Source organism: Mustela nivalis (genome assembly GCF_964662115.1).
Source record: "Mustela nivalis genome assembly, chromosome: 7".
In the NCBI taxonomy this organism is placed as follows: Eukaryota; Metazoa; Chordata; class Mammalia; order Carnivora; family Mustelidae; genus Mustela; species Mustela nivalis.
The window spans coordinates 34,640,472-34,928,829 of record NC_139026.1 but is presented as its reverse complement, the minus strand read 5'-3'; positions in this window follow the sequence as shown (position 1 = coordinate 34,928,829).

Genomic DNA, 288,358 nt, shown 5'->3' with positions numbered 1-288,358 from the left:
TTGACTTTATTATTAGTGTATAATATTCCAAACTATTGTAGCTTCACTATTAATAGATTCTTTAAGATTATAATTGCCTTTCTGATCTCTCACAATGGTTTTTGACATGTTCAACTTTTTTCTCTAAATTTATTGAGGAATAATTGACAAATACAATTATATATTTAAAGCATGCAGTGTGATGATTTGATACAGATATACATTATGAAATAATTTTCAAGATCAAAGTAATGAACACATCCATCATCTCATACAGTTTACTTTTTTCTGTGATGTGAACACTTAAGATCTATTCACAGCAATTTTCAAGTATATTGTACTATTAATTGTGGTCACCATGCTGAACATTAGATCCTAGAACTTATTCTTCTTATAATTGAAAAGTTTGTACCGTTGAACAGTATCTCCCATTTTTTTCTCCGATCACTATTCTATTCTATGTTTCTTGTTTCTTCCTTTCTTCCTTTTGTTTTTGTTTGTTTGTTTTTTAGATTTAACATATAAGTGATATCATACAGTGTTGTTGTTTTTCCCCCCCAGTGTGGCTTATTTCACTTCACATAATGTCCTCTAGGCTTACTCATATTATTGCAAGTGGCAAGGTTTGCTTTTTTATGACAATGATATTTCATTGTGTAAATGCCCTACCTTCTTTATCCACTTACCTGTTGAAGGGCATTGAGGTTATTTCCATATCTTGGCTATTGTGATTAATACTGCAGTGGACATGAGAATGGAGATATTTCTGAAACAGTTTTTTCATTTCCTAGAAGTGGGTTGGCTGGATACTGAGATAGTTTTAAATTTTTGAGGAAATTCCATGCTTTTTTTCATAATGGCTACACCAATTAACATCACCATCAATCATAAAGATTCCTTTCATGATAATTACACTCTTAATCCTCTTCCCTCCTTCACACTTTCTCCCGCACACACCTCCCCTCTGTTTTATTTCTATTTATTTCTATTTTTTGTTTTGTTTTATTTTTAAAAAGTACCCTCAAAGTTATTTTTTCAACAAAAACATTTTTTGCTTGAAGAATACTTGGTTCTAAAAGATACATATAAAGCATTCCATCCAAGAAAAATAGAATACACATTTTCTTCAAATGCACACAGAAGAATTTCCTGGTTAAGTCACATAAAAGGAAACAACAAATATTATAAATTTAAGAAGACTGAAATCATACTAAGTATAATCTCCAGCTATAAGGGTGTAAAATAAAAGATCAATAATAAAACAAAGCTGGAAAACATACAATCTAAATGTTAAATATTTAATAAGTAAATATTAACACACTACTACACAAGCAGTGGGTTAAATAAATCAAATGACAAGTCAAAATATGTTTCAAAACAAAAGAAAAACAAAATGGTTTTTGGTGGAATGCTCTGCAAATGTCTAAGTTTGTCTAGTCTAATTATGTGGTCAAAGTCCAATGTTTCCATGTTGTTTTCCTGTCTGGATGCTGTACACATTGAATAAGTAGAAATATTGAAGTCCCCTGCTATTTTTGTATTAATATCTCTTTCTCCATTGACTATAACATTTGCTTTACAAAGTAGTATCTTCTGTGTTGGAGGCATAAATATTTACAAATATTATATCCTCTTTTGGATTGACAAGGAAATTATAAAAATAAAATATGAAATAAAAATAAAATATAAAATAAAAATGAGGTAATTATAAAATTACCTTATTTGTTTTATTATAACACTCATCTTTAAGTCTAATTTGTCTGATGTAAGTATAATTACCCCAGCTTATTTTTGGTTTCCATTTGCACTGAGCACCTTTTTCAGTCTTTTTACTTTCAGTCTGTTTGTTTACATCTGAAGTGAACCTTATGTAGGCAGCAAATAACTGGTGTTTTTTAATGCATTCAGCCACTCTATGTTTTGTTTTTGTTTTGATTGGGAATGATAAATACAGACTTATTGCCATTATATTTTTTATTTTCCAGTGGCTTTGTAATTTCTACTTCCCTTTTTTTTTTCTTGCTCTCTTCCCTTACAGTTTGTTGATTTTCTTAGTTGGTAAACTTAAATTTTTGCATTTTGTGTATTTACTATAAGTTTTTTATTTTGTGGTTACCATGAGAACTACACAGACTATCTTAGAGTTATAACAGTGTATTTTAAGCTGATAACAATTTATATTTAAATACATTCTAAAGAGGTACCTGGGTGGCTCAGTTGTTAAACATCTCCCTTTGTCTCAGGCCATGATCCCAGAGTCCCAGGGATGGAACCCAGCACCCCAATCTGGCTCCCTGCTCAGCGGGAAGCCTGCTTCTCTCCCTCCCACTCCCCCTGCTTGTATTCCTTCTCTCCTTATGTCTCTCTTTGTCAGATAAATAAGTAAAATCTTTAAAAAAATAAATGCATTCTAAAGATAGATTTTTATTGTCCCACTTAGGTTTTATATCAATATACTTTTTTTTTCTTGTGTATCCATTAATAACATTACAGTTATAGTTATTTTTTACTATCTTTGTCTTTTAACGTTCATATTGATTTATAGGTCATTAACCTACCACCTAGGCCATCATTAGACTCCTCTAAAATAACTATTTATTTAGCTTTATCAGTGAGATTTATACTTTTATGTTTTTCTGCTACTAATTAGTGTTCTTTTATTTCAGGTTACATAAGTCCTTTGATCATTTCTTGTAAGGCTGGTCTAATGATGAACTCTTTTAGTTTTTGCTTATTTGCTTGTTTTGCTTCTTTGTTGTGATTGACAACTCTTCCGAGTAGAATGTTCTTGTATGGCTTTCCCCTCCTTCTTTTCCACACTCTGAGTATATTGTGCTGCTCTCTTCAGGCCTGCAAATTTCTGCAAAAAAAAAAAAAAAAAAATCTATTCATAGTCTTATGGCCGTTCCCTTGTTCTTAACAAGTTGTTTTTCTCCTGCTGATTTTAAGATTCTCTCTTTGTGCTTAACTTTTGACATTTTAATTAATATATCTTGGATTTATGTATCTATTGCACCTTGGAAATGATAGTCTTTGGATTTATCTTATTTGGAACACTATGGGCTTCCTGGATCTGATAGCTGTTTTATTCCCCAGATTAGGAAAGTTTTTAATGATTATTTCTGCAAATAAACTTTATGACCCTTCTCTGTCTTTCTCCTTTTTCAAACCCTATAATATGATTATTGGCCTGCCTGATGTGTTCTTCAAGTTCTTCAAGCTATCTTCACTCATTTTCATTCTTCTTCTTTCTTCTTCTCCTCCTCCTTCTTCTTCTCTTTTTTCTAGATAAAACATTGGCTAAAACATTCACTTCTCTTTGTCTTAAATTAGTAGCCCTGTAGAGATGAACTTTATTATTGAATCCTGCCCTTGCTCTTGGTTATCTCTCAAATCTGTGATGTTCCAAGCAACCTTTTTTTCTCTTAGTGGTTTCCATAGTTAAGTGTGTGCCAAAACCTCTCTATGCTGCAAAGATGGGCATCTCAGCACTTAGATGCAGACTGGCTGTAATCTGGCAGCAGCTTTCGAAAGATACATGTATACCTTTTTCAGCGAAAGACTAGAACATGGGCTTTCTTCTCCCTCTGCACTGAGCTCTGGGGGCGAGCAAGAGGGAGCCAGTTAAGGGACGCCTGGGTGGCTCAGTTGGTTAAGTAGCTGCGTTCGGCTCAGGTCATGATCCCAGTGTCCTGGGATTGAGTTCCACATCGGGCTCCTTGCTCGGCGGGGAGCCTGCTTCTCCCTCTGCCTCTGCCTGCCATTCTGTCTGCCTGTGCTCGCTCTCTCCCCTCTCTGTCTCTGATAAATAAATAAAATCTTAAAAAAAAAATTCTTATAAAGAGGGAGCCAGTTAAGAACTGGTCCCTGGTTTGCTGTTGTCTCATTGAACTCAGAAACATGAGTCTTGCTGGCCACAGGACACAAAAGCTTGGTTAACCTAGAGTGAACAAACTCCTTTCATACACGTACAACATGAGGTGGAGCAGATGGTGAGAGCAAAGTTGGCCTTCCCAGTTTCTGGGGAGGATTACAGTCAGTGCCTGGATACGTGTTAAATGAGAAGCCTGTCCCTAAGTCTGAAGCTTGTAAGATTTGCAAATAGGTTTCTTCCATGAAAAATCTGAGTTTCATTGTGCTGCCTCTGTGCTATACATTGAAATGATAGTTAAGAATTGTTTCTGTTTCATACACTCCTGTGCAACACATGAATACATCTCCACTGGTCACTGGAGCAATATATCCCCTGGTACCTGTAAAAGCTGGGATACCACGCATGTGTGTAAAATCCTTTCTAGGAAATAACGGTAACGGCAATCTGGAATGTGGCAGAGTTAAAGTATAAATATGGTGCATGCTGGCCTCCACTCTCTCTACAAGATATGTTTTAAATTAGAAGTCTTCCCCTCAGGCTGCAGCTTTTAAGATCAGCAAAGAGGTTTCCTTCAGGTAGAGTGGATTATTTGCTGCCTTTCACTGAGCCCCAGGGAAAGCCATGATGAATCTTTGTGAACCTTTTAAAACGTCTTTTCTTTTCTTTCCTTTCCTTTCCTTTTCTTTTTTTTCTCTTCTTCTTTCTTTTCTTTTCCAGTATAATTAACATAAAGTGTTATATTCGTTTTGGGTATATAGTACAGTATTTCAGCAATTCTATACATCACTCATTGCTCATTAAGATAAATGTAGTCTTAATCCCCTTCACCTATTTTACCCATCTCTCCACCCACCTTCCTTCTGGCAACCATCAGTTTGCTCTCTATATTTATGAGTCTGTTTTTTTTTTTTCCTTTTTTTCCTTATTTTTCATTTTTTTCCCCTCAAATTACATATGTGAGTGAAATCATATGGTATTTGTCTTTCTCTGCCTTATTTCATTTATCACTATACTCTCTAAATCCATCCATTTTGTTGAAAATGGCAAATTTTTTTAACCACTGAATGAGATCTCATTATATATATATGTATGTGTGTATATATGTGTGCATATGTATATTTGGGCTGTTTCCACATGTCAGCTATTGTGTAATGCAGCAATGCCACTGTACACATGGGGGTACATGTATCCCTTTGAATTAGTATTTTTGCATTCTTTGGGTAAAACCCCAATAGTGCAATTGCTGTCTTGTAGGATAGTTCTATTTTTAACTTTTTAAGGAAACTCCATAATGTTTGTCACAGTGCTTACACGAGTTTGCATTCTCATCAGTAATGCCAGAGGATTCCTTTTTCTCCACATCCTCACCCACACCTATTGTTCTTGTGTTTTTAATTTTAGACATTCTGTGAGGTGTGAGGTAATATGCCATTGTGATTTTTGACTTGTGATTTTGATGGTGAGTAGGGTGAACATGTTTTCATGTGTCTATTGACCATCTGGACGTCTTCTTTGGAGAAATGTTTGTTCATGTCTTCTGCCCATTTTTTAATTGGATTATTTGTTTTTGGGGTGTCAAGTTTTATAAGTTCTTTATCTACTTTAGGCACTAAGCCAGTATATCTTCTCTTGTCTGGAAAAAAAAGCTGCTATGGCCAAGGTCAGAAAAATTCCTGCCTGTGCTCTTTTCTAAGATTTTTATGGTTTCAGGTCTTAAATTTAGGATTTATTTTTGTTGATGTTATAAACAAGTGGTCGAACCTCATTCTTTTGCATAGATCTGTCTGGTTTTCTCAAAACCATTTGTTAAAAATACTGTCTTTTCCCCATTGGATATTCTTTGCTGTTTTGTTGAAGACTATTTGGGCATAAATTGTGGGTTTACTTATGGGTTTTCTATTCTGTTCCATTGATCCATTTTTGTGCCAGTACTATACTGTTTTGATTACTAGCTTTGTTTTATTTGTTGTAATTGACAGAGAGAGAGAGAGAGAGAGCACACGCACAAGCAAGGGGGGAAGAGGCAGAAGGAATGGGAAGAGCAGGTTCCTTGCTGAGCAGGGAGTCTAACATGGAGCTCCATCCCAGAACCCGAGGATCATGACCTTGGCTTAAGGCAGACACTTAACCAACTAAGCCACACTGGCACCCCAGTAGAGCTTTGTAATATAACTTTAAGTATGGAATTATGAGGCCTCCAGCTTCATTTTTAACTTTCAAGATTGTTTGTTCTAATTCTGTTAAAATTTATGTGGGTAGTTAGATAGGGATTGCATTAAATCTGTAGGTTCCTTTGAGTAGTATAGACATTTTAACAATATTTGTCCTTCTAATCCATGAACATAAGATGTCTTTCCATTTCTTTCTATTGTCTTCAATTTTTTTCTGTCAGTTCTTTATAGTTTTCATAGTATGGATCTTTTACCTCCTTGGTTAAGTTTATTCTTAGGTATTTTATTATTTCTGGTACAGCTGTAAAAAGGACTTTCTTCCTGCTATTTAATTAATAGGGTATAGAAAAGCAACAGATTTCTGTATATTGATTTTGTATTCTGCAAATACATTGAATTCATTTGTCAGTTCTATGTTTCTTTTGGTGGGATAGTTAGGGTTTTCTGTACATAGTATCATGTCAACTGCAAACAGTGAAGGTTTTACTTCTTTATAAACTTGGATGCCCTTTATTTTCTGATTTTGTGGCTAGAAATTCCAGGACTGTGTTGAGTAAAAGTGGTGAGAGTGGGCATCCTTGTTTGTTCCTGACCTTAGAGGAAAAGTTCTCTGTTTTTTACCATTGATTATGATGTTAGCTGTGGATTTTTAATAAATGGCTTCTACTATTTTGAGTTTCTTCTCTCTAAACCTCCTATGTTGAGAGTTTTTATTGTGAGTAGAAGTATGCTTGTAAAATATTTTATTCTGCATCTATGAAATTATCAAATGGTTTTTATCCTTTGTCTTATTAATCTGATACATTGATTTGTGATTATTAAATGACCCTGCATCCCAGCAATAATCATATTTGTTTGTGGTAAATGATATTTTTAATGTACCATTGGATTTGGTTTGCTAATATTTTGAGGTTGAGTATTTTGTACCTAAGTTTATCAGAGATATTGAACTGTAGTTCTCTTTCATTAAGATTTTAATTATTTATTTGATAGGCAGAGATCACAAGTAGGCAGAAAGGCAGGCAGAGAGAGAGAGGTAGAAGCAGGCTACGTGCTAAGCAGAGATCCCCCATGTGGGGCTCGATGCCAGGACATGAGGATCATATCCTGAGCTAAAGACAGAGGCTTTAAGCCACTGAGCCACTCTGGCATTCCTCTGCTATTTTTTTAAAGTTTCTTTACCTACTTTTGGTATCAGAGTAATTCTGATCTCATGGAATGGATTTGAAAGTTTTCATTTCTTATCCATGTTCTGGAATAGTTGAGGAGAAAGGATATCAACTCGTTAAATGTTAGATAGACTTCACCTTTGAAGATTTCTGGTTCCGGAGTTTTGTTGGGAGAGTTCTGGACTGATTACATGTCGTTGCTGGTAGTTTTCTCAAAATCTTTCTTTCTTACTGATTCAGTGTTGGGCGGTTCCATGTTTCTACAAATTAGTCCATTTCCTCTAGGTTATCCAGTTTTGCAGTATATAATATGTATTATAGTCTTCCATTGTATTTTCTTTTTCTGTGGTCTCAGTTATTGTTTCCTCTGTTTCAATTCTGAGTATGATCCCCCACCCCTTTTTTTGTAAAGTCTGGATGAAGGCTTATCAATTTTTGGGATCTTTTCAAGGAATCCCCTCCTAGTTTCAGAGTTGTGCTTTTAGTCTATATTTTCTTTATTTCTGCTGTAGTCTATTATTTCCTTCCTCCTACAGGTGTTGGGTTCTGTTGTGTTCTTGCTCCATTCAGTGGAAGATTTTGGGAGTTCATTTGAGGTTTTTCTTGCTTCATGAGGTAGGCCTGTGTTGCTCTCCAGTTTCCTTTTAGTACAACGTGGGCTGCATCTCAAGGATTTTGGACCATTGTGTTTTCATATTTTCATTTGTCTCCATGAATGTTCTCATTGCCCTTTGAGTTATTGACTAAATAAAAACTAAAACTAAAGAAAGAACATAACAGGGCATTAAGTACTTCACACCACCCTGAATATCTGCAGAATTATAACCACTCACTTTCAAGCAACTCATGCTTGAGACAGAAAAGTATATTTAGTTTGTTTTCACTGCTGCAAGTTCCAATAGGAATAGCCAGAGCCTTTTAGAAGTCAAGAATCAAGTTGGTATTTTAGAGTGAGAAACTGAGGTTGAGAGTGATGAGCCTATGGGAAGAAAAATCACAAGGGAATGAGACTAGACCTTAGAAACAGTGGTTCTTTGGGAAGTGCCCATCCCCTGATTCTTTGGGCAAAGCACAAAGCCTGGAGAAGGGGAAGTAAAGCCCTAGATATTAGGAACAAAGAGTGGTGCTTGGCTTCCCGCAGGTGATCTAAAAAGTGGCAACAGGCCAATGGGGAACCCGATGAACCAAAATGGCATCCAGGAGAGTCTTAGTTAAAGGAGTATGAGGTCAAGCATACCAAGTCATGAACTGCCAGAGTAGTGTGGCAAGATAACCAAGGTTCCTGAGCACTCAAACCCCACCAAAGTTTCTGAATTGTTGGGCGCATCAAGGCACTCTCATAGAAATCAATCCTACTGGCTGGAGGGGAACGATGTTTCTGAATGTATGGGTGGATTTGGTTGGCTAATATTTTGTTGTCTGTGTTGATCAGAGCTATGCGCCTGTCATTGTCCATTTGCTTTTGTTTTTGTTTTTGTTTTTACATTTTGTTTATCTAGATTTGGTACCAGAGTCATTCTAAGCTGGTAGAATGACTTTGAAATTTTTGCCATTCTTTTTTATTTTCTGGAAGAGATGGAGAAAAATAGATATCAACTCCTTAAAAGTTTGATAGACTCCACCTTTGAAGACCTCTGGTTCTGGAGTTTTGTTGGGAGTGTTCTGATTACCGATTGCACATCGTGGTTGGTAGTTTTCTCAAAATCTTTCCTTTTTGCTGTTTCAGTGTTGGGCGGTTCCATGTTTCTACAAATTTATCCATTTCTTCTAGGTTACCCCGTTTCATAGCCTATAATTTGTATGATAGTCTTTCATTGTACTTTCTTTTTCTGTGGTCTCAGTTATTGTTTCCTCTGTTTCTTTTCTCATTTTGATTCCCCCGCCCCTTGTTTTGAAAGTCTCGCTAAAGGCTTATCCAGGTTGGGGATCTTTTCAAGGAATCCCTTCCTACTTTCACAGTTTCGTTGTTGTATTGTTGTGCTTTTAGTCTCTGTTTTCTTTATTTCTGTTGTAGTCTATTATTTCCTTCCTCCTACAGGTGTTGGGTTTTGTTGTTCTCGTGCCATTCGGTGGAAGATTTGGGTGTTCATTTGAGGTTTTTCTTGCTTCGTGAGGTAGGCCTGTGTTGCTCTCCAGCTTCCATCGTGCAATGAGGGCTGCATCCCAGGATTTTGGACCATTGTGTTTTCACATTTTCATTTGTTTCCAATATGTTCTTGTTGCCCCTTTGAATTATTGATGGACCTATTCAGTCATTCAGTGTTACTGAAGCTCCCTGTCATGGTGTTCGTTCCATATTTTTTCCTGTGGTTGATGGCTAGTTTCATAAAGTTTCTGTTAGAAAAGATGCTTGATATGACTTCAGTTGCCTTGAATTTAGTGCGACTAGTTTGTTGTCTCCAATGTGATGTGTTTTGGAGAATGTTCTATCGGTACTGGAAAAGAATGTGTATCTTCCTCTTCTAGGGCAAATGTTGGAATATATCTGTGAGAGCTATCTAGTCCAATATGTCCTTCAAAGCCACATTTTCCTCAAGGATTTTCTGTCTTGATGACCTATCCATGGATGTAACTGGGATGTACGAGTCCTCTGTTCTTATTGAATACTCTGAAAAAGTTCTTTGTATTTATTTGTGAAAGGTTATAGGTTACAAATATATGTCATGTCGCAATAAAGACTTGTAATTATTAACAGCAGTATTGTTTTGCTTTTTTTCCCCCAACATTAACCAGTCATACGTAAGGGAGTCACACCTCGCTCCAGTATGTACTGTTTTAATTTCAATCCAAATAGCGAACTTAGAGCCTATCACCGGTATCAGTGGGAGTGCTCAATGATTGATCCCTTCATAGAATACCCAGTGCTCATCACATCCCATGCCCTTCTTAATGGCTATCACCCAAAAACCCATTCCCCTACCCACTGCCTCACCAGCAACAAAAGAAAGCTACCCTATGACCCTAGGTATTTACCCTAAAGATACAATTGGAGCAATGCCATGTGACACCTGCACTCCAAGGTTCATGGCAGCCATGTCCCCAGTAGCCAAACAGTGGAAACAACCAAGATAACCACTGATGGATGCACGGGTATTGGTGATGTGGAGTCCGCCCGTGCAGGCCAGCTTAGACACACACACACACACACACACACACACACACACACACACACACACCACACACACAATGGAATGCTGCATAGCCCTCACAAAGAATGAATACTTACAATTTACATCAAGATGGATGGACCTGGAGGGTATTTTGCTAAGTGAAATAAGCCAATCAGAGAAAGACAAGTATCATATGGTTTGATTTGTAAGTAAAACAGAGCAGGGAGCATCGGGAATGGGCGGGAACAGAGAATGACAAGTGGATGGAGAAGGAGAGAAACCGTAAGAGGCATGGAATGCATTTTGAATTCCAGTTGTTAAGTTCTTCATCTTTGGTTCTTGTTTTCTACCTCTTGGGAGAGGGCCTTACATCCTCCACTCTTTTCTCACAGATAGAGCGTTTTTTTACCATTGCTTTAATCACTGTAGCAGGCATATTGCGTATTTCTGCTTGATTTAGCTCTCTGGATGGGATGTTGTCCTGGGTTCTTTGTTTTGGGATACCTTCCTCTGTCTGTTGGTTTCCTCTAAGTCTCTCTGTTTGCATGCTGTAAGTAAGTCAACTAGATTTCCTGTTCTTGAACTTTTTGACCTGTAGAAAGGAGTGCCTGTGGTTCTCTGCAGTGGCATGTTCCCTGCTCAAAAAGGCTGTGTTCATGTCACTTGAAGGCTGTCTCTAACCTGTGTTTTGAGAGCAATACTCTTGTGGCTCAGCTGCCTTTGCCCTAAGGCATGTCCTGTGCAGTGATTCTGTTGGTTGTGGGCAGGGTTCACTCCCGCTGGGGTTAGTGGGGCAGTCTGGGGGTCCCTTGGGCTCGAGTTGAGCCAGACCAGGCGTTGGCCAAAGATACAGTAGCACCACACTGTAGCGCGGTTCTCTTGTGTTGTTCCCTTAAAAGCTTTCTTTGGTGGGAGGGGCCTGCTGTCAGAGCAGATTTCTGCCAGGGCTAAGGTTCGAGATATTTCATATGTGTGAGTATCTTTTCATTTCCGTAGGTCAGGGGTCACTATAGAGTGCTGGGCTGGTCCCTGTGATGGTTGCTTGAACACTGTCAGGCACTGTTTCGGAGGAGCTCTGGCCAGGAATATTGGTGAGGGCCGTTCCGCAGAAGGAAGCAAGGAGTCCTAGTGCTAACAAGGTTGTTCAGATCTGTTTGGGGAGGCGACCTGTACATGCTTTGGCAGGGATGGTGAGGTAAGTAGCAGTGCAGGATAAGCAGTATCAGCAAGGCCGATTGTGGGAGGTAACCTGCAGCCACGGAAAACTCCTCCTCGGCCCTCACTGGGTTTGGAGGCGGGCAAGTTGGCAGAAGGGAGCCAGTTGGGTTAAGAGTACTGAGCTGGTTTCCACAGGCCTCTGGGAATCTCAGCTGGTGGGCAGGGATGGGAAGTCGCACTAGTCAGCTCCTTAGTTCCTAGGAGAAAGTCCCTCAACAATCCCCTCAAGCACATGCTCTGGGATCAGTCCACAAATCTCCCTTTGGTGTACCTCCGTCATTTTTCAAACCATTCTTCTCTGCTTTCCTCCCGAGGGCTGCTTTTTGACAGTCCCTTGAAGGGCAGGCGTGCAGGACTCAGTTTCCTCTTATCCTCCTGGGCCTTGCAGATCTGATTCTATGGATGCCTAACGTGCCAGGTATTACGCGCCTGGAAATTGGAAGAACTCACAGAATTTGGCTCCTTTGGTTTGCAAAGCCTAATGTGATGGGGATCTGTCTTCCTTGTCTGGGATCCCCATGCCTGGATTGCCTCGTGTGACTGTCGGCTTTTCTCTACCCTCTTCATCCATGGCATCTCTCCCTCCCAAGCACAGGTGCCCAGGTGGCTTTAGATCCTGATGGCATCTTTAACCTTTCTATTCTCTTGATCTAGCCACTTTAGAGCATTTCGCTGTAGAGAGTCTTTTGTGCCAGTTTTGGGGTAATTTTCTGTGTTCTTGCCTCTGTTGTCGGTGCTGTGTAGATGGATGCATGGGACAGGGTGAGCATAGGATCCTCCTACTCCACCATGTCCCTCGACGTTATTCTCCTGTTCACTGCAGCATAATGTTGTTGTGGACACTGTCCACATTAGCTTTCAGAACTAGAGCTTTACAGAGGTTGGTCTCTCCAATGGGAGTCTTAAAAGGTGGGGAACCGGATGTGGGATTCACATCTTTCCCTGCTCAAGAAGACGTTGGCAGTTCCCATGTCCTCCTGAGTATGTGTCTCCGCCTCTCCTGTTTCAAAATGGGCTTTTCTTTTTTATCAGATAATACCAGCCGCTCAGCTAGTTTGGATTTCTTTCAGAGCTCATGGTTCCATAGCGAGCTGCACATTCAGCGTGTCCTTGGAGGAGGTGATTTCCGGAGTGTCCCATGTAGCCATCTTGAACTGGTACTCACTCATGTATCTTCTCATTTTTTCTCCCTGGATGTGTTAATATCAAGAGATCTATGTCTTCCGTTCTGTGGACTTGCCCTTTAGCCTGCTATTGAGTTTTCCTTTTATATTTTTAAATTCATTTATTGGATTCTTCAGATCCAGAATTTGTCATGTTTTTCTTTGTTTGTTTGTTTGTTTCAATGACTTCTGTTCACTGAACTTCTCCTTTGGCTCATGCATTGTTTCTGTGTTTATTGAGTTGTCTGTGGTCTCTTGAAATTCCCTGAAGTTCCTTCATTATATTGAATTCTTTGTCAGGCAACTAAGAAGTTGCCATTTTTCGGTGGTTAGTTCCTGAAAAATTATTCTGTTGCTTGACAGTACCGTGTGTTTGGGAGAAAAGAGTACTTATTGTTGATAGGTTTCTATGTATGAACTGGGTACTGTTCAGTAGCAACAATACTTCTTACAAAGGCCATTTTGTTTTCCAATTCCTCAAATATATTTTGAATAATTACTATGCACTGAGTATTGCTAATTGTTCTTTCAGGTAGAATTGTGTCCCAACAATCCCCCCCCCCCACACGCACACACTTAAAGCCCATTCCCATCTTAGAAGGATAAGGTGGCCTCCTTGGAAATATGTTATGTCCATGGATAGATGGCCTTCACCAGAATTAGGCAGAGGAAGGAGTTCTCCCTTCCATATATGAGAGACAGAATGGCCCAACTGATTCCTTATCTTTGGCCTTCTTTCCAGAACTGGGAGAGAATAAACTTCTGTTCTTCTGACCCATCCAGTTGGTGGCACTTAGGCATAGCGGCCCTAGAAAATGCATACAGGATTCTGTATTGTAACGCGGACATATACGTATATATTTTCACGGACCCTGGAAAAAGCTCAAAGATTTGATCCATTTGGGAAGTCAGATGATGCCGCAGCTCGTTCAGCTCTAGGTCTATAGTTTGTATGTTTAGAACAGGATTATAATTATGACTAACGTGGGCCACTTTATTTACTAGTGAAACAAGACTCTGTCCCAGGACAGACATGTAAGGAACTTACCATATTACTGAGAGGGCCAGACATATACCATTCCCACCCTGCAAAACAAGTGCAGTCACTATAAAGGGATTTTGTTCCAGGTGGTGACACTGGTCCAGGTATGATGCCCTACCAATTTCTAGTGAAGGAGAGGCTATATGTGATTAGAAACACTTCAGGGCAGAGGCATGAGTGTCGGATCATTTGGATTTGAGAACTTAAAAGACTACAGACTTAAGGAGAAGGGCTTGCCAAGGTAACCATGTGGATAGAGCCCCAGAGGCAAAAAGCCCGTGAGAGTGGGCTATGAAAGACCCATGCTCTTGTCTATGCTAACTTTTTGCAGCAGTGGCAAATGCCCTGGGCAACGTTCTGACCTTGGAACCCTATTTTTCCAGGCTTTTAGAAAGGATGCAGCCTCGGAAACTACAGAGAAGGCTTTCTACACACGGTATTTTCAGGACAGACAAGGTAAGAGGTAAACAAAAGAAACAACAAAACAGGGCATCAAGTACTTCACCCCACCCTGAATATCTGCCCCCTTATCGCCACTCACTCTCAAGAAACTCATGCTTGTGACAGAAAGGTATATTTCGTTTGTTTTCACTGCTGCAAGTACCAATAGGAATAGCCAGAGCCTTTTAGAAGATTAGACTCAAGTTGGTATTTTAGAGTGAGAAACTGAGGTTGAGACTGATGAGCCTATGGGAAGAAAGACCACAAGGTAATGTGACTAGACCTTAGAAACAGTGGTTCCTTGGCAAGTGCCCATCCCCTGTTTCTTTGGACGAAGCACAAAGACTGGAGAAGGGGAAGGAAAGCCCTAGATATGAGGAGAAAAGAGTAGTGCTTGACTTCCCGCAGGTGATCTAAAAACTGGCAACAAGCCCGATGGGGAAACCGATGAACCAAAATGGCATCCAGGAGAGTCTTAGTTAAAGGAGTATGAGGTCAAGCATACCAAGTCATGAACTGCCAGAGTAGTGTGGCAAGATAACCAAGGTTCCTGAGCACTCAAACCCCACCAAAGTTTCTGAATTGTTGGGCGCATCAAGGCACTCTCATAGAAATTAATCCTACTGGCTGGAGGGGAACGATGTTTCTGAATGTATGGGTGGATTTGATTGGCTAAGAGTTTGTTGTCTGTGTTGATCAGAGCTATGGGCCTGTCGTTCTCCATTTGTTTTGTTTCTGTTTTCATTTTTGTTTTCACATTTTGTTTATCTAGATTTGGTACCAGAGTCATTCAAAGCTGGTAGAATGACTTTGAAATTTTTGCCATTCTTTTTTATTTTCTGGGAGAGAAGGAGAAGAATAGATATCAACTCCTTAAAAGTTTGATAGACTCCACCTTTGAAGACCTCTGGTTCTGGAGTTTTGTTGGGAGTGTTCTGATTACCGATTCCACATCGTGGTTGGTAGTTTTCTCAAAATCTTTCCTTTTTGCTGTTTCAGTGTTGGGCGGTTCCATGTTTCTACAAATTTATCCATTTCTTCTAGGTTACCCCGTTTCATAGCCTATAATTTGTATGATAGTCTTTCATTGTACTTTCTTTTTCTGTGGTCTCAGTTATTGTTTCCTCTGTTTCTTTTCTCATTTTGATTCCCCGCCCCTTGTTTTGAAAGTCTCGCTAAAGGCTTATCCAGGTTGGGGATCTTTTCAAGGAATCCCTTCCTACTTTCACAGTTTCGTTGTTGTATTGTTGTGCTTTTAGTCTCTGTTTTCTTTATTTCTGTTGTAGTCTATTATTTCCTTCCTCCTACAGGTGTTGGGTATTTTTCTTGTACTCGCTGCATTCGGTGGAATGATTTGCGTGTTCATGTGAGTTTTTTTTTTTTTTTAAAGATTTTATTTATTTATTTGACAGAGAGAGATCACAAGTAGGCAGAGAGGCAGGCAGAGAGAGAGAGAGGAGAAAGAAGGCTCCCTGCTGAGCAGAGAGCCTGATGTTGGACTGGATCCCAGGACCCTGAGATCATGACCTGAGCTGAAGGCAGCGGCTTAACCCACTGAGCCACCCAGGCGCCCCATGTGAGGTTTTTCTTGCTTCATGAGGTAGGCCTGTGTTGCTCTCTAGCTTCCATGTCGTGCAATGAGGGCTGCATCCCAAGGATTTTGGAGCATTGTGTTTCCACATTTTCATTTGTCTCCATGTATGTTCTCGTTGCCCCTTTGAGTTATTGATGGCCCCATTCAGTCATTCAGTGTTACTGAAGCTCCCTGTCATGGTGTTCGTTCCATATTTTTTCCTGTGGTTGATGGCTAGTTTCATAAAGTTTCTGTTAGAAAAGATGCTTGATACGACTTCAGTTGCCTTGATTTTTGTGCGACTAGTTTGTGGCCTCTAATGTGATGTGTTTTGGAGAATGTTCTATCAGTACTGGAAAAGAATGTGTATCTTTCTGTTCTAGGCCAACTGTTGGATTGTATCTGTGAGAGCCATGTAGTCCAATATGTCCTTCAAAGCCACATTTTCCTCAAGGATTTTCTGTCTAGATGAGCTATCCAGGGATGTTACTAGGGTGTACGAGTCCCCTGCTCTTATTGAATACTCTGAAAAAGTTCTTTGTATTTATTTGTGAAAGCTTTTATTTATTGATTTGACAGAGATCACAAGTAGGCAGGGAGGCAGGCAAAGAGAGAGGGGGAATCAGGCTTCCCACTGAGTAGAGAGCCACATGCGGGGCTTGATCCCAGGACCCTGGGATCATGACGTCAGCCGAAGGCAGAGGCTTAAACCACTGAGCCACCTAGGTACCCCCAGAATTCCTTGTTGTTAATAGCTGCTTTATGTATCAGGAGGCTCCCATGTTGGGTGTAGAAATATTGGCAACTTTTATATGTTCTTGTTGATTATCTGCTTTGGGATTATGTAGTGTCTTTCTTTGTCTCTTGTTTCAGTCTTTGTTTGAAAGTGATTATGGGTCTGCTGTAAGTATTTCTACCCTGGCTTTCTTTTCACTTCTGTTTCCATGGCCAAAGTTCCTTCCAAACCTTCCCTTTAATTTTAAATCTGCCCTTGGTTCTGAAATATGTCTTTTGTTTGCGGTATGTAGACCGATCTACTTTTATTCATTCTGTCACCTTATGTCTCTTGATTTTAGGCTTTGGAACATTTATATTTAAAATAATAGATGATCTTTGTCTCTCTCTCTCCCGTTCTCTCTGTCTCTGTTTCTGTCTCTCTCTCTCTCTCTCTCTCTCTCTATCTATGTTTGTGTGTATTTTTTTATTTTTTTATTAAATAGATTTATTTCTTTTCAGAAAAACTGTTTTCCTTATTTTTTCACCACACCCAGTGATCCATGCAATCCGTGTCCTCTATAATAGCCACCACCTGGTACCCCCATACCCCCTCAACACTTTAAACTCCTCAGTTTGTTTTTCAGAGTTCCTAGTCTCTCATGATTCACCTCCCCTTCCAACTTACCCCAACTCCCTACTCCTCTCCAACATTCCTTGTCCTCCATGATATTTGTTATGCTCCACAACTATGTGAAACCTTATGATAATTACCTGTCTCTGCTTGCTTTATTTCACTCAGCATAATCCCTTCCAGTCCCGTCCATGTTGCTACAAAAGTTGGGAGTCCGTCCTTTCTGATGGAGGCATAATACTCCCTAGTGTATATGGACCACATCTTCCTTACCCATACGTTCGTTGAAGGGCATCTTGGTTCTTTCCACAGTTTGGCGACCGTGGCCATTGCTGCTATAAACATTGGGGTACAGATGGCCCTTCCTTTCACTACATCTGTATCTTTGGGGTAGATAACAGGAGTGCAATTGCAGGGTCATAGGGAAATTCTCCTATTAATTTCTAGAGGAAACTCCACACTGTTCTCCAAAGACCCTCCACCAATTTCCATTCCCACCAACAGTTAAGAGGGTTCCCCTTTCTCCACATCCTCTCCAACACATGTTGTTTCCTGTTTTGCTAATTATGGCCATTCTAACTGGTGTAAGGTGATGTCTCAATGTGGTTTCATTTGCCTCCTCAAACACAACACACACGAAAAAGGCAAACATATCAAAAAATGGGCCGAGGATAGGAGCAGACCCTTCTCAAAACAAGACATATAAATAGCTATCAGACACATGAAAAAATGTTCATCATCACTAGCCCTCAGGGAGATTCAAGTTGTGTGTATTTTTTGCCACTTTCTGTTTTGTTTTTAAGTTGTCCTCACTGTTCTTCATTATTTCTTCTCCTGCTCTTTCTCTCATGGTTTGCTTGATTTCTTTAGGCTATACTGAGCTTCCTTCTTGTGTGTTTTTTACAGTTGTGTTACCAGTTTTGATTTGTAGTTACCACTATGTTTATATTAGGGCATCCTATGCATATAGCAGTCTATGGTGAGTTGATGACTGCTTAAGTGTGAATCGAATATTTACACTTGTCTCAGCCACGGGTTAGGTATGGTGTGTGATACTTGTCATCGTTTCAAGGTATGCTTCCCTTGACCGATTGTTAGAGATGATTTGGTTTATTGCTTTTGTGCATCTTTCTTTTCTTCCTCCTACATACGCTCTTTCTTTTCCCCTCAAAAGTCTCCCTTAATGCTTATTGTACAGACGGTTTAGTGATCCTAATTCCTTCAACTTTTGTTTGGGAAATTCTCTCTCTCCTTCTCTTCTGAGTGACAGCCTTGTTGGATCGTGTTCTTGGCTTGATTTTGTTTGTATGTTTGTGTGTGTTGTTTTGGATTTATTTTTCTTCTTTGTGTACATCGACTGTATCATCTCACTCAATTACAGACTGCAAATTTCTGCAGAAAAGTCTGCCAAAACACTTGTTCTCTTCTCCTTTTGATTTTTTTGCCCCCCCCATTATTAATTTTTTAAAGTTTTCCAAAATAACAGTATTCATTATTTTTGCATCACACGCCACCTGGATCCCCCAACCTCCCACCCCCTGCCCGTTCAAACTCCTCAGATTGATTTTCAGAGTCCATAGTCTCTCATGGTTCACATCCCCTTCCAATATCCCTGTCTTGCCTTCTCCTCTCCATCTCCCCTTGTCCTCCATGCTAGTTGTTATGCTCCAGAAATAAGTGATACCTTAGGATAATTGACTTTCTCTGCTTGACTTATTTCATGCCACATAATCTCTTCCAATCCTGTCCAATGTGCTACAACAGTTGCGTATATATCCTTTCTGATGGAGGCATAATATTGCATAGTCTATATGGCCCATATCTCCTTATCCATTCGAACATTGAAGGGCTTCGTGGTTCTTTCCATAGCTTGGTGACCGTGGCCATTGTGGCTATAAACATTGGTGTAGAAATGGCCCTTCTTGTCACTACATCTGTATCCTTGGGGTAACTTCATAGTAGTTCAACAGCAGGATCATAGGAAAGCTCTCTTTTTAATTTCTTGAGGAATCTCCACACTGTTCTCCAAAGTGGATGCACCAACTTGCATTTCCACCAACAGAGTAAGAGGGTTCCCCTTTCTCCACATCCTCTCCAACACATGTCGTTTCCTGTCTTGGTCATCTTGGCCAGTCTTAGTGGTGTAAGGTGGTATCTCAAGGTGGTTTTGATTTGACTCTCCCTTATGGCCAGTGATGATGAACATGTTTTCATGTGTCTGATAGCCATTTGTATGTCTTCATGGGAGCAGTGTCTGTTCATGTCTTCTGCCCCTTTTTGGATATGATTGTCTGTTTTGTGTGTGTTGAGTTTCAGGAGTTCTTTATAGATTCTGGATATCGACCTTTTGTCTGTCCTGGCATCAAAACAGACACATAGACCAGTGGAACAGAGTAGAGAGCCCAGATATGGACCCTCAACTCTATGGCCCAACAATGTTCGACAACACAGGGAAAAGTATACTGGGAAAAAAGGCATTCTCTTCAATAAATGGTGCTAGGAATACTGGACAGCTCTATGGAGAAGAATGAAACTCGACCATTCCATACCCCGTCCACAAATATAAACTCCAAATGGATAAAAGATCTCAACGTGAGACAGGCATCCATCAGAATCCTAGAGGAGAATATAGGCTGTAACCTCTTTGATATCAGCCACAGCAACTTCTTTCAACATATGTCTCCAAAGGCAAAGGAAACAAAAGTGAAGATGAACTTTAGGGTCTTCATCCAATCCAAAGCTTCTGCCCAACAAAGGAAAGACTCAAAGAAACAAAGAGGCAACCCACGGAATGGGTGAAGGTATTTGGGAAGGACAGGACAGACAAAAGCTTGCTGCTTTAAAAATGATTTCTTTTTCACCCCCTTTTTGCCATTTGGATCACGAGGCATTTTGTGGGAAGATTTTGTTGGGGGCTCTTTGTGCATCCTGGATGCACAGATTCCGGAACGTGTTAGCTATGACTCGTGCAAATCAGTTTTCTGTCCCCTTCCCTCTCTCTCCTCCTTCCGGCATCCCTGTAATGCCCACGTTACTACACTTGATGGTGTCCCTGAATTCTCCAATCGTATTTCTTTTTTATCATACTTTCTCCACACTACACTTCAGCTTGATTGTTTTCCGTCATTCTGTCTTTCGGATCACTGAATCTTCTGCTTGCTCTCGTCTCCTGTGTGTTCCATGTAATGTGTTTTTGGCCCATTTCCCTGTATTTTAGGTTTAACAGATAGAGGTAAGAATGGGAGGGGGAAGCGAAATTAGACAGTCCTGGAGAGGAGCATATGAATCTCCCGCCGCCCCCCCTCCCCCACACCCTGCCATATACCTGACTCCATGGGAATGCCGGTTGCTGGTTGGGTTCCAGGCGGAATGTTGAGGGTGTGTTGTGACTACCGGATCCACGGTGACCATCACTTGTCCTGTGGTCGAGCAGTACCATGGAGCAGCTGCCAGGCTCTCTGGAGCATGGCTTTGAACTGATCCTTGGGAAGTTGGATGAGATGATGGCGAAGCTGCTGCCAAGTGACTCGAGTCCTCGGCTGATGTTCCACAGCCTCCAGTGGGAGACACTGCTGTGTCCGCCTGTCATTGGCTTCTTGGTGGGCCTCCTCTTTCTATGCCGACTTGTTCAGTCTGTTAGAAGTCACTCCTACGAGAACCGCGAGAAGCAGCTGGCAGAAGCACTGGCTGCAGGGATCGAGGAGAAATGCCACCTCATTGACAAGGTTTCTGTAGCTGAGAAGGAGCATGCAGCAATCGAATCATCTGGAGAAAAGGCCAAACTGGAGAAAGAGTCATTCGATATCCTCAGCCTTGCAGACTCTTACAGAAAGGCGAAGACGACCAACGTGATGCTGATGAAGGAACTCCATTCTCTGTGTCGAGAGCTGGAGGAAGAGAGAGCCAAAAGATCCCAGCAAGAAGAGCAGATGATGGAGATGCTCAAAGACCTGAAGGTCCTAGAGGACATGATGACTTTCGTGAAATCACAGGGAGCTTTTCCAAACCTGCTTGGAGACCAAGAGCCAAGCCCTGCTGCTCCTTGGCCTGGTGGTGGACCTGGGGCTTAAAGCGGTGCTGTTGCCTCCCCTCCACTCCGGCCTCCCACCTGCCAGGCTTTGTTCCTCCCCTTCAACGTCTATCTATGGGTCCCGGTGGCCGGTGGGTGCAAGGTTTGTCCTCCCCGGAGTGAGTTCTTCCATCTTCACTGGCTAGACACAGCACACAGCTCCATCATGGTTGACTCCCCAACGTCAAAACACTATTGCCTGTCCTGGAACCATACTCAGCACTCTGGGACTTTCTTTTTCTTCCTAGAAGTGTGGACTTGCTTTCAGTAGTGCCGAAAGACATACTTTCCTTAGAAGCAAATTATCTTTTACTCTGTTGCCTTAGATTTCTCAAGTTCTTACATTGCCAAGGCTACTGACGGTAGTCTTTGTTAGGGAAACTATTTTCTTTTTAAATTTATTCTCTCTGTAATATTGTATTATAGGTTACAAATATATGTCATGTAGCAATAAAGACTTGTAATTATTAACAGCAGTATTGTTTTGCTTTTTTTCCCCCAACATTAACCAGTCATACGTAAGGGAGTCACACCTCGCTCCAGTATGTACTGTTTTAATTTCAATCCAAATAGCGAACTTAGAGCCTATCACCGGTATCAGTGGGAGTGCTCAATGATTGATCCCTTCATAGAATACCCAGTGCTCATCCCATCCCATGCCCTTCTTAATGGCTATCACCCAAAAACCCATTCCCCTACCCACTGCCTCACCAGCAACAAAAGAAAGCTACCCTATGACCCTAGGTATTTACCCTAAAGATACAATTGGAGCAATGCCATGTGACACCTGCACTCCAAGGTTCATGGCAGCCATGTCCCCAGTAGCCAAACAGTGGAAACAACCAAGATAACCACTGATGGATGCACGGGTATTGGTGATGTGGAGTCCGCCCGTGCAGGCCAGCTTAGACACACACACACACACACACACACACACACACACACCACACACACAATGGAATGCTGCATAGCCCTCCCAAAGAATGAATACTTACAATTTACATCAAGATGGATGGACCTGGCGGGTATTTTGCTAAGTGAAATAAGCCAATCAGAGAAAGACAAGTATCATATGGTTTCATTTGTAAGTAAAACAGAGCAGGGAGCATCGGGAATGGGCGGGAACAGAGAATGACAAGTGGTTGGAGAAGGAGAGAAACCGTAAGAGGCATGGAATGCATTTTGAATTCCAGTTGTTAAGTTCTTCATCTTTGGTTCTTGTTTTCTACCTCTTGGGTGAGGGCCTTACATCCTCCACTCTTTTCTCACAGATAGAGCGTTTTTTTACCATTGCTTTAATTACTGTAGCAGGCATATTGCGTATTTCTGCTTGATTTAGCTCTCTGGATGGGATGTTGTCCTGGGTTCTTTGTTTTGGGATACCTTCCTCTGTCTGTTGGTTTCCTCTAAGTCTCTCTGTTTGCATGCTGTAAGTAAGTCAACTAGATTTCCTGTTCTTGAACTTTTTGACCTGTAGAAAGGAGTGCCTGTGGTTCTCTGCAGTGGCATGTTCCCTGCTCAAAAAGGCTGTGTTCATGTCACTTGAAGGCTGTCTCTAACCTGTGTTTTGAGAGCAATACTCTTGTGGCTCAGCTGCCTTTGCCCTAAGGCATGTCCTGTGCAGTGATTCTGTTGGTTGTGGGCAGGGTTCACTCCCGCTGGGGTTAGTGGGGCAGTCTGGGGGTCCCTTGGGCTCGAGTTGAGCCAGACCAGGCGTTGGCCAAAGATACAGTAGCACCACACTGTAGGACGGTTCTCTTGTGTTGTTCCCTTAAAAGCTTTCTTTGGTGGGAGGGGCCTGCTGTCAGAGCAGATATCGGCTTCCAGCCAGGGCTAAGGTTCGAGATATTTCATATGTGTGGGTATCTTTTCATTTCCGTAGGTCAGGGGTCACTATAGAGTGCTGGGCTGGTCCCTGTGATGGTTGCTTGAACACTGTCAGGCACTGTTTCGGAGGAGCTCTGGCCAGGAATATTGGTGAGGGCCGTTCCGCAGAAGGAAGCAAGGAGTCCTAGTGCTAACAAGGTTGTTCAGATCTGTTTGGGGAGGCGACCTGTACATGCTTTGGCAGGGATGGTGAGGCAAGTAGCAGTGCAGGATAAGCAGTATCAGCAAGGCCGATTGTGGGAGGTAACCTGCAGCCACGGAAAACTCCTCCTCGGCCCTCACTGGGTTTGGAGGCGGGCAAGTTGGCAGAAGGGAGCCAGTTGGGTTAAGAGTACTGAGCTGGTTTCCACAGGCCTCTGGGAATCTCAGCTGGTGGGCAGGGATGGGAAGTCGCACTAGTCAGCTCCTTAGTTCCTAGGAGAAAGTCCCTCAACAATCCCCTCAAACACATGCTCTGGGATCAGTCCACAAATCTCCCTTTGGTGTACCTCCGTCATTTTTCAAACCATTCTTCTCTGCTTTCCTCCCGAGGGCTGCTTTTTGATAGTCCCTTGAAGGGCAGGCGTGCAGGACTCAGTTTCCTCTTATCCTCCTGGGCCTTGCAGATCTGATTCTATGGATGCCTAAAGTGCCAGGTATTACGCGCCTGGAAATTGGAAGAACTCACAGAATTTGGCTCCTTTGGTTTTCAAAGCCTAATGTGATGGGGATCTGTCTTCCTTGTCTGGGATCCCCATGCCTGGATTGCCTCGTGTGACTGTCGGCTTTTCTCTACCCTCTTCATCCATGGCATCTCTCCCTCCCAAGCACAGGTGCACAGGTGGCTTTAGATCCTGATGGCATCTTTAACCTTTCTATTCTCTTGATCTAGCCACTTTAGAGCATTTCGCTGTAGAGAGTCTTTTGTGCCAGTTTTGGGGTAATTTTCTGTGTTCTTGCCTCTGTTGTCGGTGCTGTGTAGATGGATGCATGGGACAGGGTGAGCATAGGATCCTCCTACTCCACCATGTCCTTCGACGTTATTCCCCTTTTCACTACAGCATAATGTTGTTGTGGACACTGTCCACATTAGCTTTCAGAACTAGAGCTTTACAGAGGTTGGTCTCTCCAATGGGAGTCTTAAAAGGTGGGGAACCGGATGTGGGATTCACATCTTTCCCTGCTCAAGAAGACGTTGGCTGTTCCCATGTCCTCCTGAGTATGTGTCTCAGCCTCTCCTGTTTCAAAATGGGCTTTTCTTTTTTATCAGATAATACCAGCCGCTCAGCTAGTTTGGATTTCTTTCAGAGCTCATGGTTCCATAGCGAGCTGCACATTCAGCGTGTCCTTGGAGGAGGTGATTTCCGGAGTGTCCCATGTAGCCATCTTGAACTGGTACCCACTCATGTATCTTCTCATTTTTTCTCCCTGGATGTGTTAATATCAAGAGATCTATGTCTTCCGTTCTGTGGACTTGCCCTTTAGCCTGCTATTGAGTTTTCCTTTTATATTTTTAAATTCATTTATTGGATTCTTCAGATCCAGGATTTGTCATCTTTTTCTTTGTTTGTTTGTTTGTTTCAATGACTTCTGTTCACTGAACTTCTCCTTTGGCTCATGCATTGTTTCTGTGTTTATTGAGTTGTCTGTGGTCTCTTGAAATTCCCTGAAGTTCCTTCATTATATTGAATTCTTTGTCAGGCAACTAAGAAGTTGCCATTTTTCGGTGGTTAGTTCCTGAAAAATTATTCTGTTGCTTGACAGTACCATGTGTTTGGGAGAAAAGAGTACTTATTGTTGATAGGTTTCTATGTATGAACTGGGTACTGTTCAGTAGCAACAATACTTCTTACAAAGGCCATTTTGTTTCCCAATTCCTCAAATATATTTTGAATAATTACTATGCACTGAGTATTGCTAATTGTTCTTTCAGGTAGAATTGTGTCCCAACAAATTCCCCCCCCCACACGCACACACTTAAAGCCCATTCCCATCTTACAAGGATAAGGTGGCCTCCTTGGAAATATGTTATGTCCATGGATAGATGGCCTTCACCAGAATTAGGCAGAGGAAGGAGTTCTCCCTTCCATATATGAGAGACAGAATGGCCCAACTGATTCCTTATCTTTGGCCTTCTTTCCAGAACTGGGAGAGAATAAACTTCTGTTCTTCTGAGCCATCCAGTTGGTGGCACTTAGGCATAGCGGCCCTAGAAAATGCATACAGGATTCTGTATTGTAACGCGGACATATACGTATATATTTTCACGGACCCTGGAAAAAGCTCAAAGATTTGATCCATTTGGGAAGTCAGATGATGCCGCAGCTCGTTCAGCTCTAGGTCTATAGTTTGTATGTTTAGAACAGGATTATAATTATGACTAACGTGGGCCACTTTATTTATGAGTGAAACAAGACTCTGTCCCAGGACAGACATGTAAGGAACTTACCATATTACTGAGAGGGCCAGACATATACCATTCCCACCCTGCAAAACAAGTGCAGTCACTATAAAGGGATTTTGTTCCAGGTGGTGACACTGGTCCAGGTATGATGCCCTACCAATTTCTAGTGAAGGAGAGGCTATATGTGATTAGAAACACTTCAGGGCAGAGGCATGAGTGTCGGATCATTGGGATTTGAGAACATAAAAGACTACAGACTTAAGGAGAAGGGCTTGCCAAGGTAACCATGTGGATAGAGCCCCAGAGGCAAAAAGCCCGTGAGAGTGGGCTATGAAAGACCCATGCTCTTGTCTATGCTAACTTTTTGCAGCAGTGGCAAATGCCCTGGGCAACGTTCTGACCTTGGAACCCTATTTTTCCAGGCTTTTAGAAAGGATGCAGCCTCGGAAACTACAGAGAAGGCTTTCTACACACGGTATTTTCAGGACAGACAAGGTAAGAGGTAAACAAAAGAAACAACAAAACAGGGCATCAAGTACTTCACCCCACCCTGAATATCTGCCCCCTTATCGCCACTCACTCTCAAGAAACTCATGCTTGTGACAGAAAGGTATATTTCGTTTGTTTTCACTGCTGCAAGTACCAATAGGAATAGCCAGAGCCTTTTAGAAGATTAGACTCAAGTTGGTATTTTAGAGTGAGAAACTGAGGTTGAGACTGATGAGCCTATGGGAAGAAAGATCACAAGGGAATGTGCCTAGACCTTAGAAACAGTGGTTCTTTGGAAGGGCCCATCCCCTGTTTCTTTGGACGAAGCACAAAGACTGGAGAAGGGGAAGGAAAGCCCTAGATATGAGGAGAAAAGAGTAGTGCTTGACTTCCCGCAGGTGATCTAAAAACTGGCAACAAGCCCGATGGGGAAACCGATGAACCAAAATGGCATCCAGGAGAGTCTTAGTTAAAGGAGTATGAGGTCAAGCATACCAAGTCATGAACTGCCAGAGTAGTGTGGCAAGATAACCAAGGTTCCTGAGCACTCAAACCCCACCAAAGTTTCTGAATTGTTGGGCGCATCAAGGCACTCTCATAGAAATCAATCCTACTGGCTGGAGGGGAACGATGTTTCTGAATGTATGGGTGGATTTGGTTGGCTAATATTTTGTTGTCTGTGTTGATCAGAGCTATGCGCCTGTCATTGTCCATTTGCTTTTGTTTTTGTTTTTGTTTTTACATTTTGTTTATCTAGATTTGGTACCAGAGTCATTCTAAGCTGGTAGAATGACTTTGAAATTTTTGCCATTCTTTTTTATTTTCTGGAAGAGATGGAGAAAAATAGATATCAACTCCTTAAAAGTTTGATAGACTCCACCTTTGAAGACCTCTGGTTCTGGAGTTTTGTTGGGAGTGTTCTGATTACCGATTGCACATCGTGGTTGGTAGTTTTCTCAAAATCTTTCCTTTTTGCTGTTTCAGTGTTGGGCGGTTCCATGTTTCTACAAATTTATCCATTTCTTCTAGGTCACCCCGTTTCATAGCCTATAATTTGTATGATAGTCTTTCATTGTACTTTCTTTTTCTGTGGTCTCAGTTATTGTTTCCTCTGTTTCCTTTCTCATTTTGATTCCCCCGCCCCTTGTTTTGAAAGTCTCGCTAAAGGCTTATCCAGGTTGGGGATCTTTTCAAGGAATCCCTTCCAACTTTCACAGTTTCGTTGTTGTATTGTTGTGCTTTTAGTCTCTGTTTTCTTTATTTCTGTTGTAGTCTATTATTTCCTTCCTCCTACAGGTGTTGGGTATTGTTCTTGTACTCGTTGCATTCGGTGGAATGATTTGCGTGTTCATGTGAGGTTTTTTTTTTTTAAGATTTTATTTATTTATTTGACAGAGAGAGATCACAAGTAGGCAGAGAGGCAGGCAGAGAGAGAGAGAGGAGAAAGAAGGCTCCCTGCTGAGCAGAGAGCCTGATGTGGGACTCGATCCCAGGACCCTGAGATCATGACCTGAGCTGAAGGCAGCGGCTTAACCCACTGAGCCACCCAGGCGCCCCATGTGAGGTTTTTCTTGCTTCGTGAGGTAGGCCTGTGTTGCTCTCTAGCTTCCATGTCATGCAATGAAGGCTGCATCCCAAGGATTTTGGAGCATTGTGTTTCCACATTTTCATTTGTCTCCATGTATGTTCTCGTTGCCCCTTTGAGTTATTGATGGCCCCATTCAGTCATTCAGTGTTACTGAAGCTCCCTGTCATGGTGTTCGTTCCATATTTTTTCCTGTGGTTGATGGCTAGTTTCATAAAGTTTCTGTTAGAAAAGATGCTTGATACGACTTCAGTTGCCTTGATTTTTGTGCGACTAGTTTGTGGCCTCCAATGTGATGTGTTTTGGAGAATGTTCTATCAGTACTGCAAAAGAATGTGTATCTTCCTGTTCTAGGCCAACTGTTGGAAATTATCTGTGAGAGCCATGTAGTCCAATATGTCCTTCAAAGCCACATTTTCCTCAAGGATTTTCTGTCTAGATGAGCTATCCATGGATGTTACTAGGGTGTACGAGTCCCCTGCTCTTATTGAATACTCTGAAAAAGTTCTTTGTATTTATTTGTGAAAGCTTTTATTTATTGATTTGACAGAGATCACAAGTAGGCAGGGAGGCAGGCAAAGAGAGAGGGGGAATCAGGCTTCCCACTGAGTAGAGAGCCACATGCGGGGCTTGATCCCAGGACCCTGGGATCATGACGTCAGCCGAAGGCAGAGGCTTAAACCACTGAGCCACCTAGGTACCCCCAGAATTCCTTGTTGTTAGTAGCTGCTTTATGTATCAGGAGGCTCCCATGTTGGGTGTAGAAATATTGGCAACTTTTATATGTTCTTGTTGATTATCTGCTTTGGGATTATGTAGTGTCTTTCTTTGTCTCTTGTTTCAGTCTTTGTTTGAAAGTGATTATGGGTCTGCTGTAAGTATTTCTACCCTGGCTTTCTTTTCACTTCTGTTTCCATGGCCAAAGTTCCTTCCAAACCTTCCCTTTAATTTTAAATCTGCCCTTGGTTCTGAAATATGTCTTTTGTTTGCGGTATGTAGACGGATCTACTTTTATTCATTCTGTCACCTTATGTCTCTTGATTTTAGGCTTTGGAACATTTATATTTAAAATAATAGATGATCTTTGTCTCTCTCTCTCCCGTTCTCTCTGTCTCTGTTTCTGTCTCTCTCTCTCTCTCTCTCTCTCTCTATCTTTGTGTGTATTTTTTTATTAAATAGATTTATTTCTTTTCAGAAAAACTGTTTTCCTTATTTTTTCACCACACCCAGTGATCCATGCAATCCGTGTCCTCTATAATAGCCACCACCTGGTACCCCGATACCCCCTCGACACTTTAAACTCCTCAGTTTGTTTTTCAGAGTTCCTAGTCTCTCATGATTCACCTCCCCTTCCAATTTACCCCAACTCCCTACTCCTCTCCAACATTCCTTGTCCTCCACGATATTTGTTATGCTCCACAACTATGTGAAACCTTATGATAATTAACTGTCTCTGCTTGATTTATTTCACTCAGCATAATCCCTTCCAGTCCCGTCCATGTTGCTACAAAAGTTGGGAGTCCGTCCTTTCTGATGGAGGCATAATACTCCCTAGTGTATATGGACCACATCTTCCTTACCCATACGTTGTTTGAAGGGCATCTTGGTTCTTTCCACAGTTTGGCGACCGTGGCCATTGCTGCTATAAACATTGGGGTACAGATGGCCCTTCCTTTCACTACATCTGTATCTTTGGGGTAGATAACAGGAGTGCAATTGCAGGGTCATAGGGAAATTCTCCTATTAATTTCTAGATGAAACTCCACACTGTTCTCCAAAGACCCTCCACCAATTTCCATTCCCACCAACAGTTAAGAGGGTTCCCCTTTCTCCACATCCTCTCCAACACATGTTGTTTCCTGTTTTGCTAATTATGGCCATTTTAACTGGTGTAAGGTGATATCTCAATGTGGTTTTATTTGCCTCCTCAAACACAACACACACGAAAAAGGCAAACATATCAAAAAATGGGCCGAGGATAGGAGCAGACCCTTCTCAAAACAAGACATACAAATAGCTATCAGACACATGAAAAAATGTTCATCATCACTAGCCCTCATGGAGATTCAAGTTGTGTGTATTTTTTGCCACTTTCTTTTTTGTTTTTAAGTTGTCCTCACTGTTCTTCATTATTTCTTCTCCTGCTCTTTCTCTCATGGTTTGCTTGATTTCTTTAGGCTATACTGAGCTTCCTTCTTGTGTGTTTTTTACAGTTGTGTTACCAGTTTTGATTTGTAGTTACCACTATGTTTATATTAGGGCATCTTATGCATATAGCAGTCTATGGTGAGTTTATGACTGCTTAAGTGTGAATCGAATATTTACACTTGTCTCAGCCACGGGTTAGGTATGGTGTGTGATACTTGTCATCGTTTCAAGGTATACTTCCCTTGACCGATTGTTAGAGATGATTTCCTTTTATTGCTTTTGTGCATCTTTCTTTTCTTCCTCCTACATACGCTCTTTCTTTTCCCCTCAAAAGTCTCCCTTAATGCTTATGGTACAGACGGTTTAGTGATCCTAATTCCTTCAACTTTTGTTTGGGAAATTCTCTCTCTCCTTCTCTTCTGAGTGACAGCCTTGTTGGATCGTGTTCTTGGCTTGATTTTGTTTGTATGTTTGTGTGTGTTGTTTTGGATTTATTTTTCTTCTTTGTGTACATCGACTGTATCATCTCACTCAATTACAGACTGCAAATTTCTGCAGAAAAGTCTGCCAAAACACTTGTTCTCTTCTCCTTTTGATTTTTTTGCCCCCCCCCCTCATTATTAATTTTTTAAAGTTTTTCAACATAACAGTATTCATTATTTTTGCATCACACGCCACCTGGATCCCCCAACCTCCCAACCCCTGCCCGTTCAAACTCCTCAGATTGATTTTCAGAGTCCATAGTCTCTCATGGTTCACATCCCCTTCCAATATCCCTGTCTTGCCTTCTCCTCTCCATCTCCCCTTGTCCTCCATGCTAGTTGTTATGCTCCAGAAATAAGTGATACCTTAGGATAATTGACTTTCTCTGCTTGACTTATTTCAAGCCACATAATCTCTTCCAATCCTGTCCAATGTGCTACAAGAGTTGCGTATATATCCTTTCTGATGGAGGCATAATATTGCATAGTCTATATGGCCCATATCTCCTTATCCATTCGAACATTGAAGGGCTTCGTGGTTCTTTCCATAGCTTGGTGACCGTGGCCATTGTGGCTATAAACATTGGTGTAGAAATGGCCCTTCTTGTCACTACATCTGTATCCTTGGGGTAAATTCATAGTAGTTCAACAGCAGGATCATAGGAAAGCTCTCTTTTTAATTTCTTGAGGAATCTCCACACTGTTCTCCAAAGTGGATGCACCAACTTGCATTTCCACCAACAGAGTAAGAGGGTTCCCCTTTCTCCACATCCTCTCCAACACATGTCGTTTCCTGTCTTGGTCATCTTGGCCAGTCTTAGTGGTGTAAGGTGGTATCTCAAGGTGGTTTTGATTTGACTCTCCCTGATGGCCAGTGATGATGAACATGTTTTCATGTGTCTGATAGCCATTTGTATGTCTTCATGGGAGCAGTGTCTGTTCATGTCTTCTGCCCCTTTTTGGATATGATTGTCTGTTTTGTGTGTGTTGAGTTTCAGGAGTTCTTTATAGATTCTGGATATCGACCTTTTGTCTGTCCTGGCATCAAAACAGACACATAGACCAGTGGAACAGAGTAGAGAGCCCAGATATGGACCCTCAACTCTATGGCCCAACAATGTTCGACAACACAGGGAAAAGTATACTGGGAAAAAAGGCATTCTCTTCAATAAATGGTGCTAGGAATACTGGACAGCTCTATGGAGAAGAATGAAACTCGACCATTCCATACCCCGTCCACAAAGATAAACTCCAAATGGATAAAAGATCTCAACGTGAGACAGGCATCCATCAGAATCCTAGAGGAGAATATAGGCAGTAACCTCTTTGATATCAGCCACAGCAACTTCTTTCAACATATGTCTCCAAAGGCAAAGGAAACAAAAGTGAAGATGAACTTTAGGGTCTTCATCCAATCCAAAGCTTCTGCCCAACAAAGGAAAGACTCAAAGAAACAAAGAGGCAACCCACGGAATGGGTGAAGGTATTTGGGAAGGACAGGACAGACAAAAGCTTGCTGCTTTAAAAATGATTTCTTTTTCACCCCCTTTTTGCCATTTGGATCACGAGGCATTTTGTGGGAAGATTTTGTTGAGGGCTCTTTGTGCATCCTGGATGCACAGATTCAGGAACGTGTTAGCTATGACTCGTGCAAATCAGTTTTCTGTCCCCTTCCCTCTCTCTCCTCCTTCCGGCATCCCTGTAATGCCCACGTTACTACACTTGATGGTGTCCCTGAATTCTCCAATCGTATTTGATTTTTATCATACTTTCTCCACACTACACTTCAGCTTGATTGTTTTCCGTCATTCTGTCTTTCGGATCACTGAATCTTCTGCTTGCTCTCGTCTCCTGTGTGTTCCATGTAATGTGTTTTTGGCCCATTTCCCTGTATTTTAGGTTTAACAGATAGAGGTAAGAATGGGAGGGGGAAGCGAAATTAGACAGTCCTGGAGAGGAGCATATGAATCTCCCGCCGCCCCCCCTCCCCCACACCCTGCCATATACCTGACTCCATGGGAATGCCGGTTGCTGGTTGGGTTCCAGGCAGAATGTTGAGCGTGTGTTGTGACTACCGGATCCACGGTGAACATCACTTGTCCTGTGGTCGAGCAGTACCATGGAGCAGCTGCCAGGCTCTCTGGAGCATGGCTTTGAACTGATCCTTGGGAAGTTGGATGAGATGATGGCGAAGCTGCTGCCAAGTGACTCGAGTCCTCGGCTGATGTTCCACAGCCTCCAGTGGGAGACACTGCTGTGTCCGCCTGTCATTGGCTTCTTGGTGGGCCTCCTCTTTCTATGCCGACTTGTTCAGTCTGTTAGAAGTCACTCCTACGAGAACCGCGAGAAGCAGCTGGCAGAAGCACTGGCTGCAGGGATCGAGGAGAAATGCCACCTCATTGACAAGGTTTCTGTAGCTGAGAAGGAGCATGCAGCAATCGAATCATCTGGAGAAAAGGCCAAACTGGAGAAAGAGTCATTCGATATCCTCAGCCTTGCAGACTCTTACAGAAAGGCGAAGACGACCAACGTGATGCTGATGAAGGAACTCCATTCTCTGTGTCGAGAGCTGGAGGAAGAGAGAGCCAAAAGATCCCAGCAAGAAGAGCAGATGATGGAGATGCTCAAAGACCTGAAGGTCCTAGAGGACATGATGACTTTCGTGAAATCACAGGGAGCTTTTCCAAACCTGCTTGGAGACCAAGAGCCAAGCCCTGCTGCTCCTTGGCCTGGTGGTGGACCTGGGGCTTAAAGCGGTGCTGTTGCCTCCCCTCCACTCCGGCCTCCCACCTGCCAGGCTTTGTTCCTCCCCTTCAACGTCTATCTATGGGTCCCGGTGGCCGGTGGGTGCAAGGTTTGTCCTCCCCGGAGTGAGTTCTTCCATCTTCACTGGCTAGACACAGCACACAGCTCCATCATGGTTGACTCCCCAACGTCAAAACACTATTGCCTGTCCTGGAACCATACTCAGCACTCTGGGACTTTCTTTTTCTTCCTAGAAGTGTGGACTTGCTTTCAGTAGTGCCGAAAGACATACTTTCCTTAGAAGCAAATTATCTTTTACTCTGTTGCCTTAGATTTCTCAAGTTCTTACATTGCCAAGGCTACTGACGGTAGTCTTTGTTAGGGAAACTATTTTCTTTTTAAATTTATTCTCTCTGTAATATTGTATTATAGGTTACAAATATATGTCATGTAGCAATAAAGACTTGTAATTATTAACAGCAGTATTGTTTTGCTTTTTTTCCCCCAACATTAACCAGTCATACGTAAGGGAGTCACACCTCGCTCCAGTATGTACTGTTTTAATTTCAATCCAAATAGCGAACTTAGAGCCTATCACCGGTATCAGTGGGAGTGCTCAATGATTGATCCCTTCATAGAATACCCAGTGCTCATCCCATCCCATGCCCTTCTTAATGGCTATCACCCAAAAACCCATTCCCCTACCCACTGCCTCACCAGCAACAAAAGAAAGCTACCCTATGACCCTAGGTATTTACCCTAAAGATACAATTGGAGCAATGCCATGTGACACCTGCACTCCAAGGTTCATGGCAGCCATGTCCCCAGTAGCCAAACAGTGGAAACAACCAAGATAACCACTGATGGATGCACGGGTATTGGTGATGTGGAGTCCGCCCGTGCAGGCCAGCTTAGACACACACACACACACACACACACACACACACACACACACACACCACACACACAATGGAATGCTGCATAGCCCTCCCAAAGAATGAATACTTACAATTTACATCAAGATGGATGGACCTGGCGGGTATTTTGCTAAGTGAAATAAGCCAATCAGAGAAAGACAAGTATCATATGGTTTCATTTGTAAGTAAAACAGAGCAGGGAGCATCGGGAATGGGCGGGAACAGAGAATGACAAGTGGTTGGAGAAGGAGAGAAACCGTAAGAGGCATGGAATGCATTTTGAATTCCAGTTGTTAAGTTCTTCATCTTTGGTTCTTGTTTTCTACCTCTTGGGAGAGGGCCTTACATCCTCCACTCTTTTCTCACAGATAGAGCGTTTTTTTACCATTGCTTTAATTACTGTAGCAGGCATATTGCGTATTTCTGCTTGATTTAGCTCTCTGGATGGGATGTTGTCCTGGGTTCTTTGTTTTGGGATACCTTCCTCTGTCTGTTGGTTTCCTCTAAGTCTCTCTGTTTGCATGCTGTAAGTAAGTCAACTAGATTTCCTGTTCTTGAACTTTTTGACCTGTAGAAAGGAGTGCCTGTGGTTCTCTGCAGTGGCATGTTCCCTGCTCAAAAAGGCTGTGTTCATGTCACTTGAAGGCTGTCTCTAACCTGTGTTTTGAGAGCAATACTCTTGTGGCTCAGCTGCCTTTGCCCTAAGGCATGTCCTGTGCAGTGATCCTGTTGGTTGTGGGCAGGGTTCACTCCCGCTGGGGTTAGTGGGGCAGTCTGGGGGTCCCTTGGGCTCGAGTTGAGCCAGACCAGGCGTTGGCCAAAGATACAGTAGCACCACACTGTAGGGCGGTTCTCTTGTGTTGTTCCCTTAAAAGCTTTCTTTGGTGGGAGGGGCCTGCTGTCAGAGCAGATATCGGCTTCCAGCCAGGGCTAAGGTTCGAGATATTTCATATGTGTGGGTATCTTTTCATTTCCGTAGGTCAGGGGTCACTATAGAGTGCTGGGCTGGTCCCTGTGATGGTTGCTTGAACACTGTCAGGCACTGTTTCGGAGGAGCTCTGGCCAGGAATATTGGTGAGGGCCGTTCCGCAGAAGGAAGCAAGGAGTCCTAGTGCTAACAAGGTTGTTCAGATCTGTTTGGGGAGGCGACCTGTACATGCTTTGGCAGGGATGGTGAGGCAAGTAGCAGTGCAGGATAAGCAGTATCAGCAAGGCCGATTGTGGGAGGTAACCTGCAGCCACGGAAAACTCCTCCTTGGCCCTCACTGGGTTTGGAGGCGGGCAAGTTGGCAGAAGGGAGCCAGTTGGGTTAAGAGTACTGAGCTGGTTTCCACAGGCCTCTGGGAATCTCAGCTGGTGGGCAGGGATGGGAAGTCGCACTAGTCAGCTCCTTAGTTCCTAGGAGAAAGTCCCTCAACAATCCCCTCAAACACATGCTCTGGGATCAGTCCACAAATCTCCCTTTGGTGTACCTCCGTCATTTTTCAAACCATTCTTCTCTGCTTTCCTCCCGAGGGCTGCTTTTTGATAGTCCCTTGAAGGGCAGGCGTGCAGGACTCAGTTTCCTCTTATCCTCCTGGGCCTTGCAGATCTGATTCTATGGATGCCTAAAGTGCCAGGTATTACGCGCCTGGAAATTGGAAGAACTCACAGAATTTGGCTCCTTTGGTTTTCAAAGCCTAATGTGATGGGGATCTGTCTTCCTTGTCTGGGATCCCCATGCCTGGATTGCCTCGTGTGACTGTCGGCTTTTCTCTACCCTCTTCATCCATGGCATCTCTCCCTCCCAAGCACAGGTGCACAGGTGGCTTTAGATCCTGATGGCATCTTTAACCTTTCTATTCTCTTGATCTAGCCACTTTAGAGCATTTCGCTGTAGAGAGTCTTTTGTGCCAGTTTTGGGGTAATTTTCTGTGTTCTTGCCTCTGTTGTCGGTGCTGTGTAGATGGATGCATGGGACAGGGTGAGCATAGGATCCTCCTACTCCACCATGTCCTTCGACGTTATTCCCCTGTTCACTACAGCATAATGTTGTTGTGGACACTGTCCACATTAGCTTTCAGAACTAGAGCTTTACAGAGGTTGGTCTCTCCAATGGGAGTCTTAAAAGGTGGGGAACCGGATGTGGGATTCACATCTTTCCCTGCTCAAGAAGACGTTGGCTGTTCCCATGTCCTCCTGAGTATGTGTCTCAGCCTCTCCTGTTTCAAAATGGGCTTTTCTTTTTTATCAGATAATACCAGCCGCTCAGCTAGTTTGGATTTCTTTCAGAGCTCATGGTTCCATAGCGAGCTGCACATTCAGCGTGTCCTTGGAGGAGGTGATTTCCGGAGTGTCCCATGTAGCCATCTTGAACTGGTACCCACTCATGTATCTTCTCATTTTTTCTCCCTGGATGTGTTAATATCAAGAGATCTATGTCTTCCGTTCTGTGGACTTGCCCTTTAGCCTGCTATTGAGTTTTCCTTTTATATTTTTAAATTCATTTATTGGATTCTTCAGATCCAGGATTTGTCATCTTTTTCTTTGTTTGTTTGTTTGTTTCAATGACTTCTGTTCACTGAACTTCTCCTTTGGCTCATGCATTGTTTCTGTGTTTATTGAGTTGTCTGTGGTCTCTTGAAATTCCCTGAAGTTCCTTCATTATATTGAATTCTTTGTCAGGCAACTAAGAAGTTGCCATTTTTCGGTGGTTAGTTCCTGAAAAATTATTCTGTTGCTTGACAGTACCATGTGTTTGGGAGAAAAGAGTACTTATTGTTGATAGGTTTCTATGTATGAACTGGGTACTGTTCAGTAGCAACAATACTTCTTACAAAGGCCATTTTGTTTCCCAATTCCTCAAATATATTTTGAATAATTACTATGCACTGAGTATTGCTAATTGTTCTTTCAGGTAGAATTGTGTCCCAACAAATTCCCCCCCACACACGCACACACTTAAAGCCCATTCCCATCTTACAAGGATAAGGTGGCCTCCTTGGAAATATGTTATGTCCATGGATAGATGGCCTTCACCAGAATTAGGCAGAGGAAGGAGTTCTCCCTTCCATATATGAGAGACAGAATGGCCCAACTGATTCCTTATCTTTGGCCTTCTTTCCAGAACTGGGAGAGAATAAACTTCTGTTCTTCTGAGCCATCCAGTTGGTGGCACTTAGGCATAGCGGCCCTAGAAAATGCATACAGGATTCTGTATTGTAACGCGGACATATACGTATATATTTTCACGGACCCTGGAAAAAGCTCAAAGATTTGATCCATTTGGGAAGTCATATGATGCCGCAGCTCGTTCAGCTCTAGGTCTATAGTTTGTATGTTTAGAACAGGATTATAATTATGACTAACGTGGGCCACTTTATTTACGAGTGAAACAAGACTCTGTCCCAGGACAGACATGTAAGGAACTTACCATATTACTGAGAGGGCCAGACATATACCATTCCCACCCTGCAAAACAAGTGCAGTCACTATAAAGGGATTTTGTTCCAGGTGGTGACACTGGTCCAGGTATGATGCCCTACCAATTTCTAGTGAAGGAGAGGCTATATGTGATTAGAAACACTTCAGGGCAGAGGCATGAGTGTCGGATCATTGGGATTTGAGAACATAAAAGACTACAGACTTAAGGAGAAGGGCTTGCCAAGGTAACCATGTGGATAGAGCCCCAGAGGCAAAAAGCCCGTGAGAGTGGGCTATGAAAGACCCATGCTCTTGTCTATGCTAACTTTTTGCAGCAGTGGCAAATGCCCTGGGCAACGTTCTGACCTTGGAACCCTATTTTTCCAGGCTTTTAGAAAGGATGCAGCCTCGGAAACTACAGAGAAGGCTTTCTACACACGGTATTTTCAGGACAGACAAGGTAAGAGGTAAACAAAAGAAACAACAAAACAGGGCATCAAGTACTTCACCCCACCCTGAATATCTGCCCACTTATCGCCACTCACTCTCAAGAAACTCATGCTTGTGACAGAAAGGTATATTTCGTTTGTTTTCACTGCTGCAAGTACCAATAGGAATAGCCAGAGCCTTTTAGAAGATTAGACTCAAGTTGGTATTTTAGAGTGAGAAACTGAGGTTGAGACTGATGAGCCTATGGGAAGAAAGATCACAAGGGAATGTGCCTAGACCTTAGAAACAGTGGTTCTTTGGAAGGGCCCATCCCCTGTTTCTTTGGACGAAGCACAAAGACTGGAGAAGGGGAAGGAAAGCCCTAGATATGAGGAGAAAAGAGTAGTGCTTGACTTCCCGCAGGTGATCTAAAAACTGGCAACAAGCCCGATGGGGAAACCGATGAACCAAAATGGCATCCAGGAGAGTCTTAGTTAAAGGAGTATGAGGTCAAGCATACCAAGTCATGAACTGCCAGAGTAGTGTGGCAAGATAACCAAGGTTCCTGAGCACTCAAACCCCACCAAAGTTTCTGAATTGTTGGGCGCATCAAGGCACTCTCATAGAAATCAATCCTACTGGCTGGAGGGGAACGATGTTTCTGAATGTATGGGTGGATTTGATTGGCTAAGAGTTTGTTGTCTGTGTTGATCAGAGCTATGGGCCTGTCGTTCTCCATTTGTTTTGTTTCTGTTTTCATTTTTGTTTTCACATTTTGTTTATCTAGATTTGGTACCAGAGTCATTCTAAGCTGGTAGAATGACTTTGAAATTTTTGCCATTCTTTTTTATTTTCTGGAAGAGAAGGAGAAGAATAGATATCAACTCCTTAAAAGTTTGATAGACTCCACCTTTGAAGACCTCTGGTTCTGGAGTTTTGTTGGGAGTGTTCTGATTACCGATTGCACATCGTGGTTGGTAGTTTTCTCAAAATCTTTCCTTTTTGCTGTTTCAGTGTTGGGCGGTTCCATGTTTCTACAAATTTATCCATTTCTTCTAGGTCACCCCGTTTCATAGCCTATAATTTGTATGATAGTCTTTCATTGTACTTTCTTTTTCTGTGGTCTCAGTTATTGTTTCCTCTGTTTCCTTTCTCATTTTGATTCCCCCGCCCCTTGTTTTGAAAGTCTCGCTAAAGGCTTATCCAGGTTGGGGATCTTTTCAAGGAATCCCTTCCAACTTTCACAGTTTCGTTGTTGTATTGTTGTGCTTTTAGTCTCTGTTTTCTTTATTTCTGTTGTAGTCTATTATTTCCTTCCTCCTACAGGTGTTGGGTATTGTTCTTGTACTCGTTGCATTCGGTGGAATGATTTGCGTGTTCATGTGAGGTTTTTTTTTTTTAAGATTTTATTTATTTATTTGACAGAGAGAGATCACAAGTAGGCAGAGAGGCAGGCAGAGAGAGAGAGAGGAGAAAGAAGGCTCCCTGCTGAGCAGAGAGCCTGATGTGGGACTCGATCCCAGGACCCTGAGATCATGACCTGAGCTGAAGGCAGCGGCTTAACCCACTGAGCCACCCAGGCGCCCCATGTGAGGTTTTTCTTGCTTCGTGAGGTAGGCCTGTGTTGCTCTCTAGCTTCCATGTCATGCAATGAAGGCTGCATCCCAAGGATTTTGGAGCATTGTGTTTCCACATTTTCATTTGTCTCCATGTATGTTCTCGTTGCCCCTTTGAGTTATTGATGGCCCCATTCAGTCATTCAGTGTTACTGAAGCTCCCTGTCATGGTGTTCGTTCCATATTTTTTCCTGTGGTTGATGGCTAGTTTCATAAAGTTTCTGTTAGAAAAGATGCTTGATACGACTTCAGTTGCCTTGATTTTTGTGCGACTAGTTTGTGGCCTCCAATGTGATGTGTTTTGGAGAATGTTCTATCAGTACTGCAAAAGAATGTGTATCTTCCTGTTCTAGGCCAACTGTTGGAATATATCTGTGAGAGCCACGTAGTCCAATATGTCCTTCAAAGCCACATTTTCCTCAAGGATTTTCTGTCTAGATGAGCTATCCATGGATGTTACTAGGGTGTACGAGTCCCCTGCTCTTATTGAATACTCTGAAAAAGTTCTTTGTATTTATTTGTGAAAGCTTTTATTTATTGATTTGACAGAGATCACAAGTAGGCAGGGAGGCAGGCAAAGAGAGAGGGGGAATCAGGCTTCCCACTGAGTAGAGAGCCACATGCGGGGCTTGATCCCAGGACCCTGGGATCATGACGTCAGCCGAAGGCAGAGGCTTAAACCACTGAGCCACCTAGGTACCCCCAGAATTCCTTGTTGTTAGTAGCTGCTTTATGTATCAGGAGGCTCCCATGTTGGGTGTAGAAATATTGGCAACTTTTATATGTTCTTGTTGATTATCTGCTTTGGGATTATGTAGTGTCTTTCTTTGTCTCTTGTTTCAGTCTTTGTTTGAAAGTGATTATGGGTCTGCTGTAAGTATTTCTACCCTGGCTTTCTTTTCACTTCTGTTTCCATGGCCAAAGTTCCTTCCAAACCTTCCCTTTAATTTTAAATCTGCCCTTGGTTCTGAAATATGTCTTTTGTTTGCGGTATGTAGACGGATCTACTTTTATTCATTCTGTCACCTTATGTCTCTTGATTTTAGGCTTTGGAACATTTATATTTAAAATAATAGATGATCTTTGTCTCTCTCTCTCCCGTTCTCTCTGTCTCTGTTTCTGTCTCTCTCTCTCTCTCTCTCTCTCTCTATCTTTGTGTGTATTTTTTTATTTTTTTATTAAATAGATTTATTTCTTTTCAGAAAAACTGTTTTCCTTATTTTTTCACCACACCCAGTGATCCATGCAATCCGTGTCCTCTATAATAGCCACCACCTGGTACCCCGATACCCCCTCGACACTTTAAACTCCTCAGTTTGTTTTTCAGAGTTCCTAGTCTCTCATGATTCACCTCCCCTTCCAATTTACCCCAACTCCCTACTCCTCTCCAACATTCCTTGTCCTCCACGATATTTGTTATGCTCCACAACTATGTGAAACCTTATGATAATTAACTGTCTCTGCTTGATTTATTTCACTCAGCATAATCCCTTCCAGTCCCGTCCATGTTGCTACAAAAGTTGGGAGTCCGTCCTTTCTGATGGAGGCATAATACTCCCTAGTGTATATGGACCACATCTTCCTTACCCATACGTTCGTTGAAGGGCATCTTGGTTCTTTCCACAGTTTGGCGACCGTGGCCATTGCTGCTATAAACATTGGGGTACAGATGGCCCTTCCTTTCACTACATCTGTATCTTTGGGGTAGATAACAGGAGTGCAATTGCAGGGTCATAGGGAAATTCTCCTATTAATTTCTAGAGGAAACTCCACACTGTTCTCCAAAGACCCTCCACCAATTTCCATTCCCACCAACAGTTAAGAGGGTTCCCCTTTCTCCACATCCTCTCCAACACATGTTGTTTCCTGTTTTGCTAATTATGGCCATTCTAACTGGTGTAAGGTGATATCTCAATGTGGTTTTATTTGCCTCCTCAAACACAACACACACGAAAAAGGCAAACATATCAAAAAATGGGCCGAGGATAGGAGCAGACCCTTCTCAAAACAAGACATACAAATAGCTATCAGACACATGAAAAAATGTTCATCATCACTAGCCCTCATGGAGATTCAAGTTGTGTGTATTTTTTGCCACTTTCTTTTTTGTTTTTAAGTTGTCCTCACTGTTCTTCATTATTTCTTCTCCTGCTCTTTCTCTCATGGTTTGCTTGATTTCTTTAGGCTATACTGAGCTTCCTTCTTGTGTGTTTTTTACAGTTGTGTTACCAGTTTTGATTTGTAGTTACCACTATGTTTATATTAGGGCATCTTATGCATATAGCAGTCTATGGTGAGTTTATGACTGCTTAAGTGTGAATCGAATATTTACACTTGTCTCAGCCACGGGTTAGGTATGGTGTGTGATACTTGTCATCGTTTCAAGGTATGCTTCCCTTGACCGATTGTTAGAGATGATTTCGTTTTATTGCTTTTGTGCATCTTTCTTTTCTTCCTCCTACATACGCTCTTTCTTTTCCCCTCAAAAGTCTCCCTTAATGCTTATGGTACAGACGGTTTAGTGATCCTAATTCCTTCAACTTTTGTTTGGGAAATTCTCTCTCTCCTTCTCTTCTGAGTGACAGCCTTGTTGGATCGTGTTCTTGGCTTGATTTTGTTTGTATGTTTGTGTGTGTTGTTTTGGATTTATTTTTCTTCTTTGTGTACATCGACTGTATCATCTCACTCAATTACAGACTGCAAATTTCTGCAGAAAAGTCTGCCAAAACACTTGTTCTCTTCTCCTTTTGATTTTTTTGCCCCCCCCCTCATTATTAATTTTTTAAAGTTTTTCAACATAACAGTATTCATTATTTTTGCATCACACGCCACCTGGATCCCCCAACCTCCCAACCCCTGCCCGTTCAAACTCCTCAGATTGATTTTCAGAGTCCATAGTCTCTCATGGTTCACATCCCCTTCCAATATCCCTGTCTTGCCTTCTCCTCTCCATCTCCCCTTGTCCTCCATGCTAGTTGTTATGCTCCAGAAATAAGTGATACCTTAGGATAATTGACTTTCTCTGCTTGACTTATTTCAAGCCACATAATCTCTTCCAATCCTGTCCAATGTGCTACAAGAGTTGCGTATATATCCTTTCTGATGGAGGCATAATATTGCATAGTCTATATGGCCCATATCTCCTTATCCATTCGAACATTGAAGGGCTTCGTGGTTCTTTCCATAGCTTGGTGACCGTGGCCATTGTGGCTATAAACATTGGTGTAGAAATGGCCCTTCTTGTCACTACATCTGTATCCTTGGGGTAAATTCATAGTAGTTCAACAGCAGGATCATAGGAAAGCTCTCTTTTTAATTTCTTGAGGAATCTCCACACTGTTCTCCAAAGTGGATGCACCAACTTGCATTTCCACCAACAGAGTAAGAGGGTTCCCCTTTCTCCACATCCTCTCCAACACATGTCGTTTCCTGTCTTGGTCATCTTGGCCAGTCTTAGTGGTGTAAGGTGGTATCTCAAGGTGGTTTTGATTTGACTCTCCCTGATGGCCAGTGATGATGAACATGTTTTCATGTGTCTGATAGCCATTTGTATGTCTTCATGGGAGCAGTGTCTGTTCATGTCTTCTGCCCCTTTTTGGATATGATTGTCTGTTTTGTGTGTGTTGAGTTTCAGGAGTTCTTTATAGATTCTGGATATCGACCTTTTGTCTGTCCTGGCATCAAAACAGACACATAGACCAGTGGAACAGAGTAGAGAGCCCAGATATGGACCCTCAACTCTATGGCCCAACAATGTTCGACAACACAGGGAAAAGTATACTGGGAAAAAAGGCATTCTCTTCAATAAATGGTGCTAGGAATACTGGACAGCTCTATGGAGAAGAATGAAACTCGACCATTCCATACCCCGTCCACAAAGATAAACTCCAAATGGATAAAAGATCTCAACGTGAGACAGGCATCCATCAGAATCCTAGAGGAGAATATAGGCAGTAACCTCTTTGATATCAGCCACAGCAACTTCTTTCAACATATGTCTCCAAAGGCAAAGGAAACAAAAGTGAAGATGAACTTTAGGGTCTTCATCCAATCCAAAGCTTCTGCCCAACAAAGGAAAGAGTCAAAGAAACAAAGAGGCAACCCACGGAATGGGTGAAGGTATTTGGGAAGGACAGGACAGACAAAAGCTTGCTGCTTTAAAAATGATTTCTTTTTCACCCCCTTTTTGCCATTTGGATCACGAGGCATTTTGTGGGAAGATTTTGTTGAGGGCTCTTTGTGCATCCTGGATGCACAGATTCAGGAACGTGTTAGCTATGACTCGTGCAAATCAGTTTTCTGTCCCCTTCCCTCTCTCTCCTCCTTCCGGCATCCCTGTAATGCCCACGTTACTACACTTGATGGTGTCCCTGAATTCTCCAATCGTATTTGATTTTTATCATACTTTCTCCACACTACACTTCAGCTTGATTGTTTTCCGTCATTCTGTCTTTCGGATCACTGAATCTTCTGCTTGCTCTCGTCTCCTGTGTGTTCCATGTAATGTGTTTTTGGCCCATTTCCCTGTATTTTAGGTTTAACAGATAGAGGTAAGAATGGGAGGGGGAAGCGAAATTAGACAGTCCTGGAGACGAGCATATGAATCTCCCGCCGCCCCCCCTCCCCCACACCCTGCCATATACCTGACTCCATGGGAATGCCGGTTGCTGGTTGGGTTCCAGGCGGAATGTTGAGGGTGTGTTGTGACTACCGGATCCACGGTGACCATCACTTGTCCTGTGGTCGAGCAGTACCATGGAGCAGCTGCCAGGCTCTCTGGAGCATGGCTTTGAACTGATCCTTGGGAAGTTGGATGAGATGATGGCGAAGCTGCTGCCAAGTGACTCGAGTCCTCGGCTGATGTTCCACAGCCTCCAGTGGGAGACACTGCTGTGTCCGCCTGTCATTGGCTTCTTGGTGGGCCTCCTCTTTCTATGCCGACTTGTTCAGTCTGTTAGAAGTCACTCCTACGAGAACCGCGAGAAGCAGCTGGCAGAAGCACTGGCTGCAGGGATCGAGGAGAAATGCCACCTCATTGACAAGGTTTCTGTAGCTGAGAAGGAGCATGCAGCAATCGAATCATCTGGAGAAAAGGCCAAACTGGAGAAAGAGTCATTCGATATCCTCAGCCTTGCAGACTCTTACAGAAAGGCGAAGACGACCAACGTGATGCTGATGAAGGAACTCCATTCTCTGTGTCGAGAGCTGGAGGAAGAGAGAGCCAAAAGATCCCAGCAAGAAGAGCAGATGATGGAGATGCTCAAAGACCTGAAGGTCCTAGAGGACATGATGACTTTCGTGAAATCACAGGGAGCTTTTCCAAACCTGCTTGGAGACCAAGAGCCAAGCCCTGCTGCTCCTTGGCCTGGTGGTGGACCTGGGGCTTAAAGCGGTGCTGTTGCCTCCCCTCCACTCCGGCCTCCCACCTGCCAGGCTTTGTTCCTCCCCTTCAACGTCTATCTATGGGTCCCGGTGGCCGGTGGGTGCAAGGTTTGTCCTCCCCGGAGTGAGTTCTTCCATCTTCACTGGCTAGACACAGCACACAGCTCCATCATGGTTGACTCCCCAACGTCAAAACACTATTGCCTGTCCTGGAACCATACTCAGCACTCTGGGACTTTCTTTTTCTTCCTAGAAGTGTGGACTTGCTTTCAGTAGTGCCGAAAGACATACTTTCCTTAGAAGCAAATTATCTTTTACTCTGTTGCCTTAGATTTCTCAAGTTCTTACATTGCCAAGGCTACTGACGGTAGTCTTTGTTAGGGAAACTATTTTCTTTTTAAATTTATTCTCTCTGTAATATTGTATTATAGGTTACAAATATATGTCATGTAGCAATAAAGACTTGTAATTATTAACAGCAGTATTGTTTTGCTTTTTTTCCCCCAACATTAACCAGTCATACGTAAGGGAGTCACACCTCGCTCCAGTATGTACTGTTTTAATTTCAATCCAAATAGCGAACTTAGAGCCTATCACCGGTATCAGTGGGAGTGCTCAATGATTGATCCCTTCATAGAATACCCAGTGCTCATCCCATCCCATGCCCTTCTTAATGGCTATCACCCAAAAACCCATTCCCCTACCCACTGCCTCACCAGCAACAAAAGAAAGCTACCCTATGACCCTAGGTATTTACCCTAAAGATACAATTGGAGCAATGCCATGTGACACCTGCACTCCAAGGTTCATGGCAGCCATGTCCCCAGTAGCCAAACAGTGGAAACAACCAAGATAACCACTGATGGATGCACGGGTATTGGTGATGTGGAGTCCGCCCGTGCAGGCCAGCTTAGACACACACACACACACACACACACACACACACACACACACACACCACACACACAATGGAATGCTGCATAGCCCTCCCAAAGAATGAATACTTACAATTTACATCAAGATGGATGGACCTGGCGGGTATTTTGCTAAGTGAAATAAGCCAATCAGAGAAAGACAAGTATCATATGGTTTCATTTGTAAGTAAAACAGAGCAGGGAGCATCGGGAATGGGCGGGAACAGAGAATGACAAGTGGTTGGAGAAGGAGAGAAACCGTAAGAGGCATGGAATGCATTTTGAATTCCAGTTGTTAAGTTCTTCATCTTTGGTTCTTGTTTTCTACCTCTTGGGAGAGGGCCTTACATCCTCCACTCTTTTCTCACAGATAGAGCGTTTTTTTACCATTGCTTTAATTACTGTAGCAGGCATATTGCGTATTTCTGCTTGATTTAGCTCTCTGGATGGGATGTTGTCCTGGGTTCTTTGTTTTGGGATACCTTCCTCTGTCTGTTGGTTTCCTCTAAGTCTCTCTGTTTGCATGCTGTAAGTAAGTCAACTAGATTTCCTGTTCTTGAACTTTTTGACCTGTAGAAAGGAGTGCCTGTGGTTCTCTGCAGTGGCATGTTCCCTGCTCAAAAAGGCTGTGTTCATGTCACTTGAAGGCTGTCTCTAACCTGTGTTTTGAGAGCAATACTCTTGTGGCTCAGCTGCCTTTGCCCTAAGGCATGTCCTGTGCAGTGATTCTGTTGGTTGTGGGCAGGGTTCACTCCCGCTGGGGTTAGTGGGGCAGTCTGGGGGTCCCTTGGGCTCGAGTTGAGCCAGACCAGGCGTTGGCCAAAGATACAGTAGCACCACACTGTAGGGCGGTTCTCTTGTGTTGTTCCCTTAAAAGCTTTCTTTGGTGGGAGGGGCCTGCTGTCAGAGCAGATATCGGCTTCCAGCCAGGGCTAAGGTTCGAGATATTTCATATGTGTGGGTATCTTTTCATTTCCGTAGGTCAGGGGTCACTATAGAGTGCTGGGCTGGTCCCTGTGATGGTTGCTTGAACACTGTCAGGCACTGTTTCGGAGGAGCTCTGGCCAGGAATATTGGTGAGGGCCGTTCCGCAGAAGGAAGCAAGGAGTCCTAGTGCTAACAAGGTTGTTCAGATCTGTTTGGGGAGGCGACCTGTACATGCTTTGGCAGGGATGGTGAGGCAAGTAGCAGTGCAGGATAAGCAGTATCAGCAAGGCCGATTGTGGGAGGTAACCTGCAGCCACGGAAAACTCCTCCTCGGCCCTCACTGGGTTTGGAGGCGGGCAAGTTGGCAGAAGGGAGCCAGTTGGGTTAAGAGTACTGAGCTGGTTTCCACAGGCCTCTGGGAATCTCAGCTGGTGGGCAGGGATGGGAAGTCGCACTAGTCAGCTCCTTAGTTCCTAGGAGAAAGTCCCTCAACAATCCCCTCAAGCACATGCTCTGGGATCAGTCCACAAATCTCCCTTTGGTGTACCTCCGTCATTTTTCAAACCATTCTTCTCTGCTTTCCTCCCGAGGGCTGCTTTTTGATAGTCCCTTGAAGGGCAGGCGTGCAGGACTCAGTTTCCTCTTATCCTCCTGGGCCTTGCAGATCTGATTCTATGGATGCCTAAAGTGCCAGGTATTACGCGCCTGGAAACTGGAAGAACTCACAGAATTTGGCTCCTTTGGTTTGCAAAGCCTAATGTGATGGGGATCTGTCTTCCTTGTCTGGGATCCCCATGCCTGGATTGCCTCGTGTGACTGTCGGCTTTTCTCTACCCTCTTCATCCATGGCATCTCTCCCTCCCAAGCACAGGTGCCCAGGTGGCTTTAGATCCTGATGGCATCTTTAACCTTTCTATTCTCTTGATCTAGCCACTTTAGAGCATTTCGCTGTAGAGAGTCTTTTGTGCCAGTTTTGGGGTAATTTTCTGTGTTCTTGCCTCTGTTGTCGGTGCTGTGTAGATGGATGCATGGGACAGGGTGAGCATAGGATCCTCCTACTCCACCATGTCCCTCGACGTTATTCCCCTGTTCACTACAGCATAATGTTGTTGTGGACACTGTCCACATTAGCTTTCAGAACTAGAGCTTTACAGAGGTTGGTCTCTCCAATGGGAGTCTTAAAAGGTGGGGAACCGGATGTGGGATTCACATCTTTCCCTGCTCAAGAAGACGTTGGCAGTTCCCATGTCCTCCTGAGTATGTGTCTCAGCCTCTCCTGTTTCAAAATGGGCTTTTCTTTTTTATCAGATAATACCAGCCGCTCAGCTAGTTTGGATTTCTTTCAGAGCTCATGGTTCCATAGCGAGCTGCACATTCAGCGTGTCCTTGGAGGAGGTGATTTCCGGAGTGTCCCATGTAGCCATCTTGAACTGGTACCCACTCATGTATCTTCTCATTTTTTCTCCCTGGATGTGTTAATATCAAGAGATCTATGTCTTCCGTTCTGTGGACTTGCCCTTTAGCCTGCTATTGAGTTTTCCTTTTATATTTTTAAATTCATTTATTGGATTCTTCAGATCCAGGATTTGTCATCTTTTTCTTTGTTTGTTTGTTTGTTTCAATGACTTCTGTTCACTGAACTTCTCCTTTGGCTCATGCATTGTTTCTGTGTTTATTGAGTTGTCTGTGGTCTCTTGAAATTCCCTGAAGTTCCTTCATTATATTGAATTCTTTGTCAGGCAACTAAGAAGTTGCCATTTTTCGGTGGTTAGTTCCTGAAAAATTATTCTGTTGCTTGACAGTACCATGTGTTTGGGAGAAAAGAGTACTTATTGTTGATAGGTTTCTATGTATGAACTGGGTACTGTTCAGTAGCAACAATACTTCTTACAAAGGCCATTTTGTTTCCCAATTCCTCAAATATATTTTGAATAGTTACTATGCACTGAGTATTGCTAATTGTTCTTTCAGGTAGAATTGTGTCCCAACAAATTCCCCCCCACACACGCACACACTTAAAGCCCATTCCCATCTTACAAGGATAAGGTGGCCTCCTTGGAAATATGTTATGTCCATGGATAGATGGCCTTCACCAGAATTAGGCAGAGGAAGGAGTTCTCCCTTCCATATATGAGAGACAGAATGGCCCAACTGATTCCTTATCTTTGGCCTTCTTTCCAGAACTGGGAGAGAATAAACTTCTGTTCTTCTGAGCCATCCAGTTGGTGGCACTTAGGCATAGCGGCCCTAGAAAATGCATACAGGATTCTGTATTGTAACGCGGACATATACGTATATATTTTCACGGACCCTGGAAAAAGCTCAAAGATTTGATCCATTTGGGAAGTCAGATGATGCCGCAGCTCGTTCAGCTCTAGGTCTATAGTTTGTATGTTTAGAACAGGATTATAATTATGACTAACGTGGGCCACTTTATTTACGAGTGAAACAAGACTCTGTCCCAGGACAGACATGTAAGGAACTTACCATATTACTGAGAGGGCCAGACATATACCATTCCCACCCTGCAAAACAAGTGCAGTCACTATAAAGGGATTTTGTTCCAGGTGGTGACACTGGTCCAGGTATGATGCCCTACCAATTTCTAGTGAAGGAGAGGCTATATGTGATTAGAAACACTTCAGGGCAGAGGCATGAGTGTCGGATCATTTGGATTTGAGAACATAAAAGACTACAGACTTAAGGAGAAGGGCTTGCCAAGGTAACCATGTGGATAGAGCCCCAGAGGCAAAAAGCCCGTGAGAGTGGGCTATGAAAGACCCATGCTCTTGTCTATGCTAACTTTTTGCAGCAGTGGCAAATGCCCTGGGCAACGTTCTGACCTTGGAACCCTATTTTTCCAGGCTTTTAGAAAGGATGCAGCCTCGGAAACTACAGAGAAGGCTTTCTACACACGGTATTTTCAGGACAGACAAGGTAAGAGGTAAACAAAAGAAACAACAAAACAGGGCATCAAGTACTTCACCCCACCCTGAATATCTGCCCACTTATCGCCACTCACTCTCAAGAAACTCATGCTTGTGACAGAAAGGTATATTTCGTTTGTTTTCACTGCTGCAAGTACCAATAGGAATAGCCAGAGCCTTTTAGAAGATTAGACTCAAGTTGGTATTTTAGAGTGAGAAACTGAGGTTGAGACTGATGAGCCTATGGGAAGAAAGATCACAAGGGAATGTGCCTAGACCTTAGAAACAGTGGTTCTTTGGAAGGGCCCATCCCCTGTTTCTTTGGACGAAGCACAAAGACTGGAGAAGGGGAAGGAAAGCCCTAGATATGAGGAGAAAAGAGTAGTGCTTGACTTCCCGCAGGTGATCTAAAAACTGGCAACAAGCCCGATGGGGAAACCGATGAACCAAAATGGCATCCAGGAGAGTCTTAGTTAAAGGAGTATGAGGTCAAGCATACCAAGTCATGAACTGCCAGAGTAGTGTGGCAAGATAACCAAGATTCCTGAGCACTCAAACCCCACCAAAGTTTCTGAATTGTTGGGCGCATCAAGGCACTCTCATAGAAATCAATCCTACTGGCTGGAGGGGAACGATGTTTCTGAATGTATGGGTGGATTTGATTGGCTAAGAGTTTGTTGTCTGTGTTGATCAGAGCTATGGGCCTGTCGTTCTCCATTTGTTTTGTTTCTGTTTTCATTTTTGTTTTCACATTTTGTTTATCTAGATTTGGTACCAGAGTCATTCTAAGCTGGTAGAATGACTTTGAAATTTTTGCCATTCTTTTTTATTTTCTGGAAGAGAAGGAGAAGAATAGATATCAACTCCTTAAAAGTTTGATAGACTCCACCTTTGAAGACCTCTGGTTCTGGAGTTTTGTTGGGAGTGTTCTGATTACCGATTCCACATCGTGGTTGGTAGTTTTCTCAAAATCTTTCCTTTTTGCTGTTTCAGTGTTGGGCGGTTCCATGTTTCTACAAATTTATCCATTTCTTCTAGGTTACCCCGTTTCATAGCCTATAATTTGTATGATAGTCTTTCATTGTACTTTCTTTTTCTGTGGTCTCAGTTATTGTTTCCTCTGTTTCTTTTCTCATTTTGATTCCCCCGCCCCTTGTTTTGAAAGTCTCGCTAAAGGCTTATCCAGGTTGGGGATCTTTTCAAGGAATCCCTTCCTACTTTCACAGTTTCGTTGTTGTATTGTTGTGCTTTTAGTCTCTGTTTTCTTTATTTCTGTTGTAGTCTATTATTTCCTTCCTCCTACAGGTGTTGGGTATTGTTCTTGTACTCGCCGCATTCGGTGGATGATTTGCGTGTTCATGTGAGGTTTTTTTTTTTTTTAATTTTATTTATTTATTTGACAGAGAGAGATCACAAGTAGGCAGAGAGGCAGGCAGAGAGAGAGAGAGGAGAAAGAAGGCTCCCTGCTGAGCAGAGAGCGTGATGATGGACTCGATCCCAGGACCCTGAGATCATGACCTGAGCTGAAGGCAGCGGCTTAACCCACTGAGCCACCCAGGCGCCCCATGTGAGGTTTTTCTTGCTTCGTGAGGTAGGCCTGTGTTGCTCTCTAGCTTCCATGTCGTGCAATGAGGGCTGCATCCCAAGGATTTTGGAGCATTGTGTTTCCACATTTTCATTTGTCTCCATGTATGTTCTCGTTGCCCCTTTGAGTTATTGATGGCCCCATTCAGTCATTCAGTGTTACTGAAGCTCCCTGTCATGGTGTTCGTTCCATATTTTTTCCTGTGGTTGATGGCTAGTTTCATAAAGTTTCTGTTAGAAAAGATGCTTGATACGATTTCAGTTGCCTTGATTTTTGTGCGACTAGTTTGTGGCCTCCAATGTGATGTGTTTTGGAGAATGTTCTATCAGTACTGCAAAAGAATGTGTATCTTCCTGTTCTAGGCCAACTGTTGGAATATATCTGTGAGAGCCATGTAGTCCAATATGTCCTTCAAAGCCACATTTTCCTCAAGGATTTTCTGTCTAGATGAGCTATCCATGGATGTTACTAGGGTGTACGAGTCCCCTGCTCTTATTGAATACTCTGAAAAAGTTCTTTGTATTTATTTGTGAAAGCTTTTATTTATTGATTTGACAGAGATCACAAGTAGGCAGGGAGGCAGGCAAAGAGAGAGGGGGAATCAGGCTTCCCACTGAGTAGAGAGCCACATGCGGGGCTTGATCCCAGGACCCTGGGATCATGACGTCAGCCGAAGGCAGAGGCTTAAACCACTGAGCCACCTAGGTACCCCCAGAATTCCTTGTTGTTAGTAGCTGCTTTATGTATCAGGAGGCTCCCATGTTGGGTGTAGAAATATTGGCAACTTTTATATGTTCTTGTTGATTATCTGCTTTGGGATTATGTAGTGTCTTTCTTTGTCTCTTGTTTCAGTCTTTGTTTGAAAGTGATTATGGGTCTGCTGTAAGTATTTCTACCCTGGCTTTCTTTTCACTTCTGTTTCCATGGCCAAAGTTCCTTCCAAACCTTCCCTTTAATTTTAAATCTGCCCTTGGTTCTGAAATATGTCTTTTGTTTGCGGTATGTAGACGGATCTACTTTTATTCATTCTGTCACCTTATGTCTCTTGATTTTAGGCTTTGGAACATTTATATTTAAAATAATAGATGATCTTTGTCTCTCTCTCTCCCGTTCTCTCTGTCTCTGTTTCTGTCTCTCTCTCTCTCTCTCTCTCTCTCTATCTTTGTGTGTATTTTTTTATTTTTTTATTAAATAGATTTATTTCTTTTCAGAAAAACTGTTTTCCTTATTTTTTCACCACACCCAGTGATCCATGCAATCCGTGTCCTCTATAATAGCCACCACCTGGTACCCCGATACCCCCTCGACACTTTAAACTCCTCAGTTTGTTTTTCAGAGTTCCTAGTCTCTCATGATTCACCTCCCCTTCCAATTTACCCCAACTCCCTACTCCTCTCCAACATTCCTTGTCCTCCACGATATTTGTTATGCTCCACAACTATGTGAAACCTTATGATAATTAACTGTCTCTGCTTGATTTATTTCACTCAGCATAATCCCTTCCAGTCCCGTCCATGTTGCTACAAAAGTTGGGAGTCCGTCCTTTCTGATGGAGGCATAATACTCCCTAGTGTATATGGACCACATCTTCCTTACCCATACGTTCGTTGAAGGGCATCTTGGTTCTTTCCACAGTTTGGCGATGTGGCCATTGCTGCTATAAACATTGGGGTACAGATGGCCCTTCCTTTCACTACATCTGTATCTTTGGGGTAGATAACAGGAGTGCAATTGCAGGGTCATAGGGAAATTCTCCTATTAATTTCTAGAGGAAACTCCACACTGTTCTCCAAAGACCCTCCACCAATTTCCATTCCCACCAACAGTTAAGAGGGTTCCCCTTTCTCCACATCCTCTCCAACACATGTTGTTTCCTGTTTTGCTAATTATGGCCATTTTAACTGGTGTAAGGTGATATCTCAATGTGGTTTTATTTGCCTCCTCAAACACAACACACACGAAAAAGGCAAACATATCAAAAAATGGGCCGAGGATAGGAGCAGACCCTTCTCAAAACAAGACATACAAATAGCTATCAGACACATGAAAAAATGTTCATCATCACTAGCCCTCATGGAGATTCAAGTTGTGTGTATTTTTTGCCACTTTCTTTTTTGTTTTTAAGTTGTCCTCACTGTTCTTCATTATTTCTTCTCCTGCTCTTTCTCTCATGGTTTGCTTGATTTCTTTAGGCTATACTGAGCTTCCTTCTTGTGTGTTTTTTACAGTTGTGTTACCAGTTTTGATTTGTAGTTACCACTATGTTTATATTAGGGCATGCTATGCATATAGCAGTCTATGGTGAGTTTATGACTGCTTAAGTGTGAATCGAATATTTACACTTGTCTCAGCCACGGGTTAGGTATGGTGTGTGATACTTGTCATCGTTTCAAGGTATGCTTCCCTTGACCGATTGTTAGAGATGATTTCGTTTTATTGCTTTTGTGCATCTTTCTTTTCTTCCTCCTACATACGCTCTTTCTTTTCCCCTCAAAAGTCTCCCTTAATGCTTATGGTACATACGGTTTAGTGATCCTAATTCCTTCAACTTTTGTTTGGGAAATTCTCTCTCTCCTTCTCTTCTGAGTGACAGCCTTGTTGGATCGTGTTCTTGGCTTGATTTTGTTTGTATGTTTGTGTGTGTTGTTTTGGATTTATTTTTCTTCTTTGTGTACATCGACTGTATCATCTCACTCAATTACAGACTGCAAATTTCTGCAGAAAAGTCTGCCAAAACACTTGTTCTCTTCTCCTTTTGATTTTTTGCCCCCCCCCATTATTAATTTTTTAAAGTTTTTCAACATAACAGTATTCATTATTTTTGCATCACACGCCACCTGGATCCCCCAACCTCCCAACCCCTGCCCGTTCAAACTCCTCAGATTGATTTTCAGAGTCCATAGTCTCTCATGGTTCACATCCCCTTCCAATATCCCTGTCTTGCCTTCTCCTCTCCATCTCCCCTTGTCCTCCATGCTAGTTGTTATGCTCCAGAAATAAGTGATACCTTAGGATAATTGACTTTCTCTGCTTGACTTATTTCATGCCACATAATCTCTTCCTATCCTGTCCAATGTGCTACAACAGTTGCGTATATATCCTTTCTGATGGAGGCATAATATTGCATAGTCTATATGGCCCATATCTCCTTATCCATTCGAACATTGAAGGGCTTCGTGGTTCTTTCCATAGCTTGGTGACCGTGGCCATTGTGGCTATAAACATTGGTGTAGAAATGGCCCTTCTTGTCACTACATCTGTATCCTTGGGGTAAATTCATAGTAGTTCAACAGCAGGATCATAGGAAAGCTCTCTTTTTAATTTCTTGAGGAATCTCCACACTGTTCTCCAAAGTGGATGCACCAACTTGCATTTCCACCAACAGAGTAAGAGGGTTCCCCTTTCTCCACATCCTCTCCAACACATGTCGTTTCCTGTCTTGGTCATCTTGGCCAGTCTTAGTGGTGTAAGGTGGTATCTCAAGGTGGTTTTGATTTGACTCTCCCTGATGGCCAGTGATGATGAACATGTTTTCATGTGTCTGATAGCCATTTGTATGTCTTCATGGGAGCAGTGTCTGTTCATGTCTTCTGCCCCTTTTTGGATATGATTGTCTGTTTTGTGTGTGTTGAGTTTCAGGAGTTCTTTATAGATTCTGGATATCGACCTTTTGTCTGTCCTGGCATCAAAACAGACACATAGACCAGTGGAACAGAGTAGAGAGCCCAGATATGGACCCTCAACTCTATGGCCCAACAATGTTCGACAACACAGGGAAAAGTATACTGGGAAAAAAGGCATTCTCTTCAATAAATGGTGCTAGGAATACTGGACAGCTCTATGGAGAAGAATGAAACTCGACCATTCCATACCCCGTCCACAAAGATAAACTCCAAATGGATAAAAGATCTCAACGTGAGACAGGCATCCATCAGAATCCTAGAGGAGAATATAGGCAGTAACCTCTTTGATATCAGCCACAGCAACTTCTTTCAACATATGTCTCCAAAGGCAAAGGAAACAAAAGTGAAGATGAACTTTAGGGTCTTCATCCAATCCAAAGCTTCTGCCCAACAAAGGAAAGACTCAAAGAAACAAAGAGGCAACCCACGGAATGGGTGAAGGTATTTGGGAAGGACAGGACAGACAAAAGCTTGCTGCTTTAAAAATGATTTCTTTTTCACCCCCTTTTTGCCATTTGGATCACGAGGCATTTTGTGGGAAGATTTTGTTGGGGGCTCTTTGTGCATCCTGGATGCACAGATTCAGGAACGTGTTAGCTATGACTCGTGCAAATCAGTTTTCTGTCCCCTTCCCTCTCTCTCCTCCTTCCGGCATCCCTGTAATGCCCACGTTACTACACTTGATGGTGTCCCTGAATTCTCCAATCGTATTTGATTTTTATCATACTTTCTCCACACTACACTTCAGCTTGATTGTTTTCCGTCATTCTGTCTTTCGGATCACTGAATCTTCTGCTTGCTCTCGTCTCCTGTGTGTTCCATGTAATGTGTTTTTGGCCCATTTCCCTGTATTTTAGGTTTAACAGATAGAGGTAAGAATGGGAGGGGGAAGCCAAATTAGACAGTCCTGGAGACAAGCATATGAATCTCCCGCCGCCCCCCCTCCCCCACACCCTGCCATATACCTGACTCCATGGGAATGCCGGTTGCTGGTTGGGTTCCAGGCGGAATGTTGAGGGTGTGTTGTGACTACCGGATCCACGGTGACCATCACTTGTCCTGTGGTCGAGCAGTACCATGGAGCAGCTGCCAGGCTCTCTGGAGCATGGCTTTGAACTGATCCTTGGGAAGTTGGATGAGATGATGGCGAAGCTGCTGCCAAGTGACTCGAGTCCTCGGCTGATGTTCCACAGCCTCCAGTGGGAGACACTGCTGTGTCCGCCTGTCATTGGCTTCTTGGTGGGCCTCCTCTTTCTATGCCGACTTGTTCAGTCTGTTAGAAGTCACTCCTACGAGAACCGCGAGAAGCAGCTGGCAGAAGCACTGGCTGCAGGGATCGAGGAGAAATGCCACCTCATTGACAAGGTTTCTGTAGCTGAGAAGGAGCATGCAGCAATCGAATCATCTGGAGAAAAGGCCAAACTGGAGAAAGAGTCATTCGATATCCTCAGCCTTGCAGACTCTTACAGAAAGGCGAAGACGACCAACGTGATGCTGATGAAGGAACTCCATTCTCTGTGTCGAGAGCTGGAGGAAGAGAGAGCCAAAAGATCCCAGCAAGAAGAGCAGATGATGGAGATGCTCAAAGACCTGAAGGTCCTAGAGGACATGATGACTTTCGTGAAATCACAGGGAGCTTTTCCAAACCTGCTTGGAGACCAAGAGCCAAGCCCTGCTGCTCCTTGGCCTGGTGGTGGACCTGGGGCTTAAAGCGGTGCTGTTGCCTCCCCTCCACTCCGGCCTCCCACCTGCCAGGCTTTGTTCCTCCCCTTCAACGTCTATCTATGGGTCCCGGTGGCCGGTGGGTGCAAGGTTTGTCCTCCCCGGAGTGAGTTCTTCCATCTTCACTGGCTAGACACAGCACACAGCTCCATCATGGTTGACTCCCCAACGTCAAAACACTATTGCCTGTCCTGGAACCATACTCAGCACTCTGGGACTTTCTTTTTCTTCCTAGAAGTGTGGACTTGCTTTCAGTAGTGCCGAAAGACATACTTTCCTTAGAAGCAAATTATCTTTTACTCTGTTGCCTTAGATTTCTCAAGTTCTTACATTGCCAAGGCTACTGACGGTAGTCTTTGTTAGGGAAACTATTTTCTTTTTAAATTTATTCTCTCTGTAATATTGTATTATAGGTTACAAATATATGTCATGTAGCAATAAAGACTTGTAATTATTAACAGCAGTATTGTTTTGCTTTTTTTCCCCCAACATTAACCAGTCATACGTAAGGGAGTCACACCTCGCTCCAGTATGTACTGTTTTAATTTCAATCCAAATAGCGAACTTAGAGCCTATCACCGGTATCAGTGGGAGTGCTCAATGATTGATCCCTTCATAGAATACCCAGTGCTCATCCCATCCCATGCCCTTCTTAATGGCTATCACCCAAAAACCCATTCCCCTACCCACTGCCTCACCAGCAACAAAAGAAAGCTACCCTATGACCCTAGGTATTTACCCTAAAGATACAATTGGAGCAATGCCATGTGACACCTGCACTCCAAGGTTCATGGCAGCCATGTCCCCAGTAGCCAAACAGTGGAAACAACCAAGATAACCACTGATGGATGCACGGGTATTGGTGATGTGGAGTCCGCCCGTGCAGGCCAGCTTAGACACACACACACACACACACACACACACACACACACACCACACACACAATGGAATGCTGCATAGCCCTCCCAAAGAATGAATACTTACAATTTACATCAAGATGGATGGACCTGGCGGGTATTTTGCTAAGTGAAATAAGCCAATCAGAGAAAGACAAGTATCATATGGTTTCATTTGTAAGTAAAACAGAGCAGGGAGCATCGGGAATGGGCGGGAACAGAGAATGACAAGTGGTTGGAGAAGGAGAGAAACCGTAAGAGGCATGGAATGCATTTTGAATTCCAGTTGTTAAGTTCTTCATCTTTGGTTCTTGTTTTCTACCTCTTGGGTGAGGGCCTTACATCCTCCACTCTTTTCTCACAGATAGAGCGTTTTTTTTACCATTGCTTTAATTACTGTAGCAGGCATATTGCGTATTTCTGCTTGATTTAGCTCTCTGGATGGGATGTTGTCCTGGGTTCTTTGTTTTGGGATACCTTCCTCTGTCTGTTGGTTTCCTCTAAGTCTCTCTGTTTGCATGCTGTAAGTAAGTCAACTAGATTTCCTGTTCTTGAACTTTTTGACCTGTAGAAAGGAGTGCCTGTGGTTCTCTGCAGTGGCATGTTCCCTGCTCAAAAAGGCTGTGTTCATGTCACTTGAAGGCTGTCTCTAACCTGTGTTTTGAGAGCAATACTCTTGTGGCTCAGCTGCCTTTGCCCTAAGGCATGTCCTGTGCAGTGATTCTGTTGGTTGTGGGCAGGGTTCACTCCCGCTGGGGTTAGTGGGGCAGTCTGGGGGTCCCTTGGGCTCGAGTTGAGCCAGACCAGGCGTTGGCCAAAGATACAGTAGCACCACACTGTAGGGCGGTTCTCTTGTGTTGTTCCCTTAAAAGCTTTCTTTGGTGGGAGGGGCCTGCTGTCAGAGCAGATATCGGCTTCCAGCCAGGGCTAAGGTTCGAGATATTTCATATGTGTGGGTATCTTTTCATTTCCGTAGGTCAGGGGTCACTATAGAGTGCTGGGCTGGTCCCTGTGATGGTTGCTTGAACACTGTCAGGCACTGTTTCGGAGGAGCTCTGGCCAGGAATATTGGTGAGGGCCGTTCCGCAGAAGGAAGCAAGGAGTCCTAGTGCTAACAAGGTTGTTCAGATCTGTTTGGGGAGGCGACCTGTACATGCTTTGGCAGGGATGGTGAGGCAAGTAGCAGTGCAGGATAAGCAGTATCAGCAAGGCCGATTGTGGGAGGTAACCTGCAGCCACGGAAAACTCCTCCTCGGCCCTCACTGGGTTTGGAGGCGGGCAAGTTGGCAGAAGGGAGCCAGTTGGGTTAAGAGTACTGAGCTGGTTTCCACAGGCCTCTGGGAATCTCAGCTGGTGGGCAGGGATGGGAAGTCGCACTAGTCAGCTCCTTAGTTCCTAGGAGAAAGTCCCTCAACAATCCCCTCAAGCACATGCTCTGGGATCAGTCCACAAATCTCCCTTTGGTGTACCTCCGTCATTTTTCAAACCATTCTTCTCTGCTTTCCTCCCGAGGGCTGCTTTTTGATAGTCCCTTGAAGGGCAGGCGTGCAGGACTCAGTTTCCTCTTATCCTCCTGGGCCTTGCAGATCTGATTCTATGGATGCCTAAAGTGCCAGGTATTACGCGCCTGGAAACTGGAAGAACTCACAGAATTTGGCTCCTTTGGTTTGCAAAGCCTAATGTGATGGGGATCTGTCTTCCTTGTCTGGGATCCCCATGCCTGGATTGCCTCGTGTGACTGTCGGCTTTTCTCTACCCTCTTCATCCATGGCATCTCTCCCTCCCAAGCACAGGTGCCCAGGTGGCTTTAGATCCTGATGGCATCTTTAACCTTTCTATTCTCTTGATCTAGCCACTTTAGAGCATTTCGCTGTAGAGAGTCTTTTGTGCCAGTTTTGGGGTAATTTTCTGTGTTCTTGCCTCTGTTGTCGGTGCTGTGTAGATGGATGCATGGGACAGGGTGAGCATAGGATCCTCCTACTCCACCATGTCCCTCGACGTTATTCCCCTGTTCACTACAGCATAATGTTGTTGTGGACACTGTCCACATTAGCTTTCAGAACTAGAGTTTACAGAGGTTGGTCTCTCCAATGGGAGTCTTAAAAGGTGGGGAACCGGATGTGGGATTCACATCTTTCCCTGCTCAAGAAGACGTTGGCAGTTCCCATGTCCTCCTGAGTATGTGTCTCAGCCTCTCCTGTTTCAAAATGGGCTTTTCTTTTTTATCAGATAATACCAGCCGCTCAGCTAGTTTGGATTTCTTTCAGAGCTCATGGTTCCATAGCGAGCTGCACATTCAGCGTGTCCTTGGAGGAGGTGATTTCCGGAGTGTCCCATGTAGCCATCTTGAACTGGTACACACTCATGTATCTTCTCATTTTTTCTCCCTGGATGTGTTAATATCAAGAGATCTATGTCTTCCGTTCTGTGGACTTGCCCTTTAGCCTGCTATTGAGTTTTCCTTTTATATTTTTAAATTCATTTATTGGATTCTTCAGATCCAGGATTTGTCATCTTTTTCTTTGTTTGTTTGTTTGTTTCAATGACTTCTGTTCACTGAACTTCTCCTTTGGCTCATGCATTGTTTCTGTGTTTATTGAGTTGTCTGTGGTCTCTTGAAATTCCCTGAAGTTCCTTCATTATATTGAATTCTTTGTCAGGCAACTAAGAAGTTGCCATTTTTCGGTGGTTAGTTCCTGAAAAATTATTCTGTTGCTTGACAGTACCATGTGTTTGGGAGGAAAGAGTACTTATTGTTGATAGGTTTCTATGTATGAACTGGGTACTGTTCAGTAGCAACAATACTTCTTACAAAGGCCATTTTGTTTTCCAATTCCTCAAATATATTTTGAATAATTACTATGCACTGAGTATTGCTAATTGTTCTTTCAGGTAGAATTGTGTCCCAACAAATTCCCCCCCACACACGCACACACTTAAAGCCCATTCCCATCTTACAAGGATAAGGTGGCCTCCTTGGAAATATGTTATGTCCATGGATAGATGGCCTTCACCAGAATTAGGCAGAGGAAGGAGTTCTCCCTTCCATATATGAGAGACAGAATGGCCCAACTGATTCCTTATCTTTGGCCTTCTTTCCAGAACTGGGAGAGAATAAACTTCTGTTGTTCTGAGCCATCCAGTTGGTGGCACTTAGGCATAGCGGCCCTAGAAAATGCATACAGGATTCTGTATTGTAACGCGGACATATACGTATATATTTTCACGGACCCTGGAAAAAGCTCAAAGATTTGATCCATTTGGGAAGTCAGATGATGCCGCAGCTCGTTCAGCTCTAGGTCTATAGTTTGTATGTTTAGAACAGGATTATAATTATGACTAACGTGGGCCACTTTATTTATGAGTGAAACAAGACTCTGTCCCAGGACAGACATGTAAGGAACTTACCATATTACTGAGAGGGCCAGACATATACCATTCCCACCCTGCAAAACAAGTGCAGTCACTATAAAGGGATTTTGTTCCAGGTGGTGACATTGGTCCAGGTATGATGCCCTACCAATTTCTAGTGAAGGAGAGGCTATATGTGATTAGAAACACTTCAGGGCAGAGGCATGAGTGTCGGATCATTGGGATTTGAGAACATAAAAGACTACAGACTTAAGGAGAAGGGCTTGCCAAGGTAACCATGTGGATAGAGCCCCAGAGGCAAAAAGCCCGTGAGAGTGGGCTATGAAAGACCCATGCTCTTGTCTATGCTAACTTTTTGCAGCAGTGGCAAATGCCCTGGGCCACGTTCTGACCTTGGAACCCTATTTTTCCAGGCTTTTAGAAAGGATGCAGCCTCGGAAACTACAGAGAAGGCTTTCTACACACGGTATTTTCAGGACAGACAAGGTAAGAGGTAAACAAAAGAAACAACAAAACAGGGCATCAAGTACTTCACCCCACCCTGAATATCTGCCCACTTATCGCCACTCACTCTCAAGAAACTCATGCTTGTGACAGAAAGGTATATTTCGTTTGTTTTCACTGCTGCAAGTACCAATAGGAATAGCCAGAGCCTTTTAGAAGATTAGACTCAAGTTGGTATTTTAGAGTGAGAAACTGAGGTTGAGACTGATGAGCCTATGGGAAGAAAGATCACAAGGGAATGTGCCTAGACCTTAGAAACAGTGGTTCTTTGGCAAGTGCCCATCCCCTGTTTCTTTGGATGAAGCACAAAGACTGGAGAAGGGGAAGGAAAGCCCTAGATATGAGGAGAAAAGAGTAGTGCTTGACTTCCCGCAGGTGATCTAAAAACTGGCAACAAGCCCGATGGGGAAACCGATGAACCAAAATGGCATCCAGGAGAGTCTTAGTTAAAGGAGTATGAGGTCAAGCATACCAAGTCATGAACTGCCAGAGTAGTGTGGCAAGATAACCAAGGTTCCTGAGCACTCAAACCCCACCAAAGTTTCTGAATTGTTGGGCGCATCAAGGCACTCTCATAGAAATCAATCCTACTGGCTGGAGGGGAACGATGTTTCTGAATGTATGGGTGGATTTGATTGGCTAAGAGTTTGTTGTCTGTGTTGATCAGAGCTATGGGCCTGTCGTTCTCCATTTGTTTTGTTTCTGTTTTCATTTTTGTTTTCACATTTTGTTTATCTAGATTTGGTACCAGAGTCATTCAAAGCTGTAGAATGACTTTGAAATTTTTGCCATTCTTTTTTATTTTCTGGAAGAGAAGGAGAAGAATAGATATCAACTCCTTAAAAGTTTGATAGACTCCACCTTTGAAGTCCTCTGGTTCTGGAGTTTTGTTGGGAGTGTTCTGATTACCGATTCTACATCGTGGTTGGTAGTTTTCTCAAAATCTTTCCTTTTTGCTGTTTCAGTGTTGGGCGGTTCCATGTTTCTACAAATTTATCCATTTCTTCTAGGTTACCCCGTTTCATAGCCTATAATTTGTATGATAGTCTTTCATTGTACTTTCTTTTTCTGTGGTCTCAGTTATTGTTTCCTCTGTTTCTTTTCTCATTTTGATTCCCCCGCCCCTTGTTTTGAAAGTCTCGCTAAAGGCTTATCCAGGTTGGGGATCTTTTCAAGGAATCCCTTCCTACTTTCACAGTTTCGTTGTTGTATTGTTGTGCTTTTAGTCTCTGTTTTCTTTATTTCTGTTGTAGTCTATTATTTCCTTCCTCCTACAGGTGTTGGGTATTGTTCTTGTACTCGCCGCATTCGGTGGATGATTTGCGTGTTCATGTGAGGTTTTTTTTTTTTTTTAATTTTATTTATTTATTTGACAGAGAGAGATCACAAGTAGGCAGAGAGGAAGGCAGAGAGAGACAGGGGAGAAAGAAGGCTCCCTGCTGAGCAGAGAGCGTGATGATGGATTCGATCCCAGGACCCTGAGATCATGACCTGAGCTGAAGGCAGCGGCTTAACCCACTGAGCCACCCAGGCGCCCCATGTGAGGTTTTTCTTGCTTCGTGAGGTAGGCCTGTGTTGCTCTCTAGCTTCCATGTCGTGCAATGAGGGCTGCATCCCAAGGATTTTGGAGCATTGTGTTTCCACATTTTCATTTGTCTCCATGTATGTTCTCGTTGCCCCTTTGAGTTATTGATGGCCCCATTCAGTCATTCAGTGTTACTGAAGCTCCCTGTCATGGTGTTCGTTCCATATTTTTTCCTGTGGTTGATGGCTAGTTTCATAAAGTTTCTGTTAGAAAAGATGCTTGATACGACTTCAGTTGCCTTGATTTTTGTGCGACTAGTTTGTGGCCTCCAATGTGATGTGTTTTGGAGAATGTTCTATCAGTACTGCAAAAGAATGTGTATCTTCCTGTTCTAGGCCAACTGTTGGAAATTATCTGTGAGAGCCATGTAGTCCAATATGTCCTTCAAAGCCACATTTTCCTCAAGGATTTTCTGTCTAGATGAGCTATCCATGGATGTTACTAGGGTGTACGAGTCCCCTGCTCTTATTGAATACTCTGAAAAAGTTCTTTGTATTTATTTGTGAAAGCTTTTATTTATTGATTTGACAGAGATCACAAGTAGGCAGGGAGGCAGGCAAAGAGAGAGGGGGAATCAGGCTTCCCACTGAGTAGAGAGCCACATGCGGGGCTTGATCCCAGGACCCTGGGATCATGACGTCAGCCGAAGGCAGAGGCTTAAACCACTGAGCCACCTAGGTACCCCCAGAATTCCTTGTTGTTAGTAGCTGCTTTATGTATCAGGAGGCTCCCATGTTGGGTGTAGAAATATTGGCAACTTTTATATGTTCTTGTTGATTATCTGCTTTGGGATTATGTAGTGTCTTTCTTTGTCTCTTGTTTCAGTCTTTGTTTGAAAGTGATTATGGGTCTGCTGTAAGTATTTCTACCCTGGCTTTCTTTTCACTTCTGTTTCCATGGCCAAAGTTCCTTCCAAACCTTCCCTTTAATTTTAAATCTGCCCTTGGTTCTGAAATATGTCTTTTTTTTTGCGGTATGTAGACGGATCTACTTTTATTCATTCTGTCACCTTATGTCTCTTGATTTTAGGCTTTGGAACATTTATATTTAAAATAATAGATGATCTTTGTCTCTCTCTCTCCCGTTCTCTCTGTCTCTGTTTCTGTCTCTCTCTCTCTCTCTCTCTCTCTCTCTCTATCTTTGTGTGTATTTTTTTATTTTTTTATTAAATAGATTTATTTCTTTTCAGAAAAACTGTTTTCCTTATTTTTTCACCACACCCAGTGATCCATGCAATCCGTGTCCTCTATAATAGCCACCACCTGGTACCCCGATACCCCCTCGACACTTTAAACTCCTCAGTTTGTTTTTCAGAGTTCCTAGTCTCTCATGATTCACCTCCCCTTCCAATTTACCCCAACTCCCTACTCCTCTCCAACATTCCTTGTCCTCCACGATATTTGTTATGCTCCACAACTATGTGAAACCTTATGATAATTAACTGTCTCTGCTTGATTTATTTCACTCAGCATAATCCCTTCCAGTCCCGTCCATGTTGCTACAAAAGTTGGGAGTCCGTCCTTTCTGATGGAGGCATAATACTCCCTAGTGTATATGGACCACATCTTCCTTACCCATACGTTCGTTGAAGGGCATCTTGGTTCTTTCCACAGTTTGGCGACCGTGGCCATTGCTGCTATAAACATTGGGGTACAGATGGCCCTTCCTTTCACTACATCTGTATCTTTGGGGTAGATAACAGGAGTGCAATTGCAGGGTCATAGGGAAATTCTCCTATTAATTTCTAGAGGAAACTCCACACTGTTCTCCAAAGACCCTCCACCAATTTCCATTCCCACCAACAGTTAAGAGGGTTCCCCTTTCTCCACATCCTCTCCAACACATGTTGTTTCCTGTTTTGCTAATTATGGCCAGTCTATCTGGTGTAAGGTGATATCTCAATGTGGTTTTATTTGCCTCCTCAAGCACAACACACACGAAAAAGGCAAACATATCAAAAAATGGGCCGAGGATAGGAGCAGACCCTTCTCAAAACAAGACATACAAATAGCTATCAGACACATGAAAAAATGTTCATCATCACTAGCCCTCAGGGAGATTCAAGTTGTGTGTATTTTTTGCCACTTTCTTTTTTGTTTTTAAGTTGTCCTCACTGTTCTTCATTATTTCTTCTCCTGCTCTTTCTCTCATGGTTTGCTTGATTTCTTTAGGCTATACTGAGCTTCCTTCTTGTGTGTTTTTTACAGTTGTGTTACCAGTTTTGATTTGTAGTTACCACTATGTTTATATTAGGGCATCCTATGCATATAGCAGTCTATGGTGAGTTGATGACTGCTTAAGTGTGAATCGAATATTTACACTTGTCTCAGCCACGGGTTAGGTATGGTGTGTGATACTTGTCATCGTTTCAAGGTATGCTTCCCTTGACCGATTGTTAGAGATGATTTCGTTTTATTGCTTTTGTGCATCTTTCTTTTCTTCCTCCTACATACGCTCTTTCTTTTCCCCTCAAAAGTCTCCCTTAATGCTTATGGTACATACGGTTTAGTGATCCTAATTCCTTCAACTTTTGTTTGGGAAATTCTCTCTCTCCTTCTCTTCTGAGTGACAGCCTTGTTGGATCGTGTTCTTGGCTTGATTTTGTTTGTATGTTTGTGTGTGTTGTTTTGGATTTATTTTTCTTCTTTGTGTACATCGACTGTATCATCTCACTCAATTACAGACTGCAAATTTCTGCAGAAAAGTCTGCCAAAACACTTGTTCTCTTCTCCTTTTGATTTTTTGCCCCCCCCCATTATTAATTTTTTAAAGTTTTTCAACATAACAGTATTCATTATTTTTGCATCACACGCCACCTGGATCCCCCAACCTCCCAACCCCTGCCCGTTCAAACTCCTCAGATTGATTTTCAGAGTCCATAGTCTCTCATGGTTCACATCCCCTTCCAATATCCCTGTCTTGCCTTCTCCTCTCCATCTCCCCTTGTCCTCCATGCTAGTTGTTATGCTCCAGAAATAAGTGATACCTTAGGATAATTGACTTTCTCTGCTTGACTTATTTCATGCCACATAATCTCTTCCAATCCCGTCCAATGTGCTACAAGAGTTGCGTATTTATCCTTTCTGATGGAGGCATAATATTGCATAGTGTATATGGCCCATATCTCCTTATCCATTCGTCCATTGAAGGGCTTCGTGGTTCTTTCCATAGCTTGGTGACCGTGGCCATTGTGGCTATAAACATTGGTGTAGAAATGGCCCTTCTTGTCACTACATCTGTATCCTTGGGGTAAATTCATAGTAGTTCAACAGCAGGATCATAGGAAAGCTCTCTTTTTAATTTCTTGAGGAATCTCCACACTGTTCTCCAAAGTGGATGCACCAACTTGCATTCCCTCCAACAGAGTAAGAGGGTTCCCCTTTCTCCACATCCTCTCCAACACATGTCATTTCCTGTCTTGGTCATCTTGGCCAGTCTTAGTGGTGTAAGGTGGTATCTCAAGGTGGTTTTGATTTGACTCTCCCTGATGGCCAGTGATGATGAACATGTTTTCATGTGTCTGATAGCCATTTGTATGTCTTCATGGGAGCAGTGTCTGTTCATGTCTTCTGCCCCTTTTTGGATATGATTGTCTGTTTTGTGTGTGTTGAGTTTCAGGAGTTCTTTATAGATTCTGGATATCGACCTTTTGTCTGTCCTGGCATCAAAACAGACACATAGACCAGTGGAACAGAGTAGAGAGCCCAGATATGGACCCTCAACTCTATGGCCCAACAATGTTCGACAACACAGGGAAAAGTATACTGGGAAAAAAGGCATTCTCTTCAATAAATGGTGCTAGGAATACTGGACAGCTCTATGGAGAAGAATGAAACTCGACCATTCCATACCCCGTCCACAAAGATAAACTCCAAATGGATAAAAGATCTCAACGTGAGACAGGCATCCATCAGAATCCTAGAGGAGAATATAGGCAGTAACCTCTTTGATATCAGCCACAGCAACTTCTTTCAACATATGTCTCCAAAGGCAAAGGAAACAAAAGTGAAGATGAACTTTAGGGTCTTCATCCAATCCAAAGCTTCTGCCCAACAAAGGAAAGAGTCAAAGAAACAAAGAGGCAACCCACGGAATGGGTGAAGGTATTTGGGAAGGACAGGACAGACAAAAGCTTGCTGCTTTAAAAATGATTTCTTTTTCACCCCCTTTTTGCCATTTGGATCACGAGGCATTTTGTGGGAAGATTTTGTTGGGGGCTCTTTGTGCATCCTGGATGCACAGATTCAGGAACGTGTTAGCTATGACTCGTGCAAATCAGTTTTCTGTCCCCTTCCCTCTCTCTCCTCCTTCCGGCATCCCTGTAATGCCCAAGTTACTACACTTGATGGTGTCCCTGAATTCTCCAATCGTATTTCTTTTTTATCATACTTTCTCCACACTACACTTCAGCTTGATTGTTTTCCGTCATTCTGTCTTTCGGATCACTGAATCTTCTGCTTGCTCTCGTCTCCTGTGTGTTCCATGTAATGTGTTTTTGGCCCATTTCCCTGTATTTTAGGTTTAACAGATAGAGGTAAGAATGGGAGGGGGAAGCCAAATTAGACAGTCCTGGAGAGGAGCATATGAATCTCCCGCCGCCCCCCCTCCCCCACACCCTGCCATATACCTGACTCCATGGGAATGCCGGTTGCTGGTTGGGTTCCAGGCGGAATGTTGAGGGTGTGTTGTGACTACCGGATCCACGGTGACCATCACTTGTCCTGTGGTCGAGCAGTACCATGGAGCAGCTGCCAGGCTCTCTGGAGCATGGCTTTGAACTGATCCTTGGGAAGTTGGATGAGATGATGGCGAAGCTGCTGCCAAGTGACTCGAGTCCTCGGCTGATGTTCCACAGCCTCCAGTGGGAGACACTGCTGTGTCCGCCTGTCATTGGCTTCTTGGTGGGCCTCCTCTTTCTATGCCGACTTGTTCAGTCTGTTAGAAGTCACTCCTACGAGAACCGCGAGAAGCAGCTGGCAGAAGCACTGGCTGCAGGGATCGAGGAGAAATGCCACCTCATTGACAAGGTTTCTGTAGCTGAGAAGGAGCATGCAGCAATCGAATCATCTGGAGAAAAGGCCAAACTGGAGAAAGAGTCATTCGATATCCTCAGCCTTGCAGACTCTTACAGAAAGGCGAAGACGACCAACGTGATGCTGATGAAGGAACTCCATTCTCTGTGTCGAGACCTGGAGGAAGAGAGAGCCAAAAGATCCCAGCAAGAAGAGCAGATGATGGAGATGCTCAAAGACCTGAAGGTCCTAGAGGACATGATGACTTTCGTGAAATCACAGGGAGCTTTTCCAAACCTGCTTGGAGACCAAGAGCCAAGCCCTGCTGCTCCTTGGCCTGGTGGGGGACCTGGGGCTTAAAGCGGTGCTGTTGCCTCCCCTCCACTCCGGCCTCCCACCTGCCAGGCTTTGTTCCTCCCCTTCAACGTCTATCTATGGGTCCCGGTGGCCGGTGGGTGCAAGGTTTGTCCTCCCCGGAGTGAGTTCTTCCATCTTCACTGGCTAGACACAGCACACAGCTCCATCATGGTTGACTCCCCAACGTCAAAACACTATTGCCTGTCCTGGAACCATACTCAGCACTCTGGGACTTTCTTTTTCTTCCTAGAAGTGTGGACTTGCTTTCAGTAGTGCCGAAAGACATACTTTCCTTAGAAGCAAATTATCTTTTACTCTGTTGCCTTAGATTTCTCAAGTTCTTACATTGCCAAGGCTACTGACGGTAGTCTTTGTTAGGGAAACTATTTTCTTTTTAAATTTATTCTCTCTGTAATATTGTATTATAGGTTACAAATATATGTCATGTAGCAATAAAGACTTGTAATTATTAACAGCAGTATTGTTTTGCTTTTTTTCCCCCAACATTAACCAGTCATACGTAAGGGAGTCACACCTCGCTCCAGTATGTACTGTTTTAATTTCAATCCAAATAGCGAACTTAGAGCCTATCACCGGTATCAGTGGGAGTGCTCAATGATTGATCCCTTCATAGAATACCCAGTGCTCATCACATCCCATGCCCTTCTTAATGGCTATCACCCAAAAACCCATTCCCCTACCCACTGCCTCACCAGCAACAAAAGAAAGCTACCCTATGACCCTAGGTATTTACCCTAAAGATACAATTGGAGCAATGCCATGTGACACCTGCACTCCAAGGTTCATGGCAGCCATGTCCCCAGTAGCCAAACAGTGGAAACAACCAAGATAACCACTGATGGATGCACGGGTATTGGTGATGTGGAGTCCGCCCGTGCAGGCCAGCTTAGACACACACACACACACACACACACACACACACACAAACACACACCACACACAATGGAATGCTGCATAGCCCTCCCAAAGAATGAATACTTACAATTTACATCAAGATGGATGGACCTGGCGGGTATTTTGCTAAGTGAAATAAGCCAATCAGAGAAAGACAAGTATCATATGGTTTCATTTGTAAGTAAAACAGAGCAGGGAGCATCGGGAATGGGCGGGAACAGAGAATGACAAGTGGTTGGAGAAGGAGAGAAACCGTAAGAGGCATGGAATGCATTTTGAATTCCAGTTGTTAAGTTCTTCATCTTTGGTTCTTGTTTTCTACCTCTTGGGTGAGGGCCTTACATCCTCCACTCTTTTCTCACAGATAGAGCGTTTTTATACCATTGCTTTAATTACTGTAGCAGGCATATTGCGTATTTCTGCTTGATTTAGCTCTCTGGATGGGATGTTGTCCTGGGTTCTTTGTTTTGGGATACCTTCCTCTGTCTGTTGGTTTCCTCTAAGTCTCTCTGTTTGCATGCTGTAAGTAAGTCAACTAGATTTCCTGTTCTTGAACTTTTTGACCTGTAGAAAGGAGTGCCTGTGGTTCTCTGCAGTGGCATGTTCCCTGCTCAAAAAGGCTGTGTTCATGTCACTTGAAGGCTGTCTCTAACCTGTGTTTTGAGAGCAATACTCTTGTGGCTCAGCTGCCTTTGCCCTAAGGCATGTCCTGTGCAGTGATTCTGTTGGTTGTGGGCAGGGTTCACTCCCGCTGGGGTTAGTGGGGCAGTCTGGGGGTCCCTTGGGCTCGAGTTGAGCCAGACCAGGCGTTGGCCAAAGATACAGTAGCACCACACTGTAGGGCGGTTCTCTTGTGTTGTTCCCTTAAAAGCTTTCTTTGGTGGGAGGGGCCTGCTGTCAGAGCAGATATCGGCTTCCAGCCAGGGCTAAGGTTCGAGATATTTCATATGTGTGGGTATCTTTTCATTTCCGTAGGTCAGGGGTCACTATAGAGTGCTGGGCTGGTCCCTGTGATGGTTGCTTGAACACTGTCAGGCACTGTTTCGGAGGAGCTCTGGCCAGGAATATTGGTGAGGGCCGTTCCGCAGAAGGAAGCAAGGAGTCCTAGTGCTAACAAGGTTGTTCAGATCTGTTTGGGGAGGCGACCTGTACATGCTTTGGCAGGGATGGTGAGGCAAGTAGCAGTGCAGGATAAGCAGTATCAGCAAGGCCGATTGTGGGAGGTAACCTGCAGCCACGGAAAACTCCTCCTCGGCCCTCACTGGGTTTGGAGGCGGGCAAGTTGGCAGAAGGGAGCCAGTTGGGTTAAGAGTACTGAGCTGGTTTCCACAGGCCTCTGGGAATCTCAGCTGGTGGGCAGGGATGGGAAGTCGCACTAGTCAGCTCCTTAGTTCCTAGGAGAAAGTCCCTCAACAATCCCCTCAAGCACATGCTCTGGGATCAGTCCACAAATCTCCCTTTGGTGTACCTCCGTCATTTTTCAAACCATTTTTCTCTGCTTTCCTCCCAAGGGCTGCTTTTTGATAGTCCCTTGAAGGGCAGGCATGCAGGACTCAGTTTCCTCTTATCCTCCTGGGCCTTGCAGATCTGATTCTATGGATGCCTAAAGTGCCAGGTATTACGCGCCTGGAAATTGGAAGAACTCACAGAATTTGGCTCCTTTGGTTTGCAAAGCCTAATGTGATGGGGATCTGTCTTCCTTGTCTGGGATCCCCATGCCTGGATTGCCTCGTGTGACTGTCGGCTTTTCTCTACCCTCTTCATCCATGGCATCTCTCCCTCCCAAGCACAGGTGCCCAGGTGGCTTTAGATCCTGATGGCATCTTTAACCTTTCTATTCTCTTGATCTAGCCACTTTAGAGCATTTCGCTGTAGAGAGTCTTTTGTGCCAGTTTTGGGGTAATTTTCTGTGTTCTTGCCTCTGTTGTCGGTGCTGTGTAGATGGATGCATGGGACAGGGTGAGCATAGGATCCTCCTACTCCACCATGTCCCTCGACGTTATTCCCCTGTTCACTACAGCATAATGTTGTTGTGGACACTGTCCACATTAGCTTTCAGAACTAGAGCTTTACAGCGGTTGGTCTCTCCAATGGGAGTCTTAAAAGGTGGGGAACCGGATGTGGGATTCACATCTTTCCCTGCTCAAGAAGACGTTGGCAGTTCCCATGTCCTCCTGAGTATGTGTCTCAGCCTCTCCTGTTTCAAAATGGGCTTTTCTTTTTTATCAGATAATACCAGCCGCTCAGCTAGTTTGGATTTCTTTCAGAGCTCATGGTTCCATAGCGAGCTGCACATTCAGCGTGTCCTTGGAGGAGGTGATTTCCGGAGTGTCCCATGTAGCCATCATGAACTGGTACACACTCATGTATCTTCTCATTTTTTCTCCCTGGATGTGTTAATATCAAGAGATCTATGTCTTCCGTTCTGTGGACTTGCCCTTTAGCCTGCTATTGAGTTTTCCTTTTATATTTTTAAATTCATTTATTGGATTCTTCAGATCCAGGATTTGTCATCTTTTTCTTTGTTTGTTTGTTTGTTTCAATGACTTCTGTTCACTGAACTTCTCCTTTGGCTCATGCATTGTTTCTGTGTTTATTGAGTTGTCTGTGGTCTCTTGAAATTCCCTGAAGTTCCTTCATTATATTGAATTCTTTGTCAGGCAACTAAGAAGTTGCCATTTTTCGGTGGTTAGTTCCTGAAAAATTATTCTGTTGCTTGACAGTACCATGTGTTTGGGAGAAAAGAGTACTTATTGTTGATAGGTTTCTATGTATGAACTGGGTACTGTTCAGTAGCAACAATACTTCTTACAAAGGCCATTTTGTTTCCCAATTCCTCAAATATATTTTGAATAATTACTATGCACTGAGTATTGCTAATTGTTCTTTCAGGTAGAATTGTGTCCCAACAAATTCCCCCCCACACACGCACACACTTAAAGCCCATTCCCATCTTACAAGGATAAGGTGGCCTCCTTGGAAATATGTTATGTCCATGGATAGATGGCCTTCACCAGAATTAGGCAGAGGAAGGAGTTCTCCCTTCCATATATGAGAGACAGAATGGCCCAACTGATTCCTTATCTTTGGCCTTCTTTCCAGAACTGGGAGAGAATAAACTTCTGTTCTTCTGAGCCATCCAGTTGGTGGCACTTAGGCATAGCGGCCCTAGAAAATGCATACAGGATTCTGTATTGTAACGCGGACATATACGTATATATTTTCACGGACCCTGGAAAAAGCTCAAAGATTTGATCCATTTGGGAAGTCAGATGATGCCGCAGCTCGTTCAGCTCTAGGTCTATAGTTTGTATGTTTAGAACAGGATTATAATTATGACTAACGTGGGCCACTTTATTTACTAGTGAAACAAGACTCTGTCCCAGGACAGACATGTAAGGAACTTACCATATTACTGAGAGGGCCAGACATATACCATTCCCACCCTGCAAAACAAGTGCAGTCACTATAAAGGGATTTTGTTCCAGGTGGTGACACTGGTCCAGGTATGATGCCCTACCAATTTCTAGTGAAGGAGAGGCTATATGTGATTAGAAACACTTCAGGGCAGAGGCATGAGTGTCGGATCATTTGGATTTGAGAACATAAAAGACTACAGACTTAAGGAGAAGGGCTTGCCAAGGTAACCATGTGGATAGAGCCCCAGAGGCAAAAAGCCCGTGAGAGTGGGCTATGAAAGACCCATGCTCTTGTCTATGCTAACTTTTTGCAGCAGTGGCAAATGCCCTGGGCAACGTTCTGACCTTGGAACCCTATTTTTCCAGGCTTTTAGAAAGGATGCAGCCTCGGAAACTACAGAGAAGGCTTTCTACACACGGTATTTTCAGGACAGACAAGGTAAGAGGTAAACAAAAGAAACAACAAAACAGGGCATCAAGTACTTCACCCCACCCTGAATATCTGCCCACTTATCGCCACTCACTCTCAAGAAACTCATGCTTGTGACAGAAAGGTATATTTCGTTTGTTTTCACTGCTGCAAGTACCAATAGGAATAGCCAGAGCCTTTTAAGATTAGACTCAAGTTGGTATTTTAGAGTGAGAAACTGAGGTTGAGACTGATGAGCCTATGGGAAGAAAGATCACAAGGGAATGTGCCTAGACCTTAGAAACAGTGGTTCTTTGGAAGGGCCCATCCCCTGTTTCTTTGGACGAAGCACAAAGACTGGAGAAGGGGAAGGAAAGCCCTAGATATGAGGAGAAAAGAGTAGTGCTTGACTTCCCGCAGGTGATCTAAAAACTGGCAACAAGCCCGATGGGGAAACCGATGAACCAAAATGGCATCCAGGACAGTCTTAGTTAAAGGAGTATGAGGTCAAGCATACCAAGTCATGAACTGCCAGAGTAGTGTGGCAAGATAACCAAGATTCCTGAGCACTCAAACCCCACCAAAGTTTCTGAATTGTTGGGCGCATCAAGGCACTCTCATAGAAATCAATCCTACTGGCTGGAGGGGAACGATGTTTCTGAATGTATGTGTGGATTTGATTGGCTAAGAGTTTGTTGTCTGTGTTGATCAGAGCTATGGGCCTGTCGTTCTCCATTTGTTTTGTTTCTGTTTTCATTTTTGTTTTCACATTTTGTTTATCTAGATTTGGTACCAGAGTCATTCTAAGCTGGTAGAATGACTTTGAAATTTTTGCCATTCTTTTTTATTTTCTGGAAGAGAAGGAGAAGAATAGATATCAACTCCTTAAAAGTTTTATAGACTCCACCTTTGAAGACCTCTGGTTCTGGAGTTTTGTTGGGAGTGTTCTGATTACCGATTCCACATCGTGGTTGGTAGTTTTCTCAAAATCTTTCCTTTTTGCTGTTTCAGTGTTGGGCGGTTCCATGTTTCTACAAATTTATCCATTTCTTCTAGGTCTCCCCGTTTCATAGCCTATAATTTGTATGATAGTCTTTCATTGTACTTTCTTTTTCTGTGGTCTCAGTTATTGTTTCCTCTGTTTCCTTTCTCATTTTGATTCCCCCGCCCCTTGTTTTGAAAGTCTCGCTAAAGGCTTATCTAGGTTGGGGATCTTTTCAAGGAATCCCTTCCAACTTTCACAGTTTCGTTGTTGTATTGTTGTGCTTTTAGTCTCTGTTTTCTTTATTTCTGTTGTAGTCTATTATTTCCTTCCTCCTACAGGTGTTGGGTATTGTTCTTGTACTCGCTGCATTCGGTGGAATGATTTGCGTGTTCATGTGAGGTTTTTTTTTTTTAAAGATTTTATTTATTTATTTGACAGAGAGAGATCACAAGTAGGCAGAGAGGCAGGCAGAGAGAGAGAGAGGAGAAAGAAGGCTCCCTGCTGAGCAGAGAGCCTGATGTGGGACTCGATCCCAGGACCCTGAGATCATGACCTGAGCTGAAGGCAGCGGCTTAACCCACTGAGCCACCCAGGCGCCCCATGTGAGGTTTTTCTTGCTTCGTGAGGTAGGCCTGTGTTGCTCTCTAGCTTCCATGTCGTGCAATGAAGGCTGCATCCCAAGGATTTTGGAGCATTGTGTTTCCACATTTTCATTTGTCTCCATGTATGTTCTCGTTGCCCCTTTGAGTTATTGATGGCCCCATTCAGTCATTCAGTGTTACTGAAGCTCCCTGTCATGGTGTTCGTTCCATATTTTTTCCTGTGGTTGATGGCTAGTTTCATAAAGTTTCTGTTAGAAAAGATGCTTGATACGACTTCAGTTGCCTTGATTTTTGTGCGACTAGTTTGTGGCCTCCAATGTGATGTGTTTTGGAGAATGTTCTATCAGTACTGCAAAAGAATGTGTATCTTCCTGTTCTAGGCCAACTGTTGGAATATATCTGTGAGAGCCATGTAGTCCAATATGTCCTTCAAAGCCACATTTTCCTCAAGGATTTTCTGTCTAGATGAGCTATCCATGGATGTTACTAGGGTGTACGAGTCCCCTGCTCTTATTGAATACTCTGAAAAAGTTCTTTGTATTTATTTGTGAAAGCTTTTATTTATTGATTTGACAGAGATCACAAGTAGGCAGGGAGGCAGGCAAAGAGAGAGGGGGAATCAGGCTTCCCACTGAGTAGAGAGCCACATGCGGGGCTTGATCCCAGGACCCTGGGATCATGACGTCAGCCGAAGGCAGAGGCTTAAACCACTGAGCCACCTAGGTACCCCCAGAATTCCTTGTTGTTAGTAGCTGCTTTATGTATCAGGAGGCTCCCATGTTGGGTGTAGAAATATTGGCAACTTTTATATGTTCTTGTTGATTATCTGCTTTGGGATTATGTAGTGTCTTTCTTTGTCTCTTGTTTCAGTCTTTGTTTGAAAGTGATTATGGGTCTGCTGTAAGTATTTCTACCCTGGCTTTCTTTTCACTTCTGTTTCCATGGCCAAAGTTCCTTCCAAACCTTCCCTTTAATTTTAAATCTGCCCTTGGTTCTGAAATATGTCTTTTGTTTGTGGTATGTAGACGGATCTACTTTTATTCATTCTGTCACCTTATGTCTCTTGATTTTAGGCTTTGGAACATTTATATTTAAAATAATAGATGATCTTTGTCTCTCTCTCTCCCGTTCTCTCTGTCTCTGTTTCTGTCTCTCTCTCTCTCTCTCTCTTTCTCTATCTTTGTGTGTATTTTTTTATTTTTTTATTAAATAGATTTATTTCTTTTCAGAAAAACTGTTTTCCTTATTTTTTCACCACACCCAGTGATCCATGCAATCCGTGTCCTCTATAATAGCCACCACCTGGTACCCCGATACCCCCTCGACACTTTAAACTCCTCAGTTTGTTTTTCAGAGTTCCTAGTCTCTCATGATTCACCTCCCCTTCCAATTTACCCCAACTCCCTACTCCTCTCCAACATTCCTTGTCCTCCACGATATTTGTTATGCTCCACAACTATGTGAAACCTTATGATAATTAACTGTCTCTGCTTGATTTATTTCACTCAGCATAATCCCTTCCAGTCCCGTCCATGTTGCTACAAAAGTTGGGAGTCCGTCCTTTCTGATGGAGGCATAATACTCCCTAGTGTATATGGACCACATCTTCCTTACCCATACGTTCGTTGAAGGGCATCTTGGTTCTTTCCACAGTTTGGCGACCGTGGCCATTGCTGCTATAAACATTGGGGTACAGATGGCCCTTCCTTTCACTACATCTGTATCTTTGGGGTAGATAACAGGAGTGCAATTGCAGGGTCATAGGGAAATTCTCCTATTAATTTCTAGAGGAAACTCCACACTGTTCTCCAAAGACCCTCCACCAATTTCCATTCCCACCAACAGTTAAGAGGGTTCCCCTTTCTCCACATCCTCTCCAACACATGTTGTTTCCTGTTTTGCTAATTATGGCCATTTTAACTGGTGTAAGGTGATATCTCAATGTGGTTTTATTTGCCTCCTCAAACACAACACACACGAAAAAGGCAAACATATCAAAAAATGGGCCGAGGATAGGAGCAGACCCTTCTCAAAACAAGACATACAAATAGCTATCAGACACATGAAAAAATGTTCATCATCACTAGCCCTCATGGAGATTCAAGTTGTGTGTATTTTTTGCCACTTTCTTTTTTGTTTTTAAGTTGTCCTCACTGTTCTTCATTATTTCTTCTCCTGCTCTTTCTCTCATGGTTTGCTTGATTTCTTTAGGCTATACTGAGCTTCCTTCTTGTGTGTTTTTTACAGTTGTCTTACCAGTTTTGATTTGTAGTTACCACTATGTTTATATTAGGGCATCCTATGCATATAGCAGTCTATGGTGAGTTGATAAATGCTTAAGTGTGAATCGAATATTTACACTTGTCTCAGCCACGGGTTAGGTATGGTGTGTGATACTTGTCATCGTTTCAAGGTATGCTTCCCTTGACCGATTGTTAGAGATGATTTCGTTTTATTGCTTTTGTGCATCTTTCTTTTCTTCCTCCTACATACGCTCTTTCTTTTCCCCTCAAAAGTCTCCCTTAATGCTTATGGTACAGACGGTTTAGTGATCCTAATTCCTTCAACTTTTGTTTGGGAAATTCTCTCTCTCCTTCTCTTCTGAGTGACAGCCTTGTTGGATCGTGTTCTTGGCTTGATTTTGTTTGTATGTTTGTGTGTGTTGTTTTGGATTTATTTTTCTTCTTTGTGTACATCGACTGTATCATCTCACTCAATTACAGACTGCAAATTTCTGCAGAAAAGTCTGCCAAAACACTTGTTCTCTTCTCCTTTTGATTTTTTTGCCCCCCCCCATTATTAATTTTATAAAGTTTTTCAACATAACAGTATTCATTATTTTTGCATCACACGCCACCTGGATCCCCCAACCTCCCAACCCCTGCCCGTTCAAACTCCTCAGATTGATTTTCAGAGTCCATAGTCTCTCATGGTTCACATCCCCTTCCAATATCCCTGTCTTGCCTTCTCCTCTCCATCTCCCCTTGTCCTCCATGCTAGTTGTTATGCTCCAGAAATAAGTGATACCTTAGGATAATTGACTTTCTCTGCTTGACTTATTTCATGCCACATAATCTCTTCCAATCCTGTCCAATGTGCTACAAGAGTTGCGTATATATCCTTTCTGATGGAGGCATAATATTGCATAGTCTATATGGCCCATATCTCCTTATCCATTCGAACATTGAAGGGCTTCGTGGTTCTTTCCATAGCTTGGTGACCGTGGCCATTGTGGCTATAAACATTGGTGTAGAAATGGCCCTTCTTGTCATTACATCTGTATCCTTGGGGTAACTTCATAGTAGTTCAACAGCAGGATCATAGGAAAGCTCTCTTTTTAATTTCTTGAGGAATCTCCACACTGTTCTCCAAAGTGGATGCACCAACTTGCATTTCCACCAACAGAGTAAGAGGGTTCCCCTTTCTCCACATCCTCTCCAACACATGTCGTTTCCTGTCTTGGTCATCTTGGCCAGTCTTAGTGGTGTAAGGTGGTATCTCAAGGTGGTTTTGATTTGACTCTCCCTGATGGCCAGTGATGATGAACATGTTTTCATGTGTCTGATAGCCATTTGTATGTCTTCATGGGAGCAGTGTCTGTTCATGTCTTCTGCCCCTTTTTGGATATGATTGTCTGTTTTGTGTGTGTTGAGTTTCAGGAGTTCTTTATAGATTCTGGATATCGACCTTTTGTCTGTCCTGGCATCAAAACAGACACATAGACCAGTGGAACAGAGTAGAGAGCCCAGATATGGACCCTCAACTCTATGGCCCAACAATGTTCGACAACACAGGGAAAAGTATACTGGGAAAAAAGGCATTCTCTTCAATAAATGGTGCTAGGAATACTGGACAGCTCTATGGAGAAGAATGAAACTCGACCATTCCATACCCCGTCCACAAAGATAAACTCCAAATGGATAAAAGATCTCAACGTGAGACAGGCATCCATCAGAATCCTAGAGGAGAATATAGGCAGTAACCTCTTTGATATCAGCCACAGCAACTTCTTTCAACATATGTCTCCAAAGGCAAAGGAAACAAAAGTGAAGATGAACTTTAGGGTCTTCATCCAATCCAAAGCTTCTGCCCAACAAAGGAAAGAGTCAAAGAAACAAAGAGGCAACCCACGGAATGGGTGAAGGTATTTGGGAAGGACAGGACAGACAAAAGCTTGCTGCTTTAAAAATGATTTCTTTTTCACCCCCTTTTTGCCATTTGGATCACGAGGCATTTTGTGGGAAGATTTTGTTGGGGGCTCTTTGTGCATCCTGGATGCACAGATTCAGGAACGTGTTAGCTATGACTCGTGCAAATCAGTTTTCTGTCCCCTTCCCTCTCTCTCCTCCTTCCGGCATCCCTGTAATGCCCACGTTACTACACTTGATGGTGTCCCTGAATTCTCCAATCGTATTTGATTTTTATCATACTTTCTCCACACTACACTTCAGCTTGATTGTTTTCCGTCATTCTGTCTTTCGGATCACTGAATCTTCTGCTTGCTCTCGTCTCCTGTGTGTTCCATGTAATGTGTTTTTGGCCCATTTCCCTGTATTTTAGGTTTAACAGATAGAGGTAAGAATGGGAGGGGGAAGCGAAATTAGACAGTCCTGGAGAGGAGCATATGAATCTCCCGCCGCCCCCCCTCCCCCACACCCTGCCATATACCTGACTCCATGGGAATGCCGGTTGCTGGTTGGGTTCCAGGCGGAATGTTGAGGGTGTGTTGTGACTACCGGATCCACGGTGACCATCACTTGTCCTGTGGTCGAGCAGTACCATGGAGCAGCTGCCAGGCTCTCTGGAGCATGGCTTTGAACTGATCCTTGGGAAGTTGGATGAGATGATGGCGAAGCTGCTGCCAAGTGACTCGAGTCCTCGGCTGATGTTCCACAGCCTCCAGTGGGAGACACTGCTGTGTCCGCCTGTCATTGGCTTCTTGGTGGGCCTCCTCTTTCTATGCCGACTTGTTCAGTCTGTTAGAAGTCACTCCTACGAGAACCGCGAGAAGCAGCTGGCAGAAGCACTGGCTGCAGGGATCGAGGAGAAATGCCACCTCATTGACAAGGTTTCTGTTGCTGAGAAGGAGCATGCAGCAATCGAATCATCTGGAGAAAAGGCCAAACTGGAGAAAGAGTCATTCGATATCCTCAGCCTTGCAGACTCTTACAGAAAGGCGAAGACGACCAACGTGATGCTGATGAAGGAACTCCATTCTCTGTGTCGAGACCTGGAGGAAGAGAGAGCCAAAAGATCCCAGCAAGAAGAGCAGATGATGGAGATGCTCAAAGACCTGAAGGTCCTAGAGGACATGATGACTTTCGTGAAATCACAGGGAGCTTTTCCAAACCTGCTTGGAGACCAAGAGCCAAGCCCTGCTGCTCCTTGGCCTGGTGGTGGACCTGGGGCTTAAAGCGGTGCTGTTGCCTCCCCTCCACTCCGGCCTCCCACCTGCCAGGCTTTGTTCCTCCCCTTCAACGTCTATCTATGGGTCCCGGTGGCCGGTGGGTGCAAGGTTTGTCCTCCCCGGAGTGAGTTCTTCCATCTTCACTGGCTAGACACAGCACACAGCTCCATCATGGTTGACTCCCCAACGTCAAAACACTATTGCCTGTCCTGGAACCATACTCAGCACTCTGGGACTTTCTTTTTCTTCCTAGAAGTGTGGACTTGCTTTCAGTAGTGCCGAAAGACATACTTTCCTTAGAAGCAAATTATCTTTTACTCTGTTGCCTTAGATTTCTCAAGTTCTTACATTGCCAAGGCTACTGACGGTAGTCTTTGTTAGGGAAACTATTTTCTTTTTAAATTTATTCTCTCTGTAATATTGTATTATAGGTTACAAATATATGTCATGTAGCAATAAAGACTTGTAATTATTAACAGCAGTATTGTTTTGCTTTTTTTCCCCCAACATTAACCAGTCATACGTAAGGGAGTCACACCTCGCTCCAGTATGTACTGTTTTAATTTCAATCCAAATAGCGAACTTAGAGCCTATCACCGGTATCAGTGGGAGTGCTCAATGATTGATCCCTTCATAGAATACCCAGTGCTCATCCCATCCCATGCCCTTCTTAATGGCTATCACCCAAAAACCCATTCCCCTACCCACTGCCTCACCAGCAACAAAAGAAAGCTACCCTATGACCCTAGGTATTTACCCTAAAGATACAATTGGAGCAATGCCATGTGACACCTGCACTCCAAGGTTCATGGCAGCCATGTCCCCAGTAGCCAAACAGTGGAAACAACCAAGATAACCACTGATGGATGCACGGGTATTGGTGATGTGGAGTCCGCCCGTGCAGGCCAGCTTAGACACACACACACACACACACACACACACACACACACACACACACACACCACACACACAATGGAATGCTGCATAGCCCTCCCAAAGAATGAATACTTACAATTTACATCAAGATGGATGGACCTGGCGGGTATTTTGCTAAGTGAAATAAGCCAATCAGTGAAAGACAAGTATCATATGGTTTCATTTGTAAGTAAAACAGAGCAGGGAGCATCGGGAATGGGCGGGAACAGAGAATGACAAGTGGTTGGAGAAGGAGAGAAACCGTAAGAGGCATGGAATGCATTTTGAATTCCAGTTGTTAAGTTCTTCATCTTTGGTTCTTGTTTTCTACCTCTTGGGTGAGGGCCTTACATCCTCCACTCTTTTCTCACAGATAGAGCGTTTTTTTACCATTGCTTTAATTACTGTAGCAGGCATATTGCGTATTTCTGCTTGATTTAGCTCTCTGGATGGGATGTTGTCCTGGGTTCTTTGTTTTGGGATACCTTCCTCTGTCTGTTGGTTTCCTCTAAGTCTCTCTGTTTGCATGCTGTAAGTAAGTCAACTAGATTTCCTGTTCTTGAACTTTTTGACCTGTAGAAAGGAGTGCCTGTGGTTCTCTGCAGTGGCATGTTCCCTGCTCAAAAAGGCTGTGTTCATGTCACTTGAAGGCTGTCTCTAACCTGTGTTTTGAGAGCAATACTCTTGTGGCTCAGCTGCCTTTGCCCTAAGGCATGTCCTGTGCAGTGATCCTGTTGGTTGTGGGCAGGGTTCACTCCCGCTGGGGTTAGTGGGGCAGTCTGGGGGTCCCTTGGGCTCGAGTTGAGCCAGACCAGGCGTTGGCCAAAGATACAGTAGCACCACACTGTAGGGCGGTTCTCTTGTGTTGTTCCCTTAAAAGCTTTCTTTGGTGGGAGGGGCCTGCTGTCAGAGCAGATATCGGCTTCCAGCCAGGGCTAAGGTTCGAGATATTTCATATGTGTGGGTATCTTTTCATTTCCGTAGGTCAGGGGTCACTATAGAGTGCTGGGCTGGTCCCTGTGATGGTTGCTTGAACACTGTCAGGCACTGTTTCGGAGGAGCTCTGGCCAGGAATATTGGTGAGGGCCGTTCCGCAGAAGGAAGCAAGGAGTCCTAGTGCTAACAAGGTTGTTCAGATCTGTTTGGGGAGGCGACCTGTACATGCTTTGGCAGGGATGGTGAGGCAAGTAGCAGTGCAGGATAAGCAGTATCAGCAAGGCCGATTGTGGGAGGTAACCTGCAGCCACGGAAAACTCCTCCTCGGCCCTCACTGGGTTTGGAGGCGGGCAAGTTGGCAGAAGGGAGCCAGTTGGGTTAAGAGTACTGAGCTGGTTTCCACAGGCCTCTGGGAATCTCAGCTGGTGGGCAGGGATGGGAAGTCGCACTAGTCAGCTCCTTAGTTCCTAGGAGAAAGTCCCTCAACAATCCCCTCAAGCACATGCTCTGGGATCAGTCCACAAATCTCCCTTTGGTGTACCTCCGTCATTTTTCAAACCATTCTTCTCTGCTTTCCTCCCGAGGGCTGCTTTTTGATAGTCCCTTGAAGGGCAGGCGTGCAGGACTCAGTTTCCTCTTATCCTCCTGGGCCTTGCAGATCTGATTCTATGGATGCCTAAAGTGCCAGGTATTACGCGCCTGGAAATTGGAAGAACTCACAGAATTTGGCTCCTTTGGTTTTCAAAGCCTAATGTGATGGGGATCTGTCTTCCTTGTCTGGGATCCCCATGCCTGGATTGCCTCGTGTGACTGTCGGCTTTTCTCTACCCTCTTCATCCATGGCATCTCTCCCTCCCAAGCACAGGTGCCCAGGTGGCTTTAGATCCTGATGGCATCTTTAACCTTTCTATTCTCTTGATATAGCCACTTTAGAGCATTTCGCTGTAGAGAGTCTTTTGTGCCAGTTTTGGGGTAATTTTCTGTGTTCTTGCCTCTGTTGTCGGTGCTGTGTAGATGGATGCATGGGACAGGGTGAGCATAGGATCCTCCTACTCCACCATGTCCCTCGACGTTATTCCCCTGTTCACTACAGCATAGTGTTGTTGTGGACACTGTCCACATTAGCTTTCAGAACTAGAGCTTTACAGAGGTTGGTCTCTCCAATGGGAGTCTTAAAAGGTGGGGAACCGGATGTGGGATTCACATCTTTCCCTGCTCAAGAAGACGTTGGCTGTTCCCATGTCCTCCTGAGTATGTGTCTCAGCCTCTCCTGTTTCAAAATGGGCTTTTCTTTTTTATCAGATAATACCAGCCGCTCAGCTAGTTTGGATTTCTTTCAGAGCTCATGGTTCCATAGCGAGCTGCACATTCAGCGTGTCCTTGGAGGAGGTGATTTCCGGAGTGTCCCATGTAGCCATCTTGAACTGGTACCCACTCATGTATCTTCTCATTTTTTCTCCCTGGATGTGTTAATATCAAGAGATCTATGTCTTCCGTTCTGTGGACTTGCCCTTTAGCCTGCTATTGAGTTTTCCTTTTATATTTTTAAATTCATTTATTGGATTCTTCAGATCCAGGATTTGTCATCTTTTTCTTTGTTTGTTTGTTTGTTTCAATGACTTCTGTTCACTGAACTTCTCCTTTGGCTCATGCATTGTTTCTGTGTTTATTGAGTTGTCTGTGGTCTCTTGAAATTCCCTGAAGTTCCTTCATTATATTGAATTCTTTGTCAGGCAACTAAGAAGTTGCCATTTTTCGGTGGTTAGTTCCTGAAAAATTATTCTGTTGCTTGACAGTACCATGTGTTTGGGAGAAAAGAGTACTTATTGTTGATAGGTTTCTATGTTTGAACTGGGTACTGTTCAGTAGCAACAATACTTCTTACAAAGGCCATTTTGTTTTCCAATTCCTCAAATATATTTTGAATAATTACTATGCCCTGTGTATTGCTAATTGTTCTTTCAGGTAGAATTGTGTCCCAACAAATTCCCCCCCCACACACGCACACACTTAAAGCCCATTCCCATCTTACAAGGATAAGGTGGCCTCCTTGGAAATATGTTATGTCCATGGATAGATGGCCTTCACCAGAATTAGGCAGAGGAAGGAGTTCTCCCTTCCATATATGAGAGACAGAATGGCCCAACTGATTCCTTATCTTTGGCCTTCTTTCCAGAACTGGGAGAGAATAAACTTCTGTTCTTCTGAGCCATCCAGTTGGTGGCACTTAGGCATAGCGGCCCTAGAAAATGCATACAGGATTCTGTATTGTAACGCGGACATATACGTATATATTTTCACGGACCCTGGAAAAAGCTCAAAGATTTGATCCATTTGGGAAGTCAGATGATGCCGCAGCTCGTTCAGCTCTAGGTCTATAGTTTGTATGTTTAGAACAGGATTATAATTATGACTAACGTGGGCCACTTTATTTACGAGTGAAACAAGACTCTGTCCCAGGACAGACATGTAAGGAACTTACCATATTACTGAGAGGGCCAGACATATACCATTCCCACCCTGCAAAACAAGTGCAGTCACTATAAAGGGATTTTGTTCCAGGTGGTGACACTGGTCCAGGTATGATGCCCTACCAATTTCTAGTGAAGGAGAGGCTATATGTGATTAGAAACACTTCAGGGCAGAGGCATGAGTGTCGGATCATTTGGATTTGAGAACTTAAAAGACTACAGACTTAAGGAGAAGGGCTTGCCAAGGTAACCATGTGGATAGAGCCCCAGAGGCAAAAAGCCCGTGAGAGTGGGCTATGAAAGACCCATGCTCTTGTCTATGCTAACTTTTTGCAGCAGTGGCAAATGCCCTGGGCAACGTTCTGACCTTGGAACCCTATTTTTCCAGGCTTTTAGAAAGGATGCAGCCTCGGAAACTACAGAGAAGGCTTTCTACACACGGTATTTTCAGGACAGACAAGGTAAGAGGTAAACAAAAGAAACAACAAAACAGGGCATCAAGTACTTCACCCCACCCTGAATATCTGCCCACTTATCGCCACTCACTCTCAAGAAACTCATGCTTGTGACAGAAAGGTATATTTCGTTTGTTTTCACTGCTGCAAGTACCAATAGGAATAGCCAGAGCCTTTTAGAAGATTAGACTCAAGTTGGTATTTTAGAGTGAGAAACTGAGGTTGAGACTGATGAGCCTATGGGAAGAAAGATCACAAGGGAATGTGCCTAGACCTTAGAAACAGTGGTTCTTTGGAAGGGCCCATCCCCTGTTTCTTTGGACGAAGCACAAAGACTGGAGAAGGGGAAGGAAAGCCCTAGATATGAGGAGAAAAGAGTAGTGCTTGACTTCCCGCAGGTGATCTAAAAACTGGCAACAAGCCCGATGGGGAAACCGATGAACCAAAATGGCATCCAGGAGAGTCTTAGTTAAAGGAGTATGAGGTCAAGCATACCAAGTCATGAACTGCCAGAGTAGTGTGGCAAGATAACCAAGGTTCCTGAGCACTCAAACCCCACCAAAGTTTCTGAATTGTTGGGCGCATCAAGGCACTCTCATAGAAATCAATCCTACTGGCTGGAGGGGAACGATGTTTCTGAATGTATGGGTGGATTTGATTGGCTAAGAGTTTGTTGTCTGTGTTGATCAGAGCTATGGGCCTGTCGTTCTCCATTTGTTTTGTTTCTGTTTTCATTTTTGTTTTCACATTTTGTTTATCTAGATTTGGTACCAGAGTCATTCTAAGCTGGTAGAATGACTTTGAAATTTTTGCCATTCTTTTTTATTTTCTGGGAGAGAAGGAGAAGAATAGATATCAACTCCTTAAAAGTTTGATAGACTCCACCTTTGAAGACCTCTGGTTCTGGAGTTTTGTTGGGAGTGTTCTGATTACCGATTCCACATCGTGGTTGGTAGTTTTCTCAAAATCTTTTTTTTTTGCTGTTTCAGTGTTGGGCGGTTCCATGTTTCTACAAATTTATCCATTTCTTCTAGGTCACCCCGTTTCATAGCCTATAATTTGTATGATAGTCTTTCATTGTACTTTCTTTTTCTGTGGTCTCAGTTATTGTTTCCTCTGTTTCCTTTCTCATTTTGATTCCCCCGCCCCTTGTTTTGAAAGTCTCGCTAAAGGCTTATCCAGGTTGGGGATCTTTTCAAGGAATCCCTTCCAACTTTCACAGTTTCGTTGTTGTATTGTTGTGCTTTTAGTCTCTGTTTTCTTTATTTCTGTTGTAGTCTATTATTTCCTTCCTCCTACAGGTGTTGGGTATTGTTCTTGTACTCGCTGCATTCGGTGGAATGATTTGCGTGTTCATGTGAGGTTTTTTTTTTTTAAGATTTTATTTATTTATTTGACAGAGAGAGATCACAAGTAGGCAGAGAGGCAGGCAGAGAGAGAGAGAGGAGAAAGAAGGCTCCCTGCTGAGCAGAGAGCCTGATGTGGGACTCGATCCCAGGACCCTGAGATCATGACCTGAGCTGAAGGCAGCGGCTTAACCCACTGAGCCACCCAGGCGCCCCATGTGAGGTTTTTCTTGCTTCGTGAGGTAGGCCTGTGTTGCTCTCTAGCTTCCATGTCGTGCAATGAAGGCTGCATCCCAAGGATTTTGGAGCATTGTGTTTCCACATTTTCATTTGTCTCCATGTATGTTCTCGTTGCCCCTTTGAGTTATTGATGGCCCCATTCAGTCATTCAGTGTTACTGAAGCTCCCTGTCATGGTGTTCGTTCCATATTTTTTCCTGTGGTTGATGGCTAGTTTCATAAAGTTTCTGTTAGAAAAGATGCTTGATACGACTTCAGTTGCCTTGATTTTTGTGCGACTAGTTTGTGGCCTCCAATGTGATGTGTTTTGGAGAATGTTCTATCAGTACTGCAAAAGAATGTGTATCTTCCTGTTCTAGGCCAACTGTTGGAATATATCTGTGAGAGCCATGTAGTCCAATATGTCCTTCAAAGCCACATTTTCCTCAAGGATTTTCTGTCTAGATGAGCTATCCATGGATGTTACTAGGGTGTACGAGTCCCCTGCTCTTATTGAATACTCTGAAAAAGTTCTTTGTATTTATTTGTGAAAGCTTTTATTTATTGATTTGACAGAGATCACAAGTAGGCAGGGAGGCAGGCAAAGAGAGAGGGGGAATCAGGCTTCCCACTGAGTAGAGAGCCACATGCGGGGCTTGATCCCAGGACCCTGGGATCATGACGTCAGCCGAAGGCAGAGGCTTAAACCACTGAGCCACCTAGGTACCCCCAGAATTCCTTGTTGTTAGTAGCTGCTTTATGTATCAGGAGGCTCCCATGTTGGGTGTAGAAATATTGGCAACTTTTATATGTTCTTGTTGATTATCTGCTTTGGGATTATGTAGTGTCTTTCTTTGTCTCTTGTTTCAGTCTTTGTTTGAAAGTGATTATGGGTCTGCTGTAAGTATTTCTACCCTGGCTTTCTTTTCACTTCTGTTTCCATGGCCAAAGTTCCTTCCAAACCTTCCCTTTAATTTTAAATCTGCCCTTGGTTCTGAAATATGTCTTTTGTTTGCGGTATGTAGACGGATCTACTTTTATTCATTCTGTCACCTTATGTCTCTTGATTTTAGGCTTTGGAACATTTATATTTAAAATAATAGATGATCTTTGTCTCTCTCTCTCCCGTTCTCTCTGTCTCTGTTTCTGTCTCTCTCTCTCTCTCTCTCTCTCTCTCTCTATGTTTGTGTGTATTTTTTTTATTTTTTTATTAAATAGATTTATTTCTTTTCAGAAAAACTGTTTTCCTTATTTTTTCACCACACCCAGTGATCCATGCAATCCGTGTCCTCTATAATAGCCACCACCTGGTACCCCGATACCCCCTCGACACTTTAAACTCCTCAGTTTGTTTTTCAGAGTTCCTAGTCTCTCATGATTCACCTCCCCTTCCAATTTACCCCAACTCCCTACTCCTCTCCAACATTCCTTGTCCTCCACGATATTTGTTATGCTCCACAACTATGTGAAACCTTATGATAATTAACTGTCTCTGCTTGATTTATTTCACTCAGCATAATCCCTTCCAGTCCCGTCCATGTTGCTACAAAAGTTGGGAGTCCGTCCTTTCTGATGGAGGCATAATACTCCCTAGTGTATATGGACCACATCTTCCTTACCCATACGTTCGTTGAAGGGCATCTTGGTTCTTTCCACAGTTTGGCGACCGTGGCCATTGCTGCTATAAACATTGGGGTACAGATGGCCCTTCCTTTCACTACATCTGTATCTTTGGGGTAGATAACAGGAGTGCAATTGCAGGGTCATAGGGAAATTCTCCTATTAATTTCTAGAGGAAACTCCACACTGTTCTCCAAAGACCCTCCACCAATTTCCATTCCCACCAACAGTTAAGAGGGTTCCCCTTTCTCCACATCCTCTCCAACACATGTTGTTTCCTGTTTTGCTAATTATGGCCATTTTAACTGGTGTAAGGTGATATCTCAATGTGGTTTTATTTGCCTCCTCAAACACAACACACACGAAAAAGGCAAACATATCAAAAAATGGGCCGAGGATAGGAGCAGACCCTTCTCAAAACAAGACATACAAATAGCTATCAGACACATGAAAAAATGTTCATCATCACTAGCCCTCATGGAGATTCAAGTTGTGTGTATTTTTTGCCACTTTCTTTTTTGTTTTTAAGTTGTCCTCACTGTTCTTCATTATTTCTTCTCCTGCTCTTTCTCTCATGGTTTGCTTGATTTCTTTAGGCTATACTGAGCTTCCTTCTTGTGTGTTTTTTACAGTTGTGTTACCAGTTTTGATTTGTAGTTACCACTATGTTTATATTAGGGCATCCTATGCATATAGCAGTCTATGGTGAGTTGATGACTGCTTAAGTGTGAATCGAATATTTACACTTGTCTCAGCCACGGGTTAGGTATGGTGTGTGATACTTGTCATCGTTTCAAGGTATGCTTCCCTTGACCGATTGTTAGAGATGATTTCGTTTTATTGCTTTTGTGCATCTTTCTTTTCTTCCTCCTACATACGCTCTTTCTTTTCCCCTCAAAAGTCTCCCTTAATGCTTATGGTACATACGGTTTAGTGATCCTAATTCCTTCAACTTTTGTTTGGGAAATTCTCTCTCTCCTTCTCTTCTGAGTGACAGCCTTGTTGGATCGTGTTCTTGGCTTGATTTTGTTTGTATGTTTGTGTGTGTTGTTTTGGATTTATTTTTCTTCTTTGTGTACATCGACTGTATCATCTCACTCAATTACAGACTGCAAATTTCTGCAGAAAAGTCTGCCAAAACACTTGTTCTCTTCTCCTTTTGATTTTTTTGCCCCCCCCCATTATTAATTTTTTAAAGTTTTTCAACATAACAGTATTCATTATTTTTGCATCACACGCCACCTGGATCCCCCAACCTCCCACCCCCTGCCCGTTCAAACTCCTCAGATTGATTTTCAGAGTCCATAGTCTCTCATGGTTCACATCCCCTTTCAATATCCCTGTCTTGCCTTCTCCTCTCCACCTGCCCTTGTCCTCCATGCTAGTTGTTATGCTCCAGAAATAAGTGATACCTTAGGATAATTGACTTTCTCTGCTTGACTTATTTCATGCCACATAATCTCTTCCAATCCTGTCCAATGTGCTACAACAGTTGCGTATATATCCTTTCTGATGGAGGCATAATATTGCATAGTCTATATGGCCCATATCTCCTTATCCATTCGAACATTGAAGGGCTTCGTGGTTCTTTCCATAGCTTGGTGACCGTGGCCATTGTGGCTATAAACATTGGTGTAGAAATGGCCCTTCTTGTCACTACATCTGTATCCTTGGGGTAAATTCATAGTAGTTCAACAGCAGGATCATAGGAAAGCTCTCTTTTTAATTTCTTGAGGAATCTCCACACTGTTCTCCAAAGTGGATGCACCAACTTGCATTTCCACCAACAGAGTAAGAGGGTTCCCCTTTCTCCACATCCTCTCCAACACATGTCATTTCCTGTCTTGGTCATCTTGGCCAGTCTTAGTGGTGTAAGGTGGTATCTCAAGGTGGTTTTGATTTGACTCTCCCTGATGGCCAGTGATGATGAACATGTTTTCATGTGTCTGATAGCCATTTGTATGTCTTCATGGGAGCAGTGTCTGTTCATGTCTTCTGCCCCTTTTTGGATATGATTGTCTGTTTTGTGTGTGTTGAGTTTCAGGAGTTCTTTATAGATTCTGGATATCGACCTTTTGTCTGTCCTGGCATCAAAACAGACACATAGACCAGTGGAACAGAGTAGAGAGCCCAGATATGGACCCTCAACTCTATGGCCCAACAATGTTCGACAACACAGGGAAAAGTATACTGGGAAAAAAGGCATTCTCTTCAATAAATGGTGCTAGGAATACTGGACAGCTCTATGGAGAAGAATGAAACTCGACCATTCCATACCCCGTCCACAAAGATAAACTCCAAATGGATAAAAGATCTCAACGTGAGACAGGCATCCATCAGAATCCTAGAGGAGAATATAGGCAGTAACCTCTTTGATATCAGCCACAGCAACTTCTTTCAACATATGTCTCCAAAGGCAAAGGAAACAAAAGTGAAGATGAACTTTAGGGTCTTCATCCAATCCAAAGCTTCTGCCCAACAAAGGAAAGAGTCAAAGAAACAAAGAGGCAACCCACGGAATGGGTGAAGGTATTTGGGAAGGACAGGACAGACAAAAGCTTGCTGCTTTAAAAATGATTTCTTTTTCACCCCCTTTTTGCCATTTGGATCACGAGGCATTTTGTGGGAAGATTTTGTTGGGGGCTCTTTGTGCATCCTGGATGCACAGATTCAGGAACGTGTTAGCTATGACTCGTGCAAATCAGTTTTCTGTCCCCTTCCCTCTCTCTCCTCCTTCCGGCATCCCTGTAATGCCCACGTTACTACACTTGATGGTGTCCCTGAATTCTCCAATCGTATTTGATTTTTATCATACTTTCTCCACACTACACTTCAGCTTGATTGTTTTCCGTCATTCTGTCTTTCGGATCACTGAATCTTCTGCTTGCTCTCGTCTCCTGTGTGTTCCATGTAATGTGTTTTTGGCCCATTTCCCTGTATTTTAGGTTTAACAGATAGAGGTAAGAATGGGAGGGGGAAGCCAAATTAGAAAGTCCTGGAGACGAGCATATGAATCTCCCGCCGCCCCCCCTCCCCCACACCCTGCCATATACCTGACTCCATGGGAATGCCGGTTGCTGGTTGGGTTCCAGGCGGAATGTTGAGGGTGTGTTGTGACTACCGGATCCACGGTGACCATCACTTGTCCTGTGGTCGAGCAGTACCATGGAGCAGCTGCCAGGCTCTCTGGAGCATGGCTTTGAACTGATCCTTGGGAAGTTGGATGAGATGATGGCGAAGCTGCTGCCAAGTGACTCGAGTCCTCGGCTGATGTTCCACAGCCTCCAGTGGGAGACACTGCTGTGTCTGCCTGTCATTGGCTTCTTGGTGGGCCTCCTCTTTCTATGCCGACTTGTTCAGTCTGTTAGAAGTCACTCCTACGAGAACCGCGAGAAGCAGCTGGCAGAAGCACTGGCTGCAGGGATCGAGGAGAAATGCCACCTCATTGACAAGGTTTCTGTAGCTGAGAAGGAGCATGCAGCAATCGAATCATCTGGAGAAAAGGCCAAACTGGAGAAAGAGTCATTCGATATCCTCAGCCTTGCAGACTCTTACAGAAAGGCGAAGACGACCAACGTGATGCTGATGAAGGAACTCCATTCTCTGTGTCGAGACCTGGAGGAAGAGAGAGCCAAAAGATCCCAGCAAGAAGAGCAGATGATGGAGATGCTCAAAGACCTGAAGGTCCTAGAGGACATGATGACTTTCGTGAAATCACAGGGAGCTTTTCCAAACCTGCTTGGAGACCAAGAGCCAAGCCCTGCTGCTCCTTGGCCTGGTGGTGGACCTGGGGCTTAAAGCGGTGCTGTTGCCTCCCCTCCACTCCGGCCTCCCACCTGCCAGGCTTTGTTCCTCCCCTTCAACGTCTATCTATGGGTCCCGGTGGCCGGTGGGTGCAAGGTTTGTCCTCCCCGGAGTGAGTTCTTCCATCTTCACTGGCTAGACACAGCACACAGCTCCATCATGGTTGACTCCCCAACGTCAAAACACTATTGCCTGTCCTGGAACCATACTCAGCACTCTGGGACTTTCTTTTTCTTCCTAGAAGTGTGGACTTGCTTTCAGTAGTGCCGAAAGACATACTTTCCTTAGAAGCAAATTATCTTTTACTCTGTTGCCTTAGATTTCTCAAGTTCTTACATTGCCAAGGCTACTGACGGTAGTCTTTGTTAGGGAAACTATTTTCTTTTTAAATTTATTCTCTCTGTAATATTGTATTATAGGTTACAAATATATGTCATGTAGCAATAAAGACTTGTAATTATTAACAGCAGTATTGTTTTGCTTTTTTTCCCCCAACATTAACCAGTCATACGTAAGGGAGTCACACCTCGCTCCAGTATGTACTGTTTTAATTTCAATCCAAATAGCGAACTTAGAGCCTATCACCGGTATCAGTGGGAGTGCTCAATGATTGATCCCTTCATAGAATACCCAGTGCTCATCACATCCCATGCCCTTCTTAATGGCTATCACCCAAAAACCCATTCCCCTACCCACTGCCTCACCAGCAACAAAAGAAAGCTACCCTATGACCCTAGGTATTTACCCTAAAGATACAATTGGAGCAATGCCATGTGACACCTGCACTCCAAGGTTCATGGCAGCCATGTCCCCAGTAGCCAAACAGTGGAAACAACCAAGATAACCACTGATGGATGCACGGGTATTGGTGATGTGGAGTCCGCCCGTGCAGGCCAGCTTAGACACACACACACACACACACACACACCACACACACAATGGAATGCTGCATAGCCCTCCCAAAGAATGAATACTTACAATTTACATCAAGATGGATGGACCTGGCGGGTATTTTGCTAAGTGAAATAAGCCAATCAGAGAAAGACAAGTATCATATGGTTTCATTTGTAAGTAAAACAGAGCAGGGAGCATCGGGAATGGGCGGGAACAGAGAATGACAAGTGGTTGGAGAAGGAGAGAAACCGTAAGAGGCATGGAATGCATTTTGAATTCCAGTTGTTAAGTTCTTCATCTTTGGTTCTTGTTTTCTACCTCTTGGGTGAGGGCCTTACATCCTCCACTCTTTTCTCACAGATAGAGCGTTTTTTTACCATTGCTTTAATTACTGTAGCAGGCATATTGCGTATTTCTGCTTGATTTAGCTCTCTGGATGGGATGTTGTCCTGGGTTCTTTGTTTTGGGATACCTTCCTCTGTCTGTTGGTTTCCTCTAAGTCTCTCTGTTTGCATGCTGTAAGTAAGTCAACTAGATTTCCTGTTCTTGAACTTTTTGACCTGTAGAAAGGAGTGCCTGTGGTTCTCTGCAGTGGCATGTTCCCTGCTCAAAAAGGCTGTGTTCATGTCACTTGAAGGCTGTCTCTAACCTGTGTTTTGAGAGCAATACTCTTGTGGCTCAGCTGCCTTTGCCCTAAGGCATGTCCTGTGCAGTGATTCTGTTGGTTGTGGGCAGGGTTCACTCCCGCTGGGGTTAGTGGGGCAGTCTGGGGGTCCCTTGGGCTCGAGTTGAGCCAGACCAGGCGTTGGCCAAAGATACAGTAGCACCACACTGTAGGGCGGTTCTCTTGTGTTGTTCCCTTAAAAGCTTTCTTTGGTGGGAGGGGCCTGCTGTCAGAGCAGATATCGGCTTCCAGCCAGGGCTAAGGTTCGAGATATTTCATATGTGTGGGTATCTTTTCATTTCCGTAGGTCAGGGGTCACTATAGAGTGCTGGGCTGGTCCCTGTGATGGTTGCTTGAACACTGTCAGGCACTGTTTCGGAGGAGCTCTGGCCAGGAATATTGGTGAGGGCCGTTCCGCAGAAGGAAGCAAGGAGTCCTAGTGCTAACAAGGTTGTTCAGATCTGTTTGGGGAGGCGACCTGTACATGCTTTGGCAGGGATGGTGAGGCAAGTAGCAGTGCAGGATAAGCAGTATCAGCAAGGCCGATTGTGGGAGGTAACCTGCAGCCACGGAAAACTCCTCCTCGGCCCTCACTGGGTTTGGAGGCGGGCAAGTTGGCAGAAGGGAGCCAGTTGGGTTAAGAGTACTGAGCTGGTTTCCACAGGCCTCTGGGAATCTCAGCTGGTGGGCAGGGATGGGAAGTCGCACTAGTCAGCTCCTTAGTTCCTAGGAGAAAGTCCCTCAACAATCCCCTCAAACACATGCTCTGGGATCAGTCCACAAATCTCCCTTTGGTGTACCTCCGTCATTTTTCAAACCATTCTTCTCTGCTTTCCTCCCGAGGGCTGCTTTTTGATAGTCCCTTGAAGGGCAGGCGTGCAGGACTCAGTTTCCTCTTATCCTCCTGGGCCTTGCAGATCTGATTCTATGGATGCCTAAAGTGCCAGGTATTACGCGCCTGGAAATTGGAAGAACTCACAGAATTTGGCTCCTTTGGTTTTCAAAGCCTAATGTGATGGGGATCTGTCTTCCTTGTCTGGGATCCCCATGCCTGGATTGCCTCGTGTGACTGTCGGCTTTTCTCTACCCTCTTCATCCATGGCATCTCTCCCTCCCAAGCACAGGTGCCCAGGTGGCTTTAGATCCTGATGGCATCTTTAACCTTTCTATTCTCTTGATCTAGCCACTTTAGAGCATTTCGCTGTAGAGAGTCTTTTGTGCCAGTTTTGGGGTAATTTTCTGTGTTCTTGCCTCTGTTGTCGGTGCTGTGTAGATGGATGCATGGGACAGGGTGAGCATAGGATCCTCCTACTCCACCATGTCCCTCGACGTTATTCCCCTGTTCACTACAGCATAATGTTGTTGTGGACACTGTCCACATTAGCTTTCAGAACTAGAGCTTTACAGAGGTTGGTCTCTCCAATGGGAGTCTTAAAAGGTGGGGAACCGGATGTGGGATTCACATCTTTCCCTGCTCAAGAAGACGTTGGCAGTTCCCATGTCCTCCTGAGTATGTGTCTCAGCCTCTCCTGTTTCAAAATGGGCTTTTCTTTTTTATCAGATAATACCAGCCGCTCAGCTAGTTTGGATTTCTTTCAGAGCTCATGGTTCCATAGCGAGCTGCACATTCAGCGTGTCCTTGGAGGAGGTGATTTCCGGAGTGTCCCATGTAGCCATCTTGAACTGGTACACACTCATGTATCTTCTCATTTTTTCTCCCTGGATGTGTTAATATCAAGAGATCTATGTCTTCCGTTCTGTGGACTTGCCCTTTAGCCTGCTATTGAGTTTTCCTTTTATATTTTTAAATTCATTTATTGGATTCTTCAGATCCAGGATTTGTCATGTTTTTCTTTGTTTGTTTGTTTGTTTCAATGACTTCTGTTCACTGAACTTCTCCTTTGGCTCATGCATTGTTTCTGTGTTTATTGAGTTGTCTGTGGTCTCTTGAAATTCCCTGAAGTTCCTTCATTATATTGAATTCTTTGTCAGGCAACTAAGAAGTTGCCATTTTTCGGTGGTTAGTTGCTGAAAAATTATTCTGTTGCTTGACAGTACCATGTGTTTGGGAGAAAAGAGTACTTATTGTTGATAGGTTTCTATGTATGAACTGGGTACTGTTCAGTAGCAACAATACTTCTTACAAAGGCCATTTTGTTTCCCAATTCCTCAAATATATTTTGAATAATTACTATGCACTGAGTATTGCTAATTGTTCTTTCAGGTAGAATTGTGTCCCAACAAATTCCCCCCCACACACGCACACACTTAAAGCCCATTCCCATCTTACAAGGATAAGGTGGCCTCCTTGGAAATATGTTATGTCCATGGATAGATGGCCTTCACCACAATTAGGCAGAGGAAGGAGTTCTCCCTTCCATATATGAGAGACAGAATGGCCCAACTGATTCCTTATCTTTGGCCTTCTTTCCAGAACTGGGAGAGAATAAACTTCTGTTCTTCTGACCCATCCAGTTGGTGGCACTTAGGCATAGCGGCCCTAGAAAATGCATACAGGATTCTGTATTGTAACGCGGACATATACGTATATATTTTCACGGACCCTGGAAAAAGCTCAAAGATTTGATCCATTTGGGAAGTCAGATGATGCCGCAGCTCGTTCAGCTCTAGGTCTATAGTTTGTATGTTTAGAACAGGATTATAATTATGACTAACGTGGGCCACTTTATTTACGAGTGAAACAAGACTCTGTCCCAGGACAGACATGTAAGGAACTTACCATATTACTGAGAGGGCCAGACATATACCATTCCCACCCTGCAAAACAAGTGCAGTCACTATAAAGGGATTTTGTTCCAGGTGGTGACACTGGTCCAGGTATGATGCCCTACCAATTTCTAGTGAAGGAGAGGCTATATGTGATTAGAAACACTTCAGGGCAGAGGCATGAGTGTCGGATCATTTGGATTTGAGAACATAAAAGACTACAGACTTAAGGAGAAGGGCTTGCCAAGGTAACCATGTGGATAGAGCCCCAGAGGCAAAAAGCCCGTGAGAGTGGGCTATGAAAGACCCATGCTCTTGTCTATGCTAACTTTTTGCAGCAGTGGCAAATGCCCTGGGCAACGTTCTGACCTTGGAACCCTATTTTTCCAGGCTTTTAGAAAGGATGCAGCCTCGGAAACTACAGAGAAGGCTTTCTACACACGGTATTTTCAGGACAGACAAGGTAAGAGGTAAACAAAAGAAACAACAAAACAGGGCATCAAGTACTTCACCCCACCCTGAATATCTGCCCCCTTATCGCCACTCACTCTCAAGAAACTCATGCTTGTGACAGAAAGGTATATTTCGTTTGTTTTCACTGCTGCAAGTACCAATAGGAATAGCCAGAGCCTTTTAGAAGATTAGACTCAAGTTGGTATTTTAGAGTGAGAAACTGAGGTTGAGACTGATGAGCCTATGGGAAGAAAGATCACAAGGGAATGTGCCTAGACCTTAGAAACAGTGGTTCTTTGGAAGGGCCCATCCCCTGTTTCTTTGGACGAAGCACAAAGACTGGAGAAGGGGAAGGAAAGCCCTAGATATGAGGAGAAAAGAGTAGTGCTTGACTTCCCGCAGGTGATCTAAAATCTGGCAACAAGCCCGATGGGGAAACCGATGAACCAAAATGGCATCCAGGAGAGTCTTAGTTAAAGGAGTATGAGGTCAAGCATACCAAGTCATGAACTGCCAGAGTAGTGTGGCAAGATAACCAAGATTCCTGAGCACTCAAACCCCACCAAAGTTTCTGAATTGTTGGGCGCATCAAGGCACTCTCATAGAAATCAATCCTACTGGCTGGAGGGGAACGATGTTTCTGAATGTATGGGTGGATTTGATTGGCTAAGAGTTTGTTGTCTGTGTTGATCAGAGCTATGGGCCTGTCGTTCTCCATTTGTTTTGTTTCTGTTTTCATTTTTGTTTTCACATTTTGTTTATCTAGATTTGGTACCAGAGTCATTCTAAGCTGGTAGAATGACTTTGAAATTTTTGCCATTCTTTTTTATTTTCTGGAAGAGAAGGAGAAGAATAGATATCAACTCCTTAAAAGTTTGATAGACTCCACCTTTGAAGACCTCTGGTTCTGGAGTTTTGTTGGGAGTGTTCTGATTACCGATTCCACATCGTGGTTGGTAGTTTTCTCAAAATCTTTTTTTTTTGCTGTTTCAGTGTTGGGCGGTTCCATGTTTCTACAAATTTATCCATTTCTTCTAGGTTACCCCGTTTCATAGCCTATAATTTGTATGATAGTCTTTCATTGTACTTTCTTTTTCTGTGGTCTCAGTTATTGTTTCCTCTGTTTCCTTTCTCATTTTGATTCCCCCGCCCCTTGTTTTGAAAGTCTCGCTAAAGGCTTATCTAGGTTGGGGATTTTTCAAGGAATCCCTTCCAACTTTCACAGTTTCGTTGTTGTATTGTTGTGCTTTTAGTCTCTGTTTTCTTTATTTCTGTTGTAGTCTATTATTTCCTTCCTCCTACAGGTGTTGGGTATTGTTCTTGTACTCGCTGCATTCGGTGGAATGATTTGCGTGTTCATGTGAGGTTTTTTTTTTTTTAAGATTTTATTTATTTATTTGACAGAGAGAGATCACAAGTAGGCAGAGAGGCAGGCAGAGAGAGAGAGAGGAGAAAGAAGGCTCCCTGCTGAGCAGAGAGCCTGATGTGGGACTCGATCCCAGGACCCTGAGATCATGACCTGAGCTGAAGGCAGCGGCTTAACCCACTGAGCCACCCAGGCGCCCCATGTGAGGTTTTTCTTGCTTCGTGAGGTAGGCCTGTGTTGCTCTCTAGCTTCCATGTCATGCAATGAAGGCTGCATCCCAAGGATTTTGGAGCATTGTGTTTCCACATTTTCATTTGTCTCCATGTATGTTCTCGTTGCCCCTTTGAGTTATTGATGGCCCCATTCAGTCATTCAGTGTTACTGAAGCTCCCTGTCATGGTGTTCGTTCCATATTTTTTCCTGTGGTTGATGGCTAGTTTCATAAAGTTTCTGTTAGAAAAGATGCTTGATACGACTTCAGTTGCCTTGATTTTTGTGCGACTAGTTTGTGGCCTCCAATGTGATGTGTTTTGGAGAATGTTCTATCAGTACTGCAAAAGAATGTGTATCTTCTTGTTCTAGGCCAACTGTTGGAATATATCTGTGAGAGCCATGTAGTCCAATATGTCCTTCAAAGCCACATTTTCCTCAAGGATTTTCTGTCTAGATGAGCTATCCATGGATGTTACTAGGGTGTACGAGTCCCCTGCTCTTATTGAATACTCTGAAAAAGTTCTTTGTATTTATTTGTGAAAGCTTTTATTTATTGATTTGACAGAGATCACAAGTAGGCAGGGAGGCAGGCAAAGAGAGAGGGGGAATCAGGCTTCCCACTGAGTAGAGAGCCACATGCGGGGCTTGATCCCAGGACCCTGGGATCATGACGTCAGCCGAAGGCAGAGGCTTAAACCACTGAGCCACCTAGGTACCCCCAGAATTCCTTGTTGTTAGTAGCTGCTTTATGTATCAGGAGGCTCCCATGTTGGGTGTAGAAATATTGGCAACTTTTATATGTTCTTGTTGATTATCTGCTTTGGGATTATGTAGTGTCTTTCTTTGTCTCTTGTTTCAGTCTTTGTTTGAAAGTGATTATGGGTCTGCTGTAAGTATTTCTACCCTGGCTTTCTTTTCACTTCTGTTTCCATGGCCAAAGTTCCTTCCAAACCTTCCCTTTAATTTTAAATCTGCCCTTGGTTCTGAAATATGTCTTTTGTTTGCGGTATGTAGACGGATCTACTTTTATTCATTCTGTCACCTTATGTCTCTTGATTTTAGGCTTTGGAACATTTATATTTAAAATAATAGATGATCTTTGTCTCTCTCTCTCCCGTTCTCTCTGTCTCTGTTTCTGTCTCTCTCTCTCTCTCTCTCTCTCTCTCTATCTTTGTGTGTATTTTTTTATTTTTTTATTAAATAGATTTATTTCTTTTCAGAAAAACTGTTTTCCTTATTTTTTCACCACACCCAGTGATCCATGCAATCCATGTCCCCTATAATAGCCACCACCTGGTACCCCGATACCCCCTCGACACTTTAAACTCGTCAGTTTGTTTTTCAGAGTTCCTAGTCTCTCATGATTCACCTCCCCTTCCAATTTACCCCAACTCCCTACTCCTCTCCAACATTCCTTGTCCTCCACGATATTTGTTATGCTCCACAACTATGTGAAACCTTATGATAATTAACTGTCTCTGCTTGATTTATTTCACTCAGCATAATCCCTTCCAGTCCCGTCCATGTTGCTACAAAAGTTGGGAGTCCGTCCTTTCTGATGGAGGCATAATACTCCCTAGTGTATATGGACCACATCTTCCTTACCCATACGTTCGTTGAAGGGCATCTTGGTTCTTTCCACAGTTTGGCGACCGTGGCCATTGCTGCTATAAACATTGGGGTACAGATGGCCCTTCCTTTCACTACATCTGTATCTTTGGGGTAGATAACAGGAGTGCAATTGCAGGGTCATAGGGAAATTCTCCTATTAATTTCTAGAGGAAACTCCACACTGTTCTACAAAGACCCTCCACCAATTTCCATTCCCACCAACAGTTAAGAGGGTTCCCCTTTCTCCACATCCTCTCCAACACATGTTGTTTCCTGTTTTGCTAATTATGGCCATTTTAACTGGTGTAAGGTGATATCTCAATGTGGTTTTATTTGCCTCCTCAAACACAACACACACGAAAAAGGCAAACATATCAAAAAATGGGCCGAGGATAGGAGCAGACCCTTCTCAAAACAAGACATACAAATAGCTATCAGACACATGAAAAAATGTTCATCATCACTAGCCCTCATGGAGATTCAAGTTGTGTGTATTTTTTGCCACTTTCTGTTTTGTTTTTAAGTTGTCCTCACTGTTCTTCATTATTTCTTCTCCTGCTCTTTCTCTCATGGTTTGCTTGATTTCTTTAGGCTATACTGAGCTTCCTTCTTGTGTGTTTTTTACAGTTGTGTTACCAGTTTTGATTTGTAGTTACCACTATGTTTATATTAGGGCATCCTATGCATATAGCAGTCTATGGTGAGTTGATGACTGCTTAAGTGTGAATCGAATATTTACACTTGTCTCAGCCACGGGTTAGGTATGGTGTGTGATACTTGTCATCGTTTCAAGGTATGCTTCCCTTGACCGATTGTTAGAGATGATTTCGTTTTATTGCTTTTGTGCATCTTTCTTTTCTTCCTCCTACATACGCTCTTTCTTTTCCCCTCAAAAGTCTCCCTTAATGCTTATGGTACAGACGGTTTAGTGATCCTAATTCCTTCAACTTTTGTTTGGGAAATTCTCTCTCTCCTTCTCTTCTGAGTGACAGCCTTGTTGGATCGTGTTCTTGGCTTGATTTTGTTTGTATGTTTGTGTGTGTTGTTTTGGATTTATTTTTCTTCTTTGTGTACATCGACTGTATCATCTCACTCAATTACAGACTGCAAATTTCTGCAGAAAAGTCTGCCAAAACACTTGTTCTCTTCTCCTTTTGATTTTTTTGCCCCACCCTCATTATTAATTTTTTAAAGTTTTTCAACATAACAGTATTCATTATTTTTGCATCACACGCCACCTGGATCCCCCAACCTCCCAACCCCTGCCCGTTCAAACTCCTCAGATTGATTTTCAGAGTCCATAGTCTCTCATGGTTCACATCCCCTTCCAATATCCCTGTCTTGCCTTCTCCTCTCCATCTCCCCTGTCCTCCATGCTAGTTGTTATGCTCCAGAAATAAGTGATACCTTAGGATAATTGACTTTCTCTGCTTGACTTATTTCATGCCACATAATCTCTTCCAATCCTGTCCAATGTGCTACAAGAGTTGCGTATATATCCTTTCTGATGGAGGCATAATATTGCATAGTCTATATGGCCCATATCTCCTTATCCATTCGAACATTGAAGGGCTTCGTGGTTCTTTCCATAGCTTGGTGACCGTGGCCATTGTGGCTATAAACATTGGTGTAGAAATGGCCCTTCTTGTCACTACATCTGTATCCTTGGGGTAAATTCATAGTAGTTCAACAGCAGGATCATAGGAAAGCTCTCTTTTTAATTTCTTGAGGAATCTCCACACTGTTCTCCAAAGTGGATGCACCAACTTGCATTTCCACCAACAGAGTAAGAGGGTTCCCCTTTCTCCACATCCTCTCCAACACATGTCGTTTCCTGTCTTGGTCATCTTGGCCAGTCTTAGTGGTGTAAGGTGGTATCTCAAGGTGGTTTTGATTTGACTCTCCCTGATGGCCAGTGATGATGAACATGTTTTCATGTGTCTGATAGCCATTTGTATGTCTTCATGGGAGCAGTGTCTGTTCATGTCTTCTGCCCCTTTTTGGATATGATTGTCTGTTTTGTGTGTGTTGAGTTTCAGGAGTTCTTTATAGATTCTGGATATCGACCTTTTGTCTGTCCTGGCATCAAAACAGACACATAGACCAGTGGAACAGAGTAGAGAGCCCAGATATGGACCCTCAACTCTATGGCCCAACAATGTTCGACAACACAGGGAAAAGTATACTGGGAAAAAAGGCATTCTCTTCAATAAATGGTGCTAGGAATACTGGACAGCTCTATGGAGAAGAATGAAACTCGACCATTCCATACCCCGTCCACAAAGATAAACTCCAAATGGATAAAAGATCTCAACGTGAGACAGGCATCCATCAGAATCCTAGAGGAGAATATAGGCAGTAACCTCTTTGATATCAGCCACAGCAACTTCTTTCAACATATGTCTCCAAAGGCAAAGGAAACAAAAGTGAAGATGAACTTTAGGGTCTTCATCCAATCCAAAGCTTCTGCCCAACAAAGGAAAGAGTCAAAGAAACAAAGAGGCAACCCACGGAATGGGTGAAGGTATTTGGGAAGGACAGGACAGACAAAAGCTTGCTGCTTTAAAAATGATTTCTTTTTCACCCCCTTTTTGCCATTTGGATCACGAGGCATTTTGTGGGAAGATTTTGTTGGGGGCTCTTTGTGCATCCTGGATGCACAGATTCAGGAACGTGTTAGCTATGACTCGTGCAAATCAGTTTTCTGTCCCCTTCCCTCTCTCTCCTCCTTCCGGCATCCCTGTAATGCCCACGTTACTACACTTGATGGTGTCCCTGAATTCTCCAATCGTATTTGATTTTTATCATACTTTCTCCACACTACACTTCAGCTTGATTGTTTTCCGTCATTCTGTCTTTCGGATCACTGAATCTTCTGCTTGCTCTCGTCTCCTGTGTGTTCCATGTAATGTGTTTTTGGCCCATTTCCCTGTATTTTAGGTTTAACAGATAGAGGTAAGAATGGGAGGGGGAAGCCAAATTAGACAGTCCTGGAGACGAGCATATGAATCTCCCGCCGCCCCCCCTCCCCCACACCCTGCCATATACCTGACTCCATGGGAATGCCGGTTGCTGGTTGGGTTCCAGGCGGAATGTTGAGGGTGTGTTGTGACTACCGGATCCACGGTGACCATCACTTGTCCTGTGGTCGAGCAGTACCATGGAGCAGCTGCCAGGCTCTCTGGAGCATGGCTTTGAACTGATCCTTGGGAAGTTGGATGAGATGATGGCGAAGCTGCTGCCAAGTGACTCGAGTCCTCGGCTGATGTTCCACAGCCTCCAGTGGGAGACACTGCTGTGTCCGCCTGTCATTGGCTTCTTGGTGGGCCTCCTCTTTCTATGCCGACTTGTTCAGTCTGTTAGAAGTCACTCCTACGAGAACCGCGAGAAGCAGCTGGCAGAAGCACTGGCTGCAGGGATCGAGGAGAAATGCCACCTCATTGACAAGGTTTCTGTAGCTGAGAAGGAGCATGCAGCAATCGAATCATCTGGAGAAAAGGCCAAACTGGAGAAAGAGTCATTCGATATCCTCAGCCTTGCAGACTCTTACAGAAAGGCGAAGACGACCAACGTGATGCTGATGAAGGAACTCCATTCTCTGTGTCGAGACCTGGAGGAAGAGAGAGCCAAAAGATCCCAGCAAGAAGAGCAGATGATGGAGATGCTCAAAGACCTGAAGGTCCTAGAGGACATGATGACTTTCGTGAAATCACAGGGAGCTTTTCCAAACCTGCTTGGAGACCAAGAGCCAAGCCCTGCTGCTCCTTGGCCTGGTGGTGGACCTGGGGCTTAAAGCGGTGCTGTTGCCTCCCCTCCACTCCGGCCTCCCACCTGCCAGGCTTTGTTCCTCCCCTTCAACGTCTATCTATGGGTCCCGGTGGCCGGTGGGTGCAAGGTTTGTCCTCCCCGGAGTGAGTTCTTCCATCTTCACTGGCTAGACACAGCACACAGCTCCATCATGGTTGACTCCCCAACGTCAAAACACTATTGCCTGTCCTGGAACCATACTCAGCACTCTGGGACTTTCTTTTTCTTCCTAGAAGTGTGGACTTGCTTTCAGTAGTGCCGAAAGACATACTTTCCTTAGAAGCAAATTATCTTTTACTCTGTTGCCTTAGATTTCTCAAGTTCTTACATTGCCAAGGCTACTGACGGTAGTCTTTGTTAGGGAAACTATTTTCTTTTTAAATTTATTCTCTCTGTAATATTGTATTATAGGTTACAAATATATGTCATGTAGCAATAAAGACTTGTAATTATTAACAGCAGTATTGTTTTGCTTTTTTTCCCCCAACATTAACCAGTCATACGTAAGGGAGTCACACCTCGCTCCAGTATGTACTGTTTTAATTTCAATCCAAATAGCGAACTTAGAGCCTATCACCGGTATCAGTGGGAGTGCTCAATGATTGATCCCTTCATAGAATACCCAGTGCTCATCCCATCCCATGCCCTTCTTAATGGCTATCACCCAAAAACCCATTCCCCTACCCACTGCCTCACCAGCAACAAAAGAAAGCTACCCTATGACCCTAGGTATTTACCCTAAAGATACAATTGGAGCAATGCCATGTGACACCTGCACTCCAAGGTTCATGGCAGCCATGTCCCCAGTAGCCAAACAGTGGAAACAACCAAGATAACCACTGATGGATGCACGGGTATTGGTGATGTGGAGTCCGCCCGTGCAGGCCAGCTTAGACACACACACACACACACACACACACACACACACACACACCACACACACAATGGAATGCTGCATAGCCCTCCCAAAGAATGAATACTTACAATTTACATCAAGATGGATGGACCTGGCGGGTATTTTGCTAAGTGAAATAAGCCAATCAGAGAAAGACAAGTATCATATGGTTTCATTTGTAAGTAAAACAGAGCAGGGAGCATCGGGAATGGGCGGGAACAGAGAATGACAAGTGGTTGGAGAAGGAGAGAAACCGTAAGAGGCATGGAATGCATTTTGAATTCCAGTTGTTAAGTTCTTCATCTTTGGTTCTTGTTTTCTACCTCTTGGGTGAGGGCCTTACATCCTCCACTCTTTTCTCACAGATAGAGCGTTTTTTTACCATTGCTTTAATTACTGTAGCAGGCATATTGCGTATTTCTGCTTGATTTAGCTCTCTGGATGGGATGTTGTCCTGGGTTCTTTGTTTTGGGATACCTTCCTCTGTCTGTTGGTTTCCTCTAAGTCTCTCTGTTTGCATGCTGTAAGTAAGTCAACTAGATTTCCTGTTCTTGAACTTTTTGACCTGTAGAAAGGAGTGCCTGTGGTTCTCTGCAGTGGCATGTTCCCTGCTCAAAAAGGCTGTGTTCATGTCACTTGAAGGCTGTCTCTAACCTGTGTTTTGAGAGCAATACTCTTGTGGCTCAGCTGCCTTTGCCCTAAGGCATGTCCTGTGCAGTGATTCTGTTGGTTGTGGGCAGGGTTCACTCCCGCTGGGGTTAGTGGGGCAGTCTGGGGGTCCCTTGGGCTCGAGTTGAGCCAGACCAGGCGTTGGCCAAAGATACAGTAGCACCACACTGTAGGGCGGTTCTCTTGTGTTGTTCCCTTAAAAGCTTTCTTTGGTGGGAGGGGCCTGCTGTCAGAGCAGATATCGGCTTCCAGCCAGGGCTAAGGTTCGAGATATTTCATATGTGTGGGTATCTTTTCATTTCCGTAGGTCAGGGGTCACTATAGAGTGCTGGGCTGGTCCCTGTGATGGTTGCTTGAACACTGTCAGGCACTGTTTCGGAGGAGCTCTGGCCAGGAATATTGGTGAGGGCCGTTCCGCAGAAGGAAGCAAGGAGTCCTAGTGCTAACAAGGTTGTTCAGATCTGTTTGGGGAGGCGACCTGTACATGCTTTGGCAGGGATGGTGAGGCAAGTAGCAGTGCAGGATAAGCAGTATCAGCAAGGCCGATTGTGGGAGGTAACCTGCAGCCACGGAAAACTCCTCCTCGGCCCTCACTGGGTTTGGAGGCGGGCAAGTTGGCAGAAGGGAGCCAGTTGGGTTAAGAGTACTGAGCTGGTTTCCACAGGCCTCTGGGAATCTCAGCTGGTGGGCAGGGATGGGAAGTCGCACTAGTCAGCTCCTTAGTTCCTAGGAGAAAGTCCCTCAACAATCCCCTCAAGCACATGCTCTGGGATCAGTCCACAAATCTCCCTTTGGTGTACCTCCGTCATTTTTCAAACCATTCTTCTCTGCTTTCCTCCCAAGGGCTGCTTTTTGATAGTCCCTTGAAGGGCAGGCGTGCAGGACTCAGTTTCCTCTTATCCTCCTGGGCCTTGCAGATCTGATTCTATGGATGCCTAAAGTGCCAGGTATTACGCGCCTGGAAATTGGAAGAACTCACAGAATTTGGCTCCTTTGGTTTTCAAAGCCTAATGTGATGGGGATCTGTCTTCCTTGTCTGGGATCCCCATGCCTGGATTGCCTCGTGTGACTGTCGGCTTTTCTCTACCCTCTTCATCCATGGCATCTCTCCCTCCCAAGCACAGGTGCACAGGTGGCTTTAGATCCTGATGGCATCTTTAACCTTTCTATTCTCTTGATCTAGCCACTTTAGAGCATTTCGCTGTAGAGAGTCTTTTGTGCCAGTTTTGGGGTAATTTTCTGTGTTCTTGCCTCTGTTGTCGGTGCTGTGTAGATGGATGCATGGGACAGGGTGAGCATAGGATCCTCCTACTCCACCATGTCCCTCGACGTTATTCCCCTGTTCACTACAGCATAATGTTGTTGTGGACACTGTCCACATTAGCTTTCAGAACTAGAGCTTTACAGAGGTTGGTCTCTCCAATGGGAGTCTTAAAAGGTGGGGAACCGGATGTGGGATTCACATCTTTCCCTGCTCAAGAAGACGTTGGCAGTTCCCATGTCCTCCTGAGTATGTGTCTCAGCCTCTCCTGTTTCAAAATGGTCTTTTCTTTTTTATCAGATAATACCAGCCGCTCAGCTAGTTTGGATTTCTTTCAGAGATCATGGTTCCATAGCGAGCTGCACATTCAGCGTGTCCTTGGAGGAGGTGATTTCCGGAGTGTCCCATGTAGCCATCTTGAACTGGTACCCACTCATGTATCTTCTCATTTTTTCTCCCTGGATGTGTTAATATCAAGAGATCTATGTCTTCCGTTCTGTGGACTTGCCCTTTAGCCTGCTATTGAGTTTTCCTTTTATATTTTTAAATTCATTTATTGGATTCTTCAGATCCAGGATTTGTCATCTTTTTCTTTGTTTGTTTGTTTGTTTCAATGACTTCTGTTCACTGAACTTCTCCTTTGGCTCATGCATTGTTTCTGTGTTTATTGAGTTGTCTGTGGTCTCTTGAAATTCCCTGAAGTTCCTTCATTATATTGAATTCTTTGTCAGGCAACTAAGAAGTTGCCATTTTTCGGTGGTTAGTTGCTGAAAAATTATTCTGTTGCTTGACAGTACCATGTGTTTGGGAGAAAAGAGTACTTATTGTTGATAGGTTTCTATGTATGAACTGGGTACTGTTCAGTAGCAACAATACTTCTTACAAAGGCCATTTTGTTTCCCAATTCCTCAAATATATTTTGAATAATTACTATGCACTGAGTATTGCTAATTGTTCTTTCAGGTAGAATTGTGTCCCAACAAATTCCCCCCCACACACGCACACACTTAAAGCCCATTCCCATCTTACAAGGATAAGGTGGCCTCCTTGGAAATATGTTATGTCCATGGATAGATGGCCTTCACCACAATTAGGCAGAGGAAGGAGTTCTCCCTTCCATATATGAGAGACAGAATGGCCCAACTGATTCCTTATCTTTGGCCTTCTTTCCAGAACTGGGAGAGAATAAACTTCTGTTCTTCTGACCCATCCAGTTGGTGGCACTTAGGCATAGCGGCCCTAGAAAATGCATACAGGATTCTGTATTGTAACGCGGACATATACGTATATATTTTCACGGACCCTGGAAAAAGCTCAAAGATTTGATCCATTTGGGAAGTCAGATGATGCCGCAGCTCGTTCAGCTCTAGGTCTATAGTTTGTATGTTTAGAATAGGATTATAATTATGACTAACGTGGGCCACTTTATTTACTAGTGAAACAAGACTCTGTCCCAGGACAGACATGTAAGGAACTTACCATATTACTGAGAGGGCCAGACATATACCATTCCCACCCTGCAAAACAAGTGCAGTCACTATAAAGGGATTTTGTTCCAGGTGGTGACACTGGTCCAGGTATGATGCCCTACCAATTTCTAGTGAAGGAGAGGCTATATGTGATTAGAAACACTTCAGGGCAGAGGCATGAGTGTCGGATCATTGGGATTTGAGAACATAAAAGACTACAGACTTAAGGAGAAGGGCTTGCCAAGGTAACCATGTGGATAGAGCCCCAGAGGCAAAAAGCCCGTGAGAGTGGGCTATGAAAGACCCATGCTCTTGTCTATGCTAACTTTTTGCAGCAGTGGCAAATGCCCTGGGCAACGTTCTGACCTTGGAACCCTATTTTTCCAGGCTTTTAGAAAGGATGCAGCCTCGGAAACTACAGAGAAGGCTTTCTACACACGGTATTTTCAGGACAGACAAAGTAAGAGGTAAACAAAAGAAACAACAAAACAGGGCATCAAGTACTTCACCCCACCCTGAATATCTGCCCACTTATCGCCACTCACTCTCAAGAAACTCATGCTTGTGACAGAAAGGTATATTTCGTTTGTTTTTACTGCTGCAAGTACCAATAGGAATAGCCAGAGCCTTTTAGAAGATTAGACTCAAGTTGGTATTTTAGAGTGAGAAACTGAGGTTGAGACTGATGAGCCTATGGGAAGAAAGATCACAAGGGAATGTGCCTAGACCTTAGAAACAGTGGTTCTTTGGCAAGTGCCCATCCCCTGTTTCTTTGGACGAAGCACAAAGACTGGAGAAGGGGAAGGGAAGCCCTAGATATGAGGAGAAAAGAGTAGTGCTTGACTTCCCGCAGGTGATCTAAAAACTGGCAACAAGCCCGATGGGGAAACCGATGAACCAAAATGGCATCCAGGAGAGTCTTAGTTAAAGGAGTATGAGGTCAAGCATACCAAGTCATGAACTGCCAGAGTAGTGTGGCAAGATAACCAAGGTTCCTGAGCACTCAAACCCCACCAAAGTTTCTGAATTGTTGGGCGCATCAAGGCACTCTCATAGAAATCAATCCTACTGGCTGGAGGGGAATGATGTTTCTGAATGTATGGGTGGATTTGATTGGCTAAGAGTTTGTTGTCTGTGTTGATCAGAGCTATGGGCCTGTCGTTCTCCATTTGTTTTGTTTCTGTTTTCATTTTTGTTTTCACATTTTGTTTATCTAGATTTGGTACCAGAGTCATTCTAAGCTGGTAGAATGACTTTGAAATTTTTGCCATTCTTTTTTATTTTCTGGAAGAGAAGGAGAAGAATAGATATCAACTCCTTAAAAGTTTGATAGACTCCACCTTTGAAGTCCTCTGGTTCTGGAGTTTTGTTGGGAGTGTTCTGATTACCGATTCTACATCATGGTTGGTAGTTTTCTCAAAATCTTTCCTTTTTGCTGTTTCAGTGTTGGGCGGTTCCATGTTTCTACAAATTTATCCATTTCTTCTAGGTTACCCCGTTTCATAGCCTATAATTTGTATGATAGTCTTTCATTGTACTTTCTTTTTCTGTGGTCTCAGTTATTGTTTCCTCTGTTTCCTTTCTCATTTTGATTCCCCCGCCCCTTGTTTTGAAAGTCTCGCTAAAGGCTTATCCAGGTTGGGGATCTTTTCAAGGAATCCCTTCCTACTTTCACAGTTTCGTTGTTGTATTGTTGTGCTTTTAGTCTCTGTTTTCTTTATTTCTGTTGTAGTCTATTATTTCCTTCCTCCTACAGGTGTTGGGTATTGTTCTTGTACTCGCCGCATTCGGTGGATGATTTGCGTGTTCATGTGAGGTGTTTTTTTTTTTTTAATTTTATTTATTTATTTGATAGAGAGAGATCACAAGTAGGCAGAGAGGAAGGCAGAGAGAGAGAGGGGAGAAAGAAGGCTCCCTGCTGAGCAGAGAGCGTGATGATGGACTCGATCCCAGGACCCTGAGATCATGACCTGAGCTGAAGGCAGCGGCTTAACCCACTGAGCCACCCAGGCGCCCCATGTGAGGTTTTTCTTGCTTCGTGAGGTAGGCCTGTGTTGCTCTCTAGCTTCCATGTCGTGCAATGAGGGCTGCATCCCAAGGATTTTGGAGCATTGTGTTTCCACATTTTCATTTGTCTCCATGTATGTTCTCGTTGCCCCTTTGAGTTATTGATGGCCCCATTCAGTCATTCAGTGTTACTGAAGCTCCCTGTCATGGTGTTCGTTCCATATTTTTTCCTGTGGTTGATGGCTAGTTTCATAAAATTTCTGTTAGAAAAGATGCTTGATACGACTTCAGTTGCCTTGATTTTTGTGCGACTAGTTTGTGGCCTCCAATGTGATGTGTTTTGGAGAATGTTCTATCAGTACTGCAAAAGAATGTGTATCTTCCTGTTCTAGGCCAACTGTTGGAATATATCTGTGAGAGCCATGTAGTCCAATATGTCCTTCAAAGCCACATTTTCCTCAAGGATTTTCTGTCTAGATGAGCTATCCATGGATGTTACTAGGGTGTACGAGTCCCCTGCTCTTATTGAATACTCTGAAAAAGTTCTTTGTATTTATTTGTGAAAGCTTTTATTTATTGATTTGACAGAGATCACAAGTAGGCAGGGAGGCAGGCAAAGAGAGAGGGGGAATCAGGCTTCCCACTGAGTAGAGAGCCACATGCGGGGCTTGATCCCAGGACCCTGGGATCATGACGTCAGCCGAAGGCAGAGGCTTAAACCACTGAGCCACCTAGGTACCCCCAGAATTCCTTGTTGTTAGTAGCTGCTTTATGTATCAGGAGGCTCCCATGTTGGGTGTAGAAATATTGGCAACTTTTATATGTTCTTGTTGATTATCTGCTTTGGGATTATGTAGTGTCTTTCTTTGTCTCTTGTTTCAGTCTTTGTTTGAAAGTGATTATGGGTCTGCTGTAAGTATTTCTACCCTGGCTTTCTTTTCACTTCTGTTTCCATGGCCAAAGTTCCTTCCAAACCTTCCCTTTAATTTTAAATCTGCCCTTGGTTCTGAAATATGTCTTTTGTTTGCGGTATGTAGACGGATCTACTTTTATTCATTCTGTCACCTTATGTCTCTTGATTTTAGGCTTTGGAACATTTATATTTAAAATAATAGATGATCTTTGTCTCTCTCTCTCCCGTTCTCTCTGTCTCTGTTTCTGTCTCTCTCTCTCTCTCTCTCTCTCTCTATCTATGTTTGTGTGTATTTTTTTATTTTTTTATTAAATAGATTTATTTCTTTTCAGAAAAACTGTATTCCTTATTTTTTCACCACACCCAGTGATCCATGCAATCCGTGTCCTCTATAATAGCCACCACCTGGTACCCCGATACCCCCTCGACACTTTAAACTCCTCTGTTTGTTTTTCAGAGTTCCTTGTCTCTCATGATTCACCTCCCCTTCCAATGTACCCCAACTTCCTACTCCTCTCCAACATTCCTTGTCCTCCACGATATTTGTTATGCTCCACAACTATGTGAAACCTTATGATAATTAACTGTCTCTGCTTGATTTATTTCACTCAGCATAATCCCTTCCAGTCCCGTCCATGTTGCTACAAAAGTTGGGAGTCCGTCCTTTCTGATGGAGGCGTAATACTCCCTAGTGTATATGGACCACATCTTCCTTACCCATACGTTCGTTGAAGGGCATCTTGGTTCTTTCCACAGTTTGGCGACCGTGGCCATTGCTGCTATAAACATTGGGGTACAGATGGCCCTTCCTTTCACTACATCTGTATCTTTGGGGTAGATAACAGGAGTGCAATTGCAGGGTCATAGGGAAATTCTCTTATTAATTTCTAGAGGAAACTCCACACTGTTCTCCAAAGACCCTCCACCAATTTCCATTCCCACCAACAGTTAAGAGGGTTCCCCTTTCTCCACATCCTCTCCAACACATGTTGTTTCCTGTTTTGCTAATTATGGCCATTCTAACTGGTGTAAGGTGATATCTCAATGTGGTTTTATTTGCCTCCTCAAGCACAACACACACGAAAAAGGCAAATATATCAAAAAATGGGCCGAGGATAGGAGCAGACCCTTCTCAAAACAAGACATACAAATAGCTATCAGACACATGAAAAAATGTTCATCATCACTAGCCCTCAGGGAGATTCAAGTTGTGTGTATTTTTTGCCAGTTTCTTTTTTGTTTTTAAGTTGTCCTCACTGTTCTTCATTATTTCTTCTCCTGCTCTTTCTCTCATGGTTTGCTTGATTTCTTTAGGCTATACTGAGCTTCCTTCTTGTGTGTTTTTTACAGTTGTCTTACCAGTTTTGATTTGTAGTTACCACTATGTTTATATTAGGGCATCCTATGCATATAGCAGTCTATGGTGAGTTGATGACTGCTTAAGTGTGAATCGAATATTTACACTTGTCTCAGCCACGGGTTAGGTATGGTGTGTGATACTTGTCATCGTTTCAAGGTATGCTTCCCTTGACCGATTGTTAGAGATGATTTCGTTTTATTGCTTTTGTGCATCTTTCTTTTCTTCCTCCTACATACGCTCTTTCTTTTCCCCTCAAAAGTCTCCCTTAATGCTTATGGTACAGACGGTTTAGTGATCCTAATTCCTTCAACTTTTGTTTGGGAAATTCTCTCTCTCCTTCTCTTCTGAGTGACAGCCTTGTTGGATCGTGTTCTTGGCTTGATTTTGTTTGTATGTTTGTGTGTGTTGTTTTGGATTTATTTTTCTTCTTTGTGTACATCGACTGTATCATCTCACTCAATTACAGACTGCAAATTTCTGCAGAAAAGTCTGCCAAAACACTTGTTCTCTTCTCCTTTTGATTTTTTTGCCCCCCCCCTCATTATTAATTTTTTAAAGTTTTTCAACATAACAGTATTCATTATTTTTGCATCACACGCCACCTGGATCCCCCAACCTCCCAACCCCTGCCCGTTCAAACTCCTCAGATTGATTTTCAGAGTCCATAGTCTCTCATGGTTCACATCCCCTTCCAATATCCCTGTCTTGCCTTCTCCTCTCCATCTCCCCTTGTCCTCCATGCTAGTTGTTATGCTCCAGAAATAAGTGATACCTTAGGATAATTGACTTTCTCTGCTTGACTTATTTCAAGCCACATAATCTCTTCTAATCCTGTCCAATGTGCTACAAGAGTTGCGTATTTATCCTTTCTGATGGAGGCATAATATTGCATAGTGTATATGGCCCATATCTCCTTATCCATTCGTCCATTGAAGGGCTTCGTGGTTCTTTCCATAGCTTGGTGACCGTGGCCATTGTGGCTATAAACATTGGTGTAGAAATGGCCCTTCTTGTCACTACATCTGTATCCTTGGGGTAAATTCATAGTAGTTCAACAGCAGGATCATAGGAAAGCTCTCTTTTTAATTTCTTGAGGAATCTCCACACTGTTCTCCAAAGTGGATGCACCAACTTGCATTTCCACCAACAGAGTAAGAGGGTTCCCCTTTCTCCACATCCTCTCCAACACATGTCGTTTCCTGTCTTGGTCATCTTGGCCAGTCTTAGTGGTGTAAGGTGGTATCTCAAGGTGGTTTTGATTTGACTCTCCCTGATGGCCAGTGATGATGAACATGTTTTCATGTGTCTGATAGCCATTTGTATGTCTTCATGGGAGCAGTGTCTGTTCATGTCTTCTGCCCCTTTTTGGATATGATTGTCTGTTTTGTGTGTGTTGAGTTTCAGGAGTTCTTTATAGATTCTGGATATCGACCTTTTGTCTGTCCTGGCATCAAAACAGACACATAGACCAGTGGAACAGAGTAGAGAGCCCAGATATGGACCCTCAACTCTATGGCCCAACAATGTTCGACAACACAGGGAAAAGTATACTGGGAAAAAAGGCATTCTCTTCAATAAATGGTGCTAGGAATACTGGACAGCTCTATGGAGAAGAATGAAACTCGACCATTCCATACCCCGTCCACAAAGATAAACTCCAAATGGATAAAAGATCTCAACGTGAGACAGGCATCCATCAGAATCCTAGAGGAGAATATAGGCAGTAACCTCTTTGATATCAGCCACAGCAACTTCTTTCAACATATGTCTCCAAAGGCAAAGGAAACAAAAGTGAAGATGAACTTTAGGGTCTTCATCCAATCCAAAGCTTCTGCCCAACAAAGGAAAGACTCAAAGAAACAAAGAGGCAACCCACGGAATGGGTGAAGGTATTTGGGAAGGACAGGACAGACAAAAGCTTGCTGCTTTAAAAATGATTTCTTTTTCACCCCCTTTTTGCCATTTGGATCACGAGGCATTTTGTGGGAAGATTTTGTTGGGGGCTCTTTGTGCATCCTGGATGCACAGATTCAGGAACGTGTTAGCTATGACTCGTGCAAATCAGTTTTCTGTCCCCTTCCCTCTCTCTCCTCCTTCCGGCATCCCTGTAATGCCCACGTTACTACACTTGATGGTGTCCCTGAATTCTCCAATCGTATTTGATTTTTATCATACTTTCTCCACACTACACTTCAGCTTGATTGTTTTCCGTCATTCTGTCTTTCGGATCACTGAATCTTCTGCTTGCTCTCGTCTCCTGTGTGTTCCATGTAATGTGTTTTTGGCCCATTTCCCTGTATTTTAGGTTTAACAGATAGAGGTAAGAATGGGAGGGGGAAGCCAAATTAGACAGTCCTGGAGACGAGCATATGAATCTCCCGCCGCCCCCCCTCCCCCACACCCTGCCATATACCTGACTCCATGGGAATGCCGGTTGCTGGTTGGGTTCCAGGCGGAATGTTGAGGGTGTGTTGTGACTACCGGATCCACGGTGACCATCACTTGTCCTGTGGTCGAGCAGTACCATGGAGCAGCTGCCAGGCTCTCTGGAGCATGGCTTTGAACTGATCCTTGGGAAGTTGGATGAGATGATGGCGAAGCTGCTGCCAAGTGACTCGAGTCCTCGGCTGATGTTCCACAGCCTCCAGTGGGAGACACTGCTGTGTCCGCCTGTCATTGGCTTCTTGGTGGGCCTCCTCTTTCTATGCCGACTTGTTCAGTCTGTTAGAAGTCACTCCTACGAGAACCGCGAGAAGCAGCTGGCAGAAGCACTGGCTGCAGGGATCGAGGAGAAATGCCACCTCATTGACAAGGTTTCTGTAGCTGAGAAGGAGCATGCAGCAATCGAATCATCTGGAGAAAAGGCCAAACTGGAGAAAGAGTCATTCGATATCCTCAGCCTTGCAGACTCTTACAGAAAGGCGAAGACGACCAACGTGATGCTGATGAAGGAACTCCATTCTCTGTGTCGAGACCTGGAGGAAGAGAGAGCCAAAAGATCCCAGCAAGAAGAGCAGATGATGGAGATGCTCAAAGACCTGAAGGTCCTAGAGGACATGATGACTTTCGTGAAATCACAGGGAGCTTTTCCAAACCTGCTTGGAGACCAAGAGCCAAGCCCTGCTGCTCCTTGGCCTGGTGGTGGACCTGGGGCTTAAAGCGGTGCTGTTGCCTCCCCTCCACTCCGGCCTCCCACCTGCCAGGCTTTGTTCCTCCCCTTCAACGTCTATCTATGGGTCCCGGTGGCCGGTGGGTGCAAGGTTTGTCCTCCCCGGAGTGAGTTCTTCCATCTTCACTGGCTAGACACAGCACACAGCTCCATCATGGTTGACTCCCCAACGTCAAAACACTATTGCCTGTCCTGGAACCATACTCAGCACTCTGGGACTTTCTTTTTCTTCCTAGAAGTGTGGACTTGCTTTCAGTAGTGCCGAAAGACATACTTTCCTTAGAAGCAAATTATCTTTTACTCTGTTGCCTTAGATTTCTCAAGTTCTTACATTGCCAAGGCTACTGACGGTAGTCTTTGTTAGGGAAACTATTTTCTTTTTAAATTTATTCTCTCTGTAATATTGTATTATAGGTTACAAATATATGTCATGTAGCAATAAAGACTTGTAATTATTAACAGCAGTATTGTTTTGCTTTTTTTCCCCCAACATTAACCAGTCATACGTAAGGGAGTCACACCTCGCTCCAGTATGTACTGTTTTAATTTCAATCCAAATAGCGAACTTAGAGCCTATCACCGGTATCAGTGGGAGTGCTCAATGATTGATCCCTTCATAGAATACCCAGTGCTCATCCCATCCCATGCCCTTCTTAATGGCTATCACCCAAAAACCCATTCCCCTACCCACTGCCTCACCAGCAACAAAAGAAAGCTACCCTATGACCCTAGGTATTTACCCTAAAGATACAATTGGAGCAATGCCATGTGACACCTGCACTCCAAGGTTCATGGCAGCCATGTCCCCAGTAGCCAAACAGTGGAAACAACCAAGATAACCACTGATGGATGCACGGGTATTGGTGATGTGGAGTCCGCCCGTGCAAGCCAGCTTAGACACACACACACACACACACACACACACACCACACACACAATGGAATGCTGCATAGCCCTCCCAAAGAATGAATACTTACAATTTACATCAAGATGGATGGACCTGGCGGGTATTTTGCTAAGTGAAATAAGCCAATCAGAGAAAGACAAGTATCATATGGTTTCATTTGTAAGTAAAACAGAGCAGGGAGCATCGGGAATGGGCGGGAACAGAGAATGACAAGTGGTTGGAGAAGGAGAGAAACCGTAAGAGGCATGGAATGCATTTTGAATTCCAGTTGTTAAGTTCTTCATCTTTGGTTCTTGTTTTCTACCTCTTGGGTGAGGGCCTTACATCCTCCACTCTTTTCTCACAGATAGAGCGTTTTTTTACCATTGCTTTAATTACTGTAGCAGGCATATTGCGTATTTCTGCTTGATTTAGCTCTCTGGATAGGATGTTGTCCTGGGTTCTTTGTTTTGGGATACCTTCCTCTGTCTGTTGGTTTCCTCTAAGTCTCTCTGTTTGCATGCTGTAAGTAAGTCAACTAGATTTCCTGTTCTTGAACTTTTTGACCTGTAGAAAGGAGTGCCTGTGGTTCTCTGCAGTGGCATGTTCCCTGCTCAAAAAGGCTGTGTTCATGTCACTTGAAGGCTGTCTCTAACCTGTGTTTTGAGAGCAATACTCTTGTGGCTCAGCTGCCTTTGCCCTAAGGCATGTCCTGTACAGTGATTCTGTTGGTTGTGGGCAGGGTTCACTCCCGCTGGGGTTAGTGGGGCAGTCTGGGGGTCCCTTGGGCTCGAGTTGAGCCAGACCAGGCGTTGGCCAAAGATACAGTAGCACCACACTGTAGGGCGGTTCTCTTGTGTTGTTCCCTTAAAAGCTTTCTTTGGTGGGAGGGGCCTGCTGTCAGAGCAGATATCGGCTTCCAGCCAGGGCTAAGGTTCGAGATATTTCATATGTGTGGGTATCTTTTCATTTCCGTAGGTCAGGGGTCACTATAGAGTGCTGGGCTGGTCCCTGTGATGGTTGCTTGAACACTGTCAGGCACTGTTTCGGAGGAGCTCTGGCCAGGAATATTGGTGAGGGCCGTTCCGCAGAAGGAAGCAAGGAGTCCTAGTGCTAACAAGGTTGTTCAGATCTGTTTGGGGAGGCGACCTGTACATGCTTTGGCAGGGATGGTGAGGCAAGTAGCAGTGCAGGATAAGCAGTATCAGCAAGGCCGATTGTGGGAGGTAACCTGCAGCCACGGAAAACTCCTCCTCGGCCCTCACTGGGTTTGGAGGCGGGCAAGTTGGCAGAAGGGAGCCAGTTGGGTTAAGAGTACTGAGCTGGTTTCCACAGGCCTCTGGGAATCTCAGCTGGTGGGCAGGGATGGGAAGTCGCACTAGTCAGCTCCTTAGTTCCTAGGAGAAAGTCCCTCAACAATCCCCTCAAGCACATGCTCTGGGATCAGTCCACAAATCTCCCTTTGGTGTACCTCCGTCATTTTTCAAACCATTCTTCTCTGCTTTCCTCCCAAGGGCTGCTTTTTGATAGTCCCTTGAAGGGCAGGCGTGCAGGACTCAGTTTCCTCTTATCCTCCTGGGCCTTGCAGATCTGATTCTATGGATGCCTAAAGTGCCAGGTATTACGCGCCTGGAAATTGGAAGAACTCACAGAATTTGGCTCCTTTGGTTTGCAAAGCCTAATGTGATGGGGATCTGTCTTCCTTGTCTGGGATCCCCATGCCTGGATTGCCTCGTGTGACTGTCGGCTTTTCTCTACCCTCTTCATCCATGGCATCTCTCCCTCCCAAGCACAGGTGCCCAGGTGGCTTTAGATCCTGATGGCATCTTTAACCTTTCTATTCTCTTGATCTAGCCACTTTAGAGCATTTCGCTGTAGAGAGTCTTTTGTGCCAGTTTTGGGGTAATTTTCTGTGTTCTTGCCTCTGTTGTCGGTGCTGTGTAGATGGATGCATGGGACAGGGTGAGCATAGGATCCTCCTACTCCACCATGTCCCTCGACGTTATTCTCCTGTTCACTGCAGCATAATGTTGTTGTGGACACTGTCCACATTAGCTTTCAGAACTAGAGCTTTACAGAGGTTGGTCTCTCCAATGGGAGTCTTAAAAGGTGGGGAACCGGATGTGGGATTCACATCTTTCCCTGCTCAAGAAGACGTTGGCAGTTCCCATGTCCTCCTGAGTATGTGTCTCAGCCTCTCCTGTTTCAAAATGGGCTTTTCTTTTTTATCAGATAATACCAGCCGCTCAGCTAGTTTGGATTTCTTTCAGAGCTCATGGTTCCATAGCGAGCTGCACATTCAGCGTGTCCTTGGAGGAGGTGATTTCTGGAGTGTCCCATGTAGCCATCTTGAACTGGTACACACTCATGTATCTTCTCATTTTTTCTCCCTGGATGTGTTAATATCAAGAGATCTATGTCTTCCGTTCTGTGGACTTGCCCTTTAGCCTGCTATTGAGTTTTCCTTTTATATTTTTAAATTCATTTATTGGATTCTTCAGATCCAAAATTTGTCATGTTTTTCTTTGTTTGTTTGTTTGTTTCAATGACTTCTGTTCACTGAACTTCTCCTTTGGCTCATGCATTGTTTCTGTGTTTATTGAGTTGTCTGTGGTCTCTTGAAATTCCCTGAAGTTCCTTCATTATATTGAATTCTTTGTCAGGCAACTAAGAAGTTGCCATTTTTCGGTGGTTAGTTCCTGAAAAATTATTCTGTTGCTTGACAGTACCATGTGTTTGGGAGAAAAGAGTACTTATTGTTGATAGGTTTCTATGTATGAACTGGGTACTGTTCAGTAGCAACAATACTTCTTACAAAGGCCATTTTGTTTCCCAATTCCTCAAATATATTTTGAATAATTACCATGCACTGAGTATTGCTAATTGTTCTTTCAGGTAGAATTGTGTCCCAACAAATTCCCCCCCACACACGCACACACTTAAAGCCCATTCCCATCTTACAAGGATAAGGTGGCCTCCTTGGAAATATGTTATGTCCATGGATAGATGGCCTTCACCAGAATTAGGCAGAGGAAGGAGTTCTCCCTTCCATATATGAGAGACAGAATGGCCCAACTGATTCCTTATCTTTGGCCTTCTTTCCAGAACTGGGAGAGAATAAACTTCTGTTCTTCTGAGCCATCCAGTTGGTGGCACTTAGGCATAGCGGCCCTAGAAAATGCATACAGGATTCTGTATTGTAACGCGGACATATACGTATATATTTTCACGGACCCTGGAAAAAGCTCAAAGATTTGATCCATTTGGGAAGTCAGATGATGCCGCAGCTCGTTCAGCTCTAGGTCTATAGTTTGTATGTTTAGAACAGGATTATAATTATGACTAACGTGGGCCACTTTATTTACGAGTGAAACAAGACTCTGTCCCAGGACAGACATGTAAGGAACTTACCATATTACTGAGAGGGCCAGACATATACCATTCCCACCCTGCAAAACAAGTGCAGTCACTATAAAGGGATTTTGTTCCAGGTGGTGACACTGGTCCAGGTATGATGCCCTACCAATTTCTAGTGAAGGAGAGGCTATATGTGATTAGAAACACTTCAGGGCAGAGGCATGAGTGTCGGATCATTGGGATTTGAGAACATAAAAGACTACGGACTTAAGGAGAAGGGCTTGCCAAGGTAACCATGTGGATAGAGCCCCAGAGGCAAAAAGCCCGTGAGAGTGGGCTATGAAAGACCCATGCTCTTGTCTATGCTAACTTTTTGCAGCAGTGGCAAATGCCCTGGGCAACGTTCTGACCTTGGAACCCTATTTTTCCAGGCTTTTAGAAAGGATGCAGCCTCGGAAACTACAGAGAAGGCTTTCTACACACGGTATTTTCAGGACAGACAAGGTAAGAGGTAAACAAAAGAAACAACAAAACAGGGCATCAAGTACTTCACCCCACCCTGAATATCTGCCCACTTATCGCCACTCACTCTCAAGAAACTCATGCTTGTGACAGAAAGGTCTATTTCGTTTGTTTTCACTGCTGCAAGTACCAATAGGAATAGCCAGAGCCTTTTAGAAGATTAGACTCAAGTTGGTATTTTAGAGTGAGAAACTGAGGTTGAGACTGATGAGCCTATGGGAAGAAAGATCACAAGGGAATGTGCCTAGACCTTAGAAACAGTGGTTCTTTGGAAGGGCCCATCCCCTGTTTCTTTGGACGAAGCACAAAGACTGGAGAAGGGGAAGGAAAGCCCTAGATATGAGGAGAAAAGAGTAGTGCTTGACTTCCCGCAGGTGATCTAAAAACTGGCAACAAGCCCGATGGGGAAACCGATGAACCAAAATGGCATCCAGGAGAGTCTTAGTTAAAGGAGTATGAGGTCAAGCATACCAAGTCATGAACTGCCAGAGTAGTGTGGCAAGATAACCAAGGTTCCTGAGCACTCAAACCCCACCAAAGTTTCTGAATTGTTGGGCGCATCAAGGCACTCTCATAGAAATCAATCCTACTGGCTGGAGGGGAACGATGTTTCTGAATGTATGGGTGGATTTGATTGGCTAAGAGTTTGTTGTCTGTGTTGATCAGAGCTATGGGCCTGTCGTTCTCCATTTGTTTTGTTTCTGTTTTCATTTTTGTTTTCACATTTTGTTTATCTAGATTTGGTACCAGAGTCATTCTAAGCTGGTAGAATGACTTTGAAATTTTTGCCATTCTTTTTTATTTTCTGGAAGAGAAGGAGAAGAATAGATATCAACTCCTTAAAAGTTTGATAGACTCCACCTTTGAAGACCTCTGGTTCTGGAGTTTTGTTGGGAGTGTTCTGATTACCGATTGCACATCGTGGTTGGTAGTTTTCTCAAAATCTTTCCTTTTTGCTGTTTCAGTGTTGGGCGGTTCCATGTTTCTACAAATTTATCCATTTCTTCTAGGTCACCCCGTTTCATAGCCTATAATTTGTATGATAGTCTTTCATTGTACTTTCTTTTTCTGTGGTCTCAGTTATTGTTTCCTCTGTTTCCTTTCTCATTTTGATTCCCCCGCCCCTTGTTTTGAAAGTCTCGCTAAAGGCTTATCCAGGTTGGGGATCTTTTCAAGGAATCCCTTCCAACTTTCACAGTTTCGTTGTTGTATTGTTGTGCTTTTAGTCTCTGTTTTCTTTATTTCTGTTGTAGTCTATTATTTCCTTCCTCCTACAGGTGTTGGGTATTGTTCTTGTACTCGTTGCATTCGGTGGAATGATTTGCGTGTTCATGTGAGGTTTTTTTTTTTTAAGATTTTATTTATTTATTTGACAGAGAGAGATCACAAGTAGGCAGAGAGGCAGGCAGAGAGAGAGAGAGGAGAAAGAAGGCTCCCTGCTGAGCAGAGAGCCTGATGTGGGACTCGATCCCAGGACCCTGAGATCATGACCTGAGCTGAAGGCAGCGGCTTAACCCACTGAGCCACCCAGGCGCCCCATGTGAGGTTTTTCTTGCTTCGTGAGGTAGGCCTGTGTTGCTCTCTAGCTTCCATGTCATGCAATGAAGGCTGCATCCCAAGGATTTTGGAGCATTGTGTTTCCACATTTTCATTTGTCTCCATGTATGTTCTCGTTGCCCCTTTGAGTTATTGATGGCCCCATTCAGTCATTCAGTGTTACTGAAGCTCCCTGTCATGGTGTTCGTTCCATATTTTTTCCTGTGGTTGATGGCTAGTTTCATAAAGTTTCTGTTAGAAAAGATGCTTGATACGACTTCAGTTGCCTTGATTTTTGTGCGACTAGTTTGTGGCCTCCAATGTGATGTGTTTTGGAGAATGTTCTATCAGTACTGCAAAAGAATGTGTATCTTCCTGTTCTAGGCCAACTGTTGGAATATATCTGTGAGAGCCATGTAGTCCAATATGTCCTTCAAAGCCACATTTTCCTCAAGGATTTTCTGTCTAGATGAGCTATCCATGGATGTTACTAGGGTGTACGAGTCCCCTGCTCTTATTGAATACTCTGAAAAAGTTCTTTGTATTTATTTGTGAAAGCTTTTATTTATTGATTTGACAGAGATCACAAGTAGGCAGGGAGGCAGGCAAAGAGAGAGGGGGAATCAGGCTTCCCACTGAGTAGAGAGCCACATGCGGGGCTTGATCCCAGGACCCTGGGATCATGACGTCAGCCGAAGGCAGAGGCTTAAACCACTGAGCCACCTAGGTACCCCCAGAATTCCTTGTTGTTAGTAGCTGCTTTATGTATCAGGAGGCTCCCATGTTGGGTGTAGAAATATTGGCAACTTTTATATGTTCTTGTTGATTATCTGCTTTGGGATTATGTAGTGTCTTTCTTTGTCTCTTGTTTCAGTCTTTGTTTGAAAGTGATTATGGGTCTGCTGTAAGTATTTCTACCCTGGCTTTCTTTTCACTTCTGTTTCCATGGCCAAAGTTCCTTCCAAACCTTCCCTTTAATTTTAAATCTGCCCTTGGTTCTGAAATATGTCTTTTGTTTGCGGTATGTAGACGGATCTACTTTTATTCATTCTGTCACCTTATGTCTCTTGATTTTAGGCTTTGGAACATTTATATTTAAAATAATAGATGATCTTTGTCTCTCTCTCTCCCGTTCTCTCTGTCTCTGTTTCTGTCTCTCTCTCTCTCTCTCTCTCTCTCTCTATCTATGTTTGTGTGTATTTTTTTATTTTTTTATTAAATAGATTTATTTCTTTTCAGAAAAACTGTTTTCCTTATTTTTTCACCACACCCAGTGATCCATGCAATCCGTGTCCTCTATAATAGCCACCACCTGGTACCCCGATACCCCCTCGACACTTTAAACTCGTCAGTTTGTTTTTCAGAGTTCCTAGTCTCTCATGATTCACCTCCCCTTCCAATTTACCCCAACTCCCTACTCCTCTCCAACATTCCTTGTCCTCCACGATATTTGTTATGCTCCACAACTATTTGAAACCTTATGATAATTAACTGTCTCTGCTTGATTTATTTCACTCAGCATAATCCCTTCCAGTCCCGTCCATGTTGCTACAAAAGTTGGGAGTCCGTCCTTTCTGATGGAGGCATAATACTCCCTAGTGTATATGGACCACATCTTCCTTACCCATACGTTCGTTGAAGGGCATCTTGGTTCTTTCCACAGTTTGGCGACCGTGGCCATTGCTGCTATAAACATTGGGGTACAGATGGCCCTTCCTTTCACTACATCTGTATCTTTGGGGTAGATAACAGGAGTGCAATTGCAGGGTCATAGGGAAATTCTCTTATTAATTTCTAGAGGAAACTCCACACTGTTCTCCAAAGACCCTCCACCAATTTCCATTCCCACCAACAGTTAAGAGGGTTCCCCTTTCTCCACATCCTCTCCAACACATGTTGTTTCCTGTTTTGCTTATTATGGCCATTCTAACTGGTGTAAGGTGATATCTCAATGTGGTTTTATTTGCCTCCTCAAACACAACACACACGAAAAAGGCAAACATATCAAAAAATGGGCCGAGGATAGGAGCAGACCCTTCTCAAAACAAGACATACAAATAGCTATCAGACACATGAAAAAATGTTCATCATCACTAGCCCTCATGGAGATTCAAGTTGTGTGTATTTTTTGCCACTTTCTTTTTTGTTTTTAAGTTGTCCTCACTGTTCTTCATTATTTCTTCTCCTGCTCTTTCTCTCATGGTTTGCTTGATTTCTTTAGGCTATACTGAGCTTCCTTCTTGTGTGTTTTTTACAGTTGTGTTACCAGTTTTGATTTGTAGTTACCACTATGTTTATATTAGGGCATCCTATGCATATAGCAGTCTATGGTGAGTTGATGACTGCTTAAGTGTGAATCGAATATTTACACTTGTCTCAGCCACGGGTTAGGTATGGTGTGTGATACTTGTCATCGTTTCAAGGTATGCTTCCCTTGACCGATTGTTAGAGATGATTTCGTTTTATTGCTTTTGTGCATCTTTCTTTTCTTCCTCCTACATACGCTCTTTCTTTTCCCCTCAAAAGTCTCCCTTAATGCTTATGGTACAGACGGTTTAGTGATCCTAATTCCTTCAACTTTTGTTTGGGAAATTCTCTCTCTCCTTCTCTTCTGAGTGACAGCCTTGTTGGATCGTGTTCTTGGCTTGATTTTGTTTGTATGTTTGTGTGTGTTGTTTTGGATTTATTTTTCTTCTTTGTGTACATCGACTGTATCATCTCACTCAATTACAGACTGCAAACTTCTGCAGAAAAGTCTGCCAAAACACTTGTTCTCTTCTCCTTTTGATTTTTTTGCCCCCCCCCTCATTATTAATTTTTTAAAGTTTTTCAACATAACAGTATTCATTATTTTTGCATCACACGCCACCTGGATCCCCCAACCTCCCAACCCCTGCCCGTTCAAACTCCTCAGATTGATTTTCAGAGTCCATAGTCTCTCATGGTTCACATCCCCTTCCAATATCCCTGTCTTGCCTTCTCCTCTCCATCTCCCCTTGTCCTCCATGCTAGTTGTTATGCTCCAGAAATAAGTGATACCTTAGGATAATTGACTTTCTCTGCTTGACTTATTTCATGCCACATAATCTCTTCCAATCCTGTCCAATGTGCTACAAGAGTTGCGTATATATCCTTTCTGATGGAGGCATAATATTGCATAGTCTATATGGCCCATATCTCCTTATCCATTCGAACATTGAAGGGCTTCGTGGTTCTTTCCATAGCTTGGTGACCATGGCCATTGTGGCTATAAACATTGGTGTAGAAATGGCCCTTCTTGTCACTACATCTGTATCCTTGGGGTAAATTCATAGTAGTTCAACAGCAGGATCATAGGAAAGCTCTCTTTTTAATTTCTTGAGGAATCTCCACACTGTTCTCCAAAGTGGATGCACCAACTTGCATTTCCACCAACAGAGTAAGAGGGTTCCCCTTTCTCCACATCCTCTCCAACACATGTCGTTTCCTGTCTTGGTCATCTTGGCCAGTCTTAGTGGTGTAAGGTGGTATCTCAAGGTGGTTTTGATTTGACTCTCCCTGATGGCCAGTGATGATGAACATGTTTTCATGTGTCTGATAGCCATTTGTATGTCTTCATGGGAGCAGTGTCTGTTCATGTCTTCTGCCCCTTTTTGGATATGATTGTCTGTTTTGTGTGTGTTGAGTTTCAGGAGTTCTTTATAGATTCTGGATATCGACCTTTTGTCTGTCCTGGCATCAAAACAGACACATAGACCAGTGGAACAGAGTAGAGAGCCCAGATATGGACCCTCAACTCTATGGCCCAACAATGTTCGACAACACAGGGAAAAGTATACTGGGAAAAAAGGCATTCTCTTCAATAAATGGTGCTAGGAATACTGGACAGCTCTATGGAGAAGAATGAAACTCGACCATTCCATACCCCGTCCACAAAGATAAACTCCAAATGGATAAAAGATCTCAACGTGAGACAGGCATCCATCAGAATCCTAGAGGAGAATATAGGCAGTAACCTCTTTGATATCAGCCACAGCAACTTCTTTCAACATATGTCTCCAAAGGCAAAGGAAACAAAAGTGAAGATGAACTTTAGGGTCTTCATCCAATCCAAAGCTTCTGCCCAACAAAGGAAAGACTCAAAGAAACAAAGAGGCAACCCACGGAATGGGTGAAGGTATTTGGGAAGGACAGGACAGACAAAAGCTTGCTGCTTTAAAAATGATTTCTTTTTCACCCCCTTTTTGCCATTTGGATCACGAGGCATTTTGTGGGAAGATTTTGTTGGGGGCTCTTTGTGCATCCTGGATGCACAGATTCAGGAACGTGTTAGCTATGACTCGTGCAAATCAGTTTTCTGTCCCCTTCCCTCTCTCTCCTCCTTCCGGCATCCCTGTAATGCCCACGTTACTACACTTGATGGTGTCCCTGAATTCTCCAATCGTATTTGATTTTTATCATACTTTCTCCACACTACACTTCAGCTTGATTGTTTTCCGTCATTCTGTCTTTCGGATCACTGAATCTTCTGCTTGCTCTCGTCTCCTGTGTGTTCCATGTAATGTGTTTTTGGCCCATTTCCCTGTATTTTAGGTTTAACAGATAGAGGTAAGAATGGGAGGGGGAAGCCAAATTAGACAGTCCTGGAGACAAGCATATGAATCTCCCGCCGCCCCCCCCTCCCCCACACCCTGCCATATACCTGACTCCATGGGAATGCCGGTTGCTGGTTGGGTTCCAGGCGGAATGTTGAGGGTGTGTTGTGACTACCGGATCCACGGTGACCATCACTTGTCCTGTGGTCGAGCAGTACCATGGAGCAGCTGCCAGGCTCTCTGGAGCATGGCTTTGAACTGATCCTTGGGAAGTTGGATGAGATGATGGCGAAGCTGCTGCCAAGTGACTCGAGTCCTCGGCTGATGTTCCACAGCCTCCAGTGGGAGACACTGCTGTGTCCGCCTGTCATTGGCTTCTTGGTGGGCCTCCTCTTTCTATGCCGACTTGTTCAGTCTGTTAGAAGTCACTCCTACGAGAACCGCGAGAAGCAGCTGGCAGAAGCACTGGCTGCAGGGATCGAGGAGAAATGCCACCTCATTGACAAGGTTTCTGTAGCTGAGAAGGAGCATGCAGCAATCGAATCATCTGGAGAAAAGGCCAAACTGGAGAAAGAGTCATTCGATATCCTCAGCCTTGCAGACTCTTACAGAAAGGCGAAGACGACCAACGTGATGCTGATGAAGGAACTCCATTCTCTGTGTCGAGACCTGGAGGAAGAGAGAGCCAAAAGATCCCAGCAAGAAGAGCAGATGATGGAGATGCTCAAAGACCTGAAGGTCCTAGAGGACATGATGACTTTCGTGAAATCACAGGGAGCTTTTCCAAACCTGCTTGGAGACCAAGAGCCAAGCCCTGCTGCTCCTTGGCCTGGTGGTGGACCTGGGGCTTAAAGCGGTGCTGTTGCCTCCCCTCCACTCCGGCCTCCCACCTGCCAGGCTTTGTTCCTCCCCTTCAACGTCTATCTATGGGTCCCGGTGGCCGGTGGGTGCAAGGTTTGTCCTCCCCGGAGTGAGTTCTTCCATCTTCACTGGCTAGACACAGCACACAGCTCCATCATGGTTGACTCCCCAACGTCAAAACACTATTGCCTGTCCTGGAACCATACTCAGCACTCTGGGACTTTCTTTTTCTTCCTAGAAGTGTGGACTTGCTTTCAGTAGTGCCGAAAGACATACTTTCCTTAGAAGCAAATTATCTTTTACTCTGTTGCCTTAGATTTCTCAAGTTCTTACATTGCCAAGGCTACTGACGGTAGTCTTTGTTAGGGAAACTATTTTCTTTTTAAATTTATTCTCTCTGTAATATTGTATTATAGGTTACAAATATATGTCATGTAGCAATAAAGACTTGTAATTATTAACAGCAGTATTGTTTTGCTTTTTTTCCCCCAACATTAACCAGTCATACGTAAGGGAGTCACACCTCGCTCCAGTATGTACTGTTTTAATTTCAATCCAAATAGCGAACGTAGAGCCTATCACCGGTATCAGTGGGAGTGCTCAATGATTGATCCCTTCATAGAATACCCAGTGCTCATCCCATCCCATGCCCTTCTTAATGGCTATCACCCAAAAACCCATTCCCCTACCCACTGCCTCACCAGCAACAAAAGAAAGCTACCCTATGACCCTAGGTATTTACCCTAAAGATACAATTGGAGCAATGCCATGTGACACCTGCACTCCAAGGTTCATGGCAGCCATGTCCCCAGTAGCCAAACAGTGGAAACAACCAAGATAACCACTGATGGATGCACGGGTATTGGTGATGTGGAGTCCGCCCGTGCAGGCCAGCTTAGACACACACACACACACACACACACACACACACACACACACACACACCACACACACAATGGAATGCTGCATAGCCCTCCCAAAGAATGAATACTTACAATTTACATCAAGATGGATGGACCTGGCGGGTATTTTGCTAAGTGAAATAAGCCAATCAGAGAAAGACAAGTATCATATGGTTTCATTTGTAAGTAAAACAGAGCAGGGAGCATCGGGAATGGGCGGGAACAGAGAATGACAAGTGGTTGGAGAAGGAGAGAAACCGTAAGAGGCATGGAATGCATTTTGAATTCCAGTTGTTAAGTTCTTCATCTTTGGTTCTTGTTTTCTACCTCTTGGGTGAGGGCCTTACATCCTCCACTCTTTTCTCACAGATAGAGCGTTTTTTTACCATTGCTTTAATTACTGTAGCAGGCATATTGCGTATTTCTGCTTGATTTAGCTCTCTGGATGGGATGTTGTCCTGGGTTCTTTGTTTTGGGATACCTTCCTCTGTCTGTTGGTTTCCTCTAAGTCTCTCTGTTTGCATGCTGTAAGTAAGTCAACTAGATTTCCTGTTCTTGAACTTTTTGACCTGTAGAAAGGAGTGCCTGTGGTTCTCTGCAGTGGCATGTTCCCTGCTCAAAAAGGCTGTGTTCATGTCACTTGAAGGCTGTCTCTAACCTGTGTTTTGAGAGCAATACTCTTGTGGCTCAGCTGCCTTTGCCCTAAGGCATGTCCTGTGCAGTGATTCTGTTGGTTGTGGGCAGGGTTCACTCCCGCTGGGGTTAGTGGGGCAGTCTGGGGGTCCCTTGGGCTCGAGTTGAGCCAGACCAGGCGTTGGCCAAAGATACAGTAGCACCACACTGTAGCGCGGTTCTCTTGTGTTGTTCCCTTAAAAGCTTTCTTTGGTGGGAGGGGCCTGCTGTCAGAGCAGATATCGGCTTCCAGCCAGGGCTAAGGTTCGAGATATTTCATATGTGTGGGTATCTTTTCATTTCCGTAGGTCAGGGGTCACTATAGAGTGCTGGGCTGGTCCCTGTGATGGTTGCTTGAACACTGTCAGGCACTGTTTCGGAGGAGCTCTGGCCAGGAATATTGGTGAGGGCCGTTCCGCAGAAGGAAGCAAGGAGTCCTAGTGCTAACAAGGTTGTTCAGATCTGTTTGGGGAGGCGACCTGTACATGCTTTGGCAGGGATGGTGAGGCAAGTAGCAGTGCAGGATAAGCAGTATCAGCAAGGCCGATTGTGGGAGGTAACCTGCAGCCACGGAAAACTCCTCCTCGGCCCTCACTGGGTTTGGAGGCGGGCAAGTTGGCAGAAGGGAGCCAGTTGGGTTAAGAGTACTGAGCTGGTTTCCACAGGCCTCTGGGAATCTCAGCTGGTGGGCAGGGATGGGAAGTCGCACTAGTCAGCTCCTTAGTTCCTAGGAGAAAGTCCCTCAACAATCCCCTCAAGCACATGCTCTGGGATCAGTCCACAAATCTCCCTTTGGTGTACCTCCGTCATTTTTCAAACCATTCTTCTCTGCTTTCCTCCCGAGGGCTGCTTTTTGATAGTCCCTTGAAGGGCAGGCGTGCAGGACTCAGTTTCCTCTTATCCTCCTGGGCCTTGCAGATCTGATTCTATGGATGCCTAAAGTGCCAGGTATTACGCGCCTGGAAATTGGAAGAACTCACAGAATTTGGCTCCTTTGGTTTTCAAAGCCTAATGTGATGGGGATCTGTCTTCCTTGTCTGGGATCCCCATGCCTGGATTGCCTCGTGTGACTGTCGGCTTTTCTCTACCCTCTTCATCCATGGCATCTCTCCCTCCCAAGCACAGGTGCCCAGGTGGCTTTAGATCCTGATGGCATCTTTAACCTTTCTATTCTCTTGATCTAGCCACTTTAGAGCATTTCGCTGTAGAGAGTCTTTTGTGCCAGTTTTGGGGTAATTTTCTGTGTTCTTGCCTCTGTTGTCGGTGCTGTGTAGATGGATGCATGGGACAGGGTGAGCATAGGATCCTCCTACTCCACCATGTCCCTCGACGTTATTCCCCTGTTCACTACAGCATAATGTTGTTGTGGACACTGTCCACATTAGCTTTCAGAACTAGAGCTTTACAGAGGTTGGTCTCTCCAATGGGAGTCTTAAAAGGTGGGGAACCGGATGTGGGATTCACATCTTTCCCTGCTCAAGAAGACGTTGGCAGTTCCCATGTCCTCCTGAGTATGTGTCTCAGCCTCTCCTGTTTCAAAATGGGCTTTTCTTTTTTATCAGATAATACCAGCCGCTCAGCTAGTTTGGATTTCTTTCAGAGCTCATGGTTCCATAGCGAGCTGCACATTCAGCGTGTCCTTGGAGGAGGTGATTTCCGGAGTGTCCCATGTAGCCATCTTGAACTGGTACACACTCATGTATCTTCTCATTTTTTCTCCCTGGATGTGTTAATATCAAGAGATCTATGTCTTCCGTTCTGTGGACTTGCCCTTTAGCCTGCTATTGAGTTTTCCTTTTATATTTTTAAATTCATTTATTGGATTCTTCAGATCCAAAATTTGTCATGTTTTTCTTTGTTTGTTTGTTTGTTTCAATGACTTCTGTTCACTGAACTTCTCCTTTGGCTCATGCATTGTTTCTGTGTTTATTGAGTTGTCTGTGGTCTCTTGAAATTCCCTGAAGTTCCTTCATTATATTGAATTCTTTGTCAGGCAACTAAGAAGTTGCCATTTTTCGGTGGTTAGTTCCTGAAAAATTATTCTGTTGCTTGACAGTACCATGTGTTTGGGAGAAAAGAGTACTTATTGTTGATAGGTTTCTATGTATGAACTGGGTACTGTTCAGTAGCAACAATACTTCTTACAAAGGCCATTTTGTTTCCCAATTCCTCAAATATATTTTGAATAATTACCATGCACTGAGTATTGCTAATTGTTCTTTCAGGTAGAATTGTGTCCCAACAAATTCCCCCCCACACACGCACACACTTAAAGACCATTCCCATCTTACAAGGATAAGGTGGCCTCCTTGGAAATATGTTATGTCCATGGATAGATGGCCTTCACCAGAATTAGGCAGAGGAAGGAGTTCTCCCTTCCATATATGAGAGACAGAATGGCCCAACTGATTCCTTATCTTTGGCCTTCTTTCCAGAACTGGGAGAGAATAAACTTCTGTTCTTCTGAGCCATCCAGTTGGTGGCACTTAGGCATAGCGGCCCTAGAAAATGCATACAGGATTCTGTATTGTAACGCGGACATATACGTATATATTTTCACGGACCCTGGAAAAAGCTCAAAGATTTGATCCATTTGGGAAGTCAGATGATGCCGCAGCTCGTTCAGCTCTAGGTCTATAGTTTGTATGTTTAGAACAGGATTATAATTATGACTAACGTGGGCCACTTTATTTACGAGTGAAACAAGACTCTGTCCCAGGACAGACATGTAAGGAACTTACCATATTACTGAGAGGGCCAGACATATACCATTCCCACCCTGCAAAACAAGTGCAGTCACTATAAAGGGATTTTGTTCCAGGTGGTGACACTGGTCCAGGTATGATGCCCTACCAATTTCTAGTGAAGGAGAGGCTATATGTGATTAGAAACACTTCAGGGCAGAGGCATGAGTGTCGGATCATTTGGATTTGAGAACATAAAAGACTACAGACTTAAGGAGAAGGGCTTGCCAAGGTAACCATGTGGATAGAGCCCCAGAGGCAAAAAGCCCGTGAGAGTGGGCTATGAAAGACCCATGCTCTTGTCTATGCTAACTTTTTGCAGCAGTGGCAAATGCCCTGGGCAACGTTCTGACCTTGGAACCCTATTTTTCCAGGCTTTTAGAAAGGATGCAGCCTCGGAAACTACAGAGAAGGCTTTCTACACACGGTATTTTCAGGACAGACAAGGTAAGAGGTAAACAAAAGAAACAACAAAACAGGGCATCAAGTACTTCACCCCACCCTGAATATCTGCCCACTTATCGCCACTCAATCTCAAGAAACTCATGCTTGTGACAGAAAGGTATATTTCGTTTGTTTTCACTGCTGCAAGTACCAATAGGAATAGCCGGAGCCTTTTAGAAGATTAGACTCAAGTTGGTATTTTAGAGTGAGAAACTGAGGTTGAGACTGATGAGCCTATGGGAAGAAAGATCACAAGGGAATGTGCCTAGACCTTAGAAACAGTGGTTCTTTGGAAGGGCCCATCCCCTGTTTCTTTGGACGAAGCACAAAGACTGGAGAAGGGGAAGGAAAGCCCTAGATATGAGGAGAAAAGAGTAGTGCTTGACTTCCCGCAGGTGATCTAAAAACTGGCAACAAGCCCGATGGGGAAACCGATGAACCAAAATGGCATCCAGGAGAGTCTTAGTTAAAGGAGTATGAGGTCAAGCATACCAAGTCATGAACTGCCAGAGTAGTGTGGCAAGATAACCAAGATTCCTGAGCACTCAAACCCCACCAAAGTTTCTGAATTGTTGGGCGCATCAAGGCACTCTCATAGAAATCAATCCTACTGGCTGGAGGGGAACGATGTTTCTGAATGTATGGGTGGATTTGATTGGCTAAGAGTTTGTTGTCTGTGTTGATCAGAGCTATGGGCCTGTCGTTCTCCATTTGTTTTGTTTCTGTTTTCATTTTTGTTTTCACATTTTGTTTATCTAGATTTGGTACCAGAGTCATTCTAAGCTGGTAGAATGACTTTGAAATTTTTGCCATTCTTTTTTATTTTCTGGAAGAGAAGGAGAAGAATAGATATCAACTCCTTAAAAGTTTGATAGACTCCACCTTTGAAGACCTCTGGTTCTGGAGTTTTGTTGGGAGTGTTCTGATTACCGATTGCACATCGTGGTTGGTAGTTTTCTCAAAATCTTTCCTTTTTGCTGTTTCAGTGTTGGGCGGTTCCATGTTTCTACAAATTTATCCATTTCTTCTAGGTCACCCCGTTTCATAGCCTATAATTTGTATGATAGTCTTTCATTGTACTTTCTTTTTCTGTGGTCTCAGTTATTGTTTCCTCTGTTTCCTTTCTCATTTTGATTCCCCCGCCCCTTGTTTTGAAAGTCTCGCTAAAGGCTTATCCAGGTTGGGGATCTTTTCAAGGAATCCCTTCCAACTTTCACAGTTTCGTTGTTGTATTGTTGTGCTTTTAGTCTCTGTTTTCTTTATTTCTGTTGTAGTCTATTATTTCCTTCCTCCTACAGGTGTTGGGTATTGTTCTTGTACTCGCTGCATTCGGTGGAATGATTTGCGTGTTCATGTGAGGTTTTTTTTTTTAAGATTTTATTTATTTATTTGACAGAGAGAGATCACAAGTAGGCAGAGAGGCAGGCAGAGAGAGAGAGAGGAGAAAGAAGGCTCCCTGCTGAGCAGAGAGCCTGATGTGGGACTCAATCCCAGGACCCTGAGATCATGACCTGAGCTGAAGGCAGCGGCTTAACCCACTGAGCCACCCAGGCGCCCCATGTGAGGTTTTTCTTGCTTCGTGAGGTAGGCCTGTGTTGCTCTCTAGCTTCCATGTCATGCAATGAAGGCTGCATCCCAAGGATTTTGGAGCATTGTGTTTCCACATTTTCATTTGTCTCCATGTATGTTCTCGTTGCCCCTTTGAGTTATTGATGGCCCCATTCAGTCATTCAGTGTTACTGAAGCTCCCTGTCATGGTGTTCGTTCCATATTTTTTCCTGTGGTTGATGGCTAGTTTCATAAAGTTTCTGTTAGAAAAGATGCTTGATACGACTTCAGTTGCCTTGATTTTTGTGCGACTAGTTTGTGGCCTCCAATGTGATGTGTTTTGGAGAATGTTCTATCAGTACTGCAAAAGAATGTGTATCTTCCTGTTGTAGGCCAACTGTTGGAATATATCTGTGAGAGCCATGTAGTCCAATATGTCCTTCAAAGCCACATTTTCCTCAAGGATTTTCTGTCTAGATGAGCTATCCATGGATGTTACTAGGGTGTACGAGTCCCCTGCTCTTATTGAATACTCTGAAAAAGTTCTTTGTATTTATTTGTGAAAGCTTTTATTTATTGATTTGACAGAGATCACAAGTAGGCAGGGAGGCAGGCAAAGAGAGAGGGGGAATCAGGCTTCCCACTGAGTAGAGAGCCACATGCGGGGCTTGATCCCAGGACCCTGGGATCATGACGTCAGCCGAAGGCAGAGGCTTAAACCACTGAGCCACCTAGGTACCCCCAGAATTCCTTGTTGTTAGTAGCTGCTTTATGTATCAGGAGGCTCCCATGTTGGGTGTAGAAATATTGGCAACTTTTATATGTTCTTGTTGATTATCTGCTTTGGGATTATGTAGTGTCTTTCTTTGTCTCTTGTTTCAGTCTTTGTTTGAAAGTGATTATGGGTCTGCTGTAAGTATTTCTACCCTGGCTTTCTTTTCACTTCTGTTTCCATGGCCAAAGTTCCTTCCAAACCTTCCCTTTAATTTTAAATCTGCCCTTGGTTCTGAAATATGTCTTTTGTTTGCGGTATGTAGACGGATCTACTTTTATTCATTCTGTCACCTTATGTCTCTTGATTTTAGGCTTTGGAACATTTATATTTAAAATAATAGATGATCTTTGTCTCTCTCTCTCCCGTTCTCTCTGTCTCTGTTTCTGTCTCTCTCTCTCTCTCTCTCTCTCTCTCTATCTTTGTGTGTATTTTTTTATTTTTTTATTAAATAGATTTATTTCTTTTCAGAAAAACTGTATTCCTTATTTTTTCACCACACCCAGTGATCCATGCAGTCCGTGTCCTCTATAATAGCCACCACCTGGTACCCCGATACCCCCTCGACACTTTAAACTCCTCAGTTTGTTTTTCAGAGTTCCTAGTCTCTCATGATTCACCTCCCCTTCCAATTTACCCCAACTCCCTACTCCTCTCCAACATTCCTTGTCCTCCACGATATTTGTTATGCTCCACAACTATGTGAAACCTTATGATAATTAACTGTCTCTGCTTGATTTATTTCACTCAGCATAATCCCTTCCAGTCCCGTCCATGTTGCTACAAAAGTTGGGAGTCCGTCCTTTCTGATGGAGGCATAATACTCCCTAGTGTATATGGACCACATCTTCCTTACCCATACGTTCGTTGAAGGGCATCTTAGTTCTTTCCACAGTTTGGCGACCGTGGCCATTGCTGCTATAAACATTGGGGTACAGATGGCCCTTCCTTTCACTACATCTGTATCTTTGGGGTAGATAACAGGAGTTCAATTGCAGGGTCATAGGGAAATTCTCCTATTAATTTCTGGAGGAAACTCCACACTGTTCTCCAAAGACCCTCCACCAATTTCCATTCCCACCAACAGTTAAGAGGGTTCCCCTTTCTCCACATCCTCTCCAACACATGTTGTTTCCTGTTTTGCTAATTATGGCCAGTCTATCTGGTGTAAGGTGATATCTCAATGTGGTTTTATTTGCCTCCTCAAACACAACACACACGAAAAAGGCAAACATATCAAAAAATGGGCCGAGGATAGGAGCAGACCCTTCTCAAAACAAGACATACAAATAGCTATCAGACACATGAAAAAATGTTCATCATCACTAGCCCTCATGGAGATTCAAGTTGTGTGTATTTTTTGCCACTTTCTTTTTTGTTTTTAAGTTGTCCTCACTGTTCTTCATTATTTCTTTTCCTGCTCTTTCTCTCATGGTTTGCTTGATTTCTTTAGGCTATACTGAGCTTCCTTCTTGTGTGTTTTTTACAGTTGTGTTACCAGTTTTGATTTGTAGTTACCACTATGTTTATATTAGGGCATCCTATGCATATAGCAGTCTATGGTGAGTTGATGAATGCTTAAGTGTGAATCGAATATTTACACTTGTCTCAGCCACGGGTTAGGTATGGTGTGTGATACTTGTCATTGTTTCAAGGATGCTTCCCTTGACCGATTGTTAGAGATGATTTCGTTTTATTGCTTTTGTGCATCTTTCTTTTCTTCCTCCTACATACGCTCTTTCTTTTCCCCTCAAAAGTCTCCCTTAATGCTTATGGTACAGACGGTTTAGTGATCCTAATTCCTTCAACTTTTGTTTGGGAAATTCTCTCTCTCCTTCTCTTCTGAGTGACAGCCTTGTTGGATCGTGTTCTTGGCTTGATTTTGTTTGTATGTTTGTGTGTGTTGTTTTGGATTTATTTTTCTTCTTTGTGTACATCGACTGTATCATCTCACTCAATTACAGACTGCAAATTTCTGCAGAAAAGTCTGCCAAAACACTTGTTCTCTTCTCCTTTTGATTTTTTTGCCCCCCCCCTCATTATTAATTTTTTAAAGTTTTTCAACATAACAGTATTCATTATTTTTGCATCACACGCCACCTGGATCCCCCAACCTCCCAACCCCTGCCCGTTCAAACTCCTCAGATTGATTTTCAGAGTCCATAGTCTCTCATGGTTCACATCCCCTTCCAATATCCCTGTCTTGCCTTCTCCTCTCCATCTCCCCTTGTCCTCCATGCTAGTTGTTATGCTCCAGAAATAAGTGATACCTTAGGATAATTGACTTTCTCTGCTTGACTTATTTCATGCCACATAATCTCTTCCAATCCTGTCCAATGTGCTACAAGAGTTGCGTATATATCCTTTCTGATGGAGGCATAATATTGCATAGTCTATATGGCCCATATCTCCTTATCCATTCGAACATTGAAGGGCTTCGTGGTTCTTTCCATAGCTTGGTGACCGTGGCCATTGTGGCTATAAACATTGGTGTAGAAATGGCCCTTCTTGTCACTACATCTGTATCCTTGGGGGAAATTCATAGTAGTTCAACAGCAGGATCATAGGAAAGCTCTCTTTTTAATTTCTTGAGGAATCTCCACACTGTTCTCCAAAGTGGATGCACCAACTTGCATTTCCACCAACAGAGTAAGAGGGTTCCCCTTTCTCCACATCCTCTCCAACACATGTCGTTTCCTGTCTTGGTCATCTTGGCCAGTCTTAGTGGTGTAAGGTGGTATCTCAAGGTGGTTTTGATTTGACTCTCCCTGATGGCCAGTGATGATGAACATGTTTTCATGTGTCTGATAGCCATTTGTATGTCTTCATGGGAGCAGTGTCTGTTCATGTCTTCTGCCCCTTTTTGGATATGATTGTCTGTTTTGTGTGTGTTGAGTTTCAGGAGTTCTTTATAGATTCTGGATATCGACCTTTTGTCTGTCCTGGCATCAAAACAGACACATAGACCAGTGGAACAGAGTAGAGAGCCCAGATATGGACCCTCAACTCTATGGCCCAACAATGTTCGACAACACAGGGAAAAGTATACTGGGAAAAAAGGCATTCTCTTCAATAAATGGTGCTAGGAATACTGGACAGCTCTATGGAGAAGAATGAAACTCGACCATTCCATACCCCGTCCACAAAGATAAACTCCAAATGGATAAAAGATCTCAACGTGAGACAGGCATCCATCAGAATCCTAGAGGAGAATATAGGCAGTAACCTCTTTGATATCAGCCACAGCAACTTCTTTCAACATATGTCTCCAAAGGCAAAGGAAACAAAAGTGAAGATGAACTTTAGGGTCTTCATCCAATCCAAAGCTTCTGCCCAACAAAGGAAAGACTCAAAGAAACAAAGAGGCAACCCACGGAATGGGTGAAGGTATTTGGGAAGGACAGGACAGACAAAAGCTTGCTGCTTTAAAAATGATTTCTTTTTCACCCCCTTTTTGCCATTTGGATCACGAGGCATTTTGTGGGAAGATTTTGTTGGGGGCTCTTTGTGCATCCTGGATGCACAGATTCAGGAACGTGTTAGCTATGACTCGTGCAAATCAGTTTTCTGTCCCCTTCCCTCTCTCTCCTCCTTCCGGCATCCCTGTAATGCCCACGTTACTACACTTGATGGTGTCCCTGAATTCTCCAATCGTATTTGATTTTTATCATACTTTCTCCACACTACACTTCAGCTTGATTGTTTTCCGTCATTCTGTCTTTCGGATCACTGAATCTTCTGCTTGCTCTCGTCTCCTGTGTGTTCCATGTAATGTGTTTTTGGCCCATTTCCCTGTATTTTAGGTTTAACAGATAGAGGTAAGAATGGGAGGGGGAAGCCAAATTAGACAGTCCTGGAGACGAGCATATGAATCTCCCGCCGCCCCCCCTCCCCCACACCCTGCCATATACCTGACTCCATGGGAATGCCGGTTGCTGGTTGGGTTCCAGGCGGAATGTTGAGGGTGTGTTGTGACTACCGGATCCACGGTGACCATCACTTGTCCTGTGGTCGAGCAGTACCATGGAGCAGCTGCCAGGCTCTCTGGAGCATGGCTTTGAACTGATCCTTGGGAAGTTGGATGAGATGATGGCGAAGCTGCTGCCAAGTGACTCGAGTCCTCGGCTGATGTTCCACAGCCTCCAGTGGGAGACACTGCTGTGTCCGCCTGTCATTGGCTTCTTGGTGGGCCTCCTCTTTCTATGCCGACTTGTTCAGTCTGTTAGAAGTCACTCCTACGAGAACCGCGAGAAGCAGCTGGCAGAAGCACTGGCTGCAGGGATCGAGGAGAAATGCCACCTCATTGACAAGGTTTCTGTAGCTGAGAAGGAGCATGCAGCAATCGAATCATCTGGAGAAAAGGCCAAACTGGAGAAAGAGTCATTCGATATCCTCAGCCTTGCAGACTCTTACAGAAAGGCGAAGACGACCAACGTGATGCTGATGAAGGAACTCCATTCTCTGTGTCGAGACCTGGAGGAAGAGAGAGCCAAAAGATCCCAGCAAGAAGAGCAGATGATGGAGATGCTCAAAGACCTGAAGGTCCTAGAGGACATGATGACTTTCGTGAAATCACAGGGAGCTTTTCCAAACCTGCTTGGAGACCAAGAGCCAAGCCCTGCTGCTCCTTGGCCTGGTGGTGGACCTGGGGCTTAAAGCGGTGCTGTTGCCTCCCCTCCACTCCGGCCTCCCACCTGCCAGGCTTTGTTCCTCCCCTTCAACGTCTATCTATGGGTCCCGGTGGCCGGTGGGTGCAAGGTTTGTCCTCCCCGGAGTGAGTTCTTCCATCTTCACTGGCTAGACACAGCACACAGCTCCATCATGGTTGACTCCCCAACGTCAAAACACTATTGCCTGTCCTGGAACCATACTCAGCACTCTGGGACTTTCTTTTTCTTCCTAGAAGTGTGGACTTGCTTTCAGTAGTGCCGAAAGACATACTTTCCTTAGAAGCAAATTATCTTTTACTCTGTTGCCTTAGATTTCTCAAGTTCTTACATTGCCAAGGCTACTGACGGTAGTCTTTGTTAGGGAAACTATTTTCTTTTTAAATTTATTCTCTCTGTAATATTGTATTATAGGTTACAAATATATGTCATGTAGCAATAAAGACTTGTAATTATTAACAGCAGTATTGTTTTGCTTTTTTTCCCCCAACATTAACCAGTCATACGTAAGGGAGTCACACCTCGCTCCAGTATGTACTGTTTTAATTTCAATCCAAATAGCGAACTTAGAGCCTATCACCGGTATCAGTGGGAGTGCTCAATGATTGATCCCTTCATAGAATACCCAGTGCTCATCCCATCCCATGCCCTTCTTAATGGCTATCACCCAAAAACCCATTCCCCTACCCACTGCCTCACCAGCAACAAAAGAAAGCTACCCTATGACCCTAGGTATTTACCCTAAAGATACAATTGGAGCAATGCCATGTGACACCTGCACTCCAAGGTTCATGGCAGCCATGTCCCCAGTAGCCAAACAGTGGAAACAACCAAGATAACCACTGATGGATGCACGGGTATTGGTGATGTGGAGTCCGCCCGTGCAGGCCAGCTTAGACACACACACACACACACACACACACACACACACACACACACACACCACACACACAATGGAATGCTGCATAGCCCTCCCAAAGAATGAATACTTACAATTTACATCAAGATGGATGGACCTGGCGGGTATTTTGCTAAGTGAAATAAGCCAATCAGAGAAAGACAAGTATCATATGGTTTCATTTGTAAGTAAAACAGAGCAGGGAGCATCGGGAATGGGCGGGAACAGAGAATGACAAGTGGTTGGAGAAGGAGAGAAACCGTAAGAGGCATGGAATGCATTTTGAATTCCAGTTGTTAAGTTCTTCATCTTTGGTTCTTGTTTTCTACCTCTTGGGTGAGGGCCTTACATCCTCCACTCTTTTCTCACAGATAGAGCGTTTTTTTACCATTGCTTTAATTACTGTAGCAGGCATATTGCGTATTTCTGCTTGATTTAGCTCTCTGGATGGGATGTTGTCCTGGGTTCTTTGTTTTGGGATACCTTCCTCTGTCTGTTGGTTTCCTCTAAGTCTCTCTGTTTGCATGCTGTAAGTAAGTCAACTAGATTTCCTGTTCTTGAACTTTTTGACCTGTAGAAAGGAGTGCCTGTGGTTCTCTGCAGTGGCATGTTCCCTGCTCAAAAAGGCTGTGTTCATGTCACTTGAAGGCTGTCTCTAACCTGTGTTTTGAGAGCAATACTCTTGTGGCTCAGCTGCCTTTGCCCTAAGGCATGTCCTGTGCAGTGATTCTGTTGGTTGTGGGCAGGGTTCACTCCCGCTGGGGTTAGTGGGGCAGTCTGGGGGTCCCTTGGGCTCGAGTTGAGCCAGACCAGGCGTTGGCCAAAGATACAGTAGCACCACACTGTAGGGCGGTTCTCTTGTGTTGTTCCCTTAAAAGCTTTCTTTGGTGGGAGGGGCCTGCTGTCAGAGCAGATATCGGCTTCCAGCCAGGGCTAAGGTTCGAGATATTTCATATGTGTGGGTATCTTTTCATTTCCGTAGGTCAGGGGTCACTATAGAGTGCTGGGCTGGTCCCTGTGATGGTTGCTTGAACACTGTCAGGCACTGTTTCGGAGGAGCTCTGGCCAGGAATATTGGTGAGGGCCGTTCCGCAGAAGGAAGCAAGGAGTCCTAGTGCTAACAAGGTTGTTCAGATCTGTTTGGGGAGGCGACCTGTACATGCTTTGGCAGGGATGGTGAGGCAAGTAGCAGTGCAGGATAAGCAGTATCAGCAAGGCCGATTGTGGGAGGTAACCTGCAGCCACGGAAAACTCCTCCTCGGCCCTCACTGGGTTTGGAGGCGGGCAAGTTGGCAGAAGGGAGCCAGTTGGGTTAAGAGTACTGAGCTGGTTTCCACAGGCCTCTGGGAATCTCAGCTGGTGGGCAGGGATGGGAAGTCGCACTAGTCAGCTCCTTAGTTCCTAGGAGAAAGTCCCTCAACAATCCCCTCAAGCACATGCTCTGGGATCAGTCCACAAATCTCCCTTTGGTGTACCTCCGTCATTTTTCAAACCATTCTTCTCTGCTTTCCTCCCGAGGGCTGCTTTTTGATAGTCCCTTGAAGGGCAGGCGTGCAGGACTCAGTTTCCTCTTATCCTCCTGGGCCTTGCAGATCTGATTCTATGGATGCCTAAAGTGCCAGGTATTACGCGCCTGGAAATTGGAAGAACTCACAGAATTTGGCTCCTTTGGTTTGCAAAGCCTAATGTGATGGGGATCTGTCTTCCTTGTCTGGGATCCCCATGCCTGGATTGCCTCGTGTGACTGTCGGCTTTTCTCTACCCTCTTCATCCATGGCATCTCTCTCTCCCAAGCACAGGTGCACAGGTGGCTTTAGATCCTGATGGCATCTTTAACCTTTCTATTCTCTTGATCTAGCCACTTTAGAGCATTTCGCTGTAGAGAGTCTTTTGTGCCAGTTTTGGGGTAATTTTCTGTGTTCTTGCCTCTGTTGTCGGTGCTGTGTAGATGGATGCATGGGACAGGGTGAGCATAGGATCCTCCTACTCCACCATGTCCCTCGACGTTATTCCCCTGTTCACTACAGCATAATGTTGTTGTGGACACTGTCCACATTAGCTTTCAGAACTAGAGCTTTACAGAGGTTGGTCTCTCCAATGGGAGTCTTAAAAGGTGGGGAACCGGATGTGGGATTCACATCTTTCCCTGCTCAAGAAGACGTTGGCAGTTCCCATGTCCTCCTGAGTATGTGTCTCAGCCTCTCCTGTTTCAAAATGGGCTTTTCTTTTTTATCAGATAATACCAGCCGCTCAGCTAGTTTGGATTTCTTTCAGAGCTCATGGTTCCATAGCGAGCTGCACATTCAGCGTGTCCTTGGAGGAGGTGATTTCCGGAGTGTCCCATGTAGCCATCTTGAACTGGTACACACTCATGTATCTTCTCATTTTTTCTCCCTGGATGTGTTAATATCAAGAGATCTATGTCTTCCGTTCTGTGGACTTGCCCTTTAGCCTGCTATTGAGTTTTCCTTTTATATTTTTAAATTCATTTATTGGATTCTTCAGATCCAGGATTTGTCATCTTTTTCTTTGTTTGTTTGTTTGTTTCAATGACTTCTGTTCACTGAACTTCTCCTTTGGCTCATGCATTGTTTCTGTGTTTATTGAGTTGTCTGTGGTCTCTTGAAATTCCCTGAAGTTCCTTCATTATATTGAATTCTTTGTCAGGCAACTAAGAAGTTGCCATTTTTCGGTGGTTAGTTCCTGAAAAATTATTCTGTTGCTTGACAGTACCATGTGTTTGGGAGAAAAGAGTACTTATTGTTGATAGGTTTCTATGTATGAACTGGGTACTGTTCAGTAGCAACAATACTTCTTACAAAGGCCATTTTGTTTCCCAATTCCTCAAATATATTTTGAATAATTACTATGCCCTGTGTATTGCTAATTGTTCTTTCAGGTAGAATTGTGTCCCAACAAATTCCCCCCCACACACGCACACACTTAAAGCCCATTCCCATCTTACAAGGATAAGGTGGCCTCCTTGGAAATATGTTATGTCCATGGATAGATGGCCTTCACCAGAATTAGGCAGAGGAAGGAGTTCTCCCTTCCATATATGAGAGACAGAATGGCCCAACTGATTCCTTATCTTTGGCCTTCTTTCCAGAACTGGGAGAGAATAAACTTCTGTTCTTCTGAGCCATCCAGTTGGTGGCACTTAGGCATAGCGGCCCTAGAAAATGCATACAGGATTCTGTATTGTAACGCGGACATATACGTATATATTTTCACGGACCCTGGAAAAAGCTCAAAGATTTGATCCATTTGGGAAGTCAGATGATGCCGCAGCTCGTTCAGCTCTAGGTCTATAGTTTGTATGTTTAGAATAGGATTATAATTATGACTAACGTGGGCCACTTTATTTACGAGTGAAACAAGACTCTGTCCCAGGACAGACATGTAAGGAACTTACCATATTACTGAGAGGGCCAGACATATACCATTCCCACCCTGCAAAACAAGTGCAGTCACTATAAAGGGATTTTGTTCCAGGTGGTGACACTGGTCCAGGTATGATGCCCTACCAATTTCTAGTGAAGGAGAGGCTATATGTGATTAGAAACACTTCAGGGCAGAGGCATGAGTGTCGGATCATTTGGATTTGAGAACATAAAAGACTACAGACTTAAGGAGAAGGGCTTGCCAAGGTAACCATGTGGATAGAGCCCCAGAGGCAAAAAGCCCGTGAGAGTGGGCTATGAAAGACCCATGCTCTTGTCTATGCTAACTTTTTGCAGCAGTGGCAAATGCCCTGGGCAACGTTCTGACCTTGGAACCCTATTTTTCCAGGCTTTTAGAAAGGATGCAGCCTCGGAAACTACAGAGAAGGCTTTCTACACACGGTATTTTCAGGACAGACAAGGTAAGAGGTAAACAAAAGAAACAACAAAACAGGGCATCAAGTACTTCACCCCACCCTGAATATCTGCCCACTTATCGCCACTCACTCTCAAGAAACTCATGCTTGTGACAGAAAGGTATATTTCGTTTGTTTTTACTGCTGCAAGTACCAATAGGAATAGCCAGAGCCTTTTAGAAGATTAGACTCAAGTTGGTATTTTAGAGTGAGAAACTGAGGTTGAGACTGATGAGCCTATGGGAAGAAAGATCACAAGGGAATGTGCCTAGACCTTAGAAACAGTGGTTCTTTGGCAAGTGCCCATCCACTGTTTCTTTGGACGAAGCACAAAGACTGGAGAAGGGGAAGGGAAGCCCTAGATATGAGGAGAAAAGAGTAGTGCTTGACTTCCCGCAGGTGATCTAAAAACTGGCAACAAGCCCGATGGGGAAACCGATGAACCAAAATGGCATCCAGGAGAGTCTTAGTTAAAGGAGTATGAGGTCAAGCATACCAAGTCATGAACTGCCAGAGTAGTGTGGCAAGATAACCAAGGTTCCTGAGCACTCAAACCCCACCAAAGTTTCTGAATTGTTGGGCGCATCAAGGCACTCTCATAGAAATCAATCCTACTGGCTGGAGGGGAACGATGTTTCTGAATGTATGGGTGGATTTGATTGGCTAAGAGTTTGTTGTCTGTGTTGATCAGAGCTATGGGCCTGTCGTTCTCCATTTGTTTTGTTTCTGTTTTCATTTTTGTTTTCACATTTTGTTTATCTAGATTTGGTACCAGAGTCATTCAAAGCTGGTAGAATGACTTTGAAATTTTTGCCATTCTTTTTTATTTTCTGGAAGAGAAGGAGAAGAATAGATATCAACTCCTTAAAAGTTTGATAGACTCCACCTTTGAAGTCCTCTGGTTCTGGAGTTTTGTTGGGAGTGTTCTGATTACCGATTCTACATCGTGGTTGGTAGTTTTCTCAAAATCTTTCCTTTTTGCTGTTTCAGTGTTGGGCGGTTCCATGTTTCTACAAATTTATCCATTTCTTCTAGGTTACCCCGTTTCATAGCCTATAATTTGTATGATAGTCTTTCATTGTACTTTCTTTTTCTGTGGTCTCAGTTATTGTTTCCTCTGTTTCTTTTCTCATTTTGATTCCCCCGCCCCTTGTTTTGAAAGTCTCGCTAAAGGCTTATCCAGGTTGGGGATCTTTTCAAGGAATCCCTTCCTACTTTCACAGTTTCGTTGTTGTATTGTTGTGCTTTTAGTCTCTGTTTTCTTTATGTCTGTTGTAGTCTATTATTTCCTTCCTCCTACAGGTGTTGGGTATTGTTCTTGTACTCTCCGCATTCGGTGGACGATTTGCGTGTTCATGTGAGGTTTTTTTTTTTTTTTAATTTAATTTATTTATTTGACAGAGAGAGATCACAAGTAGGCAGAGAGGAAGGCAGAGAGAGAGAGGGGAGAAAGAAGGCTCCCTGCTGAGCAGAGAGCGTGATGATGGACTCGATCCCAGGACCCTGAGATCATGACCTGAGCTGAAGGCAGCGGCTTAACCCACTGAGCCACCCAGGCGCCCCATGTGAGGTTTTTCTTGCTTCGTGAGGTAGGCCTGTGTTGCTCTCTAGCTTCCATGTCGTGCAATGAGGGCTGCATCCCAAGGATTTTGGAGCATTGTGTTTCCACATTTTCATTTGTCTCCATGTATGTTCTCGTTGCCCCTTTGAGTTATTGATGGCCCCATTCAGTCATTCAGTGTTACTGAAGCTCCCTGTCATGGTGTTCGTTCCATATTTTTTCCTGTGGTTGATGGCTAGTTTCATAAAGTTTCTGTTAGAAAAGATGCTTGATACGACTTCAGTTGCCTTGATTTTTGTGCGACTAGTTTGTGGCCTCCAATGTGATGTGTTTTGGAGAATGTTCTATCAGTACTGCAAAAGAATGTGTATCTTCCTGTTGTAGGCCAACTGTTGGAATATATCTGTGAGAGCCATGTAGTCCAATATGTCCTTCAAAGCCACATTTTCCTCAAGGATTTTCTGTCTAGATGAGCTATCCATGGATGTTACTAGGGTGTACGAGTCCCCTGCTCTTATTGAATACTCTGAAAAAGTTCTTTGTATTTATTTGTGAAAGCTTTTATTTATTGATTTGACAGAGATCACAAGTAGGCAGGGAGGCAGGCAAAGAGAGAGGGGGAATCAGGCTTCCCACTGAGTAGAGAGCCACATGCGGGGCTTGATCCCAGGACCCTGGGATCATGACGTCAGCCGAAGGCAGAGGCTTAAACCACTGAGCCACCTAGGTACCCCCAGAATTCCTTGTTGTTAGTAGCTGCTTTATGTATCAGGAGGCTCCCATGTTGGGTGTAGAAATATTGGCAACTTTTATATGTTCTTGTTGATTATCTGCTTTGGGATTATGTAGTGTCTTTCTTTGTCTCTTGTTTCAGTCTTTGTTTGAAAGTGATTATGGGTCTGCTGTAAGTATTTCTACCCTGGCTTTCTTTTCACTTCTGTTTCCATGGCCAAAGTTCCTTCCAAACCTTCCCTTTAATTTTAAATCTGCCCTTGGTTCTGAAATATGTCTTTTTTTTTTGCGGTATGTAGACGGATCTACTTTTATTCATTCTGTCACCTTATGTCTCTTGATTTTAGGCTTTGGAACATTTATATTTAAAATAATAGATGATCTTTGTCTCTCTCTCTCCCGTTCTCTCTGTCTCTGTTTCTGTCTCTCTCTCTCTCTCTCTCTCTCTCTATCTTTGTGTGTATTTTTTTATTTTTTTATTAAATAGATTTATTTCTTTTCAGAAAAACTGTTTTCCTTATTTTTTCACCACACCCAGTGATCCATGCAATCCGTGTCCTCTATAATAGCCACCACCTGGTACCCCGATACCCCCTCGACACTTTAAACTCCTCAGTTTGTTTTTCAGAGTTCCTAGTCTCTCATGATTCACCTCCCCTTCCAATTTACCCCAACTCCCTACTCCTCTCCAACATTCCTTGTCCTCCACGATATTTGTTATGCTCCACAACTATGTGAAACCTTATGATAATTAACTGTCTCTGCTTGATTTATTTCACTCAGCATAATCCCTTCCAGTCCCATCCATGTTTCTACAAAAGTTGGGAGTCCGTCCTTTCTGATGGAGGCATAATACTCCCTAGTGTATATGGACCACATCTTCCTTACCCATACGTTCGTTGAAGGGCATCTTGGTTCTTTCCACAGTTTGGTGACCGTGGCCATTGCTGCTATAATCATTGGGGTACAGATGGCCCTTCCTTTCACTACATCTGTATCTTTGGGGTAGATAACAGGAGTGCAATTGCAGGGTCATAGGGAAATTCTCCTATTAATTTCTAGAGGAAACTCCACACTGTTCTCCAAAGACCCTCCACCAATTTCCATTCCCACCAACAGTTAAGAGGGTTCCCCTTTCTCCACATCCTCTCCAACACATGTTGTTTCCTGTTTTGCTAATTATGGCCAGTCTATCTGGTGTAAGGTGATATCTCAATGTGGTTTTATTTGCCTCCTCAAGCACAACACACACGAAAAAGGCAAACATATCAAAAAATGGGCCGAGGATAGGAGCAGACCCTTCTCAAAACAAGACATACAAATAGCTATCAGACACATGAAAAAATGTTCATCATCACTAGCCCTCAGGGAGATTCAAGTTGTGTGTATTTTTTGCCACTTTCTGTTTTGTTTTTAAGTTGTCCTCACTGTTCTTCATTATTTCTTCTCCTGCTCTTTCTCTCATGGTTTGCTTGATTTCTTTAGGCTATACTGAGCTTCCTTCTTGTGTGTTTTTTACAGTTGTGTTACCAGTTTTGATTTGTAGTTACCACTATGTTTATATTAGGGCATCCTATGCATATAGCAGTCTATGGTGAGTTGATGACTGCTTAAGTGTGAATCGAATATTTACACTTGTCTCAGCCACGGGTTAGGTATGGTGTGTGATACTTGTCATCGTTTCAAGGTATGCTTCCCTTGACCGATTGTTAGAGATGATTTCCTTTTATTGCTTTTGTGCATCTTTCTTTTCTTCCTCCTACATACGCTCTTTCTTTTCCCCTCAAAAGTCTCCCTTAATGCTTATGGTACAGACGGTTTAGTGATCCTAATTCCTTCAACTTTTGTTTGGGAAATTCTCTCTCTCCTTCTCTTCTGAGTGACAGCCTTGTTGGATCGTGTTCTTGGCTTGATTTTGTTTGTATGTTTGTGTGTGTTGTTTTGGATTTATTTTTCTTCTTTGTGTACATCGACTGTATCATCTCACTCAATTACAGACTGCAAATTTCTGCAGAAAAGTCTGCCAAAACACTTGTTCTCTTCTCCTTTTGATTTTTTTGCCCCCCCCTCATTATTAATTTTTTAAAGTTTTTCAACATAACAGTATTCATTATTTTTGCATCACACGCCACCTGGATCCCCCAACCTCCCACCCCCTGCCCGTTCAAACTCCTCAGATTGATTTTCAGAGTCCATAGTCTCTCATGGTTCACATCCCCTTCCAATATCCCTGTCTTGCCTTCTCCTCTCCATCTCCCCTTGTCCTCCATGCTAGTTGTTATGCTCCAGAAATAAGTGATACCTTAGGATAATTGACTTTCTCTGCTTGACTTATTTCATGCCACATAATCTCTTCCAATCCTGTCCAATGTGCTACAAGAGTTGCGTATATATCCTTTCTGATGGAGGCATAATATTGCATAGTCTATATGGCCCATATCTCCTTATCCATTCGAACATTGCAGGTCTTCGTGGTTCTTTCCATAGCTTGGTGACCGTGGCCATTGTGGCTATAAACATTGGTGTAGAAATGGCCCTTCTTGTCACTACATCTGTATCCTTGGGGGAAATTCATAGTAGTTCAACAGCAGGATCATAGGAAAGCTCTCTTTTTAATTTCTTGAGGAATCTCCACACTGTTCTCCAAAGTGGATGCACCAACTTGCATTTCCACCAACAGAGTAAGAGGGTTCCCCTTTCTCCACATCCTCTCCAACACATGTCGTTTCCTGTCTTGGTCATCTTGGCCAGTCTTAGTGGTGTAAGGTGGTATCTCAAGGTGGTTTTGATTTGACTCTCCCTGATGGCCAGTGATGATGAACATGTTTTCATGTGTCTGATAGCCATTTGTATGTCTTCATGGGAGCAGTGTCTGTTCATGTCTTCTGCCCCTTTTTGGATATGATTGTCTGTTTTGTGTGTGTTGAGTTTCAGGAGTTCTTTATAGATTCTGGATATCGACCTTTTGTCTGTCCTGGCATCAAAACAGACACATAGACCAGTGGAACAGAGTAGAGAGCCCAGATATGGACCCTCAACTCTATGGCCCAACAATGTTCGACAACACAGGGAAAAGTATACTGGGAAAAAAGGCATTCTCTTCAATAAATGGTGCTAGGAATACTGGACAGCTCTATGGAGAAGAATGAAACTCGACCATTCCATACCCCGTCCACAAAGATAAACTCCAAATGGATAAAAGATCTCAACGTGAGACTGGCATCCATCAGAATCCTAGAGGAGAATATAGGCAGTAACCTCTTTGATATCAGCCACAGCAACTTCTTTCAACATATGTCTCCAAAGGCAAAGGAAACAAAAGTGAAGATGAACTTTAGGGTCTTCATCCAATCCAAAGCTTCTGCCCAACAAAGGAAAGAGTCAAAGAAACAAAGAGGCAACCCACGGAATGGGTGAAGGTATTTGGGAAGGACAGGACAGACAAAAGCTTGCTGCTTTAAAAATGATTTCTTTTTCACCCCCTTTTTGCCATTTGGATCACGAGGCATTTTGTGGGAAGATTTTGTTGGGGGCTCTTTGTGCATCCTGGATGCACAGATTCAGGAACGTGTTAGCTATGACTCGTGCAAATCAGTTTTCTGTCCCCTTCCCTCTCTCTCCTCCTTCCGGCATCCCTGTAATGCCCACGTTACTACACTTGATGGTGTCCCTGAATTCTCCAATCGTATTTGATTTTTATCATACTTTCTCCACACTACACTTCAGCTTGATTGTTTTCCGTCATTCTGTCTTTCGGATCACTGAATCTTCTGCTTGCTCTCGTCTCCTGTGTGTTCCATGTAATGTGTTTTTGGCCCATTTCCCTGTATTTTAGGTTTAACAGATAGAGGTAAGAATGGGAGGGGGAAGCCAAATTAGACAGTCCTGGAGACGAGCATATGAATCTCCCGCCGCCCCCCCTCCCCCACACCCTGCCATATACCTGACTCCATGGGAATGCCGGTTGCTGGTTGGGTTCCAGGCGGAATGTTGAGGGTGTGTTGTGACTACCGGATCCACGGTGACCATCACTTGTCCTGTGGTCGAGCAGTACCATGGAGCAGCTGCCAGGCTCTCTGGAGCATGGCTTTGAACTGATCCTTGGGAAGTTGGATGAGATGATGGCGAAGCTGCTGCCAAGTGACTCGAGTCCTCGGCTGATGTTCCACAGCCTCCAGTGGGAGACACTGCTGTGTCCGCCTGTCATTGGCTTCTTGGTGGGCCTCCTCTTTCTATGCCGACTTGTTCAGTCTGTTAGAAGTCACTCCTACGAGAACCGCGAGAAGCAGCTGGCAGAAGCACTGGCTGCAGGGATCGAGGAGAAATGCCACCTCATTGACAAGGTTTCTGTAGCTGAGAAGGAGCATGCAGCAATCGAATCATCTGGAGAAAAGGCCAAACTGGAGAAAGAGTCATTCGATATCCTCAGCCTTGCAGACTCTTACAGAAAGGCGAAGACGACCAACGTGATGCTGATGAAGGAACTCCATTCTCTGTGTCGAGACCTGGAGGAAGAGAGAGCCAAAAGATCCCAGCAAGAAGAGCAGATGATGGAGATGCTCAAAGACCTGAAGGTCCTAGAGGACATGATGACTTTCGTGAAATCACAGGGAGCTTTTCCAAACCTGCTTGGAGACCAAGAGCCAAGCCCTGCTGCTCCTTGGCCTGGTGGTGGACCTGGGGCTTAAAGCGGTGCTGTTGCCTCCCCTCCACTCCGGCCTCCCACCTGCCAGGCTTTGTTCCTCCCCTTCAACGTCTATCTATGGGTCCCGGTGGCCGGTGGGTGCAAGGTTTGTCCTCCCCGGAGTGAGTTCTTCCATCTTCACTGGCTAGACACAGCACACAGCTCCATCATGGTTGACTCCCCAACGTCAAAACACTATTGCCTGTCCTGGAACCATACTCAGCACTCTGGGACTTTCTTTTTCTTCCTAGAAGTGTGGACTTGCTTTCAGTAGTGCCGAAAGACATACTTTCCTTAGAAGCAAATTATCTTTTACTCTGTTGCCTTAGATTTCTCAAGTTCTTACATTGCCAAGGCTACTGACGGTAGTCTTTGTTAGGGAAACTATTTTCTTTTTAAATTTATTCTCTCTGTAATATTGTATTATAGGTTACAAATATATGTCATGTAGCAATAAAGACTTGTAATTATTAACAGCAGTATTGTTTTGCTTTTTTTCCCCCAACATTAACCAGTCATACGTAAGGGAGTCACACCTCGCTCCAGTATGTACTGTTTTAATTTCAATCCAAATAGCGAACTTAGAGCCTATCACCGGTATCAGTGGGAGTGCTCAATGATTGATCCCTTCATAGAATACCCAGTGCTCATCCCATCCCATGCCCTTCTTAATGGCTATCACCCAAAAACCCATTCCCCTACCCACTGCCTCACCAGCAACAAAAGAAAGCTACCCTATGACCCTAGGTATTTACCCTAAAGATACAATTGGAGCAATGCCATGTGACACCTGCACTCCAAGGTTCATGGCAGCCATGTCCCCAGTAGCCAAACAGTGGAAACAACCAAGATAACCACTGATGGATGCACGGGTATTGGTGATGTGGAGTCCGCCCGTGCAGGCCAGCTTAGACACACACACACACACACACACACACACACACACCACACACACAATGGAATGCTGCATAGCCCTCCCAAAGAATGAATACTTACAATTTACATCAAGATGGATGGACCTGGCGGGTATTTTGCTAAGTGAAATAAGCCAATCAGAGAAAGACAAGTATCATATGGTTTCATTTGTAAGTAAAACAGAGCAGGGAGCATCGGGAATGGGCGGGAACAGAGAATGACAAGTGGTTGGAGAAGGAGAGAAACCGTAAGAGGCATGGAATGCATTTTGAATTCCAGTTGTTAAGTTCTTCATCTTTGGTTCTTGTTTTCTACCTCTTGGGTGAGGGCCTTACATGCTCCACTCTTTTCTCACAGATAGAGCGTTTTTTTACCATTGCTTTAATTACTGTAGCAGGCATATTGCGTATTTCTGCTTGATTTAGCTCTCTGGATGGGATGTTGTCCTGGGTTCTTTGTTTTGGGATACCTTCCTCTGTCTGTTGGTTTCCTCTAAGTCTCTCTGTTTGCATGCTGTAAGTAAGTCAACTAGATTTCCTGTTCTTGAACTTTTTGACCTGTAGAAAGGAGTGCCTGTGGTTCTCTGCAGTGGCATGTTCCCTGCTCAAAAAGGCTGTGTTCATGTCACTTGAAGGCTGTCTCTAACCTGTGTTTTGAGAGCAATACTCTTGTGGCTCAGCTGCCTTTGCCCTAAGGCATGTCCTGTGCAGTGATTCTGTTGGTTGTGGGCAGGGTTCACTCCCGCTGGGGTTAGTGGGGCAGTCTGGGGGTCCCTTGGGCTCGAGTTGAGCCAGACCAGGCGTTGGCCAAAGATACAGTAGCACCACACTGTAGGGCGGTTCTCTTGTGTTGTTCCCTTAAAAGCTTTCTTTGGTGGGAGGGGCCTGCTGTCAGAGCAGATATCGGCTTCCAGCCAGGGCTAAGGTTCGAGATATTTCATATGTGTGGGTATCTTTTCATTTCCGTAGGTCAGGGGTCACTATAGAGTGCTGGGCTGGTCCCTGTGATGGTTGCTTGAACACTGTCAGGCACTGTTTCGGAGGAGCTCTGGCCAGGAATATTGGTGAGGGCCGTTCCGCAGAAGGAAGCAAGGAGTCCTAGTGCTAACAAGGTTGTTCAGATCTGTTTGGGGAGGCGACCTGTACATGCTTTGGCAGGGATGGTGAGGCAAGTAGCAGTGCAGGATAAGCAGTATCAGCAAGGCCGATTGTGGGAGGTAACCTGCAGCCACGGAAAACTCCTCCTCGGCCCTCACTGGGTTTGGAGGCGGGCAAGTTGGCAGAAGGGAGCCAGTTGGGTTAAGAGTACTGAGCTGGTTTCCACAGGCCTCTGGGAATCTCAGCTGGTGGGCAGGGATGGGAAGTCGCACTAGTCAGCTCCTTAGTTCCTAGGAGAAAGTCCCTCAACAATCCCCTCAAACACATGCTCTGGGATCAGTCCACAAATCTCCCTTTGGTGTACCTCCGTCATTTTTCAAACCATTCTTCTCTGCTTTCCTCCCGAGGGCTGCTTTTTGATAGTCCCTTGAAGGGCAGGCGTGCAGGACTCAGTTTCCTCTTATCCTCCTGGGCCTTGCAGATCTGATTCTATGGATGCCTAAAGTGCCAGGTATTACGCGCCTGGAAACTGGAAGAACTCACAGAATTTGGCTCCTTTGGTTTTCAAAGCCTAATGTGATGGGGATCTGTCTTCCTTGTCTGGGATCCCCATGCCTGGATTGCCTCGTGTGACTGTCGGCTTTTCTCTACCCTCTTCATCCATGGCATCTCTCCCTCCCAAGCACAGGTGCACAGGTGGCTTTAGATCCTGATGGCATCTTTAACCTTTCTATTCTCTTGATCTAGCCACTTTAGAGCATTTCGCTGTAGAGAGTCTTTTGTGCCAGTTTTGGGGTAATTTTCTGTGTTCTTGCCTCTGTTGTCGGTGCTGTGTAGATGGATGCATGGGACAGGGTGAGCATAGGATCCTCCTACTCCACCATGTCCCTCGACGTTATTCCCCTGTTCACTACAGCATAATGTTGTTGTGGACACTGTCCACATTAGCTTTCAGAACTAGAGCTTTACAGAGGTTGGTCTCTCCAATGGGAGTCTTAAAAGGTGGGGAACCGGATGTGGGATTCACATCTTTCCCTGCTCAAGAAGACGTTGGCAGTTCCCATGTCCTCCTGAGTATGTGTCTCAGCCTCTCCTGTTTCAAAATGGGCTTTTCTTTTTTATCAGATAATACCAGCCGCTCAGCTAGTTTGGATTTCTTTCAGAGCTCATGGTTCCATAGCGAGCTGCACATTCAGCGTGTCCTTGGAGGAGGTGATTTCCGGAGTGTCCCATGTAGCCATCTTGAACTGGTACCCACTCATGTATCTTCTCATTTTTTCTCCCTGGATGTGTTAATATCAAGAGATCTATGTCTTCCGTTCTGTGGACTTGCCCTTTAGCCTGCTATTGAGTTTTCCTTTTATATTTTTAAATTCATTTATTGGATTCTTCAGATCCAGGATTTGTCATCTTTTTCTTTGTTTGTTTGTTTGTTTCAATGACTTCTGTTCACTGAACTTCTCCTTTGGCTCATGCATTGTTTCTGTGTTTATTGAGTTGTCTGTGGTCTCTTGAAATTCCCTGAAGTTCCTTCATTATATTGAATTCTTTGTCAGGCAACTAAGAAGTTGCCATTTTTCGGTGGTTAGTTCCTGAAAAATTATTCTGTTGCTTGACAGTACCATGTGTTTGGGAGAAAAGAGTACTTATTGTTGATAGGTTTCTATGTATGAACTGGGTACTGTTCAGTAGCAACAATACTTCTTACAAAGGCCATTTTGTTTCCCAATTCCTCAAATATATTTTGAATAATTACTATGCACTGAGTATTGCTAATTGTTCTTTCAGGTAGAATTGTGTCCCAACAAATTCCCCCACACACACGCACACACTTAAAGCCCATTCCCATCTTACAAGGATAAGGTGGCCTCCTTGGAAATATGTTATGTCCATGGATAGATGGCCTTCACCAGAATTAGGCAGAGGAAGGAGTTCTCCCTTCCATATATGAGAGACAGAATGGCCCAACTGATTCCTTATCTTTGGCCTTCTTTCCAGAACTGGGAGAGAATAAACTTCTGTTCTTCTGACCCATCCAGTTGGTGGCACTTAGGCATAGCGGCCCTAGAAAATGCATACAGGATTCTGTATTGTAACGCGGACATATACGTATATATTTTCACGGACCCTGGAAAAAGCTCAAAGATTTGATCCATTTGGGAAGTCAGATGATGCCGCAGCTCGTTCAGCTCTAGGTCTATAGTTTGTATGTTTAGAACAGGATTATAATTATGACTAACGTGGGCCACTTTATTTACGAGTGAAACAAGACTCTGTCCCAGGACAGACATGTAAGGAACTTACCATATTACTGAGAGGGCCAGACATATACCATTCCCACCCTGCAAAACAAGTGCAGTCACTATAAAGGGATTTTGTTCCAGGTGGTGACACTGGTCCAGGTATGATGCCCTACCAATTTCTAGTGAAGGAGAGGCTATATGTGATTAGAAACACTTCAGGGCAGAGGCATGAGTGTCGGATCATTGGGATTTGAGAACATAAAAGACTACAGACTTAAGGAGAAGGGCTTGCCAAGGTAACCATGTGGATAGAGCCCCAGAGGCAAAAAGCCCGTGAGAGTGGGCTATGAAAGACCCATGCTCTTGTCTATGCTAACTTTTTGCAGCAGTGGCAAATGCCCTGGGCAACGTTCTGACCTTGGAACCCTATTTTTCCAGGCTTTTAGAAAGGATGCAGCCTCGGAAACTACAGAGAAGGCTTTCTACACACGGTATTTTCAGGACAGACAAGGTAAGAGGTAAACAAAAGAAACAACAAAACAGGGCATCAAGTACTTCACCCCACCCTGAATATCTGCCCACTTATCGCCACTCACTCTCAAGAAACTCATGCTTGTGACAGAAAGGTATATTTCGTTTGTTTTCACTGCTGCAAGTACCAATAGGAATAGCCAGAGCCTTTTAGAAGATTAGACTCAAGTTGGTATTTTAGAGTGAGAAACTGAGGTTGAGACTGATGAGCCTATGGGAAGAAAGATCACAAGGGAATGTGCCTAGACCTTAGAAACAGTGGTTCTTTGGAAGGGCCCATCCCCTGTTTCTTTGGACGAAGCACAAAGACTGGAGAAGGGGAAGGAAAGCCCTAGATATGAGGAGAAAAGTGTAGTGCTTGACTTCCCGCAGGTGATCTAAAAACTGGCAACAAGCCCGATGGGGAAACCGATGAACCAAAATGGCATCCAGGAGAGTCTTAGTTAAAGGAGTATGAGGTCAAGCATACCAAGTCATGAACTGCCAGAGTAGTGTGGCAAGATAACCAAGATTCCTGAGCACTCAAACCCCACCAAAGTTTCTGAATTGTTGGGCGCATCAAGGCACTCTCATAGAAATCAATCCTACTGGCTGGAGGGGAATGATGTTTCTGAATGTATGGGTGGATTTGATTGGCTAAGAGTTTGTTGTCTGTGTTGATCAGAGCTATGGGCCTGTCGTTCTCCATTTGTTTTGTTTCTGTTTTCATTTTTGTTTTCACATTTTGTTTATCTAGATTTGGTACCAGAGTCATTCTAAGCTGGTAGAATGACTTTGAAATTTTTGCCATTCTTTTTTATTTTCTGGAAGAGAAGGAGAAGAATAGATATCAACTCCTTAAAAGTTTGATAGACTCCACCTTTGAAGACCTCTGGTTCTGGAGTTTTGTTGGGAGTGTTCTGATTACCGATTCCACATCGTGGTTGGTAGTTTTCTCAAAATCTTTCCTTTTTGCTGTTTCAGTGTTGGGCGGTTCCATGTTTCTACAAATTTATCCATTTCTTCTAGGTTACCCCGTTTCATAGCCTATAATTTGTATGATAGTCTTTCATTGTACTTTCTTTTTCTGTGGTCTCAGTTATTGTTTCCTCTGTTTCTTTTCTCATTTTGATTCCCCCGCCCCTTGTTTTGAAAGTCTCGCTAAAGGCTTATCCAGGTTGGGGATCTTTTCAAGGAATCCCTTCCTACTTTCACAGTTTCGTTGTTGTATTGTTGTGCTTTTAGTCTCTGTTTTCTTTATTTCTGTTGTAGTCTATTATTTCCTTCCTCCTACAGGTGTTGGGTATTGTTCTTGTACTCGCCGCATTCGGTGGATGATTTGCGTGTTCATGTGAGGTTTTTTTTTTTTTTAATTTTATTTATTTATTTGACAGAGAGAGATCACAAGTAGGCAGAGAGGAAGGCAGAGAGAGAGAGGGGAGAAAGAAGGCTCCCTGCTGAGCAGAGAGCGTGATGATGGACTCGATCCCAGGACCCTGAGATCATGACCTGAGCTGAAGGCAGCGGCTTAACCCACTGAGCCACCCAGGCGCCCCATGTGAGGTTTTTCTTGCTTCGTGAGGTAGGCCTGTGTTGCTCTCTAGCTTCCATGTCGTGCAATGAGGGCTGCATCCCAAGGATTTTGGAGCATTGTGTTTCCACATTTTCATTTGTCTCCATGTATGTTCTCGTTGCCCCTTTGAGTTATTGATGGCCCCATTCAGTCATTCAGTGTTACTGAAGCTCCCTGTCATGGTGTTCGTTCCATATTTTTTCCTGTGGTTGATGGCTAGTTTCATAAAGTTTCTGTTAGAAAAGATGCTTGATACGATTTCAGTTGCCTTGATTTTTGTGCGACTAGTTTGTGGCCTCCAATGTGATGTGTTTTGGAGAATGTTCTATCAGTACTGCAAAAGAATGTGTATCTTCCTGTTCTAGGCCAACTGTTGGAATATATCTGTGAGAGCCATGTAGTCCAATATGTCCTTCAAAGCCACATTTTCCTCAAGGATTTTCTGTCTAGATGAGCTATCCATGGATGTTACTAGGGTGTACGAGTCCCCTGCTCTTATTGAATACTCTGAAAAAGTTCTTTGTATTTATTTGTGAAAGCTTTTATTTATTGATTTGACAGAGATCACAAGTAGGCAGGGAGGCAGGCAAAGAGAGAGGGGGAATCAGGCTTCCCACTGAGTAGAGAGCCACATGCGGGGCTTGATCCCAGGACCCTGGGATCATGACGTCAGCCGAAGGCAGAGGCTTAAACCACTGAGCCACCTAGGTACCCCCAGAATTCCTTGTTGTTAGTAGCTGCTTTATGTATCAGGAGGCTCCCATGTTGGGTGTAGAAATATTGGCAACTTTTATATGTTCTTGTTGATTATCTGCTTTGGGATTATGTAGTGTCTTTCTTTGTCTCTTGTTTCAGTCTTTGTTTGAAAGTGATTATGGGTCTGCTGTAAGTATTTCTACCCTGGCTTTCTTTTCACTTCTGTTTCCATGGCCAAAGTTCCTTCCAAACCTTCCCTTTAATTTTAAATCTGCCCTTGGTTCTGAAATATGTCTTTTGTTTGCGGTATGTAGACGGATCTACTTTTATTCATTCTGTCACCTTATGTCTCTTGATTTTAGGCTTTGGAACATTTATATTTAAAATAATAGATGATCTTTGTCTCTCTCTCTCCCGTTCTCTCTGTCTCTGTTTCTGTCTCTCTCTCTCTCTCTCTCTCTCTCTATCTATGTTTGTGTGTATTTTTTTATTTTTTTATTAAATAGATTTATTTCTTTTCAGAAAAACTGTTTTCCTTATTTTTTCACCACACCCAGTGATCCATGCAATCCGTGTCCTCTATAATAGCCACCACCTGGTACCCCGATACCCCCTCGACACTTTAAACTCCTCAGTTTGTTTTTCAGAGTTCCTAGTCTCTCATGATTCACCTCCCCTTCCAATTTACCCCAACTCCCTACTCCTCTCCAACATTCCTTGTCCTCCACGATATTTGTTATGCTCCACAACTATGTGAAACCTTATGATAATTAACTGTCTCTGCTTGATTTATTTCACTCAGCATAATCCCTTCCAGTCCCGTCCATGTTGCTACAAAAGTTGGGAGTCCGTCCTTTCTGATGGAGGCATAATACTCCCTAGTGTATATGGACCACATCTTCCTTACCCATACGTTCGTTGAAGGGCATCTTGGTTCTTTCCACAGTTTGGCGACCGTGGCCATTGCTGCTATAAACATTGGGGTACAGATGGCCCTTCCTTTCACTACATCTGTATCTTTGGGGTAGATAACAGGAGTGCAATTGCAGGGTCATAGGGAAATTCTCCTATTAATTTCTAGAGGAAACTCCACACTGTTCTCCAAAGACCCTCCACCAATTTCCATTCCCACCAACAGTTAAGAGGGTTCCCCTTTCTCCACATCCTCTCCAACACATGTTGTTTCCTGTTTTGCTAATTATGGCCAGTCTATCTGGTGTAAGGTGATATCTCAATGTGGTTTTATTTGCCTCCTCAAGCACAACACACACGAAAAAGGCAAACATATCAAAAAATGGGCCGAGGATAGGAGCAGACCCTTCTCAAAAATAGCTATCAGACACATGAAAAAATGTTCATCATCACTAGCCCTCAGGGAGATTCAAGTTGTGTGTATTTTTTGCCACTTTCTGTTTTGTTTTTAAGTTGTCCTCACTGTTCTTCATTATTTCTTCTCCTGCTCTTTCTCTCATGGTTTGCTTGATTTCTTTAGGCTATACTGAGCTTCCTTCTTGTGTGTTTTTTACAGTTGTGTTACCAGTTTTGATTTGTAGTTACCACTATGTTTATATTAGGGCATCCTATGCATATAGCAGTCTATGGTGAGTTGATGACTGCTTAAGTGTGAATCGAATATTTACACTTGTCTCAGCCACGGGTTAGGTATGGTGTGTGATACTTGTCATCGTTTCAAGGTATGCTTCCCTTGACCGATTGTTAGAGATGATTTCGTTTTATTGCTTTTGTGCATCTTTCTTTTCTTCCTCCTACATACGCTCTTTCTTTTCCCCTCAAAAGTCTCCCTTAATGCTTATGGTACAGACGGTTTAGTGATCCTAATTCCTTCAACTTTTGTTTGGGAAATTCTCTCTCTCCTTCTCTTCTGAGTGACAGCCTTGTTGGATCGTGTTCTTGGCTTGATTTTGTTTGTATGTTTGTGTGTGTTGTTTTGGATTTATTTTTCTTCTTTGTGTACATCGACTGTATCATCTCACTCAATTACAGACTGCAAATTTCTGCAGAAAAGTCTGCCAAAACACTTGTTCTCTTCTCCTTTTGATTTTTTTGCCCCCCCCCTCATTATTAATTTTTTAAAGTTTTTCAACATAACAGTATTCATTATTTTTGCATCACACGCCACCTGGATCCCCCAACCTCCCAACCCCTGCCCGTTCAAACTCCTCAGATTGATTTTCAGAGTCCATAGTCTCTCATGGTTCACATCCCCTTCCAATATCCCTGTCTTGCCTTCTCCTCTCCATCTCCCCTTGTCCTCCATGCTAGTTGTTATGCTCCAGAAATAAGTGATACCTTAGGATAATTGACTTTCTCTGCTTGACTTATTTCAAGCCACATAATCTCTTCCAATCCTGTCCAATGTGCTACAACAGTTGCGTATATATCCTTTCTGATGGAGGCATAATATTGCATAGTCTATATGGCCCATATCTCCTTATCCATTCGAACATTGAAGGGCTTCGTGGTTCTTTCCATAGCTTGGTGACCGTGGCCATTGTGGCTATAAACATTGGTGTAGAAATGGCCCTTCTTGTCACTACATCTGTATCCTTGGGGTAAATTCATAGTAGTTCAACAGCAGGATCATAGGAAAGCTCTCTTTTTAATTTCTTGAGGAATCTCCACACTGTTCTCCAAAGTGGATGCACCAACTTGCATTTCCACCAACAGAGTAAGAGGGTTCCCCTTTCTCCACATCCTCTCCAACACATGTCGTTTCCTGTCTTGGTCATCTTGGCCAGTCTTAGTGGTGTAAGGTGGTATCTCAAGGTGGTTTTGATTTGACTCTCCCTGATGGCCAGTGATGATGAACATGTTTTCATGTGTCTGATAGCCATTTGTATGTCTTCATGGGAGCAGTGTCTGTTCATGTCTTCTGCCCCTTTTTGGATATGATTGTCTGTTTTGTGTGTGTTGAGTTTCAGGAGTTCTTTATAGATTCTGGATATCGACCTTTTGTCTGTCCTGGCATCAAAACAGACACATAGACCAGTGGAACAGAGTAGAGAGCCCAGATATGGACCCTCAACTCTATGGCCCAACAATGTTCGACAACACAGGGAAAAGTATACTGGGAAAAAAGGCATTCTCTTCAATAAATGGTGCTAGGAATACTGGACAGCTCTATGGAGAAGAATGAAACTCGACCATTCCATACCCCGTCCACAAAGATAAACTCCAAATGGATAAAAGATCTCAACGTGAGACAGGCATCCATCAGAATCCTAGAGGAGAATATAGGCAGTAACCTCTTTGATATCAGCCACAGCAACTTCTTTCAACATATGTCTCCAAAGGCAAAGGAAACAAAAGTGAAGATGAACTTTAGGGTCTTCATCCAATCCAAAGCTTCTGCCCAACAAAGGAAAGAGTCAAAGAAACAAAGAGGCAACCCACGGAATGGGTGAAGGTATTTGGGAAGGACAGGACAGACAAAAGCTTGCTGCTTTAAAAATGATTTCTTTTTCACCCCCTTTTTGCCATTTGGATCACGAGGCATTTTGTGGGAAGATTTTGTTGGGGGCTCTTTGTGCATCCTGGATGCACAGATTCAGGAACGTGTTAGCTATGACTCGTGCAAATCAGTTTTCTGTCCCCTTCCCTCTCTCTCCTCCTTCCGGCATCCCTGTAATGCCCACGTTACTACACTTGATGGTGTCCCTGAATTCTCCAATCGTATTTGATTTTTATCATACTTTCTCCACACTACACTTCAGCTTGATTGTTTTCCGTCATTCTGTCTTTCGGATCACTGAATCTTCTGCTTGCTCTCGTCTCCTGTGTGTTCCATGTAATGTGTTTTTGGCCCATTTCCCTGTATTTTAGGTTTAACAGATAGAGGTAAGAATGGGAGGGGGAAGCGAAATTAGACAGTCCTGGAGACAAGCATATGAATCTCCCGCCGCCCCCCCTCCCCCACACCCTGCCATATACCTGACTCCATGGGAATGCCGGTTGCTGGTTGGGTTCCAGGCGGAATGTTGAGGGTGTGTTGTGACTACCGGATCCACGGTGACCATCACTTGTCCTGTGGTCGAGCAGTACCATGGAGCAGCTGCCAGGCTCTCTGGAGCATGGCTTTGAACTGATCCTTGGGAAGTTGGATGAGATGATGGCGAAGCTGCTGCCAAGTGACTCGAGTCCTCGGCTGATGTTCCACAGCCTCCAGTGGGAGACACTGCTGTGTCCGCCTGTCATTGGCTTCTTGGTGGGCCTCCTCTTTCTATGCCGACTTGTTCAGTCTGTTAGAAGTCACTCCTACGAGAACCGCGAGAAGCAGCTGGCAGAAGCACTGGCTGCAGGGATCGAGGAGAAATGCCACCTCATTGACAAGGTTTCTGTAGCTGAGAAGGAGCATGCAGCAATCGAATCATCTGGAGAAAAGGCCAAACTGGAGAAAGAGTCATTCGATATCCTCAGCCTTGCAGACTCTTACAGAAAGGCGAAGACGACCAACGTGATGCTGATGAAGGAACTCCATTCTCTGTGTCGAGACCTGGAGGAAGAGAGAGCCAAAAGATCCCAGCAAGAAGAGCAGATGATGGAGATGCTCAAAGACCTGAAGGTCCTAGAGGACATGATGACTTTCGTGAAATCACAGGGAGCTTTTCCAAACCTGCTTGGAGACCAAGAGCCAAGCCCTGCTGCTCCTTGGCCTGGTGGTGGACCTGGGGCTTAAAGCGGTGCTGTTGCCTCCCCTCCACTCCGGCCTCCCACCTGCCAGGCTTTGTTCCTCCCCTTCAACGTCTATCTATGGGTCCCGGTGGCCGGTGGGTGCAAGGTTTGTCCTCCCCGGAGTGAGTTCTTCCATCTTCACTGGCTAGACACAGCACACAGCTCCATCATGGTTGACTCCCCAACGTCAAAACACTATTGCCTGTCCTGGAACCATACTCAGCACTCTGGGACTTTCTTTTTCTTCCTAGAAGTGTGGACTTGCTTTCAGTAGTGCCGAAAGACATACTTTCCTTAGAAGCAAATTATCTTTTACTCTGTTGCCTTAGATTTCTCAAGTTCTTACATTGCCAAGGCTACTGACGGTAGTCTTTGTTAGGGAAACTATTTTCTTTTTAAATTTATTCTCTCTGTAATATTGTATTATAGGTTACAAATATATGTCATGTAGCAATAAAGACTTGTAATTATTAACAGCAGTATTGTTTTGCTTTTTTTCCCCCAACATTAACCAGTCATACGTAAGGGAGTCACACCTCGCTCCAGTATGTACTGTTTTAATTTCAATCCAAATAGCGAACTTAGAGCCTATCACCGGTATCAGTGGGAGTGCTCAATGATTGATCCCTTCATAGAATACCCAGTGCTCATCCCATCCCATGCCCTTCTTAATGGCTATCACCCAAAAACCCATTCCCCTACCCACTGCCTCACCAGCAACAAAAGAAAGCTACCCTATGACCCTAGGTATTTACCCTAAAGATACAATTGGAGCAATGCCATGTGACACCTGCACTCCAAGGTTCATGGCAGCCATGTCCCCAGTAGCCAAACAGTGGAAACAACCAAGATAACCACTGATGGATGCACGGGTATTGGTGATGTGGAGTCCGCCCGTGCAGGCCAGCTTAGACACACACACACACACACACACACACACACACACACACACCACACACACAATGGAATGCTGCATAGCCCTCCCAAAGAATGAATACTTACAATTTACATCAAGATGGATGGACCTGGCGGGTATTTTGCTAAGTGAAATAAGCCAATCAGAGAAAGACAAGTATCATATGGTTTCATTTGTAAGTAAAACAGAGCAGGGAGCATCGGGAATGGGCGGGAACAGAGAATGACAAGTGGTTGGAGAAGGAGAGAAACCGTAAGAGGCATGGAATGCATTTTGAATTCCAGTTGTTAAGTTCTTCATCTTTGGTTCTTGTTTTCTACCTCTTGGGTGAGGGCCTTACATCCTCCACTCTTTTCTCACAGATAGAGCGTTTTTTTACCATTGCTTTAATTACTGTAGCAGGCATATTGCGTATTTCTGCTTGATTTAGCTCTCTGGATGGGATGTTGTCCTGGGTTCTTTGTTTTGGGATACCTTCCTCTGTCTGTTGGTTTCCTCTAAGTCTCTCTGTTTGCATGCTGTAAGTAAGTCAACTAGATTTCCTGTTCTTGAACTTTTTGACCTGTAGAAAGGAGTGCCTGTGGTTCTCTGCAGTGGCATGTTCCCTGCTCAAAAAGGCTGTGTTCATGTCACTTGAAGGCTGTCTCTAACCTGTGTTTTGAGAGCAATACTCTTGTGGCTCAGCTGCCTTTGCCCTAAGGCATGTCCTGTGCAGTGATTCTGTTGGTTGTGGGCAGGGTTCACTCCCGCTGGGGTTAGTGGGGCAGTCTGGGGGTCCCTTGGGCTCGAGTTGAGCCAGACCAGGCGTTGGCCAAAGATACAGTAGCACCACACTGTAGGGCGGTTCTCTTGTGTTGTTCCCTTAAAAGCTTTCTTTGGTGGGAGGGGCCTGCTGTCAGAGCAGATATCGGCTTCCAGCCAGGGCTAAGGTTCGAGATATTTCATATGTGTGGGTATCTTTTCATTTCCGTAGGTCAGGGGTCACTATAGAGTGCTGGGCTGGTCCCTGTGATGGTTGCTTGAACACTGTCAGGCACTGTTTCGGAGGAGCTCTGGCCAGGAATATTGGTGAGGGCCGTTCCGCAGAAGGAAGCAAGGAGTCCTAGTGCTAACAAGGTTGTTCAGATCTGTTTGGGGAGGCGACCTGTACATGCTTTGGCAGGGATGGTGAGGCAAGTAGCAGTGCAGGATAAGCAGTATCAGCAAGGCCGATTGTGGGAGGTAACCTGCAGCCACGGAAAACTCCTCCTCGGCCCTCACTGGGTTTGGAGGCGGGCAAGTTGGCAGAAGGGAGCCAGTTGGGTTAAGAGTACTGAGCTGGTTTCCACAGGCCTCTGGGAATCTCAGCTGGTGGGCAGGGATGGGAAGTCGCACTAGTCAGCTCCTTAGTTCCTAGGAGAAAGTCCCTCAACAATCCCCTCAAGCACATGCTCTGGGATCAGTCCACAAATCTCCCTTTGGTGTACCTCCGTCATTTTTCAAACCATTCTTCTCTGCTTTCCTCCCGAGGGCTGCTTTTTGATAGTCCCTTGAAGGGCAGGCGTGCAGGACTCAGTTTCCTCTTATCCTCCTGGGCCTTGCAGATCTGATTCTATGGATGCCTAAAGTGCCAGGTATTACGCGCCTGGAAATTGGAAGAACTCACAGAATTTGGCTCCTTTGGTTTTCAAAGCCTAATATGATGGGGATCTGTCTTCCTTGTCTGGGATCCCCATGCCTGGATTGCCTCGTGTGACTGTCGGCTTTTCTCTACCCTCTTCATCCATGGCATCTCTCCCTCCCAAGCACAGGTGCCCAGGTGGCTTTAGATCCTGATGGCATCTTTAACCTTTCTATTCTCTTGATCTAGCCACTTTAGAGCATTTCGCTGTAGAGAGTCTTTTGTGCCAGTTTTGGGGTAATTTTCTGTGTTCTTGCCTCTGTTGTCGGTGCTGTGTAGATGGATGCATGGGACAGGGTGAGCATAGGATCCTCCTACTCCACCATGTCCCTCGACGTTATTCCCCTGTTCACTACAGCATAATGTTGTTGTGGACACTGTCCACATTAGCTTTCAGAACTAGAGTTTACAGAGGTTGGTCTCTCCAATGGGAGTCTTAAAAGGTGGGGAACCGGATGTGGGATTCACATCTTTCCCTGCTCAAGAAGACGTTGGCTGTTCCCATGTCCTCCTGAGTATGTGTCTCAGCCTCTCCTGTTTCAAAATGGGCTTTTCTTTTTTATCAGATAATACCAGCCGCTCAGCTAGTTTGGATTTCTTTCAGAGCTCATGGTTCCATAGCGAGCTGCACATTCAGCGTGTCCTTGGAGGAGGTGATTTCCGGAGTGTCCCATGTAGCCATCTTGAACTGGTACCCACTCATGTATCTTCTCATTTTTTCTCCCTGGATGTGTTAATATCAAGAGATCTATGTCTTCCGTTCTGTGGACTTGCCCTTTAGCCTGCTATTGAGTTTTCCTTTTATATTTTTAAATTCATTTATTGGATTCTTCAGATCCAGGATTTGTCATCTTTTTCTTTGTTTGTTTGTTTGTTTCAATGACTTCTGTTCACTGAACTTCTCCTTTGGCTCATGCATTGTTTCTGTGTTTATTGAGTTGTCTGTGGTCTCTTGAAATTCCCTGAAGTTCCTTCATTATATTGAATTCTTTGTCAGGCAACTAAGAAGTTGCCATTTTTCGGTGGTTAGTTCCTGAAAAATTATTCTGTTGCTTGACAGTACCATGTGTTTGGGAGAAAAGAGTACTTATTGTTGATAGGTTTCTATGTATGAACTGGGTACTGTTCAGTAGCAACAATACTTCTTACAAAGGCCATTTTGTTTCCCAATTCCTCAAATATATTTTGAATAATTACTATGCACTGAGTATTGCTAATTGTTCTTTCAGGTAGAATTGTGTCCCAACAAATTCCCCCCCACACACGCACACACTTAAAGCCCATTCCCATCTTACAAGGATAAGGTGGCCTCCTTGGAAATATGTTATGTCCATGGATAGATGGCCTTCACCAGAATTAGGCAGAGGAAGGAGTTCTCCCTTCCATATATGAGAGACAGAATGGCCCAACTGATTCCTTATCTTTGGCCTTCTTTCCAGAACTGGGAGAGAATAAACTTCTGTTCTTCTGAGCCATCCAGTTGGTGGCACTTAGGCATAGCGGCCCTAGAAAATGCATACAGGATTCTGTATTGTAACGCGGACATATACGTATATATTTTCACGGACCCTGGAAAAAGCTCAAAGATTTGATCCATTTGGGAAGTCATATGATGCCGCAGCTCGTTCAGCTCTAGGTCTATAGTTTGTATGTTTAGAACAGGATTATAATTATGACTAACGTGGGCCACTTTATTTACTAGTGAAACAAGACTCTGTCCCAGGACAGACATGTAAGGAACTTACCATATTACTGAGAGGGCCAGACATATACCATTTCCACCCTGCAAAACAAGTGCAGTCACTATAAAGGGATTTTGTTCCAGGTGGTGACACTGGTCCAGGTATGATGCCCTACCAATTTCTAGTGAAGGAGAGGCTATATGTGATTAGAAACACTTCAGGGCAGAGGCATGAGTGTCGGATCATTGGGATTTGAGAACATAAAAGACTACAGACTTAAGGAGAAGGGCTTGCCAAGGTAACCATGTGGATAGAGCCCCAGAGGCAAAAAGCCCGTGAGAGTGGGCTATGAAAGACCCATGCTCTTGTCTATGCTAACTTTTTGCAGCAGTGGCAAATGCCCTGGGCAACGTTCTGACCTTGGAACCCTATTTTTCCAGGCTTTTAGAAAGGATGCAGCCTCGGAAACTACAGAGAGGGCTTTCTACACACGGTATTTTCAGGACAGACAAGGTAAGAGGTAAACAAAAGAAACAACAAAACAGGGCATCAAGTACTTCACCCCACCCTGAATATCTGCCCACTTATCGCCACTCACTCTCAAGAAACTCATGCTTGTGACAGAAAGGTATATTTCGTTTGTTTTCACTGCTGCAAGTACCAATAGGAATAGCCAGAGCCTTTTAAGATTAGACTCAAGTTGGTATTTTAGAGTGAGAAACTGAGGTTGAGACTGATGAGCCTATGGGAAGAAAGATCACAAGGGAATGTGCCTAGACCTTAGAAACAGTGGTTCTTTGGAAGGGCCCATCCCCTGTTTCTTTGGACGAAGCACAAAGACTGGAGAAGGGGAAGGAAAGCCCTAGATATGAGGAGAAAAGAGTAGTGCTTGACTTCCCGCAGGTGATCTAAAAACTGGCAACAAGCCCGATGGGGAAACCGATGAACCAAAATGGCATCCAGGACAGTCTTAGTTAAAGGAGTATGAGGTCAAGCATACCAAGTCATGAACTGCCAGAGTAGTGTGGCAAGATAACCAAGATTCCTGAGCACTCAAACCCCACCAAAGTTTCTGAATTGTTGGGCGCATCAAGGCACTCTCATAGAAATCAATCCTACTGGCTGGAGGGGAACGATGTTTCTGAATGTATGTGTGGATTTGATTGGCTAAGAGTTTGTTGTCTGTGTTGATCAGAGCTATGGGCCTGTCGTTCTCCATTTGTTTTGTTTCTGTTTTCATTTTTGTTTTCACATTTTGTTTATCTAGATTTGGTACCAGAGTCATTCTAAGCTGGTAGAATGACTTTGAAATTTTTGCCATTCTTTTTTATTTTCTGGAAGAGAAGGAGAAGAATAGATATCAACTCCTTAAAAGTTTTATAGACTCCACCTTTGAAGACCTCTGGTTCTGGAGTTTTGTTGGGAGTGTTCTGATTACCGATTCCACATCGTGGTTGGTAGTTTTCTCAAAATCTTTCCTTTTTGCTGTTTCAGTGTTGGGCGGTTCCATGTTTCTACAAATTTATCCATTTCTTCTAGGTCTCCCCGTTTCATAGCCTATAATTTGTATGATAGTCTTTCATTGTACTTTCTTTTTCTGTGGTCTCAGTTATTGTTTCCTCTGTTTCCTTTCTCATTTTGATTCCCCCGCCCCTTGTTTTGAAAGTCTCGCTAAAGGCTTATCTAGGTTGGGGATCTTTTCAAGGAATCCCTTCCAACTTTCACAGTTTCGTTGTTGTATTGTTGTGCTTTTAGTCTCTGTTTTCTTTATTTCTGTTGTAGTCTATTATTTCCTTCCTCCTACAGGTGTTGGGTATTGTTCTTGTACTCGCTGCATTCGGTGGAATGATTTGCGTGTTCATGTGAGGTTTTTTTTTTTTAAAGATTTTATTTATTTATTTGACAGAGAGAGATCACAAGTAGGCAGAGAGGCAGGCAGAGAGAGAGAGAGGAGAAAGAAGGCTCCCTGCTGAGCAGAGAGCCTGATGTGGGACTCGATCCCAGGACCCTGAGATCATGACCTGAGCTGAAGGCAGCGGCTTAACCCACTGAGCCACCCAGGCGCCCCATGTGAGGTTTTTCTTGCTTCGTGAGGTAGGCCTGTGTTGCTCTCTAGCTTCCATGTCGTGCAATGAAGGCTGCATCCCAAGGATTTTGGAGCATTGTGTTTCCACATTTTCATTTGTCTCCATGTATGTTCTCGTTGCCCCTTTGAGTTATTGATGGCCCCATTCAGTCATTCAGTGTTACTGAAGCTCCCTGTCATGGTGTTCGTTCCATATTTTTTCCTGTGGTTGATGGCTAGTTTCATAAAGTTTCTGTTAGAAAAGATGCTTGATACGACTTCAGTTGCCTTGATTTTTGTGCGACTAGTTTGTGGCCTCCAATGTGATGTGTTTTGGAGAATGTTCTATCAGTACTGCAAAAGAATGTGTATCTTCCTGTTCTAGGCCAACTGTTGGAATATATCTGTGAGAGCCATGTAGTCCAATATGTCCTTCAAAGCCACATTTTCCTCAAGGATTTTCTGTCTAGATGAGCTATCCATGGATGTTACTAGGGTGTACGAGTCCCCTGCTCTTATTGAATACTCTGAAAAAGTTCTTTGTATTTATTTGTGAAAGCTTTTATTTATTGATTTGACAGAGATCACAAGTAGGCAGGGAGGCAGGCAAAGAGAGAGGGGGAATCAGGCTTCCCACTGAGTAGAGAGCCACATGCGGGGCTTGATCCCAGGACCCTGGGATCATGACGTCAGCCGAAGGCAGAGGCTTAAACCACTGAGCCACCTAGGTACCCCCAGAATTCCTTGTTGTTAGTAGCTGCTTTATGTATCAGGAGGCTCCCATGTTGGGTGTAGAAATATTGGCAACTTTTATATGTTCTTGTTGATTATCTGCTTTGGGATTATGTAGTGTCTTTCTTTGTCTCTTGTTTCAGTCTTTGTTTGAAAGTGATTATGGGTCTGCTGTAAGTATTTCTACCCTGGCTTTCTTTTCACTTCTGTTTCCATGGCCAAAGTTCCTTCCAAACCTTCCCTTTAATTTTAAATCTGCCCTTGGTTCTGAAATATGTCTTTTGTTTGCGGTATGTAGACGGATCTACTTTTATTCATTCTGTCACCTTATGTCTCTTGATTTTAGGCTTTGGAACATTTATATTTAAAATAATAGATGATCTTTGTCTCTCTCTCTCCCGTTCTCTCTGTCTCTGTTTCTGTCTCTCTCTCTCTCTCTCTCTCTCTCTATCTATGTTTGTGTGTATTTTTTTATTTTTTTATTAAATAGATTTATTTCTTTTCAGAAAAACTGTTTTCCTTATTTTTTCACCACACCCAGTGATCCATGCAATCCGTGTCCTCTATAATAGCCACCACCTGGTACCCCGATACCCCCTCGACACTTTAAACTCCTCAGTTTGTTTTTCAGAGTTCCTAGTCTCTCATGATTCACCTCCCCTTCCAATTTACCCCAACTCCCTACTCCTCTCCAACATTCCTTGTCCTCCACGATATTTGTTATGCTCCACAACTATGTGAAACCTTATGATAATTAACTGTCTCTGCTTGATTTATTTCACTCAGCATAATCCCTTCCAGTCCCGTCCATGTTGCTACAAAAGTTGGGAGTCCGTCCTTTCTGATGGAGGCATAATACTCCCTAGTGTATATGGACCACATCTTCCTTACCCATACGTTCGTTGAAGGGCATCTTGGTTCTTTCCACAGTTTGGCGACCGTGGCCATTGCTGCTATAAACATTGGGGTACAGATGGCCCTTCCTTTCACTACATCTGTATCTTTGGGGTAGATAACAGGAGTGCAATTGCAGGGTCATAGGGAAATTCTCCTATTAATTTCTAGAGGAAACTCCACACTGTTCTCCAAAGACCCTCCACCAATTTCCATTCCCACCAACAGTTAAGAGGGTTCCCCTTTCTCCACATCCTCTCCAACACATGTTGTTTCCTGTTTTGCTAATTATGGCCATTTTAACTGGTGTAAGGTGATATCTCAATGTGGTTTTATTTGCCTCCTCAAACACAACACACACGAAAAAGGCAAACATATCAAAAAATGGGCCGAGGATAGGAGCAGACCCTTCTCAAAACAAGACATACAAATAGCTATCAGACACATGAAAAAATGTTCATCATCACTAGCCCTCATGGAGATTCAAGTTGTGTGTATTTTTTGCCACTTTCTGTTTTGTTTTTAAGTTGTCCTCACTGTTCTTCATTATTTCTTCTCCTGCTCTTTCTCTCATGGTTTGCTTGATTTCTTTAGGCTATACTGAGCTTCCTTCTTGTGTGTTTTTTACAGTTGTCTTACCAGTTTTGATTTGTAGTTACCACTATGTTTATATTAGGGCATCCTATGCATATAGCAGTCTATGGTGAGTTGATAAATGCTTAAGTGTGAATCGAATATTTACACTTGTCTCAGCCACGGGTTAGGTATGGTGTGTGATACTTGTCATCGTTTCAAGGTATGCTTCCCTTGACCGATTGTTAGAGATGATTTCGTTTTATTGCTTTTGTGCATCTTTCTTTTCTTCCTCCTACATACGCTCTTTCTTTTCCCCTCAAAAGTCTCCCTTAATGCTTATGGTACATACGGTTTAGTGATCCTAATTCCTTCAACTTTTGTTTGGGAAATTCTCTCTCTCCTTCTCTTCTGAGTGACAGCCTTGTTGGATCGTGTTCTTGGCTTGATTTTGTTTGTATGTTTGTGTGTGTTGTTTTGGATTTATTTTTCTTCTTTGTGTACATCGACTGTATCATCTCACTCAATTACAGACTGCAAATTTCTGCAGAAAAGTCTGCCAAAACACTTGTTCTCTTCTCCTTTTGATTTTTTTGCCCCCCCCTCATTATTAATTTTATAAAGTTTTTCAACATAACAGTATTCATTATTTTTGCATCACACGCCACCTGGATCCCCCAACCTCCCAACCCCTGCCCGTTCAAACTCCTCAGATTGATTTTCAGAGTCCATAGTCTCTCATGGTTCACATCCCCTTCCAATATCCCTGTCTTGCCTTCTCCTCTCCATCTCCCCTTGTCCTCCATGCTAGTTGTTATGCTCCAGAAATAAGTGATACCTTAGGATAATTGACTTTCTCTGCTTGACTTATTTCATGCCACATAATCTCTTCCAATCCTGTCCAATGTGCTACAACAGTTGCGTATATATCCTTTCTGATGGAGGCATAATATTGCATAGTCTATATGGCCCATATCTCCTTATCCATTCGAACATTGAAGGGCTTCGTGGTTCTTTCCATAGCTTGGTGACCGTGGCCATTGTGGCTATAAACATTGGTGTAGAAATGGCCCTTCTTGTCACTACATCTGTATCCTTGGGGTAAATTCATAGTAGTTCAACAGCAGGATCATAGGAAAGCTCTCTTTTTAATTTCTTGAGGAATCTCCACACTGTTCTCCAAAGTGGATGCACCAACTTGCATTTCCACCAACAGAGTAAGAGGGTTCCCCTTTCTCCACATCCTCTCCAACACATGTCGTTTCCTGTCTTGGTCATCTTGGCCAGTCTTAGTGGTGTAAGGTGGTATCTCAAGGTGGTTTTGATTTGACTCTCCCTGATGGCCAGTGATGATGAACATGTTTTCATGTGTCTGATAGCCATTTGTATGTCTTCATGGGAGCAGTGTCTGTTCATGTCTTCTGCCCCTTTTTGGATATGATTGTCTGTTTTGTGTGTGTTGAGTTTCAGGAGTTCTTTATAGATTCTGGATATCGACCTTTTGTCTGTCCTGGCATCAAAACAGACACATAGACCAGTGGAACAGAGTAGAGAGCCCAGATATGGACCCTCAACTCTATGGCCCAACAATGTTCGACAACACAGGGAAAAGTATACTGGGAAAAAAGGCATTCTCTTCAATAAATGGTGCTAGGAATACTGGACAGCTCTATGGAGAAGAATGAAACTCGACCATTCCATACCCCGTCCACAAAGATAAACTCCAAATGGATAAAAGATCTCAACGTGAGACAGGCATCCATCAGAATCCTAGAGGAGAATATAGGCAGTAACCTCTTTGATATCAGCCACAGCAACTTCTTTCAACATATGTCTCCAAAGGCAAAGGAAACAAAAGTGAAGATGAACTTTAGGGTCTTCATCCAATCCAAAGCTTCTGCCCAACAAAGGAAAGAGTCAAAGAAACAAAGAGGCAACCCACGGAATGGGTGAAGGTATTTGGGAAGGACAGGACAGACAAAAGCTTGCTGCTTTAAAAATGATTTCTTTTTCACCCCCTTTTTGCCATTTGGATCACGAGGCATTTTGTGGGAAGATTTTGTTGGGGGCTCTTTGTGCATCCTGGATGCACAGATTCAGGAACGTGTTAGCTATGACTCGTGCAAATCAGTTTTCTGTCCCCTTCCCTCTCTCTCCTCCTTCCGGCATCCCTGTAATGCCCACGTTACTACACTTGATGGTGTCCCTGAATTCTCCAATCGTATTTGATTTTTATCATACTTTCTCCACACTACACTTCAGCTTGATTGTTTTCCGTCATTCTGTCTTTCGGATCACTGAATCTTCTGCTTGCTCTCGTCTCCTGTGTGTTCCATGTAATGTGTTTTTGGCCCATTTCCCTGTATTTTAGGTTTAACAGATAGAGGTAAGAATGGGAGGGGGAAGCCAAATTAGACAGTCCTGGAGACGAGCATATGAATCTCCCGCCGCCCCCCCTCCCCCACACCCTGCCATATACCTGACTCCATGGGAATGCCGGTTGCTGGTTGGGTTCCAGGCGGAATGTTGAGGGTGTGTTGTGACTACCGGATCCACGGTGACCATCACTTGTCCTGTGGTCGAGCAGTACCATGGAGCAGCTGCCAGGCTCTCTGGAGCATGGCTTTGAACTGATCCTTGGGAAGTTGGATGAGATGATGGCGAAGCTGCTGCCAAGTGACTCGAGTCCTCGGCTGATGTTCCACAGCCTCCAGTGGGAGACACTGCTGTGTCCGCCTGTCATTGGCTTCTTGGTGGGCCTCCTCTTTCTATGCCGACTTGTTCAGTCTGTTAGAAGTCACTCCTACGAGAACCGCGAGAAGCAGCTGGCAGAAGCACTGGCTGCAGGGATCGAGGAGAAATGCCACCTCATTGACAAGGTTTCTGTAGCTGAGAAGGAGCATGCAGCAATCGAATCATCTGGAGAAAAGGCCAAACTGGAGAAAGAGTCATTCGATATCCTCAGCCTTGCAGACTCTTACAGAAAGGCGAAGACGACCAACGTGATGCTGATGAAGGAACTCCATTCTCTGTGTCGAGACCTGGAGGAAGAGAGAGCCAAAAGATCCCAGCAAGAAGAGCAGATGATGGAGATGCTCAAAGACCTGAAGGTCCTAGAGGACATGATGACTTTCGTGAAATCACAGGGAGCTTTTCCAAACCTGCTTGGAGACCAAGAGCCAAGCCCTGCTGCTCCTTGGCCTGGTGGTGGACCTGGGGCTTAAAGCGGTGCTGTTGCCTCCCCTCCACTCCGGCCTCCCACCTGCCAGGCTTTGTTCCTCCCCTTCAACGTCTATCTATGGGTCCCGGTGGCCGGTGGGTGCAAGGTTTGTCCTCCCCGGAGTGAGTTCTTCCATCTTCACTGGCTAGACACAGCACACAGCTCCATCATGGTTGACTCCCCAACGTCAAAACACTATTGCCTGTCCTGGAACCATACTCAGCACTCTGGGACTTTCTTTTTCTTCCTAGAAGTGTGGACTTGCTTTCAGTAGTGCCGAAAGACATACTTTCCTTAGAAGCAAATTATCTTTTACACTGTTGCCTTAGATTTCTCAAGTTCTTACATTGCCAAGGCTACTGACGGTAGTCTTTGTTAGGGAAACTATTTTCTTTTTAAATTTATTCTCTCTGTAATATTGTATTATAGGTTACAAATATATGTCATGTAGCAATAAAGACTTGTAATTATTAACAGCAGTATTGTTTTGCTTTTTTTCCCCCAACATTAACCAGTCATACGTAAGGGAGTCACACCTCGCTCCAGTATGTACTGTTTTAATTTCAATCCAAATAGCGAACTTAGAGCCTATCACCGGTATCAGTGGGAGTGCTCAATGATTGATCCCTTCATAGAATACCCAGTGCTCATCACATCCCATGCCCTTCTTAATGGCTATCACCCAAAAACCCATTCCCCTACCCACTGCCTCACCAGCAACAAAAGAAAGCTACCCTATGACCCTAGGTATTTACCCTAAAGATACAATTGGAGCAATGCCATGTGACACCTGCACTCCAAGGTTCATGGCAGCCATGTCCCCAGTAGCCAAACAGTGGAAACAACCAAGATAACCACTGATGGATGCACGGGTATTGGTGATGTGGAGTCCGCCCGTGCAGGCCAGCTTAGACACACACACACACACACACACACACACCACACACACAATGGAATGCTGCATAGCCCTCCCAAAGAATGAATACTTACAATTTACATCAAGATGGATGGACCTGGCGGGTATTTTGCTAAGTGAAATAAGCCAATCAGTGAAAGACAAGTATCATATGGTTTCATTTGTAAGTAAAACAGAGCAGGGAGCATCGGGAATGGGCGGGAACAGAGAATGACAAGTGGTTGGAGAAGGAGAGAAACCGTAAGAGGCATGGAATGCATTTTGAATTCCAGTTGTTAAGTTCTTCATCTTTGGTTCTTGTTTTCTACCTCTTGGGTGAGGGCCTTACATCCTCCACTCTTTTCTCACAGATAGAGCGTTTTTTTACCATTGCTTTAATTACTGTAGCAGGCATATTGCGTATTTCTGCTTGATTTAGCTCTCTGGATGGGATGTTGTCCTGGGTTCTTTGTTTTGGGATACCTTCCTCTGTCTGTTGGTTTCCTCTAAGTCTCTCTGTTTGCATGCTGTAAGTAAGTCAACTAGATTTCCTGTTCTTGAACTTTTTGACCTGTAGAAAGGAGTGCCTGTGGTTCTCTGCAGTGGCATGTTCCCTGCTCAAAAAGGCTGTGTTCATGTCACTTGAAGGCTGTCTCTAACCTGTGTTTTGAGAGCAATACTCTTGTGGCTCAGCTGCCTTTGCCCTAAGGCATGTCCTGTGCAGTGATCCTGTTGGTTGTGGGCAGGGTTCACTCCCGCTGGGGTTAGTGGGGCAGTCTGGGGGTCCCTTGGGCTCGAGTTGAGCCAGACCAGGCGTTGGCCAAAGATACAGTAGCACCACACTGTAGTGCGGTTCTCTTGTGTTGTTCCCTTAAAAGCTTTCTTTGGTGGGAGGGGCCTGCTGTCAGAGCAGATATCGGCTTCCAGCCAGGGCTAAGGTTCGAGATATTTCATATGTGTGGGTATCTTTTCATTTCCGTAGGTCAGGGGTCACTATAGAGTGCTGGGCTGGTCCCTGTGATGGTTGCTTGAACACTGTCAGGCACTGTTTCGGAGGAGCTCTGGCCAGGAATATTGGTGAGGGCCGTTCCGCAGAAGGAAGCAAGGAGTCCTAGTGCTAACAAGGTTGTTCAGATCTGTTTGGGGAGGCGACCTGTACATGCTTTGGCAGGGATGGTGAGGCAAGTAGCAGTGCAGGATAAGCAGTATCAGCAAGGCCGATTGTGGGAGGTAACCTGCAGCCACGGAAAACTCCTCCTCGGCCCTCACTGGGTTTGGAGGCGGGCAAGTTGGCAGAAGGGAGCCAGTTGGGTTAAGAGTACTGAGCTGGTTTCCACAGGCCTCTGGGAATCTCAGCTGGTGGGCAGGGATGGGAAGTCGCACTAGTCAGCTCCTTAGTTCCTAGGAGAAAGTCCCTCAACAATCCCCTCAAGCACATGCTCTGGGATCAGTCCACAAATCTCCCTTTGGTGTACCTCCGTCATTTTTCAAACCATTCTTCTCTGCTTTCCTCCCGAGGGCTGCTTTTTGATAGTCCCTTGAAGGGCAGGCGTGCAGGACTCAGTTTCCTCTTATCCTCCTGGGCCTTGCAGATCTGATTCTATGGATGCCTAAAGTGCCAGGTATTACGCGCCTGGAAATTGGAAGAACTCACAGAATTTGGCTCCTTTGGTTTGCAAAGCCTAATGTGATGGGGATCTGTCTTCCTTGTCTGGGATCCCCATGCCTGGATTGCCTCGTGTGACTGTCGGCTTTTCTCTACCCTCTTCATCCATGGCATCTCTCCCTCCCAAGCACAGGTGCCCAGGTGGCTTTAGATCCTGATGGCATCTTTAACCTTTCTATTCTCTTGATCTAGCCACTTTAGAGCATTTCGCTGTAGAGAGTCTTTTGTGCCAGTTTTGGGGTAATTTTCTGTGTTCTTGCCTCTGTTGTCGGTGCTGTGTAGATGGATGCATGGGACAGGGTGAGCATAGGATCCTCCTACTCCACCATGTCCCTCGACGTTATTCCCCTGTTCACTACAGCATAGTGTTGTTGTGGACACTGTCCACATTAGCCTTCAGAACTAGAGCTTTACAGAGGTTGGTCTCTCCAATGGGAGTCTTAAAAGGTGGGGAACCGGATGTGGGATTCACATCTTTCCCTGCTCAAGAAGACGTTGGCTGTTCCCATGTCCTCCTGAGTATGTGTCTCAGCCTCTCCTGTTTCAAAATGGGCTTTTCTTTTTTATCAGATAATACCAGCCGCTCAGCTAGTTTGGATTTCTTTCAGAGCTCATGGTTCCATAGCGAGCTGCACATTCAGCGTGTCCTTGGAGGAGGTGATTTCCGGAGTGTCCCATGTAGCCATCTTGAACTGGTACCCACTCATGTATCTTCTCATTTTTTCTCCCTGGATGTGTTAATATCAAGAGATCTATGTCTTCCGTTCTGTGGACTTGCCCTTTAGCCTGCTATTGAGTTTTCCTTTTATATTTTTAAATTCATTTATTGGATTCTTCAGATCCAGGATTTGTCATCTTTTTCTTTGTTTGTTTGTTTGTTTCAATGACTTCTGTTCACTGAACTTCTCCTTTGGCTCATGCATTGTTTCTGTGTTTATTGAGTTGTCTGTGGTCTCTTGAAATTCCCTGAAGTTCCTTCATTATATTGAATTCTTTGTCAGGCAACTAAGAAGTTGCCATTTTTCGGTGGTTAGTTCCTGAAAAATTATTCTGTTGCTTGACAGTACCATGTGTTTGGGAGAAAAGAGTACTTATTGTTGATAGGTTTCTATGTTTGAACTGGGTACTGTTCAGTAGCAACAATACTTCTTACAAAGGCCATTTTGTTTTCCAATTCCTCAAATATATTTTGAATAATTACTATGCACTGTGTATTGCTAATTGTTCTTTCAGGTAGAATTGTGTCCCAACAAATTCCCCCCCCACACACGCACACACTTAAAGCCCATTCCCATCTTACAAGGATAAGGTGGCCTCCTTGGAAATATGTTATGTCCATGGATAGATGGCCTTCACCAGAATTAGGCAGAGGAAGGAGTTCTCCCTTCCATATATGAGAGACAGAATGGCCCAACTGATTCCTTATCTTTGGCCTTCATTCCAGAACTGGGAGAGAATAAACTTCTGTTCTTCTGACCCATCCAGTTGGTGGCACTTAGGCATAGCGGCCCTAGAAAATGCATACAGGATTCTGTATTGTAACGCGGACATATACGTATATATTTTCACGGACCCTGGAAAAAGCTCAAAGATTTGATCCATTTGGGAAGTCAGATGATGCCGCAGCTCGTTCAGCTCTAGGTCTATAGTTTGTATGTTTAGAACAGGATTATAATTATGACTAACGTGGGCCACTTTATTTACGAGTGAAACAAGACTCTGTCCCAGGACAGACATGTAAGGAACTTACCATATTACTGAGAGGGCCAGACATATACCATTCCCACCCTGCAAAACAAGTGCAGTCACTATAAAGGGATTTTGTTCCAGGTGGTGACACTGGTCCAGGTATGATGCCCTACCAATTTCTAGTGAAGGAGAGGCTATATGTGATTAGAAACACTTCAGGGCAGAGGCATGAGTGTCGGATCATTTGGATTTGAGAACTTAAAAGACTACAGACTTAAGGAGAAGGGCTTGCCAAGGTAACCATGTGGATAGAGCCCCAGAGGCAAAAAGCCCGTGAGAGTGGGCTATGAAAGACCCATGCTCTTGTCTATGCTAACTTTTTGCAGCAGTGGCAAATGCCCTGGGCAACGTTCTGACCTTGGAACCCTATTTTTCCAGGCTTTTAGAAAGGATGCAGCCTCGGAAACTACAGAGAAGGCTTTCTACACACGGTATTTTCAGGACAGACAAGGTAAGAGGTAAACAAAAGAAACAACAAAACAGGGCATCAAGTACTTCACCCCACCCTGAATATCTGCCCACTTATCGCCACTCACTCTCAAGAAACTCATGCTTGTGACAGAAAGGTATATTTCGTTTGTTTTCACTGCTGCAAGTACCAATAGGAATAGCCAGAGCCTTTTAGAAGATTAGACTCAAGTTGGTATTTTAGAGTGAGAAACTGAGGTTGAGACTGATGAGCCTATGGGAAGAAAGATCACAAGGGAATGTGCCTAGACCTTAGAAACAGTGGTTCTTTGGAAGGGCCCATCCCCTGTTTCTTTGGACGAAGCACAAAGACTGGAGAAGGGGAAGGAAAGCCCTAGATATGAGGAGAAAAGAGTAGTGCTTGACTTCCCGCAGGTGATCTAAAAACTGGCAACAAGCCCGATGGGGAAACCGATGAACCAAAATGGCATCCAGGAGAGTCTTAGTTAAAGGAGTATGAGGTCAAGCATACCAAGTCATGAACTGCCAGAGTAGTGTGGCAAGATAACCAAGGTTCCTGAGCACTCAAACCCCACCAAAATTTCTGAATTGTTGGGCGCATCAAGGCACTCTCATAGAAATCAATCCTACTGGCTGGAGGGGAACGATGTTTCTGAATGTATGGGGGGATTTGATTGGCTAAGAGTTTGTTGTCTGTGTTGATCAGAGCTATGGGCCTGTCGTTCTCCATTTGTTTTGTTTCTGTTTTCATTTTTGTTTTCACATTTTGTTTATCTAGATTTGGTACCAGAGTCATTCTAAGCTGGTAGAATGACTTTGAAATTTTTGCCATTCTTTTTTATTTTCTGGGAGAGAAGGAGAAGAATAGATATCAACTCCTTAAAAGTTTGATAGACTCCACCTTTGAAGACCTCTGGTTCTGGAGTTTTGTTGGGAGTGTTCTGATTACCGATTCCACATCGTGGTTGGTAGTATTCTCAAAATCTTTTTTTTTTGCTGTTTCAGTGTTGGGCGGTTCCATGTTTCTACAAATTTATCCATTTCTTCTAGGTCACCCCGTTTCATAGCCTATAATTTGTATGATAGTCTTTCATTGTACTTTCTTTTTCTGTGGTCTCAGTTATTGTTTCCTCTGTTTCCTTTCTCATTTTGATTCCCCCGCCCCTTGTTTTGAAAGTCTCGCTAAAGGCTTATCCAGGTTGGGGATCTTTTCAAGGAATCCCTTCCAACTTTCACAGTTTCGTTGTTGTATTGTTGTGCTTTTAGTCTCTGTTTTCTTTATTTCTGTTGTAGTCTATTATTTCCTTCCTCCTACAGGTGTTGGGTATTGTTCTTGTACTCGCTGCATTCGGTGGAATGATTTGCGTGTTCATGTGAGGTTTTTTTTTTTTAAGATTTTATTTATTTATTTGACAGAGAGAGATCACAAGTAGGCAGAGAGGCAGGCAGAGAGAGAGAGAGGAGAAAGAAGGCTCCCTGCTGAGCAGAGAGCCTGATGTGGGACTCGATCCCAGGACCCTGAGATCATGACCTGAGCTGAAGGCAGCGGCTTAACCCACTGAGCCACCCAGGCGCCCCATGTGAGGTTTTTCTTGCTTCGTGAGGTAGGCCTGTGTTGCTCTCTAGCTTCCATGTCGTGCAATGAAGGCTGCATCCCAAGGATTTTGGAGCATTGTGTTTCCACATTTTCATTTGTCTCCATGTATGTTCTCGTTGCCCCTTTGAGTTATTGATGGCCCCATTCAGTCATTCAGTGTTACTGAAGCTCCCTGTCATGGTGTTCGTTCCATATTTTTTCCTGTGGTTGATGGCTAGTTTCATAAAGTTTCTGTTAGAAAAGATGCTTGATACGACTTCAGTTGCCTTGATTTTTGTGCGACTAGTTTGTGGCCTCCAATGTGATGTGTTTTGGAGAATGTTCTATCAGTACTGCAAAAGAATGTGTATCTTCCTGTTCTAGGCCAACTGTTGGAATATATCTGTGAGAGCCATGTAGTCCAATATGTCCTTCAAAGCCACATTTTCCTCAAGGATTTTCTGTCTAGATGAGCTATCCATGGATGTTACTAGGGTGTACGAGTCCCCTGCTCTTATTGAATACTCTGAAAAAGTTCTTTGTATTTATTTGTGAAAGCTTTTATTTATTGATTTGACAGAGATCACAAGTAGGCAGGGAGGCAGGCAAAGAGAGAGGGGGAATCAGGCTTCCCACTGAGTAGAGAGCCACATGCGGGGCTTGATCCCAGGACCCTGGGATCATGACGTCAGCCGAAGGCAGAGGCTTAAACCACTGAGCCACCTAGGTACCCCCAGAATTCCTTGTTGTTAGTAGCTGCTTTATGTATCAGGAGGCTCCCATGTTGGGTGTAGAAATATTGGCAACTTTTATATGTTCTTGTTGATTATCTGCTTTGGGATTATGTAGTGTCTTTCTTTGTCTCTTGTTTCAGTCTTTGTTTGAAAGTGATTATGGGTCTGCTGTAAGTATTTCTACCCTGGCTTTCTTTTCACTTCTGTTTCCATGGCCAAAGTTCCTTCCAAACCTTCCCTTTAATTTTAAATCTGCCCTTGGTTCTGAAATATGTCTTTTGTTTGCGGTATGTAGACGGATCTACTTTTATTCATTCTGTCACCTTATGTCTCTTGATTTTAGGCTTTGGAACATTTATATTTAAAATAATAGATGATCTTTGTCTCTCTCTCTCCCGTTCTCTCTGTCTCTGTTTCTGTCTCTCTCTCTCTCTCTCTCTCTCTCTCTCTATGTTTGTGTGTATTTTTTTTATTTTTTTATTAAATAGATTTATTTCTTTTCAGAAAAACTGTTTTCCTTATTTTTTCACCACACCCAGTGATCCATGCAATCCGTGTCCTCTATAATAGCCACCACCTGGTACCCCGATACCCCCTCGACACTTTAAACTCCTCAGTTTGTTTTTCAGAGTTCCTAGTCTCTCATGATTCACCTCCCCTTCCAATTTACCCCAACTCCCTACTCCTCTCCAACATTCCTTGTCCTCCACGATATTTGTTATGCTCCACAACTATGTGAAACCTTATGATAATTAACTGTCTCTGCTTGATTTATTTCACTCAGCATAATCCCTTCCAGTCCCGTCCATGTTGCTACAAAAGTTGGGAGTCCGTCCTTTCTGATGGAGGCATAATACTCCCTAGTGTATATGGACCACATCTTCCTTACCCATACGTTCGTTGAAGGGCATCTTGGTTCTTTCCACAGTTTGGCGACCGTGGCCATTGCTGCTATAAACATTGGGGTACAGATGGCCCTTCCTTTCACTACATCTGTATCTTTGGGGTAGATAACAGGAGTGCAATTGCAGGGTCATAGGGAAATTCTCCTATTAATTTCTAGAGGAAACTCCACACTGTTCTCCAAAGACCCTCCACCAATTTCCATTCCCACCAACAGTTAAGAGGGTTCCCCTTTCTCCACATCCTCTCCAACACATGTTGTTTCCTGTTTTGCTAATTATGGCCATTTTAACTGGTGTAAGGTGATATCTCAATGTGGTTTTATTTGCCTCCTCAAACACAACACACACGAAAAAGGCAAACATATCAAAAAATGGGCCGAGGATAGGAGCAGACCCTTCTCAAAACAAGACATACAAATAGCTATCAGACACATGAAAAAATGTTCATCATCACTAGCCCTCATGGAGATTCAAGTTGTGTGTATTTTTTGCCACTTTCTGTTTTGTTTTTAAGTTGTCCTCACTGTTCTTCATTATTTCTTCTCCTGCTCTTTCTCTCATGGTTTGCTTGATTTCTTTAGGCTATACTGAGCTTCCTTCTTGTGTGTTTTTTACAGTTGTGTTACCAGTTTTGATTTGTAGTTACCACTATGTTTATATTAGGGCATCCTATGCATATAGCAGTCTATGGTGAGTTGATGACTGCTTAAGTGTGAATCGAATATTTACACTTGTCTCAGCCACGGGTTAGGTATGGTGTGTGATACTTGTCATCGTTTCAAGGTATGCTTCCCTTGACCGATTGTTAGAGATGATTTCGTTTTATTGCTTTTGTGCATCTTTCTTTTCTTCCTCCTACATACGCTCTTTCTTTTCCCCTCAAAAGTCTCCCTTAATGCTTATGGTACAGACGGTTTAGTGATCCTAATTCCTTCAACTTTTGTTTGGGAAATTCTCTCTCTCCTTCTCTTCTGAGTGACAGCCTTGTTGGATCGTGTTCTTGGCTTGATTTTGTTTGTATGTTTGTGTGTGTTGTTTTGGATTTATTTTTCTTCTTTGTGTACATCGACTGTATCATCTCACTCAATTACAGACTGCAAATTTCTGCAGAAAAGTCTGCCAAAACACTTGTTCTCTTCTCCTTTTGATTTTTTTGCCCCACCCTCATTATTAATTTTTTAAAGTTTTTCAACATAACAGTATTCATTATTTTTGCATCACACGCCACCTGGATCCCCCAACCTCCCACCCCCTGCCCGTTCAAACTCCTCAGATTGATTTTCAGAGTCCATAGTCTCTCATGGTTCACATCCCCTTTCAATATCCCTGTCTTGCCTTCTCCTCTCCACCTGCCCTTGTCCTCCATGATAGTTGTTATGCTCCAGAAATAAGTGATACCTTAGGATAATTGACTTTCTCTGCTTGACTTATTTCATGCCACATAATCTCTTCCAATCCTGTCCAATGTGCTACAACAGTTGCGTATATATCCTTTCTGATGGAGGCATAATATTGCATAGTCTATATGGCCCATATCTCCTTATCCATTCGAACATTGAAGGGCTTCGTGGTTCTTTCCATAGCTTGGTGACCGTGGCCATTGTGGCTATAAACATTGGTGTAGAAATGGCCCTTCTTGTCACTACATCTGTATCCTTGGGGTAAATTCATAGTAGTTCAACAGCAGGATCATAGGAAAGCTCTCTTTTTAATTTCTTGAGGAATCTCCACACTGTTCTCCAAAGTGGATGCACCAACTTGCATTTCCACCAACAGAGTAAGAGGGTTCCCCTTTCTCCACATCCTCTCCAACACATGTCATTTCCTGTCTTGGTCATCTTGGCCAGTCTTAGTGGTGTAAGGTGGTATCTCAAGGTGGTTTTGATTTGACTCTCCCTGATGGCCAGTGATGATGAACATGTTTTCATGTGTCTGATAGCCATTTGTATGTCTTCATGGGAGCAGTGTCTGTTCATGTCTTCTGCCCCTTTTTGGATATGATTGTCTGTTTTGTGTGTGTTGAGTTTCAGGAGTTCTTTATAGATTCTGGATATCGACCTTTTGTCTGTCCTGGCATCAAAACAGACACATAGACCAGTGGAACAGAGTAGAGAGCCCAGATATGGACCCTCAACTCTATGGCCCAACAATGTTCGACAACACAGGGAAAAGTATACTGGGAAAAAAGGCATTCTCTTCAATAAATGGTGCTAGGAATACTGGACAGCTCTATGGAGAAGAATGAAACTCGACCATTCCATACCCCGTCCACAAAGATAAACTCCAAATGGATAAAAGATCTCAACGTGAGACAGGCATCCATCAGAATCCTAGAGGAGAATATAGGCAGTAACCTCTTTGATATCAGCCACAGCAACTTCTTTCAACATATGTCTCCAAAGGCAAAGGAAACAAAAGTGAAGATGAACTTTAGGGTCTTCATCCAATCCAAAGCTTCTGCCCAACAAAGGAAAGACTCAAAGAAACAAAGAGGCAACCCACGGAATGGGTGAAGGTATTTGGGAAGGACAGGACAGACAAAAGCTTGCTGCTTTAAAAATGATTTCTTTTTCACCCCCTTTTTGCCATTTGGATCACGAGGCATTTTGTGGGAAGATTTTGTTGGGGGCTCTTTGTGCATCCTGGATGCACAGATTCAGGAACGTGTTAGCTATGACTCGTGCAAATCAGTTTTCTGTCCCCTTCCCTCTCTCTCCTCCTTCCGGCATCCCTGTAATGCCCACGTTACTACACTTGATGGTGTCCCTGAATTCTCCAATCGTATTTGATTTTTATCATACTTTCTCCACACTACACTTCAGCTTGATTGTTTTCCGTCATTCTGTCTTTCGGATCACTGAATCTTCTGCTTGCTCTCGTCTCCTGTGTGTTCCATGTAATGTGTTTTTGGCCCATTTCCCTGTATTTTAGGTTTAACAGATAGAGGTAAGAATGGGAGGGGGAAGCCAAATTAGACAGTCCTGGAGACAAGCATATGAATCTCCCGCCGCCCCCCCCTCCCCCACACCCTGCCATATACCTGACTCCATGGGAATGCCGGTTGCTGGTTGGGTTCCAGGCGGAATGTTGAGGGTGTGTTGTGACTACCGGATCCACGGTGACCATCACTTGTCCTGTGGTCGAGCAGTACCATGGAGCAGCTGCCAGGCTCTCTGGAGCATGGCTTTGAACTGATTCTTGGGAAGTTGGATGAGATGATGGCGAAGCTGCTGCCAAGTGACTCGAGTCCTCGGCTGATGTTCCACAGCCTCCAGTGGGAGACACTGCTGTGTCCGCCTGTCATTGGCTTCTTGGTGGGCCTCCTCTTTCTATGCCGACTTGTTCAGTCTGTTAGAAGTCACTCCTACGAGAACCGCGAGAAGCAGCTGGCAGAAGCACTGGCTGCAGGGATCGAGGAGAAATGCCACCTCATTGACAAGGTTTCTGTAGCTGAGAAGGAGCATGCAGCAATCGAATCATCTGGAGAAAAGGCCAAACTGGAGAAAGAGTCATTCGATATCCTCAGCCTTGCAGACTCTTACAGAAAGGCGAAGACGACCAACGTGATGCTGATGAAGGAACTCCATTCTCTGTGTCGAGAGCTGGAGGAAGAGAGAGCCAAAAGATCCCAGCAAGAAGAGCAGATGATGGAGATGCTCAAAGACCTGAAGGTCCTAGAGGACATGATGACTTTCGTGAAATCACAGGGAGCTTTTCCAAACCTGCTTGGAGACCAAGAGCCAAGCCCTGCTGCTCCTTGGCCTGGTGGTGGACCTGGGGCTTAAAGCGGTGCTGTTGCCTCCCCTCCACTCCGGCCTCCCACCTGCCAGGCTTTGTTCCTCCCCTTCAACGTCTATCTATGGGTCCCGGTGGCCGGTGGGTGCAAGGTTTGTCCTCCCCGGAGTGAGTTCTTCCATCTTCACTGGCTAGACACAGCACACAGCTCCATCATGGTTGACTCCCCAACGTCAAAACACTATTGCCTGTCCTGGAACCATACTCAGCACTCTGGGACTTTCTTTTTCTTCCTAGAAGTGTGGACTTGCTTTCAGTAGTGCCGAAAGACATACTTTCCTTAGAAGCAAATTATCTTTTACTCTGTTGCCTTAGATTTCTCAAGTTCTTACATTGCCAAGGCTACTGACGGTAGTCTTTGTTAGGGAAACTATTTTCTTTTTAAATTTATTCTCTCTGTAATATTGTATTATAGGTTACAAATATATGTCATGTAGCAATAAAGACTTGTAATTATTAACAGCAGTATTGTTTTGCTTTTTTTCCCCCAACATTAACCAGTCATACGTAAGGGAGTCACACCTCGCTCCAGTATGTACTGTTTTAATTTCAATCCAAATAGCGAACTTAGAGCCTATCACCGGTATCAGTGGGAGTGCTCAATGATTGATCCCTTCATAGAATACCCAGTGCTCATCACATCCCATGCCCTTCTTAATGGCTATCACCCAAAAACCCATTCCCCTACCCACTGCCTCACCAGCAACAAAAGAAAGCTACCCTATGACCCTAGGTATTTACCCTAAAGATACAATTGGAGCAATGCCATGTGACACCTGCACTCCAAGGTTCATGGCAGCCATGTCCCCAGTAGCCAAACAGTGGAAACAACCAAGATAACCACTGATGGATGCACGGGTATTGGTGATGTGGAGTCCGCCCGTGCAGGCCAGCTTAGACACACACACACACACACACACACACACACACACACACACACACCACACACACAATGGAATGCTGCATAGCCCTCCCAAAGAATGAATACTTACAATTTACATCAAGATGGATGGACCTGGCGGGTATTTTGCTAAGTGAAATAAGCCAATCAGAGAAAGACAAGTATCATATGGTTTCATTTGTAAGTAAAACAGAGCAGGGAGCATCGGGAATGGGCGGGAACAGAGAATGACAAGTGGTTGGAGAAGGAGAGAAACCGTAAGAGGCATGGAATGCATTTTGAATTCCAGTTGTTAAGTTCTTCATCTTTGGTTCTTGTTTTCTACCTCTTGGGTGAGGGCCTTACATCCTCCACTCTTTTCTCACAGATAGAGCGTTTTTATACCATTGCTTTAATTACTGTAGCAGGCATATTGCGTATTTCTGCTTGATTTAGCTCTCTGGATGGGATGTTGTCCTGGGTTCTTTGTTTTGGGATACCTTCCTCTGTCTGTTGGTTTCCTCTAAGTCTCTCTGTTTGCATGCTGTAAGTAAGTCAACTAGATTTCCTGTTCTTGAACTTTTTGACCTGTAGAAAGGAGTGCCTGTGGTTCTCTGCAGTGGCATGTTCCCTGCTCAAAAAGGCTGTGTTCATGTCACTTGAAGGCTGTCTCTAACCTGTGTTTTGAGAGCAATACTCTTGTGGCTCAGCTGCCTTTGCCCTAAGGCATGTCCTGTGCAGTGATTCTGTTGGTTGTGGGCAGGGTTCACTCCCGCTGGGGTTAGTGGGGCAGTCTGGGGGTCCCTTGGGCTCGAGTTGAGCCAGACCAGGCGTTGGCCAAAGATACAGTAGCACCACACTGTAGGGCGGTTCTCTTGTGTTGTTCCCTTAAAAGCTTTCTTTGGTGGGAGGGGCCTGCTGTCAGAGCAGATATCGGCTTCCAGCCAGGGCTAAGGTTCGAGATATTTCATATGTGTGGGTATCTTTTCATTTCCGTAGGTCAGGGGTCACTATAGAGTGCTGGGCTGGTCCCTGTGATGGTTGCTTGAACACTGTCAGGCACTGTTTCGGAGGAGCTCTGGCCAGGAATATTGGTGAGGGCCGTTCCGCAGAAGGAAGCAAGGAGTCCTAGTGCTAACAAGGTTGTTCAGATCTGTTTGGGGAGGCGACCTGTACATGCTTTGGCAGGGATGGTGAGGCAAGTAGCAGTGCAGGATAAGCAGTATCAGCAAGGCCGATTGTGGGAGGTAACCTGCAGCCACGGAAAACTCCTCCTCGGCCCTCACTGGGTTTGGAGGCGGGCAAGTTGGCAGAAGGGAGCCAGTTGGGTTAAGAGTACTGAGCTGGTTTCCACAGGCCTCTGGGAATCTCAGCTGGTGGGCAGGGATGGGAAGTCGCACTAGTCAGCTCCTTAGTTCCTAGGAGAAAGTCCCTCAACAATCCCCTCAAGCACATGCTCTGGGATCAGTCCACAAATCTCCCTTTGGTGTACCTCCGTCATTTTTCAAACCATTCTTCTCTGCTTTCCTCCCGAGGGCTGCTTTTTGATAGTCCCTTGAAGGGCAGGCGTGCAGGACTCAGTTTCCTCTTATCCTCCTGGGCCTTGCAGATCTGATTCTATGGATGCCTAAAGTGCCAGGTATTACGCGCCTGGAAATTGGAAGAACTCACAGAATTTGGCTCCTTTGGTTTTCAAAGCCTAATGTGATGGGGATCTGTCTTCCTTGTCTGGGATCCCCATGCCTGGATTGCCTCGTGTGACTGTCGGCTTTTCTCTACCCTCTTCATCCATGGCATCTCTCCCTCCCAAGCACAGGTGCCCAGGTGGCTTTAGATCCTGATGGCATCTTTAACCTTTCTATTCTCTTGATCTAGCCACTTTAGAGCATTTCGCTGTAGAGAGTCTTTTGTGCCAGTTTTGGGGTAATTTTCTGTGTTCTTGCCTCTGTTGTCGGTGCTGTGTAGATGGATGCATGGGACAGGGTGAGCATAGGATCCTCCTACTCCACCATGTCCCTCGACGTTATTCCCCTGTTCACTACAGCATAATGTTGTTGTGGACACTGTCCACATTAGCTTTCAGAACTAGAGCTTTACAGAGGTTGGTCTCTCCAATGGGAGTCTTAAAAGGTGGGGAACCGGATGTGGGATTCACATCTTTCCCTGCTCAAGAAGACGTTGGCAGTTCCCATGTCCTCCTGAGTATGTGTCTCCGCCTCTCCTGTTTCAAAATGGGCTTTTCTTTTTTATCAGATAATACCAGCCGCTCAGCTAGTTTGGATTTCTTTCAGAGCTCATGGTTCCATAGCGAGCTGCACATTCAGCGTGTCCTTGGAGGAGGTGATTTCCGGAGTGTCCCATGTAGCCATCTTGAACTGGTACACACTCATGTATCTTCTCATTTTTTCTCCCTGGATGTGTTAATATCAAGAGATCTATGTCTTCCGTTCTGTGGACTTGCCCTTTAGCCTGCTATTGAGTTTTCCTTTTATATTTTTAAATTCATTTATTGGATTCTTCAGATCCAAAATTTGTCATGTTTTTCTTTGTTTGTTTGTTTGTTTCAATGACTTCTGTTCACTGAACTTCTCCTTTGGCTCATGCATTGTTTCTGTGTTTATTGAGTTGTCTGTGGTCTCTTGAAATTCCCTGAAGTTCCTTCATTATATTGAATTCTTTGTCAGGCAACTAAGAAGTTGCCATTTTTCGGTGGTTAGTTCCTGAAAAATTATTCTGTTGCTTGACAGTACCATGTGTTTGGGAGAAAAGAGTACTTATTGTTGATAGGTTTCTATGTATGAACTGGGTACTGTTCAGTAGCAACAATACTTCTTACAAAGGCCATTTTGTTTCCCAATTCCTCAAATATATTTTGAATAATTACTATGCACTGAGTATTGCTAATTGTTCTTTCAGGTAGAATTGTGTCCCAACAAATTCCCCCCCACACACGCACACACTTAAAGCCCATTCCCATCTTACAAGGATAAGGTGGCCTCCTTGGAAATATGTTATGTCCATGGATAGATGGCCTTCACCAGAATTAGGCAGAGGAAGGAGTTCTCCCTTCCATATATGAGAGACAGAATGGCCCAACTGATTCCTTATCTTTGGCCTTCTTTCCAGAACTGGGAGAGAATAAACTTCTGTTCTTCTGACCCATCCAGTTGGTGGCACTTAGGCATAGCGGCCCTAGAAAATGCATACAGGATTCTGTATTGTAACGCGGACATATACGTATATATTTTCACGGACCCTGGAAAAAGCTCAAAGATTTGATCCATTTGGGAAGTCAGATGATGCCGCAGCTCGTTCAGCTCTAGGTCTATAGTTTGTATGTTTAGAACAGGATTATAATTATGACTAACGTGGGCCACTTTATTTACGAGTGAAACAAGACTCTGTCCCAGGACAGACATGTAAGGAACTTACCATATTACTGAGAGGGCCAGACATATACCATTCCCACCCTGCAAAACAAGTGCAGTCACTATAAAGGGATTTTGTTCCAGGTGGTGACACTGGTCCAGGTATGATGCCCTACCAATTTCTAGTGAAGGAGAGGCTATATGTGATTAGAAACACTTCAGGGCAGAGGCATGAGTGTCGGATCATTGGGATTTGAGAACATAAAAGACTACAGACTTAAGGAGAAGGGCTTGCCAAGGTAACCATGTGGATAGAGCCCCAGAGGCAAAAAGCCCGTGAGAGTGGGCTATGAAAGACCCATGCTCTTGTCTATGCTAACTTTTTGCAGCAGTGGCAAATGCCCTGGGCAACGTTCTGACCTTGGAACCCTATTTTTCCAGGCTTTTAGAAAGGATGCAGCCTCGGAAACTACAGAGAAGGCTTTCTACACACGGTATTTTCAGGACAGACAAGGTAAGAGGTAAACAAAAGAAACAACAAAACAGGGCATCAAGTACTTCACCCCACCCTGAATATCTGCCCACTTATCGCCACTCACTCTCAAGAAACTCATGCTTGTGACAGAAAGGTATATTTCGTTTGTTTTCACTGCTGCAAGTACCAATAGGAATAGCCAGAGCCTTTTAAGATTAGACTCAAGTTGGTATTTTAGAGTGAGAAACTGAGGTTGAGACTGATGAGCCTATGGGAAGAAAGATCACAAGGGAATGTGCCTAGACCTTAGAAACAGTGGTTCTTTGGAAGGGCCCATCCCCTGTTTCTTTGGACGAAGCACAAAGACTGGAGAAGGGGAAGGAAAGCCCTAGATATGAGGAGAAAAGAGTAGTGCTTGACTTCCCGCAGGTGATCTAAAAACTGGCAACAAGCCCGATGGGGAAACCGATGAACCAAAATGGCATCCAGGAGAGTCTTAGTTAAAGGAGTATGAGGTCAAGCATACCAAGTCATGAACTGCCAGAGTAGTGTGGCAAGATAACCAAGATTCCTGAGCACTCAAACCCCACCAAAGTTTCTGAATTGTTGGGCGCATCAAGGCACTCTCATAGAAATCAATCCTACTGGCTGGAGGGGAACGATGTTTCTGAATGTATGGGTGGATTTGATTGGCTAAGAGTTTGTTGTCTGTGTTGATCAGAGCTATGGGCCTGTCGTTCTCCATTTGTTTTGTTTCTGTTTTCATTTTTGTTTTCACATTTTGTTTATCTAGATTTGGTACCAGAGTCATTCTAAGCTGGTAGAATGACTTTGAAATTTTTGCCATTCTTTTTTATTTTCTGGAAGAGAAGGAGAAGAATAGATATCAACTCCTTAAAAGTTTGATAGACTCCACCTTTGAAGACCTCTGGTTCTGGAGTTTTGTTGGGAGTGTTCTGATTACCGATTCCACATCGTGGTTGGTAGTTTTCTCAAAATCTTTTTTTTTTGCTGTTTCAGTGTTGGGCGGTTCCATGTTTCTACAAATTTATCCATTTCTTCTAGGTTACCCCGTTTCATAGCCTATAATTTGTATGATAGTCTTTCATTGTACTTTCTTTTTCTGTGGTCTCAGTTATTGTTTCCTCTGTTTCCTTTCTCATTTTGATTCCCCCGCCCCTTGTTTTGAAAGTCTCGCTAAAGGCTTATCTAGGTTGGGGATTTTTCAAGGAATCCCTTCCAACTTTCACAGTTTCGTTGTTGTATTGTTGTGCTTTTAGTCTCTGTTTTCTTTATTTCTGTTGTAGTCTATTATTTCCTTCCTCCTACAGGTGTTGGGTATTGTTCTTGTACTCGCTGCATTCGGTGGAATGATTTGCGTGTTCATGTGAGGTTTTTTTTTTTTTAAGATTTTATTTATTTATTTGACAGAGAGAGATCACAAGTAGGCAGAGAGGCAGGCAGAGAGAGAGAGAGGAGAAAGAAGGCTCCCTGCTGAGCAGAGAGCCTGATGTGGGACTCGATCCCAGGACCCTGAGATCATGACCTGAGCTGAAGGCAGCGGCTTAACCCACTGAGCCACCCAGGCGCCCCATGTGAGGTTTTTCTTGCTTCGTGAGGTAGGCCTGTGTTGCTCTCTAGCTTCCATGTCATGCAATGAAGGCTGCATCCCAAGGATTTTGGAGCATTGTGTTTCCACATTTTCATTTGTCTCCATGTATGTTCTCGTTGCCCCTTTGAGTTATTGATGGCCCCATTCAGTCATTCAGTGTTACTGAAGCTCCCTGTCATGGTGTTCGTTCCATATTTTTTCCTGTGGTTGATGGCTAGTTTCATAAAGTTTCTGTTAGAAAAGATGCTTGATACGACTTCAGTTGCCTTGATTTTTGTGCGACTAGTTTGTGGCCTCCAATGTGATGTGTTTTGGAGAATGTTCTATCAGTACTGCAAAAGAATGTGTATCTTCCTGTTCTAGGCCAACTGTTGGAATATATCTGTGAGAGCCATGTAGTCCAATATGTCCTTCAAAGCCACATTTTCCTCAAGGATTTTCTGTCTAGATGAGCTATCCATGGATGTTACTAGGGTGTACGAGTCCCCTGCTCTTATTGAATACTCTGAAAAAGTTCTTTGTATTTATTTGTGAAAGCTTTTATTTATTGATTTGACAGAGATCACAAGTAGGCAGGGAGGCAGGCAAAGAGAGAGGGGGAATCAGGCTTCCCACTGAGTAGAGAGCCACATGCGGGGCTTGATCCCAGGACCCTGGGATCATGACGTCAGCCGAAGGCAGAGGCTTAAACCACTGAGCCACCTAGGTACCCCCAGAATTCCTTGTTGTTAGTAGCTGCTTTATGTATCAGGAGGCTCCCATGTTGGGTGTAGAAATATTGGCAACTTTTATATGTTCTTGTTGATTATCTGCTTTGGGATTATGTAGTGTCTTTCTTTGTCTCTTGTTTCAGTCTTTGTTTGAAAGTGATTATGGGTCTGCTGTAAGTATTTCTACCCTGGCTTTCTTTTCACTTCTGTTTCCATGGCCAAAGTTCCTTCCAAACCTTCCCTTTAATTTTAAATCTGCCCTTGGTTCTGAAATATGTCTTTTGTTTGCGGTATGTAGACGGATCTACTTTTATTCATTCTGTCACCTTATGTCTCTTGATTTTAGGCTTTGGAACATTTATATTTAAAATAATAGATGATCTTTGTCTCTCTCTCTCCCGTTCTCTCTGTCTCTGTTTCTGTCTCTCTCTCTCTCTCTCTCTCTCTCTCTCTATCTTTGTGTGTATTTTTTTATTTTTTTATTAAATAGATTTATTTCTTTTCAGAAAAACTGTTTTCCTTATTTTTTCACCACACCCAGTGATCCATGCAATCCATGTCCTCTATAATAGCCACCACCTGGTACCCCGATACCCCCTCGACACTTTAAACTCCTCAGTTTGTTTTTCAGAGTTCCTAGTCTCTCATGATTCACCTCCCCTTCCAATTTACCCCAACTCCCTACTCCTCTCCAACATTCCTTGTCCTCCACGATATTTGTTATGCTCCACAACTATGTGAAACCTTATGATAATTAACTGTCTCTGCTTGATTTATTTCACTCAGCATAATCCCTTCCAGTCCCGTCCATGTTGCTACAAAAGTTGGGAGTCCGTCCTTTCTGATGGAGGCATAATACTCCCTAGTGTATATGGACCACATCTTCCTTACCCATACGTTCGTTGAAGGGCATCTTGGTTCTTTCCACAGTTTGGCGACCGTGGCCATTGCTGCTATAAACATTGGGGTACAGATGGCCCTTCCTTTCACTACATCTGTATCTTTGGGGTAGATAACAGGAGTGCAATTGCAGGGTCATAGGGAAATTCTCCTATTAATTTCTAGAGGAAACTCCACACTGTTCTCCAAAGACCCTCCACCAATTTCCATTCCCACCAACAGTTAAGAGGGTTCCCCTTTCTCCACATCCTCTCCAACACATGTTGTTTCCTGTTTTGCTAATTATGGCCATTTTAACTGGTGTAAGGTGATATCTCAATGTGGTTTTATTTGCCTCCTCAAACACAACACACACGAAAAAGGCAAACATATCAAAAAATGGGCCGAGGATAGGAGCAGACCCTTCTCAAAACAAGACATACAAATAGCTATCAGACACATGAAAAAATGTTCATCATCACTAGCCCTCATGGAGATTCAAGTTGTGTGTATTTTTTGCCACTTTCTTTTTTGTTTTTAAGTTGTCCTCACTGTTCTTCATTATTTCTTCTCCTGCTCTTTCTCTCATGGTTTGCTTGATTTCTTTAGGCTATACTGAGCTTCCTTCTTGTGTGTTTTTTACAGTTGTGTTACCAGTTTTGATTTGTAGTTACCACTATGTTTATATTAGGGCATCCTATGCATATAGCAGTCTATGGTGAGTTGATGACTGCTTAAGTGTGAATCGAATATTTACACTTGTCTCAGCCACGGGTTAGGTATGGTGTGTGATACTTGTCATCGTTTCAAGGTATGCTTCCCTTGACCGATTGTTAGAGATGATTTCGTTTTATTGCTTTTGTGCATCTTTCTTTTCTTCCTCCTACATACGCTCTTTCTTTTCCCCTCAAAAGTCTCCCTTAATGCTTATGGTACAGACGGTTTAGTGATCCTAATTCCTTCAACTTTTGTTTGGGAAATTCTCTCTCTCCTTCTCTTCTGAGTGACAGCCTTGTTGGATCGTGTTCTTGGCTTGATTTTGTTTGTATGTTTGTGTGTGTTGTTTTGGATTTATTTTTCTTCTTTGTGTACATCGACTGTATCATCTCACTCAATTACAGACTGCAAATTTCTGCAGAAAAGTCTGCCAAAACACTTGTTCTCTTCTCCTTTTGATTTTTTTGCCCCCCCCCTCATTATTAATTTTTTAAAGTTTTTCAACATAACAGTATTCATTATTTTTGCATCACACGCCACCTGGATCCCCCAACCTCCCAACCCCTGCCCGTTCAAACTCCTCAGATTGATTTTCAGAGTCCATAGTCTCTCATGGTTCACATCCCCTTCCAATATCCCTGTCTTGCCTTCTCCTCTCCATCTCCCCTTGTCCTCCATGCTAGTTGTTATGCTCCAGAAATAAGTGATACCTTAGGATAATTGACTTTCTCTGCTTGACTTATTTCATGCCACATAATCTCTTCCAATCCTGTCCAATGTGCTACAAGAGTTGCGTATATATCCTTTCTGATGGAGGCATAATATTGCATAGTCTATATGGCCCATATCTCCTTATCCATTCGAACATTGAAGGGCTTCGTGGTTCTTTCCATAGCTTGGTGACCGTGGCCATTGTGGCTATAAACATTGGTGTAGAAATGGCCCTTCTTGTCACTACATCTGTATCCTTGGGGTAAATTCATAGTAGTTCAACAGCAGGATCATAGGAAAGCTCTCTTTTTAATTTCTTGAGGAATCTCCACACTGTTCTCCAAAGTGGATGCACCAACTTGCATTTCCACCAACAGAGTAAGAGGGTTCCCCTTTCTCCACATCCTCTCCAACACATGTCGTTTCCTGTCTTGGTCATCTTGGCCAGTCTTAGTGGTGTAAGGTGGTATCTCAAGGTGGTTTTGATTTGACTCTCCCTGATGGCCAGTGATGATGAACATGTTTTCATGTGTCTGATAGCCATTTGTATGTCTTCATGGGAGCAGTGTCTGTTCATGTCTTCTGCCCCTTTTTGGATATGATTGTCTGTTTTGTGTGTGTTGAGTTTCAGGAGTTCTTTATAGATTCTGGATATCGACCTTTTGTCTGTCCTGGCATCAAAACAGACACATAGACCAGTGGAACAGAGTAGAGAGCCCAGATATGGACCCTCAACTCTATGGCCCAACAATGTTCGACAACACAGGGAAAAGTATACTGGGAAAAAAGGCATTCTCTTCAATAAATGGTGCTAGGAATACTGGACAGCTCTATGGAGAAGAATGAAACTCGACCATTCCATACCCCGTCCACAAAGATAAACTCCAAATGGATAAAAGATCTCAACGTGAGACAGGCATCCATCAGAATCCTAGAGGAGAATATAGGCAGTAACCTCTTTGATATCAGCCACAGCAACTTCTTTCAACATATGTCTCCAAAGGCAAAGGAAACAAAAGTGAAGATGAACTTTAGGGTCTTCATCCAATCCAAAGCTTCTGCCCAACAAAGGAAAGAGTCAAAGAAACAAAGAGGCAACCCACGGAATGGGTGAAGGTATTTGGGAAGGACAGGACAGACAAAAGCTTGCTGCTTTAAAAATGATTTCTTTTTCACCCCCTTTTTGCCATTTGGATCACGAGGCATTTTGTGGGAAGATTTTGTTGGGGGCTCTTTGTGCATCCTGGATGCACAGATTCAGGAACGTGTTAGCTATGACTCGTGCAAATCAGTTTTCTGTCCCCTTCCCTCTCTCTCCTCCTTCCGGCATCCCTGTAATGCCCACGTTACTACACTTGATGGTGTCCCTGAATTCTCCAATCGTATTTGATTTTTATCATACTTTCTCCACACTACACTTCAGCTTGATTGTTTTCCGTCATTCTGTCTTTCGGATCACTGAATCTTCTGCTTGCTCTCGTCTCCTGTGTGTTCCATGTAATGTGTTTTTGGCCCATTTCCCTGTATTTTAGGTTTAACAGATAGAGGTAAGAATGGGAGGGGGAAGCGAAATTAGACAGTCCTGGAGACGAGCATATGAATCTCCCGCCGCCCCCCCTCCCCCACACCCTGCCATATACCTGACTCCATGGGAATGCCGGTTGCTGGTTGGGTTCCAGGCGGAATGTTGAGGGTGTGTTGTGACTACCGGATCCACGGTGACCATCACTTGTCCTGTGGTCGAGCAGTACCATGGAGCAGCTGCCAGGCTCTCTGGAGCATGGCTTTGAACTGATCCTTGGGAAGTTGGATGAGATGATGGCGAAGCTGCTGCCAAGTGACTCGAGTCCTCGGCTGATGTTCCACAGCCTCCAGTGGGAGACACTGCTGTGTCCGCCTGTCATTGGCTTCTTGGTGGGCCTCCTCTTTCTATGCCGACTTGTTCAGTCTGTTAGAAGTCACTCCTACGAGAACCGCGAGAAGCAGCTGGCAGAAGCACTGGCTGCAGGGATCGAGGAGAAATGCCACCTCATTGACAAGGTTTCTGTAGCTGAGAAGGAGCATGCAGCAATCGAATCATCTGGAGAAAAGGCCAAACTGGAGAAAGAGTCATTCGATATCCTCAGCCTTGCAGACTCTTACAGAAAGGCGAAGACGACCAACGTGATGCTGATGAAGGAACTCCATTCTCTGTGTCGAGAGCTGGAGGAAGAGAGAGCCAAAAGATCCCAGCAAGAAGAGCAGATGATGGAGATGCTCAAAGACCTGAAGGTCCTAGAGGACATGATGACTTTCGTGAAATCACAGGGAGCTTTTCCAAACCTGCTTGGAGACCAAGAGCCAAGCCCTGCTGCTCCTTGGCCTGGTGGTGGACCTGGGGCTTAAAGCGGTGCTGTTGCCTCCCCTCCACTCCGGCCTCCCACCTGCCAGGCTTTGTTCCTCCCCTTCAACGTCTATCTATGGGTCCCGGTGGCCGGTGGGTGCAAGGTTTGTCCTCCCCGGAGTGAGTTCTTCCATCTTCACTGGCTAGACACAGCACACAGCTCCATCATGGTTGACTCCCCAACGTCAAAACACTATTGCCTGTCCTGGAACCATACTCAGCACTCTGGGACTTTCTTTTTCTTCCTAGAAGTGTGGACTTGCTTTCAGTAGTGCCGAAAGACATACTTTCCTTAGAAGCAAATTATCTTTTACTCTGTTGCCTTAGATTTCTCAAGTTCTTACATTGCCAAGGCTACTGACGGTAGTCTTTGTTAGGGAAACTATTTTCTTTTTAAATTTATTCTCTCTGTAATATTGTATTATAGGTTACAAATATATGTCATGTAGCAATAAAGACTTGTAATTATTAACAGCAGTATTGTTTTGCTTTTTTTCCCCCAACATTAACCAGTCATACGTAAGGGAGTCACACCTCGCTCCAGTATGTACTGTTTTAATTTCAATCCAAATAGCGAACTTAGAGCCTATCACCGGTATCAGTGGGAGTGCTCAATGATTGATCCCTTCATAGAATACCCAGTGCTCATCACATCCCATGCCCTTCTTAATGGCTATCACCCAAAAACCCATTCCCCTACCCACTGCCTCACCAGCAACAAAAGAAAGCTACCCTATGACCCTAGGTATTTACCCTAAAGATACAATTGGAGCAATGCCATGTGACACCTGCACTCCAAGGTTCATGGCAGCCATGTCCCCAGTAGCCAAACAGTGGAAACAACCAAGATAACCACTGATGGATGCACGGGTATTGGTGATGTGGAGTCCGCCCGTGCAGGCCAGCTTAGACACACACACACACACACACACACACACACACACACACACACACCACACACACAATGGAATGCTGCATAGCCCTCCCAAAGAATGAATACTTACAATTTACATCAAGATGGATGGACCTGGCGGGTATTTTGCTAAGTGAAATAAGCCAATCAGAGAAAGACAAGTATCATATGGTTTCATTTGTAAGTAAAACAGAGCAGGGAGCATCAGGAATGGGCGGGAACAGAGAATGACAAGTGGTTGGAGAAGGAGAGAAACCGTAAGAGGCATGGAATGCATTTTGAATTCCAGTTGTTAAGTTCTTCATCTTTGGTTCTTGTTTTCTACCTCTTGGGTGAGGGACTTACATCCTCCACTCTTTTCTCACAGATAGAGCGTTTTTATACCATTGCTTTAATTACTGTAGCAGGCATATTGCGTATTTCTGCTTGATTTAGCTCTCTGGATGGGATGTTGTCCTGGGTTCTTTGTTTTGGGATACCTTCCTCTGTCTGTTGGTTTCCTCTAAGTCTCTCTGTTTGCATGCTGTAAGTAAGTCAACTAGATTTCCTGTTCTTGAACTTTTTGACCTGTAGAAAGGAGTGCCTGTGGTTCTCTGCAGTGGCATGTTCCCTGCTCAAAAAGGCTGTGTTCATGTCACTTGAAGGCTGTCTCTAACCTGTGTTTTGAGAGCAATACTCTTGTGGCTCAGCTGCCTTTGCCCTAAGGCATGTCCTGTGCAGTGATTCTGTTGGTTGTGGGCAGGGTTCACTCCCGCTGGGGTTAGTGGGGCAGTCTGGGGGTCCCTTGGGCTCGAGTTGAGCCAGACCAGGCGTTGGCCAAAGATACAGTAGCACCACACTGTAGGGCGGTTCTCTTGTGTTGTTCCCTTAAAAGCTTTCTTTGGTGGGAGGGGCCTGCTGTCAGAGCAGATATCGGCTTCCAGCCAGGGCTAAGGTTCGAGATATTTCATATGTGTGGGTATCTTTTCATTTCCGTAGGTCAGGGGTCACTATAGAGTGCTGGGCTGGTCCCTGTGATGGTTGCTTGAACACTGTCAGGCACTGTTTCGGAGGAGCTCTGGCCAGGAATATTGGTGAGGGCCGTTCCGCAGAAGGAAGCAAGGAGTCCTAGTGCTAACAAGGTTGTTCAGATCTGTTTGGGGAGGCGACCTGTACATGCTTTGGCAGGGATGGTGAGGCAAGTAGCAGTGCAGGATAAGCAGTATCAGCAAGGCCGATTGTGGGAGGTAACCTGCAGCCACGGAAAACTCCTCCTCGGCCCTCACTGGGTTTGGAGGCGGGCAAGTTGGCAGAAGGGAGCCAGTTGGGTTAAGAGTACTGAGCTGGTTTCCACAGGCCTCTGGGAATCTCAGCTGGTGGGCAGGGATGGGAAGTCGCACTAGTCAGCTCCTTAGTTCCTAGGAGAAAGTCCCTCAACAATCCCCTCAAACACATGCTCTGGGATCAGTCCACAAATCTCCCTTTGGTGTACCTCCGTCATTTTTCAAACCATTCTTCTCTGCTTTCCTCCCGAGGGCTGCTTTTTGATAGTCCCTTGAAGGGCAGGCGTGCAGGACTCAGTTTCCTCTTATCCTCCTGGGCCTTGCAGATCTGATTCTATGGATGCCTAAAGTGCCAGGTATTACGCGCCTGGAAATTGGAAGAACTCACAGAATTTGGCTCCTTTGGTTTGCAAAGCCTAATGTGATGGGGATCTGTCTTCCTTGTCTGGGATCCCCATGCCTGGATTGCCTCGTGTGACTGTCGGCTTTTCTCTACCCTCTTCATCCATGGCATCTCTCCCTCCCAAGCACAGGTGCCCAGGTGGCTTTAGATCCTGATGGCATCTTTAACCTTTCTATTCTCTTGATCTAGCCACTTTAGAGCATTTCGCTGTAGAGAGTCTTTTGTGCCAGTTTTGGGGTAATTTTCTGTGTTCTTGCCTCTGTTGTCGGTGCTGTGTAGATGGATGCATGGGACAGGGTGAGCATAGGATCCTCCTACTCCACCATGTCCCTCGACGTTATTCCCCTGTTCACTACAGCATAATGTTGTTGTGGACACTGTCCACATTAGCTTTCAGAACTAGAGCTTTACAGAGGTTGGTCTCTCCAATGGGAGTCTTAAAAGGTGGGGAACCGGATGTGGGATTCACATCTTTCCCTGCTCAAGAAGACGTTGGCAGTTCCCATGTCCTCCTGAGTATGTGTCTCAGCCTCTCCTGTTTCAAAATGGGCTTTTCTTTTTTATCAGATAATACCAGCCGCTCAGCTAGTTTGGATTTCTTTCAGAGCTCATGGTTCCATAGCGAGCTGCACATTCAGCGTGTCCTTGGAGGAGGTGATTTCCGGAGTGTCCCATGTAGCCATCTTGAACTGGTACACACTCATGTATCTTCTCATTTTTTCTCCCTGGATGTGTTAATATCAAGAGATCTATGTCTTCCGTTCTGTGGACTTGCCCTTTAGCCTGCTATTGAGTTTTCCTTTTATATTTTTAAATTCATTTATTGGATTCTTCAGATCCAAAATTTGTCATGTTTTTCTTTGTTTGTTTGTTTGTTTCAATGACTTCTGTTCACTGAACTTCTCCTTTGGCTCATGCATTGTTTCTGTGTTTATTGAGTTGTCTGTGGTCTCTTGAAATTCCCTGAAGTTCCTTCATTATATTGAATTCTTTGTCAGGCAACTAAGAAGTTGCCATTTTTCGGTGGTTAGTTCCTGAAAAATTATTCTGTTGCTTGACAGTACCATGTGTTTGGGAGAAAAGAGTACTTATTGTTGATAGGTTTCTATGTATGAACTGGGTACTGTTCAGTAGCAACAATACTTCTTACAAAGGCCATTTTGTTTCCCAATTCCTCAAATATATTTTGAATAATTACTATGCACTGAGTATTGCTAATTGTTCTTTCAGGTAGAATTGTGTCCCAACAAATTCCCCCCCACACACGCACACACTTAAAGCCCATTCCCATCTTACAAGGATAAGGTGGCCTCCTTGGAAATATGTTATGTCCATGGATAGATGGCCTTCACCAGAATTAGGCAGAGGAAGGAGTTCTCCCTTCCATATATGAGAGACAGAATGGCCCAACTGATTCCTTATCTTTGGCCTTCTTTCCAGAACTGGGAGAGAATAAACTTCTGTTCTTCTGACCCATCCAGTTGGTGGCACTTAGGCATAGCGGCCCTAGAAAATGCATACAGGATTCTGTATTGTAACGCGGACATATACGTATATATTTTCACGGACCCTGGAAAAAGCTCAAAGATTTGATCCATTTGGGAAGTCAGATGATGCCGCAGCTCGTTCAGCTCTAGGTCTATAGTTTGTATGTTTAGAACAGGATTATAATTATGACTAACGTGGGCCACTTTATTTACGAGTGAAACAAGACTCTGTCCCAGGACAGACATGTAAGGAACTTACCATATTACTGAGAGGGCCAGACATATACCATTCCCACCCTGCAAAACAAGTGCAGTCACTATAAAGGGATTTTGTTCCAGGTGGTGACACTGGTCCAGGTATGATGCCCTACCAATTTCTAGTGAAGGAGAGGCTATATGTGATTAGAAACACTTCAGGGCAGAGGCATGAGTGTCGGATCATTGGGATTTGAGAACATAAAAGACTACAGACTTAAGGAGAAGGGCTTGCCAAGGTAACCATGTGGATAGAGCCCCAGAGGCAAAAAGCCCGTGAGAGTGGGCTATGAAAGACCCATGCTCTTGTCTATGCTAACTTTTTGCAGCAGTGGCAAATGCCCTGGGCAACGTTCTGACCTTGGAACCCTATTTTTCCAGGCTTTTAGAAAGGATGCAGCCTCGGAAACTACAGAGAAGGCTTTCTACACACGGTATTTTCAGGACAGACAAGGTAAGAGGTAAACAAAAGAAACAACAAAACAGGGCATCAAGTACTTCACCCCACCCTGAATATCTGCCCACTTATCGCCACTCACTCTCAAGAAACTCATGCTTGTGACAGAAAGGTATATTTCGTTTGTTTTCACTGCTGCAAGTACCAATAGGAATAGCCAGAGCCTTTTAAGATTAGACTCAAGTTGGTATTTTAGAGTGAGAAACTGAGGTTGAGACTGATGAGCCTATGGGAAGAAAGATCACAAGGGAATGTGCCTAGACCTTAGAAACAGTGGTTCTTTGGAAGGGCCCATCCCCTGTTTCTTTGGACGAAGCACAAAGACTGGAGAAGGGGAAGGAAAGCCCTAGATATGAGGAGAAAAGAGTAGTGCTTGACTTCCCGCAGGTGATCTAAAAACTGGCAACAAGCCCGATGGGGAAACCGATGAACCAAAATGGCATCCAGGAGAGTCTTAGTTAAAGGAGTATGAGGTCAAGCATACCAAGTCATGAACTGCCAGAGTAGTGTGGCAAGATAACCAAGATTCCTGAGCACTCAAACCCCACCAAAGTTTCTGAATTGTTGGGCGCATCAAGGCACTCTCATAGAAATCAATCCTACTGGCTGGAGGGGAACGATGTTTCTGAATGTATGGGTGGATTTGATTGGCTAAGAGTTTGTTGTCTGTGTTGATCAGAGCTATGGGCCTGTCGTTCTCCATTTGTTTTGTTTCTGTTTTCATTTTTGTTTTCACATTTTGTTTATCTAGATTTGGTACCAGAGTCATTCTAAGCTGGTAGAATGACTTTGAAATTTTTGCCATTCTTTTTTATTTTCTGGAAGAGAAGGAGAAGAATAGATATCAACTCCTTAAAAGTTTGATAGACTCCACCTTTGAAGACCTCTGGTTCTGGAGTTTTGTTGGGAGTGTTCTGATTACCGATTCCACATCGTGGTTGGTAGTTTTCTCAAAATCTTTTTTTTTTGCTGTTTCAGTGTTGGGCGGTTCCATGTTTCTACAAATTTATCCATTTCTTCTAGGTTACCCCGTTTCATAGCCTATAATTTGTATGATAGTCTTTCATTGTACTTTCTTTTTCTGTGGTCTCAGTTATTGTTTCCTCTGTTTCCTTTCTCATTTTGATTCCCCCGCCCCTTGTTTTGAAAGTCTCGCTAAAGGCTTATCTAGGTTGGGGATTTTTCAAGGAATCCCTTCCAACTTTCACAGTTTCGTTGTTGTATTGTTGTGCTTTTAGTCTCTGTTTTCTTTATTTCTGTTGTAGTCTATTATTTCCTTCCTCCTACAGGTGTTGGGTATTGTTCTTGTACTCGCTGCATTCGGTGGAATGATTTGCGTGTTCATGTGAGGTTTTTTTTTTTTTAAGATTTTATTTATTTATTTGACAGAGAGAGATCACAAGTAGGCAGAGAGGCAGGCAGAGAGAGAGAGAGGAGAAAGAAGGCTCCCTGCTGAGCAGAGAGCCTGATGTGGGACTCGATCCCAGGACCCTGAGATCATGACCTGAGCTGAAGGCAGCGGCTTAACCCACTGAGCCACCCAGGCGCCCCATGTGAGGTTTTTCTTGCTTCGTGAGGTAGGCCTGTGTTGCTCTCTAGCTTCCATGTCATGCAATGAAGGCTGCATCCCAAGGATTTTGGAGCATTGTGTTTCCACATTTTCATTTGTCTCCATGTATGTTCTCGTTGACCCTTTGAGTTATTGATGGCCCCATTCAGTCATTCAGTGTTACTGAAGCTCCCTGTCATGGTGTTCGTTCCATATTTTTTCCTGTGGTTGATGGCTAGTTTCATAAAGTTTCTGTTAGAAAAGATGCTTGATACGACTTCAGTTGCCTTGATTTTTGTGCGACTAGTTTGTGGCCTCCAATGTGATGTGTTTTGGAGAATGTTCTATCAGTACTGCAAAAGAATGTGTATCTTCCTGTTCTAGGCCAACTGTTGGAATATATCTGTGAGAGCCATGTAGTCCAATATGTCCTTCAAAGCCACATTTTCCTCAAGGATTTTCTGTCTAGATGAGCTATCCATGGATGTTACTAGGGTGTACGAGTCCCCTGCTCTTATTGAATACTCTGAAAAAGTTCTTTGTATTTATTTGTGAAAGCTTTTATTTATTGATTTGACAGAGATCACAAGTAGGCAGGGAGGCAGGCAAAGAGAGAGGGGGAATCAGGCTTCCCACTGAGTAGAGAGCCACATGCGGGGCTTGATCCCAGGACCCTGGGATCATGACGTCAGCCGAAGGCAGAGGCTTAAACCACTGAGCCACCTAGGTACCCCCAGAATTCCTTGTTGTTAGTAGCTGCTTTATGTATCAGGAGGCTCCCATGTTGGGTGTAGAAATATTGGCAACTTTTATATGTTCTTGTTGATTATCTGCTTTGGGATTATGTAGTGTCTTTCTTTGTCTCTTGTTTCAGTCTTTGTTTGAAAGTGATTATGGGTCTGCTGTAAGTATTTCTACCCTGGCTTTCTTTTCACTTCTGTTTCCATGGCCAAAGTTCCTTCCAAACCTTCCCTTTAATTTTAAATCTGCCCTTGGTTCTGAAATATGTCTTTTGTTTGCGGTATGTAGACGGATCTACTTTTATTCATTCTGTCACCTTATGTCTCTTGATTTTAGGCTTTGGAACATTTATATTTAAAATAATAGATGATCTTTGTCTCTCTCTCTCCCGTTCTCTCTGTCTCTGTTTCTGTCTCTCTCTCTCTCTCTCTCTCTCTCTCTCTCTATCTTTGTGTGTATTTTTTTATTTTTTTATTAAATAGATTTATTTCTTTTCAGAAAAACTGTTTTCCTTATTTTTTCACCACACCCAGTGATCCATGCAATCCATGTCCTCTATAATAGCCACCACCTGGTACCCCGATACCCCCTCGACACTTTAAACTCCTCAGTTTGTTTTTCAGAGTTCCTAGTCTCTCATGATTCACCTCCCCTTCCAATTTACCCCAACTCCCTACTCCTCTCCAACATTCCTTGTCCTCCACGATATTTGTTATGCTCCACAACTATGTGAAACCTTATGATAATTAACTGTCTCTGCTTGATTTATTTCACTCAGCATAATCCCTTCCAGTCCCGTCCATGTTGCTACAAAAGTTGGGAGTCCGTCCTTTCTGATGGAGGCATAATACTCCCTAGTGTATATGGACCACATCTTCCTTACCCATACGTTCGTTGAAGGGCATCTTGGTTCTTTCCACAGTTTGGCGACCGTGGCCATTGCTGCTATAAACATTGGGGTACAGATGGCCCTTCCTTTCACTACATCTGTATCTTTGGGGTAGATAACAGGAGTGCAATTGCAGGGTCATAGGGAAATTCTCCTATTAATTTCTAGAGGAAACTCCACACTGTTCTCCAAAGACCCTCCACCAATTTCCATTCCCACCAACAGTTAAGAGGGTTCCCCTTTCTCCACATCCTCTCCAACACATGTTGTTTCCTGTTTTGCTAATTATGGCCATTTTAACTGGTGTAAGGTGATATCTCAATGTGGTTTTATTTGCCTCCTCAAACACAACACACACGAAAAAGGCAAACATATCAAAAAATGGGCCGAGGATAGGAGCAGACCCTTCTCAAAACAAGACATACAAATAGCTATCAGACACATGAAAAAATGTTCATCATCACTAGCCCTCATGGAGATTCAAGTTGTGTGTATTTTTTGCCACTTTCTTTTTTGTTTTTAAGTTGTCCTCACTGTTCTTCATTATTTCTTCTCCTGCTCTTTCTCTCATGGTTTGCTTGATTTCTTTAGGCTATACTGAGCTTCCTTCTTGTGTGTTTTTTACAGTTGTGTTACCAGTTTTGATTTGTAGTTACCACTATGTTTATATTAGGGCATCCTATGCATATAGCAGTCTATGGTGAGTTGATGACTGCTTAAGTGTGAATCGAATATTTACACTTGTCTCAGCCACGGGTTAGGTATGGTGTGTGATACTTGTCATCGTTTCAAGGTATGCTTCCCTTGACCGATTGTTAGAGATGATTTCGTTTTATTGCTTTTGTGCATCTTTCTTTTCTTCCTCCTACATACGCTCTTTCTTTTCCCCTCAAAAGTCTCCCTTAATGCTTATGGTACAGACGGTTTAGTGATCCTAATTCCTTCAACTTTTGTTTGGGAAATTCTCTCTCTCCTTCTCTTCTGAGTGACAGCCTTGTTGGATCGTGTTCTTGGCTTGATTTTGTTTGTATGTTTGTGTGTGTTGTTTTGGATTTATTTTTCTTCTTTGTGTACATCGACTGTATCATCTCACTCAATTACAGACTGCAAATTTCTGCAGAAAAGTCTGCCAAAACACTTGTTCTCTTCTCCTTTTGATTTTTTTGCCCCCCCCCTCATTATTAATTTTTTAAAGTTTTTCAACATAACAGTATTCATTATTTTTGCATCACACGCCACCTGGATCCCCCAACCTCCCAACCCCTGCCCGTTCAAACTCCTCAGATTGATTTTCAGAGTCCATAGTCTCTCATGGTTCACATCCCCTTCCAATATCCCTGTCTTGCCTTCTCCTCTCCATCTCCCCTTGTCCTCCATGCTAGTTGTTATGCTCCAGAAATAAGTGATACCTTAGGATAATTGACTTTCTCTGCTTGACTTATTTCATGCCACATAATCTCTTCCAATCCTGTCCAATGTGCTACAAGAGTTGCGTATATATCCTTTCTGATGGAGGCATAATATTGCATAGTCTATATGGCCCATATCTCCTTATCCATTCGAACATTGAAGGGCTTCGTGGTTCTTTCCATAGCTTGGTGACCGTGGCCATTGTGGCTATAAACATTGGTGTAGAAATGGCCCTTCTTGTCACTACATCTGTATCCTTGGGGTAAATTCATAGTAGTTCAACAGCAGGATCATAGGAAAGCTCTCTTTTTAATTTCTTGAGGAATCTCCACACTGTTCTCCAAAGTGGATGCACCAACTTGCATTTCCACCAACAGAGTAAGAGGGTTCCCCTTTCTCCACATCCTCTCCAACACATGTCGTTTCCTGTCTTGGTCATCTTGGCCAGTCTTAGTGGTGTAAGGTGGTATCTCAAGGTGGTTTTGATTTGACTCTCCCTGATGGCCAGTGATGATGAACATGTTTTCATGTGTCTGATAGCCATTTGTATGTCTTCATGGGAGCAGTGTCTGTTCATGTCTTCTGCCCCTTTTTGGATATGATTGTCTGTTTTGTGTGTGTTGAGTTTCAGGAGTTCTTTATAGATTCTGGATATCGACCTTTTGTCTGTCCTGGCATCAAAACAGACACATAGACCAGTGGAACAGAGTAGAGAGCCCAGATATGGACCCTCAACTCTATGGCCCAACAATGTTCGACAACACAGGGAAAAGTATACTGGGAAAAAAGGCATTCTCTTCAATAAATGGTGCTAGGAATACTGGACAGCTCTATGGAGAAGAATGAAACTCGACCATTCCATACCCCGTCCACAAAGATAAACTCCAAATGGATAAAAGATCTCAACGTGAGACAGGCATCCATCAGAATCCTAGAGGAGAATATAGGCAGTAACCTCTTTGATATCAGCCACAGCAACTTCTTTCAACATATGTCTCCAAAGGCAAAGGAAACAAAAGTGAAGATGAACTTTAGGGTCTTCATCCAATCCAAAGCTTCTGCCCAACAAAGGAAAGACTCAAAGAAACAAAGAGGCAACCCACGGAATGGGTGAAGGTATTTGGGAAGGACAGGACAGACAAAAGCTTGCTGCTTTAAAAATGATTTCTTTTTCACCCCCTTTTTGCCATTTGGATCACGAGGCATTTTGTGGGAAGATTTTGTTGGGGGCTCTTTGTGCATCCTGGATGCACAGATTCAGGAACGTGTTAGCTATGACTCGTGCAAATCAGTTTTCTGTCCCCTTCCCTCTCTCTCCTCCTTCCGGCATCCCTGTAATGCCCACGTTACTACACTTGATGGTGTCCCTGAATTCTCCAATCGTATTTGATTTTTATCATACTTTCTCCACACTACACTTCAGCTTGATTGTTTTCCGTCATTCTGTCTTTCGGATCACTGAATCTTCTGCTTGCTCTCGTCTCCTGTGTGTTCCATGTAATGTGTTTTTGGCCCATTTCCCTGTATTTTAGGTTTAACAGATAGAGGTAAGAATGGGAGGGGGAAGCCAAATTAGACAGTCCTGGAGACGAGCATATGAATCTCCCGCCGCCCCCCCTCCCCCACACCCTGCCATATACCTGACTCCATGGGAATGCCGGTTGCTGGTTGGGTTCCAGGCGGAATGTTGAGGGTGTGTTGTGACTACCGGATCCACGGTGACCATCACTTGTCCTGTGGTCGAGCAGTACCATGGAGCAGCTGCCAGGCTCTCTGGAGCATGGCTTTGAACTGATCCTTGGGAAGTTGGATGAGATGATGGCGAAGCTGCTGCCAAGTGACTCGAGTCCTCGGCTGATGTTCCACAGCCTCCAGTGGGAGACACTGCTGTGTCCGCCTGTCATTGGCTTCTTGGTGGGCCTCCTCTTTCTATGCCGACTTGTTCAGTCTGTTAGAAGTCACTCCTACGAGAACCGCGAGAAGCAGCTGGCAGAAGCACTGGCTGCAGGGATCGAGGAGAAATGCCACCTCATTGACAAGGTTTCTGTAGCTGAGAAGGAGCATGCAGCAATCGAATCATCTGGAGAAAAGGCCAAACTGGAGAAAGAGTCATTCGATATCCTCAGCCTTGCAGACTCTTACAGAAAGGCGAAGACGACCAACGTGATGCTGATGAAGGAACTCCATTCTCTGTGTCGAGAGCTGGAGGAAGAGAGAGCCAAAAGATCCCAGCAAGAAGAGCAGATGATGGAGATGCTCAAAGACCTGAAGGTCCTAGAGGACATGATGACTTTCGTGAAATCACAGGGAGCTTTTCCAAACCTGCTTGGAGACCAAGAGCCAAGCCCTGCTGCTCCTTGGCCTGGTGGTGGACCTGGGGCTTAAAGCGGTGCTGTTGCCTCCCCTCCACTCCGGCCTCCCACCTGCCAGGCTTTGTTCCTCCCCTTCAACGTCTATCTATGGGTCCCGGTGGCCGGTGGGTGCAAGGTTTGTCCTCCCCGGAGTGAGTTCTTCCATCTTCACTGGCTAGACACAGCACACAGCTCCATCATGGTTGACTCCCCAACGTCAAAACACTATTGCCTGTCCTGGAACCATACTCAGCACTCTGGGACTTTCTTTTTCTTCCTAGAAGTGTGGACTTGCTTTCAGTAGTGCCGAAAGACATACTTTCCTTAGAAGCAAATTATCTTTTACTCTGTTGCCTTAGATTTCTCAAGTTCTTACATTGCCAAGGCTACTGACGGTAGTCTTTGTTAGGGAAACTATTTTCTTTTTAAATTTATTCTCTCTGTAATATTGTATTATAGGTTACAAATATATGTCATGTAGCAATAAAGACTTGTAATTATTAACAGCAGTATTGTTTTGCTTTTTTTCCCCCAACATTAACCAGTCATACGTAAGGGAGTCACACCTCGCTCCAGTATGTACTGTTTTAATTTCAATCCAAATAGCGAACTTAGAGCCTATCACCGGTATCAGTGGGAGTGCTCAATGATTGATCCCTTCATAGAATACCCAGTGCTCATCCCATCCCATGCCCTTCTTAATGGCTATCACCCAAAAACCCATTCCCCTACCCACTGCCTCACCAGCAACAAAAGAAAGCTACCCTATGACCCTAGGTATTTACCCTAAAGATACAATTGGAGCAATGCCATGTGACACCTGCACTCCAAGGTTCATGGCAGCCATGTCCCCAGTAGCCAAACAGTGGAAACAACCAAGATAACCACTGATGGATGCACGGGTATTGGTGATGTGGAGTCCGCCCGTGCAGGCCAGCTTAGACACACACACACACACACACACACACACACACACACACACACACCACACACACAATGGAATGCTGCATAGCCCTCCCAAAGAATGAATACTTACAATTTACATCAAGATGGATGGACCTGGCGGGTATTTTGCTAAGTGAAATAAGCCAATCAGAGAAAGACAAGTATCATATGGTTTCATTTGTAAGTAAAACAGAGCAGGGAGCATCGGGAATGGGCGGGAACAGAGAATGACAAGTGGTTGGAGAAGGAGAGAAACCGTAAGAGGCATGGAATGCATTTTGAATTCCAGTTGTTAAGTTCTTCATCTTTGGTTCTTGTTTTCTACCTCTTGGGTGAGGGCCTTACATCCTCCACTCTTTTCTCACAGATAGAGCGTTTTTTTACCATTGCTTTAATTACTGTAGCAGGCATATTGCGTATTTCTGCTTGATTTAGCTCTCTGGATGGGATGTTGTCCTGGGTTCTTTGTTTTGGGATACCTTCCTCTGTCTGTTGGTTTCCTCTAAGTCTCTCTGTTTGCATGCTGTAAGTAAGTCAACTAGATTTCCTGTTCTTGAACTTTTTGACCTGTAGAAAGGAGTGCCTGTGGTTCTCTGCAGTGGCATGTTCCCTGCTCAAAAAGGCTGTGTTCATGTCACTTGAAGGCTGTCTCTAACCTGTGTTTTGAGAGCAATACTCTTGTGGCTCAGCTGCCTTTGCCCTAAGGCATGTCCTGTGCAGTGATTCTGTTGGTTGTGGGCAGGGTTCACTCCCGCTGGGGTTAGTGGGGCAGTCTGGGGGTCCCTTGGGCTCGAGTTGAGCCAGACCAGGCGTTGGCCAAAGATACAGTAGCACCACACTGTAGGGCGGTTCTCTTGTGTTGTTCCCTTAAAAGCTTTCTTTGGTGGGAGGGGCCTGCTGTCAGAGCAGATATCGGCTTCCAGCCAGGGCTAAGGTTCGAGATATTTCATATGTGTGGGTATCTTTTCATTTCCGTAGGTCAGGGGTCACTATAGAGTGCTGGGCTGGTCCCTGTGATGGTTGCTTGAACACTGTCAGGCACTGTTTCGGAGGAGCTCTGGCCAGGAATATTGGTGAGGGCCGTTCCGCAGAAGGAAGCAAGGAGTCCTAGTGCTAACAAGGTTGTTCAGATCTGTTTGGGGAGGCGACCTGTACATGCTTTGGCAGGGATGGTGAGGCAAGTAGCAGTGCAGGATAAGCAGTATCAGCAAGGCCGATTGTGGGAGGTAACCTGCAGCCACGGAAAACTCCTCCTCGGCCCTCACTGGGTTTGGAGGCGGGCAAGTTGGCAGAAGGGAGCCAGTTGGGTTAAGAGTACTGAGCTGGTTTCCACAGGCCTCTGGGAATCTCAGCTGGTGGGCAGGGATGGGAAGTCGCACTAGTCAGCTCCTTAGTTCCTAGGAGAAAGTCCCTCAACAATCCCCTCAAGCACATGCTCTGGGATCAGTCCACAAATCTCCCTTTGGTGTACCTCCGTCATTTTTCAAACCATTCTTCTCTGCTTTCCTCCCGAGGGCTGCTTTTTGATAGTCCCTTGAAGGGCAGGCGTGCAGGACTCAGTTTCCTCTTATCCTCCTGGGCCTTGCAGATCTGATTCTATGGATGCCTAAAGTGCCAGGTATTACGCGCCTGGAAATTGGAAGAACTCACAGAATTTGGCTCCTTTGGTTTGCAAAGCCTAATGTGATGGGGATCTGTCTTCCTTGTCTGGGATCCCCATGCCTGGATTGCCTCGTGTGACTGTCGGCTTTTCTCTACCCTCTTCATCCATGGCATCTCTCCCTCCCAAGCACAGGTGCTCAGGTGGCTTTAGATCCTGATGGCATCTTTAACCTTTCTATTCTCTTGATCTAGCCACTTTAGAGCATTTCGCTGTAGAGAGTCTTTTGTGCCAGTTTTGGGGTAATTTTCTGTGTTCTTGCCTCTGTTGTCGGTGCTGTGTAGATGGATGCATGGGACAGGGTGAGCATAGGATCCTCCTACTCCACCATGTCCCTCGACGTTATTCCCCTGTTCACTACAGCATAATGTTGTTGTGGACACTGTCCACATTAGCTTTCAGAACTAGAGCTTTACAGAGGTTGGTCTCTCCAATGGGAGTCTTAAAAGGTGGGGAACCGGATGTGGGATTCACATCTTTCCCTGCTCAAGAAGACGTTGGCAGTTCCCATGTCCTCCTGAGTATGTGTCTCAGCCTCTCCTGTTTCAAAATGGTCTTTTCTTTTTTATCAGATAATACCAGCCGCTCAGCTAGTTTGGATTTCTTTCAGAGATCATGGTTCCATAGCGAGCTGCACATTCAGCGTGTCCTTGGAGGAGGTGATTTCCGGAGTGTCCCATGTAGCCATGTTGAACTGGTACACACTCATGTATCTTCTCATTTTTTCTCCCTGGATGTGTTAATATCAAGAGATCTATGTCTTCCGTTCTGTGGACTTGCCCTTTAGCCTGCTATTGAGTTTTCCTTTTATATTTTTAAATTCATTTATTGGATTCTTCAGATCCAGGATTTGTCATCTTTTTCTTTGTTTGTTTGTTTGTTTCAATGACTTCTGTTCACTGAACTTCTCCTTTGGCTCATGCATTGTTTCTGTGTTTATTGAGTTGTCTGTGGTCTCTTGAAATTCCCTGAAGTTCCTTCATTATATTGAATTCTTTGTCAGGCAACTAAGAAGTTGCCATTTTTCGGTGGTTAGTTGCTGAAAAATTATTCTGTTGCTTGACAGTACCATGTGTTTGGGAGAAAAGAGTACTTATTGTTGATAGGTTTCTATGTATGAACTGGGTACTGTTCAGTAGCAACAATACTTCTTACAAAGGCCATTTTGTTTCCCAATTCCTCAAATATATTTTGAATAATTACTATGCACTGAGTATTGCTAATTGTTCTTTCAGGTAGAATTGTGTCCCAACAAATTCCCCCACACACACGCACACACTTAAAGCCCATTCCCATCTTACAAGGATAAGGTGGCCTCCTTGGAAATATGTTATGTCCATGGATAGATGGCCTTCACCAGAATTAGGCAGAGGAAGGAGTTCTCCCTTCCATATATGAGAGACAGAATGGCCCAACTGATTCCTTATCTTTGGCCTTCTTTCCAGAACTGGGAGAGAATAAACTTCTGTTCTTCTGACCCATCCAGTTGGTGGCACTTAGGCATAGCGGCCCTAGAAAATGCATACAGGATTCTGTATTGTAACGCGGACATATACGTATATATTTTCACGGACCCTGGAAAAAGCTCAAAGATTTGATCCATTTGGGAAGTCAGATGATGCCGCAGCTCGTTCAGCTCTAGGTCTATAGTTTGTATGTTTAGAACAGGATTATAATTATGACTAACGTGGGCCACTTTATTTACGAGTGAAACAAGACTCTGTCCCAGGACAGACATGTAAGGAACTTACCATATTACTGAGAGGGCCAGACATATACCATTCCCACCCTGCAAAACAAGTGCAGTCACTATAAAGGGATTTTGTTCCAGGTGGTGACACTGGTCCAGGTATGATGCCCTACCAATTTCTAGTGAAGGAGAGGCTATATGTGATTAGAAACACTTCAGGGCAGAGGCATGAGTGTCGGATCATTGGGATTTGAGAACATAAAAGACTACAGACTTAAGGAGAAGGGCTTGCCAAGGTAACCGTGTGGATAGAGCCCCAGAGGCAAAAAGCCCGTGAGAGTGGGCTATGAAAGACCCATGCTCTTGTCTATGCTAACTTTTTGCAGCAGTGGCAAATGCCCTGGGCATGTTCTGACCTTGGAACCCTATTTTTCCAGGCTTTTAGAAAGGATGCAGCCTCGGAAACTACAGAGAAGGCTTTCTACACACGGTATTTTCAGGACAGACAAAGTAAGAGGTAAACAAAAGAAACAACAAAACAGGGCATCAAGTACTTCACCCCACCCTGAATATCTGCCCACTTATCGCCACTCACTCTCAAGAAACTCATGCTTGTGACAGAAAGGTATATTTCGTTTGTTTTTACTGCTGCAAGTACCAATAGGAATAGCCAGAGCCTTTTAGAAGATTAGACTCAAGTTGGTATTTTAGAGTGAGAAACTGAGGTTGAGACTGATGAGCCTATGGGAAGAAAGATCACAAGGGAATGTGCCTAGACCTTAGAAACAGTGGTTCTTTGGCAAGTGCCCATCCCCTGTTTCTTTGGACGAAGCACAAAGACTGGAGAAGGGGAAGGGAAGCCCTAGATATGAGGAGAAAAGAGTAGTGCTTGACTTCCCGCAGGTGATCTAAAAACTGGCAACAAGCCCGATGGGGAAACCGATGAACCAAAATGGCATCCAGGAGAGTCTTAGTTAAAGGAGTATGAGGTCAAGCATACCAAGTCATGAACTGCCAGAGTAGTGTGGCAAGATAACCAAGGTTCCTGAGCACTCAAACCCCACCAAAGTTTCTGAATTGTTGGGCGCATCAAGGCACTCTCATAGAAATCAATCCTACTGGCTGGAGGGGAATGATGTTTCTGAATGTATGGGTGGATTTGATTGGCTAAGAGTTTGTTGTCTGTGTTGATCAGAGCTATGGGCCTGTCGTTCTCCATTTGTTTTGTTTCTGTTTTCATTTTTGTTTTCACATTTTGTTTATCTAGATTTGGTACCAGAGTCATTCTAAGCTGGTAGAATGACTTTGAAATTTTTGCCATTCTTTTTTATTTTCTGGAAGAGAAGGAGAAGAATAGATATCAACTCCTTAAAAGTTTGATAGACTCCACCTTTGAAGTCCTCTGGTTCTGGAGTTTTGTTGGGAGTGTTCTGATTACCGATTCTACATCATGGTTGGTAGTTTTCTCAAAATCTTTCCTTTTTGCTGTTTCAGTGTTGGGCGGTTCCATGTTTCTACAAATTTATCCATTTCTTCTAGGTTACCCCGTTTCATAGCCTATAATTTGTATGATAGTCTTTCATTGTACTTTCTTTTTCTGTGGTCTCAGTTATTGTTTCCTCTGTTTCCTTTCTCATTTTGATTCCCCCGCCCCTTGTTTTGAAAGTCTCGCTAAAGGCTTATTCAGGTTGGGGATCTTTTCAAGGAATCCCTTCCTACTTTCACAGTTTCGTTGTTGTATTGTTGTGCTTTTAGTCTCTGTTTTCTTTATTTCTGTTGTAGTCTATTATTTCCTTCCTCCTACAGGTGTTGGGTATTGTTCTTGTACTCGCCGCATTCGGTGGATGATTTGCGTGTTCATGTGAGGTGTTTTTTTTTTTTTAATTTTATTTATTTATTTGATAGAGAGAGATCACAAGTAGGCAGAGAGGAAGGCAGAGAGAGAGAGGGGAGAAAGAAGGCTCCCTGCTGAGCAGAGAGCGTGATGATGGACTCGATCCCAGGACCCTGAGATCATGACCTGAGCTGAAGGCAGCGGCTTAACCCACTGAGCCACCCAGGCGCCCCATGTGAGGTTTTTCTTGCTTCGTGAGGTAGGCCTGTGTTGCTCTCTAGCTTCCATGTCGTGCAATGAGGGCTGCATCCCAAGGATTTTGGAGCATTGTGTTTCCACATTTTCATTTGTCTCCATGTATGTTCTCGTTGCCCCTTTGAGTTATTGATGGCCCCATTCAGTCATTCAGTGTTACTGAAGCTCCCTGTCATGGTGTTCGTTCCATATTTTTTCCTGTGGTTGATGGCTAGTTTCATAAAGTTTCTGTTAGAAAAGATGCTTGATACGACTTCAGTTGCCTTGATTTTTGTGCGACTAGTTTGTGGCCTCCAATGTGATGTGTTTTGGAGAATGTTCTATCAGTACTGCAAAAGAATGTGTATCTTCCTGTTGTAGGCCAACTGTTGGAATATATCTGTGAGAGCCATGTAGTCCAATATGTCCTTCAAAGCCACATTTTCCTCAAGGATTTTCTGTCTAGATGAGCTATCCATGGATGTTACTAGGGTGTACGAGTCCCCTGCTCTTATTGAATACTCTGAAAAAGTTCTTTGTATTTATTTGTGAAAGCTTTTATTTATTGATTTGACAGAGATCACAAGTAGGCAGGGAGGCAGGCAAAGAGAGAGGGGGAATCAGGCTTCCCACTGAGTAGAGAGCCACATGCGGGGCTTGATCCCAGGACCCTGGGATCATGACGTCAGCCGAAGGCAGAGGCTTAAACCACTGAGCCACCTAGGTACCCCCAGAATTCCTTGTTGTTAGTAGCTGCTTTATGTATCAGGAGGCTCCCATGTTGGGTGTAGAAATATTGGCAACTTTTATATGTTCTTGTTGATTATCTGCTTTGGGATTATGTAGTGTCTTTCTTTGTCTCTTGTTTCAGTCTTTGTTTGAAAGTGATTATGGGTCTGCTGTAAGTATTTCTACCCTGGCTTTCTTTTCACTTCTGTTTCCATGGCCAAAGTTCCTTCCAAACCTTCCCTTTAATTTTAAATCTGCCCTTGGTTCTGAAATATGTCTTTTGTTTGCGGTATGTAGACGGATCTACTTTTATTCATTCTGTCACCTTATGTCTCTTGATTTTAGGCTTTGGAACATTTATATTTAAAATAATAGATGATCTTTGTCTCTCTCTCTCCCGTTCTCTCTGTCTCTGTTTCTGTCTCTCTCTCTCTCTCTCTCTCTCTCTCTCTCTCTATCTATGTTTGTGTGTATTTTTTTATTTTTTTATTAAATAGATTTATTTCTTTTCAGAAAAACTGTATTCCTTATTTTTTCACCACACCCAGTGATCCATGCAATCCGTGTCCTCTATAATAGCCACCACCTGCTACCCCGATACCCCCTCGACACTTTAAACTCCTCAGTTTGTTTTTCAGAGTTCCTAGTCTCTCATGATTCACCTCCCCTTCCAATGTACCCCAACTTCCTACTCCTCTCCAACATTCCTTGTCCTCCACGATATTTGTTATGCTCCACAACTATGTGAAACCTTATGATAATTAACTGTCTCTGCTTGATTTATTTCACTCAGCATAATCCCTTCCAGTCCCGTCCATGTTGCTACAAAAGTTGGGAGTCCGTCCTTTCTGATGGAGGCATAATACTCCCTAGTGTATATGGACCACATCTTCCTTACCCATACGTTCGTTGAAGGGCATCTTGGTTCTTTCCACAGTTTGGCGACCGTGGCCATTGCTGCTATAAACATTGGGGTACAGATGGCCCTTCCTTTCACTACATCTGTATCTTTGGGGTAGATAACAGGAGTGCAATTGCAGGGTCATAGGGAAATTCTCCTATTAATTTCTAGAGGAAACTCCACACTGTTCTCCAAAGACCCTCCACCAATTTCCATTCCCACCAACAGTTAAGAGGGTTCCCCTTTCTCCACATCCTCTCCAACACATGTTGTTTCCTGTTTTGCTAATTATGGCCATTCTAACTGGTGTAAGGTGATATCTCAATGTGGTTTTATTTGCCTCCTCAAGCACAACACACACGAAAAAGGCAAATATATCAAAAAATGGGCCGAGGATAGGAGCAGACCCTTCTCAAAACAAGACATACAAATAGCTATCAGACACATGAAAAAATGTTCATCATCACTAGCCCTCAGGGAGATTCAAGTTGTGTGTATTTTTTGCCAGTTTCTTTTTTGTTTTTAAGTTGTCCTCACTGTTCTTCATTATTTCTTCTCCTGCTCTTTCTCTCATGGTTTGCTTGATTTCTTTAGGCTATACTGAGCTTCCTTCTTGTGTGTTTTTTACAGTTGTGTTACCAGTTTTGATTTGTAGTTACCACTATGTTTATATTAGGGCATCCTATGCATATAGCAGTCTATGGTGAGTTGATGACTGCTTAAGTGTGAATCGAATATTTACACTTGTCTCAGCCACGGGTTAGGTATGGTGTGTGATACTTGTCATCGTTTCAAGGTATGCTTCCCTTGACCGATTGTTAGAGATGATTTCCTTTTATTGCTTTTGTGCATCTTTCTTTTCTTCCTCCTACATACGCTCTTTCTTTTCCCCTCAAAAGTCTCCCTTAATGCTTATGGTACAGACGGTTTAGTGATCCTAATTCCTTCAACTTTTGTTTGGGAAATTCTCTCTCTCCTTCTCTTCTGAGTGACAGCCTTGTTGGATCGTGTTCTTGGCTTGATTTTGTTTGTATGTTTGTGTGTGTTGTTTTGGATTTATTTTTCTTCTTTGTGTACATCGACTGTATCATCTCACTCAATTACAGACTGCAAATTTCTGCAGAAAAGTCTGCCAAAACACTTGTTCTCTTCTCCTTTTGATTTTTTTGCCCCCCCCTCATTATTAATTTTTTAAAGTTTTTCAACATAACAGTATTCATTATTTTTGCATCACACGCCACCTGGATCCCCCAACCTCCCAACCCCTGCCCGTTCAAACTCCTCAGATTGATTTTCAGAGTCCATAGTCTCTCATGGTTCACATCCCCTTCCAATATCCCTGTCTTGCCTTCTCCTCTCCATCTCCCCTTGTCCTCCATGCTAGTTGTTATGCTCCAGAAATAAGTGATACCTTAGGATAATTGACTTTCTCTGCTTGACTTATTTCAAGCCACATAATCTCTTCCAATCCTGTCCAATGTGCTACAACAGTTGCGTATATATCCTTTCTGATGGAGGCATAATATTGCATAGTCTATATGGCCCATATCTCCTTATCCATTCGAACATTGAAGGGCTTCGTGGTTCTTTCCATAGCTTGGTGACCGTGGCCATTGTGGCTATAAACATTGGTGTAGAAATGGCCCTTCTTGTCACTACATCTGTATCCTTGGGGTAAATTCATAGTAATTCAACAGCAGGATCATAGGAAAGCTCTCTTTTTAATTTCTTGAGGAATCTCCACACTGTTCTCCAAAGTGGATGCACCAACTTGCATTTCCACCAACAGAGTAAGAGGGTTCCCCTTTCTCCACATCCTCTCCAACACATGTCGTTTCCTGTCTTGGTCATCTTGGCCAGTCTTAGTGGTGTAAGGTGGTATCTCAAGGTGGTTTTGATTTGACTCTCCCTGATGGCCAGTGATGATGAACATGTTTTCATGTGTCTGATAGCCATTTGTATGTCTTCATGGGAGCAGTGTCTGTTCATGTCTTCTGCCCCTTTTTGGATATGATTGTCTGTTTTGTGTGTGTTGAGTTTCAGGAGTTCTTTATAGATTCTGGATATCGACCTTTTGTCTGTCCTGGCATCAAAACAGACACATAGACCAGTGGAACAGAGTAGAGAGCCCAGATATGGACCCTCAACTCTATGGCCCAACAATGTTCGACAACACAGGGAAAAGTATACTGGGAAAAAAGGCATTCTCTTCAATAAATGGTGCTAGGAATACTGGACAGCTCTATGGAGAAGAATGAAACTCGACCATTCCATACCCCGTCCACAAAGATAAACTCCAAATGGATAAAAGATCTCAACGTGAGACAGGCATCCATCAGAATCCTAGAGGAGAATATAGGCAGTAACCTCTTTGATATCAGCCACAGCAACTTCTTTCAACATATGTCTCCAAAGGCAAAGGAAACAAAAGTGAAGATGAACTTTAGGGTCTTCATCCAATCCAAAGCTTCTGCCCAACAAAGGAAAGACTCAAAGAAACAAAGAGGCAACCCACGGAATGGGTGAAGGTATTTGGGAAGGACAGGACAGACAAAAGCTTGCTGCTTTAAAAATGATTTCTTTTTCACCCCCTTTTTGCCATTTGGATCACGAGGCATTTTGTGGGAAGATTTTGTTGGGGGCTCTTTGTGCATCCTGGATGCACAGATTCAGGAACGTGTTAGCTATGACTCGTGCAAATCAGTTTTCTGTCCCCTTCCCTCTCTCTCCTCCTTCCGGCATCCCTGTAATGCCCACGTTACTACACTTGATGGTGTCCCTGAATTCTCCAATCGTATTTGATTTTTATCATACTTTCTCCACACTACACTTCAGCTTGATTGTTTTCCGTCATTCTGTCTTTCGGATCACTGAATCTTCTGCTTGCTCTCGTCTCCTGTGTGTTCCATGTAATGTGTTTTTGGCCCATTTCCCTGTATTTTAGGTTTAACAGATAGAGGTAAGAATGGGAGGGGGAAGCGAAATTAGACAGTCCTGGAGACGAGCATATGAATCTCCCGCCGCCCCCCCCTCCCCCACACCCTGCCATATACCTGACTCCATGGGAATGCCGGTTGCTGGTTGGGTTCCAGGCGGAATGTTGAGGGTGTGTTGTGACTACCGGATCCACGGTGACCATCACTTGTCCTGTGGTCGAGCAGTACCATGGAGCAGCTGCCAGGCTCTCTGGAGCATGGCTTTGAACTGATCCTTGGGAAGTTGGATGAGATGATGGCGAAGCTGCTGCCAAGTGACTCGAGTCCTCGGCTGATGTTCCACAGCCTCCAGTGGGAGACACTGCTGTGTCCGCCTGTCATTGGCTTCTTGGTGGGCCTCCTCTTTCTATGCCGACTTGTTCAGTCTGTTAGAAGTCACTCCTACGAGAACCGCGAGAAGCAGCTGGCAGAAGCACTGGCTGCAGGGATCGAGGAGAAATGCCACCTCATTGACAAGGTTTCTGTAGCTGAGAAGGAGCATGCAGCAATCGAATCATCTGGAGAAAAGGCCAAACTGGAGAAAGAGTCATTCGATATCCTCAGCCTTGCAGACTCTTACAGAAAGGCGAAGACGACCAACGTGATGCTGATGAAGGAACTCCATTCTCTGTGTCGAGAGCTGGAGGAAGAGAGAGCCAAAAGATCCCAGCAAGAAGAGCAGATGATGGAGATGCTCAAAGACCTGAAGGTCCTAGAGGACATGATGACTTTCGTGAAATCACAGGGAGCTTTTCCAAACCTGCTTGGAGACCAAGAGCCAAGCCCTGCTGCTCCTTGGCCTGGTGGTGGACCTGGGGCTTAAAGCGGTGCTGTTGCCTCCCCTCCACTCCGGCCTCCCACCTGCCAGGCTTTGTTCCTCCCCTTCAACGTCTATCTATGGGTCCCGGTGGCCGGTGGGTGCAAGGTTTGTCCTCCCCGGAGTGAGTTCTTCCATCTTCACTGGCTAGACACAGCACACAGCTCCATCATGGTTGACTCCCCAACGTCAAAACACTATTGCCTGTCCTGGAACCATACTCAGCACTCTGGGACTTTCTTTTTCTTCCTAGAAGTGTGGACTTGCTTTCAGTAGTGCCGAAAGACATACTTTCCTTAGAAGCAAATTATCTTTTACTCTGTTGCCTTAGATTTCTCAAGTTCTTACATTGCCAAGGCTACTGACGGTAGTCTTTGTTAGGGAAACTATTTTCTTTTTAAATTTATTCTCTCTGTAATATTGTATTATAGGTTACAAATATATGTCATGTAGCAATAAAGACTTGTAATTATTAACAGCAGTATTGTTTTGCTTTTTTTCCCCCAACATTAACCAGTCATACGTAAGGGAGTCACACCTCGCTCCAGTATGTACTGTTTTAATTTCAATCCAAATAGCGAACGTAGAGCCTATCACCGGTATCAGTGGGAGTGCTCAATGATTGATCCCTTCATAGAATACCCAGTGCTCATCCCATCCCATGCCCTTCTTAATGGCTATCACCCAAAAACCCATTCCCCTACCCACTGCCTCACCAGCAACAAAAGAAAGCTACCCTATGACCCTAGGTATTTACCCTAAAGATACAATTGGAGCAATGCCATGTGACACCTGCACTCCAAGGTTCATGGCAGCCATGTCCCCAGTAGCCAAACAGTGGAAACAACCAAGATAACCACTGATGGATGCACGGGTATTGGTGATGTGGAGTCCGCCCGTGCAGGCCAGCTTAGACACACACACACACACACACACACACACACCACACACACAATGGAATGCTGCATAGCCCTCCCAAAGAATGAATACTTACAATTTACATCAAGATGGATGGACCTGGCGGGTATTTTGCTAAGTGAAATAAGCCAATCAGAGAAAGACAAGTATCATATGGTTTCATTTGTAAGTAAAACAGAGCAGGGAGCATCGGGAATGGGCGGGAACAGAGAATGACAAGTGGTTGGAGAAGGAGAGAAACCGTAAGAGGCATGGAATGCATTTTGAATTCCAGTTGTTAAGTTCTTCATCTTTGGTTCTTGTTTTCTACCTCTTGGGTGAGGGCCTTACATCCTCCACTCTTTTCTCACAGATAGAGCGTTTTTTTACCATTGCTTTAATTACTGTAGCAGGCATATTGCGTATTTCTGCTTGATTTAGCTCTCTGGATGGGATGTTGTCCTGGGTTCTTTGTTTTGGGATACCTTCCTCTGTCTGTTGGTTTCCTCTAAGTCTCTCTGTTTGCATGCTGTAAGTAAGTCAACTAGATTTCCTGTTCTTGAACTTTTTGACCTGTAGAAAGGAGTGCCTGTGGTTCTCTGCAGTGGCATGTTCCCTGCTCAAAAAGGCTGTGTTCATGTCACTTGAAGGCTGTCTCTAACCTGTGTTTTGAGAGCAATACTCTTGTGGCTCAGCTGCCTTTGCCCTAAGGCATGTCCTGTGCAGTGATTCTGTTGGTTGTGGGCAGGGTTCACTCCCGCTGGGGTTAGTGGGGCAGTCTGGGGGTCCCTTGGGCTCGAGTTGAGCCAGACCAGGCGTTGGCCAAAGATACAGTAGCACCACACTGTAGGGCGGTTCTCTTGTGTTGTTCCCTTAAAAGCTTTCTTTGGTGGGAGGGGCCTGCTGTCAGAGCAGATATCGGCTTCCAGCCAGGGCTAAGGTTCGAGATATTTCATATGTGTGGGTATCTTTTCATTTCCGTAGGTCAGGGGTCACTATAGAGTGCTGGGCTGGTCCCTGTGATGGTTGCTTGAACACTGTCAGGCACTGTTTCGGAGGAGCTCTGGCCAGGAATATTGGTGAGGGCCGTTCCGCAGAAGGAAGCAAGGAGTCCTAGTGCTAACAAGGTTGTTCAGATCTGTTTGGGGAGGCGACCTGTACATGCTTTGGCAGGGATGGTGAGGCAAGTAGCAGTGCAGGATAAGCAGTATCAGCAAGGCCGATTGTGGGAGGTAACCTGCAGCCACGGAAAACTCCTCCTCGGCCCTCACTGGGTTTGGAGGCGGGCAAGTTGGCAGAAGGGAGCCAGTTGGGTTAAGAGTACTGAGCTGGTTTCCACAGGCCTCTGGGAATCTCAGCTGGTGGGCAGGGATGGGAAGTCGCACTAGTCAGCTCCTTAGTTCCTAGGAGAAAGTCCCTCAACAATCCCCTCAAGCACATGCTCTGGGATCAGTCCACAAATCTCCCTTTGGTGTACCTCCGTCATTTTTCAAACCATTCTTCTCTGCTTTCCTCCCAAGGGCTGCTTTTTGATAGTCCCTTGAAGGGCAGGCGTGCAGGACTCAGTTTCCTCTTATCCTCCTGGGCCTTGCAGATCTGATTCTATGGATGCCTAAAGTGCCAGGTATTACGCGCCTGGAAATTGGAAGAACTCACAGAATTTGGCTCCTTTGGTTTGCAAAGCCTAATGTGATGGGGATCTGTCTTCCTTGTCTGGGATCCCCATGCCTGGATTGCCTCGTGTGACTGTCGGCTTTTCTCTACCCTCTTCATCCATGGCATCTCTCCCTCCCAAGCACAGGTGCCCAGGTGGCTTTAGATCCTGATGGCATCTTTAACCTTTCTATTCTCTTGATCTAGCCACTTTAGAGCATTTCGCTGTAGAGAGTCTTTTGTGCCAGTTTTGGGGTAATTTTCTGTGTTCTTGCCTCTGTTGTCGGTGCTGTGTAGATGGATGCATGGGACAGGGTGAGCATAGGATCCTCCTACTCCACCATGTCCCTCGACGTTATTCTCCTGTTCACTGCAGCATAATGTTGTTGTGGACACTGTCCACATTAGCTTTCAGAACTAGAGCTTTACAGAGGTTGGTCTCTCCAATGGGAGTCTTAAAAGGTGGGGAACCGGATGTGGGATTCACATCTTTCCCTGCTCAAGAAGACGTTGGCAGTTCCCATGTCCTCCTGAGTATGTGTCTCAGCCTCTCCTGTTTCAAAATGGGCTTTTCTTTTTTATCAGATAATACCAGCCGCTCAGCTAGTTTGGATTTCTTTCAGAGCTCATGGTTCCATAGCGAGCTGCACATTCAGCGTGTCCTTGGAGGAGGTGATTTCCGGAGTGTCCCATGTAGCCATCTTGAACTGGTACACACTCATGTATCTTCTCATTTTTTCTCCCTGGATGTGTTAATATCAAGAGATCTATGTCTTCCGTTCTGTGGACTTGCCCTTTAGCCTGCTATTGAGTTTTCCTTTTATATTTTTAAATTCATTTATTGGATTCTTCAGATCCAAAATTTGTCATGTTTTTCTTTGTTTGTTTGTTTGTTTCAATGACTTCTGTTCACTGAACTTCTCCTTTGGCTCATGCATTGTTTCTGTGTTTATTGAGTTGTCTGTGGTCTCTTGAAATTCCCTGAAGTTCCTTCATTATATTGAATTCTTTGTCAGGCAACTAAGAAGTTGCCATTTTTCGGTGGTTAGTTCCTGAAAAATTATTCTGTTGCTTGACAGTACCATGTGTTTGGGAGAAAAGAGTACTTATTGTTGATAGGTTTCTATGTATGAACTGGGTACTGTTCAGTAGCAACAATACTTCTTACAAAGGCCATTTTGTTTCCCAATTCCTCAAATATATTTTGAATAATTACCATGCACTGAGTATTGCTAATTGTTCTTTCAGGTAGAATTGTGTCCCAACAAATTCCCCCCCACACACGCACACACTTAAAGACCATTCCCATCTTACAAGGATAAGGTGGCCTCCTTGGAAATATGTTATGTCCATGGATAGATGGCCTTCACCAGAATTAGGCAGAGGAAGGAGTTCTCCCTTCCATATATGAGAGACAGAATGGCCCAACTGATTCCTTATCTTTGGCCTTCTTTCCAGAACTGGGAGAGAATAAACTTCTGTTCTTCTGAGCCATCCAGTTGGTGGCACTTAGGCATAGCGGCCCTAGAAAATGCATACAGGATTCTGTATTGTAACGCGGACATATACGTATATATTTTCACGGACCCTGGAAAAAGCTCAAAGATTTGATCCATTTGGGAAGTCAGATGATGCCGCAGCTCGTTCAGCTCTAGGTCTATAGTTTGTATGTTTAGAACAGGATTATAATTATGACTAACGTGGGCCACTTTATTTACGAGTGAAACAAGACTCTGTCCCAGGACAGACATGTAAGGAACTTACCATATTACTGAGAGGGCCAGACATATACCATTCCCACCCTGCAAAACAAGTGCAGTCACTATAAAGGGATTTTGTTCCAGGTGGTGACACTGGTCCAGGTATGATGCCCTACCAATTTCTAGTGAAGGAGAGGCTATATGTGATTAGAAACACTTCAGGGCAGAGGCATGAGTGTCGGATCATTGGGATTTGAGAACATAAAAGACTACAGACTTAAGGAGAAGGGCTTGCCAAGGTAACCGTGTGGATAGAGCCCCAGAGGCAAAAAGCCCGTGAGAGTGGGCTATGAAAGACCCATGCTCTTGTCTATGCTAACTTTTTGCAGCAGTGGCAAATGCCCTGGGCAACGTTCTGACCTTGGAACCCTATTTTTCCAGGCTTTTAGAAAGGATGCAGCCTCGGAAACTACAGAGAAGGCTTTCTACACACGGTATTTTCAGGACAGACAAGGTAAGAGGTAAACAAAAGAAACAACAAAACAGGGCATCAAGTACTTCACCCCACCCTGAATATCTGCCCACTTATCGCCACTCACTCTCAAGAAACTCATGCTTGTGACAGAAAGGTCTATTTCGTTTGTTTTCACTGCTGCAAGTACCAATAGGAATAGCCAGAGCCTTTTAGAAGATTAGACTCAAGTTGGTATTTTAGAGTGAGAAACTGAGGTTGAGACTGATGAGCCTATGGGAAGAAAGATCACAAGGGAATGTGCCTAGACCTTAGAAACAGTGGTTCTTTGGAAGGGCCCATCCCCTGTTTCTTTGGACGAAGCACAAAGACTGGAGAAGGGGAAGGAAAGCCCTAGATATGAGGAGAAAAGAGTAGTGCTTGACTTCCCGCAGGTGATCTAAAAACTGGCAACAAGCCCGATGGGGAAACCGATGAACCAAAATGGCATCCAGGAGAGTCTTAGTTAAAGGAGTATGAGGTCAAGCATACCAAGTCATGAACTGCCAGAGTAGTGTGGCAAGATAACCAAGGTTCCTGAGCACTCAAACCCCACCAAAGTTTCTGAATTGTTGGGCGCATCAAGGCACTCTCATAGAAATCAATCCTACTGGCTGGAGGGGAACGATGTTTCTGAATGTATGGGTGGATTTGATTGGCTAAGAGTTTGTTGTCTGTGTTGATCAGAGCTATGGGCCTGTCGTTCTCCATTTGTTTTGTTTCTGTTTTCATTTTTGTTTTCACATTTTGTTTATCTAGATTTGGTACCAGAGTCATTCTAAGCTGGTAGAATGACTTTGAAATTTTTGCCATTCTTTTTTATTTTCTGGAAGAGAAGGAGAAGAATAGATATCAACTCCTTAAAAGTTTGATAGACTCCACCTTTGAAGACCTCTGGTTCTGGAGTTTTGTTGGGAGTGTTCTGATTACCGATTCCACATCGTGGTTGGTAGTTTTCTCAAAATCTTTCCTTTTTGCTGTTTCAGTGTTGGGCGGTTCCATGTTTCTACAAATTTATCCATTTCTTCTAGGTCACCCCGTTTCATAGCCTATAATTTGTATGATAGTCTTTCATTGTACTTTCTTTTTCTGTGGTCTCAGTTATTGTTTCCTCTGTTTCCTTTCTCATTTTGATTCCCCCGCCCCTTGTTTTGAAAGTCTCGCTAAAGGCTTATCCAGGTTGGGGATCTTTTCAAGGAATCCCTTCCAACTTTCACAGTTTCGTTGTTGTATTGTTGTGCTTTTAGTCTCTGTTTTCTTTATTTCTGTTGTAGTCTATTATTTCCTTCCTCCTACAGGTGTTGGGTATTGTTCTTGTACTCGTTGCATTCGGTGGAATGATTTGCGTGTTCATGTGAGGTTTTTTTTTTTTAAGATTTTATTTATTTATTTGACAGAGAGAGATCACAAGTAGGCAGAGAGGCAGGCAGAGAGAGAGAGAGGAGAAAGAAGGCTCCCTGCTGAGCAGAGAGCCTGATGTGGGACTCGATCCCAGGACCCTGAGATCATGACCTGAGCTGAAGGCAGCGGCTTAACCCACTGAGCCACCCAGGCGCCCCATGTGAGGTTTTTCTTGCTTCGTGAGGTAGGCCTGTGTTGCTCTCTAGCTTCCATGTCATGCAATGAAGGCTGCATCCCAAGGATTTTGGAGCATTGTGTTTCCACATTTTCATTTGTCTCCATGTATGTTCTCGTTGCCCCTTTGAGTTATTGATGGCCCCATTCAGTCATTCAGTGTTACTGAAGCTCCCTGTCATGGTGTTCGTTCCATATTTTTTCCTGTGGTTGATGGCTAGTTTCATAAAGTTTCTGTTAGAAAAGATGCTTGATACGACTTCAGTTGCCTTGATTTTTGTGCGACTAGTTTGTGGCCTCCAATGTGATGTGTTTTGGAGAATGTTCTATCAGTACTGCAAAAGAATGTGTATCTTCCTGTTGTAGGCCAACTGTTGGAATATATCTGTGAGAGCCATGTAGTCCAATATGTCCTTCAAAGCCACATTTTCCTCAAGGATTTTCTGTCTAGATGAGCTATCCATGGATGTTACTAGGGTGTACGAGTCCCCTGCTCTTATTGAATACTCTGAAAAAGTTCTTTGTATTTATTTGTGAAAGCTTTTATTTATTGATTTGACAGAGATCACAAGTAGGCAGGGAGGCAGGCAAAGAGAGAGGGGGAATCAGGCTTCCCACTGAGTAGAGAGCCACATGCGGGGCTTGATCCCAGGACCCTGGGATCATGACGTCAGCCGAAGGCAGAGGCTTAAACCACTGAGCCACCTAGGTACCCCCAGAATTCCTTGTTGTTAGTAGCTGCTTTATGTATCAGGAGGCTCCCATGTTGGGTGTAGAAATATTGGCAACTTTTATATGTTCTTGTTGATTATCTGCTTTGGGATTATGTAGTGTCTTTCTTTGTCTCTTGTTTCAGTCTTTGTTTGAAAGTGATTATGGGTCTGCTGTAAGTATTTCTACCCTGGCTTTCTTTTCACTTCTGTTTCCATGGCCAAAGTTCCTTCCAAACCTTCCCTTTAATTTTAAATCTGCCCTTGGTTCTGAAATATGTCTTTTGTTTGCGGTATGTAGACGGATCTACTTTTATTCATTCTGTCACCTTATGTCTCTTGATTTTAGGCTTTGGAACATTTATATTTAAAATAATAGATGATCTTTGTCTCTCTCTCTCCCGTTCTCTCTGTCTCTGTTTCTGTCTCTCTCTCTCTCTCTCTCTCTCTCTATCTATGTTTGTGTGTATTTTTTTATTTTTTTATTAAATAGATTTATTTCTTATCAGAAAAACTGTTTTCCTTATTTTTTCACCACACCCAGTGATCCATGCAATCCGTGTCCTCTATAATAGCCACCACCTGGTACCCCGATACCCCCTCGACACTTTAAACTCCTCAGTTTGTTTTTCAGAGTTCCTAGTCTCTCATGATTCACCTCCCCTTCCAATTTACCCCAACTCCCTACTCCTCTCCAACATTCCTTGTCCTCCACGATATTTGTTATGCTCCACAACTATGTGAAACCTTATGATAATTAACTGTCTCTGCTTGATTTATTTCACTCAGCATAATCCCTTCCAGTCCCGTCCATGTTGCTACAAAAGTTGGGAGTCCGTCCTTTCTGATGGAGGCATAATACTCCCTAGTGTATATGGACCACATCTTCCTTACCCATACGTTCGTTGAAGGGCATCTTAGTTCTTTCCACAGTTTGGCGACCGTGGCCATTGCTGCTATAAACATTGGGGTACAGATGGCCCTTCCTTTCACTACATCTGTATCTTTGGGGTAGATAACAGGAGTGCAATTGCAGGGTCATAGGGAAATTCTCCTATTAATTTCTAGAGGAAACTCCACACTGTTCTCCAAAGACCCTCCACCAATTTCCATTCCCACCAACAGTTAAGAGGGTTCCCCTTTCTCCACATCCTCTCCAACACATGTTGTTTCCTGTTTTGCTAATTATGGCCAGTCTATCTGGTGTAAGGTGATATCTCAATGTGGTTTTATTTGCCTCCTCAAACACAACACACACGAAAAAGGCAAACATATCAAAAAATGGGCCGAGGATAGGAGCAGACCCTTCTCAAAACAAGACATACAAATAGCTATCAGACACATGAAAAAATGTTCATCATCACTAGCCCTCATGGAGATTCAAGTTGTGTGTATTTTTTGCCACTTTCTTTTTTGTTTTTAAGTTGTCCTCACTGTTCTTCATTATTTCTTTTCCTGCTCTTTCTCTCATGGTTTGCTTGATTTCTTTAGGCTATACTGAGCTTCCTTCTTGTGTGTTTTTTACAGTTGTGTTACCAGTTTTGATTTGTAGTTACCACTATGTTTATATTAGGGCATCCTATGCATATAGCAGTCTATGGTGAGTTGATGAATGCTTAAGTGTGAATCGAATATTTACACTTGTCTCAGCCACGGGTTAGGTATGGTGTGTGATACTTGTCATTGTTTCAAGGATGCTTCCCTTGACCGATTGTTAGAGATGATTTCGTTTTATTGCTTTTGTGCATCTTTCTTTTCTTCCTCCTACATACGCTCTTTCTTTTCCCCTCAAAAGTCTCCCTTAATGCTTATGGTACAGACGGTTTAGTGATCCTAATTCCTTCAACTTTTGTTTGGGAAATTCTCTCTCTCCTTCTCTTCTGAGTGACAGCCTTGTTGGATCGTGTTCTTGGCTTGATTTTGTTTGTATGTTTGTGTGTGTTGTTTTGGATTTATTTTTCTTCTTTGTGTACATCGACTGTATCATCTCACTCAATTACAGACTGCAAATTTCTGCAGAAAAGTCTGCCAAAACACTTGTTCTCTTCTCCTTTTGATTTTTTTGCCCCCCCCTCATTATTAATTTTTTAAAGTTTTTCAACATAACAGTATTCATTATTTTTGCATCACACGCCACCTGGATCCCCCAACCTCCCAACCCCTGCCCGTTCAAACTCCTCAGATTGATTTTCAGAGTCCATAGTCTCTCATGGTTCACATCCCCTTCCAATATCCCTGTCTTGCCTTCTCCTCTCCATCTCCCCTTGTCCTCCATGCTAGTTGTTATGCTCCAGAAATAAGTGATACCTTAGGATAATTGACTTTCTCTGCTTGACTTATTTCATGCCACATAATCTCTTCCAATCCTGTCCAATGTGCTACAAGAGTTGCGTATATATCCTTTCTGATGGAGGCATAATATTGCATAGTCTATATGGCCCATATCTCCTTATCCATTCGAACATTGAAGGGCTTCGTGGTTCTTTCCATAGCTTGGTGACCGTGGCCATTGTGGCTATAAACATTGGTGTAGAAATGGCCCTTCTTGTCACTACATCTGTATCCTTGGGGTAAATTCATAGTAGTTCAACAGCAGGATCATAGGAAAGCTCTCTTTTTAATTTCTTGAGGAATCTCCACACTGTTCTCCAAAGTGGATGCACCAACTTGCATTTCCACCAACAGAGTAAGAGGGTTCCCCTTTCTCCACATCCTCTCCAACACATGTCGTTTCCTGTCTTGGTCATCTTGGCCAGTCTTAGTGGTGTAAGGTGGTATCTCAAGGTGGTTTTGATTTGACTCTCCCTGATGGCCAGTGATGATGAACATGTTTTCATGTGTCTGATAGCCATTTGTATGTCTTCATGGGAGCAGTGTCTGTTCATGTCTTCTGCCCCTTTTTGGATATGATTGTCTGTTTTGTGTGTGTTGAGTTTCAGGAGTTCTTTATAGATTCTGGATATCGACCTTTTGTCTGTCCTGGCATCAAAACAGACACATAGACCAGTGGAACAGAGTAGAGAGCCCAGATATGGACCCTCAACTCTATGGCCCAACAATGTTCGACAACACAGGGAAAAGTATACTGGGAAAAAAGGCATTCTCTTCAATAAATGGTGCTAGGAATACTGGACAGCTCTATGGAGAAGAATGAAACTCGACCATTCCATACCCCGTCCACAAAGATAAACTCCAAATGGATAAAAGATCTCAACGTGAGACAGGCATCCATCAGAATCCTAGAGGAGAATATAGGCAGTAACCTCTTTGATATCAGCCACAGCAACTTCTTTCAACATATGTCTCCAAAGGCAAAGGAAACAAAAGTGAAGATGAACTTTAGGGTCTTCATCCAATCCAAAGCTTCTGCCCAACAAAGGAAAGAGTCAAAGAAACAAAGAGGCAACCCACGGAATGGGTGAAGGTATTTGGGAAGGACAGGACAGACAAAAGCTTGCTGCTTTAAAAATGATTTCTTTTTCACCCCCTTTTTGCCATTTGGATCACGAGGCATTTTGTGGGAAGATTTTGTTGGGGGCTCTTTGTGCATCCTGGATGCACAGATTCAGGAACGTGTTAGCTATGACTCGTGCAAATCAGTTTTCTGTCCCCTTCCCTCTCTCTCCTCCTTCCGGCATCCCTGTAATGCCCACGTTACTACACTTGATGGTGTCCCTGAATTCTCCAATCGTATTTGATTTTTATCATACTTTCTCCACACTACACTTCAGCTTGATTGTTTTCCGTCATTCTGTCTTTCGGATCACTGAATCTTCTGCTTGCTCTCGTCTCCTGTGTGTTCCATGTAATGTGTTTTTGGCCCATTTCCCTGTATTTTAGGTTTAACAGATAGAGGTAAGAATGGGAGGGGGAAGCGAAATTAGACAGTCCTGGAGACGAGCATATGAATCTCCCGCCGCCCCCCCTCCCCCACACCCTGCCATATACCTGACTCCATGGGAATGCCGGTTGCTGGTTGGGTTCCAGGCGGAATGTTGAGGGTGTGTTGTGACTACCGGATCCACGGTGACCATCACTTGTCCTGTGGTCGAGCAGTACCATGGAGCAGCTGCCAGGCTCTCTGGAGCATGGCTTTGAACTGATCCTTGGGAAGTTGGATGAGATGATGGCGAAGCTGCTGCCAAGTGACTCGAGTCCTCGGCTGATGTTCCACAGCCTCCAGTGGGAGACACTGCTGTGTCCGCCTGTCATTGGCTTCTTGGTGGGCCTCCTCTTTCTATGCCGACTTGTTCAGTCTGTTAGAAGTCACTCCTACGAGAACCGCGAGAAGCAGCTGGCAGAAGCACTGGCTGCAGGGATCGAGGAGAAATGCCACCTCATTGACAAGGTTTCTGTAGCTGAGAAGGAGCATGCAGCAATCGAATCATCTGGAGAAAAGGCCAAACTGGAGAAAGAGTCATTCGATATCCTCAGCCTTGCAGACTCTTACAGAAAGGCGAAGACGACCAACGTGATGCTGATGAAGGAACTCCATTCTCTGTGTCGAGACCTGGAGGAAGAGAGAGCCAAAAGATCCCAGCAAGAAGAGCAGATGATGGAGATGCTCAAAGACCTGAAGGTCCTAGAGGACATGATGACTTTCGTGAAATCACAGGGAGCTTTTCCAAACCTGCTTGGAGACCAAGAGCCAAGCCCTGCTGCTCCTTGGCCTGGTGGTGGACCTGGGGCTTAAAGCGGTGCTGTTGCCTCCCCTCCACTCCGGCCTCCCACCTGCCAGGCTTTGTTCCTCCCCTTCAACGTCTATCTATGGGTCCCGGTGGCCGGTGGGTGCAAGGTTTGTCCTCCCCGGAGTGAGTTCTTCCATCTTCACTGGCTAGACACAGCACACAGCTCCATCATGGTTGACTCCCCAACGTCAAAACACTATTGCCTGTCCTGGAACCATACTCAGCACTCTGGGACTTTCTTTTTCTTCCTAGAAGTGTGGACTTGCTTTCAGTAGTGCCGAAAGACATACTTTCCTTAGAAGCAAATTATCTTTTACTCTGTTGCCTTAGATTTCTCAAGTTCTTACATTGCCAAGGCTACTGACGGTAGTCTTTGTTAGGGAAACTATTTTCTTTTTAAATTTATTCTCTCTGTAATATTGTATTATAGGTTACAAATATATGTCATGTAGCAATAAAGACTTGTAATTATTAACAGCAGTATTGTTTTGCTTTTTTTCCCCCAACATTAACCAGTCATACGTAAGGGAGTCACACCTCGCTCCAGTATGTACTGTTTTAATTTCAATCCAAATAGCGAACTTAGAGCCTATCACCGGTATCAGTGGGAGTGCTCAATGATTGATCCCTTCATAGAATACCCAGTGCTCATCCCATCCCATGCCCTTCTTAATGGCTATCACCCAAAAACCCATTCCCCTACCCACTGCCTCACCAGCAACAAAAGAAAGCTACCCTATGACCCTAGGTATTTACCCTAAAGATACAATTGGAGCAATGCCATGTGACACCTGCACTCCAAGGTTCATGGCAGCCATGTCCCCAGTAGCCAAACAGTGGAAACAACCAAGATAACCACTGATGGATGCACGGGTATTGGTGATGTGGAGTCCGCCCGTGCAGGCCAGCTTAGACACACACACACACACACACACACACACACACACCACACACACAATGGAATGCTGCATAGCCCTCCCAAAGAATGAATACTTACAATTTACATCAAGATGGATGGACCTGGCGGGTATTTTGCTAAGTGAAATAAGCCAATCAGAGAAAGACAAGTATCATATGGTTTCATTTGTAAGTAAAACAGAGCAGGGAGCATCGGGAATGGGCGGGAACAGAGAATGACAAGTGGTTGGAGAAGGAGAGAAACCGTAAGAGGCATGGAATGCATTTTGAATTCCAGTTGTTAAGTTCTTCATCTTTGGTTCTTGTTTTCTACCTCTTGGGTGAGGGCCTTACATCCTCCACTCTTTTCTCACAGATAGAGCGTTTTTTTACCATTGCTTTAATTACTGTAGCAGGCATATTGCGTATTTCTGCTTGATTTAGCTCTCTGGATGGGATGTTGTCCTGGGTTCTTTGTTTTGGGATACCTTCCTCTGTCTGTTGGTTTCCTCTAAGTCTCTCTGTTTGCATGCTGTAAGTAAGTCAACTAGATTTCCTGTTCTTGAACTTTTTGACCTGTAGAAAGGAGTGCCTGTGGTTCTCTGCAGTGGCATGTTCCCTGCTCAAAAAGGCTGTGTTCATGTCACTTGAAGGCTGTCTCTAACCTGTGTTTTGAGAGCAATACTCTTGTGGCTCAGCTGCCTTTGCCCTAAGGCATGTCCTGTGCAGTGATTCTGTTGGTTGTGGGCAGGGTTCACTCCCGCTGGGGTTAGTGGGGCAGTCTGGGGGTCCCTTGGGCTCGAGTTGAGCCAGACCAGGCGTTGGCCAAAGATACAGTAGCACCACACTGTAGCGCGGTTCTCTTGTGTTGTTCCCTTAAAAGCTTTCTTTGGTGGGAGGGGCCTGCTGTCAGAGCAGATATCGGCTTCCAGCCAGGGCTAAGGTTCGAGATATTTCATATGTGTGGGTATCTTTTCATTTCCGTAGGTCAGGGGTCACTATAGAGTGCTGGGCTGGTCCCTGTGATGGTTGCTTGAACACTGTCAGGCACTGTTTCGGAGGAGCTCTGGCCAGGAATATTGGTGAGGGCCGTTCCGCAGAAGGAAGCAAGGAGTCCTAGTGCTAACAAGGTTGTTCAGATCTGTTTGGGGAGGCGACCTGTACATGCTTTGGCAGGGATGGTGAGGCAAGTAGCAGTGCAGGATAAGCAGTATCAGCAAGGCCGATTGTGGGAGGTAACCTGCAGCCACGGAAAACTCCTCCTCGGCCCTCACTGGGTTTGGAGGCGGGCAAGTTGGCAGAAGGGAGCCAGTTGGGTTAAGAGTACTGAGCTGGTTTCCACAGGCCTCTGGGAATCTCAGCTGGTGGGCAGGGATGGGAAGTCGCACTAGTCAGCTCCTTAGTTCCTAGGAGAAAGTCCCTCAACAATCCCCTCAAGCACATGCTCTGGGATCAGTCCACAAATCTCCCTTTGGTGTACCTCCGTCATTTTTCAAACCATTCTTCTCTGCTTTCCTCCCGAGGGCTGCTTTTTGATAGTCCCTTGAAGGGCAGGCGTGCAGGACTCAGTTTCCTCTTATCCTCCTGGGCCTTGCAGATCTGATTCTATGGATGCCTAAAGTGCCAGGTATTACGCGCCTGGAAATTGGAAGAACTCACAGAATTTGGCTCCTTTGGTTTGCAAAGCCTAATGTGATGGGGATCTGTCTTCCTTGTCTGGGATCCCCATGCCTGGATTGCCTCGTGTGACTGTCGGCTTTTCTCTACCCTCTTCATCCATGGCATCTCTCCCTCCCAAGCACAGGTGCCCAGGTGGCTTTAGATCCTGATGGCATCTTTAACCTTTCTATTCTCTTGATCTAGCCACTTTAGAGCATTTCGCTGTAGAGAGTCTTTTGTGCCAGTTTTGGGGTAATTTTCTGTGTTCTTGCCTCTGTTGTCGGTGCTGTGTAGATGGATGCATGGGACAGGGTGAGCATAGGATCCTCCTACTCCACCATGTCCCTCGACGTTATTCCCCTGTTCACTACAGCATAATGTTGTTGTGGACACTGTCCACATTAGCTTTCAGAACTAGAGCTTTACAGAGGTTGGTCTCTCCAATGGGAGTCTTAAAAGGTGGGGAACCGGATGTGGGATTCACATCTTTCCCTGCTCAAGAAGACGTTGGCAGTTCCCATGTCCTCCTGAGTATGTGTCTCAGCCTCTCCTGTTTCAAAATGGGCTTTTCTTTTTTATCAGATAATACCAGCCGCTCAGCTAGTTTGGATTTCTTTCAGAGCTCATGGTTCCATAGCGAGCTGCACATTCAGCGTGTCCTTGGAGGAGGTGATTTCCGGAGTGTCCCATGTAGCCATCTTGAACTGGTACACACTCATGTATCTTCTCATTTTTTCTCCCTGGATGTGTTAATATCAAGAGATCTATGTCTTCCGTTCTGTGGACTTGCCCTTTAGCCTGCTATTGAGTTTTCCTTTTATATTTTTAAATTCATTTATTGGATTCTTCAGATCCAGGATTTGTCATCTTTTTCTTTGTTTGTTTGTTTGTTTCAATGACTTCTGTTCACTGAACTTCTCCTTTGGCTCATGCATTGTTTCTGTGTTTATTGAGTTGTCTGTGGTCTCTTGAAATTCCCTGAAGTTCCTTCATTATATTGAAATCTTTGTCAGGCAACTAAGAAGTTGCCATTTTTCGGTGGTTAGTTCCTGAAAAATTATTCTGTTGCTTGACAGTACCATGTGTTTGGGAGAAAAGAGTACTTATTGTTGATAGGTTTCTATGTATGAACTGGGTACTGTTCAGTAGCAACAATACTTCTTACAAAGGCCATTTTGTTTCCCAATTCCTCAAATATATTTTGAATAATTACTATGCCCTGTGTATTGCTAATTGTTCTTTCAGGTAGAATTGTGTCCCAACAAATTCCCCCCCACACACGCACACACTTAAAGCCCATTCCCATCTTACAAGGATAAGGTGGCCTCCTTGGAAATATGTTATGTCCATGGATAGATGGCCTTCACCAGAATTAGGCAGAGGAAGGAGTTCTCCCTTCCATATATGAGAGACAGAATGGCCCAACTGATTCCTTATCTTTGGCCTTCTTTCCAGAACTGGGAGAGAATAAACTTCTGTTCTTCTGAGCCATCCAGTTGGTGGCACTTAGGCATAGCGGCCCTAGAAAATGCATACAGGATTCTGTATTGTAACGCGGACATATACGTATATATTTTCACGGACCCTGGAAAAAGCTCAAAGATTTGATCCATTTGGGAAGTCAGATGATGCCGCAGCTCGTTCAGCTCTAGGTCTATAGTTTGTATGTTTAGAACAGGATTATAATTATGACTAACGTGGGCCACTTTATTTACGAGTGAAACAAGACTCTGTCCCAGGACAGACATGTAAGGAACTTACCATATTACTGAGAGGGCCAGACATATACCATTCCCACCCTGCAAAACAAGTGCAGTCACTATAAAGGGATTTTGTTCCAGGTGGTGACACTGGTCCAGGTATGATGCCCTACCAATTTCTAGTGAAGGAGAGGCTATATGTGATTAGAAACACTTCAGGGCAGAGGCATGAGTGTCGGATCATTGGGATTTGAGAACATAAAAGACTACAGACTTAAGGAGAAGGGCTTGCCAAGGTAACCGTGTGGATAGAGCCCCAGAGGCAAAAAGCCCGTGAGAGTGGGCTATGAAAGACCCATGCTCTTGTCTATGCTAACTTTTTGCAGCAGTGGCAAATGCCCTGGGCAACGTTCTGACCTTGGAACCCTATTTTTCCAGGCTTTTAGAAAGGATGCAGCCTCGGAAACTACAGAGAAGGCTTTCTACACACGGTATTTTCAGGACAGACAAGGTAAGAGGTAAACAAAAGAAACAACAAAACAGGGCATCAAGTACTTCACCCCACCCTGAATATCTGCCCACTTATCGCCACTCACTCTCAAGAAACTCATGCTTGTGACAGAAAGGTCTATTTCGTTTGTTTTCACTGCTGCAAGTACCAATAGGAATAGCCAGAGCCTTTTAGAAGATTAGACTCAAGTTGGTATTTTAGAGTGAGAAACTGAGGTTGAGACTGATGAGCCTATGGGAAGAAAGATCACAAGGGAATGTGCCTAGACCTTAGAAACAGTGGTTCTTTGGAAGGGCCCATCCCCTGTTTCTTTGGACGAAGCACAAAGACTGGAGAAGGGGAAGGAAAGCCCTAGATATGAGGAGAAAAGAGTAGTGCTTGACTTCCCGCAGGTGATCTAAAAACTGGCAACAAGCCCGATGGGGAAACCGATGAACCAAAATGGCATCCAGGAGAGTCTTAGTTAAAGGAGTATGAGGTCAAGCATACCAAGTCATGAACTGCCAGAGTAGTGTGGCAAGATAACCAAGGTTCCTGAGCACTCAAACCCCACCAAAGTTTCTGAATTGTTGGGCGCATCAAGGCACTCTCATAGAAATCAATCCTACTGGCTGGAGGGGAACGATGTTTCTGAATGTATGGGTGGATTTGATTGGCTAAGAGTTTGTTGTCTGTGTTGATCAGAGCTATGGGCCTGTCGTTCTCCATTTGTTTTGTTTCTGTTTTCATTTTTGTTTTCACATTTTGTTTATCTAGATTTGGTACCAGAGTCATTCTAAGCTGGTAGAATGACTTTGAAATTTTTGCCATTCTTTTTTATTTTCTGGAAGAGAAGGAGAAGAATAGATATCAACTCCTTAAAAGTTTGATAGACTCCACCTTTGAAGACCTCTGGTTCTGGAGTTTTGTTGGGAGTGTTCTGATTACCGATTCCACATCGTGGTTGGTAGTTTTCTCAAAATCTTTCCTTTTTGCTGTTTCAGTGTTGGGCGGTTCCATGTTTCTACAAATTTATCCATTTCTTCTAGGTCACCCCGTTTCATAGCCTATAATTTGTATGATAGTCTTTCATTGTACTTTCTTTTTCTGTGGTCTCAGTTATTGTTTCCTCTGTTTCCTTTCTCATTTTGATTCCCCCGCCCCTTGTTTTGAAAGTCTCGCTAAAGGCTTATCCAGGTTGGGGATCTTTTCAAGGAATCCCTTCCAACTTTCACAGTTTCGTTGTTGTATTGTTGTGCTTTTAGTCTCTGTTTTCTTTATTTCTGTTGTAGTCTATTATTTCCTTCCTCCTACAGGTGTTGGGTATTGTTCTTGTACTCGTTGCATTCGGTGGAATGATTTGCGTGTTCATGTGAGGTTTTTTTTTTTTAAGATTTTATTTATTTATTTGACAGAGAGAGATCACAAGTAGGCAGAGAGGCAGGCAGAGAGAGAGAGAGGAGAAAGAAGGCTCCCTGCTGAGCAGAGAGCCTGATGTGGGACTCGATCCCAGGACCCTGAGATCATGACCTGAGCTGAAGGCAGCGGCTTAACCCACTGAGCCACCCAGGCGCCCCATGTGAGGTTTTTCTTGCTTCGTGAGGTAGGCCTGTGTTGCTCTCTAGCTTCCATGTCATGCAATGAAGGCTGCATCCCAAGGATTTTGGAGCATTGTGTTTCCACATTTTCATTTGTCTCCATGTATGTTCTCGTTGCCCCTTTGAGTTATTGATGGCCCCATTCAGTCATTCAGTGTTACTGAAGCTCCCTGTCATGGTGTTCGTTCCATATTTTTTCCTGTGGTTGATGGCTAGTTTCATAAAGTTTCTGTTAGAAAAGATGCTTGATACGACTTCAGTTGCCTTGATTTTTGTGCGACTAGTTTGTGGCCTCCAATGTGATGTGTTTTGGAGAATGTTCTATCAGTACTGCAAAAGAATGTGTATCTTCCTGTTGTAGGCCAACTGTTGGAATATATCTGTGAGAGCCATGTAGTCCAATATGTCCTTCAAAGCCACATTTTCCTCAAGGATTTTCTGTCTAGATGAGCTATCCATGGATGTTACTAGGGTGTACGAGTCCCCTGCTCTTATTGAATACTCTGAAAAAGTTCTTTGTATTTATTTGTGAAAGCTTTTATTTATTGATTTGACAGAGATCACAAGTAGGCAGGGAGGCAGGCAAAGAGAGAGGGGGAATCAGGCTTCCCACTGAGTAGAGAGCCACATGCGGGGCTTGATCCCAGGACCCTGGGATCATGACGTCAGCCGAAGGCAGAGGCTTAAACCACTGAGCCACCTAGGTACCCCCAGAATTCCTTGTTGTTAGTAGCTGCTTTATGTATCAGGAGGCTCCCATGTTGGGTGTAGAAATATTGGCAACTTTTATATGTTCTTGTTGATTATCTGCTTTGGGATTATGTAGTGTCTTTCTTTGTCTCTTGTTTCAGTCTTTGTTTGAAAGTGATTATGGGTCTGCTGTAAGTATTTCTACCCTGGCTTTCTTTTCACTTCTGTTTCCATGGCCAAAGTTCCTTCCAAACCTTCCCTTTAATTTTAAATCTGCCCTTGGTTCTGAAATATGTCTTTTGTTTGCGGTATGTAGACGGATCTACTTTTATTCATTCTGTCACCTTATGTCTCTTGATTTTAGGCTTTGGAACATTTATATTTAAAATAATAGATGATCTTTGTCTCTCTCTCTCCCGTTCTCTCTGTCTCTGTTTCTGTCTCTCTCTCTCTCTCTCTCTCTCTCTATCTATGTTTGTGTGTATTTTTTTATTTTTTTATTAAATAGATTTATTTCTTATCAGAAAAACTGTTTTCCTTATTTTTTCACCACACCCAGTGATCCATGCAATCCGTGTCCTCTATAATAGCCACCACCTGGTACCCCGATACCCCCTCGACACTTTAAACTCCTCAGTTTGTTTTTCAGAGTTCCTAGTCTCTCATGATTCACCTCCCCTTCCAATTTACCCCAACTCCCTACTCCTCTCCAACATTCCTTGTCCTCCACGATATTTGTTATGCTCCACAACTATGTGAAACCTTATGATAATTAACTGTCTCTGCTTGATTTATTTCACTCAGCATAATCCCTTCCAGTCCCGTCCATGTTGCTACAAAAGTTGGGAGTCCGTCCTTTCTGATGGAGGCATAATACTCCCTAGTGTATATGGACCACATCTTCCTTACCCATACGTTCGTTGAAGGGCATCTTAGTTCTTTCCACAGTTTGGCGACCGTGGCCATTGCTGCTATAAACATTGGGGTACAGATGGCCCTTCCTTTCACTACATCTGTATCTTTGGGGTAGATAACAGGAGTGCAATTGCAGGGTCATAGGGAAATTCTCCTATTAATTTCTAGAGGAAACTCCACACTGTTCTCCAAAGACCCTCCACCAATTTCCATTCCCACCAACAGTTAAGAGGGTTCCCCTTTCTCCACATCCTCTCCAACACATGTTGTTTCCTGTTTTGCTAATTATGGCCAGTCTATCTGGTGTAAGGTGATATCTCAATGTGGTTTTATTTGCCTCCTCAAACACAACACACACGAAAAAGGCAAACATATCAAAAAATGGGCCGAGGATAGGAGCAGACCCTTCTCAAAACAAGACATACAAATAGCTATCAGACACATGAAAAAATGTTCATCATCACTAGCCCTCATGGAGATTCAAGTTGTGTGTATTTTTTGCCACTTTCTTTTTTGTTTTTAAGTTGTCCTCACTGTTCTTCATTATTTCTTTTCCTGCTCTTTCTCTCATGGTTTGCTTGATTTCTTTAGGCTATACTGAGCTTCCTTCTTGTGTGTTTTTTACAGTTGTGTTACCAGTTTTGATTTGTAGTTACCACTATGTTTATATTAGGGCATCCTATGCATATAGCAGTCTATGGTGAGTTGATGAATGCTTAAGTGTGAATCGAATATTTACACTTGTCTCAGCCACGGGTTAGGTATGGTGTGTGATACTTGTCATTGTTTCAAGGATGCTTCCCTTGACCGATTGTTAGAGATGATTTCGTTTTATTGCTTTTGTGCATCTTTCTTTTCTTCCTCCTACATACGCTCTTTCTTTTCCCCTCAAAAGTCTCCCTTAATGCTTATGGTACAGACGGTTTAGTGATCCTAATTCCTTCAACTTTTGTTTGGGAAATTCTCTCTCTCCTTCTCTTCTGAGTGACAGCCTTGTTGGATCGTGTTCTTGGCTTGATTTTGTTTGTATGTTTGTGTGTGTTGTTTTGGATTTATTTTTCTTCTTTGTGTACATCGACTGTATCATCTCACTCAATTACAGACTGCAAATTTCTGCAGAAAAGTCTGCCAAAACACTTGTTCTCTTCTCCTTTTGATTTTTTTGCCCCACCCTCATTATTAATTTTTTAAAGTTTTTCAACATAACAGTATTCATTATTTTTGCATCACACGCCACCTGGATCCCCCAACCTCCCAACCCCTGCCCGTTCAAACTCCTCAGATTGATTTTCAGAGTCCATAGTCTCTCATGGTTCACATCCCCTTCCAATATCCCTGTCTTGCCTTCTCCTCTCCATCTCCCCTTGTCCTCCATGCTAGTTGTTATGCTCCAGAAATAAGTGATACCTTAGGATAATTGACTTTCTCTGCTTGACTTATTTCATGCCACATAATCTCTTCCAATCCTGTCCAATGTGCTACAACAGTTGCGTATATATCCTTTCTGATGGAGGCATAATATTGCATAGTCTATATGGCCCATATCTCCTTATCCATTCGAACATTGAAGGGCTTCGTGGTTCTTTCCATAGCTTGGTGACCGTGGCCATTGTGGCTATAAACATTGGTGTAGAAATGGCCCTTCTTGTCACTACATCTGTATCCTTGGGGTAAATTCATAGTAGTTCAACAGCAGGATCATAGGAAAGCTCTCTTTTTAATTTCTTGAGGAATCTCCACACTGTTCTCCAAAGTGGATGCACCAACTTGCATTTCCACCAACAGAGTAAGAGGGTTCCCCTTTCTCCACATCCTCTCCAACACATGTCGTTTCCTGTCTTGGTCATCTTGGCCAGTCTTAGTGGTGTAAGGTGGTATCTCAAGGTGGTTTTGATTTGACTCTCCCTGATGGCCAGTGATGATGAACATGTTTTCATGTGTCTGATAGCCATTTGTATGTCTTCATGGGAGCAGTGTCTGTTCATGTCTTCTGCCCCTTTTTGGATATGATTGTCTGTTTTGTGTGTGTTGAGTTTCAGGAGTTCTTTATAGATTCTGGATATCGACCTTTTGTCTGTCCTGGCATCAAAACAGACACATAGACCAGTGGAACAGAGTAGAGAGCCCAGATATGGACCCTCAACTCTATGGCCCAACAATGTTCGACAACACAGGGAAAAGTATACTGGGAAAAAAGGCATTCTCTTCAATAAATGGTGCTAGGAATACTGGACAGCTCTATGGAGAAGAATGAAACTCGACCATTCCATACCCCGTCCACAAAGATAAACTCCAAATGGATAAAAGATCTCAACGTGAGACAGGCATCCATCAGAATCCTAGAGGAGAATATAGGCAGTAACCTCTTTGATATCAGCCACAGCAACTTCTTTCAACATATGTCTCCAAAGGCAAAGGAAACAAAAGTGAAGATGAACTTTAGGGTCTTCATCCAATCCAAAGCTTCTGCCCAACAAAGGAAAGAGTCAAAGAAACAAAGAGGCAACCCACGGAATGGGTGAAGGTATTTGGGAAGGACAGGACAGACAAAAGCTTGCTGCTTTAAAAATGATTTCTTTTTCACCCCCTTTTTGCCATTTGGATCACGAGGCATTTTGTGGGAAGATTTTGTTGGGGGCTCTTTGTGCATCCTGGATGCACAGATTCAGGAACGTGTTAGCTATGACTCGTGCAAATCAGTTTTCTGTCCCCTTCCCTCTCTCTCCTCCTTCCGGCATCCCTGTAATGCCCACGTTACTACACTTGATGGTGTCCCTGAATTCTCCAATCGTATTTGATTTTTATCATACTTTCTCCACACTACACTTCAGCTTGATTGTTTTCCGTCATTCTGTCTTTCGGATCACTGAATCTTCTGCTTGCTCTCGTCTCCTGTGTGTTCCATGTAATGTGTTTTTGGCCCATTTCCCTGTATTTTAGGTTTAACAGATAGAGGTAAGAATGGGAGGGGGAAGCGAAATTAGACAGTCCTGGAGACGAGCATATGAATCTCCCGCCGCCCCCCCTCCCCCACACCCTGCCATATACCTGACTCCATGGGAATGCCGGTTGCTGGTTGGGTTCCAGGCGGAATGTTGAGGGTGTGTTGTGACTACCGGATCCACGGTGACCATCACTTGTCCTGTGGTCGAGCAGTACCATGGAGCAGCTGCCAGGCTCTCTGGAGCATGGCTTTGAACTGATCCTTGGGAAGTTGGATGAGATGATGGCGAAGCTGCTGCCAAGTGACTCGAGTCCTCGGCTGATGTTCCACAGCCTCCAGTGGGAGACACTGCTGTGTCCGCCTGTCATTGGCTTCTTGGTGGGCCTCCTCTTTCTATGCCGACTTGTTCAGTCTGTTAGAAGTCACTCCTACGAGAACCGCGAGAAGCAGCTGGCAGAAGCACTGGCTGCAGGGATCGAGGAGAAATGCCACCTCATTGACAAGGTTTCTGTAGCTGAGAAGGAGCATGCAGCAATCGAATCATCTGGAGAAAAGGCCAAACTGGAGAAAGAGTCATTCGATATCCTCAGCCTTGCAGACTCTTACAGAAAGGCGAAGACGACCAACGTGATGCTGATGAAGGAACTCCATTCTCTGTGTCGAGACCTGGAGGAAGAGAGAGCCAAAAGATCCCAGCAAGAAGAGCAGATGATGGAGATGCTCAAAGACCTGAAGGTCCTAGAGGACATGATGACTTTCGTGAAATCACAGGGAGCTTTTCCAAACCTGCTTGGAGACCAAGAGCCAAGCCCTGCTGCTCCTTGGCCTGGTGGTGGACCTGGGGCTTAAAGCGGTGCTGTTGCCTCCCCTCCACTCCGGCCTCCCACCTGCCAGGCTTTGTTCCTCCCCTTCAACGTCTATCTATGGGTCCCGGTGGCCGGTGGGTGCAAGGTTTGTCCTCCCCGGAGTGAGTTCTTCCATCTTCACTGGCTAGACACAGCACACAGCTCCATCATGGTTGACTCCCCAACGTCAAAACACTATTGCCTGTCCTGGAACCATACTCAGCACTCTGGGACTTTCTTTTTCTTCCTAGAAGTGTGGACTTGCTTTCAGTAGTGCCGAAAGACATACTTTCCTTAGAAGCAAATTATCTTTTACTCTGTTGCCTTAGATTTCTCAAGTTCTTACATTGCCAAGGCTACTGACGGTAGTCTTTGTTAGGGAAACTATTTTCTTTTTAAATTTATTCTCTCTGTAATATTGTATTATAGGTTACAAATATATGTCATGTAGCAATAAAGATTTGTAATTATTAACAGCAGTATTGTTTTGCTTTTTTTCCCCCAACATTAACCAGTCATACGTAAGGGAGTCACACCTCGCTCCAGTATGTACTGTTTTAATTTCAATCCAAATAGCGAACTTAGAGCCTATCACCGGTATCAGTGGGAGTGCTCAATGATTGATCCCTTCATAGAATACCCAGTGCTCATCCCATCCCATGCCCTTCTTAATGGCTATCACCCAAAAACCCATTCCCCTACCCACTGCCTCACCAGCAACAAAAGAAAGCTACCCTATGACCCTAGGTATTTACCCTAAAGATACAATTGGAGCAATGCCATGTGACACCTGCACTCCAAGGTTCATGGCAGCCATGTCCCCAGTAGCCAAACAGTGGAAACAACCAAGATAACCACTGATGGATGCACGGGTATTGGTGATGTGGAGTCCGCCCGTGCAGGCCAGCTTAGACACACACACACACACACACACACACACACACACCACACACACAATGGAATGCTGCATAGCCCTCCCAAAGAATGAATACTTACAATTTACATCAAGATGGATGGACCTGGCGGGTATTTTGCTAAGTGAAATAAGCCAATCAGAGAAAGACAAGTATCATATGGTTTCATTTGTAAGTAAAACAGAGCAGGGAGCATCGGGAATGGGCGGGAACAGAGAATGACAAGTGGTTGGAGAAGGAGAGAAACCGTAAGAGGCATGGAATGCATTTTGAATTCCAGTTGTTAAGTTCTTCATCTTTGGTTCTTGTTTTCTACCTCTTGGGTGAGGGCCTTACATCCTCCACTCTTTTCTCACAGATAGAGCGTTTTTTTACCATTGCTTTAATTACTGTAGCAGGCATATTGCGTATTTCTGCTTGATTTAGCTCTCTGGATGGGATGTTGTCCTGGGTTCTTTGTTTTGGGATACCTTCCTCTGTCTGTTGGTTTCCTCTAAGTCTCTCTGTTTGCATGCTGTAAGTAAGTCAACTAGATTTCCTGTTCTTGAACTTTTTGACCTGTAGAAAGGAGTGCCTGTGGTTCTCTGCAGTGGCATGTTCCCTGCTCAAAAAGGCTGTGTTCATGTCACTTGAAGGCTGTCTCTAACCTGTGTTTTGAGAGCAATACTCTTGTGGCTCAGCTGCCTTTGCCCTAAGGCATGTCCTGTGCAGTGATTCTGTTGGTTGTGGGCAGGGTTCACTCCCGCTGGGGTTAGTGGGGCAGTCTGGGGGTCCCTTGGGCTCGAGTTGAGCCAGACCAGGCGTTGGCCAAAGATACAGTAGCACCACACTGTAGCGCGGTTCTCTTGTGTTGTTCCCTTAAAAGCTTTCTTTGGTGGGAGGGGCCTGCTGTCAGAGCAGATATCGGCTTCCAGCCAGGGCTAAGGTTCGAGATATTTCATATGTGTGGGTATCTTTTCATTTCCGTAGGTCAGGGGTCACTATAGAGTGCTGGGCTGGTCCCTGTGATGGTTGCTTGAACACTGTCAGGCACTGTTTCGGAGGAGCTCTGGCCAGGAATATTGGTGAGGGCCGTTCCGCAGAAGGAAGCAAGGAGTCCTAGTGCTAACAAGGTTGTTCAGATCTGTTTGGGGAGGCGACCTGTACATGCTTTGGCAGGGATGGTGAGGCAAGTAGCAGTGCAGGATAAGCAGTATCAGCAAGGCCGATTGTGGGAGGTAACCTGCAGCCACGGAAAACTCCTCCTCGGCCCTCACTGGGTTTGGAGGCGGGCAAGTTGGCAGAAGGGAGCCAGTTGGGTTAAGAGTACTGAGCTGGTTTCCACAGGCCTCTGGGAATCTCAGCTGGTGGGCAGGGATGGGAAGTCGCACTAGTCAGCTCCTTAGTTCCTAGGAGAAAGTCCCTCAACAATCCCCTCAAGCACATGCTCTGGGATCAGTCCACAAATCTCCCTTTGGTGTACCTCCGTCATTTTTCAAACCATTCTTCTCTGCTTTCCTCCCGAGGGCTGCTTTTTGATAGTCCCTTGAAGGGCAGGCGTGCAGGACTCAGTTTCCTCTTATCCTCCTGGGCCTTGCAGATCTGATTCTATGGATGCCTAAAGTGCCAGGTATTACGCGCCTGGAAATTGGAAGAACTCACAGAATTTGGCTCCTTTGGTTTGCAAAGCCTAATGTGATGGGGATCTGTCTTCCTTGTCTGGGATCCCCATGCCTGGATTGCCTCGTGTGACTGTCGGCTTTTCTCTACCCTCTTCATCCATGGCATCTCTCCCTCCCAAGCACAGGTGCCCAGGTGGCTTTAGATCCTGATGGCATCTTTAACCTTTCTATTCTCTTGATCTAGCCACTTTAGAGCATTTCGGTGTAGAGAGTCTTTTGTGCCAGTTTTGGGGTAATTTTCTGTGTTCTTGCCTCTGTTGTCGGTGCTGTGTAGATGGATGCATGGGACAGGGTGAGCATAGGATCCTCCTACTCCACCATGTCCCTCGACGTTATTCCCCTGTTCACTACAGCATAATGTTGTTGTGGACACTGTCCACATTAGCTTTCAGAACTAGAGCTTTACAGAGGTTGGTCTCTCCAATGGGAGTCTTAAAAGGTGGGGAACCGGATGTGGGATTCACATCTTTCCCTGCTCAAGAAGACGTTGGCAGTTCCCATGTCCTCCTGAGTATGTGTCTCAGCCTCTCCTGTTTCAAAATGGGCTTTTCTTTTTTATCAGATAATACCAGCCGCTCAGCTAGTTTGGATTTCTTTCAGAGCTCATGGTTCCATAGCGAGCTGCACATTCAGCGTGTCCTTGGAGGAGGTGATTTCCGGAGTGTCCCATGTAGCCATCTTGAACTGGTACACACTCATGTATCTTCTCATTTTTTCTCCCTGGATGTGTTAATATCAAGAGATCTATGTCTTCCGTTCTGTGGACTTGCCCTTTAGCCTGCTATTGAGTTTTCCTTTTATATTTTTAAATTCATTTATTGGATTCTTCAGATCCAGGATTTGTCATCTTTTTCTTTGTTTGTTTGTTTGTTTCAATGACTTCTGTTCACTGAACTTCTCCTTTGGCTCATGCATTGTTTCTGTGTTTATTGAGTTGTCTGTGGTCTCTTGAAATTCCCTGAAGTTCCTTCATTATATTGAAATCTTTGTCAGGCAACTAAGAAGTTGCCATTTTTCGGTGGTTAGTTCCTGAAAAATTATTCTGTTGCTTGACAGTACCATGTGTTTGGGAGAAAAGAGTACTTATTGTTGATAGGTTTCTATGTATGAACTGGGTACTGTTCAGTAGCAACAATACTTCTTACAAAGGCCATTTTGTTTCCCAATTCCTCAAATATATTTTGAATAATTACTATGCCCTGTGTATTGCTAATTGTTCTTTCAGGTAGAATTGTGTCCCAACAAATTCCCCCCCACACACGCACACACTTAAAGCCCATTCCCATCTTACAAGGATAAGGTGGCCTCCTTGGAAATATGTTATGTCCATGGATAGATGGCCTTCACCAGAATTAGGCAGAGGAAGGAGTTCTCCCTTCCATATATGAGAGACAGAATGGCCCAACTGATTCCTTATCTTTGGCCTTCTTTCCAGAACTGTGAGAGAATAAACTTCTGTTCTTCTGAGCCATCCAGTTGGTGGCACTTAGGCATAGCGGCCCTAGAAAATGCATACAGGATTCTGTATTGTAACGCGGACATATACGTATATATTTTCACGGACCCTGGAAAAAGCTCAAAGATTTGATCCATTTGGGAAGTCAGATGATGCCGCAGCTCGTTCAGCTCTAGGTCTATAGTTTGTATGTTTAGAACAGGATTATAATTATGACTAACGTGGGCCACTTTATTTATGAGTGAAACAAGACTCTGTCCCAGGACAGACATGTAAGGAACTTACCATATTACTGAGAGGGCCAGACATATACCATTCCCACCCTGCAAAACAAGTGCAGTCACTATAAAGGGATTTTGTTCCAGGTGGTGACACTGGTCCAGGTATGATGCCCTACCAATTTCTAGTGAAGGAGAGGCTATATGTGATTAGAAACACTTCAGGGCAGAGGCATGAGTGTCGGATCATTTGGATTTGAGAACATAAAAGACTACAGACTTAAGGAGAAGGGCTTGCCAAGGTAACCATGTGGATAGAGCCCCAGAGGCAAAAAGCCCGTGAGAGTGGGCTATGAAAGACCCATGCTCTTGTCTATGCTAACTTTTTGCAGCAGTGGCAAATGCCCTGGGCAACGTTCTGACCTTGGAACCCTATTTTTCCAGGCTTTTAGAAAGGATGCAGCCTCGGAAACTACAGAGAAGGCTTTCTACACACGGTATTTTCAGGACAGACAAGGTAAGAGGTAAACAAAAGAAACAACAAAACAGGGCATCAAGTACTTCACCCCACCCTGAATATCTGCCCACTTATCGCCACTCACTCTCAAGAAACTCATGCTTGTGACAGAAAGGTATATTTCGTTTGTTTTTACTGCTGCAAGTACCAATAGGAATAGCCAGAGCCTTTTAGAAGATTAGACTCAAGTTGGTATTTTAGAGTGAGAAACTGAGGTTGAGACTGATGAGCCTATGGGAAGAAAGATCACAAGGGAATGTGCCTAGACCTTAGAAACAGTGGTTCTTTGGCAAGTGCCCATCCACTGTTTCTTTGGACGAAGCACAAAGACTGGAGAAGGGGAAGGGAAGCCCTAGATATGAGGAGAAAAGAGTAGTGCTTGACTTCCCGCAGGTGATCTAAAAACTGGCAACAAGCCCGATGGGGAAACCGATGAACCAAAATGGCATCCAGGAGAGTCTTAGTTAAAGGAGTATGAGGTCAAGCATACCAAGTCATGAACTGCCAGAGTAGTGTGGCAAGATAACCAAGGTTCCTGAGCACTCAAACCCCACCAAAGTTTCTGAATTGTTGGGCGCATCAAGGCACTCTCATAGAAATCAATCCTACTGGCTGGAGGGGAACGATGTTTCTGAATGTATGGGTGGATTTGATTGGCTAAGAGTTTGTTGTCTGTGTTGATCAGAGCTATGGGCCTGTCGTTCTCCATTTGTTTTGTTTCTGTTTTCATTTTTGTTTTCACATTTTGTTTATCTAGATTTGGTACCAGAGTCATTCAAAGCTGGTAGAATGACTTTGAAATTTTTGCCATTCTTTTTTATTTTCTGGAAGAGAAGGAGAAGAATAGATATCAACTCCTTAAAAGTTTGATAGACTCCACCTTTGAAGTCCTCTGGTTCTGGAGTTTTGTTGGGAGTGTTCTGATTACCGATTCTACATCGTGGTTGGTAGTTTTCTCAAAATCTTTCCTTTTTGCTGTTTCAGTGTTGGGCGGTTCCATGTTTCTACAAATTTATCCATTTCTTCTAGGTTACCCCGTTTCATAGCCTATAATTTGTATGATAGTCTTTCATTGTACTTTCTTTATCTGTGGTCTCAGTTATTGTTTCCTCTGTTTCTTTTCTCATTTTGATTCCCCCGCCCCTTGTTTTGAAAGTCTCGCTAAAGGCTTATCCAGGTTGGGGATCTTTTCAAGGAATCCCTTCCTACTTTCACAGTTTCGTTGTTGTATTGTTGTGCTTTTAGTCTCTGTTTTCTTTATTTCTGTTGTAGTCTATTATTTCCTTCCTCCTACAGGTGTTGGGTATTGTTCTTGTACTCTCCGCATTCGGTGGACGATTTGCGTGTTCATGTGAGGTGTTTTTTTTTTTTTAATTTTATTTATTTATTTGATAGAGAGAGATCAGAAGTAGGCAGAGAGGAAGGCAGAGAGAGAGAGGGGAGAAAGAAGGCTCCCTGCTGAGCAGAGAGCGTGATGATGGACTCGATCCCAGGACCCTGAGATCATGACCTGAGCTGAAGGCAGCGGCTTAACCCACTGAGCCACCCAGGCGCCCCATGTGAGGTTTTTCTTGCTTCGTGAGGTAGGCCTGTGTTGCTCTCTAGCTTCCATGTCGTGCAATGAGGGCTGCATCCCAAGGATTTTGGAGCATTGTGTTTCCACATTTTCATTTGTCTCCATGTATGTTCTCGTTGCCCCTTTGAGTTATTGATGGCCCCATTCAGTCATTCAGTGTTACTGAAGCTCCCTGTCATGGTGTTCGTTCCATATTTTTTCCTGTGGTTGATGGCTAGTTTCATAAAGTTTCTGTTAGAAAAGATGCTTGATACGACTTCAGTTGCCTTGATTTTTGTGCGACTAGTTTGTGGCCTCCAATGTGATGTGTTTTGGAGAATGTTCTATCAGTACTGCAAAAGAATGTGTATCTTCCTGTTGTAGGCCAACTGTTGGAATATATCTGTGAGAGCCATGTAGTCCAATATGTCCTTCAAAGCCACATTTTCCTCAAGGATTTTCTGTCTAGATGAGCTATCCATGGATGTTACTAGGGTGTACGAGTCCCCTGCTCTTATTGAATACTCTGAAAAAGTTCTTTGTATTTATTTGTGAAAGCTTTTATTTATTGATTTGACAGAGATCACAAGTAGGCAGGGAGGCAGGCAAAGAGAGAGGGGGAATCAGGCTTCCCACTGAGTAGAGAGCCACATGCGGGGCTTGATCCCAGGACCCTGGGATCATGACGTCAGCCGAAGGCAGAGGCTTAAACCACTGAGCCACCTAGGTACCCCCAGAATTCCTTGTTGTTAGTAGCTGCTTTATGTATCAGGAGGCTCCCATGTTGGGTGTAGAAATATTGGCAACTTTTATATGTTCTTGTTGATTATCTGCTTTGGGATTATGTAGTGTCTTTCTTTGTCTCTTGTTTCAGTCTTTGTTTGAAAGTGATTATGGGTCTGCTGTAAGTATTTCTACCCTGGCTTTCTTTTCACTTCTGTTTCCATGGCCAAAGTTCCTTCCAAACCTTCCCTTTAATTTTAAATCTGCCCTTGGTTCTGAAATATGTCTTTTGTTTGCGGTATGTAGACGGATCTACTTTTATTCATTCTGTCACCTTATGTCTCTTGATTTTAGGCTTTGGAACATTTATATTTAAAATAATAGATGATCTTTGTCTCTCTCTCTCCCGTTCTCTCTGTCTCTGTTTCTGTCTCTCTCTCTCTCTCTCTCTCTCTATCTTTGTGTGTATTTTTTTATTTTTTTATTAAATAGATTTATTTCTTTTCAGAAAAACTGTTTTCCTTATTTTTTCACCACACCCAGTGATCCATGCAATCCGTGTCCTCTATAATAGCCACCACCTGGTACCCCGATACCCCCTCGACACTTTAAACTCCTCAGTTTGTTTTTCAGAGTTCCTAGTCTCTCATGATTCACCTCCCCTTCCAATTTACCCCAACTCCCTACTCCTCTCCAACATTCCTTGTCCTCCACGATATTTGTTATGCTCCACAACTATGTGAAACCTTATGATAATTAACTGTCTCTGCTTGATTTATTTCACTCAGCATAATCCCTTCCAGTCCCGTCCATGTTGCTACAAAAGTTGGGAGTCCGTCCTTTCTGATGGAGGCATAATACTCCCTAGTGTATATGGACCACATCTTCCTTACCCATACGTTCGTTGAAGGGCATCTTGGTTCTTTCCACAGTTTGGCGACCGTGGCCATTGCTGCTATAAACATTGGGGTACAGATGGCCCTTCCTTTCACTACATCTGTATCTTTGGGGTAGATAACAGGAGTGCAATTGCAGGGTCATAGGGAAATTCTCCTATTAATTTCTAGAGGAAACTCCACACTGTTCTCCAAAGACCCTCCACCAATTTCCATTCCCACCAACAGTTAAGAGGGTTCCCCTTTCTCCACATCCTCTCCAACACATGTTGTTTCCTGTTTTGCTACTTATGGCCATTCTAACTGGTGTAAGGTGATATCTCAATGTGGTTTTATTTGCCTCCTCAAACACAACACACACGAAAAAGGCAAACATATCAAAAAATGGGCCGAGGATAGGAGCAGACCCTTCTCAAAACAAGACATACAAATAGCTATCAGACACATGAAAAAATGTTCATCATCACTAGCCCTCATGGAGATTCAAGTTGTGTGTATTTTTTGCCACTTTCTTTTTTGTTTTTAAGTTGTCCTCACTGTTCTTCATTATTTCTTCTCCTGCTCTTTCTCTCATGGTTTGCTTGATTTCTTTAGGCTATACTGAGCTTCCTTCTTGTGTGTTTTTTACAGTTGTGTTACCAGTTTTGATTTGTAGTTACCACTATGTTTATATTAGGGCATCCTATGCATATAGCAGTCTATGGTGAGTTGATGAATGCTTAAGTGTGAATCGAATATTTACACTTGTCTCAGCCACGGGTTAGGTATGGTGTGTGATACTTGTCATCGTTTCAAGGTATGCTTCCCTTGACCGATTGTTAGAGATGATTTCCTTTTATTGCTTTTGTGCATCTTTCTTTTCTTCCTCCTACATACGCTCTTTCTTTTCCCCTCAAAAGTCTCCCTTAATGCTTATGGTACAGACGGTTTAGTGATCCTAATTCCTTCAACTTTTGTTTGGGAAATTCTCTCTCTCCTTCTCTTCTGAGTGACAGCCTTGTTGGATCGTGTTCTTGGCTTGATTTTGTTTGTATGTTTGTGTGTGTTGTTTTGGATTTATTTTTCTTCTTTGTGTACATCGACTGTATCATCTCACTCAATTACAGACTGCAAATTTCTGCAGAAAAGTCTGCCAAAACACTTGTTCTCTTCTCCTTTTGATTTTTTTGCCCCACCCTCATTATTAATTTTTTAAAGTTTTTCAACATAACAGTATTCATTATTTTTGCATCACACGCCACCTGGATCCCCCAACCTCCCAACCCCTGCCCGTTCAAACTCCTCAGATTGATTTTCAGAGTCCATAGTCTCTCATGGTTCACATCCCCTTCCAATATCCCTGTCTTGCCTTCTCCTCTCCATCTCCCCTTGTCCTCCATGCTAGTTGTTATGCTCCAGAAATAAGTGATACCTTAGGATAATTGACTTTCTCTGCTTGACTTATTTCAAGCCACATAATCTCTTCCAATCCTGTCCAATGTGCTACAACAGTTGCGTATATATCCTTTCTGATGGAGGCATAATATTGCATAGTGTATATGGCCCATATCTCCTTATCCATTCGAACATTGAAGGGCTTCGTGGTTCTTTCCATAGCTTGGTGACCGTGGCCATTGTGGCTATAAACATTGGTGTAGAAATGGCCCTTCTTGTCACTACATCTGTATCCTTGGGGTAAATTCATAGTAGTTCAACAGCAGGATCATAGGAAAGCTCTCTTTTTAATTTCTTGAGGAATCTCCACACTGTTCTCCAAAGTGGATGCACCAACTTGCATTTCCACCAACAGAGTAAGAGGGTTCCCCTTTCTCCACATCCTCTCCAACACATGTCGTTTCCTGTCTTGGTCATCTTGGCCAGTCTTAGTGGTGTAAGGTGGTATCTCAAGGTGGTTTTGATTTGACTCTCCCTGATGGCCAGTGATGATGAACATGTTTTCATGTGTCTGATAGCCATTTGTATGTCTTCATGGGAGCAGTGTCTGTTCATGTCTTCTGCCCCTTTTTGGATATGATTGTCTGTTTTGTGTGTGTTGAGTTTCAGGAGTTCTTTATAGATTCTGGATATCGACCTTTTGTCTGTCCTGGCATCAAAACAGACACATAGACCAGTGGAACAGAGTAGAGAGCCCAGATATGGACCCTCAACTCTATGGCCCAACAATGTTCGACAACACAGGGAAAAGTATACTGGGAAAAAAGGCATTCTCTTCAATAAATGGTGCTAGGAATACTGGACAGCTCTATGGAGAAGAATGAAACTCGACCATTCCATACCCCGTCCACAAAGATAAACTCCAAATGGATAAAAGATCTCAACGTGAGACAGGCATCCATCAGAATCCTAGAGGAGAATATAGGCAGTAACCTCTTTGATATCAGCCACAGCAACTTCTTTCAACATATGTCTCCAAAGGCAAAGGAAACAAAAGTGAAGATGAACTTTAGGGTCTTCATCCAATCCAAAGCTTCTGCCCAACAAAGGAAAGACTCAAATAAACAAAGAGGCAACCCAAGGAATGGGTGAAGGTATTTGGGAAGGACAGGACAGACAAAAGCTTGCTGCTTTAAAAATGATTTCTTTTTCACCCCCTTTTTGCCATTTGGATCACGAGGCATTTTGTGGGAAGATTTTGTTGGGGGCTCTTTGTGCATCCTGGATGCACAGATTCAGGAACGTGTTAGCTATGACTCGTGCAAATCAGTTTTCTGTCCCCTTCCCTCTCTCTCCTCCTTCCGGCATCCCTGTAATGCCCACGTTACTACACTTGATGGTGTCCCTGAATTCTCCAATCGTATTTGATTTTTATCATACTTTCTCCACACTACACTTCAGCTTGATTGTTTTCCGTCATTCTGTCTTTCGGATCACTGAATCTTCTGCTTGCTCTCGTCTCCTGTGTGTTCCATGTAATGTGTTTTTGGCCCATTTCCCTGTATTTTAGGTTTAACAGATAGAGGTAAGAATGGGAGGGGGAAGCGAAATTAGACAGTCCTGGAGAGGAGCATATGAATCTCCCGCCGCCCCCCCTCCCCCACACCCTGCCATATACCTGACTCCATGGGAATGCCGGTTGCTGGTTGGGTTCCAGGCGGAATGTTGAGGGTGTGTTGTGACTACCGGATCCACGGTGACCATCACTTGTCCTGTGGTCGAGCAGTACCATGGAGCAGCTGCCAGGCTCTCTGGAGCATGGCTTTGAACTGATCCTTGGGAAGTTGGATGAGATGATGGCGAAGCTGCTGCCAAGTGACTCGAGTCCTCGGCTGATGTTCCACAGCCTCCAGTGGGAGACACTGCTGTGTCCGCCTGTCATTGGCTTCTTGGTGGGCCTCCTCTTTCTATGCCGACTTGTTCAGTCTGTTAGAAGTCACTCCTACGAGAACCGCGAGAAGCAGCTGGCAGAAGCACTGGCTGCAGGGATCGAGGAGAAATGCCACCTCATTGACAAGGTTTCTGTAGCTGAGAAGGAGCATGCAGCAATCGAATCATCTGGAGAAAAGGCCAAACTGGAGAAAGAGTCATTCGATATCCTCAGCCTTGCAGACTCTTACAGAAAGGCGAAGACGACCAACGTGATGCTGATGAAGGAACTCCATTCTCTGTGTCGAGACCTGGAGGAAGAGAGAGCCAAAAGATCCCAGCAAGAAGAGCAGATGATGGAGATGCTCAAAGACCTGAAGGTCCTAGAGGACATGATGACTTTCGTGAAATCACAGGGAGCTTTTCCAAACCTGCTTGGAGACCAAGAGCCAAGCCCTGCTGCTCCTTGGCCTGGTGGTGGACCTGGGGCTTAAAGCGGTGCTGTTGCCTCCCCTCCACTCCGGCCTCCCACCTGCCAGGCTTTGTTCCTCCCCTTCAACGTCTATCTATGGGTCCCGGTGGCCGGTGGGTGCAAGGTTTGTCCTCCCCGGAGTGAGTTCTTCCATCTTCACTGGCTAGACACAGCACACAGCTCCATCATGGTTGACTCCCCAACGTCAAAACACTATTGCCTGTCCTGGAACCATACTCAGCACTCTGGGACTTTCTTTTTCTTCCTAGAAGTGTGGACTTGCTTTCAGTAGTGCCGAAAGACATACTTTCCTTAGAAGCAAATTATCTTTTACTCTGTTGCCTTAGATTTCTCAAGTTCTTACATTGCCAAGGCTACTGACGGTAGTCTTTGTTAGGGAAACTATTTTCTTTTTAAATTTATTCTCTCTGTAATATTGTATTATAGGTTACAAATATATGTCATGTAGCAATAAAGACTTGTAATTATTAACAGCAGTATTGTTTTGCTTTTTTTCCCCCAACATTAACCAGTCATACGTAAGGGAGTCACACCTCGCTCCAGTATGTACTGTTTTAATTTCAATCCAAATAGCGAACTTAGAGCCTATCACCGGTATCAGTGGGAGTGCTCAATGATTGATCCCTTCATAGAATACCCAGTGCTCATCCCATCCCATGCCCTTCTTAATGGCTATCACCCAAAAACCCATTCCCCTACCCACTGCCTCACCAGCAACAAAAGAAAGCTACCCTATGACCCTAGGTATTTACCCTAAAGATACAATTGGAGCAATGCCATGTGACTCCTGCACTCCAAGGTTCATGGCAGCCATGTCCCCAGTAGCCAAACAGTGGAAACAACCAAGATAACCACTGATGGATGCACGGGTATTGGTGATGTGGAGTCCGCCCGTGCAGGCCAGCTTAGACACACACACACACACACACACACACACACACACACACACCACACACAATGGAATGCTGCATAGCCCTCCCAAAGAATGAATACTTACAATTTACATCAAGATGGATGGACCTGGAGGGTATTTTGCTAAGTGAAATAAGCCAATCAGAGAAAGACAAGTATCATATGGTTTCATTTGTAAGTAAAACAGAGCAGGGAGCATCGGGAATGGGCGGGAACAGAGAATGACAAGTGGTTGGAGAAGGAGAGAAACCGTAAGAGGCATGGAATGCATTTTGAATTCCAGTTGTTAAGTTCTTCATCTTTGGTTCTTGTTTTCTACCTCTTGGGTGAGGGCCTTACATCCTCCACTCTTTTCTCACAGATAGAGCGTTTTTATACCATTGCTTTAATTACTGTAGCAGGCATATTGCGTATTTCTGCTTGATTTAGCTCTCTGGATGGGATGTTGTCCTGGGTTCTTTGTTTTGGGATACCTTCCTCTGTCTGTTGGTTTCCTCTAAGTCTCTCTGTTTGCATGCTGTAAGTAAGTCAACTAGATTTCCTGTTCTTGAACTTTTTGACCTGTAGAAAGGAGTGCCTGTGGTTCTCTGCAGTGGCATGTTCCCTGCTCAAAAAGGCTGTGTTCATGTCACTTGAAGGCTGTCTCTAACCTGTGTTTTGAGAGCAATACTCTTGTGGCTCAGCTGCCTTTGCCCTAAGGCATGTCCTGTGCAGTGATTCTGTTGGTTGTGGGCAGGGTTCACTCCCGCTGGGGTTAGTGGGGCAGTCTGGGGGTCCCTTGGGCTCGAGTTGAGCCAGACCAGGTGTTGGCCAAAGATACAGTAGCACCACACTGTAGGGCGGTTCTCTTGTGTTGTTCCCTTAAAAGCTTTCTTTGGTGGGAGGGGCCTGCTGTCAGAGCAGATATCGGCTTCCAGCCAGGGCTAAGGTTCGAGATATTTCATATGTGTGGGTATCTTTTCATTTCCGTAGGTCAGGGGTCACTATAGAGTGCTGGGCTGGTCCCTGTGATGGTTGCTTGAACACTGTCAGGCACTGTTTCGGAGGAGCTCTGGCCAGGAATATTGGTGAGGGCCGTTCCGCAGAAGGAAGCAAGGAGTCCTAGTGCTAACAAGGTTGTTCAGATCTGTTTGGGGAGGCGACCTGTACATGCTTTGGCAGGGATGGTGAGGCAAGTAGCAGTGCAGGATAAGCAGTATCAGCAAGGCCGATTGTGGGAGGTAACCTGCAGCCACGGAAAACTCCTCCTCGGCCCTCACTGGGTTTGGAGGCGGGCAAGTTGGCAGAAGGGAGCCAGTTGGGTTAAGAGTACTGAGCTGGTTTCCACAGGCCTCTGGGAATCTCAGCTGGTGGGCAGGGATGGGAAGTCGCACTAGTCAGCTCCTTAGTTCCTAGGAGAAAGTCCCTCAACAATCCCCTCAAGCACATGCTCTGGGATCAGTCCACAAATCTCCCTTTGGTGTACCTCCGTCATTTTTCAAACCATTCTTCTCTGCTTTCCTCCCGAGGGCTCTTTTTGATAGTCCCTTGAAGGGCAGGCATGCAGGACTCAGTTTCCTCTTATCCTCCTGGGCCTTGCAGATCTGATTCTATGGATGCCTAAAGTGCCAGGTATTACGCGCCTGGAAATTGGAAGAACTCACAGAATTTGGCTCCTTTGGTTTGCAAAGCCTAATGTGATGGGGATCTGTCTTCCTTGTCTGGGATCCCCATGCCTGGATTGCCTCGTGTGACTGTCGGCTTTTCTCTACCCTCTTCATCCATGGCATCTCTCCCTCCCAAGCACAGGTGCCCAGGTGGCTTTAGATCCTGATGGCATCTTTAACCTTTCTATTCTCTTGATCTAGCCACTTTAGAGCATTTCGCTGTAGAGAGTCTTTTGTGCCAGTTTTGGGGTAATTTTCTGTGTTCTTGCCTCTGTTGTCGGTGCTGTGTAGATGGATGCATGGGACAGGGTGAGCATAGGATCCTCCTACTCCACCATGTCCTTCGACGTTATTCCCCTGTTCACTACAGCATAATGTTGTTGTGGACACTGTCCACATTAGCTTTCAGAACTAGAGCTTTACAGAGGTTGGTCTCTCCAATGGGAGTCTTAAAAGGTGGGGAACCGGATGTGGGATTCACATCTTTCCCTGCTCAAGAAGACGTTGGCAGTTCCCATGTCCTCCTGAGTATGTGTCTCAGCCTCTCCTGTTTCAAAATGGGCTTTTCTTTTTTATCAGATAATACCAGCCGCTCAGCTAGTTTGGATTTCTTTCAGAGCTCATGGTTCCATAGCGAGCTGCACATTCAGCGTGTCCTTGGAGGAGGTGATTTCCGGAGTGTCCCATGTAGCCATCTTGAACTGGTACCCACTCATGTATCTTCTCATTTTTTCTCCCTGGATGTGTTAATATCAAGAGATCTATGTCTTCCGTTCTGTGGACTTGCCCTTTAGCCTGCTATTGAGTTTTCCTTTTATATTTTTAAATTCATTTATTGGATTCTTCAGATCCAGGATTTGTCATCTTTTTCTTTGTTTGTTTGTTTGTTTCAATGACTTCTGTTCACTGAACTTCTCCTTTGGCTCATGCATTGTTTCTGTGTTTATTGAGTTGTCTGTGGTCTCTTGAAATTCCCTGAAGTTCCTTCATTATATTGAATTCTTTGTCAGGCAACTAAGAAGTTGCCATTTTTCGGTGGTTAGTTCCTGAAAAATTATTCTGTTGCTTGACAGTACCATGTGTTTGGGAGAAAAGAGTACTTATTGTTGATAGGTTTCTATGTATGAACTGGGTACTGTTCAGTAGCAACAATACTTCTTACAAAGGCCATTTTGTTTCCCAATTCCTCAAATATATTTTGAATAATTACTATGCACTGAGTATTGCTAATTGTTCTTTCAGGTAGAATTGTGTCCCAACAAATTCCCCCCCACACACGCACACACTTAAAGCCCATTCCCATCTTACAAGGATAAGGTGGCCTCCTTGGAAATATGTTATGTCCATGGATAGATGGCCTTCACCAGAATTAGGCAGAGGAAGGAGTTCTCCCTTCCATATATGAGAGACAGAATGGCCCAACTGATTCCTTATCTTTGGCCTTCTTTCCAGAACTGGGAGAGAATAAACTTCTGTTCTTCTGAGCCATCCAGTTGGTGGCACTTAGGCATAGCGGCCCTAGAAAATGCATACAGGATTCTGTATTGTAACGCGGACATATACGTATATATTTTCACGGACCCTGGAAAAAGCTCAAAGATTTGATCCATTTGGGAAGTCAGATGATGCCGCAGCTCGTTCAGCTCTAGGTCTATAGTTTGTATGTTTAGAACAGGATTATAATTATGACTAACGTGGGCCACTTTATTTACGAGTGAAACAAGACTCTGTCCCAGGACAGACATGTAAGGAACTTACCATATTACTGAGAGGGCCAGACATATACCATTCCCACCCTGCAAAACAAGTGCAGTCACTATAAAGGGATTTTGTTCCAGGTGGTGACACTGGTCCAGGTATGATGCCCTACCAATTTCTAGTGAAGGAGAGGCTATATGTGATTAGAAACACTTCAGGGCAGAGGCATGAGTGTCGGATCATTTGGATTTGAGAACATAAAAGACTACAGACTTAAGGAGAAGGGCTTGCCAAGGTAACCATGTGGATAGAGCCCCAGAGGCAAAAAGCCCGTGAGAGTGGGCTATGAAAGACCCATGCTCTTGTCTATGCTAACTTTTTGCAGCAGTGGCAAATGCCCTGGGCAACGTTCTGACCTTGGAACCCTATTTTTCCAGGCTTTTAGAAAGGATGCAGCCTCGGAAACTACAGAGAAGGCTTTCTACACACGGTATTTTCAGGACAGACAAGGTAAGAGGTAAACAAAAGAAACAACAAAACAGGGCATCAAGTACTTCACCCCACCCTGAATATCTGCCCACTTATCGCCACTCACTCTCAAGAAACTCATGCTTGTGACAGAAAGGTATATTTCGTTTGTTTTCACTGCTGCAAGTACCAATAGGAATAGCCAGAGCCTTTTAAGATTAGACTCAAGTTGGTATTTTAGAGTGAGAAACTGAGGTTGAGACTGATGAGCCTATGGGAAGAAAGATCACAAGGGAATGTGCCTAGACCTTAGAAACAGTGGTTCTTTGGAAGGGCCCATCCCCTGTTTCTTTGGACGAAGCACAAAGACTGGAGAAGGGGAAGGAAAGCCCTAGATATGAGGAGAAAAGAGTAGTGCTTGACTTCCCGCAGGCGATCTAAAAACTGGCAACAAGCCCGATGGGGAAACCGAAGAACCAAAATGGCATCCAGGAGAGTCTTAGTTAAAGGAGTATGAGGTCAAGCATACCAAGTCATGAACTGCCAGAGTAGTGTGGCAAGATAACCAAGATTCCTGAGCACTCAAACCCCACCAAAGTTTCTGAATTGTTGGGCGCATCAAGGCACTCTCATAGAAATCAATCCTACTGGCTGGAGGGGAACGATGTTTCTGAATGTATGTGTGGATTTGATTGGCTAAGAGTTTGTTGTCTGTGTTGATCAGAGCTATGGGCCTGTCGTTCTCCATTTGTTTTGTTTCTGTTTTCATTTTTGTTTTCACATTTTGTTTATCCTGATTTGGTACCAGAGTCATTCTAAGCTGGTAGAATGACTTTGAAATTTTTGCCATTCTTTTTTATTTTCTGGAAGAGAAGGAGAAGAATAGATATCAACTCCTTAAAAGTTTGATAGACTCCACCTTTGAAGACCTCTGGTTCTGGAGTTTTGTTGGGAGTGTTCTGATTTCCGATTCCACATCGTGGTTGGTAGTTTTCTCAAAATCTTTCCTTTTTGCTGTTTCAGTGTTGGGCGGTTCCATGTTTCTACAAATTTATCCATTTCTTCTAGGTCACCCCGTTTCATAGCCTATAATTTGTATGATAGTCTTTCATTGTACTTTCTTTTTCTGTGGTCTCAGTTATTGTTTCCTCTGTTTCCTTTCTCATTTTGATTCCCCCGCCCCTTGTTTTGAAAGTCTCGCTAAAGGCTTATCTAGGTTGGGGATCTTTTCAAGGAATCCCTTCCAACTTTCACAGTTTCGTTGTTGTATTGTTGTGCTTTTAGTCTCTGTTTTCTTTATTTCTGTTGTAGTCTATTATTTCCTTCCTCCTACAGGTGTTGGGTATTGTTCTTGTACTCGCTGCATTCGGTGGAATGATTTGCGTGTTCATGTGAGGTTTTTTTTTTTTTAAGATTTTATTTATTTATTTGACAGAGAGAGATCACAAGTAGGCAGAGAGGCAGGCAGAGAGAGAGAGAGGAGAAAGAAGGCTCCCTGCTGAGCAGAGAGCCTGATGTGGGACTCGATCCCAGGACCCTGAGATCATGACCTGAGCTGAAGGCAGCGGCTTAACCCACTGAGCCACCCAGGCGCCCCATGTGAGGTTTTTCTTGCTTCGTGAGGTAGGCCTGTGTTGCTCTCTAGCTTCCATGTCATGCAATGAAGGCTGCATCCCAAGGATTTTGGAGCATTGTGTTTCCACATTTTCATTTGTCTCCATGTATGTTCTCGTTGCCCCTTTGAGTTATTGATGGCCCCATTCAGTCATTCAGTGTTACTGAAGCTCCCTGTCATGGTGTTCGTTCCATATTTTTTCCTGTGGTTGATGGCTAGTTTCATAAAGTTTCTGTTAGAAAAGATGCTTGATACGACTTCAGTTGCCTTGATTTTTGTGCGACTAGTTTGTGGCCTCCAATGTGATGTGTTTTGGAGAATGTTCTATCAGTACTGCAAAAGAATGTGTATCTTCCTGTTGTAGGCCAACTGTTGGAATATATCTGTGAGAGCCATGTAGTCCAATATGTCCTTCAAAGCCACATTTTCCTCAAGGATTTTCTGTCTAGATGAGCTATCCATGGATGTTACTAGGGTGTACGAGTCCCCTGCTCTTATTGAATACTCTGAAAAAGTTCTTTGTATTTATTTGTGAAAGCTTTTATTTATTGATTTGACAGAGATCACAAGTAGGCAGGGAGGCAGGCAAAGAGAGAGGGGGAATCAGGCTTCCCACTGAGTAGAGAGCCACATGCGGGGCTTGATCCCAGGACCCTGGGATCATGACGTCAGCCGAAGGCAGAGGCTTAAACCACTGAGCCACCTAGGTACCCCCAGAATTCCTTGTTGTTAGTAGCTGCTTTATGTATCAGGAGGCTCCCATGTTGGGTGTAGAAATATTGGCAACTTTTATATGTTCTTGTTGATTATCTGCTTTGGGATTATGTAGTGTCTTTCTTTGTCTCTTGTTTCAGTCTTTGTTTGAAAGTGATTATGGGTCTGCTGTAAGTATTTCTACCCTGGCTTTCTTTTCACTTCTGTTTCCATGGCCAAAGTTCCTTCCAAACCTTCCCTTTAATTTTAAATCTGCCCTTGGTTCTGAAATATGTCTTTTTTTTTTGCGGTATGTAGACGGATCTACTTTTATTCATTCTGTCACCTTATGTCTCTTTATATTTAAAATAATAGATGATCTTTGTCTCTCTCTCTCCCGTTCTCTCTGTCTCTGTTTCTGTCTCTCTCTCTCTCTCTCTCTCTCTCTATCTTTGTGTGTATTTTTTTATTTTTTTATTAAATAGATTTATTTCTTTTCAGAAAAACTGTTTTCCCTATTTTTTCACCACACCCAGTGATCCATGCAATCCGTGTCCTCTATAATAGCCACCACCTGGTACCCCGATACCCCCTCGACACTTTAAACTCCTCAGTTTGTTTTTCAGAGTTCCTAGTCTCTCATGATTCACCTCCCCTTCCAATTTACCCCAACTCCCTACTCCTCTCCAACATTCCTTGTCCTCCACGATATTTGTTATGCTCCACAACTATGTGAAACCTTATGATAATTAACTGTCTCTGCTTGATTTATTTCACTCAGCATAATCCCTTCCAGTCCCGTCCATGTTGCTACAAAAGTTGGGAGTCCGTCCTTTCTGATGGAGGCATAATACTCTCTAGTGTATATGGACCACATCTTCCTTACCCATACGTTCGTTGAAGGGCATCTTGGTTCTTTCCACAGTTTGGCGACCGTGGCCATTGCTGCTATAAACATTGGGGTACAGATGGCCCTTCCTTTCACTACATCTGTATCTTTGGGGTAGATAACAGGAGTGCAATTGCAGGGTCATAGGGAAATTCTCCTATTAATTTCTAGAGGAAACTCCACACTGTTCTCCAAAGACCCTCCACCAATTTCCATTCCCACCAACAGTTAAGAGGGTTCCCCTTTCTCCACATCCTCTCCAACACATGTTGTTTCCTGTTTTGCTAATTATGGCCATTTTAACTGGTGTAAGGTGATATCTCAATGTGGTTTTATTTGCCTCCTCAAACACAACACACACGAAAAAGGCAAACATATCAAAAAATGGGCCGAGGATAGGAGCAGACCCTTCTCAAAACAAGACATACAAATAGCTATCAGACACATGAAAAAATGTTCATCATCACTAGCCCTCATGGAGATTCAAGTTGTGTGTATTTTTTGCCACTTTCTTTTTTGTTTTTAAGTTGTCCTCACTGTTCTTCATTATTTCTTCTCCTGCTCTTTCTCTCATGGTTTGCTTGATTTCTTTAGGCTATACTGAGCTTCCTTCTTGTGTGTTTTTTACAGTTGTGTTACCAGTTTTGATTTGTAGTTACCACTATGTTTATATTAGGGCATCCTATGCATATAGCAGTCTATGGTGAGTTGATGACTGCTTAAGTGTGAATCGAATATTTACACTTGTCTCAGCCACGGGTTAGGTATGGTGTGTGATACTTGTCATCGTTTCAAGGTATGCTTCCCTTGACCGATTGTTAGAGATGATTTCGTTTTATTGCTTTTATGCATCTTTCTTTTCTTCCTCCTACATACGCTCTTTCTTTTCCCCTCAAAAGTCTCCCTTAATGCTTATGGTACAGACGGTTTAGTGATCCTAATTCCTTCAACTTTTGTTTGGGAAATTCTCTCTCTCCTTCTCTTCTGAGTGACAGCCTTGTTGGATCGTGTTCTTGGCTTGATTTTGTTTGTATGTTTGTGTGTGTTGTTTTGGATTTATTTTTCTTCTTTGTGTACATCGACTGTATCATCTCACTCAATTACAGACTGCAAATTTCTGCAGAAAAGTCTGCCAAAACACTTGTTCTCTTCTCCTTTTGATTTTTTTGCCCCCCCCCATTATTAATTTTTTAAAGTTTTTCAACATAACAGTATTCATTATTTTTGCATCACACGCCACCTGGATCCCCCAAACTCCCAACCCCTGCCCGTTCAAACTCCTCAGATTGATTTTCAGAGTCCATAGTCTCTCATGGTTCACATCCCCTTCCAATATCCCTGTCTTGCCTTCTCCTCTCCATCTCCCCTTGTCCTCCATGCTAGTTGTTATGCTCCAGAAATAAGTGATACCTTAGGATAATTGACTTTCTCTGCTTGACTTATTTCAAGCCACATAATCTCTTCCAATCCTGTCCAATGTGCTACAAGAGTTGCGTATATATCCTTTCTGATGGAGGCATAATATTGCATAGTGTATATGGCCCATATCTCCTTATCCATTCGAACATTGAAGGGCTTCGTGGTTCTTTCCATAGCTTGGTGACCGTGGCCATTGTGGCTATAAACATTGGTGTAGAAATGGCCCTTCTTGTCACTACATCTGTATCCTTGGGGTAAATTCATAGTAGTTCAACAGCAGGATCATAGGAAAGCTCTCTTTTTAATTTCTTGAGGAATCTCCACACTGTTCTCCAAAGTGGATGCACCAACTTGCATTTCCACCAACAGAGTAAGAGGGTTCCCCTTTCTCCACATCCTCTCCAACACATGTCGTTTCCTGTCTTGGTCATCTTGGCCAGTCTTAGTGGTGTAAGGTGGTATCTCAAGGTGGTTTTGATTTGACTCTCCCTGATGGCCAGTGATGATGAACATGTTTTCATGTGTCTGATAGCCATTTGTATGTCTTCATGGGAGCAGTGTCTGTTCATGTCTTCTGCCCCTTTTTGGATATGATTGTCTGTTTTGTGTGTGTTGAGTTTCAGGAGTTCTTTATAGATTCTGGATATCGACCTTTTGTCTGTCCTGGCATCAAAACAGACACATAGACCAGTGGAACAGAGTAGAGAGCCCAGATATGGACCCTCAACTCTATGGCCCAACAATGTTCGACAACACAGGGAAAAGTATACTGGGAAAAAAGGCATTCTCTTCAATAAATGGTGCTAGGAATACTGGACAGCTCTATGGAGAAGAATGAAACTCGACCATTCCATACCCCGTCCACAAAGATAAACTCCAAATGGATAAAAGATCTCAACGTGAGACAGGCATCCATCAGAATCCTAGAGGAGAATATAGGCAGTAACCTCTTTGATATCAGCCACAGCAACTTCTTTCAACATATGTCTCCAAAGGCAAAGGAAACAAAAGTGAAGATGAACTTTAGGGTCTTCATCCAATCCAAAGCTTCTGCCCAACAAAGGAAAGAGTCAAAGAAACAAAGAGGCAACCCACGGAATGGGTGAAGGTATTTGGGAAGGACAGGACAGACAAAAGCTTGCTGCTTTAAAAATGATTTCTTTTTCACCCCCTTTTTGCCATTTGGATCACGAGGCATTTTGTGGGAAGATTTTGTTGGGGGCTCTTTGTGCATCCTGGATGCACAGATTCAGGAACGTGTTAGCTATGACTCGTGCAAATCAGTTTTCTGTCCCCTTCCCTCTCTCTCCTCCTTCCGGCATCCCTGTAATGCCCACGTTACTACACTTGATGGTGTCCCTGAATTCTCCAATCGTATTTGATTTTTATCATACTTTCTCCACACTACACTTCAGCTTGATTGTTTTCCGTCATTCTGTCTTTCGGATCACTGAATCTTCTGCTTGCTCTCGTCTCCTGTGTGTTCCATGTAATGTGTTTTTGGCCCATTTCCCTGTATTTTAGGTTTAACAGATAGAGGTAAGAATGGGAGGGGGAAGCGAAATTAGACAGTCCTGGAGAGGAGCATATGAATCTCCCGCCGCCCCCCCTCCCCCACACCCTGCCATATACCTGACTCCATGGGAATGCCGGTTGCTGGTTGGGTTCCAGGCGGAATGTTGAGGGTGTGTTGTGACTACCGGATCCACGGTGACCATCACTTGTCCTGTGGTCGAGCAGTACCATGGAGCAGCTGCCAGGCTCTCTGGAGCATGGCTTTGAACTGATCCTTGGGAAGTTGGATGAGATGATGGCGAAGCTGCTGCCAAGTGACTCGAGTCCTCGGCTGATGTTCCACAGCCTCCAGTGGGAGACACTGCTGTGTCCGCCTGTCATTGGCTTCTTGGTGGGCCTCCTCTTTCTATGCCGACTTGTTCAGTCTGTTAGAAGTCACTCCTACGAGAACCGCGAGAAGCAGCTGGCAGAAGCACTGGCTGCAGGGATCGAGGAGAAATGCCACCTCATTGACAAGGTTTCTGTAGCTGAGAAGGAGCATGCAGCAATCGAATCATCTGGAGAAAAGGCCAAACTGGAGAAAGAGTCATTCGATATCCTCAGCCTTGCAGACTCTTACAGAAAGGCGAAGACGACCAACGTGATGCTGATGAAGGAACTCCATTCTCTGTGTCGAGACCTGGAGGAAGAGAGAGCCAAAAGATCCCAGCAAGAAGAGCAGATGATGGAGATGCTCAAAGACCTGAAGGTCCTAGAGGACATGATGACTTTCGTGAAATCACAGGGAGCTTTTCCAAACCTGCTTGGAGACCAAGAGCCAAGCCCTGCTGCTCCTTGGCCTGGTGGTGGACCTGGGGCTTAAAGCGGTGCTGTTGCCTCCCCTCCACTCCGGCCTCCCACCTGCCAGGCTTTGTTCCTCCCCTTCAACGTCTATCTATGGGTCCCGGTGGCCGGTGGGTGCAAGGTTTGTCCTCCCCGGAGTGAGTTCTTCCATCTTCACTGGCTAGACACAGCACACAGCTCCATCATGGTTGACTCCCCAACGTCAAAACACTATTGCCTGTCCTGGAACCATACTCAGCACTCTGGGACTTTCTTTTTCTTCCTAGAAGTGTGGACTTGCTTTCAGTAGTGCCGAAAGACATACTTTCCTTAGAAGCAAATTATCTTTTACTCTGTTGCCTTAGATTTCTCAAGTTCTTACATTGCCAAGGCTACTGACGGTAGTCTTTGTTAGGGAAACTATTTTCTTTTTAAATTTATTCTCTCTGTAATATTGTATTATAGGTTACAAATATATGTCATGTAGCAATAAAGACTTGTAATTATTAACAGCAGTATTGTTTTGCTTTTTTTCCCCCAACATTAACCAGTCATACGTAAGGGAGTCACACCTCGCTCCAGTATGTACTGTTTTAATTTCAATCCAAATAGCGAACTTAGAGCCTATCACCGGTATCAGTGGGAGTGCTCAATGATTGATCCCTTCATAGAATACCCAGTGCTCATCCCATCCCATGCCCTTCTTAATGGCTATCACCCAAAAACCCATTCCCCTACCCACTGCCTCACCAGCAACAAAAGAAAGCTACCCTATGACCCTAGGTATTTACCCTAAAGATACAATTGGAGCAATGCCATGTGACACCTGCACTCCAAGGTTCATGGCAGCCATGTCCCCAGTAGCCAAACAGTGGAAACAACCAAGATAACCACTGATGGATGCACGGGTATTGGTGATGTGGAGTCCGCCCGTGCAGGCCAGCTTAGACACACACACACACACACACACACACACACACACACACACACACCACACACACAATGGAATGCTGCATAGCCCTCCCAAAGAATGAATACTTACAATTTACATCAAGATGGATGGACCTGGCGGGTATTTTGCTAAGTGAAATAAGCCAATCAGAGAAAGACAAGTATCATATGGTTTCATTTGTAAGTAAAACAGAGCAGGGAGCATCGGGAATGGGCGGGAACAGAGAATGACAAGTGGTTGGAGAAGGAGAGAAACCGTAAGAGGCATGGAATGCATTTTGAATTCCAGTTGTTAAGTTCTTCATCTTTGGTTCTTGTTTTCTACCTCTTGGGTGAGGGCCTTACATCCTCCACTCTTTTCTCACAGATAGAGCGTTTTTTTACCATTGCTTTAATTACTGTAGCAGGCATATTGCGTATTTCTGCTTGATTTAGCTCTCTGGATGGGATGTTGTCCTGGGTTCTTTGTTTTGGGATACCTTCCTCTGTCTGTTGGTTTCCTCTAAGTCTCTCTGTTTGCATGCTGTAAGTAAGTCAACTAGATTTCCTGTTCTTGAACTTTTTGACCTGTAGAAAGGAGTGCCTGTGGTTCTCTGCAGTGGCATGTTCCCTGCTCAAAAAGGCTGTGTTCATGTCACTTGAAGGCTGTCTCTAACCTGTGTTTTGAGAGCAATACTCTTGTGGCTCAGCTGCCTTTGCCCTAAGGCATGTCCTGTGCAGTGATTCTGTTGGTTGTGGGCAGGGTTCACTCCCGCTGGGGTTAGTGGGGCAGTCTGGGGGTCCCTTGGGCTCGAGTTGAGCCAGACCAGGCGTTGGCCAAAGATACAGTAGCACCACACTGTAGGGCGGTTCTCTTGTGTTGTTCCCTTAAAAGCTTTCTTTGGTGGGAGGGGCCTGCTGTCAGAGCAGATATCGGCTTCCAGCCAGGGCTAAGGTTCGAGATATTTCATATGTGTGGGTATCTTTTCATTTCCGTAGGTCAGGGGTCACTATAGAGTGCTGGGCTGGTCCCTGTGATGGTTGCTTGAACACTGTCAGGCACTGTTTCGGAGGAGCTCTGGCCAGGAATATTGGTGAGGGCCGTTCCGCAGAAGGAAGCAAGGAGTCCTAGTGCTAACAAGGTTGTTCAGATCTGTTTGGGGAGGCGAACTGTACATGCTTTGGCAGGGATGGTGAGGCAAGTAGCAGTGCAGGATAAGCAGTATCAGCAAGGCCGATTGTGGGAGGTAACCTGCAGCCACGGAAAACTCCTCCTCGGCCCTCACTGGGTTTGGAGGCGGGCAAGTTGGCAGAAGGGAGCCAGTTGGGTTAAGAGTACTGAGCTGGTTTCCACAGGCCTCTGGGAATCTCAGCTGGTGGGCAGGGATGGGAAGTCGCACTAGTCAGCTCCTTAGTTCCTAGGAGAAAGTCCCTCAACAATCCCCTCAAGCACATGCTCTGGGATCAGTCCACAAATCTCCCTTTGGTGTACCTCCGTCATTTTTCAAACCATTCTTCTCTGCTTTCCTCCCGAGGGCTGCTTTTTGATAGTCCCTTGAAGGGCAGGCGTGCAGGACTCAGTTTCCTCTTATCCTCCTGGGCCTTGCAGATCTGATTCTATGGATGCCTAAAGTGCCAGGTATTACGCGCCTGGAAATTGGAAGAACTCACAGAATTTGGCTCCTTTGGTTTGCAAAGCCTAATGTGATGGGGATCTGTCTTCCTTGTCTGGGATCCCCATGCCTGGATTGCCTCGTGTGACTGTCGGCTTTTCTCTACCCTCTTCATCCATGGCATCTCTCCCTCCCAAGCACAGGTGCCCAGGTGGCTTTAGATCCTGATGGCATCTTTAACCTTTCTATTCTCTTGATCTAGCCACTTTAGAGCATTTCGCTGTAGAGAGTCTTTTGTGCCAGTTTTGGGGTAATTTTCTGTGTTCTTGCCTCTGTTGTCGGTGCTGTGTAGATGGATGCATGGGACAGGGTGAGCATAGGATCCTCCTACTCCACCATGTCCTTCGACGTTATTCCCCTGTTCACTACAGCATAATGTTGTTGTGGACACTGTCCACATTAGCTTTCAGAACTAGAGCTTTACAGAGGTTGGTCTCTCCAATGGGAGTCTTAAAAGGTGGGGAACCGGATGTGGGATTCACATCTTTCCCTGCTCAAGAAGACGTTGGCAGTTCCCATGTCCTCCTGAGTATGTGTCTCAGCCTCTCCTGTTTCAAAATGGGCTTTTCTTTTTTATCAGATAATACCAGCCGCTCAGCTAGTTTGGATTTCTTTCAGAGCTCATGGTTCCATAGCGAGCTGCACATTCAGCGTGTCCTTGGAGGAGGTGATTTCCGGAGTGTCCCATGTAGCCATCTTGAACTGGTACCCACTCATGTATCTTCTCATTTTTTCTCCCTGGATGTGTTAATATCAAGAGATCTATGTCTTCCGTTCTGTGGACTTGCCCTTTAGCCTGCTATTGAGTTTTCCTTTTATATTTTTAAATTCATTTATTGGATTCTTCAGATCCAGGATTTGTCATCTTTTTCTTTGTTTGTTTGTTTGTTTCAATGACTTCTGTTCACTGAACTTCTCCTTTGGCTCATGCATTGTTTCTGTGTTTATTGAGTTGTCTGTGGTCTCTTGAAATTCCCTGAAGTTCCTTCATTATATTGAATTCTTTGTCAGGCAACTAAGAAGTTGCCATTTTTCGGTGGTTAGTTCCTGAAAAATTATTCTGTTGCTTGACAGTACCATGTGTTTGGGAGAAAAGAGTACTTATTGTTGATAGGTTTCTATGTATGAACTGGGTACTGTTCAGTAGCAACAATACTTCTTACAAAGGCCATTTTGTTTCCCAATTCCTCAAATATATTTTGAATAATTACTATGCACTGAGTATTGCTAATTGTTCTTTCAGGTAGAATTGTGTCCCAACAAATTCCCCCCCCCACACGCACACACTTAAAGCCCATTCCCATCTTACAAGGATAAGGTGGCCTCCTTGGAAATATGTTATGTCCATGGATAGATGGCCTTCACCAGAATTAGGCAGAGGAAGGAGTTCTCCCTTCCATATATGAGAGACAGAATGGCCCAACTGATTCCTTATCTTTGGCCTTCTTTCCAGAACTGGGAGAGAATAAACTTCTGTTCTTCTGAGCCATCCAGTTGGTGGCACTTAGGCATAGCGGCCCTAGAAAATGCATACAGGATTCTGTATTGTAACGCGGACATATACGTATATATTTTCACGGACCCTGGAAAAAGCTCAAAGATTTGATCCATTTGGGAAGTCAGATGATGCCGCAGCTCGTTCAGCTCTAGGTCTATAGTTTGTATGTTTAGAACAGGATTATAATTATGACTAACGTGGGCCACTTTATTTATGAGTGAAACAAGACTCTGTCCCAGGACAGTCATGTAAGGAACTTACCATATTACTGAGAGGGCCAGACATATACCATTCCCACCCTGCAAAACAAGTGCAGTCACTATAAAGGGATTTTGTTCCAGGTGGTGACACTGGTCCAGGTATGATGCCCTACCAATTTCTAGTGAAGGAGAGGCTATATGTGATTAGAAACACTTCAGGGCAGAGGCATGAGTGTTGGATCATTTGGATTTGAGAACATAAAAGACTACAGACTTAAGGAGAAGGGCTTGCCAAGGTAACCATGTGGATAGAGCCCCAGAGGCAAAAAGCCCGTGAGAGTGGGCTATGAAAGACCCATGCTCTTGTCTATGCTAACTTTTTGCAGCAGTGGCAAATGCCCTGGGCAACGTTCTGACCTTGGAACCCTATTTTTCCAGGCTTTTAGAAAGGATGCAGCCTCGGAAACTACAGAGAAGGCTTTCTACACACGGTATTTTCAGGACAGACAAGGTAAGAGGTAAACAAAAGAAACAACAAAACAGGGCATCAAGTACTTCACCCCACCCTGAATATCTGCCCACTTATCGCCACTCACTCTCAAGAAACTCATGCTTGTGACAGAAAGGTATATTTCGTTTGTTTTCACTGCTGCAAGTACCAATAGGAATAGCCAGAGCCTTTTAAGATTAGACTCAAGTTGGTATTTTAGAGTGAGAAACTGAGGTTGAGACTGATGAGCCTATGGGAAGAAAGATCACAAGGGAATGTGCCTAGACCTTAGAAACAGTGGTTCTTTGGAAGGGCCCATCCCCTGTTTCTTTGGACGAAGCACAAAGACTGGAGAAGGGGAAGGAAAGCCCTAGATATGAGGAGAAAAGAGTAGTGCTTGACTTCCCGCAGGTGATCTAAAAACTGGCAACAAGCCCGATGGGGAAACCGATGAACCAAAATGGCATCCAGGAGAGTCTTAGTTAAAGGAGTATGAGGTCAAGCATACCAAGTCATGAACTGCCAGAGTAGTGTGGCAAGATAACCAAGATTCCTGAGCACTCAAACCCCACCAAAGTTTCTGAATTGTTGGGCGCATCAAGGCACTCTCATAGAAATCAATCCTACTGGCTGGAGGGGAACGATGTTTCTGAATGTATGTGTGGATTTGATTGGCTAAGAGTTTGTTGTCTGTGTTGATCAGAGCTATGGGCCTGTCGTTCTCCATTTGTTTTGTTTCTGTTTTCATTTTTGTTTTCACATTTTGTTTATCTAGATTTGGTACCAGAGTCATTCTAAGCTGGTAGAATGACTTTGAAATTTTTGCCATTCTTTTTTATTTTCTGGAAGAGAAGGAGAAGAATAGATATCAACTCCTTAAAAGTTTGATAGACTCCACCTTTGAAGACCTCTGGTTCTGGAGTTTTGTTGGGAGTGTTCTGATTTCCGATTCCACATCGTGGTTGGTAGTTTTCTCAAAATCTTTCCTTTTTGCTGTTTCAATGTTGGGCGGTTCCATGTTTCTACAAATTTATCCATTTCTTCTAGGTCACCCCGTTTCATAGCCTATAATTTGTATGATAGTCTTTCATTGTACTTTCTTTTTCTGTGGTCTCAGTTATTGTTTCCTCTGTTTCCTTTCTCATTTTGATTCCCCCGCCCCTTGTTTTGAAAGTCTCGCTAAAGGCTTATCTAGGTTGGGGATCTTTTCAAGGAATCCCTTCCAACTTTCACAGTTTCGTTGTTGTATTGTTGTGCTTTTAGTCTCTGTTTTCTTTATTTCTGTTGTAGTCTATTATTTCCTTCCTCCTACAGGTGTTGGGTATTGTTCTTGTACTCGCTGCATTCGGTGGAATGATTTGCGTGTTCATGTGAGGTTTTTTTTTTTTTAAGATTTTATTTATTTATTTGACAGAGAGAGATCACAAGTAGGCAGAGAGGCAGGCAGAGAGAGAGAGAGGAGAAAGAAGGCTCCCTGCTGAGCAGAGAGCCTGATGTGGGACTCGATCCCAGGACCCTGAGATCATGACCTGAGCTGAAGGCAGCGGCTTAACCCACTGAGCCACCCAGGCGCCCCATGTGAGGTTTTTCTTGCTTCGTGAGGTAGGCCTGTGTTGCTCTCTAGCTTCCATGTCATGCAATGAAGGCTGCATCCCAAGGATTTTGGAGCATTGTGTTTCCACATTTTCATTTGTCTCCATGTATGTTCTCGTTGCCCCTTTGAGTTATTGATGGCCCCATTCAGTCATTCAGTGTTACTGAAGCTCCCTGTCATGGTGTTCGTTCCATATTTTTTCCTGTGGTTGATGGCTAGTTTCATAAAGTTTCTGTTAGAAAAGATGCTTGATACGACTTCAGTTGCCTTGATTTTTGTGCGACTAGTTTGTGGCCTCCAATGTGATGTGTTTTGGAGAATGTTCTATCAGTACTGCAAAAGAATGTGTATCTTCCTGTTGTAGGCCAACTGTTGGAATATATCTGTGAGAGCCATGTAGTCCAATATGTCCTTCAAAGCCACATTTTCCTCAAGGATTTTCTGTCTAGATGAGCTATCCATGGATGTTACTAGGGTGTACGAGTCCCCTGCTCTTATTGAATACTCTGAAAAAGTTCTTTGTATTTATTTGTGAAAGCTTTTATTTATTGATTTGACAGAGATCACAAGTAGGCAGGGAGGCAGGCAAAGAGAGAGGGGGAATCAGGCTTCCCACTGAGTAGAGAGCCACATGCGGGGCTTGATCCCAGGACCCTGGGATCATGACGTCAGCCGAAGGCAGAGGCTTAAACCACTGAGCCACCTAGGTACCCCCAGAATTCCTTGGTGTTAGTAGCTGCTTTATGTATCAGGAGGCTCCCATGTTGGGTGTAGAAATATTGGCAACTTTTATATGTTCTTGTTGATTATCTGCTTTGGGATTATGTAGTGTCTTTCTTTGTCTCTTGTTTCAGTCTTTGTTTGAAAGTGATTATGGGTCTGCTGTAAGTATTTCTACCCTGGCTTTCTTTTCACTTCTGTTTCCATGGCCAAAGTTCCTTCCAAACCTTCCCTTTAATTTTAAATCTGCCCTTGGTTCTGAAATATGTCTTTTTTTTTGCGGTATGTAGACGGATCTACTTTTATTCATTCTGTCACCTTATGTCTCTTGATTTTAGGCTTTGGAACATTTATATTTAAAATAATAGATGATCTTTGTCTCTCTCTCTCCCGTTCTCTCTGTCTCTGTTTCTGTCTCTCTCTCTCTCTCTCTCTCTATCTTTGTGTGTATTTTTTTATTTTTTTATTAAATAGATTTATTTCTTTTCAGAAAAACTGTTTTCCTTATTTTTTCACCACACCCAGTGATCCATGCAATCCGTGTCCTCTATAATAGCCACCACCTGGTACCCCGATACCCCCTCGACACTTTAAACTCCTCAGTTTGTTTTTCAGAGTTCCTAGTCTCTCATGATTCACCTCCCCTTCCAATTTACCCCAACTCCCTACTCCTCTCCAACATTCCTTGTCCTCCACGATATTTGTTATGCTCCACAACTATGTGAAACCTTATGATAATTAACTGTCTCTGCTTGATTTATTTCACTCAGCATAATCCCTTCCAGTCCCGTCCATGTTGCTACAAAAGTTGGGAGTCCGTCCTTTCTGATGGAGGCATAATACTCCCTAGTGTATATGGACCACATCTTCCTTACCCATACGTTCGTTGAAGGGCATCTTGGTTCTTTCCACAGTTTGGCGACCGTGGCCATTGCTGCTATAAACATTGGGGTACAGATGGCCCTTCCTTTCACTACATCTGTATCTTTGGGGTAGATAACAGGAGTGCAATTGCAGGGTCATAGGGAAATTCTCCTATTAATTTCTAGAGGAAACTCCACACTGTTCTCCAAAGACCCTCCACCAATTTCCATTCCCACCAACAGTTAAGAGGGTTCCCCTTTCTCCACATCCTCTCCAACACATGTTGTTTCCTGTTTTGCTAATTATGGCCATTTTAACTGGTGTAAGGTGATATCTCAATGTGGTTTTATTTGCCTCCTCAAACACAACACACACGAAAAAGGCAAACATATCAAAAAATGGGCCGAGGATAGGAGCAGACCCTTCTCAAAACAAGACATACAAATAGCTATCAGACACATGAAAAAATGTTCATCATCACTAGCCCTCATGGAGATTCAAGTTGTGTGTATTTTTTGCCACTTTCTTTTTTGTTTTTAAGTTGTCCTCACTGTTCTTCATTATTTCTTCTCCTGCTCTTTCTCTCATGGTTTGCTTGATTTCTTTAGGCTATACTGAGCTTCCTTCTTGTGTGTTTTTTACAGTTGTGTTACCAGTTTTGATTTGTAGTTACCACTATGTTTATATTAGGGCATCCTATGCATATAGCAGTCTATGGTGAGTTGATGACTGCTTAAGTGTGAATCGAATATTTACACTTGTCTCAGCCACGGGTTAGGTATGGTGTGTGATACTTGTCATCGTTTCAAGGTATGCTTCCCTTGACCGATTGTTAGAGATGATTTCGTTTTATTGCTTTTATGCATCTTTCTTTTCTTCCTCCTACATACGCTCTTTCTTTTCCCCTCAAAAGTCTCCCTTAATGCTTATGGTACAGACGGTTTAGTGATCCTAATTCCTTCAACTTTTGTTTGGGAAATTCTCTCTCTCCTTCTCTTCTGAGTGACAGCCTTGTTGGATCGTGTTCTTGGCTTGATTTTGTTTGTATGTTTGTGTGTGTTGTTTTGGATTTATTTTTCTTCTTTGTGTACATCGACTGTATCATCTCACTCAATTACAGACTGCAAATTTCTGCAGAAAAGTCTGCCAAAACACTTGTTCTCTTCTCCTTTTGATTTTTTTGCCCCCCCCCATTATTAATTTTTTAAAGTTTTTCAACATAACAGTATTCATTATTTTTGCATCACACGCCACCTGGATCCCCCAAACTCCCAACCCCTGCCCGTTCAAACTCCTCAGATTGATTTTCAGAGTCCATAGTCTCTCATGGTTCACATCCCCTTCCAATATCCCTGTCTTGCCTTCTCCTCTCCATCTCCCCTTGTCCTCCATGCTAGTTGTTATGCTCCAGAAATAAGTGATACCTTAGGATAATTGACTTTCTCTGCTTGACTTATTTCATGCCACATAATCTCTTCCAATCCTGTCCAATGTGCTACAAGAGTTGCGTATATATTCTTTCTGATGGAGGCGTAATATTGCATAGTCTATATGGCCCATATCTCCTTATCCATTCGAACATTGAAGGGCTTCGTGGTTCTTTCCATAGCTTGGTGACCGTGGCCATTGTGGCTATAAACATTGGTGTAGAAATGGCCCTTCTTGTCACTACATCTGTATCCTTGGGGTAAATTCATAGTAGTTCAACAGCAGGATCATAGGAAAGCTCTCTTTTTAATTTCTTGAGGAATCTCCACACTGTTCTCCAAAGTGGATGCACCAACTTGCATTTCCACCAACAGAGTAAGAGGGTTCCCCTTTCTCCACATCCTCTCCAACACATGTCGTTTCCTGTCTTGGTCATCTTGGCCAGTCTTAGTGGTGTAAGGTGGTATCTCAAGGTGGTTTTGATTTGACTCTCCCTGATGGCCAGTGATGATGAACATGTTTTCATGTGTCTGATAGCCATTTGTATGTCTTCATGGGAGCAGTGTCTGTTCATGTCTTCTGCCCCTTTTTGGATATGATTGTCTGTTTTGTGTGTGTTGAGTTTCAGGAGTTCTTTATAGATTCTGGATATCGACCTTTTGTCTGTCCTGGCATCAAAACAGACACATAGACCAGTGGAACAGAGTAGAGAGCCCAGATATGGACCCTCAACTCTATGGCCCAACAATGTTCGACAACACAGGGAAAAGTATACTGGGAAAAAAGGCATTCTCTTCAATAAATGGTGCTAGGAATACTGGACAGCTCTATGGAGAAGAATGAAACTCGACCATTCCATACCCCGTCCACAAAGATAAACTCCAAATGGATAAAAGATCTCAACGTGAGACAGGCATCCATCAGAATCCTAGAGGAGAATATAGGCAGTAACCTCTTTGATATCAGCCACAGCAACTTCTTTCAACATATGTCTCCAAAGGCAAAGGAAACAAAAGTGAAGATGAACTTTAGGGTCTTCATCCAATCCAAAGCTTCTGCCCAACAAAGGAAAGAGTCAAAGAAACAAAGAGGCCACCCACGGAATGGGTGAAGGTATTTGGGAAGGACAGGACAGACAAAAGCTTGCTGCTTTAAAAATGATTTCATTTTCACCCCCTTTTTGCCATTTGGATCACGAGGCATTTTGTGGGAAGATTTTGTTGGGGGCTCTTTGTGCATCCTGGATGCACAGATTCAGGAACGTGTTAGCTATGACTCGTGCAAATCAGTTTTCTGTCCCCTTCCCTCTCTCTCCTCCTTCCGGCATCCCTGTAATGCCCACGTTACTACACTTGATGGTGTCCCTGAATTCTCCAATCGTATTTCTTTTTTATCATACTTTCTCCACACTACACTTCAGCTTGATTGTTTTCCGTCATTCTGTCTTTCGGATCACTGAATCTTCTGCTTGCTCTCGTCTCCTGTGTGTTCCATGTAATGTGTTTTTGGCCCATTTCCCTGTATTTTAGGTTTAACAGATAGAGGTAAGAATGGGAGGGGGAAGCGAAATTAGACAGTCCTGGAGAGGAGCATATGAATCTCCCGCCGCCCCCCCTCCCCCACACCCTGCCATATACCTGACTCCATGGGAATGCCGGTTGCTGGTTGGGTTCCAGGCGGAATGTTGAGGGTGTGTTGTGACTACCGGATCCACGGTGACCATCACTTGTCCTGTGGTCGAGCAGTACCATGGAGCAGCTGCCAGGCTCTCTGGAGCATGGCTTTGAACTGATCCTTGGGAAGTTGGATGAGATGATGGCGAAGCTGCTGCCAAGTGACTCGAGTCCTCGGCTGATGTTCCACAGCCTCCAGTGGGAGACACTGCTGTGTCCGCCTGTCATTGGCTTCTTGGTGGGCCTCCTCTTTCTATGCCGACTTGTTCAGTCTGTTAGAAGTCACTCCTACGAGAACCGCGAGAAGCAGCTGGCAGAAGCACTGGCTGCAGGGATCGAGGAGAAATGCCACCTCATTGACAAGGTTTCTGTAGCTGAGAAGGAGCATGCAGCAATCGAATCATCTGGAGAAAAGGCCAAACTGGAGAAAGAGTCATTCGATATCCTCAGCCTTGCAGACTCTTACAGAAAGGCGAAGACGACCAACGTGATGCTGATGAAGGAACTCCATTCTCTGTGTCGAGACCTGGAGGAAGAGAGAGCCAAAAGATCCCAGCAAGAAGAGCAGATGATGGAGATGCTCAAAGACCTGAAGGTCCTAGAGGACATGATGACTTTCGTGAAATCACAGGGAGCTTTTCCAAACCTGCTTGGAGACCAAGAGCCAAGCCCTGCTGCTCCTTGGCCTGGTGGTGGACCTGGGGCTTAAAGCGGTGCTGTTGCCTCCCCTCCACTCCGGCCTCCCACCTGCCAGGCTTTGTTCCTCCCCTTCAACGTCTATCTATGGGTCCCGGTGGCCGGTGGGTGCAAGGTTTGTCCTCCCCGGAGTGAGTTCTTCCATCTTCACTGGCTAGACACAGCACACAGCTCCATCATGGTTGACTCCCCAACGTCAAAACACTATTGCCTGTCCTGGAACCATACTCAGCACTCTGGGACTTTCTTTTTCTTCCTAGAAGTGTGGACTTGCTTTCAGTAGTGCCGAAAGACATACTTTCCTTAGAAGCAAATTATCTTTTACTCTGTTGCCTTAGATTTCTCAAGTTCTTACATTGCCAAGGCTACTGACGGTAGTCTTTGTTAGGGAAACTATTTTCTTTTTAAATTTATTCTCTCTGTAATATTGTATTATAGGTTACAAATATATGTCATGTAGCAATAAAGACTTGTAATTATTAACAGCAGTATTGTTTTGCTTTTTTTCCCCCAACATTAACCAGTCATACGTAAGGGAGTCACACCTCGCTCCAGTATGTACTGTTTTAATTTCAATCCAAATAGCGAACTTAGAGCCTATCACCGGTATCAGTGGGAGTGCTCAATGATTGATCCCTTCATAGAATACCCAGTGCTCATCCCATCCCATGCCCTTCTTAATGGCTATCACCCAAAAACCCATTCCCCTACCCACTGCCTCACAAGCAACAAAAGAAAGCTACCCTATGACCCTAGGTATTTACCCTAAAGATACAATTGGAGCAATGCCATGTGACACCTGCACTCCAAGGTTCATGGCAGCCATGTCCCCAGTAGCCAAACAGTGGAAACAACCAAGATAACCACTGATGGATGCACGGGTATTGGTGATGTGGAGTCCGCCCGTGCAGGCCAGCTTAGACACACACACACACACACACACACACACACACACACACACACACACCACACACACAATGGAATGCTGCATAGCCCTCCCAAAGAATGAATACTTACAATTTACATCAAGATGGATGGACCTGGCGGGTATTTTGCTAAGTGAAATAAGCCAATCAGAGAAAGACAAGTATCATATGGTTTCATTTGTAAGTAAAACAGAGCAGGGAGCATCGGGAATGGGCGGGAACAGAGAATGACAAGTGGTTGGAGAAGGAGAGAAACCGTAAGAGGCATGGAATGCATTTTGAATTCCAGTTGTTAAGTTCTTCATCTTTGGTTCTTGTTTTCTACCTCTTGGGTGAGGGCCTTACATCCTCCACTCTTTTCTCACAGATAGAGCGTTTTTTTACCATTGCTTTAATTACTGTAGCAGGCATATTGCGTATTTCTGCTTGATTTAGCTCTCTGGATGGGATGTTGTCCTGGGTTCTTTGTTTTGGGATACCTTCCTCTGTCTGTTGGTTTCCTCTAAGTCTCTCTGTTTGCATGCTGTAAGTAAGTCAACTAGATTTCCTGTTCTTGAACTTTTTGACCTGTAGAAAGGAGTGCCTGTGGTTCTCTGCAGTGGCATGTTCCCTGCTCAAAAAGGCTGTGTTCATGTCACTTGAAGGCTGTCTCTAACCTGTGTTTTGAGAGCAATACTCTTGTGGCTCAGCTGCCTTTGCCCTAAGGCATGTCCTGTGCAGTGATCCTGTTGGTTGTGGGCAGGGTTCACTCCCGCTGGGGTTAGTGGGGCAGTCTGGGGGTCCCTTGGGCTCGAGTTGAGCCAGACCAGGCGTTGGCCAAAGATACAGTAGCACCACACTGTAGCGCGGTTCTCTTGTGTTGTTCCCTTAAAAGCTTTCTTTGGTGGGAGGGGCCTGCTGTCAGAGCAGATATCGGCTTCCAGCCAGGGCTAAGGTTCGAGATATTTCATATGTGTGGGTATCTTTTCATTTCCGTAGGTCAGGGGTCACTATAGAGTGCTGGGCTGGTCCCTGTGATGGTTGCTTGAACACTGTCAGGCACTGTTTCGGAGGAGCTCTGGCCAGGAATATTGGTGAGGGCCGTTCCGCAGAAGGAAGCAAGGAGTCCTAGTGCTAACAAGGTTGTTCAGATCTGTTTGGGGAGGCGACCTGTACATGCTTTGGCAGGGATGGTGAGGCAAGTAGCAGTGCAGGATAAGCAGTATCAGCAAGGCCGATTGTGGGAGGTAACCTGCAGCCACGGAAAACTCCTCCTCGGCCCTCACTGGGTTTGGAGGCGGGCAAGTTGGCAGAAGGGAGCCAGTTGGGTTAAGAGTACTGAGCTGGTTTCCACAGGCCTCTGGGAATCTCAGCTGGTGGGCAGGGATGGGAAGTCGCACTAGTCAGCTCCTTAGTTCCTAGGAGAAAGTCCCTCAACAATCCCCTCAAGCACATGCTCTGGGATCAGTCCACAAATCTCCCTTTGGTGTACCTCTGTCATTTTTCAAACCATTCTTCTCTGCTTTCCTCCCGAGGGCTGCTTTTTGATAGTCCCTTGAAGGGCAGGCGTGCAGGACTCAGTTTCCTCTTATCCTCCTGGGCCTTGCAGATCTGATTCTATGGATGCCTAAAGTGCCAGGTATTACGCGCCTGGAAATTGGAAGAACTCACAGAATTTGGCTCCTTTGGTTTTCAAAGCCTAATGTGATGGGGATCTGTCTTCCTTGTCTGGGATCCCCATGCCTGGATTGCCTCGTGTGACTGTCGGCTTTTCTCTACCCTCTTCATCCATGGCATCTCTCCCTCCCAAGCACAGGTGCCCAGGTGGCTTTAGATCCTGATGGCATCTTTAACCTTTCTATTCTCTTGATCTAGCCACTTTAGAGCATTTCGGTGTAGAGAGTCTTTTGTGCCAGTTTTGGGGTAATTTTCTGTGTTCTTGCCTCTGTTGTCAGTGCTGTGTAGATGGATGCATGGGACAGGGTGAGCATAGGATCCTCCTACTCCACCATGTCCCTCGACGTTATTCCCCTGTTCACTACAGCATAGTGTTGTTGTGGACACTGTCCACATTAGCTTTCAGAACTAGAGCTTTACAGAGGTTGGTCTCTCCAATGGGAGTCTTAAAAGGTGGGGAACCGGATGTGGGATTCACATCTTTCCCTGCTCAAGAAGACGTTGGCTGTTCCCATGTCCTCCTGAGTATGTGTCTCAGCCTCTCCTGTTTCAAAATGGGCTTTTCTTTTTTATCAGATAATACCAGCCGCTTAGCTAGTTTGGATTTCTTTCAGAGCTCATGGTTCCATAGCGAGCTGCACATTCAGCGTGTCCTTGGAGGAGGTGATTTCCGGAGTGTCCCATGTAGCCATCTTGAACTGGTACCCACTCATGTATCTTCTCATTTTTTCTCCCTGGATGTGTTAATATCAAGAGATCTATGTCTTCCGTTCTGTGGACTTGCCCTTTAGCCTGCTATTGAGTTTTCCTTTTATATTTTTAAATTCATTTATTGGATTCTTCAGATCCAGGATTTGTCATCTTTTTCTTTGTTTGTTTGTTTGTTTCAATGACTTCTGTTCACTGAACTTCTCCTTTGGCTCATGCATTGTTTCTGTGTTTATTGAGTTGTCTGTGGTCTCTTGAAATTCCCTGAAGTTCCTTCATTATATTGAATTCTTTGTCAGGCAACTAAGAAGTTGCCATTTTTCGGTGGTTAGTTCCTGAAAAATTATTCTGTTGCTTGACAGTACCATGTGTTTGGGAGAAAAGAGTACTTATTGTTGATAGGTTTCTATGTTTGAACTGGGTACTGTTCAGTAGCAACAATACTTCTTACAAAGGCCATTTTGTTTTCCAATTCCTCAAATATATTTTGAATAATTACTATGCACTGTGTATTGCTAATTGTTCTTTCAGGTAGAATTGTGTCCCAACAAATTCCCCCCCCACACACGCACACACTTAAAGCTCATTCCCATCTTACAAGGATAAGGTGGCCTCCTTGGAAATATGTTATGTCCATGGATAGATGGCCTTCACCAGAATTAGGCAGAGGAAGGAGTTCTCCCTTCCATATATGAGAGACAGAATGGCCCAACTGATTCCTTATCTTTGGCCTTCATTCCAGAACTGGGAGAGAATAAACTTCTGTTCTTCTGAGCCATCCAGTTGGTGGCACTTAGGCATAGCGGCCCTAGAAAATGCATACAGGATTCTGTATTGTAACGCGGACATATACGTATATATTTTCACGGACCCTGGAAAAAGCTCAAAGATTTGATCCATTTGGGAAGTCAGATGATGCCGCAGCTCGTTCAGCTCTAGGTCTATAGTTTGTATGTTTAGAACAGGATTATAATTATGACTAACGTGGGCCACTTTATTTACGAGTGAAACAAGACTCTGTCCCAGGACAGACATGTAAGGAACTTACCATATTACTGAGAGGGCCAGACATATACCATTCCCACCCTGCAAAACAAGTGCAGTCACTATAAAGGGATTTTGTTCCAGGTGGTGACACTGGTCCAGGTATGATGCCCTACCAATTTCTAGTGAAGGAGAGGCTATATGTGATTAGAAACACTTCAGGGCAGAGGCATGAGTGTCGGATCATTTGGATTTGAGAACATAAAAGACTACAGACTTAAGGAGAAGGGCTTGCCAAGGTAACCATGTGGATAGAGCCCCAGAGGCAAAAAGCCCGTGAGAGTGGGCTATGAAAGACCCATGCTCTTGTCTATGCTAACTTTTTGCAGCAGTGGCAAATGCCCTGGGCAACGTTCTGACCTTGGAACCCTATTTTTCCAGGCTTTTAGAAAGGATGCAGCCTCGGAAACTACAGAGAAGGCTTTCTACACACGGTATTTTCAGGACAGACAAGGTAAGAGGTAAACAAAAGAAACAACAAAACAGGGCATCAAGTACTTCACCCCACCCTGAATATCTGCCCACTTATCGCCACTCACTCTCAAGAAACTCATGCTTGTGACAGAAAGGTCTATTTCGTTTGTTTTCACTGCTGCAAGTACCAATAGGAATAGCCAGAGCCTTTTAGAAGATTAGACTCAAGTTGGTATTTTAGAGTGAGAAACTGAGGTTGAGACTGATGAGCCTATGGGAAGAAAGATCACAAGGGAATGTGCCTAGACCTTAGAAACAGTGGTTCTTTGGAAGGGCCCATCCCCTGTTTCTTTGGACGAAGCACAAAGACTGGAGAAGGGGAAGGAAAGCCCTAGATATGAGGAGAAAAGAGTAGTGCTTGACTTCCCGCAGGTGATCTAAAAACTGGCAACAAGCCCGATGGGGAAACCGATGAACCAAAATGGCATCCAGGAGAGTCTTAGTTAAAGGAGTATGAGGTCAAGCATACCAAGTCATGAACTGCCAGAGTAGTGTGGCAAGATAACCAAGGTTCCTGAGCACTCAAACCCCACCAAAGTTTCTGAATTGTTGGGCGCATCAAGGCACTCTCATAGAAATCAATCCTACTGGCTGGAGGGGAACGATGTTTCTGAATGTATGGGTGGATTTGATTGGCTAAGAGTTTGTTGTCTGTGTTGATCAGAGCTATGGGCCTGTCGTTCTCCATTTGTTTTGTTTCTGTTTTCATTTTTGTTTTCACATTTTGTTTATCTAGATTTGGTACCAGAGTCATTCAAAGCTGGTAGAATGACTTTGAAATTTTTGCCATTCTTTTTTATTTTCTGGGAGAGAAGGAGAAGAATAGATATCAACTCCTTAAAAGTTTGATAGACTCCACCTTTGAAGACCTCTGGTTCTGGAGTTTTGTTGGGAGTGTTCTGATTACCGATTCCACATCGTGGTTGGTAGTTTTCTCAAAATCTTTTTTTTTTGCTGTTTCAGTGTTGGGCGGTTCCATGTTTCTACAAATTTATCCATTTCTTCTAGGTCACCCCGTTTCATAGCCTATAATTTGTATGATAGTCTTTCATTGTACTTTCTTTTTCTGTGGTCTCAGTTATTGTTTCCTCTGTTTCCTTTCTCATTTTGATTCCCCCGCCCCTTGTTTTGAAAGTCTCGCTAAAGGCTTATCCAGGTTGGGGATCTTTTCAAGGAATCCCTTCCAACTTTCACAGTTTCGTTGTTGTATTGTTGTGCTTTTAGTCTCTGTTTTCTTTATTTCTGTTGTAGTCTATTATTTCCTTCCTCCTACAGGTGTTGGGTATTGTTCTTGTACTCGTTGCATTCGGTGGAATGATTTGCGTGTTCATGTGAGGTTTTTTTTTTTTTAAGATTTTATTTATTTATTTGACTAGAGAGATCACAAGTAGGCAGAGAGGCAGGCAGAGAGAGAGAGAGGAGAAAGAAGGCTCCCTGCTGAGCAGAGAGCCTGATGTGGGACTCGATCCCAGGACCCTGAGATCATGACCTGAGCTGAAGGCAGCGGCTTAACCCACTGAGCCACCCAGGCGCCCCATGTGAGGTTTTTCTTGCTTCGTGAGGTAGGCCTGTGTTGCTCTCTAGCTTCCATGTCGTGCAATGAAGGCTGCATCCCAAGGATTTTGGAGCATTGTGTTTCCACATTTTCATTTGTCTCCATGTATGTTCTCGTTGCCCCTTTGAGTTATTGATGGCCCCATTCAGTCATTCAGTGTTACTGAAGCTCCCTGTCATGGTGTTCGTTCCATATTTTTTCCTGTGGTTGATGGCTAGTTTCATAAAGTTTCTGTTAGAAAAGATGCTTGATACGACTTCAGTTGCCTTGATTTTTGTGCGACTAGTTTGTGGCCTCCAATGTGATGTGTTTTGGAGAATGTTCTATCAGTACTGCAAAAGAATGTGTATCTTCCTGTTCTAGGCCAACTGTTGGAATATATCTGTGAGAGCCATGTAGTCCAATATGTCCTTCAAAGCCACATTTTCCTCAAGGATTTTCTGTCTAGATGAGCTATCCATGGATGTTACTAGGGTGTACGAGTCCCCTGCTCTTATTGAATACTCTGAAAAAGTTCTTTGTATTTATTTGTGAAAGCTTTTATTTATTGATTTGACAGAGATCACAAGTAGGCAGGGAGGCAGGCAAAGAGAGAGGGGGAATCAGGCTTCCCACTGAGTAGAGAGCCACATGCGGGGCTTGATCCCAGGACCCTGGGATCATGACGTCAGCCGAAGGCAGAGGCTTAAACCACTGAGCCACCTAGGTACCCCCAGAATTCCTTGTTGTTAGTAGCTGCTTTATGTATCAGGAGGCTCCCATGTTGGGTGTAGAAATATTGGCAACTTTTATATGTTCTTGTTGATTATCTGCTTTGGGATTATGTAGTGTCTTTCTTTGTCTCTTGTTTCAGTCTTTGTTTGAAAGTGATTATGGGTCTGCTGTAAGTATTTCTACCCTGGCTTTCTTTTCACTTCTGTTTCCATGGCCAAAGTTCCTTCCAAACCTTCCCTTTAATTTTAAATCTGCCCTTGGTTCTGAAATATGTCTTTTGTTTGCGGTATGTAGACGGATCTACTTTTATTCATTCTGTCACCTTATGTCTCTTGATTTTAGGCTTTGGAACATTTATATTTAAAATAATAGATGATCTTTGTCTCTCTCTCTCCCGTTCTCTCTGTCTCTGTTTCTGTCTCTCTCTCTCTCTCTCTCACTCTCTATCTATGTTTGTGTGTATTTTTTTATTTTTTTATTAAATAGATTTATTTCTTTTCAGAAAAACTGTTTTCCTTATTTTTTCACCACACCCAGTGATCCATGCAATCCGTGTCCTCTATAATAGCCACCACCTGGTACCCCGATACCCCCTCGACACTTTAAACTCCTCAGTTTGTTTTTCAGAGTTCCTAGTCTCTCATGATTCACCTCCCCTTCCAATTTACCCCAACTCCCTACTCCTCTCCAACATTCCTTGTCCTCCACGATATTTGTTATGCTCCACAACTATGTGAAACCTTATGATAATTACCTGTCTCTGCTTGATTTATTTTACTCAGCATAATCCCTTCCAGTCCCGTCCATGTTGCTACAAAAGTTGGGAGTCCGTCCTTTCTGATGGAGGCATAATACTCCCTAGTGTATATGGACCACATCTTCCTTACCCATACGTTCGTTGAAGGGCATCTTGGTTCTTTCCACAGTTTGGCGACCGTGGCCATTGCTGCTATAAACATTGGGGTACAGATGGCCCTTCCTTTCACTACATCTGTATCTTTGGGGTAGATAACAGGAGTGCAATTGCAGGGTCATAGGGAAATTCTCCTATTAATTTCTAGAGGAAACTCCACACTGTTCTCCAAAGACCCTCCACCAATTTCCATTCCCACCAACAGTTAAGAGGGTTCCCCTTTCTCCACATCCTCTCCAACACATGTTGTTTCCTGTTTTGCTAATTATGGCCATTTTAACTGGTGTAAGGTGATATCTCAATGTGGTTTTATTTGCCTCCTCAAACACAACACACACGAAAAAGGCAAACATATCAAAAAATGGGCCGAGGATAGGAGCAGACCCTTCTCAAAACAAGACATACAAATAGCTATCAGACACATGAAAAAATGTTCATCATCACTAGCCCTCATGGAGATTCAAGTTGTGTGTATTTTTTGCCACTTTCTTTTTTGTTTTTAAGTTGTCCTCACTGTTCTTCATTATTTCTTCTCCTGCTCTTTCTCTCATGGTTTGCTTGATTTCTTTAGGCTATACTGAGCTTCCTTCTTGTGTGTTTTTTACAGTTGTGTTACCAGTTTTGATTTGTAGTTACCACTATGTTTATATTAGGGCATCCTATGCATATAGCAGTCTATGGTGAGTTGATGACTGCTTAAGTGTGAATCGAATATTTACACTTGTCTCAGCCACGGGTTAGGTATGGTGTGTGATACTTGTCATCGTTTCAAGGTATGCTTCCCTTGACCGATTGTTAGAGATGATTTCCTTTTATTGCTTTTGTGCATCTTTCTTTTCTTCCTCCTACATACGCTCTTTCTTTTCCCCTCAAAAGTCTCCCTTAATGCTTATGGTACAGACGGTTTAGTGATCCTAATTCCTTCAACTTTTGTTTGGGAAATTCTCTCTCTCCTTCT